Source organism: Bos mutus, chromosome 10 (genome assembly GCF_027580195.1).
Source record: "Bos mutus isolate GX-2022 chromosome 10, NWIPB_WYAK_1.1, whole genome shotgun sequence".
Lineage (NCBI taxonomy): Eukaryota > Metazoa > Chordata > Mammalia > Artiodactyla > Bovidae > Bos > Bos mutus.
This window is the reverse complement of record NC_091626.1, coordinates 88,527,870-88,816,227: the sequence shown is the minus strand read 5'-3', so window position 1 is coordinate 88,816,227 and position 288,358 is coordinate 88,527,870. Positions and strand designations below refer to the sequence as shown.

Sequence of the window (288,358 nt, the reverse complement as noted above, 5' to 3'; positions counted from 1 at the left end):
TCTCCCTTAGCATTGACTGGTTTGATGTCTTTGCTATCCAGGGCACTTTCAGGAGTCTTCTCCAGCACCACAGTTCAAAGGTATGAATTCTTTGGTGTTCTGCCTTCTTTATGGTCCAGCTCTCACAGTTGTACATGACCACTGAGAAGACAATAGCCTTGCCTATACGGGCCTTTGTTGGCAGAGTAATGTCTTTGCTTTCAACACACTGTCTAGGTTTGTCATCGCTTTCCTGCCAAGAAACAATCATTATCTGATTTCATGGCTGCAGTCACTGTTCACAGTGATTTTGGAACCCAATAAGAGGAAATCTGTCACTACTTCTACCTTTTCCCCTTGTATTTGCCATGCAGTAATGAGGCCAGATGCCATAATCTTATTTTTTTTTTTAATATTTAACCCCTACCACCAATGACGAAGAAACTGAAGTTGATCAGTTCTATGAAGACCTAGAAGACCACCTAGAACTAACACCTAAAAATGATGTTCTATTCATCATCAGAGGTTGGAATGTTAAAGTAGGAAGTCAAGATACACCTGGAGTAACAGGCAAGTTTGGCCTTGGAGAAGAAAATGAATCAGAGGGAATGTTAACTGAATTCTGCCAAGAGAATGCACTAGTCATAGCAAATACATTTTCAACAACACAAGAGATGACTTTACACATGGACATCAGCAAATGGTCAATACTGAAATCAAATTGATTACATTCTTTGTAGCCAAAGATAGAGAAGCTGTATACAGTCAGCAAAAACAAGACCTGGAGATAACTGTGGCTCAAATTATCAGCTTCTCATAGCAAAATTCAGGCTTAAACTAAGGAAAACTGGGAAAAACAATAGGTCAGCCAGGTATGACTTAAATCAAATCCCATATGAATTCACAGTAGAGGTAACAAATAGATTCAAGGGACTAGATATAGTGAATAGTGTGCCTGAAGAACTATGGACAGAGGTCCGTCATATTGTACAGGAGGAGGAAAATAAAACCATCCCCAAATCACCTGTACCAAGAAGGAAAACCAGAAGAGTTTAAAGAATTTCATTATTGGAACTATAAGCTGCAGCTTTCTATAAACCTTATAATCTTTTCTATTAGCTACAGTTTGAGAAAGGATGATAATTTAAGGGAAAGAGTAGCAGGCTAGAGATATGAACTGGTTGACCTCAGAAGCACTTTGATAAAAGTGTATTTATTTTTCTATTAAAACAATAAGGACACAGTTAATGAATCTTCTTAGCTGAAAATGAAGGAAGAAAAATCATTGAACTTCTAAAGGATTCATTAAAAGCCAGAGCAAACATGTGAGATTGGAAATTCAGAGTGATACAATGAACTATCATTAGAAAGCTAATAATAACTACTAATAATGAATAGAAGTCTATTGGATTATTATAACATTTATATGTTATATACACAAAAAGTTACATGTATTTATATATGTAAATACATATAATTTTATTAAATATATACAACTTATAAAGTATTATAAAAATAAGTTATAAATATTATAAATTAATATTAACTACATATTTAATATTACTATTAAATACATGTAAATATTATGTTAACTATATTTCACAAATATATTAAACATTATAAATAAATAAAATTTAATAAATAAAATATATATATATAATAGCTATAGCTATTTTTTATTATTTCATCTCTGTCTCAAGTATTTTGCTTGATCAATAAATACACAAACACAAACATACATAACTTCCCTCAATGACACTGTGAAGCAGGCATCATTATCTTGGCTTTGTAAACAAAGAAACCAAGACTTAGCTAGAAAATGACAGAATGAAATTTAAACTCAGCTTTATCCAATTCTAAGTATTTCTTTTGTTCTACTTCCCACATGACCATGAACGACATGGCAGATCCAAGAAGGACCAACTTGGTTGTCCTTCTTAATCATTTTCCCCTTTAGCCCAAGCGTGACCATGAGAACATATGAGGAAGAGACCATAGCAGAAACTCATCTGTTCCATGCAATGGCCATGATTCTAATTTCACTCAGTCTCCCATCTCAATCATGACCAAGGTGTTCTTTGTCTTCTTTCAGTGATAGGATACCCCAGGTCTTCAAGTTCAAGCAATGCTAAACAAAAATATACCAAAAATTTTTCCATCTGGAGAAACTACCTATTTGGTCTACAAGTTACATAAAAATGCTTGTAAGTGGCACAGTAGTTATAATTGACAGTAGAACATAGAGGTCGTCACCCTGTCCATGCTCAAAACTTGGCTTCATCCTACTCACTAGTTCAAGGGTGTTAGGGGAATTGGTTTTCTTCTACAAGCCACATGTTCTCCATACATAAAAGGGCAAAACAAGTCCTCTTTCACAAGAGTGTGAGGTTCTACTAGAGTAATACATGAAAAGCGTTTAGCACAGTGCTTGGAAAATAGTAAGTGCTTAACAAAGCTTAGCTCTCATTAGTGGCAATAAATGAGTCCACACAGAGCATCACATCTTATTTTGCATTCCATTGCAAGCTCTTTACGAAGCAGACCTAATATTTATGTTCCTGCTGGTGTCCTTGGAAACAAATGTCTACAAACTGTTCCTGATAGGGAAAATGCAATGGAATTTGCTCTTGCACCACTGCTTTCTTCTTGGGAAACTTGAGATGCAAGTCAGCCACATCATGTGATGCCCTCTGAGCACAGCCCGAGTTATTTATCCTCATAGACAGAATCTGCGATCTGTACGACCTCTACTGTGGACGCCCTACAATACTGTTTTAAGTGCCTATCCTTGACATCGTGTTACTAACTGAGCAATCCTCTAATGAGTTTCTGGGTGTTTTTGGTAGTAAACCACACTGCTGCTGCTGCTGCTGCTAAGTCACTTCAGTCATGTCCCACTCTGTGCGACCCCATAGATGGCAGCCCACCAGGCTCCCCCGTCCCTGGGATTCTCTAGGCAAGAACACTGGAGTGAGTTGCCATTTCCTTCTCCATCAATCCAAATCAGAACTCCCTCACACCTGGGTCTTAGCTGACTGGAATATGTGCCGCTTGGGTTTATTTTTGGAGGTCTTCTTTAAAACTTCCATTTCACTTTCAGTTGTCATCGTGCCATCTTTATTAGTTTAATCTAGAAGGTAGGAACTTTGGGTTACAAATAAGGGAATGCCAAGCTATTGAGTTAAATAAACAATAAAGACATGTAACTGTCTTGCAGGGCATGAAGCTAGAGGTCAGTGTCCCCAGGATTGGCTCAAAGCACAGTACTGTCATAATAACCGAGTCAGCTTCCATTATTATTAGCAGCTTGTGTTGTTCTCAATTTCAGACACTGGAGCTATATCAAAGGTACCTAAAATACATTAATACAAGTTAACCAATGCTCTTCATTATAACTGAATAATACATTGTCAAAATGAAAAGAAAAGGCTAAGTAAGATTAGTATATTTTCTAGCATAAAAAAGCAAGTGGGTCTTTGAGAAAGCAATGTAGCCTTTTGAAACCTCTACTTGCTCTTCTGAAAAGTGAGTATGAGTGTTCCCAAGTCATCATTAAGAGTGTCACCTGGCACCTGTAACATCCAGGCATTTAATAAAAGAATAAAATAAAAACACACTGAATGTGTAAAGAATTCATAGTTAGAAGTACATTTTTAATTATTTAGTCTTATATGATAGAATAAAACTAGACAGTCTTAGCTTTCCATAGGAAGTTTAAAGGCATTTCAAACAGGAAAGAAGTAGGACTTGCCTGAAGCAGTCAAAGAAAGACACCTGTGCACCCATGGGACTCGGCTAATCCAGGCATGCCTATGTGTGAATAAGCCTTACTGCCGTTGATGAGTCTCCGGGTCACCTAAATCTGTCTGAAAGGTAGAGCCAGACAGCTGAGTCATTCTCTAACTATTGCCAACTGGTGAGAGCCTCCAAAAGCCAGACAATCCCCCTGCATGGTCACCTCTTGATTTTTTTTTTTTAATTCCAAGGGCATCCTAAAGCCTCTCCACTATTGTCCATCTAAGGTGTCACAGAACATGATTCCAAACACAGGGAAGGTGAGTGATTTCTTGGGAAAGGAGATTTTAAAGTAGAGGCTGGAACAAAGACCGATTATGAATAAAGCTGGTGAAAGGAGGAGGAGAGCAGAAATTGCACCAACAGTAACCAAAGAAGGTTAGGGCTCCTCCGGGGTGTTTCTCCAGGCATGTGAGGGTGAAAGAGCGGCTCGCTACACAGTGAGACGCTAAAGCAGGCGTGGGCAGAATCAAGCCCGCGTTTGGTCAAATTTTCTCATATTTGATTCCTTACCCTGTGGCCCTACTCATCTACTCATCTTTTCTTGGAGATGAATATAAGTTCGGTTTTCCCAGGGCTCAGTCAGAAAACCCAGCTGCCAGCAATGTACTGGCCGATGGTCTTTCTGGCACACTTCCACTACTTCCTTGGGCCCATCAGATCCGGAAAAACAAGGAAGAACACAGGACTCATATCGTGAAAAGCCAGGCTACAAGCACTGTTCAAAACCAACCACCATCACAGTGTCCCAGCACTGTACTAGCATTTGTTAGATTTGGATGCAGTTAGATTTGTCTGTTATTAAAGGAAGCTTCATCTTGGATATCTTTATTTTGCTTTTATAACATTGACCAAGTAGTAATATCATTAATAGAGCTCTTTTTCAGTATTTATGAAAATGTGGCCAGCCAGGGACTTCCAACAGAAAACAATGTTTTGTCTAATTTACCTGCAGAACTAGAGGCTGCAAGATGCCATTAAGACCAATGATACCTCACTTTATCTCAACCATAACAGTACTTAAAATAAAAAACAAAATTTCTAGGTATATTAAAGAAAATGAAATTGCTTCATTTGAGGTTTACACATGGAGATGATGGAAATGATTTTGAATATTGGCAGACTTGAGAAGGGAAATGGAAGTTTTCTAAACTGAGTTACTATAAAGCATTAACCATAATTCAGTATTTACTTGCAGACTTTCAGAAAATTAGCTCGCTCTTCATTTTATGTGATGACTGGTTAATATTACATGAAACAACAAATTGGCATCATAACTAAACAGAGACTCTGGGCAGTTATCATAAAAAGAATGATGAGAATCTAAGCATGGGAGTTAGGTTTTCACTGACAAATGGATTATTCTGCATAATGTGAAATTAGCCATTACAACTTTCTGGTTGGAGACACTTCAGTCTTGATTTTACATGTCACCATTACACAAATCTTATTTATTATCATAGTGGGTGAGATTTAATTTGTTAGGAGGAGAGCCTATTATGCTATTCTGTTATTTTTAAAACCTTAGGAATTTTGCACTTACCCAAATGAAGGAGTGATGTGTGGCCCTACAACCATTCCAGCCTTGGCAAAGCCAATCCAACAACATTCTTCGCGTGCTTGGAGCTGACGGCATGCCCAGACAAATGTTCCCCTGTTCCCTACTTCCTCTGGCTTCTGAATCCCTTACATCCTGGTGTCAAGTAGCAATCAAGCTCCCTACCACCCCACAAGAAATAAAACAAAAATCCATAGAAAACACCATGGAAGTTTCTGTTGATACAATACTGGAGGCAGGGGGATGTGTTAATGAGTGGAACTCTAAGCAGGAACTGAAGTCATGAACTTAAAATGGCAATCAGAGGAGCTCTAAAAACCCTCCAGTGGAGAGTGGGGGATAATTTGACCCAGGACAGATTTAAGGGGCTTCCATTTTAGATTTTTATTATTATCCCCAAATGATGTTCTTTCTTGTTATGGATTGAATTGTGTCCCACCCCCCAAAAAATGTGTTGTTATTATTTTTTAATTTTCTTGTCCATATCGTGTGGCGTGTGAGATCTTAGTTTCATGACTAGGGACTGAACGTGCAACCCTTGCATTGGAAGCACAGGGCCTTCACCACTGCACTGCCAGGGAAATCCACCCTCTCCACAGTTACACGTCAAAGTCCCAACCCACAGCGTGACTCATCTGGAGACAGGGCCCTTACATGTGTGTTGTGACAGTTATTCAGTCACCAAGCCAGGTCCGACTCTTCATGACCCCATGGACTGCAGCACGCCTGGCTTCCCTGTCCCTCACCAACTCCCGGAGTTTGCCCAAGTTCATGTTCATTGAATCAGTGATACTATCCAACCATCTCATTCTCTGTCTCCCTCTTCTCTTTCTGCTTCAATCTTTCCCAGCATCAGGGTCTCTTCCAATGAGTCAGCTATTCTCAGCAGGTGGCCAAAGCACTGAAGCTTCAGCTTCGGCATCGGTCCTTCCAAAGTGTATTCAGGATTGATTTCCTTTAAGATTGATTGGTTTGATCTCTTTTCTTTCCAAGGGACTCTCAAGAGTCTTCTCCAGCACCACAGTTCGAAAGAAAGCATCAGTTCTTTGGTGCTCAGCCTTCTTTATTGTCCAGCTCTCATTATCCATACATGAGTACAAGAAAGACCAAAGCCTTGACTATATGGACCTTTGTTGGCAAGGTGATGTCTTTGCTTTTTAACACACTGTCTGGGTTTGACATAGCTTTCCTGCCGAGAATCAATCGTCTTCTGATTTCATGGCCGCAGCCACCAACCGCACTGATTTTAGAGCCAAGGAGAGGAAACCTGTCACTGCTTCCCCTTTCCCCCTTCTATTTTCCATGAAGTGATGGGGCTGGATGCCGTGATCTTAGTTTTTTTTTTTCTTTTTTTAATATTGAGTTAAATAAGTTAAAGTTAAATGTGATCATAAAGCTGGAGCCTTGATCTCAAGGGAGTGATGTCTATAAGTAAAGCAAGGCACACCAGGACTGAGACTGCAGAGAGGAAAAGGCTTGTGAGGACGTAGCAAGGAGGCACTGTGTGTGCTAAGTTACGCTTACTCTTTGTGACCCCATAGACCGCAGCCCATCCAGGTCCTCTGTCTATGGAATTTTCCAGGCAAGAATACTGGAGTGGGTTGCCATTTCCTTCTCCAGAGAATCTTCCTGACCCAGGGATCAAACCTGCACACCTCTCCTCTGTCTCCTGCCTTGGCAGGTGGATTCTTAACTTGCTGAGCCATTCTGGGAAACCCAGCAGGAAGACAACCATCTGTAACCAGGGAGAGAAGTCTCAACTACAAACCAGACATGTTGGCACCTTGACCTTGGACTTTTAGCCTCAGGAACTGTGAGAAAATAAATTGGTGTTGCTAAGTCACCCTGTGGTAATCCGTTACAGCATTCTAGGCAGACTAATACATACCTGCAGTTGCAGAGGACAATGAGACATGTTAAAAGATGTCTCTTATTCTCCAAATCCTTGTCCATTTATGACAACACCTTGTCTGAAGCCATAGCAGTAACTTGTGAGCCCTTTGTCTTGATGGATGCTGTTTTTAAATATTTTAATTTCATAAAGTAAGTCACATTATTACCTCTGTCTTACAGAGAAGAAGAGTGGTCAAAGACAGTATATGTAACCAATCTGAAGTCAAATAACATACTCTGACTGCTGTAACTAGTAAAGTGAGCTACAGAGTAATGTGTTTATAAGTCCAGTTGTTATCTGGGGAAAAGCACAACTCTATCATGGTGCCGTGTATTTAATAAATGTGAAAGCTTTAAAGTTTTCACAATTTAGAAAAGCTTTTTGGTCATAAATTTTACAATGTATTATAAGTCTCAAAAAAGGATATAAAAGGATATTCCTAGAAAAGTCACCACAGAGACGTACTGAGTTGTATTCATCAAGTGCATTTGAAAACAACTATGATTACATAGTTAAAGGATTATGTCTTGTTCATCTTTAATAAAGAAGATAATGACTTTTTGGTTTGTTTGCTGGTATACACACACACACAGACACACAGACACACACAGACACACACACACACACACACACACACATATCTCCCTGCCTTAAAATTTAGTGCCAAAATTTTCTTTTGAATCCCACAATGGGCTTAGTGGCCAGCATATTTCCAGGAGGTAGAAACACTACTATAAACTTATTTTTAACGTGTCAGCAAGTAAAAATCTAACTAATGTTGATCTTTCTCTGACAGCACTCCCTTGAAAGGTTCCATAGCTTTGATTAATATTTAAACACTAGGGCTTTCAAAGCAAATTTACAATCTGAAATTACTAAAGCTACAATAAATACAGAAACATGTTACTGCTTTATTTTCTATGTGAGTTAAAAAAAAGAACAACCGTTAGGAATAAGCAAGTACAGGAAGGAGGACTTTTGTTTTCAGTTTGTGTATTTCATTGACCATTAAAAATTTGCACTATGAGAAATAGCAGTATAGTGGTTTGCTAGTGGTAAAGAATCTGCCTCCAGTGCAAGAGATATGAAAGACATGGGTTTAATCCCTGGGTCAGGAAGATCCCCAAGAGAAGGGCACAGCAACTCACTCCAGTATTCCTGCCTGGAGAATCCCTTGGACAGAGGAGCCTAGTGGGCTATAGTCCATAGGACTGCAAAGAGTCAGACAAGACTAAAGCGAGCATGTAGTACCTAAAGGTAGAATGCTGGGTTTGAACGCTGGCTGTGTCACATTGGGCAAGTTACTTCTTCTAGCCCCTCAGTTTCCTCATCTGTAAAATGGAAATTGTGTGCATCTTAAATGAGTCACAACAGATATAGTGCAAAGAACAGTGCCTAGCACATCACAAGGGTTCCACATATGCTAGGGGTTAGTATTTCCCATACATATACTATTTAAATAAAGTCAGGTTTCTATGATATTCACTCATTCATTCAACAGATATCTATTAAGTCCATGCCATGTCCAGGACCTGATTAAATAATTCAAAGTACTTATTTTCTAGGATCTAGCATTATAATGGAGCAATCAGACATATGAGTTGCTGATAGGTGCTGTTTGCTGAGCTATTTATTACAACATGGAACCGGGAAATTGAAACAAGCTCTGGAGAGCACTTTCTGGAAGGGGTATTGCTGGAATTGAATTGAGCAACTTTGGTGACTCAGAATTAGTTAGCAGAGGATATGGAGACAGCCATTTCTAGTAGATGAAACAGCGTGGCAAAGACTTAATAGCCCGAGGAATTTGGGAAATGAAACATAGTTGTACCTAGCTTATGAAAAGTACATCAAGGGCCTATGAGGAAACCAAGCTGTGAATTCTACAGGTGGTCCCTTTCCTCTGGGGCCAACAATTCAATGCTTACTATGAGGGGCAAAAGAAAAAACATGATAACCCCTTCCCTAGTTGTCCAAGTGGGGTCAACACGCCCATAAAGATTCAGGTCAAAACCACCTCCGTCTAAGGGATACAGTTAACTGGACATGATCCAAAATATACTAGTGTTGGAGTAGATTAATCTCGCCTGCAGTTGAGTATATTTTAATATACAGCTAAAGATGGCTAGACAAGTGTTAGTCCAGAGAGCACTATTATACATTTAAAATTAAAGCTCAATATTAAAGAGCCCCATGAAGTGCAATAAAATTTCACATCTGGTTAAAGAATACACATCATCTGAATTATGGAGATGAGAAATTGCCAGCTGAGTGTGAAAGCAGCTTCAATTAATGATGGCTATTTATGACCCAGCCTGTTCTTTTGATGCATACAAGATTATGAGCTTGTGGCACACAAAAGCCTGAGTCGCGACAGTAAGATTCGAGATGGGAGAAATATTTAATCATGCCAGTTTTATTGAAGGTCAGCAAGGCCATCTCCTCAGGTGGGCCTAAATCAACAATATCAAAATGAATAATTTACCCCACTCTGACTTAAAGCTGCCTGTTTTATCCCTAAGGAAGAATAACATGCGTCTTTGTAACTCTTTACCCTGATTGCTTGTAATGCTCATTGATCTGACAACAAACAGTGCATAAATCTGTTCTTTAGCAACAGGTGTGATCAAGGTGTCAATTAAAAATGACTGAGCAGAAAGTGGAACATGATTACCAAATCCATAGTGCCTGATGCCCTTCATTGACTTATGCACAGCTACTTCACTGAGAAGGATGAACTAAATGAAATCCTCTTCCAAAAAACTGAATTGTCAGAAACATTTCATGAGCTCTCTGAGAGGCAATTTTTTCTGAGGCCAAGAGATAAGTTTCTGACAATCTTGAGAACTCAACCCCTGCCCCTTCTAAATCTTCTTTCCTTAATAAACAAAGAACATGGAGTCAAATTGCATTTGCCACTTCTGTAGACAACTTAGACAATAAACTAGACCCCACCTCATGCTTCCCTAATATTGTTGTGGTTTAGCCGCTCAGTTGTGTCCAGCTCTTTGTGACCTCATGGACTGTAGCCTGCCAGGCTTCTCTGCCCGTACTTGCTTGGGATTCTCCAAGCTAGAATACTGGAGAGGGTTGCCATTTCCTTCTCCAGGGAATCTTCTGGACCCAGGGATTGAATTTGCATCCCCTGCATTGGCAGGCAGGTTCTTTACCACTGACCTACCAGGGAAGCCCTCCTTAATATTGAGTTCAGTTGGCCTCCCTGTCCATCACCATCTCCTGGAAGTCACTCAAGCTCATGTCCATTGAGTCGGTGATGCCACCCAACCATCTCATTCTCTGTCATCCCCTTTTCCTCCTGTCCCCAATCCCTCCCAGTATCAGAGTCTTTTCCAATGAGTCAACTCTTTGCATGAGGTGGCCAAAGTACTGGAGTTTCAGCTTTAGCATCATTCCTTCCAAAGAAGACCCAGAGCTGGTCTCCTTTAGGATGGACTGGTTAGATCTTCTTGCAGTTCAAGGGACTCTCAAGAGTCTTCTCCAACACCACAGTTCAAAAGCATCAATTCTTCGGCGCTCAGCCTTCTTCACAGTCCAACTCTCACATCCATACATGACTACTGGAAAAACCATAGCCTTGACTAGATGGACCTTTGTTGGCAAAGTAATGTCTCTGCTTTTCAATAACCTATCTAGGTTGGTCATAACTTTTCTTCCAAGGAGTAAGCGTCTTTTAATTTCATGGCTGCAGTCACCATCTGCAGTGATTTTGGAGCCCCAAAAAATAAAGTCTGCCACTGTTTCCACTGTTTCCCCATCTATTTCCCATGAAGTGATGGGACTGGATGCCATGATCTTCGTTTTCTGAATGTTGAGCTTTAAGCCAACTTTTTCACTCTCCTCTTTCACTTTCATCAAGAGGCTTTTTAGTTCCTCTTCACTTTCTGCCATAAGGGTGGTGTCATCTGCATATCTGAGGTTATTGATATTTCTCCCGGCAATCTTGATTCCAGCTTGTGCTTCTTCCAGCCCAGCGTTTCTCATGATGTACTCTGCATAGAAGTTAAATAAGCAGGGTGACAATATACAGCCTTGATGTACTCCTTTTCCTATTTGGAACCAGTCTGTTGTTCCATGTCCAGTTCTAACTGTTGCTTCCTGACCTGCATAGAGGTTTCTCAAGAGGCAGATCAGGTGGTCTGGTATTCCCATCTCTTTGAGAATTTTCCACAGTTTATTGTGATCCACACAGTCAAAGGCTTTGGCATAATCAATAAAGCAGAAATAGATGTTTTTCTGGAACTCTCTTGCTTTTTTGATGATCCAGTGGATGTTGGCAATTTGATCTCTGGTTCCTCTGCCTTTTTTAAAACCAACTTGAACATCTGGAAGTTCACGGTTCACATACTGCTGAAGCCTGGCTTGGAGAATTTTAAGCATTACTTTACTAGCATGTGAGATGAATGCAATTGTGCGGTAGTTTGAGCAATCTTTGGCATTGCCTTTCTTTGGGATTGGAATGAAAACTGACCTTTTCCAGTCCTGTGGCCACTGCTGAGTTTTCCAAATTTGCTGGCATATTGAGTGCAGCACTTTCACAGCATCATCTTTCAGGATTTGAATTAGCTGAACTAGAATTCCATCACCTCCACTAGCTTTGTTTGTAGTGATGCTTAATATTACAGGAGCTCAAATCAAGAGCACGAGCTGTGTTCTTAAGGAGGAAATGAAAGGTACTCATGTTACTACTTGGGACCAAAGTGAAATGGCAATGAGATCTGTGAGGTGAGTTCTATAGTCAACGACCGTGTACTCAAAGCCCCTGGAGAATGAAGGATTCTCCACTTCTAAAGAAGGAAACTGAGAAATGGAGCAGCTTAGCAGCTAAGTCACTTACCTAGAGTAAGGCATGCCATTAATAACTGTCAAAGCCTCCAACTGAACCCCTCTTTGAAGGGCCCTGTGATACAGTTCACCAAATATTTATCCACCTTCTGGATATGTGGTGGAGCTGCACATCCTTGCTCCCTTGTGGATGGGAGGGGTCATGGATCTAGTACCAGCCAATCAGTTGCAAGCAAAACGGCATGTCTCTTTCACAATAAAGCACATAAGTACCAGTACAAGACTCTGCAGATCTCTCCCTGTGCTAGGACAACGGGCAAGTTAGCAGATACTGGTTTTGCTGCCAACCAGAGTCCCAGAGTGAGTTAAAGTGGATTAGAGGCCCCAGCCAACCTGCAATATAGCACTGCAACAAAGCAGACAGGTCTTGCTCAGAGCCGCTGAGATTTGAGGTTTGTTGATTTACCCAGTCCAACTTTACAAAGACCATGAAGCTATTCTACCCACAACAGAGCCCACAACCCAGGGATCTCATCTTAAAACCAAGTTGGGAGGGACACAGATAAAGCCTTGTGGTGGAGCCAGTATGAGATTCAGGCCTTAAAGAATAAGAACGGGGGCTAGAGAAGAGCGATTGGGAGTTACAGGCATAAACCAAGGGTAGAGACCCAATACACTTAGCATTTCCCTGGAGGATCAGAAAGAACCTGCCCCAAAAAATCCAAGGGAAGTGTCAGGAAGCAATTGGAACTTAAGAAATAGCAAGCTAGAGCGTGGAAATAGTGAAATTGGAACCTACTCAAAATATCTGTTCACAATATAACAAGGCCCACTTTTAGATACCTGTACTTTTACTACCATACACCTTTGTTGGAAATACTCTACAAGGCCAGTACCTCCAGAACCCTCAAGTTGAGAAGCTATTATTGCAATCTCTTTTCTAATTCTTTGCACGTGTTTCTAAAATAGCTTTTTTTGATAATAAGCTAAACACATGTGCTGTCTTAGGAGCCCTCACTGGGCTATAAACCCTCAGAAGGAACATTTGGATGAGAAAACACTAGCTTAAAAAAAGAAAGCATCTCATTCCAACATGTGTCAAGGAGTGCTTTTCAAAGGATGATTTTGGTAAACTCTGACAGCGTTTGTGTTAGATTTTGCACACCCATTCAGGAGCCTGAATGTCCTCACGCTGGTCCTGGAAATGAATGAAGATCCATATTCCCAGGATGATGGTCAATGGAAAGGCAACTTTGTGGAAGGTACATAGGGCCTTCTGAATGTAAGCAATTTTTTAGATGCTTTGGAAATGGATCTAGAGAAAGTGGCCAGGGCTGGTGGGGGTGGTAGGTCAGGGAGGGGGGCAGTGAGGAGGAGAAAAAGAGATGGCTCCATCAACTTGCCTGGTGCATAGAATGTATTAGCAGAGGAGAAAGATTAGAAGCTTGGCTCTTCTAGTAATCAATTCTATCTTGCTTTAACTGAAGTTTTGTTGATACTTATCACTGGAGAAGTAAATGGCAACCTCCTCCAGTATGTTCTTGCCTGGAAAATTCCATGAACAGAGGAACCTAGTGGGCTATAGTCCATGGAATCACAAAGAGTCAGATATGACTGAGGATACACATTGCATTGCAGTCTGGCAAAATCTTCCCTGGTGGCTCAAATGGTAAGGCGTCTGCCTACAATGCAGGAGACCCGGGTTCAATCCCTGGGTCAGGAAGATCTCCTGGAGAAGGCAATGGCAACCCACTCCAGTACTTGTCTGGAAACAGAGGAGCCTGGTAAGCTACAGTCCATGGGGTCACAAAGAGTCGAACACAACTAAGCAACTTCACTCACTGGCAAAATCTAGGGGCAACTCCTTTATTCTGAATTGTTCCCTTGAAGCTCTAGGTTGGGTTCAGTTCAGTTCAGTTGCTCAGTCCTGTCCAACTCTTTGCAACCCCATGAACTGCAGCACTCCAGGCCTCCCTGTCCATCACAAACTCCCAGAGTTTACCCAAACTCATGTCCATTGAGTTGGTGATGCCACCCAACCATCTCATCCTCTGTCATCCCCTTCTCCTCCTGCCTTCAATCTTTCCCAGCATCAGGGTCTTTTCAAATGAGTCAGCTTTTCACATCAGGTGGTCAAAATATTGGAGTTTCAGCTTCAACATCAGGCCTTCCAGTGAACACTCAGGACTGATATGCTTTAGGATGGACTGGTTGGATCTCCTTTCAGTCCAAGGGACTCTCAAGAGTCTTCTCCAACACCACAGTTCAAAAGCATCAATTCTTCGGCGCTCAGCTTTCTTCATAGTCCAACTTTCACATCCATACATGACCACTGGAAAAACCATAGCCTTGACTAGATGGACCTTTGTTGGCAAAGTAATATCTCTGCTTTTGAATATGCTGTCTGGGTTGGTCATAACTTGTTAGCTCTTCTTAACTAGGGTTTCCATTAAGTGCAATACATTGCGCTATCATTTTGTTTGGCATATTGCATTGTAATTTCTCTCTACGTCTGTATCTGACTCTTCCACAAGAACAAAGATCTGAGAAGAAAGGCCTTTTAGTGTTTACATGTCCACAGTACCCAGGACAGAGACAGAAATAAAGTAAATCAAAGCAAGTTTATTAAATAAAAAGGATCAATGAGGTAATGAGCAAATCAACTTGAGGCTAAATGATGCATATGCTGAGAAGGTAACATTCTCCTTTGTTACAAATAAACCTCGATAGAAGTCACATTATTTTATATTGTGAAGTAATTGCCGACGCCTCACTCTGCAGTGTCTGGTTCAGTTTCATGCATTACATTCTACACTATGTATATATCAACGGCCCCCATGCCATCTAGCAACAGCACATGTCCATCTTTGGTTTTTAGATGAAAAGCTAAAACTCAGAGTGTTTAGGTGCCGTAAGAGAAACAATCTTTTCAAGCGACAAGGATATGTACTTTCTAATGGATGACTTTATTTTAATAATAGTAAGTGGGATGACTCTAAACCATGACTAACATTTCTCTACCTGCTTGTAATTCCAAAAAACTCAAAATAGCATTGTTCACATGAACTCATAGAGCAAACACAGTCTTATAACAAGATAACTTAAATAGAATTTTGTGATTAGGGTGTAGTATTGCCTCTAATGAGATGGATGGATGGCATCACCGACTCGATGAACATGAATTTGAGCAAGCTCCGGGAGTTGGTGATGGACAGGGAGGCCTGGTGTGCTGCAGTCCATGGGGTCTCAAGGAGTCGGACATGACTGAGTGACTGAACTGAACTGATTGCTTCAAGGGACTAGAGCAAAGACTCAGGAAATAGACAACATGGGTTCAAATTCTGGCTCTGCATAACACATGGAAAGATTTCTATGCCTCAGTTTCCTCACTTGCAATATGAGAATGATAATACACACCTCATACGACTGTCAGAAGGGTTAATTTGTTGAATGTGTCATGTTAAGTCACTTCAGTCGTGTCCAACTCTATGCAACACTATAGACTGTAGCCCAAAATTGTTGAGTAGTTATCAAGAATTTAGGACAGTTGTTACCAAGTGGTCAATGCTTAATAGATATTAGCTACTGTTTGTATATTCATTGGAACTATTTGAGTCAAATCTGAGGCCGTAATCACCAATGATGCTGAAAACAGAATTGACAGATTTTAAATATATTGTTACAGAACTAGAGATTGTGGCTCTAGCATTGAACATCCTTCATGATCTAGAAAGCTTTGCAGGACCTGGAATTTTCTTGTCTGGTCTCTGAGCTGTACACACCTTGGAACTCCATTTTGTTAAAGTATTTTTGCGCCTGAAAAGAAAAAGAGGCCTCTAGTGTCTTCAGGCCTTTATACAGCTACTTATTCAGAGAAGGTAATGGCACCCCACTCCAGTGCCCTTGCCTGGAAAATCCCATGGATGGAGGAGCCTGGTAGGCTGCGGTCCATGGGGTCACTAAGAGTCGGACACGACTGAGCGACTTCACTTTCACTTTTCACTTTCATGCTTTGGAGAAGGAAATGGCAACCCACTCCAGTGTTCTTTCCTGGAGAATCCCAGGGACGGGGGAGCCTGGTGGGCTGCCGTCTATGGGGTAGCACAGAGTCGGACACGACTGAAGTGACTTGGCAGCAGCATTCTGCATAAAATAGAGTCTCCTTTGTATTTGTTGCCCCTTTCCCTAGAAAAGTCTTTGCAGTCTGTTAGGATTCAAAGAAAAAAATCATCTATCAGTCTAAAAACCAACTGCTCTGAGAAGACTCCCCATGCACCCCCTTGCAAGAAATCCTGGCTGAGAGCCACATCTAAGTACTCCTGCAGCCCCTGTTCCTCCTGCTGTGATTACCCTTCTCTGATCTGTGTTTGTCCCTGGGCCTGGCTGCCTCTCCCAGCAAACAACACACACACCAGGGCCAGGAGCTCAATGTTTTCGCTTTTATGTTTATCACAGCTGGCACTACATCTGGAACATCTGAACCCTTAATAAATAGAGGTTAAATGAATAAATGGGTGAGAAATAGCTTTCAAGTGGATTAAAGTATCTACTTGATGGCTTAGAACAGTACTTCCCAAGTATTTTGAAATCAGGACCCACAACACCACAGAAAAGAGAATGGGCAGTTTGTTTTTAACTGAGATGAGTGTCCCAGCCAGGGTGGCGGGGAGGAGGTAGGGTGGGGAGGACAGAAGGAGCACCCCCACACCGAAGCCTGGAGAATCAACCTGCAAGCTCTGGGGTAGAGCACAGAATATGACAGTTGAAATCTCAGACTGATTCTTTTCCAGCCATCTTCACTCTGTCTTCCTCAGGCAACTCTCATGAATTAAAGGTGAGATTTCACTTTAAAAACTGTGAAGGTAGCATGTTTGATCCATTGGTTGGATCAATCGGAAGGTGCAGGGTCTATCCCTCCCTACCATGCAGAGACTACCATCTGATGCCTTTCTCAAGTAACAGTTTCCTTCCTTAGTATAAAAAGGAGCTGATAATACCTGCCTGGCTACACCATGGGACTACTGTTAAGATAATATGATATGCTACAGACAAACTCAATCTGAGATAAACAAAATTCTATATAAATAATGAATTGCAAATATATACTCCTAGTATGTGAAATACTGTTATCTAGTCAAAATAGGTTGACTTTGTAATTTATCTTATAAGCCAAGATAAATGAGAATGAAATGAGGTGCTGCTTAGAAATATAACAGAACAACATGCAATCAACAGGACTTTTTCAAGAATACCATCCCCCAAATTATTATGCATACTTTAGAAGATTCTAGAATTTGAAATGTTTCTTTTGGTGGCATATTTTTGGCTGTGCAGTGCTGGAATTCTCGTTTTGTATTTGGGGCATTTGTTATCTTTTAAAGGGAAAAAACAAGATTTTTGCCTTGCACCCCCAACCTTTCCCTCTCCATGTCCACAGCTGAGGCATCGGCCTGGCACCTTGGAGCTGTCAGTCGCTAGCCCTGGGCCAGACCAGGGGTACAGGGAAGCAGGGATTGCTCAGTATCTCTATAGACAAGCATGGTGGCAGCTGTTTACCATTAACATTAGCTAACATTAGCTTAACTTACTATTTCATGCATTCTTCTTATATATGTGTATATATATATATATATATTTTTTTTTTTTTTTACTTTAAACTCTTTATTTTGTATTGGATATAGCCAATTAACAGTGTTGTGACAGTTCCAGATGAGAAGCGAAGGGACTCAGCCAGACATGTACATGTATCCACTCTCCCCCAAGTTTTAAGCATGCTATCTACAGGACCACAATTTTAAATTGCTGACCGATGAAATTGTTTTTACAAAATAGATACAATTATTCAACCTACAGTTGGGAAAACTTTGTGCTGAAAAAGCCAAGAAAAAACAAAAACCTGGGACATTCCTTCTCTAAGTATTTCTCAGAAAATACGTATTCTATCTTAGAAAATAAGAGCTAAAATTAAGCCATGTGCTGAAAAGTGAATTTATGCCTATTAAATGAGTTAAGAGTCAGTTGCCATGCCCTCCTCCAGGGGATCTTCCCCACCCAGGGATCGAACTTGCATCTCTTATGTCTCCTGCATTGGCAGGCAATTTCCTTACCACTAGCGCCCCCTGGGAAGCCCTTAACTAGGTACTTTACCTCATTGGAAAGAAACATTACTGGAATGGCTATGCTTTTCCATCTGTTCCTGAAAAGCACACCTTTGTCGTGATGTTTTAAGATAATTTATTATGGGTGAGTCCATTTCCTTGAACAAAATCCTTCAAGCCCACACATGATTCCAGCAGGAGAGTTTCGCGTACATTTGCTATTGTCTATAGTAATACATCTACCTTCCTTTTCCCTCTTTTACTTATTAGGTATCAAATAAGCTGCCACTTCTCAAACTGTTGCCAAGATAACCCTAAGGGCCTGGGCAGTGAGTACTTGGAAATGCATGTGTGAGGGCAGCTCCCATCACTGCCCCTGGCTTAGCTTGGAAAGACCTTCCACTGCTCTGGCTCTCTCGGCTTTTATACCCAAGAAGGCAACCCGAAGTCCAGAACATCTGCCTCAGCTGCATTTCCCATTTTGGCCCTGGACTCCAGGAAGTACTTGAGTTCGCAAAGCTGCCAGGACATATATTCTCCAACTTGGAACTCAAGTTACCACAGAGCAGCTTCCATGGAAGTCTCCTTAGACTTCTAAAATCCTCCAGTATCAGCAAAAAAAGAGAACACAGAGCCATGAAACAAATTAGTCTGAAATCTGTTTAGAGGCCAAGACGTGGTTGTCACACATCTGGAAAAAGAATATCGAATGGGCTGAGTAGGGAGGGAGAGCCTAGGAAAAGGAAAATATTAATTGAGCAGATCAAGGGGAAAGGGGAGAGTAGAAACGTACCTCGTGACCGTGGATGCAAAGTCATTAGCAGATATTGGTTTGTTTACAGAAGTGGAGAGCGCGGGTCTCTGCCAGAGGCTAGTCCCAGGATGCAAATTTATTGCTCTTGTGTTTCTCTCATTGCGCCTCATTCAGTGCTTCCTTCTCACTCCACCAACAACTTTGAACTTTCCACGGACACCTCTGCCTGTGTTACCCGGACATAGTGCAGCCAGGTTGAAACAGCCCTAACACTGCACAAGGCTGTGTCTTTCCCATTCTGCTTATTCTGGTTCCCAGAACCTTAACTACTGCTAATTATTTGGCTCCAACTTATACAACGTCTACCTCTTATTTTGTCTAGTTCTATAACCCAGGTGGCACATAAGTGCAGGACAGTGGATGACCGGGTGAATTTTAGAGTGAGACTTCCTGAGTTTGAACCCAAATTCCATCCCTTATTTGTTTGTTTACTTTATCTGTCTGGACTTCAGGTTTTTCATCTGTGAAACGGGAATAGTTATGGTACCAGTTCTTAGGGTTATTGTGTGTATTACACAAGTAAGCCTACGTAAAAGGGCTTAGAATAGTACCTGGCACAGCATACGCACTGTGTAAATACCCGCTCTCAATTACCCTCATCTGTGTGTCCCACAAAGCTCCAGCTCCTCCCATCTTCTCCTCAATAGTTACTTACAATGAATTAGAAATAATTTTCCATCACAATACCTTCAATTCCTCCTAGTTTTTTTTGTTGTAAGATTTTATTTATTTTTGACTGTGCGGGGTCCTTGTTGCTGCGAGGGCTTTTCTCCAGTCGTGTACAGGCTTCTGATTACAGTGGCTCCTCTTGTTGCAGAGCGGGGGCCCCAGGGGGAGCAGGCTGCAGTGGGTCATGGCACACGGGCTCGGTCACTGTGGCCCCGGGGCTCCAGAGCACGTGTTCAATAGCTGTGGTGTCTGACCTTAGTTGCTCCATAGCACATGGGATCTTCCCAGATCAGGGATCGAACCTATGAACCTACGTCTTCCAACATCTGCAGGCGGATTCTTTACCACTGAGCCACCAGGGAAGACTGCACTGACTTTAGAAAAAATTAAATAAATGCTTTTTATTTTATATTGGAGTATAGTCAGTTTAACAATGTTGTGATATTTCAGGTGGACAGCAAAGGGACTCAGACACACATATACATGTATCCATTCTCCCCCAAATTTGCCTCCCATCCAGGCTGTCAAATGACATTGAGCAGAGTTCTCTGTGCATATAGTAGGACCTTGTTGGTTTCCATTTTAAATGTAGCAGAGGGTACATTTCGATCCCAAACTCCCAATCTTTACCCCTCAATTTTCCTGCTGGCATCCACAAGTTCCTTCTCTAAGTCTGTGAGTCGAACTTTTGAGGAAAACTTTGTTGTCCCTCTTAGCTTCAAGCTCTATGGGCAAGTTGACTACAAATGGGCCCTGGGGAATTTCAGAAGATGGTGGAAATGTTCCGAGCATGGGTTAGTTGTGATAGTGTGATAGTTGCACACCCTCTGGATTTATTAAAAATTATTGAATTGTATTTTATAATATATGAATTATTATAATATATGAATTTGTAGTATGCAAATTCTCCTCTAGTAAAGATCAACTCTGGGAGTTGGTGGTGAACAGGGAAGCCTGGTGTGCTGCACTCCATGGGGTCACAAAGAGTTGGACATGATTGAATGACTGAACTGAACTGAAAGATGAAAAAAAAAAAGCAAAGATAATGAATATTTAAAAAATTCTTTTGCTGTCTCACATACAGGGTTGTCGTTACCATCTTTCTAAATTCCATATATATGCGTTGCTGCTGCTGCTGCTAAGTCACTTCAGTAGTGTCTGACTCTGTGAGACCCCATAGACAGCAGCCCACCAGGCTCCCCGGTCCCTGGGATTCTCCAGGCAAGAACACTGGAGGGGTTGCCAGTTCCTTCTCCAATGCACGAAAGTGAAAAGTGAAAGTGAAGTCGCTCAGTCGTGTCCAACTCTTAGCGACCTCATGGACTGCAGCCTTTCAGGCTCCTCCGTCCATGGGATTTTCCAGGCAAGAGTACTGGAGTGGGGTGCCATTGCCTTCTCCGATATATGCGTTAGTATACTGTATTGGTGTTTAGTATACTGTATTGGTGTTTTTCTTTCTGGCTTACTTCACTCTGTATAATAGGCTCCAATTTAATCCACCTCATTAGAACTGGTTCAAATGTATTCTTTTTAATGGCTGAGTAATACTCCATTGTGTATATGTACCACAGCTTTCTTATCCACTCATCTGCTGATGGACATCTAGGTTGCTTCCATGTCCTGGCTATTATAAACAATGCTGCGATGAACATTGGGGTACACGTGTCTCTTTCAATTCTGGTTTCCTCGGTGTGTATGCCCAGCAGTGGGATTGCTGGGTCATATGGCAGTTTATTTCCAGTTTTTTAAGGAATCTCCACACTCTTCTCCATAGTGGCTGTACTAGTTTGCGTTCCCACCAACAGTGTAAGAGGGTTCCCTTTTCTCCACATCCTCTCCAGCATTTATTCCTTGTAGACTTTTATGTATAGAACAGTCTTTTCAACTCTGTGGTAGAGGGAGGAGGGGATAGTTTGGGAGAATGGCATTAAAATATGTATAATATCATATAAAAAATGAATCGCCAGTCCAGGTTCGATGCAGGATACAGGAAGCTTGGGGCTGGTGCACTGGGATGACCCAGAGGGTTGGTATGGGGAGGGAGGTGGGAGGGGGGTTCAGGATGGGGAACATGTGTACACCTGTGGCAGATGCATGTTGATGTATGGCAAAACCGATACAATATTGTAAAGTAAAAAAAATAAAAGAAAAAGAAAAAACTCAACATTCATAAAACTAGAAAAAAAATTTTTATACTATCTTTTATGGAAAAAGGGACATAGGACAATTAAGAACCATTATGGAAATGAAATAGAAGCAAATACTACGTGGTTCCACTCATTGTATTTTTTTTTTTGATGGTTCAATTATTTATTTAAGTAATAGTAAGACCCTTCTCAGAGAAGGCAATGGCACCCCACTCCAGTACTAAGAGCAGGGTAATCAGGGATGTACATGGGAGCAGATTTGAGGAACCTAGAACTTGCCACCATTTAGCTGAACAGAAGTGCCAAGAAAAAAACTATATGTATCTCAAAACAAGTAAAAAGTTTTTTGATTTTTAATGACAAGATAGAATTCAGTTCAGTTCAGTTCAGTTGCTCAGTCACGTCCGACTCTTTGCAACCCCATGAATTGCAGCACACCAGGCCTCCCTGTCCATCACCAACTCCCAGAGTTCACCCAAACTCATATCCATCGAGTCAGTGATGCCATCCAGCCATCTCATCCTCCGTCGTCCCCTTCTCCTCCTGCCCCCAATCCCTCCCAGCATCATGGTCTTTTCCAATGAGACAACTCTTTGCATGGGGTGGCCAAAGTATTGGAGTTTCAGCTTTAGCATCATTCCTTCCAAAGAACACTCAGGACTAATCTCCATTAGAATGGACTGGTTGGATCTCCTTGCAGTCCAAGGGACTCTCAAGAGTCTTCTCCAACACCACAGTTCAAAAGCATCAATTCTTTGGTGCTCAGCCTTCTTCACAGTCCAACTCTCACATCCATACATGACCACTGGAAAAACCATAGCCTTGTCTCGATGGATGTTTGTTGGCAAAGTAATGTCTGTGCTTTTCAATATGCTATCTAGGTCGGTCATAACTTTCCTTCCAAGGAATAAGTGTCTTTTAATTTCATGGCTGCAGTCACCATCTGCAGTGATTTTGGAGCCCAGAAAAATAAAGTCTGCCACTGTTTCCACTGTTTCCCCATCTATTTGCCATGAAGTGATGGGACCAGATGCCATGATCTTCGTTTTCTGAATGTTGAGCTTTAAGCCAACTTTTTCACTCTCCACTTTCACTTTCTTCAAGAGGCTTTTTAGTTCCTCTTCACTTTCTGCCATAAAGGTTGTGTCATTTGCATATCTGAGGTTATTGATATTTCTCCTGGCAATCTTGATGCCAGCTTGTGATTCTTCCAGCCCAGCGTTTCTCATAATATACTCTGCATAGAAGTTAAATAAGTAGGGTGACAATATACAGCCTTGATATACCCCTTTTCCTATTTGGAACCAGTCTGTTGTTCCATGGCCAGTTCTAACTGTTGCTTCCTGACCTGCATACAGGTTTCTCAAGGGGCAGGTCAGGTGGTCTGGTATTCCCATCTCTTTGAGAATTTTCCACAGTTTATTGTGATCCACACAGTCAAAGGCTTTGGCATAGTCAGTAAAGCAGAAATAGATGTTTTTCTGGAACTCTCTTGCTTTTTCCATGGTCCAGCAGATGTTGGCAATTTGATCTCTGGTTCATCTGCCTTTTCTAAAACCAGCTTGAACATCTGGAAGTTCATGGTTCAAGTATTGGTGAAGCCTGGCTTGGAGAACTTTGAGCATGCTATTTCTGCCCTTTATCATGCCCATCTTTGCATGAAATGTTCCCTTGGTATCTCTAATTTTCTTGAAGAGATCTCTAGTCTTTCCCATTCTGTTGTTTTCCTCTATTTCTTTGCATTGATCGCTGAGAAAGGCTTTCTTATCTCTCCTTGCTATTCTTTGGAACTCTGCATTCAGATGTTTATATCTTTCCTTTTCTCCTTTGCTTTCCACTTCTCTTCTTTTCACAGCTATTTTTAAGGCCTCCCCAGACAGCCATTTTGCTTTTTTGCATTTCTTCTCCATGGGGATAGTCTTGATCCCTGTCTCCTATACAATGTCACGAACCTCCATCCATAGTTCATCAGGCACTCTGTCTATCAGATCTAGTCCCTTAAATCTACTTCTCACTTCCATTGTATAATCATTAGGGATATTATTTAGGTCATACCTGAAAGGTCTAGTGGTTTTCCCTACTTTCTTCAATTTGAGTCTGAATTTGGCAATAAGGAGTTCATTATCTGAGCCACAGTCAGCTCCCAGTCTTGTTTTTGCTGACTGTATAGAGCTTCTCCATCTTTGGCTGCAAAGAATATAATCAGTCTGATTTCTGTGTTGACCATCTGGTGATGTCCATGTGTAGAGTCTTCTTTTGTGTTGTTGGAAAAGAGTGTTTGCTATGACCAGTGCATTCTCTTGGCAAAACTATTAGCCTTTGCCCTGCTTCATTCCATATTCCAAGGCCAAATTTGCCTGTTACTCCAGGTGTTTCTTGATTTTCTACTATAGGGGCATTCCAGTCCCCTATAGTGAAAAGGACATCTTTTTTGGGTGTTAGTTCTAAAAGGTCTTGTAGGTCTTCATAGAACCATTCAACTTCAGCTTTTTCAGCATTACTGGTTGAGGCATAGGCTTGGATTATTGTGATCTTGAGTGGTTTGCCTTGGAAACGAACAGAGATCATTCTGTCGTTTTTGAGATTGCATTCAAGTACTGCATTTTGGACTCTTTTGTTGACCATGATGGCTACTCCATTTCTTCTAAGGGATTCCTGCCCACAGTAGTAGATATAATGTTCATCTGAGTTAAATTCACCCGTTCCAGTTCATTTTAGTTCGCTGATTCGTTGCCACTCTTGCCACCTCCTATTTGAACACTTCCAACTTGCCTTGATTCATGGGCCTGACATTCCAGGTTCCTATGAAATATTGCTCTTTACAGCATGGGTCCTTGCTTCTATCACCAGTCACATCCACAGCTGGGTATTGTTTTTGCTTTGGCTCCATCCCTTCTTTCTTTCTGGAGTTATTTCTCCACTGATCTCCAGTAGCATATTGGGCACCTACTGACCTGGGGAGTTCCTCTTTCAGTGTCCTATCATTTTGCCTTTTCATACTGTTCATGGGGTTCTCAAGGCAAGAATACTGAAGTGGTTTGCCATTCCCTTCTCCAGTGGACCACATTCTGTCAGACCTCTCCACCATGACCCACCCGTCTTGGGTGGCCCCACACAACATGGCTTAGTTTCACTGAGTTAGACAAGGCTGTGGTCCCTGTGATTAGATTGGCTAGTTTTCTGTGATTATGGTTGCAGTGTGTCTGCCCTCTGATGCCCTCTCGCAACACCTACTGTCTTACTTGGGTTTCTCTTACCTTGGACATGGGGTATCTCTTCACGTCTGCTCCAGCAAAGTGCAGCCACTGCTCCTTACCTTGGACAAGGGATATCTACAGCAGAAGCACACTGGCTATGATGGATCGCATAGAAGCGTGGCTGAGAGGAGCTACCCCTTGCCCAAGGTCAGGGGTGGCGACCGAGAGTGCCAGGCTGCGTCAGCACAGGAGTGGCTGAAAGGAGCTACCCCATGTCCGAGGTCAGGGGTGGCGGCCGAGATGAGCTACCCTGCCCCCAAGGTCAGGGGAGGCGGCCTAGAGGAGCAACCCCACATCTAAGGAGTGAAGGCTGCGCCGGTGCGCGAGGATGGAGAGGAGCTACTCCACATCCAAGGTCAGGAGGGGCAGCCGTGAGGAGATACTCCTCGTCCAAGATAGAATTAGGTCATATGTAATCCTTTAACTGCATTGAGTTTGATTCAATAAAAAGAGCTTTCATGAAGGAAACTGTTATTACTGGAAGCAAAGTTGATGGAAGCAAAACCTTTATTTCTTTGAATAACAGAATTTACCTTAAGCCAAATGGAGGTGATCCATACACTATGAAAAGAAGAAAAAAAGAAGAAAAAAAAAGACGAGGAGGAAATATGAATTGCATCACCTAACAAATGACTAATCAGACCAATAATAAGCTCCCAGTTTAGAGTGTGCCAAGAGTTTTACTTCAAACACCAATCTCAAGGAAATATTTCAGCAAATCCTTTTTGTGTTTGGTATTTCTATTTGCACTTTGGCAAATTCTTGATAAGTTCAAAAGACAGCTAATTCTCTCTCCTGAAACTTGCACTAGCTGGATAGGTAGCTAGCTGCCTGTTGACGTGAACAGTAGATGCTGGCAGAAACTATGAGATTTGAAATAAGACAATAGCAGCAGTGTATCCATTCTGTTTATGTGAAAACTACCGAAAAACCTTACGGATGTCATTTGCCTCTCAGAAATATCAAAAGACAGAGACTTAGAGTGTGTTTTAAAGAGGCAGTGAACTCATTTTTTTTTTTTTTTTGGCTCTCATCTTTGAGACCTTATTTCATTGAAAAATAAAATTCCAGTCCCTTTACCTGTATATTGTCTTACTGGTGATGTCTAATCAAGAGAGAATGCCACATACTTGTGGCATATTGAAGTTTGTGTTTCAGAAGACCCGAAAGTGGATCTTCAGTAGCTGTGGGTCTCAGAGGAGTCAAGGAGAGAAGAGAGTCAACCCCATGGACTGGTTAAGACAGGAGGGGACACGGATGACCTTCACCGGGAGTGTGCCAGGCTGTTCAGGCAGCTGTTTTACTTTATTAAGAGCACTGATAAAAACAAGTCTCATCTCCCCAACAAAAAGATTGGCCTCTTTAGACCTGTAGAAATGGAGGCACCAAGATCCTGGATTTACTGAGTTCATGTTTACCTAGGTTATCGATTGCCACGTGAGATACAAAACAGCTGGCAACTCAGTTTGTGATGCTTTTTCTTTGAGTCACAAAAGCTGAGCTCTAAAGCCAAAGCTAAGAGGATTCCTTTCATCTTTTCTATTTGTGAAATGTACCTCTTCAATGGACCGGACCCTGGGTCATTTTGAATCAATTACTAAAATATCTGGGTACTTTTTCTTTCTCTCATTGAAAGAGAAAATACCATTTTAGTAATTAATTTTGTGTCTGGCTTACCTTTGTCTAAAGCTTCTCAGTTGCTGTTTTTCTTATTTCACAAAATGGTTCGGTAAAAAAAGTTTACAGGAGGTCAAGATGCCTTGAGGTTAACAGAATGTTAAACCACAGAGTGGGTTAAAATATCTCAAAAGCTTATGCAGATGTTAACACCTAACATGGTGGTGGTGGTTTAGTCACTAAGTCGTGCCCGAGTCTTGTAACCCCATGGACTGTAGGCTGCCAGGCTCCTCTGTCCATGGAATTCTCCAGGCAAGAATACTGGAGTGTGTTGCCAGTTCCTTCTCCAAACACCTAACATAAAAATGGCTTAATGGCAAAATAAAGTGTTTGGGACATTGTGACTTTATTTCACTTATTTCCTTATAACTGTCTTCACTACAAAACAGTTTAGATATAACATGAGATAAAAGGTATAGTCAATAAGAATTCTCATTAGAATATGGCAGGAAATTAAAACCACAAATTAAAGAGCACTGCAAAAATTCCAGCCACTGTGAATGGTGAAAGTTACATTATCATCCACTTGATTTTTGAATTGGCACTTCCTGGAAGATGGAAAAAAAATATATAATGAATTATGCAAATTTTTGTCTGAGAGAAATTAATATAGCATTTATTTAAAAGAAATGTTTTCTACTATCATATTCTAAAACAGAAGCACAACCTGAGGTGTGAGTCTCAATTGCAATGTATAAACAAATTAATGTATATACACTTAAAAACTCACCAACTATTCATTACAGATTTCCAGCATCACACACTCCTTGTTTAAAAAGCATTGTTGGGAAGGATTTTATCACATGGGATCATTCACAGGAGGAATCATGGGCAAATCTTACGTATTATGAAAGTGAAACTCATTTGACTATTTCTGGGATCAATTGTTGATAATGACTGATGCCATTACAGCTAAGCACAAATAAATGGATTAAGGCTTAAACTGCCAAAGTCCATGTGTATAATTTTCTATTTAATTTCATGCAAGGATAAAATTATACTTATAAGGAAATTATATGCATACTTACAAGGCTAAGTACGTAGAATAATCTCAATATTACAATAATTTCTAACGTTGGAGTGTTTTGAAATATAGAATTCAAGAATATATATATTTTTTGAATTCGTACTTAAAGAAATAGCTATAAACTTCAGGTATCAGTTGGACAGGGACTGTTGACTGTTAATCTGAAATCTGAGAATCAAAATCAATATTCTCTGTAAATTAGTACAGCCACTATTGAAAACAGTGTGGCGTTTTCTCAAAAAATTAAAAATAGAACCAGTGTATGATACAGCAATTCCACTTCTGGGTATATACCCAAAGGAAATGGAATCACTCTCCTAAAGAGATATCTGCTCCCCTATCTTCATTGTCACATTATTCACAATATCCAAGATATGGAAATAGGGTCTTATTTCCCCTGCTGCTGCTGCTGCTGCTAAGTCACTTCAGTTGTGTCCGACTTTGTGTGACCCCATAGACGGCATCCCACCAGGCTCCCCTGTCCCTGGGATTCTCAAGGCAAGAACACTGGAGTGGGTTGCCCTACCAGGGCTCAAACCTGTGTCCCCTGCAGTGGAAGTGTAAAGGCTTAACCACTGGACCCTAGGGAAGTTCTAAAAGTGCCAGGTCATGATGCTCGATGTTAGAAAACATAAAAAACATTCAAAGGCCTTAAATACATCAATATTCTTTCAATAACCACAAACTACCCTGAATTTTCACTAACTTTGATTAATTCTTGTCTGATGCAATTCTAGAAAGTACAAAAGAACAGGATTGGGGAGATTCCCCAGAGAAGGAAATGGCAACCCACTCCAGTATTCTTGTCTGGAGGATCCCATGGACAAGACAGGACTGGCGGGCTACAGTTCATGGAGTCACAAGAGTTAGACATGACTTAGCAACTAAGTCTGATCTGCCTCTTGAGAAATTTGTATGCAGGTCAGGAAGCAACAGTTAGAACTAGACATGGAAAAATAGACTGGTTCCAAATAGGAAAAGGAGTACATCAAGGCTGTATATTGTCACCCTGCTTATTTAACTTCTATGCAGAGTACATCATGAGAAACGCTGGGCTGGATGAAGCACAGGCTGGAATCAAGATTGCTGGGAGAAATATCAATAACCTCAGATATGCAGATGACACCACCCTTATGGCAGAAAGTGAAGAGGAACTAAAAAGCCTCTTGATGAAAATGAAAGAGGAGAGTGAAAAAGTTGACTTAAAGCTCAACATTCAGAAAACAAAGATCATGGCATCTGGTCCCATCACTTCATGGGAAATAGATGGGACAGTGGAAACAGTGGCAGACTTTATTTTTCTGGGCTCCAAAATCACTGCAGATGGTGACTGCAGCCATGAAATTAAAAGACAATTACTCCTTGGAAGGAAAGTTATGACCAACCTAGATAGCATATTCAAAAGCAGAGACGTTACTTTGCCAACAAAGGTTCATCTAGTCAAGGCTGTTTTTCCTGTGGTCATGTATGGATGTGAGAGTTGGACTGTGAAGAAAGCTGAGCACCAAAGAATTGATGCTTTTGAACTGTGGTGTTGGAGAAGACTCTTGAGAGTCCCTTGGACTGCAAGGAGATCCAACCAGTCCATTCTGAAGGAGATCAGCCCTGGGATTTCTTTGGAAGGAATGATGCTAAAGCTGAAACTCCAGTACTTTGGCTACCTCATGCGAAGAGTTGACTCATTGGAAAAGACTCTGATGCTGGGAGGGATTGGAGGCAGGAGGAGAAGGGGACGACAGAGGATGAGATGGCTGGATGGCATCACTGACTCGATGGACGTGAGTCTCAGTGAACTCTGGGAGTTGGTGATGGACAGGGAGGCCTGACGTGCTGCAATTCATGGGGTCCCAAAGAGTCGGACATGACTGAGTGACTGATCTGATCTGATCTAGCAACTAAACCCCCACCACTGCAAAGGAACAAAGCCTCTCGTATAGTAATATTTTCTGTGTAGTACTTCATCTCATTTCATCTTAGCAACAAACCTATGAAAAGGTCTTAGTAGCCTCATTTTAGACAAGAAATCAGAGGCTCAAATGTTTGGTCAGAATGTTAGTTGTTGACTGCGGGAGAGAATGTTTGCTTCATCCGTTTGGATCAGCAATCTCATGCTCTGGTATGAAACAATTTCAAGTCCCAGTGGCTTGGCTGAACAAGGGTTATTTCTCCCACGTGCATGTTGACGAGAACTCTGTCCAACATCATTGTCATCTTCATGCTGAGACCGAGACAGACAGAGCAGCCGCAATCTGGAAAATTGCAATTTGCTGTCGCAGGACAGAGCATTCCAAAGGATTTCACATAATTAAATGCTTCTAGCCCAGAGGAGAAATACGTCATTTCCACTCCCAATTCATGGCACAGAATTAAACTCAGAGCTCTACCAACCACTGGGGGACCAGAAAATCTCTTCCTACCATGTGTCTGAAAGATAATATTTCCTAGTCCCCTGCTCTTCCTAGTACCTCCAGTTATACAGCCCTCAGTTCATTTTAAGGAACTTAAAAAGTAGCATCTCATCAGGACAACGCAGAGGAGGTCTTGGATAAACGTGACTGTGAGCACTCTTGCAGAAGCAATTTGATTGTAGAGGTGAAGGATGTGACCACTGGAGTCAGACCACGGCTTCCATGTACACAGGTGTAAGGCATCATATACTGCTCAAGTGCTCCCAATCTAGGTCAGACAGCCTACCTCCTCAGCTCCTAACCTGTGTTAAGTTAGAATCAATATGTCAAACTTTCTAAGTCTCTTTTTCCCCTACTGTTAAAGTGAGTATAGAAATAACAGTTCAGAGTCTTGTTAAGAAGATTAAGTGAGATATGTCAGGTGCTTTTCACAAAGTAGCACATAGCAAGCACTTAAATTAGTCCTTAGTAATATTGAGAGTGTTATTATATTATTCTTTTCTTCATAAGTGCCAAATACATAATTATGTGAATGTTTGATTATTCCCTGAGGATAGTGAAAAGTGAAAGTGTTAGTCACTCAGTCGTGTCTGATTCTTCGCTACCCCATGGACTGTAGCCTGCCAGGTGCCTCTGTCCATGGAATTCTGCAGGCAAGAATACTGAAGTGGGTTGCATTCCCTTCTCCAGGGCATCTTCCTGACCCAGAGCTTCAACCTGGGTCTCCTGCATTGCAGACAGATTCTTTACCATCTAAGCCAGCAGGGAAGCCCCTTCCTGGGAATAGGCTGCTAACAAAAATGCAAAACTGGAAGCCTTGGCACAGAGCTGTTTCCTTCTGTTTCATTTGTTATATTTGTTGGGATATCTTCTTATAATTTTTGGGATATCTACACTATAGCTTTTGACACAACTCTGTTGTTAAAGCAAATTTTCTGTAGAAAGGCACAGATGGAAACTAACTCCAGGGGCTTAGATTAAGGCATCGATGGTGGTTTGTTTGTTTTTTTTTTTTTCCCCTTGAGGTAAAAATCTAAGGGAGTCAGTGGTAGCATGAGAGAGGCTATATTTTCACAGAAATCTGATGAAATATTCTCCACCTTTGCAAGCTGAGCCCCTGCATATTAGAGGATGGCTACAGAGAAGAAATGCAGGAATTTTTTTTTTTTTTTTTTTTTTGCAAGCCTGGGCTCAAACCTGTTCAACATTATTATCTTTTTCTCCTCAATTCTCTCTGTCAAGGAAATATTCCCAGTGCCCTTTTCCTCTATTTAAAAGTAAAACTTATATTCTAATCTTAAAGGCAGCAAACTCAAGTGTAAAAGTTCCTTCAGGTCACCGGTCTAAGCCTACTCTATTTAAACAGCTGTATAGCACATGAAAGGAACACTACAACTCTTGCCTTTTTATCAAGGAGACTTCTGGAGAACAAGTCCCCAAATGTCACAACATTTCGTACTTTATCTACACATCAGCCAAGGGGAAAAAAAAATGTGTTGGGAAGTTATCTGTCTTCTAAAGTTTTTAAAATGTTTCCCTCTCGTGTTAAATAATCACATCACTCAGATAAGTACCTGAGCCCCCCAAACTTTTTCCACTATGAATGTTTTATTCTAGAATATTCTGTTACTGGGATTGCCCCCTCATCAGCACACATCCACTGAAATATTTCAAGGTTTAAAGCTCTAAAGAGCCTTTCACTGAGTCAGGCTTTAAAAGTCTGTATTTTCATGGGGAAATGGGCTCCAAAATTAAACCTGCTGCTCTGTTTTGATTCTGAGACATTGTGTACGTTTATTGGCCCATCTGCTTCTGAGGATGCCATCCCAGGCGCCCCGAAGCATTAAGCCTGTGCCTTGAGTCATGCACAGAAGGGGAGTGGAGATGTCAGAGAGACTGTAGATCATGGCAACTGTGTTGATATTCCATGAAAATTAGTTTGTGTTGGCTAAGCACTGTTGGGTTTTTAAAATGTGCTCCGGCTGTTCGCAAATCTGGAAAGGCCAGAGATGAAGAGCTAGAACTCTGAAGGCAAACAAGTCAAAGAAAAAAGCCTTCCCAAGACTTCACAGAGTCTGTAGCAGTAGAGGAAAGACTGCAAGAGTCTGTGGTGGTAGAGGAAAGAAAGTCCAGAAGAGAGGAGACGGTGAACTGCTCAATAAGCTTTTAACACTTTCCTGCATCAAAGAGTTGATTAAATATGAAATCATTCTGGCCAGAATCTGCCTCGGATGGCATAATTGCAAGCTCCTGACAGAGAAACGGAGATCAATAGTTAGAAGTTTTACACTGAAGATCAATATTTAGAGTTTTGATTTCTCCTTGTGGAACTGTCTACGAGGCCCAAGGACCCAAACCTTGGACGTCTTTTCTACTTTATCTTTTTCTTCTTCTTCTACTGAGAAATGGAATATGCTGTTGAAAACAAAGCTCACTGCTTGGAAACCACCATTTTGGCTTCCAGTAAAGTCAGCAACAGGAGGCAAATAATGGGGAATTTGTTTATGAACCTTCTCCTCACTTACGTCACCTATGGGAATTTGCCAAATGCTGAACATGTGGCTTCTGATTAGAGATACTAAAAAATGTATCCATAAGAGTCTAAGTCCACTGGAAAGTAAACCTTCCCTTCCAAAAAGACATCCAGGCTTTGCATGAAATATGCACACATACAGACACATTTGCACCCACACAATTCCTGATTGTCATATGGAACACAATTTTTCTTTTCTTCTAAGTAGATTTTGCTACTTTGTTGAGATGAGCAGAGCTTTATATATATCTCTTGTTCTCTTGTTTGCTGGTCACAATGACTGTGAGGCTGTCTGAAAGGAAGTATATAGAAGATTGTCTTTTTTTTTTGCTTGTTTGTTTTCCTATCTTTCAGCAATAAGGAATGGGATGTGGTGATTTTTTTTAAGTTGAAGGTTTTTTAAGGTTGGCTGTGTGCTGTGCTAAATTGCCTTATGTCTGACTCTTTGTGACCCTATGGACTGTAGCCCGCCAGGTTCCTCTGTCCATGAGATTCTCTAGGCAAGAGTGCTGGAGTGGGTTGCCATGTCCCCCTCCAGGGGATCTTCCTGACCCAGGGATCAAACCCATGTATCTTTCGTCTCCTTCATGGGCAGGCAGGTTCCTTACTACTAGCACCACCTGCTGTGCAGAAATGACTGGGCTCACGTGTTTTACACAGTAACTTTTCCAGTGTGAAAAGGCCACAGCAAGTCCGTCATCTTTTTTCCAGACATTTGCCCTAAAGTTCTTTGGGCTCCAGTCTCCTCCCTACATGAATCCTTTATCCATCAACCCAGTTGCCAGTGGTCCTTTATTTCTGGTGACTAAGAACATCTCTTGACACTTATGTTCTACTTGTTCAACTTGTGTTCATGTTTTATTTTCTTAAATACATTGCTATTTTCCCAAAGGCAATACATATTTATATATTTTTTTATCTAGCACCCAGTAGACTCTCATATTTAAAATTTGTGACTTTAAGTCACAAATGAATAGGCCAAGGCATTAAATTCTCAAGAAGCATTTCCATTAACATCAATTTTAACATTGGTGTAGTTTTGACTAGTTGGCTCCGTTAAAGTTTTAAAACTGGGCCAAAATATAGTATTAAAAGTCATCTAAAAGACACTAGTGTAATAACAACATACTCTAATGTAATTATAAGAGGTTGCATAGTCCCCCCGACCCCAAAAAACAAATGTGTTAGACAAGATTTTTAAAAAAGATCTGACTTGCCTATAGGAACAAAGCCAGGGTTTATAGAAATCTGGTGTGTTTCCCTTGTATAAAAGCCATGGGTATGAGGAAATCGGATTTTCCTATATAAGGCAGCAAAGAGTACTTTCCTTTTTACTAAAGTAGAGTGTTTCTGCTGTCAGAGCCTTCTCAAGACATGTTACTCAAACTAGGAGGAAAACGAAACAAAAGCAAAACCCAATGAGAAATGAAAGTATCTAAGCAGGCTTGGTTAAGTGACTTGCCCTTGCTCCCTGGTATATCAAAGAATACACATGATAACTGTGACCTCGCTTTTGTTATGTCTTCTAAAGGCAGAATCCCATGTTACTGTAATGCAGATAACGGAGGTAAGAAGAGAGAACTTTGAAACCAGTTGTGTTCGGATAATACCTGAAGGCTCCATCTATTTTGAAGAACCTGCCCGATGACAACTAGGTACACAGCCTACCCGCGTTCTTCCTTTCTTATTTCCTTCTTATCCTCTTTTCATCCTGACAGTCACGCATCCTCCCACCACCGGGACTATGAAGACACGCAATCCACAGGCTCTCTCCTGAAGGAATGAACTCCGTGAACTTGTGGTTGGTGCTGTCTGAAAATTCCAAACTATGAGTTGCATAGTTTCAAACCAGTTCTGAATTTGATTCCCAAATAATCCAAAGGAAAAAAAAAATTGTTAGCAGATTATTCCCATAACCAAGAACATAACACAGACCCAAGAACATACCACAGATCATTGGCTACCAGAGAAAGTGAATGGGTATTATCATCCTGATAAGGAATGAATAAGTCATTAGAAAAAGTAGCACATGGACTATGAAATTACAGCAAAAGTTTACAAATTTTTAAATACATAGGAATATCTTGAACTGGATTCAGACCTTAGCAAAATTTTAATAATGAACAACATTTTCCCAGATGTCTTGACCATTCTCTCTTTGCATAACATAAAGTGCAAAGGATCATAAGACAATAATTTCTGCTGATAAACTTCTTTGATTACACTTCCCAGGTGCTGCTGGGTCCAATTATCTTGGTGCTAAAATACCCTCTAATTGGGTGTGAAACACACATCAGAGTTAATTACATTGTACACCACTATATGGGCTTAAAATAATTAAGAATGTTTTCATTTCTCAACTGGCCTAGAAAAAAAGTAATGCATTTCAAGTTTCAATCCTTAGAGATTTCTTTGAAACTCCTGAGATCAGCTAGATATGAATATATATAAATTTCTAACCATAGAATCTTATTGAGACCACAAGCCTCTTATCATAACCTAGATGCTTTGATCTACCAGAGTATAGCTATCTGTGTCTTATGAGGAGCATATGCCCTTTGATATTTGAGAAATCAAAATATTATGGGAAGGTGTGTTATAGTAAAAATTATATTATACTATCAATATACTATCGTTTGTTTTTGTTTAGTCTCAAAGTCATGTCTGACTCTTCGCGACCCCAGGGACTGTAGCTTGCCAAGCTCCTTTGTCCATGGGATTTACCAGGCAAGAATACTGGAGTGGGTTGCCATTTCCTTCTCCAGGGGATCTTCTTGACTCAGTATCAAACTCACATCTCCTGCATAGGCAGGGGGATTCTTTACTGCTGAGCCACCAGGGAAGTCCATATATCAATCTCTTAAAAGTACTACTCCCTTAAAAGTATTGTTTCTGGAAGCTCATCGTCATAGTAAATTTTGGATTGTAAAAGCCAACTGTATTGCAGAATATTGGCCATATAATATACAAAGAGTATTGAGAGAGTTGAAGTATTAAAACTAAAATGATACACAAATCCAAAAATAAAATCGTGAAAATAGCATCGGAGTTGGAATTGTCTATTACAAAGAGATCTAGTAACCCATCCTTGGAGCAAAAAATGAAAGACATACTCTTGACTAATGTCCTCTGTATTATTTAACCTAAAATACAAATATAAATATATGTGTGTGTGTGTGCATTAGATAATGCCCTACTCTTTGGAACCCTATGACCCTATGGACTATAGCCTGCCAAGCTCTCTCTCTATATATATGTGTGTGTATTCAGCAACTAGTAAATTTGAAATTAACATAGATAGTTAATCCTCTGAAAAGGCAAATAGATGGCACAAGGTAATAATGGGTTAAAATGTCAGCAGCTTGTTTTCCAAATCCTCCTGATCTACTGTCCTAGAGATTTATGGCCATGTTGACTCTTCCCTGTTGGGTTATCTCCTGGCCTTGGCGGACTCACTCCTGAGATCTACAAGGTTTTTCCTGATGTGATTTTTCTCTCTGCTCACTAGTTGACTCAGTCCTGCCAATATTGGTTTCTTCCATTACATTTTACCTCTTCAGGCTTCTTTCATCACTTCTATATGATGGCACTGATAGCTTCTTTGAGCCAATGCTTTCTGTTATTACTCATCCTATATGCGGCACGGAATTGCTTAGCAATTCAATGTTAAATCACGATAATTCACCTCAAAATATGGTACGTTCTTCGGTTGCTATGGGCCTCCCTGGTGGCTCAAATGGTAAAGAATCTGCCTGCAATGTAGAAGGCATGGGCTTGACCCCTGGTCAGGAAGATGCCCTGAAGAAGGAAATGGCACCTCACTCCAGCAATTCTTGCCTGGGAGATCCCATGGACAGAGGAACTGGTAGGCTACTGTTCATGCGGTCGCAAAAGCAACTAAACCATCACCACCACCACCACCACCACAGTTGCTATAAAATAAAGATCATTATTCCACCTGTTAAATATTTTAGAAGTAAATGTTTGTGATAAGGATTTTTTTTACATTATTTTCTCTCCCTAGGATAATTTGATTAACCCTATATATTTGAGTCACACATTATTTTTTTAACCTACCAGCACTGGAATCTGATTTTCATTGGTTTTTCCATATTATTTCAATAAATCAGTTCACTAACTTGAGTCCAAAAATCTGAAAGCGACTAGTGGTTATGATTTTCCAAGCTTTTGTCTTTCATACCACTGTCACTTCAGGAACAGAAAGTATTTACAGAAGCCATGTCACTTTGACAAATAGAGTCTTGACTCAACAGTTTTACAACATATCATTAGCAAGAATTAATGTACCTGTACTTTGTCCAGTTTGTAAGTAAATATTAAAGTATTTAGAATATCTACTAAATTTTACTTGTTATTTCTGAAAATTTAGTCTAAGTCTGAAGGAAATTGGGATTCCTTCAGATCTTTTATGAACATAAGTAGACGATAAAAGATAAATCTGCACTGATGCCCTCATTCATCTTAAAAGCCAGAAAATTAAACTTCTATGATGAAAACAGTAACTATCATTGCTTATATTGATTTTAACCTTATTAATTAGTTTAAATATTAACTAGATTTGTTTGTAATCATAAGGAAAGTCACCTTTTCATTTCTTTATACCATATCCAAAACTCTTGAAATTTCTTAGACCTAGTATCACATATCATTTTACATACTAAGAAAAGTCAATATAAGTATTTAATGACTTATAATTATTTTTTTCTGTTAATGCTACTAGTGTTTTAGTGGCTCAGTTGTGTCCAACTCTTTGTGACCTCATGGACTGTAGCCCACCAGGTTCCTCTGCCATGGGATTCTCTAGCCAAGAATACAGTGGAGTGGTAGCCATTCCCATTTCCAGGGGATCTTCTGGACCCAGCGATGGAACCTAGGTCTCCTGCACTGCAGGTGGGTTCTTTACTGCCTGAGCCACCATGCTACTAGATCTATCTTGTTTAATTCATTCCATAAACATTTATTAAGCATCTTCAACATGCCAAATATTCATAATATAAAGACAAGGAGACCTAATACTTGACCCTGAGAACTTCTACTCTAGTGGATGAAATAAGAATTCATTAAATAATCACACTGATATACCATGGCAACCTATGAAACAACCAAAGAGTATCAGATTTAGTGTAAAGATCAGAAGGGTCCTCTTTAACTGCTGAGGATTGAAAAGAACTATTTAGCCCTGTGAAGGGGAAGGCTTGCTTTGCAGACTCAGAGGAACATGTAGAAGACCTCATGGTAGAAAGAAATGTGTCACACTGGAGACCACTGAAAAAGAAGGCAAGGGGGGCTGTGTTGATCTTGTGCTCTCCGGCTCTTTATTCTATCTGCCCCACTCCTACCCTACCCCTAAAAGACAGCAGGCCCTGAAAAGACAGGTGCCACACCTCCTGTGAATGGAGGACTTGCCCAGTGGACGGTCTCCCTCCAGCCTCCTCTGTCCATGAAATTCTCCAGGCAAGAATGGGTTGCCATTCTCTTCTCTGGGGGATCTTACAGATACATGGATTGAACCCACGTCTCCTGTGTCTCCTCCATCACAGGCAGATTCTTCGCCTGCTGATCTATCCGGGAAGTCCTGGAGGCCTTGCCCAGTTTGACCAATTCAGGTTCAAACCCAAAAACTACTGTCTGTCCATAAAGGTGCCTTGTCCTCACCCAGATTCACTTCCGCAGGGTCTGCAGGGTCCTGATTACACCCAAAATGAAGCTGACAGCACCCATTCTTATAATGGGGCTGGATCCAGAAAAAATAACTCAGTAAAAATCTGAGGGCCACAACAGATCTGATTATTCCAAATTCTGTGTTGAAGCAGATTGCATTATAGCTGGCCTTTGATGTAGTTTCAGAATCTAATAATAACTTACAAATGAAGACAAGCTTCTGTCTAGAAGAACTTTTGAAGGGTCTTGTTTAAAGTGCTTTGCAATGACAAATTATCAGAGTTGTGATTCAAATTGCCTTCTTCCATTTTTACTGTGGGGATAAATAGGAAGGTTCAGAAAACGCATTCGTTTATATTTTGGCAGAAGCCTCTGTGTTATAATCCTTGTAAGTGCAGTTATAGGGTGTGGCTCTGGCGGAAATGTGCTCCACGTGGGTGGTAGAATAATATGCCCTTACACAAATAAATTAAACATAACAGATTTTAGAAAAAAAATGATAAAGACTACATGATAAGCCCCTTACAGACCTCGACTGTATCTTATTAGTGCAATAAATGTCACAGTTTAGGGGAAAGTAAATTTGCTAAATAGAAACAATAATGAATAATTGAATGAATGGCTAGATACCACTGAGGTTGTACTCAACAACCTAAAAATTTAATCGGAAGTGAACTTTAATGTAAACTATGGACTTCAGGTGAGAATGATGTGTCAGTGTAGGTTCATTGATTGTAACAAATATGCTGCCTTGGTGAGAGATGTTGACAATGGAGAAGGCTGGGCATGTATGGGGCAGGAGGTTTATGCTTCTGCTCAGTTTTTCTATAAACCTGAACACTGTCTAAAAACAATGCCCTTTTTAAAAAAGTTTTTAAAATTTAATCTGGTAAAACAATCTTAATTGTACAGAAGTCATGTTATTTTTGCCATAGTGTAAATCTGGGTTTGGAATATCCACAGCATAAGGCAGTTCATCTACCTCTAGGTCAATGGATCTGCTAAATATACTATGTAGTGGGTATTTATACAGTGCTGGTCTCTTTATATGATGCTTCCTGTATTCTAAGAACCATGCATGGCATCTCTGCATGCGTCTTTCATTGACTCCACACAAGAACCCCGTGAAGGTCCTTACCATTATTCCCAGTTCATACATGGAGAAAAAATGTGGTTCAGAGAGATTAAATAAATTCTTCAAAATCATACAGATAGCTTCTGTCAAAAATAAAGATGGTTCTTGCATACATCTGGGTAGCTAACTCTTAGGCTTGGATTTTTCTAGTGGAGGATAATGAAAATTTGGAAGAAAGAATCTCCTCTTATTCAGATATACTTTGCTATCCTGGAAAAATGGAATGTGGGTTCAGCTTAGGAAACTGGATTTGAAGATAACTAGAAATTTTAATGCCAAATGGGACCATGAGATCATGAAGTAAGCCCAAATTGGGTTAGGAAAGATTCGCAAAAATGCCCCCAGTAATTGTCTCACCAACGCTGAAGACTGAGGCACACTCCTCTTCTGATGTGCATTGGGGCAAATCCAGCTTCATGCCAATGTGTGCAGAAGTAGCAAAATAGGGCTTCCCTGGTGGTCCAGAGGCTGAGTGTCTGCCTGCCAATGCAGCAGACACAGGTTCAGTACCTGGTCTGGGAAGATGTCACAGGCCAGCAGGCAGCAGAGCCTTACAACTCTACTTTTACTACTACAATTACAATTACAAATCACAGAGAGCTTTTGTGAAATCCCCTTTGAAAATGTCTGACTCTCGTGTGCCCCTTGGTACGATCACATCAGGACAAAAGAAATGCTTGCCAGTGTCCTCTAGGAGTTTGAAATCAGAAGAGAAAAAAGAGGTATTAAGTCAGCCCACTCTTGTGAACCTAGAGTGACAGATGTTTTGAATGTCTAGGGCAGTTTATGGAAAGTGTGGCATTTACAGGAAAATCTTGGGGCAAAAAGCAAAACCACAATAATCTAAATTATCTTCCCCACTTCCTAGGGCATCTGGGTCAAGTTCCACATTTGATCAAAAGAGGTCCAATTCTATAATTTGTACTCTTGAAAGAAGAGACTAAGAAATGGATGGGGGAAAAAAATAAGCAAAGAAATTCTTCTCTTTAAAAAAAGATGATTTAATCCTTGTGGGAGCTGTAGTCATTTTTCAAAATCAATTTTTAAAGACACTGCTGTCTTATGCTTACCTTCCAGGTGTCTACTTTCTCAAGGTAACAAAAAGGTTCACAAGAACTCTTATCTCGGACTGATAAACAGAGGCAAACAGAGCCAGACCTATCTGGGCTACCACAAGGCCGGCTTGACTAATTGCCTTGAGAGATCGTTCTCCTGATGCCTGACGCTCTTATTGCACCCAGCATAGCTGAGATAGCACACGTTTAACCCCTGACCTCCCAGCTGCCTCCACCACATCTCTCTGGGACTGACCGTTCTCCATCATCACTTCCTCCCCATAGCAGCCAGGGAGAGAGGTCTGTTCCTAAGCAAACAGCAAAGGCTCTGACCCCGTCATGAGTCACCAGTCTGTCTGCCTACTTCCAAGATTCCCCCTTTATATATTTATTCAGCTTGTCAGAGTTCCTGGCAAAGAGAATAATGATATTTGAGGTAAATAGGATTCACGTTAACTCCAGGGACAATAATTTCATAAATCCGAAAGGTCTTAAATTGCTTCTAAAAGCTTCATATGAACCAATCCATTTCATTCTACCTGCCCCCACTTTTAAGGCAACTTAAAAAAAATGAGAAAATATCAAAAGCCATAGAATGAACAGGAAGAGAAATATGCCAGGGCCATTTGTTACATTGTAGGGAAATACCTAATTATTCTGTGCCTTGAAAAATAAAAGTGAAGTCGCTCAGTCGTGTCCTACTCTTTGCGACCCCATGGACTGTAGCTTACCAGGCTCCTCTGTCCATGGGATTTCCCAGGCAAGAGTACTGGGGTGGGGTGCCAGTGCCTTAGGACACTGATTTAAATTACTATAAGACAGGCTAAATACTATTACTAACAGCAGAAGGGAGAAGGAAATGTATTTTATCTAAGAGAGGTCATCTTTCTTTTATTACATGCTTCACGCGTCTTATTCACAGGATGTATACTGATCAGGTTCTAACAGATACTGCCAACACATGGTAATTCAGCTGCTGACAGTCCTGGCTGAGTATTCTGTGCAAAAATTTCACATTACACAACATTGTGGAAACAGTAAATGGAAATAACACCCTGGCAAGTGGTGGTTTTTATAACCATTTGTGCTAATTAATAAAATTATGTTGTCTTTATGGAGAGGCAGAAAATATATGGAAAAAAAGAAAAACATAATCATTATGGAGTATATTTGCATTTTTGTTCATTTTCTTTCAATATTTCAAACTTAAATAGACATGAAATATGAGAGGCTAGAGCAGTAGGGAGAAAAGATTCATTTTGGTACATATTGCATTTCAGTTTTCACTAAACCATTTAACATAAAATCAAAGCACTATGGCTTAATTAGGAACACTTGTATCTTTTGTTCAGCCAGGTCTTTAGATTTCTAATAACTTTTCTACCAAAAGGAAAAGCTTTATTTGATTTGTGAAATCAATTCCTGAATACTAATATTATCAATCATTATTACCCTGCCCATGGAATAAATTCCTGGTATTTTCCTCTTAAGAAAGCAAGATTGCAATGCTTTAAGTATTGAGTGGCAAGACGTTGAAAATGTGCAAGGGACAAAAACGATAATCAAAGATATATGTGTCTTTGGGTTTGCTTTGAAGGAGAATATAAGACAGAAAGGATCCCACTGTCAGCTCATCTTGATTTAGCTTCATGTAGGCAGCTTCACGGAGAAGGCGATGGCACCCCACTCCAGTACTCTTGCCTGGAAAATCCCATGGATGGAGAAGCCTGGTAGGCTGCAGTCCATGGGGTCGCAAAGAGTCGGACACGACTGAACGACTTCACTTTCACTTTCCACTTTCATGCCTTGGAGAAGGAAATGGCAACCCACTCCAGTGTTCTTGCCTGGAGAATCCCGGGAACGGGGGAGCCTGGTGGGCTGCTGTCTATGGGGTCGCACAGAGTCAGACACGACTGAAGCAACTTAGCAGCAGCAGGCAGCTTCAAGCCTATTTTTCTGAATCTAAGTTTTCCATTCTATGAGCCTAATGTAGCCACTGTAACCAGCTTTCTCTGAAGTTTAAATAAAGTGTCCAGCACAGTGACTGAAACTGAAGAAGGGCAGATACTAGATTGATGCAAAGCCCCTTCCTGCCCTCTCTTTTAAAACTGTCCAGAGACTCCACTTTACTTCAATTTACCTTCAAGCTACTTTGAGAATAATTTAACTGAACTCACATAAACTTTGGAAAGCTTGATCCCAATCAGACAGCTTACCTTCTGAAAAGAAAGGACACTACGGTTAAGCATCAACAAGTATTGTTCCATTGAAAAAAATGTAAAGATGTTAGCTGACTTTCTGGAAGCAACAAAAAAAGCTAAACCCCTTTTGCTTATTGAAAAAAACTGATGGAAAAAAAGTCAAATAACAGGATCCTGTGGGGATGAAGTTCAGAGGCCAAAGATGTGACAGGACAAAAATTATTAACTCAGGTTCTGATGAGGAGCAGTTCTGGGCTTCTCCATTCAGAAGCAAATGTACAGCTGAAACTAACACAAATCATAAATGAGCTATACTCCAATACAATTATTTTTAAGTTCAACTTATCAATTATTTCTTTCATAAATCATGCTTTTAATGTTGTATCTAAAAAGTCATCACCGAATCCAAGATCACCTAGATTTTCTCCAATGTTATCTCTTAGGAATTTTACAGTTTGACATTTATATCTATGATCTATTTTGAACTGATTTTTGTGAGTGGTATAAAGTCTATGAGTCGATTCACTTTTTTTTTTTTTTTTTGCATGTGGATATTCAGCATCATTTATTGAAAAAAAATTATGCTTTTAGACGGACTCAGAGATATAGAAAACAAACTACTGGATACCATGGGGAAAGGGAGAGGGGAAGGACAAGACCAGGGGATGGGATGAAGACATACAATCTATTATAAAGCAAATAGATAAGCAACAGGGACATATTGCACAGCAAAAGGAATGATAGCCATTGTTTTTTAATGACTTTCAATGGAATATAATCTGTAAAATAGTGACTTACTATGCTGTACATTAGAAACTAGTATACTAATGTACATCAACTGTGCTTCAATTTTAAAGTTAAAAATAAATTAAAAAATTTAAAAAGAAAGAAAACAAAGCAAGCATATGGGAAACAATTCATAGAAATGTAAGACTTCATTCCCTCTCTGTAAAATGGGAGAATAATGTTTGTTTGATGGAATTCTTTCCTGGGATCGAACAAGATAAGGCGAGTAAAATACTTAGCCTAGTAGAGAAGACAGACTTAAAAAGGAAATTTTAATGTATGTGATGTTAATATTAATAATGTGAAATGATTCTGAAGTCACTGAGACTACTTTCTTTTTAGAGTCTTAGAACTCTCACACTCTCCCAGATTTAAATATCTTTATAATCATCTCTTACATATTAATTCATAACAATGGAGATGTCTTGGCCAATTTCCCCTTTCCAGTTTCTTATCTGACTCCTGGCCAGTGGTGCCATTTAAGTTAGTGTCAATACAGCAGCCCATGCTAGGATGAGATCTAGAACACTGGATCAACAAAAAAACCACTCCTTTCATGTATTTTATGATTTATATACAGAAAGTCTAAAACTAATCACATCTCCAAACATTTGGACCCAATAATACAGACCATTGGGCAAATATACCAGATTTTCGGTGAATCCAAATAAGGTTTGACAAACATGGATAAAAAGTTGAGCAAAAATCTTTCTGCACTCGGGGTCTGTCTGTTTCTCTATCTACCTATATAGTCATCTATCTATCTATCTAATTGGGTGTAGTGTTTTAAAATAATGGGTTTCAAGGGAAAAGTTTGTTGTTTGTATTATCCAGTTTTCTTTGCAATAAAAGGAAGTTAACTACTAAGATCTGTGATTCATTTAACTAAATGTACCCATCATGTTGCCAATTCTTATACAAATAATTATGGAGAAACTACTTCTTAAAATACTAACAACCAACAGATGCCAGATCACTCAGAGACAAGTACTCTTGGGTTGAAGGACTTAACATCCCAATGATGATATTTTAAACCAGTAGATCTCTTTTACATATATGTAAATAGTCAGATTTTCTTCTATATAAAAAAACAGTGTCAACGTCAGATAAATGCTATAAATCTGAAAGCAGAAAAGTAGAGAAGAAATCGTAATTTATATGGCACAATGGAGTGTTTCATAATTTTTGTTTAACAAAACATACTTTACCCTCCTTCCGCCTTGATCTATAGGTCCCTGCTGATTACAAGGCGCTAAATTGTGTGAAGAGCTTTGCAGAAAATCATAAAAGGGCAGCAAGGGGGCCTTATATCATGGAGTCACTGGGTCCCTAAGACTCAACCAGGACTTTGATATTTAGTTTAAGCAGAACCATATATTTTTATTAATAATGAATAGAGTCACTTGTTTCAATTTCACAAGCCCAGTGCACCAAAGCTGGTGAGATTTCTATTACCCATGACCTGGGTATTAATTCTTTGAATAAAAAAAAAGGGGGGTCTCCATTTTTCAAATGTTGATTTAATGCTGAGACAATGAGGAAAAAACTTTCCCAGCAATTTTGGCACATTGGACTGGGAAATAAAAGTGACCATTCTGCTTTCACTAGAAGAGCTATTAAGAATGCTTTTGATACAGGATATACTTTTTTCCCCCAGATATTAGAGGATATCTTCAGGAAACTCAGCAGATTAATTACAGGAGCCCAGGCTCAACTTTATTTAGAAGTAAAGCAGAAGCTTTAATTCTTATCCCAGAATGTAAAATCCCATTTTTAGTATTTCATAATGCCGATATTCCTCATTTGAGTCACTTTCTGTTGGCTCTGAAGCTGGTGGCACAAAGCTTTTTTTTTATTTTAAATTTTTCTCTTTTTATCAGTAGGCCAAAAACATAAGAGAACAATGTTGATTAAATTTGTCTGGATTTTTAACATAAAAGAAGATTAAAAATGGGAATGTATTTTCTAAATTCAAAATGATAGATGGGCCAGAAGTTCTAAAAAACTTTCAATTTGTGTTGACTTCATGACTTTGTACAGTTGTTGCTTTTTTTTTTTCCTACAGTTGTTTTTTTCAAAAAGTTTCTGAGTAAGAAAATTCTGTTCCAAAAAAAACAGGTGCCTCTTCATTCTTTGTTGGGTGGAGCGTATTCTGCCTTTTCCACAAAAGCCGGAACAGTGCCTGCCTTTTCTAAAAGATCGTCTAAGATGTGTTATTTCCCTACACTTCTAACAGAAAAAGTTAAATTGTAGTTTATGTCCATTTGGCAAAACTCAAGCCCATTCTTTTTGGCCAAGACTTAGAATAACCACACAGAAGAAAGTATACATTTCACAATGACTGTTGTAGGCCCAGGGCTAAGCATTGGGAAGAGTGATCAGGAGGCAGGGGAAGGCGAGGGAAATAGAAGGTCTGGCCTCTACTTTTAAGGAGCATATTTTCCGACTGGGAAATTAGAAGCCTTGTAAACTAAACAAGATTCCCTTTCTAAAGCTGTACTCCAGGTACAGTTCGAGGTTATGGCGCAAACAAGGCAGGTGCAGAGTAGAAAAGAGAGTTGAGTTGATGAGACAGGAAATTCTGGAAGATGCCAGGCTGAGACTAGTCTAAAACGTGGTGTGGAGGATGAACGGGCTGGCTGGGACTGGCTGGAGGCCAGCAGGGCTGACAATGCCCTGAGGCCACAACTCCCTGCCTCCCCTTGCCCTCTGCGCTTGCACACTCGTTTCCTGCACTCTAGAAACCTTCAGAAAAATCAATGGAAAAAAAAAATGATGTCGGTATTGGGGATGTCCCTGGTGATCCTGTGGCTAAGACTTCGCCTTCCAATGTAGAGAGTGAGTGTTCAATCCCTGGTCAGGCAGTTAAGATCCCACATACCTCATGGCCCAAAATACCAAAACACAAAAGAGAAGCAATATTATGACAAATTCAATAGAGACTTAAAAATGGCCTACATCAAAACATTTATTATAATTAAAAAATGATATCAGTGTAGATTTACACTGAGACACGCAACTTCTTCTGACCCTCACCTTGAGCACAAAAGTCAACAGTGTGTGTTTCAAAGTATTAATAGTTTGCAGGTGGAGACTACCCACATGATATTCACTTCTCTGAACTTCAGTTTCCTCATCTGTGAAATGGAGATATTGATAATAGAACTGTGTGTGTGTGTGTGTGTGTGTGCTCAGTCATTGAGTCTTGTCTGACTCTTTGTGACCCCATAGACTACAGCCCGCCAGTCTCCTCTCCCCGTGGGATTTCCCAGGCAGGAATACTGGAGTGGGTTGCCATTTCCTCCTCTAGGGGATCCTCTGGAACCAGGGATAAACCTGCATCTCCAGTGTCTCCTGCATTGGCAGACTGGTTCTTTCCTGCTGAGCAACCTAGAAAGCCCAATAGAATTGTCGGGATTCATTTATTTATTGTATACAAAGAACTAAGTACCTAGTACCAAAAGAAAGCACTCGACATGTGCCCACTGTCAGTATTATAATTGCAAAGTTAGTCCCAAGAATAGAGATGCCTTGGGCAGCCTTAGAGATGATTTGCACAATATTTTACCTTCAACTATCTACATCATGAAAGGAGTAAATATACAGAAAGGATGAAGTCTTTACTAATAAAAAGAGGGGGTGTTGACTTAAAGATGTTTGTGTAATTTGGAGTGTGATGTCTGGATCCTGAATTTCCATATTTTACCCCATTCTGCCTTCTCCCTGAGTTATAATTACAATGCCAAGTTATAACAGGAGTACCAGGTTTTACTTGGGTCCTTGATGGGTCCTCCATCCCTTGATAATTTGGGAGACTGTAAGAGTTTGGCTCAGATGTTAAAGAACCCACCTGCAATGCAGGAGACCTGGGTTACATCCCTGGGTCAGGAAAATCCTCTGGAGGAGGAAATGGCTACCCACTCCAGTATTCTCACCTGGAGAATTCCTTGGACAGAAGAGCCTGGTGAGATACAGTCCGTGGGGTCGCATAGAGTCAGACACGACAGAGCAACTAACACACTTAAAGAGGCTGAAATCACTCAAGATCCTCAGAGTTCACACAACAAAATCAAAGGACAGACAGATGGAATGGATAACCATGAAATATCTTGCCAGCTGAGACAGCTTGTTTCCTAACAAAGAGCAAATATGACATTAAAGATGATAATCCTGGTGCAAGAGAATGTACTTTACCATGCCTGATTTTAGCCTTTGTTTGATTTCAAATGAAAAGCTTGAGATTTTGCATTGTCTGATGCATATTTTAAAGAGAATTCACCACAAATGTTTAGATCCAGTGGCAGTGTTTTAAATGAATGGGATGCAGAAATACTAAAAATGTATTTTGAAATGTTTAGACTTCTTAGAGTCTTGGCTTGTATACCCATCTCCTAAACCTTTACTTAGCTACCTTGTCTCTACAAGCACCAGCCCGAGCTGAAAAACTTGAAAGGCGGCATTTCAAATAAAATGCACTGAATCTGTTTATCTCCATGGGTAATTTGTAGCAAATCTGGAAGAACTATTTTCTGCCAAACGAAACCACTGCAAAAGTACAAAAGATGATTTCTTTAAAAGAACAGAAGAGCAAGTCCTAGTCATGAAACTATAAAGAGGTTCTATTTGTCAAAAGGAATTACCTGCAGCCCTTGGGTCCCATAATCCCTGGAAGGTCAGGTGCTCAGTCCCTAAAAATGTTGGCTGAGGCAGGGGAAGTGGCAACCTGCTGTGAAAACCAAGGAGGAGGACATTTTCAAAGCACTCAGCTCAGTTCTAGCTGCAAGATTTCCCATTGGCCTGGCCAGGTTGTTTAGACACCAGATTTACATTCCCTTGGAGGAAAGAAAGACAAATTGGGAACACGAGGGCCCCTGCTCCCCAGAAGATAAACCTGCTTTTAAGCAGGAAGAGTAAGAACTGATCAGGTGTTCTCTTATTTTTCTAAGCCAAACAAGTTCATTTTTCAAAAAGCCATATATAGGAGAGGAAAAGAAAACTCAGAAAAGCAAGAGTAGGCTCTAAAACTAGATTAGACTACAAAGGGGAATTTTTAATAATGCCTTTAGAGTCAAATCTGTTTTCTACTAGCAAATTAATCACAAATGTCATTGTATAATGTCCCTTGAATCAGCAGAGGTGAAAATGGCCATTCTCTAAATGCTATTTTGGTTTCAATTTTGAGGGTGGGAATTTAGTTACATTGCCAATGGAAAGAATATATAGTGTTTCCTAGGTATAAATCAACAGTCTGCTTGTGGCCCATGTCTAAATTTTAAGCCATGCCTGGAAAAATAAAAAAATAAAATAAAAAACAGTGTTCAGAAAGACAAATGAAATTAATTTAAAAAATTATCATTGCATATTTCCTATTCTTATATAAAAATATCCCATCTTTTTTTTTAGATTCTGCATATAAGTGATACCATATATTAGTCTTTCTGTGTCTGACTTACTTCACTTAGTATGACAACCTGCAGGTACATCCATGTTGCTGCAAATATTAGTTTTTCATTCATTTTAGCAGTTGAGTAACATTCCTCTGTATATATGTATCAGATATATGCATATATATGTGTAACTGAATTACTTTGCTGTATATCCGAAACTAGCATAACATTGCTAATCATCAATGTTCCAATAGAAAATAAAAATTAAATTAATTTTTTAAAAAATCCCAACTTTAGGAAGTGTTGGTGATTGCAAATGTCAGTTGTTTTCTCTCTTAATGTCTTTAATGCATACAATTTGAAGTTGGCCACTTTATGTTAATCTCTAAATCTATTATTTCTCTTAATTACAAAATTCAAAGGTCAAGAACTCTTCATTGTATACTAGAGGAGTTGGGTCTTACCAGCATTCAGAATGGTTTAATTCACACACACACACACACACACACACGTGTTTTTAAAATCTGCATTTGGGATGAAACTGTAGCAAGTACATTCAGATGATATTGTTCATCATGTGTCTCGGGGCGTGGACTTCATCTGTGTTTGTACAAGCATAGAATCATGCTGGGACATTTTGATCTGGTGAAGCTTTAAAAACTGGAGATGTTCCCGATGACCCCTGAATCCCAGGACAATTTCCCCTTGAGATCTGTTTTTCTGAGGATGGTTTGGCAGATGCTCTTTCCTGAAGAGGGCGTATTAGAAGTGTTATTTTCCCACTACACACACACACACACACACACACACACACACACACACACACAAAACACAAACAAACAAAACAGCACAGACAGTTGTCCAGGAGCCCATAAGAGAGGCAAGTCATACTTGAACAAAGAACTAAAGCGTGCCTCCTGGGAACTCATGCTCAGTTAATAGATGCATCATCAACCTGACACCCAGAAGTGTGAGAGGAACTGGTAAAAGAATTGTAGATTTTTGAAATAAAATATTGCGGGCTGACAGGTTGAAAATCTGATCATCTGGCCTTCCTGTCACAGTTCATAATTATGTGAAAATGACCAAAGCCTGGGGAAAAAGAAAATGGTAGTCTACTGATGGTGAGCATAAGCAAATGCAGGAGACTGAATGACAGAGCTGACAATATTCCACTGCAGTTGGCCGGAGAGTATAGTGAGAAAACGTTTATAGCACTTAGCCTGGGTGTCTGGCTTCTTGCCCCTTTCTGCCAGCTCATGGACTTTGCTATCAGGATTATGGATAAGACATAACAAACAGGATGGTTGAAATTTAGAACCTGATGGTTTCAAGTCCCAGGAGGTATGGAGAAGAGTCTGACAGTTGAGTTAGCACCATGTAGCATCTGGTAGAAGTTAGGGTGATGTCACCCATTTATCACTATTTCCATCTCCAGTGATGGAGAACACTCTGAATTCTGTGTCTCAGGGTCCTTGGAAGTGCATAAATCTTTTGGCACCCACAGATAAGTGAGGGTGTCTCCCCTAACTGTCTTTCAACTATGGACAGTTCGCAGAGACATAAAGGTAATATAAATAATGTGCGTTATGCCCAGCATGGTAGGAATTTTGAATCAAAGGTCATCTACAAGTCTCTCTGCCACTCATCTAAAACTCTGTATTGGAAATATATCAGGTCTTACCATCTGAGAAACAGCAAGACTCTGTTAACATATATCCCATGCATTGTTTGATTTTCCTAATGATAAAACGGAGGCTAATGACTGAATTACTGTATCATTAACCCTAGGATGATCTTATAAAAGAAAGCAATCCACATTCTAGGGACAAATCTGTTTTTGAATTCAATAGTCAGGCTGGCTTCCAATGATGTTCATCACAAGTGCTCACTCAAGTGTCTTGGGTAGGAGGGCAGGGGACATTTTTCATCTGACCGACAGAAGGAATTTCTACACTGTTGACTTTGGCTATGGTGATGGTAAAATGTGGGGAGAGCACTCTGGGATAGTCTTCCTCATTCATCAGGGATGCTATGTTTCTCTGCCTCCGTTGCTGTTTTAATCACAAAATTATGGGAAAGCATTCAACTAGAATAGAATATTCTGGCCTCTCAGCCCAGTTCCAAGCTTTCTGGTTTGTGTGACTATCAGAATTTGCTTAAGATCTGTGGACCTAAGATTTTTTTTTTTATTGCTTTGCAAAATTTTGTTAATTTCTGCTTCACAACAAAGTGAATCAGCTAGATGTGTGTATATATACCCCTTCCCTCATGGATCTGCCTCCCACCCATCTAGGTCACCACAGAGCGCCGGGCTGAGCTCTCTGTGCTACACTGCAGCTCTCCACTCGCTATTTATTTTATACGTGGTGGTGTATATATATAAATCCCAATCTCCCAATTCATCCCACCTGTCCCTTCCCAACACCATATCACATTTCCGTTCTCTAGGTTTATATCTCTATTTCTGGTCTGCAAATAGGTTCATCAGCACCATTTTTCTAGATTTCACACAAATGCATTAATACATGATATTTGTTTTTCTCTTTCTGACTTAATTCACTCTGTATGACAGGCTCTAGGTCCATCCACCTAGAGGGCATTGTAGTAAAAATTGTCAAGAACCTTCTAGCACTGAATCTCTATAATTCTAGAAACCTCAGTTCAGTACAGTTCAGTAGCTCAGTTGTGTCCAACTCTTTGAGACCCCATGGACTGCAGCATTCCAGGCTTCCCTGTCCATCACCAACTCCCTGAGTTTACTCAAACTCATGTCCAATGTGTCCGTGATGCCATCCATCCATCTAATTCTCTGTTGTCCCCTTCCTCTCCTGCCTTCAATCTTGCCAAGCATCAGGGTCTTTGCCAATGAGTCAGTTCTTCGTATCAGGTGGCCAAACTACTGGCATTTCAGCTTCAGCATCAGTCATTCCAATAAACATTCATGACACATTTCCTTTAGGATTGAATGGTTTGATCTCCTTGCAGTCCTGGGGACTCTCAAGAGTCTTCTCCAACACTACAGTTCAAAAGCATCAATTCTTTGGTGCTCAGCTTTCTTTATAGTCCAACTCTCACATCCATACATGGCTCCTGGAAAAACATAGCTTTGACTAGATTGACCGTTGTAGGCAAAGTAATGTCTCTGTTTTTTAATGTGCTGTCTAGGTTGGTCATAGCTTTTCTTCCAAGGAGTAAGTGTCTTTTAATTTCATGGCTGCAGTCACCATCTGCAATGATTTTGGAGCCAAAAAATAAAATAAAATAAAATAAAGTCTCTCACCGTTTCCCTTGTTTCCTCATCTATTTGCCGTGAAGTGATGGGACCGGATGCCATATTCTTTTTTTGAATGCTGAGGTTTAAGCCAGCTTTTTCACTCTCCTCTTTCACTTTCATTGAGGGGCTCTTTTGTTCTTAGCTTTCTGCCATAAGGGTTGTACCATCTGTGTATCTGAGGTTATTGATATTTCTCCTGGCAATCTTGATTCCAGCTTGTGCTTCATCCAGCCCAGAACTTCATATGATATACTCTGCATATAAGTTAAATTAGCAGGTTGACAATATACGGCCTTGATGTACTCCATTCCCAATTTTCAGTGTGTTTGTTGTTCCATGTCTGGCTCTAACTGTTGCTTCTTGACCCGCATACAGATTTCTCAGGAAGCAGGTAAGGTGGTCTGGTATTCCCATCTCTAAGAATTTTCCACAGTTTGTTGTGATCCACACAGTCAATGGCTTTGGTGTAGTGAATAAAGCAGAAGTAGATGTTCTTCTGGAATTCTCTTGCTTTTTCTAGGATCCAAAGGATGTTGGCAATTTGATCTCTGGTTCCTCTGCCATTTCTAAATCCAGCTTGAACATCTGAAAGTTCATGGTTCACATAGTGTTGAACCCTGGCTTGGAGAATTTTCAGCATTACTTTGCTAGCATGTGAGATAAGTGCAACTGTGTGATCATTTGAACATTATTTGGCATTGCCTTTCTTTGGGATTGGAATGGAAACTGACCATTTCCAGTCCTGTGGCCACACCACTGTTAAGTTTTCCAAATTTGCTGGCATATTGAGTGCAACACTTTCACAGCATCATCTTTTAGGATTTGAAATAGCTCAACTGGAATGCCATTACCTCCACTAGCTTTGTCCATAGTGATGCTTCCTAAGGCCCACTTGATTTCACATTCCAGGATGTCTGGATCACACCATCGTGGTTATCTGGGTCATGAAGATCTTTTTGTATAGTTCTGTGTATTTCTTGCCACCTCTTCTTAATATCTCTGCTTCTGTTAGGCCCATGTCATTTCTGTCCTTTATCGAGCCCATCTTTGCATGAAATGTTCCCTTGGTATCTCTAGTTTTCTTGAAGAGATCTCTAGTCTTTCCCATTCTATTGTTTTCCTTTATTTCTTTGCATCAGTTGCTGAGGGAGGCTTTATTATCTCTCCTTGCTATTCTTTGGAACTCTGCATTCAAATCGGTATATGTTTCTTTTTCTCCTTTGCCTTTCGCTACTCTTCTTTTCTCAGCTACTTGTATAACCTCAGCCCCCTTCATTATCATCTATCCTTTGTCCCTTGAGATGCAGGACAGGATGCCCACTAATGCCTCTTCAAGGTCTGAGAGTCCATCCTTTCTGATATCTTATTCAACTAACATATATTGAGGATTTATACCTGAAATTCACTTTCATGTGGATTATTTTACTATGAGATATTTTAGTCCAGCTTGACAGATTAAAAAATGTAGTTAAATCTAAGGTTAGTTAAGGAAGCTGCTCAGAGTTATATACTTGCCTATTAACTGAGTGTGGATTTCAACTCATTAGAGAATTCCAAACCCACAGCTAAGTCTTCTATAATGAAATGACTCTAATTTTCTGGGGAGTTGTCAGGATTCGACCTTTCGGCCTCTTTTGGCTTAAAAACTTTTAGAGGTGCCTGTGGCCTGCATCACTCAGAAGATTAGTAGACCAGACCTCCAATCCTTAGAAATTCAATGCTCAAACCAGAACTTTATTAGAATTCCTTTAGATGGTAGCAATGCGGTTACAAATTGCCTTGGAATTTTGGAAACTAGGCAAGTGAAGATGGCAATGACCTACAATGGTTCCTATGCCTGAAAACCCAAAACTAAGTTTATTTTTTAATTTCTGGAGATGTTGGTATAAACCTACACAGTGTAGACTTTTTTGCCTCAAAATTCTTTAAAACGTTCTAAGGTGCAGACACTACAGAAACTCCAGCACCTTCCTTTTCCCTCTCTCAAGCTTATCTTCTCCTGGTTTACATGGGAAAGGAGAAGTTTGATCTTACAAAATTCGTGAGCTTTTGACCTTGAGTTATTGCTTCCTTACCTGCCTCTCTCAGCTTGGCTGAGGCCACCACTGAGTCCTAGGAGGAAGCTGCTCTCTGCACAGGCATTTGTGGACAGAGAAATGTGATGCTGCGAACGCGACAGCTCGCCATGGTACATCCAACCTTGGTGAGATACAATGAAAATGAGTAATATAAAATAAAACTAGAGGTGAAACGTAACTTTTCCTATTAGTCCAGGTTAGCTATGGCCCATTAAACAATATTTTTTCCTGCCCAACTTCAAAACAATTGAGAAATAAACAATGAATCCAGGCACGTGGAGATCAAAATAGCTGCTTTTCTCAATAAAAATTAACCTGGAGGATGTGGCTTAGAGATGTGATCACAATGGGTTTCTTACCAGAAACCCCAGAATGAGCAGTACACCCCCAAAACCTTGACAGCACTGACCAACCCCAGGCTTCTTGACATTGGGGCTTGGGGGGTGGGTCTGTCCCTGTCAAATGTGGAGAGTGAAGATCAGGCCAGGAAGCACGCAGAGACCTCTGGAAGGAGGCTAACCCGGAAGAGGAAGAGATTCCAACCCGGCATCCTGACAATGCTGTCCCTCCTCTGGAGGATGAATAAGTGAAGGAGTGGAGAGTACAAGAAAGTTCAGGGAAACGCTCTCCTCATCAGAAAGCAGAGAAGGGAGGAAGAAGTGAGCATCCCAAAGCAGATGCTGGGTGTGCTGGGTGTTACACACTTTACATGAGGAGTTTTCCTCATGCAAATGTCCCCAGTTTCCAATTTTCTTTGGGTACTCATCACTTTCATATCAGTCTCTGAAAATGCTACCTTCTACAAGCCTACTTTCTCAGTGGTAAAGCATCTGCCTGCCAGTGCAGTAGATACACGAAATGTGGGTTCGATTTCTGGGTCAGGAAAATCCCCTGGAGGAGGGAATGGAAACCCACCACAGTATTCTTGCCTGGGAAACCCCACGGGCAGAGGAGCCTGGTGGGCTACAGTCCATGGGATCGCAAAGAAGCTGCAAAGAGTTCCCTAAACTTTATTGCAAAGAGCAACTGAGCACACACCACATACACTAGCCTTCTTTTAGTCTCTGTTGCAAAGTCAGTTGCCCATTATTTGAAAAAGAAAAAACCCTAGAGCTATGGACAATAGAAGGTTTATAGCATGCTCTATCCTCTTCTCTGAGTATTCTCTCCCATGTGAGTTTCTCAGACTATCATATCTTCGAATGCACTCATTCAAGGTAGTCAGCGGTGACATTTGGCAATTCAGGTCCCACAGCATAATCCAAAGCATGGGGTGGTGATGTGGGGTGAAATCTTGATACTGCTAGGCCTTCCCAGGGAGACAAGAATGGATCCTCTCCCTGACTTCCCCCTCCATCTGTTCCCTGAGTGGTCTGAGATGTGCTTTCCTAGTCCCTTCTGCTACTATTTGCCTAGCAGTAAATATTGACTTTCTCACAGTCAGAACCCAGGGACAGATTCTTCCAGGTAAAATGTCATAGGTTTAGTTTACCATTAACAGACATAATGTTCAGGCAAGTTAGAGTAATAATCTTTCAAAATTTCTATAGCTAATAGACTGTGGTCTACTGATTTAAGACTGTTCCTTCAGCACTACATTTTTTTCCCGCCTCTTTTGAGAGCCAGATCACAGTTTTCTGGACTTTTGTATAGAATATCCAATTAGTGACTTTCCAACAGTTTAATCCAGTTGCCTTAAAGGGTCATTTGAAGCCTGCTTTGATGACGTTGTATCTGACAACCCTTGCTAAGGACTGTCTCTGATCTCATACAGTGTTTGTGTGTATTAACCATTTCAGTATTCTATTCTTTGTCTCGGCTTCAGTGAAATTTATTTTCAAAAGGCAGATGGCAAGCTTTTGAAAACACTGACCTTGTCTTATCCATTTCTCAAATCTCCCACATGATGTGTTCACTGAATGCTAATTGATCGGCTGAAGAATCTGTCCTCAGCTGACATGGTGTTTGTGAATAAGGCTGCCTAATTACTCATTCTTCTTTATCAGAGTGTCATGTTTTGATACAACTTAATGGGACTAGTTGGAGGAGGAGGAAGAGGAGGAGGACTAAGGAATGGAAGACACATAATTAAAATGGTTCAGCCCAAGGCATCCTGCTAGTCAGCTGCCTACATTCTCCCAAAACTTTATAAGCTGAGGCTTCCATGTCACTGCACTGACTCTTGCAGGGACGCTTCCAAATTTTCCCTAATCTTGGAAGTCACTCCTATAATTAAAATGTATATTTTGGGTCATGAATCTCTGTGATTGGGATTGAGATTCAGATTTTAGGTGGGACTTAGAAATCTACATTTTTAGCAGGGACCCAAGGTAATTTTAAGCCAGCAGCCTCAATCTAAGAAATAAATCTCTAGGTTTACCACCAATCTCTTTTGCTATCACCTACTTAAGTATTCCCACCCCTCCAGGCCTAACTCCAACATATATGTTGTTTTGAGTAAGAATGTTTAGAAATGGCTAAAGAACAGTCATGTTTTCAGAAAAAAACAAAACAGTGTTTTGTTGTAGCAAAAGGGACTATGGTCACCATGACCGCAGCTATCACCATGCCTGCATAAGTAACTCAGAATAACAGGTCCTTTTTCTGGTTCTCATTCACAGTGAACCCGGGATCTACTGTGTGACAATACTCCCGACAAACTTTACAGGTATTTACTCAGCAGGGGGAATCAATTAAGATGCACTAATTTGAATACATATCTTACATACTTAATAAAAAAGGCAACAACATATTCTCCAAAAGTGGTAGAGTTCACAGAAAATGACTCCATTTGTTCATGTCCACTGAAGAACAGGATACAATTACTTTGACCCAGCCTCACGGCTTAAAATGTCCAATTTGACCACCAGTTCACACTCACATCACATGATGTGTTCTACCCCGGTTAGACTGTAAGCGATTTCTGGGCAGGAACAATGTCTATCTTGCCTGCTTTCATCATCTAGAACCCAGCACCATGTCGAAGAGACAGTAGATGCTCAATAAATGTTAAGAAAATACGAGTACTGGAGAAAACTGTCATACCGCCTGGAGGTTCCAGTATGGTTCCAGTATCTCTCCCTTGGAGATACTACCATAAATGCTTGCATGTTTTATTATACCAGCAATCAACTTCTGTTAAAAAGAAGGAAATTTCATGCTATTCTTGCCTCAGTCTGAGAAAGCAATTCCTGAATGACATTATGGTGTACATAAAGGACCACACATTATACTGAGACACTTGGCATTGAACCCGGCACTTAATGGGTGCTCAATAACAAGTTACTATTGTAAACATCACTGTCGTTAATATAGAATGGGTCTTAGTTACAAGGAAACACTTGGAAATGGACTTGCAATTATTTGCAGTTCCTGAACAGAGAAGCTGGCTAAGGATTAAAATCCACAGGAATTCTGCCTCTGGAGATAATACAGATGGGCTTCTCTGGTATGTAATTACAAGGGTTTCTCAAAGTTAACAGAACTTTTGAGCCTCTGATCATTTTTAAATAAATTTGTCTTCCTATAAATCACACATACTGAGAACACTTTAAAAATGCAGTGAATAATTCTGTGGCATTTTATGAGAGAATATATATATTTTAGGGAAAAAGCTGTGTGTGTATGTGTGTGCATGCACGTGTGCATGTACACATATGTCTCGAAAAAAATTTCTTTTTAATTGATATGATCTAGAGTTGTCTCTCTTAATTTTTTATGTCCGCACATTCTTTTAAAGAAAAGTATAGAGTCAGAGACATATGCACTTCACCCATAAATTCCCAAGGCTTTAATTTTAGACCAGTAGTAAGGCTGCCATGAATTCTTGTTTACCACAGTCCAGACCACTAGGATAAGGAAATACCACTAACGGATTTGATGGGATTTTTGTAAATGCTGACCTCCAGTTTTATGCTAAAGGAAAGGGAAGTAATAAGTAAATGCACCATTACAGTTTTGATCAGATGAAAACGTCTTCCAGGAAGTGTCAAGGGTCAGCACGTTCTGCCTGTGTTTTTATAACCAGTGGTTTTTAACTTTTTCGTTCTGAGGAATCCCTAGGAGAACATCATGAAAGCCAGGGGTTTTCTCTGAAGAAATATGATTTTACACGTGCATATAAGATCTTGCATATGATTTCCGGAAGCTCACAACTCCTGGAGAAACTAAAAAAAAAATGGCTCACAACCAAATTATTGAAAAGATATCCAGCTGAGGTTGAGTGCCCTTCCAGGGGGCAACCTTTTCTTGCCAAACCTTACACATTTTCACTCAGGGACTCGCTTGGTAAAGAGCCAGTTTGGGAGCTCAGGAGTAAGCAGGGTTGCCAGCAAGGATACACTCCTGTCTTGGAAACCATGGAAACAGAGCTGTGTGCACGCCTCTGCCTTTTCTTAGGTGTAATGTCCCATGACCTTTTTATTCTCTTTGAAAATCCCCAAAACTAGTTTTTTACTGAATCGGGATAAGTGGGATTTTCTTCATAAATACTCTTTAATTAGTAGCATGTCAAGAAAATGAGATGTTAATGACAAGTCTCTATTCCACGCCTGACATCTCTCTGGTGGTGTAGATTCTAAGGCAGTCGTGCGCAGACAGCATAAGATAGGATCTCAGTCCCTGAGAAAGTTCAAAGTTGTCTGAGTACTTTGAAACAAGGACGTAGCTAATAAATATATAGCACACACTGAACAAATCTCAAGGCATTTGGCAGTAGTATGTATGTCACTAGAGGAATATTCTAGGTTGCCAAAATAGGATGTCATATGTAGGGATTTAATTACCATGGCAACTTGGGGCTTAGCCAGGTATTGCCCATTGGTTTATAACAGAAGAAACAGATTTGGAAGGTCTGAACAAGACCCGGAGGAGGGGGAACACTGCAACAGTGAGCCCTTCTCCTCTCCCTCCTGTTTGTGATAGCGGCTAATTTGGTGGATATTTGAGCCAGGTGTGTGGCCCTAAAGCCTTTACATATATTAACCTGGTTATTCCTCATGAGCCCACTGTGAGTTGGAGTCTATCTGTGTTTCACCACTATGACCATTGAGGCATACCTCATCAAAGACCCCAGGGCTAGGAAAATAGAACAGCTAGGAATAGCAACCCAGGGAGGTCTGGATTCAGAGGCCATGCTTTTAATCAGCTTATTATTCTGCTTAGGGGACAATTAACACTTCCTGTGTGCCAGGCACAGTGCTTGTTGCTGGGAAGACAGAGTTCAGAGAGACTATGCCATTGTGACAGATGGCGCTTCCAAAGACGGTCATGGCCACATCCCTCATCCTCCATGATCCGTGGCAGTGTGCTCTGTGACATCCCATCGGTGGATTTCCTCCTGTGCTCTGCTCTGTGACCACTTTGATCACTAGAATGCATCAGAAGTTCTGGAATTTCTGAGTCCAGACCATCAGAGGACCAGAAGCACCTCCTCGGGCCTCTTGGAAAGCTCACTTTTGGGGGACTCTTTCTAAGAACCCAGCTGCCATGCTGAGAGAAACTCAAGCCACCCAGATAGGACGCCTGGAGATACTCCTAGATGGACCCAGGTGAGCTCACAGCCAGCCGCCAGCATTACCGCCACATCTGGGGAGGAGCATCTTTCCATCTGGTCCAGGCCAGGTTTCACAGGACTCCAACTGTCATCTGACTACATCCAGGCAAGACCTCAAGTGAGAATGTTCCAGCTGAGCCCAGTCAACCCACAGAACCATGAGAGAGAAGAAAAGACGCTTGGTTGTTCTGAGCGACTGAGTTTGGAGGGATTTTGTTAGACAGCCATGTAAAACTAAAAACATCCACCTGCGAGAAACTGCCTTGGGAGCCAGTCGAGTGGTAACAAAATACAACCCAGAACTCCAGGGCCACTTGCAGAGTCTGGAAACGGAGCAGCAGCATCCACCTCAGACCTGAGGATGGGAAAGGCTTCTTAGAAGTAGCAGCAGCTGAGAAAGATAAAGGGGAAGAAGAGAGAAGGGGGAGGGGAAATAGGGGGAGGGGAGAGGGTGGCAGGGAGAGCGCAGGGAGAGAAAGGGCAGGAAGGAAAGAGAGAGAAGAAACCTTTGCAAAGGAGCGCCCAGGGAGGAAATGTCTCATTCTAGGACAGGTCAGGGGTTGGCACAGCCAAGGAAAAGAGTGTGGTGGGAGGAGGCTGATGTGTGAGGAGGGGTTAGAGCAGGGCTAGGGGAGACCGATCACGCAAGGGCTTGGCCTGGGCATGCTAAGGGTTTGGGGCTTGATGGTCAAGGGAATATGGAGCCCCTGAATCTCTATGCAAAAAGAACACTGAATGTATCTGGGACCTGGGAAGGCAAGTCTGCTCTGTGGAATGGGTGATGGGAGGAGGTGGCTGCAGACAGGACAGTGCATTCTGGAAGCAGGTAGACCAGGAAATGCCCAGGAAGAACAGGAGCGAAAGCAGAGTTACGGGGTGACTTAGAAGCAAGACGAGAAGTGGAATCCTCAGAAGCTGCAGGCTGAGGGGCGGGATGGATCAGAGATGAGCCCTAGTCTGGGGGTTTGAGCTATTGCGTGGGATCACTATTCATCAGGATAAGCAATAGAGACTACAGACCAGAAATGAGGGGAAATAGAAGGAGCTAATTTTGAACACATTAGTGTTCTAGTGTGTTCTAGTATCTAGTGTCTTTGTGGTACCTATGCAGAAATACCAAGCAAGCTGATGAGCAGAACAATACCGAAGTTCAAGACAGAGCTTGTCCAGACAGAGAGGACTGGAAGTCACAAGAACGCAAGGCGTTGTGAAATTGCAGGAGGGATTAAGAACTCCTAAAGATAGTAGGTACGTGCTAAACAATAAGTAGTTTAGGAAGTGATTTTAAGAAACATATGATAATCCAAAGATTCCAAAGTTCTGTGTTGATATTTTAACACCTCTGACATCAGAAAATTAAATTGCTTCTTGAAATTAATGGAAGATCATAGTTCAGTGGACAGTGCTTTTTCTTAGTGTTTCTGAAAATAATGGTGTCATGTAATCCATGTCATCTTAGATTAAGTGAAATCAGGTGGCTTATCAAATCAACCTGGCTCTAATAACTGCTCAAAATTTTTATTTACTTTTTTTTAACTCTATGAAAAATATGCATTTAAAAATTATAGAGCAGAGAGTATGCCCATGGGGCATAATAATGTCACGACTCAAGTGAGAAGTTTGGAAAACCTGCTACAAGAACTTTAACAGCAATGAGAAGAAGAATATCTGCTATCTATTGAGCACCTGTGAGCATTAAGTGTGCAGGTGTTCCATTAGGTATTTATGCATGTTAATTCATTTCCATCTCACTTTGATCCCATGAGATAAATACTATTACTGGCTTCATTTCACAGATGAGATCATGTAAGCAGTGTTATATAACATCAAGTCTCAGTCCTGAGAAGGCCACAGCAGAAATCCAGAACAAGTGATACAGCCCAGGACTAAAGCACACCCCAGTATCCAGGAACGTCAGTACAGGAAAGTGGAGACACTATCCTGTCAAAGGAGACAGGAATCTTCTTCCCAGATGTCAGGATTCTAGCCATGTGGTGAGAATTCATGAGCAAGACGCAAATACTCTGGAAAAGATCCTGGTTCCAGGAGGGAAATGGGGTGTCCAGGAAAGTCATTCAGATGAGAATAGGAAGAAGACCAAAGTGGACACCCAAATGCAAATCTGATGGGCCTGAATGTGTCTTCTGGGAAAAGGAGGGAGTGAAAGAGTGATTGTTTGGGAGACTGCAGGCCAAGAACCAGGAAGTGACTTGAAAGTGCTTCACATTTAGTCAACGTCAGCTTCAAGCTGATCCTGGAACTGGCAAAAGGACTAACTTACAAGATTGGAAGAAGGACGCTATCGTTGTGAAGAATGACAGGCAACAGAGACCAAGGAATTGATTAGGCAAGACTTGAGATCAGCCAGAAATATGTTCAGGAATCCCTTGGCTATTTAATTCGATCAGGAATGGGGAGAGGGACTCAGTACCTAGGAAAATTCTCTTCTTCCAAGACAATCACTAGGAAGTTGAAATAGATTACTTGGCCTTCCAGGTTAAGGATCAAAAATAATAAAATATGGAGAATTCGTTAAAAAACCTTTTGTTATTTAGCCAAATCTTTCAGTTGATTAAAATCAAAAATTAAAAGTGTTCATACAAATCTGTTAATGTTAATAATTGAAATATAAAGCATTTTTATTACATGGCACCTGCTATACGCTTTGCATCCATTGTCTCGACTCACAACAACCCAACCAAGGAAGCCTACTATTATAACATCTATCATTACACACAAGGGAACTGAGGCCCAGTGAAAGGATATAATTTGCCAAACAGCTAGGTAGTAGAGACAAGAAACAAACTCAAGTCAGAGATTCCGAAGTCCATGATCACTGCGTTGGGAGTGAATGATAGTCGCTCACTCATATCCGACTCTTTGTGACCCCGTGGACTGCAGCCTGCCAGGGTCCTTTGTTCATTGACTTCTCCAGGCAGTGGATTACCATTTCCTTCTCCATCACGCATTGTATTATGTTGGTAAAATGCATTTTTAAATGCTCAGATAAAATTTTAGATGCTGACCACATAGGATAAAAAGCTGTTAAGCTCAAAATGCTAGTGGTTGAGAATAAACTCTTTCAGTAGATCTTTGCTAAAATGAAGGACGTCAGCACTGCTAAGACTTTCCTATATAGAAGCACCAATAAATGAATGATTCAAGTCTTTTAAAATGAAAAACAAACCTATATGCCACAGAGTCCTCATTTTGATGCAATTCTTGGTGTTAAGAGGGATGAAAAAGAGCTGGATTCATGGGGCTCCATGTAGTCTGAGCTCAGGCTTTAAATCCAGGGTTAGCAAACTTAAGTGTAATGGGTGTGTTCAGCCATTAAATCATGTCCAGCTTTTTGTGATCCCATGGACTGTAGCCCATCAGACTCCTCTGTCCATGGGATTTCGCCAAGGATACTGGAGTGGGTTGTCATTTCCTTCTCGAGGGGATAGTCTGACCTAGGGATTGAACCTATGTCTCCTATAGATATATATGCCCTGCACTGCAGGTGAATTCTTTACTGCTGAGGCCCAGGGAAGCCCTACATGGACCAAAGCCAACCCACTGACAGTTTTGCACAATCTGTGAGCTAAGAATGATTCATACATTTCAAAAACGTTGGACTAGAAACAAGCACACACACAAAAATAATACTTTGTGACTTGAGAATATTATATGAAATTTAGACTTTTATATTTGTAAATAAATTTTTATTGAAGCAGTACTTTGTTCATTCATTTACATATTGCCTAAGGCTGCTTTCGGGCTGCACAAAGAATCTGTCTGCAATGCAGGAGACCCCGGTGTGATTTCTTGGTCAGGAAGATCCCCTGGAGAAGGGATAGGCTACCCACCCCAGTATTCTTGGGCTTCCCTCCTGGCTCAGATGGTAAAGAATCACCTCCAATGCAAGAGACATGAGAGACATGGGTTCGATCTTTGTGTTGGGAAGGTCCCCTGGAAAAGGGAATGGCTACCCACACCAGTATTCTGGCCTGGAGAATTCCATGGACAGAGGAGCCTGGCAGGCTACAGTCCATGGGGTCACAGAAAGTCGGACACAAGTGAACGACTTTAGTACACACATGAGGTTGCTTTCAGGCTACAGCAGCAGCATTGGGTGGTTGCAACAGATTTTGATGTCTAAAATATTTATTATCCTGCCATTTACAGAAAATGTTTGCAACCCTGGCTCTAAATGAAAAATGGAAAATTACAATTCAAGCCAATTACTCATAACTCCTTTAGAAAGATAGACCTAATGATAAATGCATAAACCTCAGCTTTCAAACAGATGGGGAAAAGCCCTCCCATTTCCCTTTCTACACTCCTCTTTCCTTTTTAACAACTCACATTCTCAATCCTGGTTACACTAAGTTTTTTTCTAGAACCTAGAACAAGATGTCTTCTTTGTCTCTACTTTGAGTTTCTGGTCATGATGTCTCCTGCCTGGAATACTTTTCTCCTTCCCCCAATTGCTCACCCATTTATTAGCAAAATTCCACTTACCACCTCTGTTAAGAGATTGTCCCTTACCCTGTAAATGGGGCTTCATGCCATGCCAGTGTACTCTTACACCCACTGTGCCTAACTCCTTACCCTAAACCCTGTTGCATGTGTGGAATTGATAACTCATCAATTTGTGTTTTCTTTCTGGTGGTGGTCTTCTGATATTTTGCTCTTGAACTCCCTTAAATAATTTGTAAAGCCATACAAATTTCACACAGTTTTAAGGTGGCATCTAAAATTTTTCATCATGAATTTATATAGTTGCAAAGCATGTAGCTTCTGTGTATTATAAAGTGTCTTTTAAATGGTATATAGTGGAACCCAAATAACAGCAATTTGACAACCCCCATCATTCATTATAAATCATTCCATCATCTATCCTTAAGCTTACAATTCCATTTTCTTCCCTTGCAGAATTGGATCCTAATGTAATACATTTTATGAATGTAAGTCTTTTATTAATTGCCTAATAATGCTGCTGCTGCTGCTGCTAAGTCGCTTCAGTCGTGTCCGACTCTGTGTGACCCCATAGACGGCAGCCCACCAGGCTTCCCTGTCCCTGAGATTCTCCAGGCAAGAATACTGGAGTGGGTTGCCATTTCCTTCTCCAATGCATGAAAGTGAAAAGTCAAAGTGAAGTTGATCAGTCGTGTCCGACTCTTAGCGACCCCATGGACTGTAGCCCACCAGGCTCCTCCATCCATGGGATTTTCCAGGCAAGAGTACTGGAGTGGGGTGCCATTGCCTTCTCTGCTAATAATGCTAGCCTACAACAAAAATATGTAGACAAACTGAGATTCATTTTTAAATTGCCACTAACTATAAATATAAAAATGTTACATTTGTTTTTTCTTTTGGATTGAGGTATTATTAAAATTATTAATGTTCAATTGACCAAATAATGTGACTCATTTATAAATTTTGATTTAAAAAATGAGAAAAGTTATTGCAAAAAGATCCATAATGAGATGGATTGAGATGTTTTAATCTATGATTTCCCTAGAGTTGTATGTCCTGAATGAATGCTAATTATTGATAGAGTGACAGGGTTCACCCTCAAGTGTTTCCCCATTGGTTTTCATTATTGCCTTTGGTTTAGATCTAGAACTGAGCACACTTGCTACTGTAAATAAGTAGTGGGAATGAAAGAGGTCTGGGAGATTCAATTCATAGACCCATCTTGAGTTTCACAACAAAAATTACATGGTGATTTACCATATGAAAATATTTCTTATGACCCATCAGTCTTCAACTCAATCAGATTTTATTCATTTTTTTTATTAAACAAATAATTGAAAACCAGCAGACTTGCAAAGGAATTTGTTACATAGTTCTTAGTTATTCATTTTCCTGTTATCATTGCTTGGTATCTGGCGTATCTCACACAAAACCAGGCAAAACCCTTGAGACTCTTTTATAACATGGAAGAGTGGCTACTGTGAATGGAGAGGTTGGAAAATTCCATCTCGTGCTGGTTAATCTCAGGGAAATATGCAGATGAAGTAGACTGTCTAGACACTGCTATCTGTAGAACTCTCCAGTCCCTCTTATCTGCTGTGGAAGTCTGCAAGTCCCCAAGGGGCACAGCCTGGTTCAAGACCACTGCTCTAATAGACACCACTAAAGTCGTTACATCCATGGTTTTCACCACTGGCATGAAGTGGTGAAAAGGCGGGCATGAAATGTGTGCAATTGTGTCCCATAAATAGAACTTGGAGCAGTCACTTACCTAGTTGTATCTTAAAATTCTAGCACTCATCAATATATACTATCTTCTCTCCTTGTTATTCACAGACAAGCCAGAAACCTCTAAATTTCTCTGCTTTTTAAAACATTCCCAATTTCTCAGCTTTCAAAGACATAGTTGTTCTTTGAGAATACCCTCTGAAGAAATGCAGTGCCATGCTTCCAGTCCTTTTGAAAAAGAAGAACAAGAAGCCTTGGGTTCCATGACAATACACTAACCTAGCCTTTTAAAAATGCACGGCTATTGAAAGAACGGATTAATTAACACTTCTAGAGGAGGTTATATTCACAAGGTAGAGCCCTCAACAGAGGTGGCTTCCGGCCTAAATAGGAGCGATAAGTTGCTAATTAGCTTTGCCTATTATTTGTAGGAAGAAGTTTATTCTGTATATGAGAATAAAGCATATATTTGAGCTACCTAAATAATTAAGAAACTTGATACATTGCAACTTGCTAAAAATAAGGATGGAATAATAGAAACACCTGAATAATTTCATTCTCTAAAAGAACTTTGTGTTCCTCCTTTTTTTTTCCTCTGTAGCTACCTTTTTCTATGTCCAAAAATTGAAGGAGGGGTAAACCACAATACAGGATTTCTCTTTGTTATATAGCATTTTCCCAGGGACTTCTTTCTTCCTGCCGAGCACCCCTTCACCTATAAAAGCAAGAATAAAATTGATTTCATTCAATTTCTTCTAAATCCAGTAATGTAGTTCCAGAAGATGGGAAAACCAAGGTCAAAGCAGTCTGGGTTTGCAGCCCTACAATGGTAGAGTTAGCTCTGGCTGACTTTGTTTTTATAGGTCTACCATAAATTTCCAGACTGGCCTTTCTATGTCTATATTTCTGTATTGGCACTTCAAGGCTAAAATCTCTGATCCCCATTAGATCTCTTGTTCCTAAAGAAAGCATTGAGCTGGTTGCTTTTCCTTTTTATTTTCAATGGCAACTTCTGCTTTTGAGAATCTTGGTTTACATTCCTGAAATGTAATTCATAGGAAACCCTAGACCATACTGTTGACAAATGGGTCTAGAATCCTGAGACCCATGTATTCTGAGGTTGGCTTCATTTCAGGGGAAAGTTGACCTAAGTGTGGGCCAGACAAGCACAGTTTCAGATAATATTTATAATGGCACATGATATTATCTCTATTGTACACATGTGAAACCTGAAGGCGAGAGATATAGCAGATAATGAGGGTTATAAGGCTGGTAAAATGCAGAGCTGGGCTTGCTGAATCCAAATTCAACGGTCTTCCTCATATTGTTGCCATCGTTGTTTAGTTTCTAAGTCATGTCCAACTCTTTGGGAACCCCACAGACTATAGCCTGCTAGGCTCCTCTGTCCCTGGGGCTTCCCAGGAAAGAATACTGGAGTAGGTTCCCATTTCCTTCTCCAGGGGATCTTCCCGACCCAGGGATCGAGCCCACGTCTTCTGCATTGGCAGGCAGGTTCTCTACCACTGAGCCACCAGGGAAGCCCACTGTGTTACAACAGCCCTTTACCTCCTGAGAGGAGAACTCCGGGAGAACAGCATGTACCTAGCTCCAGGTAAGCAGATACTTTCTTAGTATTAAAAAGTAGCACGTGACAATAATAGTTTGAAATTCTCCAAAGGCATATAATCAATCAAGTAAGTTAACTATTGACATATTCATTCAGTTCAGTTCAGTCGCTCAGTTCATGTCTGACTCTTTGCGACCCCATGAATCGCAGCACGCCAGGCCTCCCTGTTCATCACCAACTCCCGGAGTTCACTCAAACTCACATCCATCAAGTCAGTGATGCCATCCAGCCATCTCATCCTCTGCCATCCCCCTCTCCTCCTGCCCCCAATCCCTCCCAGCATCAGAGTCTTTTCCAATGAGTCAACTCTTCACATGGGGTGGAAAAAGTACTGGAGTTTCAGCTTTAGCATCATTCCTTCCAAAGAACACCCAGGACTGATCTCCTTTATAATGGACTGGCTGGATCTCCTTGCAGTCCATGGGACTCTCAAGAGTCTTCTCCAACACCACACTTCAAAAGCATCAATTCTTTGGTGCTCAGCTTTCTTCACAGTCCAACTCTCACATCCATACATGACCACAGGAAAAACCATAGCCTTGACTAGACGAACCTCTGTTGGCAAAGTAACGTCTCTGCTTTTGAATATGCTATCTAGGTTGGTCATAACTTTCCTTCCAAGGAGTAAGCATCTTTTAATTTCATGGCTACAATCACCATCTACAGTGATTTTGGAGCCCAGAAAAATAAAGTCTGACACTGTTTCCAGTTTCCCCATCTATTTCCCATGAAGTGATGGGACCAGATGCCATCATCTTTGTCTTCTGAATGTTGAGCTTTAAGCCAACTTTGTCACTCTCCTCTTTCACTTTCATCAAGAGGCTTTTTAGTTCCTCTTCACTTTATGCCATAAGGGTGGTGTCATCTGCATATCTGAGGTTATTGATATTTCTCCAGGCAATCTTGATTCCAGCTTATGCTTCTTTCAGCCCAGTGTTTCTCATGATGTACTCTGCATATAAGTTAAATGAGCAGGGTGACAGAATACAGCCTTGACATACTCCTTTTCCTGTTTGGAAACAGTCTGTTGTTCCATGCCCAGTTCTAACTGTTGCCTCCTGACCTGCATACAGGTTTCTCAAGAGGCAGGTCAGGTGGTCTGGTATTCCCCTCTCTTGACATATTCATTACCCATCCTCAATGAATACAGTTTAAGCACCTACACATATGGCAATTACATACATTTGAATTGGAGTGACTGTAGGTAACAACCCATGCAAACATTTCATAAATATTCATTTTTTTAGGATCCACAATAATAAAAAAGCAGAAGTGCCATGCTTATATCAGTGAATGCTACATTATTGTTATATAGCAGAAGTGTATATTATAATATCTAAAAGTGTCCCATAAATAACACACATTTGAAATGCTCCAAAGAATTATACAAACCATCACTTATTCTTCACCCACCTCCCCACCCTCATCTCGGTTTCTCTGTAGCATCCAGCAGTTCTGTTGTCTCCTCCAACCTCATGAGCATGTGCTCAGTCACCCAGTCATGTTCAACTCTTTGTGACCCCAAGGACTGGAGTCCACCAGTTTCCTCTGTCCCAAAGTCCAGACAGAATAAAAGCAGAAAATTCTCCAACACAGGAGGTGGTTCATTCTTAAAATAAACATCTAGCTGTACTTTTTTTCTTCCTAATTATATATATAATATATAATAAATGCATACAAAAGATATATATATATATACAAAATTAAAATCTCTCCCTTCCCTCTACTTCTCTCTCCACGTCCACCCTCATTTCTAGATTTCCCTTAATGGCACCAGCCTGGAATTTTTCCCTAACCTCCAGACCTAAATATCCAACTTAGCCTGTGTGTGTGCTAAGTATGTCCAAATTCAGTGTGTCGTTTCAGTGTGCCCAACTTTTCGTAATACCATGGTCTGTAGCCTGCCAGGCTTTCTGTCCATGGGATCCTCCAAGCAAGAATACTGGAGTACGTTGCCAACCCTCCCCCAGGGATCTTCCTGACCCAGGGATCAAACCTGTGCCTCATGCACCTCCTGCATCGGCAGGCAGGTTGTTTACCACTAGTGCCACCTGGGAAGCCCCGGCTGTAAAACATCTGCACCTAAATGTTTAACAGGCAACTCGGATTTAACATATCCCAAACTGAGCTTCTAATAAACCACCACCCCTCAACTACTGTATGCCTCCTACAGTTTTTCTGTCTCAATTAATAAAAACTCATTTCTGCTGAAGCCAATTATATTTTATCCACAGCCCAAATCCTGTCCATTAGCAAATCTCTTGATTTTCCAGTGTCTGAGGAGGCCCACTTTCCAGCCTACAGACGGCCATTTTATCATCACATACAGAAAAGGAAATAATCCAAGTTCTCTTGCATGTCTTCTCAGAAGATCACTAATCCCATTCATGAAGGCTCTACCTTTAGTATCTCCCAAAGGCCCCATCTCCAAAGTCCCTTACATTGGGAATCAGCCTTCAACATATGAATCTGCAGGAGGACACAAATATTTAGTTGGCAGCACATCCATATATGACCATTCTTCTAAGGGGACATGGGCTTCCCAGGTGGCGCTAGTGGTAAAGAACCCACCCGCCAATGCAGGAGATGTGAGAACCGTGGGTTTGATCCCTAGATTGGGAAGATCCCCTGGAGCAGGGCATAGCAACCCACTCCAGCATTCTTGCCTGGAGAATCCCATGGACAGAGGAGCCTGGCGGGGTATACAGTTCATAGAGTCACAAAGAGTCGAACACGACTGAAGTGACTTAGGACCTCTCTTATCCACACAGCTCTAAAGAACTGGCGAAGGAAGCCATATTTTATTCTGCATAAGCAGGATGTGCTTCTTGGACCTAAATGTAATTTAGACCAAGAATGAGCACAACTCAAGGGCAGTTATATCCACCATCTTATTAACTAATATCTCATCATGGCAACTTTGTTCTACAAAGTGAGGTGAATCAGTAAGAATCTTCTCCCTCAGCAACTGGTTTTAAGAAGCTTAGAGACAGCAGCCAGATAGAAGTAAGGCAGAGAATGACCCAGAGATGGCAGTGGGCACCACGGAGGGCCACAAGGGCAGCAAAGATGGGAGGGAACAGACAGCAACATGCAAATGCAGAGGAAGTTAGTTTCCAGGGAAATGAAACTAGGGCCAAAGAGAGCAGAAGCTGTGATGGTGAAACAAGGGGCTTCCTAAACATACCTGTCTGTCAGTTATTGTTTTTAAGGTGACTTGAACAGATCTTTTTGTTGTTGTTCAGTCACTAAGTTATGTCCGACTCTGCGACTCTGTAGACTGCAGCATGCCAGGCTTCGCTATCCTTTACCATTTCCCAGAGTTTGCCCAACTCATGTCCACTGAGTCAGTGATGTCATCTTAACAATGCAAATAAACTAACAAATTTATCAGCTAAGTGCACAATGAGGTTATATTTATCTTAACTACGAAAAAACTGTATCTTACTCATGCATTTGAGCAAATGTTTCGGGTTTTTGATTTCTTGTGTTTTGAGCAAATGTTTGTTAATCAGGTGGATTTGCTTGAGGCCGTTGACAAACAACGATGCACAGAACCACAGTTAAACGCCTGCACGTTTCAGTCAGAGACAACAGTGTTCTGTTGAGTGACATTTTTTTAAAACAAGTACATTTAATGAAACTATGCTCTGCAGATGATCTCATCTGTTTAAAATCTAGTGGAGCTCAGAATTACGCAGCCATAACTTAAGTTGAAGTGGAAGTAATAAGTATAGCACCTTTTGGTCTTTCCTTTTGTTCTTAATTTTCAAATGCACCAAGCTGAAGATCAACCATAACAAGGAAAGATGGAAGGTGATTTGGGGAGAGTGACTGAAAGCTCCGTTTTGATTGGTGACGCTGATTTTGTGGCATCTTTTGTGTGAAGGGGACAAAGGAAAAATGATACTAGAGACATTAATCACACAAAAGCTGTCACTAGAGAGGGACACAACCCACAATTTTACCATCAAAATGCAATCCATAATCAGGAGAAAAGGGAATTGCTTCTCTGTGGGACTCCGCCCCTGATAACTAATTAATTAGATGCCAAGTGCTAAATACTAGAGCCAAGGCAAACTAAGAGTCTATTTTCTCTGTTTCTAACAAAGGCATTTATCAATGATATATCTTCAATTCTTCAATTTTTCTTTCTTTTTTTTTTTTTTTTTTGGTTGGTTTGAGTTTTGAAATAAATCATTTTTAACTCTAGAAATTAAAATGCCCAAGTCTTGGGTATAAATGTGCTAGTTGAAATTGTTAAAATAGTATTTGTTCTATACATCTTTGAAACAGCATGGTGTGCTGCTTAGAAAATTCTAAACATTTGTTGTTACCTTGAATCGAAATTCAAAGAAGTTTCAGGCCAAGAGAAACAAGTTTAATCTACAGGCCAAATTGACATGAATTTCTGTATACACATGGTTTACATTTCCTGCTGAGAGTGACAAAGGAAGTAGAATATGAAAAAGAATGGAATAAAAAAGTAATGCTTGGACTTCAGACTTCAAATCCATTAAAAGATAGGTTTTAGGGAGGTGGTTGGTTTATCTGAATTTTTTTCTTCTTTCTATTTCTATCCTGGTTATTAACTAAATTAGAGTTATTACCCAAAGAATAGAGGTCCTAGAATTAGGCCCAGAGGGAATGTAGGGGGAGCAGCTTTTGTGTATGAATTTCTGCTGTTCTGTTCAAAGCAAGCCATTCAGGCTTTCAACACTTTATTTTATCAATGTTTCAGGAGAAACAACCAAAAAAGAAAATAGGATTAATAGTGTGTGTGCCTAAGGAAGGGTGTGGGTAGGGTAGTTGGAATGTGAGTGGTCTGAAAGCAAAGACAGAGGCACTGGTAGAATTTATACTTGGTGGTTTCTAGGGAAGTAAATGTTAGACCTAGTGAGATGATGCCACATCTAGTGCATACAACTCAGAACCTAATTTCATAAATCTGCAAATCAATTGCCATAACTACTCTGTACAGGGACTCACACTTTCTTTGATTCCTGTGCTCTCTAGATCTTGAGCTAAATTAAAGCCTTTCAATCAAAAACATTAGTCGTTTCTCACTGAATACAAATCATTTCAACCCTCTTAGGCACAAGCCACTAATTTTTTAAATATTTATTTATTTATTTGGCTGCATTGGATTTTAGGGCAGCATGCAAACTCTGGTTACAGCATGTGGGTTCTATAGTTCCCTGACCAGGGATCGAACCTGGGCCCCTCACATTGGGACTGCAGAGTCTTAGCCACTAGACCACCAAAAAAGTACTGCTCTTTTATTGAGGATCTGCCATGTAACAGCTATCCTGTGCAAGGCTTTCTGGAAGATGCAGTGTTTGCAAGGCCTATGTTCTGATCTGAAATAGGTTTGTAATCTACAAGCCAATTTGTAATCTACAAGCCAACTTGAAGACAGATCTAACAGCAAGAAGTGAAGAGGGGAACAGGGGTTGGCATGGGATACATTGTGATGTTGACTTAAAAAAAAAAAAGAAATTCCCTCATTATTGACACCTTGGTGAATTATGTAAGGTAGTTCATATGTAAGTGCATATGTGATATTATGATGATAAAATATAAGTTAATCCTATCCATGTTTACAGTACTTACTAGAAAAGCTAAAAATAGCATTTTTTAAATTATAAAAAGAAGCAAAAAACTGTTCCATATTAGTTGATGCTAGCCAATTTTCCTTGATATGCCACCTTCTGTAAAGGTCTCCAATATTGTTTAGTGTTAATGATATGGCCATGGATTAAGAGTGAATTAGCATCACTTAGAAAAAAAATATTTTTTAAATTATGAAAGTACAACACATTTATAGGAGAATTGGAAAATACAGAACAAAGTTACATATAATTCTACTATATAGTGCAATTAAATTTTTAAGTAGATAAATTAAGATTTTTGGTTGGAATTTCAATATCAAACTCTCAAAAATTAATAGAATGAATAGACAGAAAAGTAGAAAGATACGGTAGATCTGAAAAACACTATGAACCAATTCAGCATAATTCAGATTTATACAATTGTCACACAACATCTGGGTACAAATTTATTCAAGTTCCCGTAGACTATAAACCAGGAGACACTGGCACATATTCAGGGACTTAAAACCAGGTGCAAAAATGTCATGGTCCAAAGGTATTGAAATCATACAGAGTCTATTCTCTTATCACTGCGGAATTACGTTAGAGATCAGTAACTCTGAATCTTTTTTTATTGCTCCCTTCTCAGCTTCCAAGAGACCATCAACTGCTTGACTTGCCATTGAAATATTCCCAAGGTTTAAGGTGAATATCTTATTAAAATTTATTTTTCTTTATAACATACTACATAGTGGCATATTCAAATAGACTAAAAATACACCTGCAACATTACTTGGCAGAACGTGGAAGTTTTACATTGTTTTTATGGCATTTAATGAATACTTTCTGTTTGGGTACAAAAATAGCATTTGTGTTTTAAAATGTATGAAGACAGCATTTGAGCTTACGATGCCAGTTCATTCATTAAGGGCACTGTAGCATCGTAATAAATGGCCATTTTTTCAAAGATGTTTTTAATACATTTATTTGTTTCCACAACAAGATTAAAAGCCTAATCTTACACTTAGAATCAGGAAACCTAAATGTGCTGTTCACTATGCTGCTGACCTGCTTTCTGACATTGGGCAAATCACATCAAACTCTTTAATGATCTCATATTTCTTCATAAAAACAGCAACAACAACCATAAAAGTTAAACATTTATTGAATGCTTACTCCACACCAGATGCTCCATATCTTAACTGATTTAATCTTCACTAAACTCTAATGAGGTCAGCACTGTCATAATCCTCATTTACCAATGAAGAGACTAAAGCACAGAGAGGCCAAGTGTCCCCCAGTTAATAAGTGATGGAGTCAGGATGTGAGCAGTTTGGCTTGAGAGCTCTTGCTTTCAACCAGACCCCTGAAAACAAAAGTCGTGAATAAGCCACTGATGTACTTCCACCTCTTGCTTTAATCTTACTCTCCTCTTTCTTTCATCTTATTCTCTTCTCCTTCTGGTTCTCTCCTGTAACCTTTGGCTCTAGACAGATGAAATTCGTTCTGTTCCCCATATATCTTCTCATGTTTGCAGGCTGTGGATTTTCACTAAGATTTGTCTCCCTGACTCGAAAGGACACTGCTAACTGTTCTAAATGCCCTGCTAACCCGTCAAGAACAAGACATTCCTAGCAATAATCAACTAGAAGATAAATGCTCTTTATAACAACACCATAACTTTTAGCTACCAACTAACCAAAATCAGAATCATAGGAGGAATTCCAGAATCACAGGAGAAATCATAGGAGAAATATACAGAATCACAGGGAAAAATTTGGAATAAAAAATGATAAACTGTTTATACAGAGGAGGCAATATATCAAGATGATGATGTCAATTCTTCCCAAATTTTTCTACAAATTCAAAGGAAACAGTAAAAGCCTTTGGTCAATGTTTTCAGAAAATTGATAAAATGCCTTCTAATGTTAACACATAATAATAATGGTCTCTGTGTAAGTATGTCAGTTTTGAAAAAACAGAACCAAGGCTGAGTTAGGTTGAATTACTTCACCAAGTATTAAGATATATTATATTGTTATAATAAGACAAACATTACAGTGCAGGAACAAAAATGTCAATGAAACAGAAAGTATAGCTTATAAATAGTCCTATTTATACAAAAAACCTGTGTCGTGCAATGAAATGTGTGATAAGGATGGTATTTCAAAGCAAAGAGGACAGAATAGGCTGTTTACTACATGGGGTTTAGAAGATAGTCTCCCTCTATGGAGAAAAACTTGATACAGTTTTTTACCTTACACAAAATGCAAAACCACACTCCATAAAGATAAAAAACAAGGCAATGTGATTGTTACCAGAAGAAAATGTTCATGAATATCTTTGTATTTCTCAATTTAGCAAAGATGAGAAAAACATCTTAAGAATTTGTATCTAGTAAAAGACAAGGTAAACATTTAAGTTAACAGACAGATAAGAGACTGGAGAAAGGTATGTTAAATATCTAAAATAAACACACTATTGCTATCTTTAAGATATAAAGAAATCCACACTTTAATGAAAGACAGAAATCTAAATGTTTGAAAATTTCCAAAATAGGAAATTCTTTAAAAAGCAAGTTCAAATACTAACTCTAAACAGAGAGATCAAAACTCATTAGGAAGTCATCAGATAAATTAATATTATAATAAATAATGATGTTACTTTATATTCATTCAAACTGCAAAATTTAGTAAGTATTGATAATATGTGTAGTGATGCACGGGTAGGTGCAGAAACCACAACAGCCAATCTGGAAAGCAGCCTATTAACACGCGACTAAATAAACTGAGTCTAGGACACAACTGAAGTGACTTAGCAGCAGCATACCCTATGAAATGTAGCCTCCCTGGTCCTTCCCAGAGTTCTTTTTATGACATCATTTGAGGTCATGATTTGGGAGACTTAACTAGGAAAATGCACATCAAAATGTCAAGGAAGCATGCTGTGGGTTACTATATATTGGAAATAATAAACAGACATCTATACCAATCTTTTTGCCATTAACTTGTGTTTAAATTAAAATTACATCTGTACATCTGCTGTGTGTGTGTGTGTGTATGTGTGTGCGTGCGCTCAGTCACTGAGGCGTGTCCGACTCTTTGCAACCCCGTGGACTGGTTGTAACCTACTAGGCTTCTCTGTCCATGAACTGTTCCAGGCAAGAATACTGGAGCAGGTTGTCATTTCGTATTCCACGGGATCTTCCTGAGCCAGGGATTGAACCTGCGTCTCTTGCATCTCCTGCATTGGCAGGCAGTTTCTTTCTTCTTTTTTTTTTTAATCTTATTTTATTTTTAAAACTTTACAATATTGTATTGGTTTTGCCAAATATTGAAATGAATCCGCCACGGGTATACATTACCACTGACCCTCCTGGAAGTCTGTGTTTCTGCTGGTGCAAAATCAAATGAAAAGTGCCTTATTGTCAAATCTCACTGATTTGACAGTGAGAAATGTGAAATGTCGGCCTGAATTTGGAGAGTCAAGTTAGAGGAGTAAAAAGCATTTTTAAGCTTTATTATTTTATACTTGATTTTAATCTTTCTTTTAAAATTACAAACTGCTTAATGCCTCTTGACCAATGTTTCCTTATTCGTGGATTGTAGACTTTCTAATGGATCTTAACTTTAGATTCTTTCTGGGTCCAAAATATATAATGTTAAACAAAGCCAAGTGACATGGTGTCTATTGTCATTTTAATTAAATACCAGAAGCCCATGTACAGAAGTGTACAGAAGTTCCCATGTATGAATGCTCAGTCACTAAGTCCTGTCCAAATCTTTGCAGCTCCATAGATTGTAGCCCACCAGGTTCCTCTGTCTATGGGATTTTCCAGACAAGAATACTGCAGTGGTCGTCCTTTCCTCCTCCAGGTGATCTTCCCCACCCAGGGATCGAATCCTTGTCTCCTGTATCTTCTGCAATGGCAAGCAGATCCTTTACCACTGAGCCACCTGGGAAGGCACAGAAGTCCTTTGCATGTACCAGTTTCCCCTGAATTAGCCAACTTTTTTTAAAAGCAGGAAGTCAAGTGAGAAAGGTTGCTCTCTAATTTTCAGCTCAATATTTGAGATTCATGATTCAGGAAAGAATCTGATTATTCAGATAAGTTTCAGATAAAGAACCAAACATTTGAATGCATTTGAACATCTTAAATTCATCCCCCGCCTCTAAAGTGGGAGTTGGGTATTTGTGAATAAAGCATAGAAATTGCCAATGCAGATGAAGAAAGTAGACACACATCAAGGTTAATGATAAGTAATGTCATTTAGCAATTTTTATAAATAAAATTACAAATAGCATCATCATTATTTTGCTCGGGGACAGTTAGAAAATTATAAACAATCATCTTGTTATGGAGCCAGGAAAATTAAAGACAGAGAGTGCCAAAAATAGTTCATACTCATTTACAAATCATCTCAGATTCGTAAGTGACTCAAAACAAAAAAAAAGACTGTGGTGCAAATGCAGAAAGACGCCTGCACGCCAGGCTCAGATGCTTATACAGATGACAGTTCAATGCAGACCAACAAAATGTAATTATGACGGTGATGAGTCTTCATGCCACAAGACAACTCTTTGTAAGAAATGAAAGATGAGGTTTTTTTTTTCCTTAAAGGATAAAAAAAAAAAATTAAAAAAAATCTCTGGAGACAAATCACTCTGTACCATTAATGAAAGAGAAACAGAAAGAAGACAAATCAGTGTAGTTAACGAGTCTTAATGGCTCAATTGTGTATTCACGTCACCAAACCTGCAGACTTGTGAGAACAGAAGACAAAAGACAACTTCTGCACAACAAAATTCTACATGTGAGAAATACACTTCTAAGGTCTGGGTAACCTTTGAATGGGAGAATCCATTCTGCCAGCTCTCAGATTTGACTGATAAATCTAAAATTAGAAAAGAATAATGCTCATAAGATTTCCCAAATAACAGTATGCCTTGAATGTGTTATTTACTTTTTTTAAAATGTTTTTTTCTTTTTTTTTTTCCCTGTCAACTACAATCAAACCCTCACAGGACAAGTAAGAGCAATTGAATTAGGTTGAATTCAGAGGCTACTTGGTGGCCATGGGACAGAGAACAGGGTAAGGCAAACATGTGATCTAGAACAGTGGTTCCGACTTCAGGTAATTTTCCCTCCAGGAGGTGTTTTTGATGCCACGACTGGGAGGAAGGTAAGGGTCCTGCTGGTATCTAGTAGGTAAGAGGCCGGGATGGGGATAAACATTGTCCAATGCACAGAACAAACAGCCATCCAGTCCAAAATGTCAGTAGCACAATAGTGATCTCTGAGCTATATTTTAAATAAGAATTTGAGGGACTTCTCTGGTTGTCCAGTGGTTAAGACTCCCTGCTCTCTATCCAGGGAGCACAGGCTCAATCCCTGGTCAGAGAACTAAGAACCCGCATTCCACATGACTGGCTTAAAAATAAATAAATATGTATTTTTGATGACAGAGATAAAGAAAAAGACTACCCTTGCCTGAGGGAATGAATTAATCCAAAGCAGAAATATGCAAACATGAATGAGAATGTTGGGGATTGCTGAATGACAACCAGGAAGACTGGGGATGAGGAAAGGCAGATTCATTCTGCAGATGCCCAATGTTTGCAAAATAATACTCTCTACCTTGCCACTACAACTGACAAAAATAAATTTCAGAGGAAACCTCAGGCTTTGAACTCAATAGTCAAGGGTCTGAATTTATTTTATAGCTAAAGTAAAACCACTTAGGGTTTTTGAACTCAGGGATGACATGATCAAACGTGTAATTTTAGAAAGATAGTTTTGGTGGCAGAAAATCAGGTGTCTTGAAGGTAGAAGTTTGAGTGAGGAAACTGACCAAGTAATTGGAGAATTTCCCAAAATGTGTTCTCAGTGTTTGTTAAAAAGTGTCATTGGTTTAAAGTTTTCCATGGTTAGATAATTTTGGGAAATGCTTGGTTAAAATACATCAGACAGGATTCTCTACTATAGCACTTAGAATCTTTTCTTAGCTATTACACATCTTTGCTCTTCACAATGAGCTATAGTATGTAGAAATGTCCAAGTATATTCGCCTAAGGAATATTGTTCATGGCATACACAACAGAAATCATATTCCAAAGATCACTTCATAGAAATGTAAGGTACTAAGGGCTTCCCTGGTGTCTCAGTTGGTAAAGAATCGCCTGAAATGTAGGAAACCTGAGTTCAATCCCTAGGTCGGGAAGATCCCCTGGAGAAGGAAATGGCAATCCACTCCAGTGTTTTTGCCTGAAAAATCCCATGGACAGAGGAAACTAGCAAGCTATATTGTCAATGTGGTTGCAAGAAATGGACATGAGTTATCATCAGCTAAACCACCACCACCAAAATCAGCAAAAAAAAAAAATTAAAGTCAACAGATTCATCTAATTATCTATATTTTGATAATACAATTAAATGTTTAGACTTTCAGCTTAAGACATTGAGCACAGAATAAACATATTTTTGCACATCAAGATAGGCCTGGAGCTAGGAAGTCAGGAACTCTAAGAGAAGGCTAGATTAGGGATGACAGTGCTTTGAATTAAACTGATGTGCTGAGATATCACTTTACCTACAAAGGTCCATACATTTAAAGCTATGGTTTTTCCTGTGGTCATGTATGGATGTGAGACTTGGACTATAAACAAAGCTGAGTGCCGAAGACTTTATGCTTTTGAATTGGTGTTGGAGAAGACTCTTGAGAGTCCCTAGGACTGCAAGGAGATGCCACCAGTCAATTCTAAAGAAGATCAGTCCTGAGTGTTCTTTGGAAGGACTGATGCTAAAGCTGAAACTCCAATACTTTGGCCACCTCATGCAAATAATTGACTCATTGGAAAAGACCCTGATGCTGGGAGGGACTGGGGGCAGGAGGAGAAGGGGACGACAGAGGATGAGATGGCTGGATGGCATCACCGACTCAATGGACATGAGTTTGAGCAAGCTCCAGGAGATAATGAAGGACAGGAAAGCCTGGCGTGCGGAAATCCATGGGGTTGAGAGTTGGACATCACTGAATGACTGAACAACAAGAGGTGTGGAAACTGACCAATGACTGTAGCCGTCTCAAACGTGGGCTTATGAAGGATTCTGAGACTCATTGGGAATCAGTGAGGATAGAATGAATGTAGTGAAAACTTCTGGAAGGAAGGACGTAATCAGCAGTCCTCGTGTCGTGTTTGTTACATGTGAATCAGAAAGTAGTTAACTCAACATGATTCGTGTCATGGTTTAAAAAAATTTTAGCTTGTGAAAATCTTCTTCAAAGGAAACCTCACCTAGAAATGTAAATAAACAGAATACATAAAAGCAAAACTGTCTAAGGGATGTCTAGAAACTCCACCCACTCTCTTCTCCGTCCCGACCTTCCTCCCCGTTGAGATCACTACCCACAAGAGTTTCTAGAGCTAATTAACTAGTTGAGTAAGATAAGGCTGAAAGTGAAGTGAAAGTGAAGTCACTCAGTTGTGTCCAACTCTTTGTGACCCCATGGACAGTAGCCCACCAGGCTCCACCGTCCATGGGATTTTCCAGGCAAGAATACTGGAGTGGGTTGCCATTTCCTTCTCCAAAGATAAGGTTAGCAGATGCTAAAGGAAGCTACCTGCTATAGACACAAATACTTCTGCCTTATCAAGGGAAATATTAATATTTCTGTCATTTAATATTTCAAAGGAAATATTAAAATTTTCCTTTATATTATACATTTAGTTCCTATTTGTTCTCTATTATGGAGAAGGAAATGGCAACCCACTCCAGTTCTCTATTAATACTCAGTGAAGATTTGAGAATTTCCAGACTAATTCAGTTTTACCAGTAGACAATCAAAAGGAGGGACTTTGGTTTACATGGAGACATTAAGGTAAAAGGTCAGAGTTTACAGCTGAGGGACTCAGTGGGTTTTAGGAAGTAAATTGGCAGCAATAGTTGAAAGTGGGAAAACCCAAGAGAAAGATTTATCCGTGTCAGGCACAGTCAGCCATCTCTCTCCTTAACTATTACCCTTGCTGAACCCTAAAGGTTTTGAGATTTATTAAATTACTGGGAAATGAGTTCTTTGCAGCTTCTGTTGGTAACTTAAAGGTTTGTCATGTAAACTCACAGTGAAGTGCAAAGCACAAGGACAATATATTTTAAAACCATATTTTGTTCTGGAATCAACAGAAAAGTTCTACAAGAATAATGTGTAATTTTCACAAGCATTAGATGGCTAATGAATTTAGGAGATATCTGTTTTTAAGAAGATTAGATGTGGAACAGAAGCAAACTGATACTTTGAAGTTGGACGTCCATTGATGGGCTTTATTTGATCCTTGCATAAGATTCTTGTCAACTAAAGCATCTTAACGTTGTCTTTTCCAGTTTCAAACTCTGAAGGGTCACAGCTAGGAGAGCCTCCTATTCAGCTTTGCATCCCCAATGTCAATCACAGATGTCTGGTTCCTGTGGAGTAGTTACTATTTGCTGAGGTTAAGTAATTGCTTTTGTAAGTATCTCAATCATGTTCAATAGTAATCGGGGTGCCACATCTGAGAGACTCAAAAAGGAAGAAGACTGAAAAACTCCACTCTTGTTTTTGGAGACCTAGTAGATATCTCTGAGGGCATAAGCTCTATGTTTAAGAAGGTGCAAGGTCTGGGGCAAACCTGCAGACTATGCTTTCTGATAGCTTCTGAGCAATGGGTCTAGCGATAGCTATGCATTTTCATTTATAGATTGGTATAATTAGCAAAGCTGACATGAATGAGGTGATTTTTGCTGCATTAAAAATTCCAACCTATTGTAATATCAATTAATAAGCATATTTTAAGTAGTGAATCTCTGAACATTATCCAATGCCTTTGGTCATAATTTCCTGAGATAGGACTTAAAAAGAAATTAAGCATTGATTTTTGCATTTTGAATTCTCTAAAATGTATTCCATGTACTGTGGCTATGAACTTTTGAAGAGTTACAGTCTTGGTCACCTACTGTGGATTTGTTTCAGCCAAAGGTAATAAGTTTTTACAACTAATTGTAAATATCGCCTTTCAGTGGTTTTAATGAACCTAATAAAGAAATATGGTAATTTGCCTGCTCTCTGCAGACACTTAGCTGTGAGAAAATTAAATTAGGATTAAGCCATATTAACCTTCATTACTTAGTCAGAGTAATGGATATTTCAGTGTAACTTAAGACAATAAAACAATGCTATAGATGAATCTTTAGAAATTTTAAATTCAGGGTATGTGATAGTCTTTATAGCTATATTTTAGATGTGATAGAACTGAAATATTCTTTACACTTTGAATACAATGAAGCACCATCAAGGAAAGATCCACCCTCTGTCTAACAATGTACTTGGTAGAAAGCTAGCACTTTTTCTTCCTTTAATAAACAAAACAGCAACAAAACAAAAAATCTATTCCTTGTTTTATTAAAATGAACCACATATTTAAAGAGAAAAGCTCCAGAATGAATTATGAGACTGATGTACTTATTTCCACATGATGGACAATATAACTAGGAGGATCTTTCAGTTCAGTTCAATTCAGTCACCCAGTCGTGTTCAACTCTTTGTGACCCCATGAACCACAGCACGCCAGGACTCCCTGTCCATCATCAACTCCAGGAGTTTACCCAAACTCATGTCCATTGAGTCGGTGATGCCATCCAACCGTCTCATCCTCTGTTGTCCCCTTCTTCTCCTGCCTTCAATCTTTCCCAGCATCAGGGTCTCTTCAAATGAGTCAGTTCTTTGCATCAAGTGGCCAAAGTATCTTTAGAAGTTGATAAAAGTTTTTGAAAATGTAGGTCTTAGGATCTGCTTTTTGGAACATATATATATATGTGTGTGTGTGTGTGTGTGCATACACACACATATATACCTATATACATGTATACACTGAAAGTTTTTAAATGTCATGAGATCCAATTTGTGCCTTTGCTACTCAACTGAGCCATAGAAAATGTGTAAACAAATGAACATGTGTGTTTCAATAAAGCTTTATTTACAAAACAAGGCAGCTGGCAGAAGTTGACCCACAGGCCACAGTTTGCATAACTGCTGAAGTAAAATTGCAAAAGTTGCTCACTGGCTGGAAATAAGGGAAAGGAGGATGCCAATGAAACATTTCCTTTTCATGTACATTGAGCCACATCAATGTGCTTCTTAGATCTTGTACACAGGCTCTGAATAAACAACTTTCAATTGTAATCCTCCAGGTTCTTTTTCTGGACAAGTTAAATGAAACCTTATCTGCAGACATCTGGATATAGTCAGGGCTTGTCATGCTGGAATTAAGAACTTGGGATGGCATCAACCCTGCTGTCACTGGCTTTTGACATTTGTATCAATGCTTTCCTTTAAAATGGTGGCATTTAGACAGTTCTGGGAGGGGTTCTCAAGATCTAAAGCACACTGACATGACTCAACATACATGTAAAGGAAATGTTTCATTGCTTGGTGGTGGTTTCCATGCCAGAAGTCTCTAGACATTGAAGACACTGACACCCAGTTTCCAAAGAATGGGGATTGGGGAGGTGGCAAGGAGGAGGAGTCCAGGCTGGATATCTGGATCTTGGATGCTAAAACCAATGAAATGTTGATGTTCCCAGTTATATTTGCCAAGAGTTTAAAAGCTACATCTTCTTGCATTGATGGTCTAACTGTGATTGCCCAAGAGGAGCATGCCAAAAAGGAGGGGTGAGGGGATTTCCTTTACTCATGATATATAATATCTCCCAAATGTCTTGCAGAACCAGCAATTAGGAGTTGCCAAAATATCTTAACTTCACATTATAGTGCAGCCTCACTGACTTCATGCTCATCTGCAGAACATATAGGATGGAAGCAAAAATGGTGATGGAGAGGGTAAGAAAAATAAAATGGCATGAAAATCTTAAGTCTTTAAGGTAACAACGGTGACATTAGATGGGATACTGATAACATTCCAATCTTGAAGAAAGATGAATTACAGAGGAAATCACTCCCAAAAGGAAAGAAGTGGAATACAAAATATAAGTAATGTAACTTTTTAAGGAGAAAAGGCAGACTCTTCACTGGTCTTATCTCTTAAGAATGAGATATTGCACCATCTGCTCCCCAAACAGTTATTTCATCTCACTCTGGATTTCTCCTTGGTCTCCTCCCTACGTTTCTCTGAATTTTCAGATTGGCTCTCTTCCTATGAGTCACATCCTTTCTTTAACTGTTTCCATATTTATTCCCCTCTCGGCAGCTTATGTATGACTCTTTGTTAAGCTTTTCAAAATATTGCATGTTCCTGCGTCATAATACTTTGCCAGTATCTAGCACCTATTATTCTTAGAACTCATTGGTGTTCAAATGCTGTCTTCCTAACTCCTATGTTTAAAAATGATTATTCATTTTACAGGTATAAACTTGCATCACAGTTTTTTACAAATATAGTTACTAGCTTACACTCTGATTTTACAGTGCTTAATTTAACTCATGTTTGTATGGCCATTGAATGATATCTTCCAAATTGTAATCACTTCTACTGCGTCATTGCCTTCTTCTACAATATCCTACATGATATGTAATTTCATATGCCTCTAACCAATTTTTTGTCATCCACTGGTAGTTCTCTCTGATACATTGACTGAGCCAATATCTTGTTGTCCCCCATCCCTTATTTCTAGCCAGTGACCAAACTCTTGTAATTTTGCCTCAGCAGGGGCACTCTAGTTCTGCAAACTGTGGCCGTGGGTCAGTTCCTGCCAGCTTCCTTGTTTTGCAAATAAAGCTTTATTGAAGCACACATGTTCATTTGTTGGCATGCTGTCTATGGCACGGTCGAACAGCAAAGGCACAAACTGGATCTTATGATTTATTTAAAAACCTTCAATGACTCCCTATTCCCTTCAGTATAAAACTCAACTTTTTAAACACAAGTTGCAAGCCCTGTTATTAAATTCTTTCTCTTCTGTTTTTCCTCTCCTTGACAATAGATATCCCAAGCAAAGTAAGCAGCTTCATATTTCTGCCACATTTCATACCCTATCAGAAAGCATGCTTGACTCCAAAAGACTGAGTTAGGTGCTTACTTATTCTATGCTCTTACACAGAACATCACGTTTCCCCTGGCTAGCACTGAACACAATTGCACTGTAATTCCACTGACTTGTCTGAATCCTCTGCAATAATCTACTTCTTGCCACTGTTGCCAGGATCAAATGAAGTGCCTGGCACACAGTAGGGCTTCAGAAGTATTTAATAACCTAAGCAATAAAACAAGGACGCCATGCAGATACTTACCAAAAAAAAAAAAAAAATCTATGACAGGAAGCTTGTAAAAGTCAAAGAGAACAACCAAATTTAGAGCAATGCAGAAAATATCCAAGAGTAATAGAAAGAATATAGACTCTTTTTTTGTTGAGAAATTAGCTACATTTGTACAGGTAATATTCTATGAGAAAGTATGATGGAATAACTCAACATATTTACTGGGTTATAATATACAAGGACCAGCAGAAAATTCCATAGTTGTAATTCACAATGCTCAGCCATTATTCTAAGCATGTTGACATTATTACATCCATTTATCTTGTTATTAATGATTCTAACTTACCCTCTGCAAATTATTATTACTCTTAATAATTGTTTAGTTTGAATCTCACTATTTTGAAATAATGCAAAGTGTTAATATGAAAGGGAAAAAACATTTAGAAGTCAGAGAAGGAGAAATATTAGGAGCACTGATGACGACGAAAATCGCTGTTATAGGGAAAGTAAATACATGCTTCATTTTTCATAAACATTTTATTAATTATGGGAATATCTTCTATCTTGAGCTGTGCTTATAGACGATCTTAGATCCAGCCAAATGCTCTTTCCTTATGCAAAATGTCACCCTAATGTAAGGCTCATAAAGTTTTCCATGTTACCTATAATGAGGGATAATGTCTTGCTTACTATGTAGACTCCAGCATTTGCCTCATTAAACCAGTGTCTAACCACCATAGTCATGGCTTTTCCTGGGATATGAATGAATAGTGGGCATCAAAGGCAAGAAAATGAGCCAGAACTAAGTGTTTTTACTCAACTTACTGTATTTGGATCTCCAAAACAAGTTGGAAACTGGGACTTCAATGAATTCTTCCTCGACTAAATTGTAAAGCTAATAGTATTAAAATATACATTTCTATGTATTTCTTTGGGTTTCCCTGATGAATCAGTGGTAAAGAATGCACCTGCCAATCCAGGAGATGTATGTTCTCAGTCTCTGGATACAGAAGATCCCCTGGAGAAGGACCTGTCCACCCACTCTAGTATTCTTGCCTGGGCAATCCCATGGACAGAGGAGCCTGGTGGGATGCAGTCTATGGGGTTGCAAATGAGTCAGAGACAACTTAGCATCTAAACAACAGCGTTTCTGTACCAGTTTCACACAAAGAACTATTTAGATGATCTTGTTTGCATTAATTCTGTTGGGTTTTTGCTTTCACAGCTAAAAAGAACTACATTCCAATGGATAGATATGCTTTAAAACATTTCTGTGAAGGAAATTATTAATAAAATATTAATTAATAAAGAAACCATAAAATCTTTAGAAACAAGAGGATTTTACAGACTTTGGAAGCTAAGTGTAACCAAAAGATAATAAGGAACTTTGAGTGGATGAGTCCTGGAACATACCTCAGTGTTCTCTGATTCATAGTCCCAAAGGTGATCTGAGTTTCTATATTGTTCATAGTCACTCATTTATTTGAAGAAAAGACTTTCCCAATAGACTATATAAATCTGTAAGAAATGGCACTTGCCTTTTAATCTTACCCAAAGTATCTGTAAGAAGGATGGTCAGCATTCTTTTTCTAACTGTAACTTTGTGACATGAGTTTTCAAAGGCAATAATAATGTGGAATATTATGGGATCCGCATAAATGATTTGACTTATCCCGAGGAAGGAAAGCCCCCTACTGTTCCCAATGGTGATGTGACGAGCACAAGCCATGCTTGTACTGTTTGAATACATATCCCCTTACTCCTGCCTGGTGGGGTTCAGAGTCACCCACCAGGCAGGGTTAACTAATGACTGAAACGAAACCCAGCTATTTGAGGAAATCTCAAAGGCTTCCTGGAGCTAGGTTGGAAAGATGTCCCTTGCAAAGGGCTGTGCTTTATGCTTTTGCACTGTTTACAGAACTTACAGCACAATGGAGCATGATTAATGAGGCTCTCCAAGCACCAGGCCAAGCATAGGACTTTGTACTTGTCACAGCTGAGGATCAGCCCTTTATTCCCCTTATAACCTAAGAAGTGCAAACCAGAAACTGATCATTTCCTAGAGGAGTGACCCTGGGTTTCATCTCCAAGCAAACCAAGGGGTTAAAGAGAAGACATTCTCATTTTCTCTTAAGAATGATGCCTTAACTTAAGGAAATGCTTTTTCTCTGAGATACTCTTACATTTATCATTTTATTCTATGCTTACAAAATGATGTAAAGCAAGTTTGCCAGAAATTATTATCACCTATGAGATGAGACATCTGGGCCTTATGAAAATTGAGTGGTTTTCCTAAATACTCAGCTAGTTGGAAACATATTTGATACCAGAACTCAGCCTGGTTCTAATCCAAATATGCTGCAACCCGCTCTTAGACTTAAACACCTCCTATGAGGCATTGGCAAAGAATCTGGCCCATTAAGAAACATTCTTAATACCTTCAAAACCTAGGCTTTTCCTAGAGCCTGAGAGTGCAAAATGTAAAATAAATAAATAAATAAATGTGATTCAGAGCCATGATAAAATATTTTAAATATTTCTCATTGCATCCATTCAAGAAGTCGATCTCAAAACCCTCAGACTTGTGTTTCTCTCCCTTCAAAGCTCAGACCTCATTACATGTGCTCATCCTCACCTCCCTTCCAGCTGGGACGCTGTTGTGAACGGGTGATGGATGGCCCACAGGTCTGGGGATCTAGTCACAGTTCTAACCTCCTTCACTTTATCAACAGCTTCCTGAGGCCTGAAAAACAAGGTCTTCCTGGCTGTAAAAAAAGGCCATTAGAGAGAGTACACAGACTCAACTTCACCACATCTGGTGGGCAAACTCCTGTTTGAGCAAAATGAAGGCAGAATACCCGTCAGGGCCCGTTTTCAAGTGAGAGCAACTACGTCAGCTGTCCTGAAGCTCCCCACGTGAAGATTATCTGTCCTTTGGATCCTTTTGTATTATTCGGGGTAGATTATTTTTTCTGAGCATGTTCATCAGCAGTACCTGGAAAAGCATGATGACAATTTATCCCAGTGTAATGCACGTGGCGTGCTCTTGTCCAATTTTCTTCTTTTTTCTTTGTGTTTCCTTTCTTTCCCTTCCTATATCTATATATATATCCACCCCCACCCGCCCCCCAGTAATCCTCCTAGTAAAATGACAGGTGTATCTATTCCAGACATTACAGTGGAACCCATGGAGAAACACTTTCAGCGGTTTTGCTTATTTATTTTCTGGTTGAGCACAGGTCTGGAGCTGTCACCATTTGAGAAAAGAGAGACTCTTGATCTGAGCTACTTGATGGACAAGATGTTGTCTTTATTTTCTTTTATTTTTTTCTTCCCTTTGGCAGCTGATACTGTGTCTGACTTTCTTCTTAACCCATCTGTCTTATGCTTTCTTGTTTTGCCAGAAAAAAAGAAAAATTTGACATCTCCACAAAATGATATTTATGTTGCTGCAACTGGACAGAGAGAAACAAGATTCTTGATTGACGAATATCTGAAGGAATTTAGCTGTTAAAGAGATATGTTAAACTAATTGGTAATTCTATTGTGGAAGATAGGTTTTTATTAATAGAAAATCATGTTTCCTTAAACCATAGTAAACAAATGTATTATGGGTTGTGAAAATAGAATCTTTTGGCAGAGGAGTCTGTAAGCAGAGAACTTAATACAAAGAAGAAAATTTGTTTTTCCACAGTGATTCATAGACATTTTTCAAATGTTAGTTGTTGTTTTGTTTTTTTTTTCCCAGAGAAGGGAGTGGAGAGGATATATCACTCAGCATTTTGTTTTTTCTACTTCTGAATTTTATGGACCACATGCATAGATTTACTCAGATTGCAAATGACTTGCTGTTTTAAAGAAGGAAGGAGAATGAATTATTGAAGCTTGACTATTAGTTCGCTATTTCTAATACCATCATGTTCTTTATTTATCACTCGAGATAATTCAAGTCCTATTTATTGGTGATGTTTGAGGATCTAACAAGAATATTTATAAGATTAAATATTCATGGATGTTGACATCAACCCTCTTAGCTTTTAAAAAATAATTTTATTGAGACATTTTGCATACCACATAATTCACTCTTTTCAAGTGTACGATTCATTGATTATTTTCAGTAAATTTACCAAGTTATGCATCTCTTAACAATGAATCAGTTGTGCATTTACTGCCAATCTCCATTTCTTCTTCTTTTTTTAAATCTTAATTTAATCTAATTTACTTGGCCGCACTGCACAGCAAGTGGGATCTTAGTTCCCTGACCAGGGGTTGAACCCACGCCCCCTGCAGTGGAAGGGCAGAATCTTAAGCACTGGACCACCCGTGAAGTCCCCAATTTCTTCCTCCTTCCTCCAGTTCCTCTTCATTCTGGAAACTACTAATCTGCTCTCTGCATTCATCAAATTTGCCTCTTCTCTATTCATTATAAATTAAAACATGGAATAGGAGATCTCTTGAGTATGGCTTATTTTACTGAGCAAGATATTTTTGAGGTTCACTCATTCATTAGTATGTATCCCCACTTGGTTCTTTTTATTGCCAAACTGTGTTCTATGGCTTGGACGTGCCACAGTCGGGCTATCCATTCACCAGCTGATGGACATGCTAGTTGCTTCCAGTTTGGGGTTATTGCAAGTCATGCTGCTAAGGACAGTCATGTGAAAGTGTTTGTGTGAACCTATGTTTTCATTTCTCTTGGGTGGATATAACTCAGAGTGGAACTTCTGGATCACATGGTACATTTATGTTTAACTTTTTAAGAAACCGTCACACGAAACTGTTCTCTAAAATGGCTGTCCTATTTTACATTCCCATCAGCAATGTATGAGACTTCCAAATTATCTGCTTGTTCACCAACTGCTTATTGTGGGGTTTGGGGCTTGTTTTTTAGGTCACACCTTGAGGAGCGTGGCATTTTAGTTCCCCAAACAAGGATGAAATCCACACTCTCTGCATTGGAAGAATGGAGTTTTAACTACTGGACTGACAGTGAAGAATTGGAATGGGGGTAGGTTGCTTTTTTTTTTTTTTTTGCTGTTATAGTGGGAGTGAAACGGTATCTCACTGTGGTTATGATTTGAAATTCCTTAATGATTTGAGGATTCTTTAGCTTTTATAAGTTTACTCCTGCAATTTTAAGTCTGTCTGCTTAGGACAGATATGTGAGGAATACACTGTGTCTTTAAAGGAATCTGGCTTTTAAATCATAGGGAAATTTTTTAATAATCTTTGATTTTATCCAAAGTGACAAGAAAAAAAGTTTCCTGCTTATGAGAGAATATAGCATACAGTTGGGCTGGACTAGGGGCTAAACTCTGAACAGGCTTCTCGAGACCTGAAATGTATCAATAGGTGCTTCTCTGGTTCTGTGACCTGGGACATGGGTGGGAGGTGGGGAATTCTCTTATGCAAATAGTTAATTTAGAAATGCTGTGAGGGATAAAGGGTTAAGCAATGAAGGTATTCTTTATGCTGACTGCTTGACTTTCCACCAAGTTGATAATAATCTTTATTCTTGTATCTGTTGCACTTAATAATCTAATGCTGTAACAGTTATAAAGCACTAAAGTGAAAGGGAAAAGAAATCCCACTATATAAATGTGAAAATACATCAGAATCCCTAAAAATAAAAATTAATACATTATCCAAGAACAGAAGAATTTAGGTCTTTCTGTGGTTTGACATCATGTCTGGGGTTTACTAAACATCTCATCAAAATGCCAAGGAATGGGAAGACCTTTCAAACTCAAGCTCTTAATGACTTCTTTGGAGAAACTAACCTCATGGCCTTTGAAGGCAGGAGGAGAAGGGGACGACAGAGGATGAGATGGTTGGATGGCATCACTGACTTGATGGACATGCGTGTGAGCAAGCTTCGGGAGTTGATGATGGATAGGGAAGCCTGGCGTGCTGCAGTCCATGGGGTCGCAAAGAGTCGGACACGGCTGAGCGTCTGAACTGAACTGAACTGAACTGAACCTCATGGCCTCTGTGCTGTTGTTGAGTTGCCAAGTCCTGCCCATCTCTCTGCAACGCCATGGACTGCAGCAGGCCAGGCTTCCCACTCCTTCACGATCTCCTGCAGTTTCCTTATTGAGTCGGGAATGCCATCCAACCACCTCATCTTCTGTCACCCTCTTCTTTCACCTTCAATCTCTCCCGGCATCAGGATCTTTTTATGACCTTTGTCTACCTACAAAACGGACTGGTGAACCACGATGGCTCTTCAGTTTTTAGGAAGTAGAATTTATCTTCTGTCCCTGTACTATTGATAAATAGTAAAAACCAAATTCTGATAAATTTACTTACATTCATGATACATGATTTTTTAGTTTTATCTGTGACAAAGTATTTCTTTAAATTTGTTTATGATCAAGTTTTATTGTTAATTTTATATTTCAAGAATGTTTTAAGTGGAAAAGTGGAAACATGAAATCCAAGTTGTTCCAACTGAATAAGCAGATGAGATGACTAAACCCAGAAAGTCAAGAACTGAAATAATCCAGCCATAAAATGTGTGTGGTGGGGGGAATGACTAAACAAAAGAATCATTTGAAAAACTTTAGTTTACCTCTATTAGTTAAGTGGGGAAACTAACAACTCTGAAAGAAAATTGGCCAACAGAATTTTATGGAAACATTTTAATGATACAGTGCAAAGATAAGCTAAGAATTTCCTAGGCTGAGAAAGTTTATTTTCTGAGTAGTTCAACTCAGTAGCAAACAGTCGTACCAGAAAGTATTGTTTAGAACAACTTTACGAAAACTTAGCAGTTCTCTATGTTGAAGCTCGGAGACAAGGCTACCAGAAAAGCAAAAATTACAACACAAGTAAAACTCATGGTTTAAGGCTATACAGAGTAAAATATGAAGTGTAAAATGAAGCGTTAATTTTGTCAGACTCTTTACTACCCCATGGATTGTAGCCACCAGGCTCTTCTCTCCATGCGATTCTCCAGGCAAGAATACTGGAGTGGGTTGCCATTTCCTCCTCCAGGGGATCTTCCCGACCCAGGGATCAAACTCCTGTCTCCTGCATCTCCTGCATTGGCAGGTGGCTTCTTTACTACTGAGTCACCTGGGAAATCTGGAGGCTTAGAGTATCATCTTACAAATCCAAGTTCAGGGCTGTTGCAACTATACAGAAAACTTAAGCAATAAGATATTTGTTCTCATAAAGACCCTCAGTCTTAAAAACTGTCTCTGACCTTCTAAAGAATGCAATTTTATTTTTCTAATATGTTACCAGACTGTAGGAAGTACACATATACGTGCATGCATGTATATGTACAGTGTACCGGGAAATTATATGTAAGAAAATACAAATGTATGCAAATATATATTCCAATCAGAATCCTATATACTCATTCAGTTAAGTTTGTTTTCTCAGATTAAACTAGCACCTCTGCCTTCATCAAGACTACTGTCAGATATGGAAGGCTGGGGAACATTTTCCACAATGGTTGTGACCAGGTTTGAATAAATCCCTGAGTAGATCTTTCATCTCTTCTTAAAATGGCTTATATCTTTACATCACTCCTGTAGCATTGCTAAAAGGGCGTCTCCCTCACTCTATCCCAGCGTTGTTGGAGAGTGTTTGCTTCAGGGTGTTTGCCAGCTTCCCTTTGGAACTGAGAGCAACTGCTTAACAAATGGCAGGTCTTTGTAAGAGGAAATCTCTGTGGTTTAATGTACTTTTGTTTCCAGTCAGTATGCACCTTCTGTTTTTGTTCACTTATAATCATCTTGTAACCCACATGGAAAGTCAAAGAAACCAAGGCTTGGAGAAATGGATAGTCAATCAATTACTTCCACACTGCTTTTTCAATTCTTGGCCCAAAGAGTTTTCCATGAGACACGAGAGTCGAGTTGGTGCCTGGGACTGCTGTATGCAGACAGATGGATATAAAAGAAAGACAGAGAATCCCCTCTAAAATCAAGACCTTGTCAAAAGATCTTCCTCATCACTTGCATGAGGTCTTCCCTCGAGAGAGAATCTCTTTCAGGACACTGAAGTACTTTGCATATACCTCAATTGTTATATTTACCTCATGAGTGTATAATTATTTGGCAATGTGTCTCTACCAGACTGAAAGTTTTGACAAGTTTGGAACTGAGTCTACTCAGCATATACCTGCTATCTGTTTTGTTTTCTACAGACGTCTGTAGGATGAATAGACGAACTATATACTGTAGTGTGGTGTTCCAAAGTCAGAAAGATGTTCGTTTTATTAATGTCACTGAATCACAAAAACTAAGCCACACTCATAAAATATGTGTCACACACTGCTGTGCTGTTCTGTGCTTAGCTGCTTAGTCATGTCCAACTCTTTGCAACCCCATGGACTATAGCCCACCAGTCTCTTCTGTCCACGGGATTCTACAGGCCAGAATACTGGAGTGGGTAGCCGTTCTCTTCTCCAGGGGATCTTTCCAACCTAGGGATCAAACCCAGTTCTCCCACATTGCAGGCAGATTTCTTACCATCTGAGTCACCAGGGAAGCCCAAGAACACTGGAGTGGGTAGTCTATCCCTTCTCCAGCGGAAATTCCTGACCCAGGAATGGAACCAGGGTCTCCTGCATTGCAGGTAGATTCTTTACCAGCTGAGCTACCAGGGAAGCTGCCACAAGTTAGGAGTATTTTATATTCATGAAAAAAACGGAAAGTCACTTTTTTTGCAGTATGCGAATCATGGATTTCCTTATGTTGGTTCTCAACATAGGAGAAAGAATGCATTTCTGTCTACCTGCTGGAAGAACTAACTCATAAAGTCAACACAGGTATTCTGAGTATTTACCGGGAAAATAGAAACCTAATACCAACTCAATTTTTGAGACAACTAGATCTAATCCAGAGACCAATATGAAGATAGCTACTGTCACTCTGAGGGAGAATGAAATGAACACCATACTATCAGAAAACCATGAAAGAAAGATAAAAGTAAGAAGTCTTGAGTGTCATCTTTCCATAGGGAAGTTGGCATTCTTAACCAACCACACGTGGCAGCGAGGATTGAAAAGGAAAGGGACGTTAGAAAAGAATAGGATTTGGAGAATGACTAAATTTGGAAAGATGGGTTAAAAATACGTTCCCAAGAGGAGATGGTTGAACACTTTTCTAAGGACATAGACACAGGAAGAATTTTTCCTGGGAGATAATTCCTGGGTGAATTTGATATTTGGGGTGTTGATGAGCCCCCTGCATACTTTTTTTGCCCTTTCAAAAATTCTAAATTCATGAGAGTGGGCAGGAACTAGTAATTTATTTCCAAACAACAGAGCATGGAAATGAACAAATAATCCTATCGTGGGGAAATCTTGCACACAATCTCTTAAGGAGTAGTGACTTTTTCATCAGTGATGTCATGATGATATCTTCTCCCCCCTGATGTGATGAGAATGACATTCCACCTCCATGGTATTCATTCCCCAAAGCCATAGAGTCTAGTCTGGGGTCTGGTCATGAGAAAACATCAAACAAACCCAAACTGAGAGATGAAATACCTGACTTACTCATTCAACACTCTCAGGGGCATGAAAAACAATGAAAGACTGAGCAACTGGCACAGACCACAGGAGATGGGATTGCTGAGGGCAGCTTGGTACCCTAGCTGAGATTCTGAAACAAAGGACATTAGTGGAAAGACTGACGGAATAGGAATGAAGTCTTGAGTTTAGTTAGTAGCAATGCAGCAGTGTTGGTTCTTCCTTTTGATAAATGGGCCAAGGTGATCTAAGACGATAACATCAGAGGAAACTACCTTTAGCTTGATGTAACTTTCCTATGTTCTGAAGGCTGACACTGTGTGATGTAATGATAGTACTGTTACCAACAACAGCAACTGAAATTTCTGAAGCACTTTCACAAACACTGACTCATGATTTGACAGTATTATAAGGCTGGTAGAACAGGTGTTGTGATGTCCATTTCATAAGACAGTGGCTTGAAGCTGAATTTACCCAGGATCAAAATTTTTAGTGCCTTTGGGCTTAAACCATGATCTTATGAATCCAAATTCTATGTTATCTTTACTTTAACAGAGTATCAGAAAGAAAAGTCAATGCACAGGTGCAGGGGGGAGGGGAATAAGAAACATGGAGAGGAGGCACTAACGGATTTGAAACCATTAAGTTTCAACTGAAAACTCTCCTGGAGATTGAAGTCCTAAGCACAATTAACAGCCATTCTGGTTTTTGAAGCTCACAAATTTGCTTTTTGCTTCTCTCCATCTCAATACTCATGTATTAGTGATAGTTTCTCTATAAAATATAAATATAAAATATAAAAATAACCTAATTATCACAGTTTTGTTAGTCTGCAAAACTACTATACTCTGGAGCCCCTGAACCACATTAACTTTTTTTTTTTTTTGCTTCCTCTGGCCTCACCATCATACTTTTCTAGAGCTGACTCATGGGTCATGTGCCTAAGAAATTTCATATATTTGGTGTGGTATTTTCCATACTTCATTTTCCTTGTCTGGATTAAACAGCACCAGCAGTCTTTAATGGGAGTATGTTCACAGGACAGTCTCTTATACTTTAGAAACAGCAGTCATCTATATGCAAATTCTGGACATCTGCAAGCATCCCCTCTCCCTTTCTCAGTCACATTCATTTTCCAGTAGCATACATCAGAAAGTAAAACCTGAACAGGGTTCTGTTTTGCCTTGAAACAAAAATGCATCCTTAAAGATGAAATAATTATACTGTCATATCACACTGAGGTTTCCAAAGAACCTCAAGCGGATACTTATGTACACTCTCACACACGAAGATGGCTGTTTAAAAGCAGGTAGATGAATATTCTTCCTAAACTGTGGTCTCCCTAGTTGCTGCTGCAGCCTGAGGAGTTATTCCTATGCTTTGCTGCCACCTTGGCAAACTAGAAGGATTTACAACGGAATTCTGTACCCAGCGGGCTGGAAACAGGGTTCCCATTGACGAGGCGGGGTGGCCTGGCTCAGAGAGGCGGTTGAAACGGCCTTTATGCAGCAGAGAGAATCTGGGAACATCTATCCTCCGGTGGATTTCCTCTATTTATAATAACTCGGGTTCGGCAAGATTCAAGTGTTCTTCTCTGAATGGCTTTTAAAGGCTCGGTCTCTCTTAGTTCGAAATGGAGATGGGGAAGGAAGGAGTCGGTTGGGGACGTCTGAGTGTGCGCTCTGAGTGGCCCTTTGGGGGCCGACGCTGACAGCGAGGCGCTCTGTTCTCCGTTTTCTCTCGTCTAACCTTCCATTCCGCCTCCATGGGATGACTCGCCTCCAACTTCAGTTAACTTCTTGGGAGTCCGGAGCACTTACTGGAAGATGTTTACAAAATGCGAAGCATCTGGGTGGCCAAGGCGGAGGCTCATATTCCCTTTTTATCGCTTCCAAAGAAACTGGGGAAATAAGCATTAAAATCCAGGTTCTCAAATTTGACTGCTTTCCACGTCGGGACTCATATATTTTTTGCTTCGTCATTCTCTTCCGTGTTTGCCTTGTTGATTCCATTTTAAGGCGCGGGCTCTCTTGTGTCTCCCCGCCACCCCCACCCCCCACCTCTTTCCCCATTCAGGTCTCAAAAATCCCTCACCACCCCCTCGCCCCCACCTTCCAATCTCTTAATCTTATTTGAATATGTTGTGGTCTCTGGGCTGCTGCAGACACTGGGTGACTGGGAGACCCTTGCGGCTTCGTTTCAATTTGGCGTGAGTGGGTACAAGCCTTCTACAATTCGTCTCGCACACGCCAGTTAAAAAGCCAGAGTCAGAAGGAGCAGAGAGTTCCACAACTTCAAAGCACGGTCTAGGAAAGGAAATAATCCGGGGGTCCCGAGTAGGAGAGGGGAGGGGGCAGGAAAAAAAAGGGGGGGGAATAAAACCCAACTTCGCTGGCAACTCCAATAAATCTAGTAACTGTTGGCAAAAAAAAAAAAAAAAAAATTAGATTCCGAGGGAGGGCTGGGTCTGGTCCGGATGAAACGCTAGGGCTCCTTCCCATGCCGGAGACGGGCGCTGGAAGCCTGCCACTGGCGTTCTGCCACGCGAGTGCCCCCAGACAGGAACACACCCACTGGAAACGCACGTGAACAAAGCTCGCTGCCCGGGAGCCGCCGCCTGCGGTTTGCTCGTGGATCACAGCTTCTCCAGGGAGGAGAGCAGGGCGTGCACAGGGTTAAGTTAGCTCCCTCCCCGGGAGGAGGGACAGGCGGCGGAGGGGGAAGGCAGCTCTCAGTCTCAGGCTGGGTACCTACGAGTTAGTTGTACGTTCGAAACCCTTCGCCGTCGCTTGCGAGGGTGGCATCTTCCAGTCCTACCGCGGAGGAACCGGGGAGCCGGGAGAGCATTCCAGCGGCCGCGCGGTCCCTGCCCCGGGGGGATGGTCTTTGGCCTGCGGTCCCGCGCGTCCAGAAGCCGAGACGCGTCAGCTCCGCGCCCGCCGCCGCGTCCACCCAGCCCGGGGATCGGGTTGGCAGTTCTCAACGATGGGCAGGAGGGACCTTGGCGGCGACCCCTAAAATAATACCATGCCCCGGGAGCCCCGCTGCTGTGGAGCCAGCTCCTTCCCTTCCCACCTCCCCGACCCTGTCGGATTCGGATGAGCGCAGTGCGAGGAGCTGCGGCCGCCAGGTAAAGGGGCTGAGGTGCCAGGTGGACTTTGCCAGAACCGACCTGGCTGCCGCTCTGCCAACACCACGCGGTCTCTTAAGGGGGATTGTTATTATTATTATTTAATCCGCTGGGGGTGATCTTTGGGATAGGATGCTTTAAGCTTTATCTTTCATCCGCCGAAAGAACAGACTGCTTAACTATCCCCCGATTTCAGAGAAGAGAAATCTAGCTGCAGGTCGAACCTCCCTCCTCTAAGGAGTTTTATAACTGAGCTCTGGGTCAAGACGCAAGTGAGCTAGTCCCCCCGGAGCATCGATCCTAAATTGGGGTTTCTAGATCCACTAACCTTGCCTGAATACAACCTCTCATTTCGCCAGGATGAACGTTAACTTCTGAGAGAGCAACGCTCCCTTAGGCCCCCACCCCTGCGCACGCTCCGTCTGCTGGTACTGTCACCAGCGTTACCATCAAGCCGTTGCATCTAAAACCACCAGCTTGCCCCCTGCCCGCAACCGGGGATCCTTGAGTGGCTAACAAGATGCGGAGGGCGCTGGTTCCTTTTCCTTCGAGTTGGGCCATAAGTTACTCCCCCACGCCACCCCCACACACACCTAAGCAAGTCTTTTCTCCAGCCGTGCTGGACTTCAGCGGTCTGGCACTGAGTTCCCTCCAGCGCGTCTTCTAGGCGCGCCAGTGGGGACGGCGAAGGCGGGAGCAGCCCACCGGGCTGAACTGGGATTGTGTTCCCGACTCCGGCTGCGCGGGGCGCGGGGAGGGGAGCGGTTAACGCCTCCCAGCACTGGGTTGAGAGGCGAATCGGACAGCGAGGAGCTCGCGAGTGGAGCCTTGCCAGCCGCCACCGCGCCCCAGGCTGGAAAGATGCCTCCTCCGCCACGCCGACCGGTCTCGGGCTTGTCCCCGCGCTTTCAGCGCCGGCGCGGTCACTTCTCATTTGTAATCAGGCCCAAGATCAAGGTTGTGGGTTGAGGTCGGGACAATAACCAAGGAAAGGAAGTATCCGGAGAGGGTGCCTGGGACGGGCTGAACCCACACTTGATGTCCGGTAAACTCCTGGAGCGCCTGAGGCTCCGGCCGGCGGCGGCGGCGGGTGGAGGAGGAGGCCACCGCTGCTGTGGTCCCTGGGGCTTTGATGCTGGCACCTCCCAGCAAGATGGCACTCACTGTCAGCCTTGGTTCACTTAACTCCCCCAGCCAACCCCCAACCCAGGCTGTGTATGAATCACACACTGAGTTTGGGGGAGGAAAGCGGCTTTGTCATCTGTAAGGCAAACGCATTTTACGGGGCCACCTTCTCAGAAGGCAACGCGGGAGCAGCGGCCCACGGGCACGACCTGGGGTCGTGTGTGCGTGTGTGTGTGTGTGTGTAAGCGCGAGTGCCAGCGTGCGTCTCGAGCATGCGTCTGGGTGGATCTCGGCGCGGCTTGTGCTTGCGAGGCACATTGGGCCTTCCTCCAAGTCTGCTTAACTCGATGGAGGCGCTCACCAAACGTGAAGGCGGTAGACACAACAGGGATGCGAAGGAAATAAAAACAATTAGGAAAGTGGTGCCAAGTGACTCAGACTCCGAACTGAGGACGGGGAAATCAAACCCGGGTTGGCGGTGGTCACCGCCCCTGCCTAACTCTTCTGCCGCGATAGCCGAGCGGGTCCCTCGGGAGCTGTTCCTGGGCCGCCTTCTAGCTCGCGGGCTGCTTCCCGCCCGGCCCCACCGACGGCGCGTCTCGGCGCAGCCCGGCGCTTGGCGCGAACTCGTTCTCCCTCTTCTGTTCAGCTTGAGCCTCTCTCCAGACTTGTTAAAACATGACAGCAACTTACTGGAGGCAGGAGGAACCTTAATGAAGTGAGAGGAGAGAAGCAAAAGCTTCCCTTCCCCCTTTTTCCAAGAGAGACGTGGACCTGGTTTTCTTACATTCCTCTTTAACCTTTGCAAAGAGATCGCCGAGTGGAAACTGAGCCTGTGTGCAAATCAAGCTCCCCCCGCCCCCCGCCCCGTTGTCAAACCTGTTCCCTAAACCATGTGTCTGAAAGTGGTTGTTTCTTGTCATCTGTGGGGGCAAATGAACGAGCTCTTTCCAGCGGCCAGGGTGTAACGAGAAAATGGGGGTGTTTGAATTAATTATATTAAACTTTGGATTATTTTCCGGTTAAATTATTTAAGAAGATCCGGGATCAGGGAACTAGGGGTGGGGTAGGGGGCAACTCACCAAGGTTGCCTGCATTTGAAATTACGCCATCTTGGTTGAAAGATGTATTTTTTTACCCTCTAATCTCCCGTTTCGATCATTCCTCAGCGTCTAAATCCTAGATCAGCTGGTTTTAGAAGGACCACGCCGGGCGGGCAAGGCGGGGAGTGGGGGGGAATCAACTTTCGGCCGTTCCGACGGTGGCCACATCCTTCAGAGCTGGGGTAGGAGGGTGCAGGGAAGAAAGTGAGTCGGGAGGGAGGGCGCCGTCCGGGCGGCACCCGCGGGGTTGGCCCCGGCGCTCGCCGTGCCACGCGCTCCAGGGAGGACAGGGTTAACGGCCGCGGCTGACTTTGCCTCTTGGAAAGCTTGGGGTTGCAGCCGCGCCTCCCGAGCATTCTTTAAACCAGAAATGTGGGAGGGACTCCGAGAGGGAGGGCGGAGGGGAGGGAGGGAGGGAGAGAAAGAGGACTCGAGGAGGGGAGCGCGCCAGAGCGCCGGGGACCGAGGCAGAGGAGGAGCGCGGCAGCGGCGGAGGCGATCCCGCGAATTCCTTCCAGTAAACACCTCCTGGGGGTGTCCGGAGGGCTGGGGGTGGGCGCCGCGGCGCCTACATTAGCCCGGCCGGGCTGCGCCCAGGCGGCAGTCGGGTCGGAGCCGCCGCCGGACTCAGCGCCCCGCGCGCCCCGCGCTGCGCCCCGCGCCCGGCTCTGCGCGATCGGCTCCCCGGCGTCGGAGGCGCGCCCGCCCGCCCGCTCGGCTCTCCGGCCACCCTCCCCCGGGCTCCTCCGTCTCCGAGGAGCCCCGGGCGCTGCGGGGCCGCTCTCCGCCGCGGTGCCCCGCTCCCCCGCCTGCTTGCGGGGCGCGTGGGCTCGGCGGAGGTGGAGAGGGGGAGGCAGGCGGGGAGAAGAGGCGGGGGCCGCGGCGGCCGGAGCCCAGAGGAAAGTGGCATGCCCGAGCCCTGGAGGCGGAGGTGGCGGAGGCGGCCGCGGGGAGACGATGCCGCGGCTCCGTAGGGGAGGAAGGCGAGAGCGAGCCAGGCGAGCCGGGCGCCCGGGCGCCCGCCGGCTGCGGGGAGACGCGTGTCGCTCCGAGGGTCCGGCCTCCGCACCCCCGCGCCCCGACGCTGCGGGCGACAGGGCCGGGCTCCGGCAGCCGCCGCCGTCGCCGCCGCCGCCGCCGCCACCTGGAGGACGGAGCAAAAGTTTGGATTTGGGGAAGGACGCGGCGCCGAGCGGAATTCCTACCGGGGCCGCCAGGAGACCTCCAAAACCTTCGCAGGTAACGCTTACCCCCCGACCCTCTCCTTCCCGGCAGGTCCGCGGGGCTCCCGCTCCCTCCCTCAGCGCTTTTTCAGACGCTCGCCCGATCCGCGGAAAGTCAGATCCAGGCGAAGTTCTAGATCCCCGAGAGTGGGCACCCAGCGCGGGGAGGTCTCCTGGAACGTGGGCGAGATCTCTGGCGCTTCTTCGCGCCGGGTGGGCAGCTGGGCTGGGAGGCCAGCCTCCCCTGAGGACGGGTGGGAGCCCTTGGCCCCAGATGGTGCCTCATTTTGGAGCCCGGAGGACATTTACAATCTTTCTTCAATGGCTTTTAGTATTCTCCAGTCCAGGGAAATGCTGCGTAGATTTCACTCAGTCCCATCTTCACCCTCCTACTCTCTCACCCCAATTTAGTATCTTTTAAAAACGGTACGAGCCCATCCTCATTCGCTTGCCCGGTTGAGCTGATGCCAGAAAGCTACTTGGCAGGGAGGGGGCGAGGTGCGACAATACGAAGCAAAGGGAACATGTATTTTTCACCCTTTCGCATACCCGGAGCCCTGCCTCCCTCCTTCCATTCACCTTCTGGCGTCATAAAATAGGAACTTTGGAAGGCTCATTTTGATTGCAGAAAGGTGAGAGGAACCATGTTAGCCGTTGTTGGTGTGGATATGCAGTGATCGTCCGCCCGGGTGTGTGAGTGTGTGTGGAGGGTGAGTGGCGTTGCAGAGAGGCCGATTTTCCTCGGTGGCCTGATGCACAGTGGCGTGGAGGGTAGTGAGTGGTCGCGTGTGTGCTCCGAGCCGCGGGAAGCGGACTCACGTTTCCTGAGCTGCAACCTCTCTTATGCCGGTCAAACAGCTCCTGCGTCTCACCCTGAGAGCAAAAAGGGTCCAGACCCAACTCCCCGACGTCCCTTTTCCCCTAGTCGAGTTTCCAGTTTCCAAGCATCTCGGCGTTTGTTGTTCCATCATCTTTATTATGATCCTTATTTATTCACCTGGAAAACTCCTCCTGCCTTCTCTTGTAAATGGAAAACAGTCTCCGAGAGCTCTTGATTAATTTTAGTGGAGGGAATCTCTTGTAAAGCTTCCAGTAAGCTAATCAAGTACAAGGCACAAATCCGTGTAAATGCTCTCGCAGAAGTGCAAGGTGCTGATTAGATTTCTTTACATGCTGCATTTGGTATGCAAAGCCTTTTCTAAATGGGAGCTCTTGCTCCCCCCTCAGCTGGGAGACTCTTTAAACACCCAGGGTCAGGGAGCTTTGGGGCTAGTCCACTGGCTCACAGGATTCTTGATAAATTTATTATGCCTAACTTCTCCCAGCCAAAAGCTAATATGATGGCGACCTTCTTTCTCCCGCCGATATTGTCTATGGACTTCAGCTGTATGACCTTATTACATCTCCAGCTAAAAGATGACCCCCCCCCCAAACATTTTGAGATAGATAGAATGCAGGTTGGCATGTGTCTGAGGATGTATTTGGTCCTTGCAGTATGAATCAGTATGAAATGTACAATTTTAGGTTAGTATCTGAAGTGTTAGCCCTGGGCTATTTTTTTTTTTTTTTTAATCACTGAGCAACATGCCAGATGCGTAAGATTGACAGGCCACCATATTAGATGAGAATCAGTCTTTGACTGAAGAGTCTTTCAGGCATGCCATGAAAAGTTGCTTATTCGCCTATAATGTCACTAGTCCCCCAGTACAAGTTTTCTGCCTCCCCTCATCAGAAGCCCCACATCAGAAGTGCAGGAGAGGGTTAAACCATTTATGGATTATTAATAATCACATGAGTGACCATGCAACACGATATTGTCATGTTGAATTGCAAGTGTCTGTGACTGGAGGAGGTTGGAAAATGCATTTTCAAGCATCACTCCATGTCTTATGGCAGTAGGCACAAGAAATTGGAAAAAGAATTGAGCTATCTGCACTGTAGCAGACCTATTAACAAACCTAGCATGGAAGAAATGCTGGTTTTTGTTTGTTGGTTGGTTGGTTTAAGATGCCTGTGTCTTAATACTTCAGTAGCTTCATTGCAGTTTTAGAAATTCCTGGGGACGCTTTTAACACCAGAAAGTAGATTTCCAAATGATACCCTGCTGGGCTGCCTCAGGTTCCCCCAAACAGGCATCGCTGTTCCTGTATGCCGGGTTTCAGATACTATGATCTTATCCGGGTTTGCCTTTGACCGCCTGGATCTAATTTGAACCTCCTTTGATACCATTACATTTATATTCTGGCCTGCTGGAGAGTTTGATTTGGGATTTAGACACATCTCCCGAAAGCAACTTTATATCTTCCAAGTCTGAAGCTTGGTTTCAAGAAAGGCTTAAGCATGTAGAAGTGCAGAAGCCTTATTCTGTAGAGACCCCGTGTGAACATCTCCTCTTCCTGACTCTTCAGCTTTATGCTCTGCAAGGAAGAATTGCCACTTCCACGGTCCCCAGTGTCTGAAGTTAAAAAACAGCAAGGGTGCCTGGCGGCTCTCTTTTGGTTTTGCTCTGCTTAGAGGATGCAACAAAGGTCAAGGTGATGTGATTTCATGTCCATTCAGGTCAGACCTTTCTGGATAACTGTCTTTCAGTATCTTTAATTTCTATTCAAGTTCATTTTTCACTAGATTACTTTAATAACTTTGTGGTTTCTGCCACAGCGATTCAAATCCAGGCCATTAGTGACCTCTATCTGTGAAAAGTGAAAACTCATTGTTTTCCTTTCTTCTCATCGGAATCTACAGATTACATGGGTGTGTTGGGGCAGGGGTGGGGGGTGGTGAGTAACAGCTCTGTAGTTCTCAGTTTTTAGATTTTCCGACTTGATTTTTCTGTTGCACAGTTCAGTATGGGTAATGATATTTAACAACAGTAATAAAAATGTTACAGGCTAATAGGCTACTAAATGGTTATTCCATATAGCATCGACAATGTGATCAATGTAAATAAAACACCAGTGCTGTCCATTGCCAATAAAAGAATTGTACAGTTAGGTAGACTAATGTTTAGAGACTCACAAACTGCTGGATGTAAGTGAAGTTTTATTGCCCCGGAGTGCTTACATAACAAGGGAAACTTGAGACAAGCTCAGAACATATATGTGGGAACTAGGCTTCATAGTAGCAGTGCGTGTATGTCTTTAAATTCAGCGGTGCTTCTGCTGTGAACTTATGGTCCAAATCAAGGGCGAGGTGTGGGGTGTGAGAAGGGTGTCTGTAAACAGATGGTCTTTCAAGGAGACTTTTAAAATCTGGTTCCTAATCCAGCTTTGTCTTCTGAGCATTTTCAAATCAAAATTTCCATTTGAGCTGATTATCCTCAACAGTAATTGAAGACAAAGTTTACTGACTTTCTTAGGTGGGTGGATACCATTATCCGACATTTTCCAGATGGTTTTTGATCTTTTGGTATTTGGGAATATAGAATTTTTAGGAGGCTTTCTTTCTTTTCCCCTGGGCAGGTTTTATACCAAAGACATTTTTAAAGACCAATTATTATTATCATTATTATTTTTAAAGTTAAACAACTATTATAATATCCCAACTTTATTACTTTTCCCCACCCTCCAAATTGCTTTGCTTTTTTAAAAATTATTCTTTTTTTTTTTTCAAAACTGTATGTTGGGGATCAGAGTAAGGTTATCAGTATCTTTTTACTCCTTTCATCAACATGACTTCCATTTAAATATCTGTTTTAGTGAAACATACACAGGTACACGTCAAGGGCCGTTTTAAGACAGAGATTCTTTTCAAGGTTTGAAATATGTTTCTTTTTAAAAGACTCTGACACAAATATTGTAATAAAAATATCCTGTGTTCTGATGAATACAGAAACTTACTTCAGTCGCACGGAACAGTAAAACACTGTATTAGTAAAATAATCAGTGGTATTTTCAGTACATGGTCAAATCTGTTAGAACCTTCTTGGTTTTTTTTTTTTTTTTTTTTCCTTTCCCCTTGGCGAATTTCGCATCTCCTGGTCTTTTTGGTTTACTTTGATTCTTTCTACTGTGGCTCTTTGAAGTGATTCAAAATTAAACAGTAGCTACTTTTTTGGGAAATTCATCATGTTATATTCAGGATTCCAGAGGAGTTAATGATGCAGAAAAAGTCCTGTAAAACATCTTTCTAAAAGAAGTCCTTCTCTTGCAGGCTCCCCACTTACTGGCCTCCTGTACCATTTGCAGTGAGTTGTAACTCCGATATTTATTTATTTTTCAAATACCACCTCTAACTTAATTTAATGGGGGTGGGGGGTTGTTTCTGCAGAAGAGTGCAGCGCCATGTGTCGTCTGAACAAAGCTGTGTCATTTTCATGGACCTGTCATAAGGGAAGGTCACCAAAAATATTCCTGTATAATTTGGGAGGTCAAATGGACACAGCCGTGTTTCTCAAATACCTGTCAATTATTCTGCAGATACTTAATAAGGGCACACGTTGTTTTTCCAACAGTTTAGTGGCTGAAAACCTCAGCCATTTTTTTTTTTTTTTTTTTTTTAAGGCATTTACAAAATCAGTCTGGGATGCTCTTATCCGTTCAGCGCTCATTAGAACTGGGCAGTTTTTCTCACTTTCTTCCCAGGTTGCTTTTAAGGGAATGAGTGAGAACCTTGGCAAAAGTTCCTCTGTTTCTGCTCAATTCACAGGTCACGTGCTGTATTTCAGTTCTCTTTATTAGAGCTTTCAAGACACAGATAAAAGGATCTTCCAACTGAACCTTTTAAGGACCCGAGGGCTTTCCGATTTAAACCCACCGAAAAATATCAGGTCTCCAGGTTCATCAGGGCTATTAGATCTCAGAACACCTACCCCTCCTTCCACGGGGAGCGACAGAACAGCGGCTCCTAAAATTGGTTCACAAATACACGGCCCATTGGAGTCAACAGAGGTCATAGGGCTGAATGGAAAACTTCAGACTCACATCGGTCCCAAAATAGGCCCACGTGCTGGTGTCACTCTCAAGCTTCAGCTGCCCGAGCGCGTCACTTTCATGAAAGTCCAGTGTCAGGATAACCTGTGTGAGTCCTCCCTTCCACTTGGCTCCAGAGCTTGGACTCGCGTGGTTTGAAGACGGAGATGATGCACGGGCTTTTAATATTCCTCACGGGCATTAGGTTAAGAGATGGTGAAGGTCAGGGGGTAGATGGACAAGCATTTGCTATGGAAGTTCCAGAAAACTCTGTTTAGACCCTGAAGCATGATATTGATTTCTTTCTTTTTTTAAGGGTTTTGTATGGTGGTGAACGTCACGTAATACAAAGCGTGCTACTTTAACCATCCTTCACTCTACAGTTGAGTGGCACTAGCCGCAGTCTCTCTGTTGTGCAGCCCTCACCATCATCCATCTCCGTGATTTTTCACTTTCCTAACCTGAATCTCTGTGGCCATTCAACACTAACTCCACCCCCCCACCCAGGCCCGTGTCATTTACTAATGTACTTTCTGACACTATGAATTTGAATATTCTAAGGTACCTCTTCTAAGTGGAGTCAAAGCAGTGTTTATGGCACTGATTTTAAAACACATTCTTCCCAATCATTTCTCCCCCTCCTCTGTTATGTTTTCCAGTGCTCATATAGAGGATTTCATTTCTTCTCCACAACTTCCTCTTCTGTGAGTTGGTCCCAGAAAGCCTCACCCACCTGGCTTCTCATTGGGTAACAGGAGCCAGAAGGAAGTTGAAGGCTACCTCAGGTTGCACAGACTCCTCCCTTAAACCATTTGACTTTGTACAGAATCATGAAGATTACGTTTAATTACCTAGATGTTGAACTCTCTGATACAGTTCAGAAACTTCCTTCTCTACAAACTCAACCAAAATGATCAGAGGTGGATTAAAAAAAAAAAAAATTAAAACTCTTAAAAAAAATCTTGCAATCGTGTAAATATTTAGATTTAAAAAGAGCCTTTCACTGCCTCTCCCCCATCATGCTAGATATATGTTTGCCTATTAGCCCAGGGGTAATTTTATGATGTCCGCTTTGTGTTTTGGGACTTGTACTGTGATGGGGAATGAGAAATAGGGAGGTTGTTTTGGAAGAAAGAAGAGATGTATTAATAGAAAGAAAATCTGTGTTCTCATGTCAGCACACTCCTTTCTACAGTGATGACCTTGGACAAATTACTTCATCTTCTGGAGACTTAATTTCCTCTCTGCAGAGTTCAACAGGGTTGTTGTGGGGTCAAATAAGATTAATGGGTGTGAAAATACCTTACTAATAATTCAGTGTTATATTCCCATGAAGAGGCATTAGTCAAATTGATAACATTTATCACTGCAGGACTGTCAGGTGCTAGGATAGTTCTAAGTTTTATGCAAATAGGAAGATAACCAAGACAGAGGGCTTCCTAGGTGGCATGGTGGTAAAGGATCTGCCTGCCGATGCCAGAGATGCAGGAGACACCGGTTCTATTCCTGAGTCAGGAAGATCCCCTGGAGTAGGAAATGGTAACCCACTCTGGAATTCTGGCCTGGAGAATCCCAAGTACACAGGAGCTTCATGGGCTACAGTCCAAGGGATGACAAGGAGTTGGACACGACTTAGTGACTGAGTGTGCATGCACACAGCCAGGTCAGAGTGCCCTGCCCTCCCGGAGCTTTTGCTTTTTGAGAGTTCTCTGAGATATCACTCACCAATAAAGTGCCTGGTGTTCCTCTCCATTACTCCATCCCTTCGTTTAATGGTGCATCATTTCCATGGGTGAGTTTGCTCTATTTTAATGTAAGTATTCTGATCAGGGTGAGTTGGGCGCAAAGGCCAAACTTTCCTTCCCTGACAGCTTGGCTTGTTGTTGGAAACTGAATTTATCACAAATGGATTCCACTGGGGATCTTTTGGGGGTGGGGAACAGAATTCCCTGAAGTAAGGTTGTTTCTTTTTGTCTGGCTTTATACATTAGCCATCCAAGTTAACCTTTTGCAAAAACACAGTCATTACTGGAATAGATGATGCCTTTTTCAGACTTTGGTTTTGCACAATAAGGCTTGTGCAGAGCATTTTCAGTCAATAAGTTGTGACTGACTCTTTGCTTCCCCGTGGACTGCACCCCACCAGGCTCCTCTGTCCATGGGATTCTCCAGGCGAGAATACTAGAGAGGGTTGCCATTTCCTCCTCCAGGGGATCTTCCCGACCCAGGATTGAACACATGTCTCCTGAATTTGTAGGCAGGTTGCTTACCACTGAGCCCCCAGGGGAGCCCAGGGAAGCTCTACATAGATAAACACACACTGTAATGAGGGGCTATTCCTTTGTGTGCATGGGATGGTACTCATGGAGGAGGTATTGTTTTTGTAGAGGCAGAAGGTTTATATCCAATGATGAAGAAAGCTTTTCCATACATTCAGGAGATGGTTTTTACCACTTACCATGGGCCAGGCATGGAGTAAGACCGGAGTGGTCAATGTAGATAACGCACAATCCCTCCTGAGGCTACCCAGGCCAGCCAGGACAGAAGAAGACATAAGACCGAACGGCAAAGCAATTTTATACATGATTGAAAACAGTGCCAGGAACCCAGAATATTAATGAAAAAAGTTTTACATTTGAAGAGAGTCTCAGGTTCTAATGCTGGCTCTGTCCCTTGTGAATTTTGCAAACCATATTTTGGGGCTTCCCTGGTGGCACAGATGGTAAAGAGTCTGCCTGCAATGGGGGAGACTGGGTTTTGATCCCTGGGTCGGGAAGATCCCCTGGAGAAGGGAATGGCAATCCACTCCAGTATTCTTGCCTGGAGAATCCCATGGACAGAGGAGTCTGGTGGGCTATAATCTATGGAGTCACAAAGATTCAGACACGACTGAGTGACTTAGCACATTCACTTTGGGGGCACATTTTAAACATGCTTTTTAGTCTTCACCTTTTCAAGTCGAAAAATAGAAGGGAATTCTTTCTATTCCCAGAGCCGTTCTTCTGAGGATTGAGATAATTATGTAAAACGTCTACCTGTCTGGCACACAGTAGAGGCTTAATAAATGCTGACTGCAGATCTTTCTCCCTGAAATGATAATGATTCCATTATGTTATTCTCCCCCTCTACAAATACCTTTGCATTTCCCTGGAATCCCAAAGAAGCCTTGTGACCTCTTGAACCTGTTCACTAACAGGTTACAGCTTCTTCTACAAAAGAAAATTTTGTGATCTATGCAGGTAACAGCGCATGAAAGGGACGGCAGAGGAAAGGGCCCGCCACTCAATGGCAGAGTGAGCTCATAGCTAGCGGGGTACAGTGTGGACTGATGGTGTGAGAAGGACCAGAGAGAAGGAACAGAGACAAAAAAAAAAAAAGCCTGTCCCAGGTTGGGGAACCGGAAGGTGACATCAGTGGGTCCTGCCTAACTGGTAGTTTTTTTGGTTATTGAAAGCATCGCCTTTGGCACGCCAACCCTGACTCACCTCCATGTCCCTTTCCATGGAGACGGTACCTGCAGCTTGCAACAAGTCCTACGTCTAGACTGTGACCCTGGATGCGGTGAACCATGGCTATGATATCTCTGCCGGTCTACAAAGATTTTTATCAGAAAGCATTTTAAGCACTGGCTTCCCACAACTCATCTCACACATGACTCTTAGCAGAGTCAAGAAAATATTTTATTGCAGAATATTAACACGTCAATCATTGCTCTGTTTATATCATGCTTATTCTGTGCTTATAGAATGATTATGCCTTGCTTGTATAATGATGGATGTTCAAATCGGAATGATGCCTCTGGGTAAGCACTTCTGGTTGGAAATATTTCTTTCAGAAAAGCCATTTTCAGTTAATTTAAGTAAAGGAGCTTCTGTGCCTGTGTTGGAGCCTCCTAAGAGCGCTCAGAAAGACTGGTCAAAGTACACACTGCTGGGTTATTTTGCACTTATCATTATGATTGCATGTATGTATAGTATAATTTCTGCATTCTACTGAACAATGGAGACTTAGTTCTTTTTTTTTTTTTTTTTGACACTCTGAATCTGTAAATTAATGTAGGAAGGTTAAGATGTTAGGAACCCCTAACTTCCAAGTTTGGAAATGCAGAAGCTTTTCCTATTAAAATCACATCCTATATATGTAATATGTATACATATAATCAATCATATTGGAGCAGAGAGAACCAGGCACTCGACTGTACTTGGCAAGCTCTTCATGTCTTAGTAAGTAGCTTCTGAACCAACATTCCACCCAACATAAAACAATAAGACCCTGTTTTGCTACTTTAGAACGTATTAGAGAGATTAAAATTCTTTGGGAAATGGTTTAAAATATTTTTTCTTACCCAAGTCCAATAGTGCTGAGAGCAATGGAATTCAAAGCTCAGTTCTCATAATCTCTGAGTCCTGAAGGAATGCAAAGCAGACATCCATTCAAGTCACAAGCCTGTATCTGGGGATTTGACACAGGTTAATTTTTTTTTTTACCACATGCCAGGCACCATGCTAAGTTTTGTACCCAGCTTTGGGATACTCTTGCAGAGAAGACCTTGTCCTTCCTCACCAGGAAATCTGATGGACCTGACCTAGAGTTCTCCCTTCCCAAACTTGACTCAGCCATGAGTGAACTGAAGGGGATGGTTAAAAATGCAGGTCCTCAACCTGAGACCTGGAGATGCCGATATCCTCTGTCTGTGGTGAAGCCTGGGAATGTGGATGCTCCCGGTACTGGAGATCACTAACTGATCATCTTTAGAACTTTTCCTAAGCCAGAGGCTCAGTGGTTTTATAGTTGTCTGGCTAAAGTCACTTGTGAATTTCTGAAAGTATTTTTTTCTATATATTCTGCCACCTAGGAAATGTCACTCCATTTAACCCAGCTCTGCCAGGAGAACCTTTGAAGTGACCAAACATCAGGGCAGTCTCCTGTGTGGTGTCTCCACCATCTATCTACCACTCTTGCTGTCCTCAGAATTAGTGCCCTAAAAAAGCAAATCACATCATATTGCTGTGGTTGATGTTCATCAGGTGCTCAGCCATGTCTGACTCTTTGTGACCCCGTGGACTGCAGCACGCCAGGCTTCTCTGTCCTTCACTAGCTCCTGGAGCTTGCTCAGACTTACTAGTCACCTGTGGCCTGGATTTCCTGTGCCTCTGGATAAGGCTTATCCAAGCTTGTTATCATGACATGAGGTCCATGACAGTCTGGGTCTCCGACGATCTCTCAGGCCTCATCCTCAGCACCCATCCTCAGCACCAATGCTCCAAAGGTGGTGAGGCCAGGCCTCTTGATACACAGCCTCGCTCGTGCTGTTTATCTCGTACATAGCATATTACCTGCTCATTCTCCACCTGGAAAACTCTTTTCCCTTAAGACCCACAAGAACGACACATTCCCTCCCTGTCAAAATTCGTCATTGCTTTCTCTGTGCTTCTAGAGTATTTTGTTTGTCCCACTGTGAGTTCCCCACTGAGGTTGTATTGTAATGCATTTGTTCCCATATCTGTCCTCCCTTCTGGACTCCAAAACCTTGGCTCATTTGTTCCTTTGTCTCGCCGGTATTAAAATGAACAATGGTGCTCAGTGCCCCAGGTTCTGCATAAATGTAACTGAATGAATACATATGTAATGATGCTGTACCCTCCTGGAAAACAAGAAGATTCCTCATCTAGTAATAGGGCCCTCTTCCTCAGAAGTGCTTTTCCATTCCTGTAGATGTGGTTGCTCAATGGGGGAAAAAAACGCAACCACCACCGTTCTGCTTTACTCTAAACAGGTTTGTCAGGCAAAAGCTTTCTGGTTAACCCAACCTTGATCTGCATCAAGTTTTCCAAACCTCACACGAGGCGATTTCCGATGTCACACTGGAAGATCTGTTTAAAGAAGGAATGCTTTTGCCTGATGAAACATCTTTCTTGGCACCGAGTTAAACCATCAGTTAAGTCGATATCCACGCAGATGTGGTTTCCATAAAATCAGAAATTTAACTCACAGTGCTAACTTTGTGTCTCTTTCCTGGCAGAATTAAAAAGAGCAAAGAACTTGTGATGATGTTTTGCATTTGTTCTTTTTCAGGTTCTTGCTCCTTGTTTATTTTGTCTTGGGCACTTTATTTCCTGATGGTGATATCTGAGGAGCAAGGGCCCTCCAGAGAGGAGAAAAGAAGACTAGAAATCACAGAACCTTAGTCGCTCTACCTTCACAAAGTAGGACCCACCCTTGTCCTCACGATTTGCACACTGAATGGAGCAAAGCACGTGCAAAGGGTACAACACATTCTAAATGTGCGTGATTTAACGTGGTCGTGGCAGGGACAGAAAAGTCGGACTTCAGGGACTTCAGGTCCTTCTTGTTGGCCAAGAGACAGCTCTAACACCTTGCCGCTTTTATGGTGGATAATCAATTGATGGACAGAGAGGACTTGCTTTCCGGTGAGGCAGGTATATGCACATAGAAACATATCTGGTCCCTCTTCCCCCTTTTTAAGCAAAATTTTCAGTGGCCGACAAGATTAGAAGATTGTGGAGCACATTTTCATATGGCCCCACTTTAGCCTTTGGTTCCCCCTGGGCCATTTCTAGACTGGCAACACTTTGAATGCTGCCTTTGCCCAGGGATTTTGCAGAGTTAATTTATCGGGCTGTTTAGAAAAAAAATACCCTTTCCTGATTCTTAAATCATGCTGGGTGTCAGTAAGGCCACGTTCTCATCTAGGGGGATTAGTAATAATAGTAATAGTAGTGATAGTTAACAGTGGTAATGGTAATGGAATTTGTTTAGGGTGCTGCTTATGCAGTTCATGTATATTATCATGTTTAAATATTCACAAAAATCCTGGATAAGTAGTTCTGTTTTAGAAATTCCACTAGTAACTCCATTTTATGAAGCTCTAATACTTTGGGTACAATGAGCTGACTCATTGGAAAAGACCCTGATGCTGGGAAAGATTGAGGGCAGTAGGGGAAGGGGATGACAGAGGATGAGAGGGTTGCATGCCGTCACTGACTCAATGGATGTGAATTTGAGCAAACTCTGGGAAAGAGTGAAGGATAGGGAGGCCTGGTGTGTGGCAGTCCATGGGGTTGCAAAGAGTTAGACAGGGCTTAGAGTCTAAACAACAACAATATATGGGGAAACTGAAGAAGAGAGAATTGCATCAGATCGCTTATCTGTGTGTGTGTGTGTGTGAGAGAGTTGCTCAGTCATGTCCAACTTTGCAGACCCATGGACTGTAGCCCTCCAGGGTCCTCAGTGAATGGAGTTCTCCAGGCTAGAATTCTAGAATGGGTAGACATTCCCTTCTCCAGGGGATCTTCCTGACCCAGGGGTCGAAGCTGGGTCTCCTGCATTGCAGGCAGATTCTGTAGCATCTGAGCCGCCAGGGAAACCCATCTTATTTTGTAGTTGCTGTTAGTTAGTTTTATAAAATAAGTAAGCACTAGGTAATTTCCAAAATGCACTCCAAATTTATTTTCCTGTGTCTTAAAATCAAATTCTTGGCTGATTGCTCATTGTCCCCTGGGTAGCGTGTGGGCCATCTTTCCACAGTTAACTTTGTTACAGGTAATTACCTAAGAAGTCACTGTTTGTTCTTTGCCACTTTTGAATGAAAACTGTTCTAGTGCCAGGTAGTATATTTTTATAAAATGAGAAAAGAGTCATTAAAAAAAATAGTGTGACAACTTCTAGCATGCTTTCAGTAGTAACCAGTGTCTGTGTTAAGTATCTAGGGATGAAGGAGTCAGTTATTAGAGAGCACAGTCTCCATTTCTTGTCTTTACCCTGTTCCCAACACTGCTAAAACATAGTTAAATGGATTGATGTGAGACGCACCTCTTTTTTTCCCTGTGGAAGGTGATAATGGGCCATAGAGTGACCAGAGGGCAGGTAATAGCATAGAGTCAGAGGCTTCTGAGAGAGCCTGGAAATGATGAGCAATTGACTGTATTATAAATAGGTCAGATTCCCTCCTTTTCTAAATCTATGTAATTGCTCAGGTGGTCAACCCTGTTGGGTAAAAAAAGGACCCAGAGATGGGCTGGAAAAGGCTGTCCTGCATTGATAATTTGAAATAAGCCCAGCGCTTACAGTCTTCAACCAGCTGAATTTGATTTTTGACCATCCGTCCCTTTTCACCCTTTTTGCTGAGTCCTCATCTCTGCGTGCATGCGCATCGTGTTTTATGAATTTGGGAACTATAATTAAGACTCTCCAATTATGTGTCCTTCCTAGTTCTGTATATTGCTGTTTAGTTGCTAAGTCATGTCCTACTCTTTTGTGACCCCATGGACTGTATCTGCCAGGCTCCTCTGTCCATGGGATTCTCCAGGCAAGAATACTGGAGTGGGTTTCCATTTCCTTCTCCAGGGGATCTTCCCATCCAGGAATCAAACCTGAGTCTCCTGCATTGCAGGCAGTTTCCTTACGGCTGGGCCACCAGGAAAGCCCCTGTATATTCTTAGCTGTCTAAATTAAGAGCTCCCGAGCTTAATCTAGACCGTGGCTGTCGCTGTTTGGATGTTCTTTTGCCACCCCATGCCCATCATCTGTCATGAGACCACTGTGGATGGGGCAGCATAAAATGATTTCTGAGTTGGGTCAATCTGGATGGACTTGTCGATGGGGTTGTTTATGCAGGCAGGCTCTGTCCACTTTGGTGAGTGGCCCTCAGTTCCAGGACTGCATGAGAACACCAGCTCTGTTTGGCTCTCTGGTGGATTCTGTATTATTTCTGTCTATGACAGTGGGAGGTCTAGCTGGATCCAGTGGAAGCAAAACATTTGCTCTCTGCAGTTGGCGACTGAGAAGAGATCAGGCCGCATGAAAGACGCTGAAACATACCTGTGTCAGTCCTGCTGAAAATGGCTGCCTGGTCCCTCTGGACCGCCTGCATCTCTAAAGCATCCACCTGCAACCCTGGGTCCCTTATTCCCTCTCCACTCCAAGTGCTGCATTCACTTGGATTTTCTGTTAGACTTCAATGTCGATATGTTTTAAGGGGAGCTGCTCATTTTCAACACAATTTCATTCTGTGTAATTCCTATTTCTTTATTAAACAAAATGTACTGTCTAGAACCAGGAGTTTGACTCATCTTTGATTACTTCCTTTCTCTCATTTTCAGCTGTTCCATCACCAGTTTTATGCATCTTTTAAAAATGCTGTCCGTCTTGGCCTGACTTTGGCTCCATTGCAGTTGAACCCAGGTGTGTCTTTCCTCCCCTGACCTGCACACCATAGCTACTCTTGATCATTCTCCTGCAGATGATACTACTTTTCATTACTCACGAGGTCAAGGCTAAACTTTTAAGCTTGACACTCAAGGTCTTTCTTTCTGTGGCTTTCCTTTATTTTCCCAAAGAAAAGTTCATCTTCTCTTCTGAACTAAATTTAGGATGAGCTCTCACTTTTATCTTTATAATAGTCTCATTGCGCTGTGAAATCCTACCTAATGCTTTGTGTCCATTGTCTATGAACTCATTTAGGGGAAGGCTGTCCCCAATAAATGTTTGAGGAACTCAGTTGAACTCAGGTATCCAACTCCAACTTACCTCCAAAACTCACAGGACAAATCTCCTGTCTCCCTCTACATATACTGCTCTCCATCATTTTCAGTATTAAGCAGATTAATATTAGCAAAGTTTGCAGAAGTAACTCTTGCTTATTAGAATTGTAAAATTGTCGAATAGAAGCTTCCTTTGTTCCCTCTCTGGAACACTCTGTCAAAGCAGTGCTCTCTTGCTTTGAAAACAGGAAGGTAGAACATTCCACCAGCATCACAAACGCTCTGTTGATATTTGCAAAATCTGTAGTCTTTCCAAGCCTCTAGGCAAGAGCAAATAGAAATAGTCGGAGGCATCAGACTTGATGATGTTGAATTGGATTCTTATAACTGAGGCTTGATAGCCAAAATGAGTGGTGTGCTGGTTTATACTGAAAGAGATGCTTGCAGCATTGTGAACCCCATAGACTCCAGCTTGCTGGAATCTTTGAAGACATCTGGATGTTTTGAAAAAAGACAACAATCACATGCATTTTATTATCTTCATAATTGTATTCTCTTAGAAAGGGAGCCGTGTAATGACAGAGGGTGAGGGTAGTATAAAGGCCATGGGGTTGGATTCAGATGGATGGATTTTTTGTTTGTTTTTTCTAATTTTTTAGTATTTAAATTAATATTTATTGGAGTATGGTTTCTTCACAGTGTTGTGCTAGTGTCTACCATACAGCAAAATGGATCAGCCATTCATATACCTATACCCCCTGCCTTTGGGATTTCTTTTCCTTTCGGGTTACCGCAGTGCGTTAAGTAGAGTTCCCTGTGCCATATGACCTAGCAATTCCACTCCTGGGCATATACACAGAGAAAACATAAGTCAAAAAGGCACAGGCACCCCAGCATGCATGGCAGCACTGTCTCCAATAGCTAGGACATGGAAGCAGCCTAAAGTCCATCAGCAGAGGAATGGACAGAAGACGTGGTACATACATGCAGCGGAATATTATGCAGATGGATTTGAATCTGGTTCTGCTAGAGTAGCTTGAGTGTGTTTCTTCCTCTTTGTTTCTATTTCCTCAGTTTTTAAATAGAGGACAAATAATACACATCTTATAGGATCACTGTCATGAATAGATTAAGTGAGGCTTGCCACACATCAAGTGGGGCTTCCCTGGTGGTTCACATGGTAAAGAATCCCCTGCAATACAGGAGACCTGGGTTTAATCCTTGGGTCAGGAAGATTCCCTGGAGAAAGGGATGGCTACTTGCTCCAGTATTCTTGGCTGGAGAATCCCATGGACAGAGGAGCCAGGTGGGCATGGGGTCACAAAGAATCGAACCCGACTGAGTGATGGAGCGCGACACACGTCAAGTACTAGTAAGCATTAGCTCTTTCCTTTTTGCACTCCAACCTGCAACAACATGAATGCTGTGGTTTATACATGGCTATTTTTGTCCTGCATAGACAAGTCAGTTCTATAATATTGTGTCATTGTTTCCCTAAAGGATCTCTCTGTGCAGTCATAGGACTTCTTGCCCAATTTCTCCTTAGCAGTATTTATTTCTGGGGTCCAGAAGAGGAAACGAGATTTTAGAAATAGTTATCACTCTGTCTCAATTAGGACACTCACTGTCGAAGAACTCTTAAAATCATTTTGCTTTCTGGGAAAGAAAGAAATCTTTCCAGCAGTCTTATCGCCTGAAAAACAGTGGGGATCATGAATTATTAGAAAAGAATTACCCAAAGAGAGTGCTCTTAAAAACAACTGCCCGCAGAGGACTCTGGCTTATCAACAGGCAAAAAGAAGAGAATCTTTGTACTAAATTTGATCTTGTCACTATAAGCACGAAAATAGCAATGCTCATAATATATTCTGTGGGGATGATGCTGTGAGTGTTGCCGCCATGTAAAAATCTCAGCTAAAAGCTTCTAAGAATGAACGTTATGAACTCTTCAAGAACTCCAGGGACCGTCTGTTAGGAAGCAGGTAAACAGTGAAATGAAAGCTATTACAAAGAGGGACGCAACGAAGGCAAACCAAGTAAATAATTCTGTTGTGGCCAGTCTACCTTGTGGAAAATATGATGGATGCGAGGCATTTCATTTAGCACGAATGACCAGTGTAATTATAATTGGCTAATGAATATGTTTTCTTTTGCTGCATAATGCTGTTTAGTTCCAGAGTTACGAAGGTGCTTTTCATATCAAAACCCTGTAGCCATGTGAAATTATATGAGTAGACTTCTTATCTGGTAAAAAGTCAGCGTTGTTTCAGCTTTACTTAGATTTCACTTTAAAGCCTTGTCCATAGTCTGGAAACACATGTTAGCAGATAAAGAAGGATCTATACAACATTTTTTACACTTAATAAACCAATATCTGAGCTTGCCCTTGATTATGTTTTTCTTTGTGTGGAAATCTTGATCTTCTTATATAAAATACTTTGGACATTTGGAAGGGTTTTATGGGAAAATTGTAGTGTTTCCTTCATTAGCAATTTTTCAGATAGCACAAATAATTATCTTGATATCTGAGCTTAAATTTGATATTCTTTGACAGGCATGCACACAAGCTGGCTTGTCACTGCCCCCTCTCTTTTTCATAATTCTTTATTTCTAGATCATTAATGGCATTTCTGTGAAGACACAAGGCAAATGAATTCCAGAAGAAATGAGTATTCAGATGATTATTCATCCTTAAGTGACAGACAGACCTGTAAATAATGAAATGAAGAGGGAAATCTCTAATTTCATTTAATGGTAGCTTGGGTGTGATTGAGGTTCCACCTTTTTATCAGAACTCCTAATAAGAAGATGAAAGGATTGAAGCTTCAAGTCCCATATCTCTCTTCAAAATTTAGAGCATGTTGCTGATGGTAGAGAGCTAGTTGGCATCTGTGAAGTGTGGTGAACAGAACCATGATGCCACAGTGGAAGTGATACAAGGAATGGGGTTGTTTGGGAACAGTAGGACGTGGAGGTGGGCTGGAAGCTTTAGAAGAACATGGGCATGCCCCTGGTAGAGATAATCGTCTAGAATCTCCTTTTCTGCCTGCAGTAGCTCTTAGCCTTCTCCAATGGAGAGTTATTGAGAATTGGTTTTCAAAAATGCAGTGCTTGCTTTTCTCATGTCACTTTGTGATTTAACTCTCTGGAGCCCCAGTGATAGCAATAAACCGCCTGTGTCACCTCCACTCGTTTAATTAGAAGGAAGGGGGAGGAGCTAGTTCTTTGTGGTCATAGGCATGACTCAAGATAGAGGGAATGTCAAGGATGACACAATTGTTCAGTGTTGGAATTAGGTGACCCTGAGTTTGAATCCCAGCTCTGCTACTACCTCACTGTGACACTTTGGGCAAATGACAAATTTTATCTCAACCTTTTGTATAAAATGGAGACGTTAAAATTTTATAGAGTTTTTATAAAGATTAAATAAGTTATGCAAAATGTTATGCATAGTAGGATCTTACTGTTAGTTTTGTGTGTGTTTGGTTAATCACCACTGTATCTTAAGTTCTTTAATGAATGGATGCTTGAGTGCATACATGGATGGATGCATTTGTATACTCTGCCTTGAAATCTCTAAAGATTCATTTTATTTAGAATTGCAGTGGACCCTAATGGAATAACTAAAGATTTAATTTAATTATTGCCAGAAAGAAAGCATGGTGTGAAATGTAAAGTTGAAGATGGGAATTGTTTTTCTTAATACTTTCCATTTTTGTAATTCTGATTTCTTTAATTTCTTAAAGCCTTCAGTTTGTTTTATCATTTTACTTTCTGATGTCTGTAGTTGGTGTGTGCAGTTACTGCTGTATTATAGATTCCTAGAGAGGAAGATGACTTGGGAAACTCATGTCCATTTCTGTTTTGTGTAGCTGGGTACCAAATAGTCGTCAACAATCGGTGCCATGAATTGGACTAGACAAGCAGTATGAGATCATCAAAAGATCAGTAGGTTCATCTGGACCACTTTTCTAGATTCCATATGCATGTGTTAATATATGATACTTGGTTTTCTCTTTCTAACTTACCTCACTCTGTATGACAGACTCTATGAATTGGGAGGTTGGGATTGACATTTGTCACTGCCATGTGTGAAAAAGATGGCCAGTGGGAACTTGCTATGAATCCCAGGGAGCTCAGCTTGGTGCTCTGTGATGACCTGGAGGGATGGCAGGGAGGTCCAAGAGAAAGGGGCTGGATGCATGCATATAGCTGATTCACTTCGTGAAAAACTGACAGCAAAAACGAACACAACAGTGTAAGCAACTATACCCCAGTTTAAGAAAATAAGATCAATAGGCTGGTGGGCAGAAGGTCTGAATTCTAATTTTTGTTGTCTTAAAAAAAAAAAAATCTTTGATCTCTGTCAAATTACTCAGCCCTCTTGAGCCTCAGTTTCTTCATTTGATTAAGACTAGGTAGTTACATAAATCTCTAACTCTCAGATCTGGGAGCCAGCATTAGAGGTTAGGATAGGCTTTGCATCTTGTCTGCTTGGGCTTTTAGCTGGCTTCACAGCTCTGGCACCTTGGCATAGTACTTCCTCTCTATAAGCTGCACCTTTCTCATCTCTGCAGTAGGGAAACTAAATCCCCCTTTAAAAAATTGCCGTGAGGAGAAACAAGGCCCTACCGTATAGGACAGAGAACTGTATTCACTATCCTGTGATACACCCTCATGGAAAAGCCTATGAAAAGAATGCATGTGTAACTAAATTGCTTAGTTGCACAACAGAAATGAACACCTTATAAATCAACTGTATTCAATAAAATAAACTGTCAAAAAAAGGCCAAGTAAAAAACAAACCAAAGAAAAAGCATGTTAATAAAATGCAAAATAAATATATAATTAATCGAAATAAATGTGAGTAGATTTAATTTACACATTAGAGATTCCATGTTTGGTAAAGGAGAAAAGCAAGTATTATGCTATTTACAAGAGACATCTCAATCCTATTAAAAAACTATACCTGAAGTTCTAAAATAAAAGAACAGGAGATTATGCTACACAAAGAGAAAGGAAAGAAAGCAAACGAACAACAGTAACCCCACCATTGACAGCAACAGTAAAACAGAAGGATAGCAAAGAAAAATAATTAATAGAGCAGTTGCAACTTCTGATAATCCAGAAAACAAACTAAACACTTGGAATTATAGAAAGGAAAATATGTCATGTATAATCCCAAATACTGGTAACAATCACTAATATTTGCACGTGTTTTTTCAAATTTGCAATTCTATTAAATATGTCTATTAAAAAATCGAGTTTTCATGAGGATTAAATGAGGTAATGCACATGGAACATAGTGTTGGCTAGAGTTAAGTGCTCAGTAAATATTGGCGAGTCTTCCAACATGGCTTTTTAAAAGAAAAAGCCAAGTATCACTTTGGAAGTGATAGTTTGGAGGTTTGGGGAAAGCAGTAGACCTTAACGTGTCTCTGTGTTACTCACCCAGCAGACCAAGTCATCCTCTTCAAAGCTACCAAGTAATCAGAGGGTAATCAGAGAGGAACTTCTCATCGCCTCTTCAGGAAGAGGTGTGGTCCCTCTCGCTCCCTCTAGGAGCTCAGCCGATGTTTCACAAAGATAACAGTTGATGATTCTGCCGTAGCATGGAATTTCCTGGTGCACACAGGTAAGACACAGAAACATTTTGGTTTATGAAGCAATTTGGAAAAGGAAATGGCAACCCACTCCAGGATTCTTGCCTGGAGAATTCCATGGACAGAGGAGCCTGGTGGGCTACAGTCCATGGAATTGCAAAGAGTTGGACACAACTGAGAAACTAATACTTGGAGGGCTGATCATGAAACCTTTGATGTGAGGGAGCTATTCCAGAAATCCTTCCAAGAGGCCTGTACTGCTGTAAGTAATGAGTCTTGCTACTCGTATATCTGATGCTTCTGCCACTACATTATGTCTGACAATTTTACCAGCCTAACCTGTAGGATCTCAGTTTAGAAGACCACAAGGGAAATAGCATTTCAGGGTGCAGTGCTCAGGCTAGGACTCTCACATTAAATTTTCAGTATGGAATTTTTTGTGAATTACTTTCAGGCACCACAGATGGTAAAGAAGGCAGGGGATACTGGGAGGGCAGCCACCCCCCACCTGTTAGCTCATTCCTTTGATTTGGGTAAGAGTGGACAGGTACCTGCGCCGGTCATTGCTGTGAAATGCACATCCGCTCTGCTTTGCAGCATTCAGACAGAGCCAAAGCATGCAGTAGGCACTGCAGTGATAAAGTCTCTCAGTCGTGTCCTACTCTTTGTGACCTCATGGACCACAGCACGCCAGGCCTCCCTGTCCATCACCAACTCCCAGAGTTTACCCAAACTCATGTCTATTGAGTAAGTGATGCCATCCAACCATCTCATCCTTTGTCGTCCCCTTCTCCTCCTGCCTTCAATCTTTCCCAGCACTAGGGTCTTTTCAAATGAGTCAGCTCTTCACATCAGGTGTCCAAAGTATTGGAGTTTCAGCTTCAACATCAGTCCTTCCAATGAACACCCAGGACTGATCTCCTTTAGGATGGACTGGTTGGATCTTCTTGCAGTCCCAGGGACTCTCAAGAGTCTTCTCCAACACCACAGTTCAAAAGCATCAATTCTTCAGCGCTCAGCTTTCTTCACAGTCCAACTCTCACATCCATACATGACCACTGGGAAAACCATAGCCTTGAGTAGATGGACCTTTGTTGGCAAAGTAATGTTTCTGCTTTTTAATATTCTGTCTAGGTTGGTCATAACTTTTCTTCCAAGGAGTAAGCATCTTTTAATTTCATGGCTGCAATCACCATCTGCAGTGATGGCCACAAAATGTGAAATCAGGATGAGATGTGATGACACGATGTTAAGGATGCAGACATGATATTTGGCAGAGTGGCTTGCCTCCAGGGATCCTCATTCTGTCTCTTCCTCTCCCTCAGTAGGTTCTGCCAGCAGGAGCATCTCAGAGTCCTCTCCCTTACTGAATCCTTTGAGATGAAGGCTGTCTGAATCTCCCGTTTATCCTCAAGTTGGAGCACAGATCAGGGATATAGTAGGGATTCAACAAATATTTGTGGCAGAAAGGAGTGAGAAGGTGGAGGAAGGAAGGAGGGACATGGTAAAAATCAAGATGGTTTGAGCTTTCCTTCAATAAGTGATGATAAGAAGTTTCGTTGGCCATGGTGGTGGTTTGGCATTGTAGTTTTGGAAAGTGGATTGAGTCCCTTTATCCTATTAAAGGCACAGCATAATAGAGGACCTTTGGAGTGAATTAAAGTACAGCTCTGCCTATGCACTTGACACAGTTATCCAAAAACCAGCATCGACTCAATTTTCCATTCATCAGCTTGTAAAGTAGGGCAGATAGTTTCAAATGTGATTGTGAGGGTTTCCATTGAAAGGAAAATCTCATCAAGAACAGAAACTCTAGCCTCCCTTCCTGTTTTCACTTTCTTCTGTAGAAGAAAGGGGAAAACATTTTATTATTTTTTTCTTTTTCAAAGGGGTGAACTTATTAGGGGGCTTCATCATGCTCTGCATGGCACCACATATGTTTAAGTTAAAAAAAGAAAATTCGTGATGGAGACAGTGATCAACTATTATTAATTAAAGTCCCAAATACTAGAACATTCTAAGTACTAGTTTTTAGTGTTCTCTCTGGGGTGATTTAATAAATTGTCATCTAGCAAAAAATACGTTGTAGAAGATGAAACAGTCGTCAGTGAGCCATCACAGGGTGAAGACGCCCTGGCTGCAGAGTAGAAGTATTACGTGCTTTATTTCCTGATACATTAATGCGCCTAAGAAACACAGTCCAGGATGTACTACATTTTCATTTCTTTTTTCAAAGCTTGCCAGTGGCATACAGATAACTCAGGTTTTATCAGACCCCTTCTATGTGGTTTGAATACCTATGTTGAATCCTCCACCTCTTTTCTTAAACTGAATCCTGACTTCCAGTTAGAGCTGACAATGAATTCCACTCACCTAATCGGGCTGAGACTCTCTCCCTCTCAAGATTGTGATATTTCTACTTGATCTATTATTTGTAAAATTTAATTCATTGGCTTTGACCAAACAATTAGCATGGTGAATATGAGTGTGGTGTTTAACTAATCCGAGGCATGGTTACGTTTCTTTAGCCATTCCTTTCTGAATTCAAAAATGGAGAACTGCTGCTGTGAATTTCAATCAGCTCAGCCCAGTTAAGAGAACGGTTCTTCATCACTCCTGGTGCCTGCTGAGGTCTGATTCTGAGGTGCTTTTTCCCTGAAGGTGGTTTGCTGTCCTGCAGTCAGAGGTATTCCTTGGTACCACACCAGATTCACATGCCCTCACCCATCGGGTATACATCACCACCACGGAATGCACTGATGTGGATTAAAGACCTATAACATCATCTAATAATGCCTTTCTAATGGAGATAGGCATCATCCTGGTAATGCAATTTTGGTCCTTAGAGACGTGGTATGCTAGTTCAAAATTTGATTTTACTCTTTGTGTAAAAGCTGTCTTTATTGAAAGAGAGGGAGGAAAAGTCTAAGAGTGGCAAGGTATTGAAGTCTTTTCACGTCAGATTTCACAGTAGATTCAGATCTTGAGCTAAGGCCAAAGGAGGTTAGCAGTCCTAATAATCTTGCTGCACCTTCAGAAATGAACTAATCAGTATGTCAGAATCTGCCTACACTCCTATGAGATGCTACAGTCAGCAACATAAGTATTTCTTCCCTGTCTAAAATCTTAAAATGTATCTGGTGAGGAGAGAAGCACAGGAAGAAACCCAGCTATTAAAAATTAGAAAGCTGATAACTATTAACACTTTTAATAATTAGCAGAAGAAATAGGAATAAAGATATAAGCATGGTTTTTGTTTTCTAGTAGTGAGATGTTACTATAGTATAGATAGAAAGCATGTAATTAAAGAAATGAAGTTGCTAAATATAGTCTTGTGAATGTAGAGGACTTGTACTTCCATAAAACTCTCTAGAATATACAGGTGATTTCCTTAAAGTTAAAGCAATCATAAGCAGCGCTCTCTGGATGTTTATAATTTTTTTAAAAGTTTAGAATCCTAACAGACTTCCCTGGTATCTCAGAAGTAAAGAATCTACCTTTAATGCAGGAGATGCAGGTTCAATCTCTGGGTTGGGAAAATCTCCTGGAGAAAGGAAGTGGCAACCCTCTCCAGTATTCTTGTCTGGGAAATCCTATGGACAGAGGAGCCTGGTGGGCTAAAGTTCGTGGCCTCGAAAGAGTCAGACACAACTTAGCAACTAAACCACCACATCCTAGAGATAGCTGTATGGATTTCGTCTGCAGTATTCAACATTCAAAGAGGATGCCTGCTGGCTGGTTGAAAATTACGTGTACATGGGTGTGTGCGTGGCATAGTGTTATTGGTAAAGCTTAATTTTAGACATTTAATTTACTATTTGATAAATTCTAGTCTAATATCCCTTATGGCAGAAAGTGAAGAAGAACTAAAGAGCCTCTTGATGAAAGTGAAAGAAGAGAGTGAAAAAGTTGGCTTAAAGCTCAACATTCAGAAAACAAAGATCATGGCATCCGGTCGTATCACTTCATGGCAAATAGATGGCGAAACAGTGGAAACGGTTTCAGACTTTATTTTTTGGGTTCTAAAATCACTGCAGATGGTGATTGCAGCCATGAAATTAAAAGACGCTTACTCCTTGGAAGGAAAGCTATGACCAACCTAGATAGCATATTGAAAAGCAGAGACATTACTTTGCCAACAAATGTCCATCTAGTCAAGGCTATGGTTTTCCCAGTGGTCATGTATGGATGTGAGAGTTGGACTGTGAAGAAAGCTGAGCACTGAAGAATTGATGCTTTTGATCTGTGATGTTGGAGAAGACTCTTGAAAGTCCCTGGGACTGCAAGGAGATCCAACCAGTCCATCCTAAAGGAGATCAGTCCTGGGTGTTCATTGGAAGGACTGATGTTGTAGCTGAAACTCCAATATTTTGGCCACTTGATGTGAAGAGCTGACTCATTTGAAAAGACCCTGATGTTGGGAAAGATTGAGGGCAGGAAGAGAAGGGGACAACAGAGGATGAGATGCTTGGATGGAATCACTTACTCAATAGACATGGGTTTAGGTGAACTCTGGGAGTTGGTGCTGGACAGGGAGGCCTGGCATGCTGCAGTTCATGGGGTCGCAAAGAGTCAGACACGACTGAGTGACTGAACTCAGACTGAGATTTAGATATCTGACTTAGACCCAGATATCCTGCTAATTTTTCCCTTAATTCACCTGCAAGTAGTGCTCTATTAATTTTAAAAGCAGGTGATAAAATTCTATTGCTAAAAGTAGTGTAGCTTTAAAAATGGAATCAGAGCTTGAGCTTGGTCTGGGGACCACACATGTTTCTTGGAGAAAATCCATTTTCAACCCAATATGTTGTGTGTGCTCTTCACTGCAGGGGTGTGCGGAGGCTTAGAGGCAGTTCTAGGAAATGATTAAGCTAGTCCTGGAAGCAAACTCCCTAGGATTCACATCCCCTCTCCTCCTTGTACTTGGTTGCCTTAAATAAGTTGCTTCTCTCTCTCTTGGCCTTAGTTTTCTCAACTTGGGCATGGAAATAAGGGTTTACTGCATAAGTTGTTGGGAGGATTAAATGAATTGGTACAGTATGCTCGTAACAGTACCGGGCACGTAGTTTATACCCATTAAAGTAAGAGCTATGATGATTGCTTACGAATAATGCTTTACTAGCTCAATTCCTCTACCTTTTATAATTTACCTAGTAAATGACGTGAACTCTGTCTTCTAAGTGATAAAACTCGTCAAAATACACAGACCCTCTTACTCAATGGGAAGCCTAAAGCCGTAACTATTTTAGAGTGCTCTTTTTAGAGCATTTTTACGAGGAAATTCTGTTACTAGTTTTCGGATTCTCTGAGAGCAAGTTCATATCATATGCATCTTGAAATGTCTCCACATCTCCTGACGGAGTATTGAAGTGAGGAATAAATTTGCTTAAATGATTTCCTCTTCAAGTGTATAGCCTTATGGATAGGAGGTATTATTAGAAGGGTACCTCAATTTTGAAAAAAGAGATAGGCGAATTAATGTCCCTACACAGACCCAGAAAGTATAAAATAAAAGCAAAGTATGAAAGATGCTTCTCAGAACTCATGTATAACATGAGCTCATATTAGAAGGAAAGTGGTGATTACAGAAATAGTAAACTTGGAATCCTTTTTAGGAAATAAAGCACATAATGGAATTTTGTGGGGGGAAAAAAAAATCTCTTACTATGTTATAAGCACAGATCAGAAGAATAAGGAAGCCTCTGTGTAGTCTCTTTGGTCCTCTTTCTTGGAATGTGTGTATCCTCTGTGTGTGTGTGTGTGTGTGTGTGTTCAACTGTGTGTTATGACTTTGTCATTTTGTAAGCAGAACAGGAGGCAAAAGACTCTCCTTTGCCTTGAGAGTTATACTCAGATCTTTCAGGGAATTACTGTTTTCAGCATGAAACATACATCCTTGCTTCAAAAATTAATTTAAAAAGTAAGTAAATGAGAACAATCAGAGAAAAGCAAACTGGATGGGTGGAGGTGGTGGGGGGGTGGGGGGGGAGATGGGAATGGACAGGTGCTTAGCTGATTAAAATGAAAAGTAAAGCCACGGCCGATGCTCCTGGATAAACGTCAATCTGCATTATTAAATGAAATAGGGGTAAAATATAGACTGTCAGAAGCGTTTGTCTTCCAGAGACACGGGGAGAATTGAAATGCACTTTCAAAAGAGAAGTCTCTCTCAGTGTTTCCTCAATCTTTTTCTGTTTGAAGCTTTAATTACAGGGCTGCTTGCTACCTAATGCTTTCAGTTTAGAATCACATCACAAAGGACAGGGGGAGAGGCAGCTGCTCAGAACAGCGGCCGGAGCATTGGTGTCGAGGTGTTTAGCGGGGAGTTCCCGCTGCAAGATTCCCTTCTAGATCAACGTTTTGATTTTTGAGTGCTTTTGGCTCCTGATTTTGAACACCGTCTTCTTATAGAGTGATGGCTATGATGCTGCAATTGCCAGAGCAGTCTAAGACCTTTAGGAAATAAGGTGATCTGAAATAAAGGAGCTGGTTATTCCCACCGCTTTCTCTGGATCTGGCAATATGGGTGGCTAGCAGCTTCCTAAGCGGTTCTTGTCCTCATCAAAGAAACCTGTATTTAAGATATAGTCATGTGGCCAGATGAACACACATCTAAACACGTAGATGTGTACACGTGCCTATGCATACACATACACACACATGTATATATGTATATGTATATGTACACATGTGCACACACACAACTGTCGTAGTTACTCTTGCCGAAGAACTTGTTATTCAGCCCAGCCACCACATGCTTTCTGAACACGTGCTCAGCCTAATGGTACAGACGTGCTGGGGACTCAACCCCCGTCTCAAGCTGTTCGCAGTCTGGTGGTGGTGGATGGTCAGGGGGGCAGGCTGTGATGGCTGGGGAGGTACACAGAGGCCTGGGGGCAGAGGAGAAGTGGGGTTCACCTCCCCTCTGGGAAGGCTCCACAAGGAATAACCTTTGAGCTGATCTTTGATGAACAAACAGGAATTTAGTTAAGCAGATAAGCACTTTGAGGTCTACCAGGCAAAGTAAGTGAGCACTCTGGGGCTAAATTTATACCAAAATGAGTATGAGTTCTTTTGTTTCTAAAATGTTCAGCTGTCCTTTGAATGCACTGCCCCAAGGAAAGGGAGTCAGGGAGCTAAGCCATAGTTGCACACAGTAAATTATATGTGCTATGTCATATATGTATATGCACATATATGTGTAATGTAGATACATTTGAGTACATGTAATACAGATGTCTTTTTACACTTCCCCCCAACCCCTTTTACCTCCTAGCAGCTCAACAAGTTAGAGGGATAGGGTCATTATTTTCCAGATGAGGGAAGGCAGGCTCATAGAAGTTCTGTGTCTTGCACGGGATCTCGTGGCCCAGTTTCCCTCCCAGAACATTCTTGGGACCAGCCACCTTTCCCCAGGTGTGTACTGCCCGCTGCCACCCAGAGGTGGGATGGCAGGTTCCAGGTTCCCTCTCGGATCCCAGGCTTCCCCTGACATCAGCACCATTCAGTGGTTTTCCTGGCTCCATCGCTATCGCTTCATGCTGAATGGACAGGACTGTTGACCTGTCTCAAGAAGCCCATAAGATTTGAGCAGAAATGTTGACTTCCTTGTACCTCTGCCAGAGCAGCTCCCTTCTCCCCCCCAGGAATTTCACCAGATCTCTTCATGCTGCTCCTTCATTTCCGTACTTGAAAGTGTTTCTGCCAGACAAACAGCAGACTTTGTGTGTCCCAGCTCTGACTCTGCAGGGACGGGTAGGTTTCTTTCTTTCTAAAGTTTGACTCGTGTCTCTTTGGATGTGGACCTGTACCCGCCTGGGTGAAACAATGGTATTTCTCCTCGTTTTTATAGGTGATACAGGGTGAACATACGATTGCTTGAAACTAAGTCCAGAATTGGGAAGCACGAAGGAGAGAGACATCCTAACCCATCAGGTTTAGAAATGATCTCACACAGCCCAAAACCCGACTCCCAGTAAAGACAGTCTTCACACATAGAATCCATGCTATGTGACAAGTAATTTGTAAAGGCTAGGAAAAAAAAAAAAGTGGTTCAAGAGAAGAAAACTGAAAGGTGCTAGGTACAGTGTTTCTAGACTACCTGCTCTTGGGTTCTGAGATGCTCGTGAGAAATTTTAAAAAATGAGTGAAGAATGGTCTTTTCTCTTCTTTATATTTCTGCAGTGTGATGTTTCTGACTGTGAAAAAATGCAGAAGAGCAATTACTCCTGTGCTTTAATTACTCAGCTAATTATCACAATAACCTTGTCACATTATCACAATTCCCCAAACAGAAAATGCCAGCTCCAAATTGCGCCAATATTTGGTAATTTTACCTTGTTAACGGCTCGGTGTCAGTGAGCTGAGCACTAAATTTTTTTTCCCCGTTACCTTGCGGTTGCAGAGTGGCTATGTCTTTGCCTCCAAAGCTGCTATTACATTCTGCCTAGCATCCTTCTGCTCCACCACTCTGTGATTTCAGTGTGGCTTTTTAACATCTCCTCATCGTTTCAGAAGCCATCTCCTGAGAAGTATGTAATTCTCCCCTGGCTGTTGGATGGTAATAGGAGCTGCATGTGTCTGGAGAGGGGAGTGCACAGCCCGGGGTGAGAAAGTAGCTATTTATCAAGGTATCTTACAATCTCAGTTTATGTTGTTGTAAAACGTTACCATGCATGTTCTGCAAGATTATATCCGCTAGGAATTTGTCAGCCATTGTCAACATACCGTAAGGAATAAGGATGCGGTTTCTTCAAGTCAACGGAATTTTTATTCTGCATTTCTTTGCCCTCATTTTTGAAGAGACTGACTGCAAGGGATGCTTGCTTAATGGTGCCATCTGTTAGATTATGTATTGTGCAGAATGGGTGCTGGAAATATACTAGAATGCTCCCAGAGCCCCGGCAGGTGGAAGTCAGGGCATCCTGATATACGGTCCTTGCCTTCGTGGAAATTCTCCTTCCGTTATTACAGTGGATGACATTGTTGACAATGAGTAAAGTTTCAGAAGGCTGCCTAGTGTTCAATGATAAAGTAGGAATGAGATCACGTAGGATCACACCAGAACCTTTCCAAACAGAATAGTAAATGTCCGCTGTTGTACAATGAATAGTAATGTAGCCCCAAGAATCACTAGTTCTTTATGACAGCCCCAGACTTGAGTAAAAGTACCGTTGTTTCCATCGTGATTCTTGTTTTCTCTGTATTAGCAGTTGCTTGTTTGGCTTTAGTGCCCCTGTGATTCCAGAGCTGAGCCTCACCTCCGTGGAACACTTCCATCACCATATTTCTTTTCTGTCTTCAAGCTATCTTACCAATACAACCTGTCTCAAGAAAAGCTGGAACTCACTCCCACTACAGTAAACATGACAGACACTGATGTTCAACATTCATTTCCTGAAAGGATTTGCATTTTCAGACTATAAGTAAAGCCTTGGACTAAATGCAGGTCATTGGAGCAGCTACTGAACGACTGGGGAAGAGTGTTCATGGGAAGAAAGGTACCGTCTCCTTCTGAAAGTTCTGCACAGCTGGCCAGCTTGTTGAGTCCCACTGACTCAGGTCTCCAAAGGGATATTTCTGAAATGCAAGCCAAAAGAAATTGGAATGTAACGTAAATAAGGTAAATATTTAATGTGATTCCTGGACTTGCCACGGAGGATGTGTGGCAGTTGGCATCAAGAGGACCGAGTTTGAGTGCAATCTCGACCATCTTTTGGCTGGGAGGCAGATTATTGGCTTTCTGGAAATCCAGTCTCCTCCTCTGTAAACTGACATTAATAATACCAAGTCATGCCTTGTTCTGAGAGTCAGATGAGGTGATACAAGGATCTGAGAGAGAGAGTAAATGGGTATATAATGTCAGCTACTTGAGGCTAGTTCCCAACTCCCGTCCTTACTCCACCTTTTTTCTAAATCAAGATGCAGGCTCTCTAATTTATTTCACAATTATCATAATGATTGTGATACTTATAGGCATCAATTATTTTCCTGTTCTTTAGGACATTCTTTGGGCAACAACAGGTCAATAACAGGAAAGAACGCCATCACATGATTGCGTCATGTTCTTCAAAATGAAATCTATTGAAGGTTGAACAGTATAAACAACAAGGAACATAAGCGGTCAGAGTGACCCAGGGGAAATGGCCCAATGAAATTAAACAAAGGAAATGTTATACTGTGAGGAAAAATCAATGGATTGTAATAGAACCCGGCAAGAAGAGACAAAGCTCTTGAGTCCCAGAGACCCAGAGGTGATTGAGAAGATGTGTGTGGACTAGAACTCCGGCTTCTTGTTTTGCTTTTTGAAGGCTGTTTCCACTGTGTTAAGTATAAAGATAAATAATACAGACATGTTAATTTGTTTTCTTTTTCTTAAGTGAGTTTCGATAGCTTGATGCATCTATAGGACATCAGGTCCTTAAGAGAAACACCTGCCATTGTTTTTGAGAATTATGGTTTTCTGGACACTGTTGCCTTACTTAATGTATCTACCACAGAAGCTTCATGAAATATGAATTATCACAGTTACACCCCAGTAATATCACAACCGTTACCTCTGTCACCAGGGCTACACAATCAGGAAGTCATGAAGTTGGAATGGGACCAGCTCTATGTGACTGCAGGCTATGCTGTTTAACAAATGCCAGATGAATTAAATGTCACTGCCCTCCCTGCCAGGGGCAATTCTTTTGTGACTGACATGGTTCAAATTTTCTGTTACCTCCAAACCCCAGTACTCTATATGACCTTGAGAAAGAAAAACAACAGAGCAATTTGGACTTCTCTCTCAAAAATACGAACTATTATATACATTTATTCCTAGGTGGAGGATGTGTCTGATATTTGTGTATAACTTCATAGATGATAGTTGACTCCAGATCTCAGTGAAGATACTAGAGTTAAAAGGAAGACAGTGTTGATGCAAGTAAAAGTCTGAGCGTGATAAGGTCCTTAAAAAAGGTATTTCTACGTTTGACACTAGAATACACAGCTGCAAGTCTGGCCATTGATTTCTTTCCTCGAACTGCTCCGTAAGATGATGTTATCAAGGGCAGTATCAGGTAGGCAGGGGTTCAGTCTTCAGTGCATTTTCAATACATACATGGTTGAAAACCAAAGTGGTGCTTGGCAATCTGCGCTTTTCTGCCTTTTTATGGAGAATATTACAACCAAATGACTTTCTTTTCATGTCTCATGAATTGATGTGACTGATGACTATGCATTGCTTGAGTTGGATGGATAGGTTTAGAAGCTTTACTGATTTTTTTTTTTAAACCTTTGGTGAGTACCGATTTGGGAGTATTAAAAAAACACTGGTTTCCCTTGTTTTCATACAAAATGATTATCTTAGAGAGATGTAGGATAATCAGAAATTCAACAACAAAAACCATCACTAATGACCTGGTTTAGAAACATGCTTAGGTAATTAAGAGCCTGAATCATTACATGTCCATTGGGCCGAACATGACCGTTTGAAATGCACTTATGGAAGACCTATGTGAAGACATTTTGACTTTGGAAAAAAGGGCTAGTTTTCTGAATGTCCTTTTAGACTCACAGATAATACAGAAAGTAAGCATTTGTGAGTTAAGATTCTGCAATATGAACCATTTTTCTGAGTCTTTTGTAGGCATGGTTAACACTATCACAGGAAAATATCACTGAACCTATTGTGATTGAAACAAATGATATGTAATTTACTGTAACAGTTCTAAACTGTGTAGATCTGCAAATCAACTTCATCTATATGATGGGCATTATAATAGTGTTGATCTCAAAGGTTTTTGTAGTGATCAGGTGTGAGATTCTATCAAAAAAATGACTTGCAAGTTGATGAGCATTATTCATGTAAGTCCCAGTGGTGTCTGTTATTCTGATTCTATGGGATAGTTTGTACATTAAGACATATTTCATGTGGCTTATCTTGTCCCGTCTTATGATTGCATAATAATACCCATTTACATTTATTTCCTTTTGTTTCATGAAATTGTTCTCCTCATATTTCCTGTAGAGTCATGAATTAGTTCTCGATTGCATTCCTGGTCTTACCAGAAAGCAAACAATTTAATTTTATGATTCAATCAAGTCTTTGGGAATTTAAAATATTACTTCCTCTATGTGAAAGAGAATATAAACTCCTGAATCATTGGGTTCCAACCAATTTATATGATATTGAAAGGGAAATTGTTGAAGTTTCTCTGATTGTTTCATAGTATAAAGGAGATAAGATATTTATCATATGAACACTGGTTTTATCTTGTTTCTGTCTCACCATTTCTATGACAGCAGGAAAAGAGTCGTGGAGTTATGGACTATACCAGTCTCAGAAACAGAATTTATAAGATATTATATAGACCATGCAAGGTACAATGCCACAGAAATCCTGAAGGCTTATTTTATACTAGATTTCCATTTCTGTCATTTCTATTTCTTTCAGGAATCTTAGGAAAAATGAAATGAAATGAAATGCCCTACTTTAAACACTGTTTTGTTTTTATTTTTATTGAGATGAAGAAAACAAAATTCTTCCAGACCCAAAAGACGTGCAGTCCACAGTGTCAGACAGTTGTTTTTGCAAACGAGAAGTGATATTAATATTCCCAGGTTGTATGGAGTCATAAAAATAGCTTTTGTCATAATGTCACTTGTGTGCTATTACTTTTCTCATAAGAAATCTGTCATATCCATTTTCAGTTAAAATGTGGATATGAGACAAAGGGAATCTGCAATTGTTTTAATGGGCTGGGTGTAAAAATAATGACCTTGATGGAGCTATTTGCAGTGTTATGTAACATCTGGAACCCTGATAGTTTCCTAATCTGATAAATAGGAATGTCAGCATTTCTCCCGTACATGTGCAGTTAGTGACCAAATTTATTTTTTTAATTTTCAAATGATTTCAGGAGCCAAACTCACAAGAGTTATATTAAGGTGTATATGCTTGAGGGTCTTTGTGCTCAGATTCTTAGTTTTAAAATACATGTTGTTAGCTTAAAAAAAAAAATTACTATTTTGGGTTGTCATGCTTAAAAGACACTGGGAAATAGCATAAAAAGATCCTAGATTGAAAGAGCCGTTGCAAATCATGAGGGAAAGTGTACTTGACGTGTGACACTGATGTATTCCTACTTATTGAATCCATGGGGCCTTGGGAAGGTTTAGAACCTGTAATGAAATTTATTATAATATGCCTAGCGACAGGCCATATCTTAAGGGAGAAAAGCCACTGCTTTGTTAGTCCTCCAGACAGAAACTTCAATGCTTTCAGTAGAGAATGAGTAAGCAAAATGCTTCAGTTCTTGTAAGATTCTCCCATACCTCCAATCATTAGCAGAAGAAAGATGGGTCTCTGCTTTCTGCCGGACTAGGCCATGCTGACAGATAAACCAGTAGAGGAAAACAACCAGTTTAGGGAAATTTGCTGCTGCGCCAGCAGCAGTCTTCTCATGAATTATCCTGATGATTCTTACAATGGAGATTAGAAGGCAAAGTTGAATGTACCTGGACAGAGATCCACTTTCCTATTGGCAGTTGCCCAGGTAACTCTGGTTGAGGGCCCTAGCGAGAGCACATGAGTCAGCAAACAGTAGTCTCTAGACAGATTAGAGGAGAAAAAAAAAATCAAAGGATTGTGGCCTTAAGTACCCTGATGAGCCACTCACTCTTGGGTCAGGGAAGATGATATTCAAAGAATGAATACCGCACATTGTTACTACATTCAAGACTGAAGTTGGGGCAATTTTCCAAGAATGAAATTGCTTTGTAGAGGTATCTAGAGGATCATTTTGATTTTTAAACCCATAAGATAGCACCTGGCAGTTTCTCAAGTCTAATTCTAAAGAAACCATCCTTACTACTACCATGAGTGTGTGTGTGTGTATGTGTGTGTGTGTGTGTGTGTAAGATGGAGATTTCTGCTGCTATTTTGGTGAAAGCATTTGGGAAAATGCAACATTTAGAATTGTTCCATAGCTGATTCAGATATGTATGGTAGACTCTTCAGGGTTTATATTCCTGGCTTCATTGCAGGGAGAAAAAATGTCATCCGGTGGCTGAAAAAATAGTTTCAGCGTTGCATCCTATCAAATCTTTGGCATGACTAAAAAGGAACAGACCCCTTCAGTATATCAACTTCCCAGGAATGAAGCAAGCGTAAATATGTTTCAGTTTGGTCGTTTGTGAATTAGTCAGGATGAAAAAAACAGTCTGTTTCTGCCAGATGAAGGGTAATACAGTACAGAACTTTCAGCAGTATTAATATTTGTGTTGGTCTAAAAAGTAATGAAAATAGTTTCCACAGGTCACCAAAATTCCTCATGATTCAACCAGTGTCAATGAAAGTTGGAAGAAGGACACATCTCTTGGAATCTATTTAAATGAAAACTGTGTTGACGCCCTGCTCAGGGGTAATCTTTTTCAGAGGAACTGGGGAAGGTGTGTGCTCACACATACATTATTGGGAGCAGGATAGTAGATTTGAGCTTTGCAGAAGTGGCTGCAACCAGCCCGGGTTAGCTGCCATGTTTGATAATGTCCCCTCAGAACCACTTGGGCATCTGGGGAATGTCTTGAACGTTATGGTATTCCCGTCACTGGCATGGTGCCTGCACATAATAGAAACGCCAAAGGTATTTGGTGCTTCTTTCCATACACTTCGTCTTAGACCGAAATGGAGCTTTCTAGGAAGCGATACACTGTGTCTATGTCATATGTATGCTGCCTTGCTGCCATATTATATGGATTGAGAGTATGGATTCCAGAACCAGTCTCAGCTCACCATCCTGGCTTATACCTTTGCTCTGTCACTACTTAACCTAGGAGCTGGGCACAGCCCCTTCTCTCTCTGCCTCAGTACCTGTCTCTGCATCATGCTCACATGGTTGTTGGGAGAATTGAAGGACATCCTATCTGTAAAGTGCTTAGGATGGACTCTACACCTGGCAGAGGACTTTTCAGTAGATTCTGTTTTCCTAAAGCAATCAAGAGAACGTGATCAAGGGGACGGATCAAGCAGCCAGTCAAATTCTATGAACAGCATGACCTGCCCTTCTTTAGCGGGTGGGCTGCAGAAGGCTTGCACAGCTCCTCTGTAGAGCAAGGGGCCTTCCTACTTATTTGGAGAGTCATCAGCTCTGTTCTCACGGCGGGTCCTTTGAAACTTTGCCCCTTTTCCTGTTTCATCAGGGGACAAATAAAGACAAAGACGTGAGAGGGCAGCAGACACTGTCTCTATTCACAGAACCTTGCTGACTTGGGGAAGGGGCTACTGGGGGAGGAAAGTGGGTCTGTGAGGCAGAGCACTCGGTTTTTGTTCCAGGTCATCCCTAGGCTGATCACTTGGCTTCCTGTTGAAGGGAATGAATTGCATGGGCAATGGAAAGGGTTATCGTAAGGAGGATGAGCGCTGAGATCCAGATGTCTGCAGCTCGGCACTGACATACACTACTGTCTACTGCACGGGTAACTAACCGGGACCCACTGTCTCACACAGGAAGTGCTACTCAGTACTCTGTGGCACCCTATTGAGAAGAGACTCTGAAAAAGAATGAATCTGTATATACGTATAACGGAGTCGCCTTCCTGTACACCCCAAACTAACACAGTGTTGGAAATCTGTGTGAAAGGGAACGTGTGAGTCGCTCACTCACGTCTGACTCATGGTCTGTAGCCCGCCAGGACCCTGTGTCCATGGGATTCTCCAGGAAAGAGTACTGGAGTGGGTTGCCATTCCCTTCTCCAGGAGATCTTCCCGACCCAGAGATCGAACCCAGGTCTCCTGCATTGCAGGCAGATTCTTTACCATCTGAGCCACACTGGCTCTAAAAAATCAACTATATTCTAATAGAATTAAAAAAAAAATGATTGAAAAACTTTAACAACTACGTGTGAAGGAGACCTTAGTACTGAGTAGTGGTCAGTGCTAAGTATTATTTCCAACTGAATTTAATTTTCCTTCTTCTTATGATATAGATGGGGACTTTTTCTTAAAAATGTTCTCAAGTATCAATTTACATTTCCCACCGCAGAAGGGTTTCCTTTTCTCCACATCTTCTCCAGCATTTTCTGCTTGTAGATTTTTTGATGACGACCATTCTGACTGGTGTGAGGTCATACCTCCTTGCAGTTTTGATTTGCCTTTTTCTAATAATGAGTGATGTTGAGCATCTTTTCATGTGTTAATTGGCCATCTGTAAAATAGGTAGCTAGTGGTAAGTGGCTGTGTAACACTGGGAGCTCAACTTGGTACTCTGGTGAGGATCAAGAGAGAAGGAGAGGCAGGGAAGTACACATAAATGTATACTTATAGCTGATTTCCATTGTTGTACAGCAGAAACCAGCCAAACACTGTACAGCAACTATCCCCCAATTAAAAATAAAAAAAGAACAAGAAAAAAAAAGTATCCTCATGTTCAGGAAGCTTGGAGCGACTCTGGAGCAAATGGCACACAAGATGATAATTGAGCTTCACACTTGGTTTACCTGTCATTTCTTTTGTCTTTGTTTCCATGAACTTCCTCAGGGATCCAGTGTCCTGATCCTGCCATCCAACACCCACTCCCCACCAATTAATGAAGATATCCCATCGCAGGCTCCACCTTGGCTACTTCCTCCTCTTCTCTTTACCTCTCACCTCTTAGTTACTTGACTTTTGAAACCCATTTTCTTTGTCTGTAACATGGAGAAGCCTCGAATCATTTCTGAGGTTAATGGACATGGTCCGTGTGTCTAGCACCGTGCCTGCTGTGCTAGACACTTCTCTCTGCTTCTCCTTCTTTCCATCCCTTCCCGCCTCCTCTTATCCTACTGTCTTACGGATTTGCAGTTCAATTTTGATCTTAGAAATTCCAGCCATGACACCAGTTGATGAGCAAACCCCATCATGAAAAGTCCTAACATTGTGACGTGAATTTCCTAGCAACCACGACGCTTCACTGAGAAGAAGGGCTGTATTCATGAGGCACCTTTGGGACATGGTGACAAACCACTGAGGGCTCTGCAAGGGGAGAAAGAAGGCACTTCAGCCACTGGAAGAGGTTATCGTTTTGCCTCTGGGCAATGTTCTTGAATTCCCTCTAGAAAGAAAAGAGGAGCTGTGTCTACCCAAGCAGCTCCGCCATTATCCCACTTCCTTTCCAGCTGAGCATCTATTGTTAAGGAGACCCTTGTTAGCACAGGTTTCCTTTTATGAGCCTGGGGAGGTGAGAAGGGCACAACTGGGCTCGTCTGTTTCTTGAACTGACCAAGAAATGGCACCAGGGGCAACAGGGAGCGTGGAACCCAGACCTCTGTGCCAGGACTGTGGGCTGGAGCAGGTAAGGTTAGCAGGAAGAAGGAATCATTTCCTGCAGCAAGCACCACCCTGGATGCCCTGAGCTCAGCCCTTAGAGCTGAATGCTGGAGACAAGGAACCAGGAGGAGCCAGGACAACAGTGAGTGCACTTTAGAGTTCTCATAAAATTCTGCAGAAAGTCACAACCAGGAGTGTGTTTTGAGAATTTCCGATGAAGTTTGTTTAGTCTCTGAGCCCTTTGGCTGTAGCAGTTTATTTTGGTCTTATCAGAGCTACTAAAAGATACATTTATCTTGCTGAACACCAGTGAGACAATGGCAGGATACCAATCCTAAAATAAGGTTTTTTAAAGCATCTTTTTTTTTTTTTCCTGTCTCTTTGGAAGGATTTTGCATTAGCGATAAAAATCCTCACAAGTGCTGCCATTACCAAGATGTTTTCTTTGAAAAGTTTTGGCCAATTCAGTTTGGGGATCATGCTAATGAAATGTGACAGAGAGTCTTAGTGGCATTGATGGGATGTTGGTATGTCCATTTAATCTATACTTTTTAAACAGGCTTTCTCCAAACGGACATATCATCTTTCAACCTTAGGAAAAAATCAAGAAGAGAAAGTGACAAACTTTCACACTATTTAAGACTGTGTATCACCTCCTTCCTCATTCTCTAGTTTCTGGTATTACCAGTCATCACCCACGAGAGTCAAGTTACCCTCTTTGTTCCAGATTATACCTTGGCTTCTTCGAAGATTTTCTCTCATTCCAAAGCCAAGTTTGTGTTGAATATTGAAAGTGAAAGCCCTTGGTTTTGTAGGTTTCAAATTCCAACTCCAGGTTGTAATCTATGTGAGGATATTCTGAATAGCTAAGTGGATACCTACAAAAATCGAACGTGCAATAACTGAACTCTTTCCATTTTAGGCATTAGAATTCATAGCTGGACTTTCTTACCTCAGCCTGACCACAGTATTGGAAGCAGCTAAATGAATTTGCATTTAGAGGTTTTGTGTGTGTGTGTGTGTATTTAGCATTGCATAAATGTGCTTTAATTTACCCTCTTAATGAAAGAGCTTAAGAGTGAAGCGCATGGTTTAAAGGCATTCTTTCTGCTTGTGTTTTCCTTTAATTTATCATTTCCTTGAAAACTGTCCCAATGTCTTAATATATACCATTGCACTTATTGCAGTCTGCAATGAATCAAGAGTTTAGATTTTAAAGTGTTTGTGGCTTCACGTGTTTGTAAGAACTATCTCCTAAGAAAATACCTGCTTACGGCTCTCAGTGGTCCTGGGTTTGGGTGGTGTAAGGTGATTACAGTGTGTCTTTGGCCCTGCTGACATCCTAAGGATTTGGATCTCAGGGCTTTTCTTCATCTGATTTCAAGGCTGAAATTTAAAATGGATATACTTTTATTTTATCACAGAACGCTTTCTGCTAAGGTTTTTTTTTTTTTTTTTTCTAGAAGAGTGCATGATTTTAAGAGCCAATGATGTTAGCTTTAGGGTTGGCTATAATGCGTGTGGGCTCCCCAGGTGGTGCTATGGTAAAGAACTCGCCTGCCAATGTAGGAGACATGGGTTTGACCCCTGGGTCTGGAAGACCCCCTGGAGGAGGGCATGACAGACCACTCCAGTAGTCTTGCCTGGAGAATCCCATGGACAGAGGAGCTGGTGGGCTACAGTCCATAGGGTTGCAAAGAGTTGACACAACTGAAGCGACTTAGCATGCACAAACACATAATGTGTTTATATTTGGACCTGCTGTAACAGTTTTATATTCTAGAATTTCTTTTTAAAATGGAAATTATCACCCTCCTAAATATTAGTTTCAGAAACTTTAACAAACTATAAAGAACCCTATGGGGCCTAAAGGATATTGAAAGATGATGGCCAAATAGTGCCTATTATGACATTTTAACTCAAGGATTCACAGTTTGCAGTTTAAAAAGTATAACCCAATGGCTGGAGTGATTGATCTGGGCCTAAGAAAGAAGAAATGTCTTATCTAATCTCTGGGCTCTTCTCTTTCACTGAAATTTGTAGAATTTCCATCAAAGTGTAATTCCAAAAAAGAGAATCAAGTGTTCTCAGTTGTGTCTGACTCTTTGTGACCCCATGGGCCGTAGCCCGTCAGGCTCCTCTGTCCATGGGATTTCCCAGGCAAGAATACTGGAGGGTGTTGCCATTTCCTATTCCAGGGGATCTTCCTGACCCCGAATAGATGGACCCTGACTCCTCCTATGTCTCCTGCATTGGCAGGCAGATTCTTTATGACTAGCGCCACCTGGGAAGCCCACTCTTTATTCATCTGGTATTGAGTATTTCTGGAACTGTCTTACCACTGCAGAGTGAAAGAAATTGTAACAAGGTACTGGGGTGTAGCCACGGGGGCAGAGCCGTAGAAGGACCCTCTTCTGACTCAGAGTGCTTGATGTTTGAAGAACACAGCATCTCTATTTTTTTTTTTCACCTTCATTAGACATTTTTGTTAGTAACTTTAAAACAAAAATTTCCATTACTCTGTTCAGGCTTCTGGGTCATTCTTTTATTATTAAGATGTGATATGGACATTGTGACGTCCATTATTAAGATGTGATATGGACATAAGTATACAGATCTTCCCTCTTTTAATTTAAAAAGAAAAACTTTTTAATACTGGAGTAAAGTTGCTTAATAATATTGTGAGAGTTGGTAGCTCAGGTGCTCAGCAGAGTAAGTCAACCGTACATACACATTTCTCTATTCTTTTGGATTCTTTTCCAGTGTAGGTTGTTACAGAATATTGAGCAGAGTTCCCTGTGCTACGTGGTACATCCTTGTTGGTTAACCATTTTCAACACAGTATTGTGTACATAGCAGTCCTGAGCACCTTCTTGCCATATCAAGTGTCTCTTGACCTGGCTGAGCAAAGCTCTTAGAGGCTCCTGTCCTAAGACAGCCAGTAAACTATGTGTTGAGAGGCTGTCGTTTTGCTTTCAGTGAAATGGAATTTGTGTGTGTCTGTGTGTGTTTGGAGTGGGGAGGATACTAGCGTCAGTTTGCTAAGATTTTATTTAATTTGTAATCAGTCTTATCTATGCCACCAAAATATTTTTGGATGGAGCCCCAAGAATGTAGAGTGGTAAGACAAATAATAAAATGTTGAAACCCACAGGCCTGCACAGCAGCGGTCCAACTTTCGTGTCCTGAACTCAGTGCTGCAAACAGCATGGATAATGGACTGCATATCGGTAAGGCATCGCTTTCAGGTCAGTTCAGTCGCTCAGTCGTGTCCGACTCTTTGAGACCCCATGAACTGCAGCACACAAGGCCTCCCTGTCCATCACCAACTCCTGGAGTTTGCGCAAACTCACATCCATTGAGTTGGTGATGCCATTCAACCATCTCATCGTCTGTTATCCCCTTCTCCTCCTGCTTTCAATCTTTCCCAGCATCAGAGTCTTTTCCAATGAGTCAGTTCTTCGAATCAGGTGGCCAAAGTATTGGAGCTTCAGCTTCAGCATCAGTCCTTCCAATGACTATTCAGGACTGATTTCCTTTAGGACGGACTGGTTGGATGGCTTATCGCTTAGCCCTGTGTTTTCTCATTTCTGTGGCTTTTCCTGTGTCATGCATGTGTGTGTGCTCAGTCACTTCAGTCGTACCTGACTCTGTGCGACCCTATGGATGGTAGCCCTCCAGGCTCTTCTGTTCACGGGCTTCTCAAGGCAAGCCTGCTGGAGTGGGTTGCCATGCCCTCTTCCTTGTGTCATAACCCTAGGATTTCCTCTTCTCTGCTTATCTAAATCCTACTCTTCTCTCAAGGCCAGTCTCAAGTGACTTATCTTCCATGAAGAATTCCCAGACTGTTGTGACTCACAGCAGCTTTCTTTTCCTCTGAGGTCATCAGGGGCGTTATCAGTTACACCACTTGTCTGAAGGCTCATCAGAGATTCAGCTACTGCCTTCTGCACTTTTATGTTGTCCTTTTGTTGTTATTATCCAACCATCATTTTTATTAACTTCTTCAGGAGATGTATGTTATCTCCTCAACCAAGACAGGGGCACAGGGCAGCGTGTTTTAGGATGTGTTGTATTGGTTACACCAGTTAATCAGATCCCAAGTTCATGGCCGGTGTTGTTATTGAGCAAATACTGGTTCAGTGATTATAAGACAATGCAGACATGTAAGTAGGTTGAATGTAAGTATGTGTAGACAGTAAATAGGTTTTGATGTTCTTGTGTTTCTCATTTGTCCTGTATGTAGCTAGATTGAGTCTGTGCCTAAATGCTGGCGAATACATGATTATGGGCCGACCCATTTGGCCCACAGAGACTCACACCCTTGCTTCTCATTCTTCCCATTTAATGAGAACATGCCCTGCCCTGCGGTAGGTGCTTCACAAATTCTCGTGTATTTAATCCTTATAGGAGCTCATTGAATTATCTGCTGCCTTACATTTTCCAGATGCCTAGAAGGCAATGGCACCCCACTCCAGTACTCTTGCCTGGAAAATCCCATGGACAGAGGAGCCTGGTAGGCTGCGGTCCCTGGGGTCGCTAGGAGTAGGGCATGACTGAGTGACTTCACTTTCACTTTTCACTTTCGTGCATTGGAGAAGGAAATGGGAACCCACTCCAGTGTTCTTGCTTGGAGAATCCCAGCGACGGGGGAGCCTGATGGGCTGCTGTCTGTGGGGTAGCACAGAGTCAGACACGACTGAAGTGACAGCAGCAGCAAGGGGCACAGAGAATTTGAGTGACCTGCCCAAGGTCTCAGGGCCAGTCAGGACAGAACTCGGACTTAAATGCAAATCTGAAAAGCTCTAAAGACAGAGCTTTAACCCCTAAATTTCAGTCCATTGAATTTCTCCTGCACCCAGACCCATGCTTCAGTTCTAGCTTTCCAGCTCTTGACCATCCTAATCACTGATGCACCAGAGTTTCTGTGTTAACATCTTTCTTTAGCTGAGTCATCCTTTTGGTCATTTGGACCTCACAGTTAGCAACCCAGGATTGTCAAACATAGCTTCGCTGGAAGGAAAGTTTCTATGTATTGTAAATAGAAGGATGGGAAGGGAGCTAGTGTAAATGACCAGTATATCCCCAGAGAAGGTTTCCCTGCTGTCTCAGATGGTAAAGGATCTGCCTGCAATGCAGGAGACCCAAGTTCAATCCCAGGGTTAGGAAGATCCCTTGGAGAAGGGAGTGGTTATCCACTCTAATATACTTGCCTGGAGGATTCCACGGACAGAGAAGCCTGGTGGGCTACACTGCATGGGATCACAAAGAGTCAGACACAACTGAGAGACTAACACACACATACACACGTATCTCAGAGGGAAAAATTCTGATGGTAAGAGAAGGGAACACTCCCTCCTCCATCATTTCTGTCCCTTCATAGGCAACACACACACATACACACAAACGGCATATCCTTGGAAACAAAAAGTAAGTAATGAAACTTTATTTTCAGCAAAGAACAATTTGATTTTTCTTTACTTGCTGTTAACGTTGTGTTAGCATTTACTGATACAATGAAGACACGTCTATTGAACTAGCTCCTGATTCGTGTGTGGATATTATTCTGTTATACAGCGATTGGACATATTATACGGGGGCGAAGGAGTTCACACATTAGCTCAGGGGAGAAGAATGTCTCAGCTCCTTCTGTTGGGTGTGCCAGCTCTTTCAGCTGTCTGAGAAAGACGATGCAAGGAGGAACTGTTTAGAAATGACAGCATGGGGTGGATTCTGGCATCAGGTGTCAAAGATGCTATTTTAGGTTGTGCTTCTGGGTTGCTAATTTAGTGAGTGATTTTCCCTCGGTGTCCTCATGTGGCTAAGGAAGAAGTGGTTTGTGACAGTATTTTCTTAACCAGTATTTGTTTTACATTGTAACCTTGGCTATTCTCAAGTTCATACCATCTTAAGATTTAGGACGTCTGAGCCACCTCTAAAGCCATAGTGGAGTGATGTGAGCCATCAGAGAAATCTGGCTTATTGTGTCTTCCTCATTTATTTTTATTAGTCTGGGTTAAAACAGTCATTCTCAACCCATAGGAGAATGCACCTCTAGGGCAAGGTCCCAGGAGTCTGCATTTCCAAAGAGCTTCCCAGGAAAGCATGAAAAATGCCACTGATTAAGGACTTCTGGTTGTGCCATTACCCAGCTTGAAAATAGTTCATTCACAATTTGCTCATGACTTCTTGATTGTTCTATTATAGGGTTGTGTGCTCAGTTGCTCATCCCTGTCTGACTCTTTGCAACCCCATGGACTGTAGCCTGCCAGGCTCCTCTGTCCAAAGGATTCTCCAGGCCAGAGTACCAGAGAAGGTTGACATTTCCTCCCCCAGGGGATCTTCCTGACCCAGCGATCGAACCTGCATCTGTTCCATGGAAGGTGGATTCTTTAGCACTGAGCCATCTGGGAAGCCTTGTATGTGTCAGTGGCTCAGTTGTGTCCGACTCTTTGTGACTCCATGGACTGTAGCCTTCCAGGCTCCTCTGTCCCTGGAATTCTCCAGGAAAGAATACTGGAGTGTGTTGCCATTTCTTTATTACAGGGTTAATAGATATAATAAACAAAAATACAGGATGCCCAATTAAATTTGAATTTCTGATAAGCAGTGAATATTTGTTCGCATGTCTAAGTCCCATGCTCTATTCAAAGTATCTTATTTTACCTGGCAACTTTTCATGCCATAGAAAGCCAGGAGAGTCTTGACTCTTTCACAGGTGTTAATACCAGGGGGTCAAAAAGGATCCCTGTACAAAAATAGATTTGTGGAGGCTTTGGTATAGCCTGCAAACTTGTATCTTAAACCTTTGGAGGATCATTGTATTAGAAAGAAATTTGAAGGTGACTTTTTAAAATCTTGTATTTGTTTCCTTCCCTTAATGCTGCATTTTGCCAGTGCTGCATTCACTTTTACTCCTGAAATACATTGAAGAGTTTCTTTTCTAGTGCAAAGGAATGTAGCCACACAGCTCCTATTAAGCCATCTCTTCATGTGGAAATCTGTTTCAACGTTTCACATATGGATACAGCTACAGTCTCCTAAATTTCAGAACTTTATTTTGATGAGACATGTGAGGAATCTGAGACCTCTCCATTGACCAATTTGTTGTCTATCCAAATAGTTATTCTTCCAAGTGGAATATTTTTCCAGTGTTTGTAAATTGCATCTCTTTAGTCTCCTTTGGAAAAAAAAAAAAAAATTACCCAAGACATACTGGGTAAGGTAGGAAAAAAAGGCCTTGGTCATTGTTAAGAGCAGATCAGGTCATGGTCAACACCACCACCACCGGGATTCATTTCCACTGAAATTGATCTCTGGGTACCGTCCATGCTTCGTATAGACTGACTCAGCAAAAAAAAAAAAAAAAAAGGAAGAAAACCCTGCCGTCACTAGGTGAGCAGATGTTTTCACTTTGGCTTTTATTTAATAAGTTTTCAGGTACAGTTACCGGGCATACCTGTCTTATGAGTATGGCAGTACTAGCGTGGTGCCTTTAGCTGCTGTGATTGCCGAGGCGGTGGTCCAGCTGTGTGGACGCAGCCTTCACCATCTGAAGGTTGTTTATCCCCAGCCTTTGCTCCTGGACTTCTATCATCTCTCTCAGATTTTGAAACCTGGACCCAGATCATCCTACACATTCCTTAGTCTAAAAGAGGCTCAAGGTAAATATTGAATGTGTATATCTGATACTCCTGGGTAACTCTGAGTGGAGTGAATGTGGGTAAAACAAGGGACTCTGTGACTTAGAACTCCGTTTCCCACTTTCTGGAGCTGAGGACAATTTGTTCTTAATGAAATATTTCTTGATACTCAAAAAATATCCACCAATACCTCTATTGGTGGATATAAAAAAAAAAACAAATTTTAGAATTGATTCACTGGATCTGTGGGCTTTCTCAGTGGCTCAGCAGTAAAGAATCTGCCTGCAATGCAGGAGACACAAGAGATGTAGGCTCACTCCCTGGGCTGGAGAAGGTAATGGCAGCCCACTCCAGTACTCTTGCCTGGGAAATCCCATGGACAGAGGCTACAGTCCATGGGGTTGTAAAGGAGTCAGACACGACTGAGCAAGTAAACAGTGCCACAACAAGGCGCTCTGCAGCTCAAGAAAGAGAGATGTCCTCACACCGACTCTCCTTGTTTGTAAGTATATAGAAGTTAGGTTGGAAGTGGGGAAACAAAAGTTCTCTCTCTTGAATGGGCTTATCGGGCCCCACAAGGGTAATCTCCTGCTGCCGTGCTGTGCTCAGCGGTGTCTTGACTCTTTTGCGACCCCATGGACTGTAGCCCACCAGGCTCCTCTGTCCATGGGTTTCTCCAGGCAAGCATACTGGAGTGGGTTGCCGTTTCCTCCTTGAGGGGATCTTCCCGACTCAGGGATCGAACCCATATCTCTTGTGTATCCTGCACTGACAGATGGATTCTTTACCACTGAGACACCTGGGTAGCTAAATGGAATAAGGAGAGATGAACAGGATGAATGCCTGAGGCTCCGAATCAAAGCTGTTTAGAGCTCGTATTGGAAACCCTGCCCTAGACTGTGCTTCTTCCCACGGGGCGGAAGAGCTAATGAACAACCTGCAGCAGCAATTTGCAGCCTCTCTAAAGGCTGTGGAGAGCAAGAGGGTGCAGGAGGGAAGACAGAGGTGGCCCCTTTGTTCCAGAGAACCGTTTTCCAGCCATGGTTCTGCTGCTAAGCGCCTTCACTTTTGAGTGTCAAATTGTTCATCTGTAAAGAAGGGACGATACCGCCTCCTTGGCTGTACTATCCAGAAGATTAAAGCGAGGAATATATGTTAAGTGCTTAGCACAGTGTCTGGGAGGGACGTGGCTTTTAAGGTGTTCAGTAAACCTTCATTCTCTATTGCCTGTAAAACTGTTTGGGAAGGCATTTTCTAGAATTGGGAAGGAGGCTTATTGCACTAAGTCTTTAAGAGATTATTCACAGCCTTGTATGTTCATACTCTGTACTTCCTCTGATTAATAATCTGCCATTGAGTTCAACAGTGACCAGACTAGAGGTAAAACAGTCTTTCTTTTCTTGCAGTCTATGCTGTAATTGAAACTCTGGCTGTCAGAGACAGTCTCAGAAACTTAAGAGCAAACCCTCAGTTATTCGGATTGCTTTCAGGTTTGCTACTATCTTAAATATGCCAACAGCTATGTATTTTCATCCCCATAGTTATCTTCTGGTGCCTCGTATTTGGTTGTTTTCCTCTATCTGGGCATAGAAGCGGGGATGTTATAATTTGTCTACAAGTATCTGCTGTCTCCAAACAGTAGAGAGAGCCCCTTACACTTATAAAGTGATAAAACATTATCATTGTTTTGTGTTCGGTGCTTACAAATTCAGAATTGTACATGTTATTAAAAGCTTTCAACACTTCCTTTTCCTTCTTTGAAAAATAATCAGCATGTTGCCTCTAGCATTCTTTCAAGGAAAGTCAAAGACTATGCTTTCCAACTTCTGAAAATCTAATTCCTAAAGCAACAGCAGTGCAAACGGCTTGTACCTTTTGTGAGTAGCCTAACAACTCATTTGTTGATTTTGTTTTCAAACATGTTTCAGACGCAGTTTGCCATATTAAAACGATTGCTTGCTTGGTGGTGGAAATATTCTATTGCATCAGAGAAAAGACATTACAGACACCCCTCGAAAGCCCTTCACATGTACCCCCAAGAGCAATGACACACTACGCTTAGAGGAGAGCAAAAATGCTGATAACTAATCCAAATCCTTGACGTGAAATTCACACAATGCCCACATGTTGTGTATTTCTGTTTAGAAAAGTGAAAAGCTAAATCTGTCCATGTGAGCTCCTGATCTTAAATACTGTTATTCCTCTAAATATAGCTCAGGACATTTGTCAGCGAACTGTGAAGCTCTTGTTAAAAATAAATGGAAATTCAAATCTCGAAATAAATAAGATGCGATTTGTAATGCATTGCCTGTTTTTCGTTTGGGGTTGGCCCATCTGAGGCCCTCGGAATGTCCGTTGTGGGTGACCCCATTTAAATAATTATTCAGAGACTATCAAGTGTTATAATTCTGATGTCTCTTTTTGCTGTTGGTGTAGAAAACGACAAAGGCGAATCGATTTTTTAAAATGTATTTTTATATTTTGTCAATATGTATAAAAATGGAGGAGAGGAAGTGAAATGATTCATTTTAAATGACGTATGAATCCATTTTCTCCTGCAGTGCTCTTATAGAACTCCTGTCCATATCGAGGGGAGGCGAGTGCATGACTGAAGAGGTGAATTCCAGTCACAGCCCACTGCTGCTGACTTTAAAAAGATATGCATGGAGTTTTATTAATTTCCTGCAGCCACACTCCCTTTTGAGACTCTGCTTTCTGGCCAGTATACCATTTTTCAGTTTATTAGCCTCTGAGGACCATGCTCTGTCTTTAACATGCCTGTTCTACATCCCCAACTGTCAGTAGGACTTGGGCCTTGATTCAGCAAGTGGCCGTCACTACCGTCAGAGTCTGTCGCACTAAGTTGACGAGGAAAGGGCCAATATTTTTAATGTTGCATGCAGTGCTGACTTTCTCACTGTTACACAATTCATTGTTTAAAATATGTGTGTGTGTATGTATATACATATCTATCTATCTACAGATATACAGATATCGATAGATGGATAGATAGGTACATAGGCACCTGGTTTTTTTTTCCCCACCAGTTTTACAGGTAACCATTTTGAAAGCTACGAAACATTCCACTGCAGCAGCTTTTGTAACTTGTGCCAGAACAAAAAAATCACAGGCACACCGTGTTAACTAGGCAGTGTGAAAGCATATTGCAAACATTATTATCAGAGAAGAACATCTTTATAAGTCCATAATCATTTTGAATAAATGGCAGCAGTAACAATGATAACCGATGGATGATAAACCAAGAATAGATGGCTACGCGGCTGTCTCTGAAAAGTCACCTTGTAAATCAGAGGCCCGAGCAAAGGGAAGGATGCGCTGGCTTGACTTGCAGGCAGGGGCTCCAACTCCGATCACGGGACAAAGACAGGGACACTGCAGCAAAGTGAGGGGAGGTGGGGGTCGAGCGTGCTACAGATTATCCTAGGGAACTTTCATTTCACGTGTGTGGCTTATCTAGCTCAGTTCAGGAGCATTCTTGTAAAAAGCAGATTGCTTTAACTCACAGGAATGCTCAGCCACAGACAGCTTTATTGGTGGGTGAAATTCCGCTGCCTTGTGGTGGGGATGAAATGAGTCTGATGGACACCTTGATGGCCGCCCCTGCTTCTGAAATCCAGCCTGGCGCTCAGAATCCCGGGATCTCCTTGCAAACCTGGCATCTGAGCAGCAGAAACACATCCCTCTCAGTTGGAACCTCATACCTTCTGATCTGCCCTGGCAGTCCTGATAGAAATCAGCTTTTGGAAACCCTTTGAATTCTTGGCTTTGAGCTGACCGACCTCTGCGGTGAATCTCCGCTCCTCTTCCACCCTTTCCGAGGGGTGCGGTCCCCCTGCCAGCTGGGCCTCTGAACCTCGGGCTTCTGTTCCCCCGGAGCTGTCTTTGAAGGCAGAGGGCGCCCTGCAGCGGCTGATGGCAGCCGGGAGGTGTGTGGAGGGGAGGACAGGGGGCCAGCTGAGAGCCGTGTTGCTCTGTGGGACTGCAAGTTTCTCCTTTGCCTCTTTATCCAGATAGATCCTCACTTTTATTTTGAAATGCATGTCTTCCCTTGGCTAAAATAAAGAGAATTTTTCTGGTTTTAAAGAACACCACCAGAGCCAGCCTGTTCATGCAAAGTTGACTGTGACAAGCAGCTGCCACCGAAGCCGCGAGTGCCAGGACTTGGAAATTGGACATACACCCATTCCATTTAGGCTGAGGTTATTTCAGGAGTGGAGGGAGGCTGGGGAGGTGCCAGAAACTTTCGAAATGAATCCTGATGCCCTCTCTTCTTTAGTCTCTCATTTTTTCAGTCACTTGGAGAAAATTACCTCTCAGAACCTCAGCTTTCCTTATCTGTAAAATGGCAATAAAACTCTTAGCTCATGGGGCTGTTCTGAAGATTAACGTATGCAGTATTCTTAAGCACTGTGAGTGGTTTCTGGTTCTTCGGAACAGCTTCAGAACCTTTGTCGTGATCAGGAGCCTATGGACGGTACAGCAAGTTTCTAGTGAAGACTCACAGGGCTCCGGGGGCAGAAATGGCAATCCTCTTTGAAAGCAGCACCTGTGGAGCAGGAATGAAATGCACTGTGGGTAGTGATAGTGCAGATTCGTCCAGGGTGGGTGTTCGGTTGCTCAGTCATGTCTGACTGTCTGCAAGCCTATGGACTGTAAGCCCACCAGGCTCCTCTGTCCGTGAAACTCTCCAGGCAAGAATACTGAAGCGGGCTGCCATTTCTTACTCCAGGGGATCTTCCCAACCCAGGGATCGAACCCAAGTCTCTTGCATCTCCTGCATTCTCGGTTGAATTCTTTACCAGAGCCACCTGGGAAGTCCCATTCAATGCGGTGGCTGTTGGAATGTCCTAAAATCGGTAGTTGTCAAAAGGGGAAGCTGGGTCCTTTGTTGATTTGTCCTTGAGCTTCTACCGGGCTGGTTTGGGTTGTCTCAATTTTGTCACTCAGATTTGCATCTTGTCTTCCTTTCTGTTTTTAGTTGTTTGGATTTGTCCCAAAGTATTTGCGGCTAAAATTCCTTTTGGACTCTGAGCTGACTTTTTTACATAAGCTTTGGATTGGAATCAATAGAATGTCAAGACGCCAGGCACATTCAGCCTAATAGCAGGTGGGTGTCTGCCGGACAGTGTGCCTGATTTGCCTGACAGTAGCAAATTTAGGCCAGAATTAATGAGCCAGTGAAGATGCTGTTTGTGTTGCAGGATTTTTGCAGAGTTTTCACAAGTAGTTGTGTTTTCTCCTTCTAATGCGGCTGTGTTTGCTCAAGAAATTATGTGTTCATATATGTGTGTGTGTATGTGTTTATTATAACATTAAGCAGATTTATTCTTGGAAACCAGTAATCATACACACTCTCAAAATCTGACTCATAAACCTAGAGTTTAGTTTAACAGTTTGTCCTTTTAATGTTCAAGGAGAAGAAAACACTCAAATACTGAATGAATCACCAGTTTTTGTTTACCCTTATTAGGACACTTTTCTGTTGTATTTTGGGCTAATGTCAGAAAACCAAGGGTCAGTGGAAGAGAGGGGAGCTGCGGTGATGTGTGAAGGAATGAGGTCACAGCCAGACACTAGTCTGAATGTTGCTTCTTCTGTTTAGAGGGTGTTTAACATTGAGAAAACCTCCTTGCTTTTGGTTGTCATTTTCCTCTGGATCTTTCCTTGTATATTTGAGAGTTAAAAAATGGTTAAATGTGGAAATGCAAGTAAAGAGCCGGGTGTCATCTTAGGCATCCCTAAATGGTGGCTTGCTAGCTCATCAGTAGAAACGGGTGACCTTAGCAGCGGTTTCTGGTTTCTGCCACGTTTATCCTTTAGCTGGTCCTTTTGTTTTCCATGCTCTGTATCTGGCAACACACTTTCTCTTGTTTCTGCTTTTAATTTCAAATATAAACCCACATCTGGGAATCCAGGCCTTCTCATCGTTGACCACGAATGGCCTTTGAATTCACGAGACCTCCCACAGTGGGGATGATATTAAACATTCTGATCTAGATTTGGGCAGGGGATGAATAAAATGGAAATGAGGTTTATGCAAATCAGCTTCCCATTTGTTTGGAGATGGTCAGGAGGCAGCGGCAGGCGGGGGTGTTCCAGGATTCTAGAACAGAGCCAGCAGTGCCCTGAATGGCAAGCCGGTGGGTTCGCTTGGCTCCTTACAGGATGCCACTTACCCCCAGAGAGGACCAGCCTCTATGCTTGGCGGTCAAAGAAAGGAAAACAATAGTTCCACAGGACCATTCAGTCCTAGTTCAAACGGTTTAGGAAATTCTACCACTTTTCCTCTTCCTGGGACAAAATGGTGGCTGTTCCCTTCCTTTGTTTCAAAGATCCAGTCAGTCCTCGTGGGTGACAACTGAAGTCACAAATCCAGCCATGGTTGGTGCTGAAGCCTGACCCGAGGGTGAAGACCTCCATTGTCTACTGGGGCGAAAGGCTGACCATTTTCCCTCTGCAACAGTGACATTACGTGTATTTTATAACGTTTGTTTTACAGTATCCATTGTTTTTAATGTGCAAAAATAGATTTTAAATAATAAAATTCTTTATTTTTATTCAGAAAAAATGAGGGTTTTTTGTTGGGAGAGTGGGCTCAAGGTTAGAGGATAGGGTCCAAAGATCCCTTGCCACATTTCATTTGAGTGAAAAAAGGCCTGATATTTGCGATCTTTCTGCAGTTCTGTTTTTCCATATCATCTTGTCCACAATTAGGATGTGTGATAAATATGATTCTGTTACTTTGTTTCAACCCGGGCCATAGTCTTTGAAGGGATGAAGACTTGGTTACAGATGACAGCTGTACCTGTGAACACAGAGGCAGTTGGTGTCAACTTAGGTACTTACTATAGTGGACTTCTCTGCTCACAGAGTTTATCGTTTACACTGGCTGCTTTTTCTTGGAGGGGGTGACAAGTGGGGAGCTTACCCTGTCTGTTCGTGGAAAGAGTACCAGCTTTGGAGGAAGAACTCATCTTAAGTATTTGTGTGATTCATTATTTTTCTGTGTCTAAGTTTTCATGTCTCTAAATTGTACAAAAGAAATCTTTCTGCCATGTTCTGATGAAGCTTAAAGAAGCTACTTAGAGGAGCCAGTAACTAACAGTGGAAGATATTTACTTAATCACCTACCATCCCATTTTGTGAGGCATCTGCCTGTTTAAGGTGACTTAGGTCCTACTCTTAGATCCACAGGCTGGTAGTAAAGCAAAATAAAATAAAGTTTTTGTATTCTTATCAACAGCAAGATGAGCATTATTTTGATACATATGCCTTATGACTGTGTGATGTGTGCGTGTGTGTGTAATGGGTAATCATAGTTTCTTTTGATTTAGGAACCTCTGTGAAAGTGACAAAGAGCCTGAAACTGAAATCACTCTAGACTTCTTAACCACTTTGACCTACTGCCTCAAACAAAAACTCGTAGAGATGTTCCTCAATCCCACTTATTGATTTTCATTGTACTTTGTGTTTGTTTGAGACAATAGATCAAAGTGATTAAGAAGTCTAGAGTGATTTCAATCTAGGTTGAAATGCTGGCATTCATTGGTAATGATCTTGGTTAGTTCCTTAACCTCTGTGGGTTCAATTTCTTCATTTGTACAATGGAAACAACCAGAGAATTAGGTTCATAACACTACTATATGGATTAAATAAAGATGATTAAGTAAGGGGTCAACCAGTCGTGTCCAACTCTTTGTGACCCTGTGGACTATAGCCTGCCATAGTTTTTGGGGATTCTCCAGGACATGGAGTGGGTTGACATGCCCTCCTTCAGGAGATCTTCCCAACCCAGGGATCGAACCTGGATCTCCTGCATTGCAGGTGGATTTCTTTACCATCTGAGCCACCAGGGAAGCCCCAAAATACTGGAGTGGGTAGCCTATCCCTTCCCCAGGGGAACTTCCCAAGCCAGGAATTGAATCAGGGTCTCCTGCATTGCAGGTGGATTCCTTACCAGCTGAGCTACCCGGAAGGGGTCTAGCATGTAGTTAAGCACTAAGTAGATAAATCCTAGCTGTTGTTGCTGTTACAATCATTATTATGATATATGTAATGGGGATAAGAGTTACTTATCTTATGTACTCATTGTAGGGATTACATACAATTGTTATGCATTAATTTGTCTTGCAAAGAAAGTGCTCAGTAAGGTCTAGCTGCTTTTTATTATTAACTTAGAATGAAAACACCTAATTTTGAGAGATGTTAAGTGGTAACTATGAAAAAAGGGCACCCTTCCACAGGATTCTGTCTCTTAGATCAATCTTATTGTTTGTTCTATACTCCATTATATTCTGCACAAGTTTTCAGAGTAAGAGTTACACATTGTCTCACTGCACGTCTTTGGAGGTTAAGCTAAGCTTCCTCCATATTCCTCTCCTAGCCCTTTTCTAAAATAGAAAATCAGCCGATCCAAAAAAAAAAAAAAAAAAATAGACCTAGAGAAAGCTCCCATGTGAGGAATGAAATTGTCCTTGTGAAGGTAAGTTAGGGCTCTAGAAACTGTGTGCAGAAAATCATTGAAAGATACTCTCTATAAGACTCTGAAAGTTATTGAGAGGGATCAACTCTGAACATTAGAATGTCCCAGTCCTTCTGGTAGTAAATACTTTGAGAGCATTTATTTGTTTTTAATTTTGATTCATTTAATTTTTTATGCTAAGTCATACTACTGAAAGAAGTAGAAAGATGAAAATGTTCATTGCTCAGAAGTGTCTGAGTCTTTGTGACCCATGGCCTGTAGCCCGCCAGGCTTCTCTGTCCATGGGATTCTCCAGGCAAGAATATAGGAGTGGGTTGCCATTCCTTTCTCCAGGAGATCTTCCCAACCCAGGGATCAAATCTGAGTCTCCTGTGTCTCCTGCTTTGGCAGGTGGATTCTTTACCACTGAGCCACCAGGGAAGTCCTCAAAACCAAGGACCATTTTTGGTTAGCACCAAAGTAATGCCACACAAGAAGTCCAGTTTCAGTTGGAGGTACCGAGGATTGAATCCGGGGCCTCGTGCTTGTGAAGCCTGAAATCTATGCTGCTGGTAAACTGGAGTGGGCAGAGTTCCCCAGTGGTAACAGTCAAGGAGCTAATCCCTGGAGTAACTGAAGGCACTGTGTCCGATGAACAGGATTCAGATATGGGATAAAGCAATGAATTCTGGGAGCAGAACACTCCTATTTTGGCAACAGTGGCTCAAAGCCCTGGGTACCCCCAGAATCAGGCAGTATATGCCATGAGGAGAACCTCCCAGCACATCCCAGGGCTCCTAAGGATACAGTCTAGATCAGCGCTCCTGGCTTACTTAAAGAATATTTCCTCAAGGCATTGTACAAGGGACAAAATACAACTTACTTTATATAACACAGGCGCTGCCTGTTGATCGTACTGTGCTGTGAGGCCTGGAAATCGGTGAAAAGGAGGAGAGAAAGGCGCCTTTCTTAAGCTAATCAGAATCTGACCATGGGTATATGGAGGTTTTAAGAATGGGAAGAGATTAGCTCTAGGTTGTTGCTATTGATGGGCTCCTGTGGTTCCCAGGACTGTCTTTTCCCCTGTAATAGGATTTATTTATTTATCCCTCAGGGTATATGGACTTCCCTGTCTGTTACCTGTGAGTTTTCAGTCCGAGGAAGCCTCCACAATTACATTACTCTCTTGTCCTAACCCCTGTTTAAACATTGATGAACTGGGGCTTCTTCACTACTTGCCTCACAAAATGCAGGAGTTGATTAGTATTTGTACAGGACTGGGAAATGCCTTTTAGGAATGGCGTGAGCACGTACCAGGCCTTACGGTATTGACTTGGGCATTGCACTCCTTTCTTCTTTAAATAATTAGCAGGAGAAATTACACGAGGGGAAAAAAAAAGCTGAAAGGCATACATGAAAAAAAAAAAATGTGACGGTCAATTAGAATCATAAAAGGTATTTTTTGTGAGGTCTTGATTCTGCATTTCTGTCAAGCAATAGACTTTCCGTGCCGAAATCGGTGGCCGGGTGCAGGAGGGCTTGGAGTTTCGTCCTAAGCCATCTCTGCAGCTCTCTCTCCCCTTCGGGTCTTTCAGGTCAGGACGGTGTGCCCCCCAGAGCCATAGAAGACAGACACCCTTCTCTGGGGTCTGTGCAGGCCTGCCCAACTTCAGCAGAGACCCACTTGCTGTGCAGGACCTAGCCTCCTCCTCAGATGCTGGTTGACAGGGGGTTCTAGATGGTGCTGAAACATGCTTTCCGAAGCTTCACGGAGTCAGTGTCCATGCCTGCAGCCGCTCATCTGCGAGGATGCTGGTGTGTGCAGACACCTCTGGCCCTACCTTAGGCCTTCTGCATGGGAGCAATATGAGGCTTTTTACTCCTATGGACTCTTCACTGCAAATGAGGCCACATCCCAAAAGCCAGGAACAGGGTGGGCATGAAGGGGCTGTGTGGTAGGGGCAATGACAAAAGGTATCAGGGCTGAGGAGAGGCGCAATGCAGACGAGGGCCTCCGTGGTATCCTGAAAGGGTAAGTAACAGAGCTGGGGAATGTGACTGGCCTTTTGTCATGGCCACTGACAGTCGATGTGACCTTGACTTCTGGTTTCCATATTTGTAAAATGGTCTAAATAGCGACCTACCAGGTGGAGGTGAGATTGAGGGAGATAATGCTTGTCAAGTTATCCGTCATCAATATTCAATAAGGTCTCCAGCGCCCAAGCGTTTCCAAGCCACCCCTCCTCAGGTTTGACTCGAGATCTGTCCTCTGCATTCAAAGAGCAAGACATCACTCAAATGTGTTATTTCTTTTACTGTTCTTTTTCCCACCTGCTTCATGCCAGATGATTATGTTTTCAGGGCAGTCTCTGTATTATCAGTTTGCTAACCTTGCCTCCCTTACTCAAACAGGGTTCGGTCTTGTTCAGTTGTAATGAGAATTCCACAACTATCCTCCTTTGAAAAATGTGAACCTCTCTACTTCCAATTAAAGAGGTGAGGTGAGCTTATTTGTAGATAGTTTGGAAAATTCAAAGTTAAAAGAGTGAAATCATCAGCAATTATAATCTCAGTACACAGAATCATTGCACATGTGTGTGTGTGTGTGTGTGTGTGTGTGTGTTATAGGTATGAGACTATGTATGTGGTGGGTATTTTATTCAGTGTTCTGGATTCTGCAATGTAAAGTTTGTTGAGATCGAGGATGTGTGGATTTTGTTCATTTTAGAATGAGAACACAAAGGCATATACATTTTCCTTTCTTGATGTTCTTTAGGTGTACCAGTGCTTCAACTTGCTGATAGTGATAATGATTGCAAATATCTTTATGTTATCTATCTTCTTGGCATTAGTTCTACATGCCACACACACATACCAATATATTCCCACACATATATGTTATGTGTGTTATATACATATATATATGTGTGTGTGTATATATATATAGCATATACACAATATGATTTATTTAATTCTTTTTACAGAGGAGGAAAATGAGGCACAGAGAGGTTAGTAACTTGCCCACATACCACACAGCTTCCAACAGCAGAGCCCAGCTTCAGCCCCAGGTGCTGTGGAGCGTGAGCTTTTCATCTGTTCTGCTCATTGCACTGATAATACTGGTGTAAGAAATAGTGATCAAGGAGCATGAAGTTTCATTTATGCAAGATGAGTAGGTGTTAGTGATCTGTTTACAGCACTGTGTCTATATTAACAATTGCTGCATTTTGCACTTTGTTTGCTGAGGGTCATCTTGCTAAGTGCTCTTACCACAATAAAATAAAATAAATGAAATGAAATAATGCCCCAAAGCAGCATTTTACAGTCTTGGTAAAACTCATCTTTATGTGTCAATCTTTCCACAGTTTAGAAATTGGAAATATGATGTTCATTATATATACCTATATATTTATATCTATCTATATGTGTGGGTATCAAAGTAAAAGGAGGTCTTCGTTTAATTAAAAAAATAAAAGCATTTGAAGCTAGAACACCGGTAGGCAAATTCTCATGGGCATGGTAGACATGGCATCAGTTTAGTAATGATCCCAACATTTATATAATGGGGACGTGATATTTCTCAAAATCAGAAAAAATGTTCAAATCCAAGAGATCAACACAGAAAGGTATGCCGGTTCTTATGGAGTTTAGATGAGTCAAAGACTTTCCCAGGTAGCATATGAACGTTAAAGACAGTACAGGTTTTCTGAGTTGACTTTCCTTTACCGACTAGTATTCTCCAGTTTGGCTATAGGCAAATCTACACTGTGTTATATAAGCAATAGCTTGTTTGATATTTGACCCTTGGTTATGTGCGAAAAGGTGATGCAGTTCCCAACTGGAGGTTTTTTTGTTTTCTTTTTTTTTTTTTTTTTTTTTGAGAAGGCTCTTTTTTTTTTTTTAATTTTTTTTTTCACTTTACAATATTGTATTGGTTTTGCCATACATCAACATGAGACACCAACTGGAGGTTTTAAGAGATAATTCAAGTGAAGTCCTTCAATTCTGTTATTGGAATGTTTAGAGAACTGGAAGTATTTGTAACCATCAAAGGAGGAAGCTCACTTTTACTTTGTTTTCAAAATGATATTAAGAAAGAAGCATGTTTGCATTTGTTCAGCATTTCAGGACATGGGCACAAGTAACCCAGCCTTGAAGCTGCTTCGTCATCTAGTTTGTATCTGGCTAAGGAATGAAAAGTAGCAGACCTTCTCTTGGTCTCTAACTGTCACTCACAGCAGACGCCAGTGTGCCAACAGCACCAAAGGATTCCCAAGGAAGAGCTTCTTCTGCCATCCGAGATTTTCCAGACTTGTTTTGTTTGCTCATTTGACATATAATCTTGTGGTTTCTGGCCCCTTTCACCACCTAAAGCAGAAAAACATATTCGATTCTTAGGTCTCGCTCAGCTTCTAACTGTTTCAACAAATTAAAGGACTTGACTGTGGAATTTTTTTTTTTTTAAGTGAACACTTTGTGTTACTCAAACCCTACGATGAGTTCAGCAGACAAACGCAAACTCTCTCTTTAGATGTGCTCACAGTTGACAGTTCAAAAGAATGAAATCAAAACCCTGAAGACTTGAAATAAAAAACCATTCTTGGAATAAAAGTTCGGATTTCAAAGATGATATTAAAATGATAATAATTTTAAACATCCCCTTTTAGCATAAATTTCTCTCGATGAAATACTCCCCACAAAACTGTAAGGCTGGGTTGTCTGAATCATCCTTTTAGGGAAATCTCTAGAACTCTCACAGGGTAAATGATGAGGAATGTTCTGGGGGATTGATTCCATTATAGTTTTTCTTATTGGTGGAGATGGGATTAAATTAAAATAGTCTGCTGCTGCTGCTGCTGCTGCTAAGTCACTTCAGTCGTGTCCGACTCTATGCGACCCCATAGGCGGCAGCCCACCAGGCTTCCCCGTCCCTGGGAATCTCCAGGCAAGAACACTGGAGTGGGTTGCCATTTCCTTTTCCAATGCATGAAAGTGAAAAGTGAAAGTGAAGTCGCTCAGTCCTGTCCGACTCTAGCGACCCCATGGACTGCAGCTCCTCCGTCCGTGGGATTCTCCAGGCAAAAGCACTGGAGTGGGGTGCCATTGCCTTCTCCATTAAAATAGTCTAGACTGAACCAAATGAGACTGTTTGATTCTGAATTTTATTTTTTAATACTATCTTTAAGCTTAAACTGTTGCATTATTCTAGTGCCCACATATTTTCCTTTCTTCATGTGCTGTTACATGAAGTGACATGGGCTTATTATTAACAAAAAATAATTAAAAAATACTTCCAGTTCTCTAAACATTCCAATAACAGAATGAAGGACTTCACTTGAATTATCTCTTGCAGTAGCTCACCCATCCATCAAGGTAGGGGCTGCTGTATTATTAATAGTATTTATTATACAGATAAAGAGACTTGCATTTCCCGAAGTTCAATAACTTGTTCAATGTCGTGTCACTGGTTCAGGGTTTCTCCACTGCAGCACTATCCACAGTTTGAACTGAAATTAGCTCTTTGTTGTGGGAAGCTGCACTCTGCCTTCTTGGAGACTGAGCAACATCCATGGTCTCATCCACCGTCTCCTCCCACTAAATGCCAGTTGCAGCCCTAACCATGACTAGTAAAAAGTCTCCAGTATTGCCAAACGTCCCCTGGGGAGGGGGGCAGAATTGCCATACCGAGAATCACTGTACTAGTTACGTGGCAGAGCTTGGGGATGTTTTAGATGGATTCCCTTCCTCTTAACTCTTCGGGGGCCTCCCTGATAGCTCAGTTGGTCAAGAATCCGCCTGCAATGCAGGAGACCCTGGTTCAATCCCTGGGTTAGGAAGATCCCCTGGAGAAGGGAAAGGCTACCCACTCCAGTATTCTGGCCTGGAGAATTCCATTGACTGTACCGTCCATAGGGTTGCAAAGAGTTGGACACGCTGAGCAACTTTCAGTTTCACTCTCATTCTTCTTCCTGTGTTGCCACTCCCTGTTCATATAGGACATAGCAACAGTGATCAGCTTCTCTTCTCTCTTCTCTCTCCTGTCTTTCTTCTGAACATAGAGATTTAGCCCTTGGCAAGTGAAGGTTAGCGTCTGCTCGTTCATCCTGAGGATGGACTGAGTGCATTGACAGACGCCTTCCTGTTCTCGCCGTGGGTGTGGTCAGTGTGAAATGGTGGCGGGTCTGTGCCTCGTGCGGGCAATATCATGGGCGTAGCAGCACGCATGAAGAGCCACACACTAAATGTTTAAGTGTTCATCTCTCTTGCTTGCTGAGTGTGTGTCTGCTGAGTCAGACTTCTATCACTGTTTCTCTGAATCACTAAGTGGCCTTCAGCAAGTCACTGAATCATTTGTGCTTCCTCTTTGTTTTTTTTTTTTCTTTTTAAGAAAATGAGAACCATCCTTCCATCACAATGCCTTTTACCTTTCACTTGGGAGAGTGGTGTGTTCACTCCTAAACCTTTTGGAAGGAATTCTAAGACTTCTGGTTCATTGAAAAGTAAATAAAGTTTTTGAAAAAGAAAAGTATATTCATTCACTGAGATAACTGACTTTCAAGATGAAATAGTCCACTGGTCAGCCATTAGAATAAAATACTTTAAGAAGAAAGCCAAGAAGTAGCCACGCACACCTTTCCCGAGTCATCGCTGGTTTCAGTTTCCTCAGGAGTAGACACTTCCTCAGGCTTTCTTGTAGCTGAGGATTTGGGTATAAATACAAAACCATTTTGGAAAAAGGTAGTAAAAGCACACATTGGTGGTGTCCTGATATCCCTGTCTGTGTTCATTTCACAGGAGCGGAGGGTGTGTCTTGCCCTCTTTCATTGTCGGTGCATTTGAAGTGCATATAGTCCTGTGTAAATTTATTCTCCAGGTTAGAAAGTCTGCAGTGAGAAAGTGCTTGGGGGCATCCCTGGTGGCTCAGTGGTAAAGAATCCACCTGCCAATGCAGGAGACAAGGGTTTGATCCCTGATCCAGGAAGATCCTATGTCCTGCAGAGCGGCTAAGCCCAGGCACCGCAACCACTGAAGCCTGAGCGTCCTAAAGCCCCAGCTCTGCAACAACAGAGGCTTCCGCAAGGAGAAGCCCACACCCCACAGCTAGAGAGTGGCCCCTGCTCTCCACAACTGGAGAAAAACACGAGCAGCAAGGAAGACCCAGCGTGGAGGAAAATAAATAAATCAATAAAATTATAAAATGCTTGCACCCTGAGGGTCTGAAGATACGCTGGCAGAGGACAGACCAGACCCCCGCCTCTGGCTTGAGGAATGTATGGGGCGGGTTCCAATAGCTCCTAAAAGGTAACTCAGGTGAAGGCTTTACTAAGTCGTTGCTAAGTCACTTCAGTCGTGTCTGACTCTGTGCGACCCCATAGAGGGCAGCCCACCAGGCTCCCCCATCCCTGGAATTCTCCAAGCAAGAACACTGGAGTGGGTTGCCATTTCCTTCTCCAATGCATGAAAGTGAAAAGTGAAAGTGAAGTTGCTCAGTCGTGTCCGACCCTTAGTGACCCCATGGACTGCAGCCTACCAGGCTCCTCCGTCTGTGGGATTTTCCAGGCATGAGTACTGGAGTGGAAGGTAAACGCTTAGGTGATGAGAAATCCTATCATCCCAGGCTTCCAAGATAGCCATCAAATTGTTTTTGCCAGTGAGCACATAAAATAGTTAGGTGAGAGTAAAGTAAATCTTTATAGATTAGCAGGCAACTCAATGTAATTCTTTTTAATTGATTTTGATTTATTGTGTGACAAGTATACATGGGTATCTAATTTATAAATGAGGTGGAGTTTTGTTTGCTGAATATATAGCATTTTTATTGCTAATAAATATTTCATGAGCTAAATCCTGACTCTTATGGATGTGGAAAGTAAAAGGGTGTTATACGTACATAGAATGCTATATAAACTTAATATGCATTTATCTTAGCTTTTCAAACACAGGAACAGTCAAGAAATGAATGAGTCACTCCAGTAAACTGAAACAGCAAAGTAAATTGCAAATCGACTTTTAAGTGTCAACTTAAATATTTCTCTACCCCTGCCTGGTAGTTGATTTCACCTTGTCTGAGATATTTAGTTGCTAAGTTGTGTCCCAGTCTTTTGCAACCCCATAGATTGCAGCCTGCCAGGCTCCTCTATCCATGGGATTTCCCAGGCAAGAATACTGGAGTGGGTTGCCATTCCCTTCTCCAGGGCACCTTCCCGACCCAGGGATCATGGCTGGGTCTCCTGCTTGGCAGGTAGATTCTTTACCACTGAACTCTGTCTGAGATGGGTCATTAAAAACAGATGTGATGCAAAGAAAGCAAAAATATTTTGTAAGACTCTTTTTAACAGCAACAGCAAAGTGGTAGGATGAAGATGACTTTCTGGTTTCTTAGAGTTTATCGATATTTTCTGTCCTCTGATGGAGGACACAATAGAAAAGGAAGGAGAGAGCCCTAGAGAAAGACAGAGGTGGCTCCGTTCTTCTGCGCTGCTCACCCTAGTAGCTGCGTGCATGGTTTCCTGCCCAACTGTATAGGACATTGGGCTGAAGGACACATGGTGGATGGAGACCTCCTCCTTCCCTTGCTTCTTCATCAGATAAGAACGGGTACATCCTTTAACCTTTCAGGATAAAAGTGCATCAGCTCTGAAAGTAAGTGGAATCTGGTGTGTACAGTGAAGGACTGGTATCACTTGCTCAGTCAGAAACTGTAACCACATTAATTCTGCGCCTGTTCTGCAGGTTGCCCTTGCTGAGTGCTGTGGGGGCTCCAGACGCACAGAACATGCTCCATTGGCTGTCTACAAAGCACAGGGTTCTCTTTGTAGTCATTCCATACTGTTTACAAATTACATAAATATTTTGCATAACATTTTCAAATCAGTGGGTGGAAAATACACAAAATACATCTCCATCTACCCTACACTAAATCTCAGTACATATCTGGATAAGGGTAACTTTTTCTTTCCCTCTTATATTTAAGAACTTTAGAAGTGATGCCTCTTCAGAAGAAAGCAGAAAAGGGGTACTTGACTTGATGTATGTATACTAACTCTAGATTAATGCTTAATTAATGAGTTATTAGACTTTTCCTTTTTTTATTGGTGTATAATTGCTTTCCTATGTTCTGCTGTACCACGAAGTGAATTAGCTGTATGTGTATATATATATCCCCTCCCTCTTAAGTCTCCTTCCCACCCCCACCTGCTTCCTACCCATCTAGGTCATCACAGAGCATGAAGCTGGGCTCCTTCTGCTATACGACAGGCTCCCAGTACCTAATTATTTTAAACATTTCTAAATTTTTCTGTGATGTCTGTGTGGCCCCATTCTGTGCTACACATTCCATGAAACTCAAAGCTGATTCTTCCTATGATGTTCAAGCTCTATTTTTCTGCGGCTCATCTTTGGACTTCATGGCCAGTAGGTTAATTTAAGGCTTGTCGTGCCTTTCATATAATGTCTTTTTAAGTACAGTTGAAACCCTGTTGATTTGATAAGGTTAAACGTGTTCAGTCAAAATCAGTAGGTGCCAGTAGGATTTTAAATATGTCGTGTATTTTCTGGGGATTGGAACTGAGGGATATTGTTGAATCTTTTATAGTCTATCTGAAAACCAATTAATAAAGTTTTATAGATTGTGAACTCTTTACAGCACTGCCAACCCTTAACTGTGTCTTTTGGTTGTTTAGCAGTTGTTTAGCATTGTTTACAGGGCTCTTAGTTACCTGTGTTTTTTTGTTTGTTTTTTCTTGATTTGAAATTATTTTATGCCTGGTTCTAAACATTAAAACATCTCAATATCCGATTTCTAGAAATAGTATTTTAAAAGTTTCTATCCATCTTATATACTATAGACCCTAACATCCATCTGCTTGTTAAGAACATGCCAGTCACAAGTATCTGCTATTAATTTGTTTTCGAGTTCATCTAAAAACAGTATTTAATATTAAGTATATACTACTTATCCTGATGCTGGGAAAGATTGAAGGCAGGAGGAGAAGGGGACAACAGAGGATGAGATGGTTGGATGGTATTACTGACTCAATGGACATGAGTTTGAGCAAATTCTGGGAGACTGTGAAAGACAGGGAAACCCAGCGTGTTACAGTCCATGGGGTCACAAAGAGTCGGACATGACTAAGCGACTGAACAACAACAATATACTACTTAGATATGACTATTTAAATAATATTAAACAAACTAATAATGAAACTTTATCAGTAGATGAATGGCCATAATGTTCTTTAACCCAAAATAATTTACCTAAGCTAAAATTCAGATTTTCAACAGAAATGAGATTTTTAGTCTGTGCAGTTGTGGCCTTCTGAATATTTTAATGAACCAATATTAGGTTTAAGCTCCTCAGGACAGTTTCTCTAGAAAATTCAAATTACACTTGGTAGGCCTAGGTAATTCCACAGCCACATGAAAAATGAACTAGGTTCTGCCTAGATGTGACTGAGATGAGCCTCTTTCTATGGCTGAGAACATGAAATGTGGGCTGGAGGCAGGGGACACAGCGGGCTGGATGCCCCGTGTCACCCATCAGCGTGACTTCCCTCCTGTGAACCCTTCCAGGGTTTTTCTTCAGATAAGAATGCATTTTGCAATAAAAGTTTATCTTTGTTGGAGGGGGTTCTCCTACTACAAATAAACCCTTAAAATGGGACGAGGTTGATTTCTAAGAATAAGCCCACAGACGTGATTTTAGAAAGGAAAAGACAGAGGGAACAAACCATCGGACTGAAGGAAACAGAAAAGAAATGAAAGGAGACAAAATTCCACAAACATTCCCCACGTATGTTAAGAAGCAGGGGCTTAACCCTAAGGCTAGTTGCAAGTCTATATGAGGAAGTTGCACATCTGTCTGGGGATTGGAGATGTGGTTTGTGTGGTGGAGTGACTTTTTAAATGGGTGCAAGAGTTTTGCTCAAGTTCTATCTGTTTCTAGCTTGTCCTCAGTAGAGGGAGAGACGGAGAAATGCAGATGCAATCGCTACTCCGGAGAAGTAGAATTTGTTGCCTCTGGAATGGAGTGTGTGTGAATGTGTGACTTCAGAGTGTGGCTTTGAGTGTGTATGTGCGTGTGAGAGAGACAGCAGAGCGTCCTTGAATCGCTTTCCCCAGGTGGCTGTGTGTCCAGCTCCTTCCCTCCTGCAAGCCTCAGCTCAAATGCCTTATTTAAAATTGTACCCACTCAGCCCTTCACCACAAACTTAAGTCCCTCTCACCTTAGCAGGTGCTTGATAAGCAGTGAGACATGTTCTTCCTGAGCTCTGAAAGAACTTGAACCCTAGAAGTTGTCCCTGAGAGTTCCCTGGCTATCCAGTGGTTCAGACTCTGTTCCGCTGCAGGGGATCATGGCTTTGACCCCTGGTCAGGGAACTAAGATCCAACATGCTGTGAGGCGTGGCCAAAAAAGTTAATTAATTAAAACTTATTTGCTTCTGGTGGAGATATTACACTGAATTTGTACCAAAAAAAATGTTGTCCTCATCTCGGTGATTTTCAGTCTGTAAACATACAAAGGTTTTTAATCTTCTGGCACATTGGATTCAAAGCCCTCCCATTCCATTTTCATATAATCTTGCTAAGAACTCAACCGTTTTCTCCACAGCTTCATACACAGCCCTGGTCATTACCTAACGGAAAGCCTGTGATATGTCTGAATGACCCTGGGATTTGGTATTCACATCATCCTAGGTTCAAAACTGATGTGTGTAATCTGCATGAATTTGATCAAATTATTTCACTTTAATTAAGTTTAGATTTAAAAAAAAATCCCAGTAATGAGGTACCTGTACGGGTTTTCTGAGGATTAGCGATAAGATGTGAAGAAATGCCCGACAAGGTGCTTGGCCTGGAGACAGTGTCTGTAGTTCCTAGACACATTTTGAATGTATATTCATGCTTATTTATTTCTGTATGTGGATATGCACAGAGCTAGGAGAACTCATGGATTCCTTTCAAAGATAGGGAAGAAAGAACCTTTTGAAGTCTGTATGAAAAGAGCTTAGGAATTAATGTCCTGCTGCTATCCAAGGTATAAGTGCCTACCATGTTCAAATAGCGTCAATAGGATTAATATTCCGAATTTTCTTTGAAGTCTTAATGCAGAAAGGCCTGGAAGTGAAACCCGTAGCTATTTCTAAGGGAGATAAGTTCTCAATATCAAGTAACAGGCCCTGTGGGACAACTCGTCCATATCTGTCTTGCTGTATTTTTCTGTCTTCACGTATATATTCTCCTGGTGCCTTAGAACGGTTCAGTTGACTGGCAAGAGGCAAGCATGTTCCTTGCTTGGTCTGTCGCTTGGAGTCAACTTCTGTGAGTCTCCTGGGAAGGATGTGGAGGGTTTTGAGAGTTCTGCTGTCGGAACTGGCATTTTTTTTTTCATTCATCTTCGGACAGGCTTGTGGCTGCCTCTCTCAGGAAATTACAGTTCGTTTTTGACTGTTCAGGAAGGGCCTTTGAAAATACTGACTTCCAACAAACAAACAGCCTCTCCCTGCACGGGGCAGGGAGGCCACATCTCACCCGGGGCCAGGAAACACACTCCTCTGAACTTTCACCACGGTTTGTTTTCACAGGTTATCTTCTCTTCCAGATCTGGAGACTGACACAGAATCTATCCTCTCAGATTTGGGTGGGGTCAGTTCAATAACCACCAGCCCTCATCGTCACAAGAATCCTCACAGGAGTCAGATGTTCCTGCAAATATTAAAGACGTCCGACGCGCGCTTTTCATGTGGTTTTTTGTTTTTGTTTTCTCTCTATGGAGAAGCTCCCTCACATTTATTTGCTCTTTGTCATGTTTATGCCTTGTTGAGCCATGGACCAAACTAGAGATTAGATAGGAACACAAGGCAGGCTTTTTTTGAAGTAACTTTTTTCTTTTCTTAAGGGGAAAAGGACTTTCATGTGAGAATTTATTTTCTGGATTTGTCCAAGGTGCAAGAAGATAAAAGAACTTCAGATTTAGAATTTCTAAAGTAACTGAGCCCGTCATCTTTCGGGAGATTTTCTTTCTTTCTTTCTTTTTTTTTTTTTTTTTTTGCTTCTCTTTTAAACATTTTCACTGTTTAAGCTCTTTCTGTCTCTCACCATGATACCTGGGAGAATTCAGATGTTTCATAGGCAAGCAGTTATCCTGCAGCTGCACAGATCAGAACATGTTAGCTGGGCCTTGTTATGTGATGTGTTGACTTTCAATTGATTTTAAGCACACTTTAAATGGTAATGAGGATGCCAGGCTGGGAGATAGCATATGGTTTTAACGATTTGATTCTCAGAAAGCAGGCAAACATTTTAAAATGATAGAGTTCCACTAGTGTGAAACTCAAGGTGAAATCGGAGGGTTTGAATGACAGAAACTACTTCCTCCATCTTTATGATTATTAGCTCTGCCTTCATCATATTGTATTGTGCGGGGAAGAAAAACAGGAAGAGGAAAACCAGAATTTACTATCAAAGTTTGGATCAAATTAAATATGACATAAGGCTCTGCTCCAAAGATACAGCACTTGGTGCTTTTGAACTCAGATCAGCCTTTCCAGCAAAGTAGAAAATGAAAAGTCAATTAAAATATAATAAAAAAAAAATGTAATTTAAGGAGTTGGAAAATGAGAGAAAATGTGGCAGGGTGTGAAAGCAAAATGAAGAGAAATATTAGGCATTTAGGCATGAACAACAGGTGTGTATATGACCCACTACACCGTCTCCTATTAAGTGAGAGAGAGAGATGTGGGTCAATGAAATGAGTCATTTGGAGACATTTGATCTCTTTATGGGAAAAGACTTGGAGGTACCATTGGAAGTTGTTTTCTTAATCTCTTCTGTTAGATTTTGCCGACTGTCTTTCCCAGCTGGATGGCAAAAGCCTATTGGACAGCATTCTGTTGTGCTCATATGTGCCCCAACTTCTATCCATCCCTTGGTCAGTGGCCGTCTTGGTTGCTCCTATGTCCTGATTATTGTAAACAGTGCTTCAATGTGGGTATCTTTTTGAATTACTCTTTCTCAAGGTGCTCTGTGATGACCTTGGGTGGGGGGGGATGAGGGGGTGGGAGGGAGGCTCACGAGGGAGGGGATGTGCGTGCACTTCCGGCCGAATCACAGTGTTGTTCTATAGCAGAAATGAATACAGCACAATATAGCAGTTATTCCCCAATTTATTTTTTAAAAGCCTACGGGGTGATATTTTTCTTAAATCACACTGTTTTCATTGTTAAAACAGAATGCTGGAGATGCTAAAATGCAGTCAACTTAAAGATATTTAGGGAGTTAAACAACCTGTGAGAAGTCTGGTCTGTTCACAGAGATGCTGTGTCTCTATGCTTCAGTCACTGGTGAATTACACGGTAAAGTGTGTGACTTAAAATTACTTACTGATAGAATGTGACCGCTGAGTGGGACTCCAGAGATAATATGCTCTGGTGGCATATTTTGTTTTTACACCAGCAAAACAGACTTATTTACAGTCATAAACACAATTGTCTATGGTTAGAAAATAAACCTTTGATCTCCTGAGTTTTAGACTCTCTTTAATGGCTTCTCGACACTTGTCACTATTTCAGTGTAATTGTTTCATTCAAAACTGTTAATTTGGTTCCTTCATATAGACACAGTCTAAGTCAAATGATGAAAATCATGAATGCCATTTATTGAGCAGTTATTCCATTCAGGCCATTTACTAAGTAAAAGCTTTGCATAAATGCCCTCATTTAATCTTTACAACCGTGTTGTAAGGAAGTTTTGGATTAGAGAAGCTAAATGATTTGCTGAATATTTGCCTACAGTTCATTAATGACAGGGAAAGTGTTCGGACACACAAGTCTCTCTGACTATGTGTATTCCTCTTGGAGCTGAGCAGGTTTCTCAACTGAGTAAAGATATTTTACTGGAATTCTAAACCTCCTTAGATTTTTCACGTGATTTTTGGTTGTAGTACACAGATGACGCTTACCAGAAACAGAATTCAGAAATCAAGTCTTCTTTGTCATCCTCCTCGATGCTTTATGTCCACTCTATTCATTCTCAGCCCTGATTTCTTCTGGGGATATTCAGGTGCTCAGAGATGTCCTTCAAATCTTGAAACCACATCCCAGTTGCCAATGGGTGGCACTCTATCCAAGAGACGTATGTGGTTTTCAGCCGGAAAGAGACCTTAGGCAATATAAAAACCCCCTTCCCATTACGGTTTTAATACTCAAGCCTAGAGAATGAAATGACTTTCCCCAAGGCCACACAGCTAGTTAGTGACAAAACAGTGACAAAGAGCCAGGTTTCTGGAATCCATGACTTTACCTCTTTTGACTGTTTAGACAGCCTCTTGTTAAAAAGTAGTGTTGAGTAATAGATTTAGTCATATACATCAAGTTTTATGCAGCTATGCATTAGGATAAAATGCAGACATGGGTTTGTTTGTTTGCTTTAAATTCAAATGACAAATGCAAGTAGCTTTTGACTTCATGAAAGATTCTTGAATCTATGGATGAAAAATACTTCCTAGCATTATAGATGGCCACGTTCTAAATATCCCTCCTTAAACCATTCTTGAACTAGCCTTAGTAGCTACCACCGAATTGGTAGTTACCATAGATATAATGTGATGCTATTCCTAATTCTGGAAATAATTCTGTAGGGTTAGTATTGTTATTCCCAATTACTAGGAAAAAACTATGACTCATGACTTTCGCAATGTCATACAAATACTCAATAGAATATTTAGTAATTGAACACTGGTTTCTCTAACTATAAAGTTTATATGTTTCCCTATGTACCACAATGGACCAACAAAATTAAAAATAAAAAATTAATTTTATTTTATTAATTAAAAATAAAAAAATATTAAGTAGTCTAATGATGCCATGCACAACAACATGAATTTCTCCTTCTTAATTTGCACCTTAGACATTCAGTTTGATCATTCATCCTTGCTTTCTTTTATCAGAAACAAACGCATGAGCAGTTTACAGATGAGGCAACCATAGGAAGTTTAAATTAAACTTCCCCAAGGCCACACAGCCAGGAATGGCACATCTGGGACTTAAAGCCAAGACCCAAATATAAAGACTGCATCCAGCTGCAGAAAAGTTTAAATTGTAGTATCTGCACAGGCAGTAGAAATAAAGTTTTGAGTAGAACAATACAATGATACTTTCAGGATATTCACCTGTAACTAGTTGAGGGTGAATAGAAAAGAGAAGGAAATGGCAACCCACTCCAGTGTTCTTGCCTGGAGAATCCCAGGGACGGGGGAGCCTGATGGGCTGCCGTCTATGGGGTCACACAGAGTCAAACACGACTGAAGTGACTTAGCAGAAAAGAGAAAGTGGTGACAAGAAGATATGAGGCAAGTGCAGTTTGGCTTATTTATGGAGTTAGCAGTAAGTATCGGGAGAGGGAGATGTAAAGCTAGACCTGACCTCACCAGTGACTCATTTGCCTGGTAAGTTAGGAGGAAGCAGGAGGCAGTGGTGACCTCTTCACTGTGTGTAGCTAAGAGGATGCTGATGCCACTGGTCAAAATGAAGAAGTCAGAGGAAGGTCCTGATTTGATGTGTGGCTGTTGATGTCTGTGGGCATGGAAATGTAGGACTGGATTTCTGATGGGGTGTTGGAACTGTTTTGGAGACTGGGGATCCAGACTCATACGATTAAAGCAGTAACATTTTATTTATTTTTTAATCATGCACCAAATACAAGGTGAATGAGGACAGAACTGTAAGGACTGTCCACATTTAGAGACTGGGACAAAAACAAATGGGTTCAGAAAAGTAAGAGGAAAACTGATGGGATATCAGAGAAACTGAAGAAGGGGGGAGTTTAGGGAAAGGAAAGGTGGTCAGGAGTATTGCTCCTTGCAGAAAAGTCAGGGTGAAGGAAGACTTTTGGGTTCTATATTATGAAATCATAATGTGGACTTCTGAGAAAGAAGTTTCAAAACTATTCAAGGATAGTGTGAACTGAATTATAAAGACCCAGATGGTAAGAAACAGACGCAAGATAACGTACAAGAAGGCAAGGAGAAAGATGGACTAGAAGTTTGACGGACTCCCAGTGCTGGGAACGAGTTTTTGGAATCATGGAGACCTGATCATCTTTGTCATCACCGAAGACCTAGTTCAAGATGCTATTCATGGTCGCATCCACCCCAGTTTGTTGAATGACTAATTCGACTTTTTATCCAACCAGAAAGACAGATATTGCCCTCATTTTATACATTTGAAAAATCATGGTCTCAAAGAAGCAAATGGAAACCATGTCCTGTGGTAGGCAGGATGATGGGGAGGATGTGGGATAAAGGACACAGGTTAACATCAGAAAGGAGCAGGTTCAGCTGATGGCCAGGTGCGGATGAGGCTCAGAAAGGCAGTGAGGCTGCAGGGACAGAACAGAAGGACTGGAAAGAGGATACGATGAGCCTGGAGGGAAGAAAAATGTGGAAGAGAATCACCGACAGAATGTGGCCCAAGGTGGGCAGGGTACCGGCAGCCCAGATCCATCAGGACTGGGTCGAACTTGCGTGGACTCAGAGACCATCAGTAAGCCATTTTGTCAGCATTGCTCACAAGCCCTACTGAACTTTGAAGGACACAGTGTGAGCCTAATAAAGAGGTCCTGGAGCACAGCCAGACATCCAGGACTAAATTGGTGATGCCCCACATCACCCATGCCCCAGGGAGACTGCAGGTCTCCGGGTAATGGAAGGCAGCAGGCTGCTCTAGCAGCTGCGGAATGACAGGCTGCAGTAGATTAATGGCCTGGGGAGAAAAGCTCTAAAGCTCTTCCCACCCCAAAGCAAAGAGCACAGCTCTGGAAGCAGAACACTTGGGACTTAAACCCCAGCCTTGCTACCCACTACCTAGATGTGCTTAGTCACTCAGTCGTGTCCAACTCTTTGCGACCCCCTGGACTGTAGCCCACCAGGCTCCTCTGTCCATGGGGATTCTCCAGGCAAGAATACTGGAGTGAGTTGCCATGTTCTTCTTCAGGGGATCTTCCCAACCCAGGGACTGAACCCAGGTCTCCTGCATTGCAAGTGGATTCTTTACCATCTGAGCCCACCAGGGAGGCCCCCGCTACCTAGATAAGTTTGAGCAAATCTCTGAAACTGCCTGAGCCTCACTTCTGCATTTACAAAATGGGACTAATGATAGACTTGCCTTATAGAGATGTTGTGAAGATCTAATGAGATGTATGGGAGGGTCTCTTATAAATTTTAAATTGTATCCAAATGTTAATTTTTTTAAACAACCGTCATTATTGTTGGAAAAGCCACAGAGATGTGAATGGCTAAGAAATATTGCTAGCAAAAGGCTTGCCCCATATCCGACATACAGTACTCACATTTGGGAGTGGTATCCTTGAGTCTACTGTGGAGTGTTCTGAATACCAGGCTATACACGTGGTTGCTCTGGGAGTTCAGGTGGAGGATCTCTTTGTCCATGAAAAAGAGGATCTCTTTGTCTGTATAGAGGAAGGCCCTTTCTGCAGTACACACTTTTTTAAAAGCCACATCTGAAATTTGTCATGAAATATTTATAGGAAAGGATAGGGAAGTAGATTTTGAGGGTATAAATGTATTTTGTGTATAAATACATATACACACTCATCTTGATTTTGTTCAGTCACTAAATTGTGTACAATTCTTCTGACCCCATGGACTGCAGTGTGCCAGGCTTCCATGTCCTTCACTATCTCCAAGAATATGCTCAAATTGATGTCCACTGAGTTGGTGATGCTATCTAACCATCTCTTCCTCCACCACCCCCTTCTCCTTTTACCTACAGTATTTCCCAGCATCAAGTTCCGCCCCCCCTACCCCCCATGAGTTGGCTCTTCCCATCATGTGGCCAAAGTATTGGAGCTTCAGCTTCAGCATCAGTCCTTCCAATGAATATTCAGGATTCATTTCCTTTAGGATTCACTGGTTTGATCTCCTTACTGGCCAAGGGACTCTCAAGAGCCTTCTCTAATGCCACAATTCGAAAGCATCAATTCTTCAGTGCTCCACCTTCTTTATGGTCCAACTCACATCCATACATGACTACTGGAAAAACCAAAGCTTTGACTATATGGACCTTTGTTGGCAAAGTGATGTCTCTGCTTTTTAATATGCTGTCTAGGTTTGTCATAGCTTTCCTTCCAAGGAGCAAGAGTCTTTTAATTTCATGGCTGCAGTCACCATCCACCGCCCAAAAACATAAAATGTCTCACTGCTTTTACTTTTTCTTTCATCTATTAGCCATGAAGTGATGGGACCTGATGCCATGACTTCTTTTTTTGAATGTTAAATTGTAAGACAGCTTTTACATGCTCCTGTTTCACCCTCATGAAGAGGCTCCTTAATTCCTCTGCACTTTCTGCCTTTAGAGTGGTGTCATCTGCATATCTGAGGTTATTGATATTTCTCCCAGCAATCTTGGTTCCAGCCCGGCATTTCATATTATACTATGCATATAAGTTAAAAAAGCACTGTGACAATGAACTGTCTTGATGTACTCCTTTCCCAGTTTTGAACCTGTCCATTGTTCCATGTCCAGTTGTAGCTGTTGCTTCTTGACCTGCATGCAGGTTTCTCAGGAGGCAGGTCAGGTGGTTTGGGACTCCCATTTCTGTAAGAATTCTCCACAGTGTGTTGTGATCACACACTCAAAAGCTTTAATGTAGTCCAGAAAGCAGAAGCAGATTTTTTTTCTGGAATTCCCTTGCTTTCTCTATGAGCCAACAAATATTGACAGTTTGATCTCATCTTGCAAAATGCATATAAAAATTTATATGTCTGTTGCATGAACATACATACATAACTACCTTATTTTCTTTGTTCTCTCCTACAAAGTTGTCTTTTCAAATAATGATACATTTATTCCAGTTTCTCGAAGTTAACCATCTTGCTAAAACAACCTTGAAGTAGTCTCTGGGCGCAGATTTGTTGTTATCATTCAAGAGTCATCCCTGGTCCACTCTTGGCTCTTCTTTCTGTCTACCTTCCTCACTGCAGGGAGTTGGCATTTCCGCTTTCATTACAGCACCCTGTAGCTCAGGGAACAAACGGGAGAAATCAGGATTGATTATTTTCTGTGCTCTCTTTGTCTTTGTCAGTATTTGTTCAAAGCCACGTTAGAGTTCTCAAAGCCAGAGTAGCTTAATGGATGGAGTTCTACATTCAGTACAGAAAACTGTGATTTCACAAAACCTCTGATTATTATGGAGAGTCAAATAGAAAGAGTGGGCATAATTTTGCTTTAGGAACTTTACCTTCACATCACATTATTTGCCCTTTAGCTGAATATATCTGGCAAATTATTTATTAGGTAACAAGTTGCTTGAATATTCTAAGTTTATAGCATATCCTTTGATGCATGTGAATTCTATGTGGGGATTCTTCATTCCTGTTTAAAACAAATTAATAACTGTTTTTAAGATACACTGCAGAGAAAAATCTGTTTAATCCCATATTAATTATTATCACTGTGCTCAGGTTTATTTAGGGAGTTTTCTTCTTTACAACTCAGTAAGGAGTTAGAGCTAGAGCTAATCTCAAATGCCACTTACTTCCCAAGTCTTTCAGATACTCCCAATCAAATATTCCCTTTCTTTTCTGCCTGTATATAATTGTGTTGATACCTCCAGTTATGGCATTTATGACCTTCTGCCTTCAATTATTCATTTATCCATCTTCCTTGTCTTCCGGTCTCCTAAGTAACAGGCAGGCAAGGACTTGGACTCATTCGTTTCTGAATTCCCTGAAGGCTGTTAGTCTCGAGCCCTGTGCTTCATACAAGCTCACTTGGTAACTGCTGCTGCTCCAGTGAGGTGAGCTCCAGGCAGGGGTGATGGAGACCCCTCTACTTGTACCCATAGAGGAGAGGAAAGCTGAGGATCTGGGCCTTGATTATTAAGGAAGGAAGGAAAGAAAAAAAAAAACGACGTGTCATAATTCTTTCTAGAAAAAACAGGGTTGACCGAATAACTGATAAGCTTAAAACTGGCAAATTAAAAAACGCCCCTGTCTTTCTTATTGTTCCTTGATGAGTGATACTTTCTGCTGAGGACAAGATAAGGACAGATAATTTCTGATAGAAGATGAAAGGGTTCCCTCTCTATTTTTCCTTCTTTTTCTTTCTTGTCAAATCTTGGCAGGTATTTGAGTCCTGAATGAAGAAGGGAGAAGGGATCGGAGATTAAAACTGTACAGGTTTCTGGGTAGCAAACAGTAACTTTTCATTGTGTCTTAATGGGACCATTTTAACAATGTTAAAATGTGCTGCTTTGGTTAAAACCCCCATCTGTTGCTTTCAATAGTGTATTTCTCTGAACTCAAGAATGTCAAAGCTGGTCCCACCTAAATTAACCCTGCCTCAGTTTATGAGTTTTTGAAAACATTTTTGTGAAGTTTTTTGTTGATTTTTTTTGGGGGTGGGATGGACAGAAAAAAAGGAGCTTAGATATAATGGGGAGTCCATCCTTTTCCATAAAGATGCCTGGTAGGATGCCCAGGGAAACTAAGTGACTTGCCTGTATCAGTGGAATGTTTAGGAGTAAAGTCATGATTTATCTCCTAACACTTATCCGGATCCTCCTTCACTTATACCTTATTTCGTTTATATTTCACGTGTTTATCTGCTGCTTGGTAATCTCCTTTAATGTGTATATTTTGTTTATGGAACTATAATGTACATGGTTCAGGGACTCAGATCATTTCTTTGACTTCTTTTGACCTCTTACCACCAAGCCCAAGTCTTTGAACATTATTATTCACAGTAGGTCCTCCTTTCAGGATTAATGATTGCTATGGGCAGCATTTGTTTGCACAAATTACTGTGGATGAAGAAATTGAGTGAGAGGTGGAAAGCTCCACCAAAATGAAAAAGAAAAATCAGAAGCACGACAAATAAGCCTAAAGATTGTTTTTAAAACTGAGAAGATTTTTGTTGTTGTTGTTCTTACTGTTTTTGAAATTGGACTAATGGTAGCAGGAATCAAGGGATGCAGATAAACTAAATTGCTCCAAATAGCTGCGGTTCAGAGCAGTCCTAGGGAAATGCCTTCAAAGAGTGCTTAGAAAATGGGAAGAAATTAGTCTTTCCTGCTGCTTCTGCCCAGAGGGGGGGGATGCGGGGATTAGGAAAGAAAATGGGAAGACCACAGTGGCCCTCTCAGCCTCTTCTGCCGTGACTGCTGTTCAGCGAAGGTGTGACTCTTAGCAAAATTTCTGAATCATCACAGGTTACAAAGAAGACACCACTAAGAATTCACAGCCCTTTGGGGGCCTAATTGCAGTGAACCTGATAAATAATTCAGGTAGTCGGAGTGCCTGGGTATTGAGGACTTGGTGCGTTTTCATCCTTTCCTTTCGTGTTATCCCTGGCCTCCTTTCCATCTGATTAGCGTCTTCCCCCCTCACCTGCTTCCCTGTTTCTCTCTGTCACTCCTCTGTCTCTGTCTCTATTTCACTGCCTCTGTCTCCAGCTGTCTTTTGTCAAGAAAGTCCCTTGTTTTATCTCTCTTGGCCACATTACTCTTTCAATAACTTACAAATATAACTGGAAGTAGGGAGCATCATTTATTTCGGTAATGGTAACTCTCTCCATTGGATGGTGCTCAGCTCCTCTGCTTAAGCTTTTGCCTCAATAAGTTGTTACAGGTCTTCCCACCTCCACCCCCCACCCCCAGATTATAGGGCTAATAGAACCATGTTATACATTTGAAAATGTATATACTGTACAAGTAATCTAATATTAGACATAATTTTGATAGTAATTGCAGTTAAAGAAGTCATAAAAATATTTGATCAGTGAAACACTAAACTATCTGAATGGACACTACCTTGCCAATCTTTTAATGTAGGGTCCAAGTTATTGCTTGCCTGTGGACCCACTGATTGAATTAATCTTATTTTCCTTCCCCTAATGCATCAACTCTGATTTCCAGTTTCTTATATTAAAATATAAGCAAGTAGGCATGTGGAGAGTAATCTGAGTGTAGAATTATTCCAGATTTTTAAGATTCTGCCCTCTCCTTACTTCTATGTCCCCTAATTTTCTAGAAACTTTGACTAACTTGTCTTTCATGAATGTTTCTAAGCCATTCAAGTAGTTTTTCATACACTAAATAGCTCCTTTTTGTTTCCCTATTTTATTGCATTATATTTTTTTCTTATTAATTATAATACAGAGTTTGAATAATCCCTAATTATTAGAGAAATGCAAATTAAAACTCATTCCAGTCAGAATGGTCATCATCAAAAAGCCTATATAAAGTGCTGGAGAGGGTACAGAGAGAAGTGAGCCCTCCTGCACCGTAGGTGGGAATGGCATTTTGTGCAGCCACTGTGGAGAACGCTATGGCAATTCCTTAACAATCTGAACACACACCTCCTGTATGACCCAGCAATCCCATTCCTCCACATATGTCCAGAAAAGATGAAAATGGTGATTCAGAAAGATACGCACCTCAGTGTTCATAGCAACACTCTTTATAATGGAAGCAACTTAAATATTAATCAACAGATGAATGGATAAAGAAGTTGTGCTATAAACATACAGTAGAATATTACTCAGCCATATAAAAGAATGAAATAATGGCATTTGTATCAACATGGATGGACCTAGAGATTATCATACGAAAGTATGATAAGTAAAGTAAGTCAAATAGAGAAGGACAGATATCATATATATTGCTTATATGTGGAATCTGAAAACAGATACAAATGAGCTTATGTACAAAACAGAAATAGACTCACAGACTTAGAAAACAAATTTATCGTTGCCAAAGGGGAAGTGGGAGTATAAATTAGGAGGGTGGGATTTACATATGCACACTACTATATTTAAACTAGATAACTAACAAGGACCTTCCGCATAGCACAGGGAACTATATGCATCGTGTTTTAATACCCTTAAGGGAAAATAATCTGATGGGTGGATTCTTGGATCTGCTGGGGACATGACCATGGCACCTGGGAAAAGAACGTTTTCAGCTCCAAGAATCAGAAATCCTTCTGGGGAGTTCTAGAAGCTGAAATTAGGTTTAAAGCGGATGTCTAGAAGAAAAACCTTCCTTCGGCTTACAAACAAGTCTGGTTTGCAGTCTTGCTCTGAGAGTTGGATGTAAGTGAGCTGTTTTTAATCACCTTGTCTTACGATTAGTTTTGGCATATCTTTCTTTTCCACTGTATTATGAATCATCAAACTGAGCATATCTCTGTATTAGTTTGCTTGGACTGATGTTACAAAGTACCACATACTGGGTGACTTAAACAACAGAAATTTATTTTTTCATAATTCTGGAGGTTAGAAATCCAAAATCAAGGCAGGGTTCTGAGGCTTCCTTATATCATGGCCTTCCTTCTGGGTGTGTCCATGTCCTATAATCTCTTGTTATAAGGAGACCAGTTGTATTGGATTAGGGCCCACTGTAATGACCTCATTTTAACTCAATGCCTCTTTAAAGACCTTATGTCCCATTCTGAGGTCCTAGGAATTAGAACTTTGACATTTGAGTTTTAAAGGACACAGTTCAGTTCATAACAATCCATTACCAGTTGGGTAGTAGGCATTTGATGATGAATGAATGAGTGGATTTTGTTTTGTTTGGTTGGTTTTGGCTGTTCCATGCAGCATAGGGATCTTAGTTCCCTGGCCAGGGATAGAAACCATGCCCTCTGGAATGGAAGCACAGAGTCTTAAACACTGGACCACCAGGGAGGTCCTACAAATGAATTATTTATTCATATTTCTGCTACTTGAAGAATTAGCAATTCTAGCAATATGTGTGAGTTATTGATAAGTTTCTTAAATTTGTTATATTTCTATTAACCTGAAGATATGCTTAGGAAGTAAAATCCCAAGGTGACATTCATATTTATTCAGTAACTCTTCACCACTCTTCATACAGGAAGCTTGTCTCATCATGTGAAGAGCCCCTGCGATCAGCAGGCTTGCCCCAAACATTCGCAGGCCCCTGAGCAAGGGTTAGAGAGAAGCTGGCCACAGATCTAATCTTTGAAGTTATCTCTTATTAACACACTGTTCATAAAGTGTGCACAGTCCTCCTACCTCAGACCTGTGATTGATCTGTCTTTCAGAATGTCCTGGAAGCCCAGGCAGGTTTGACTTTAGAAGTCTGTCTCCACCAGTGCTGCGTGGAAAGTAGCAAAAGAGAGAGTTGGTCCGAAGCCTCTTCTGTTTCCACTGGGGTTCCACCCTGAACCACGAGGGGCTTGGCCCATGCATACCAGCTCTGCACTCTCCTCCCCGAGGGAAGCAAGCGACACCTAGAGGTGTCAGAACCTCGAGAGGACAGACCCATGAGAGAATCATCCAGCCCTGGGAGAAGGTTTGGGGCAGGGAATTCTGGACCTTGGCTACAAACAGCGCAGCTTGGAAGATGCTGCCCAGCCTTCAGGCGGGCATGGTGTTTGGCCCTGTGCACTCCTTGCCCTGATGGGAGGGTGCGGGTCGTAGTCTGAAGGTGGTTCTCTGATCAGTTTCAGCTCCTTCAGGACCTCACACGAGCTTTGAGATTATCCTCATACTCTGGCTTCCTTGAAGCATGAGCAGGAGAGTCAGGCAATCAAAATTATCTGAGAAAACACCAGGGTCAGGGCTTGTGTGTTAGTCACTCAGCTGTGTCCGACTCTTTGTATCTCCATGGGCTGTAGCCTGCCCGCCAGGCTCCTCTGTCCATGAAATTCCCCAGGCAAAAATACTGGAATGAGTAGCCTTTCCGTTCTCCAGGGGATCTTCCCAAGCCAGGGATCAAACCTGGGTCTCCCGCATTGCAGGTGGATTCTTTACCAGCTGAGCCACAAGGGAAGCCCAAGAATACAGGAGTGAGTAGCCGTTTTCTTCTCCAGTGGATCTTCTCGACCCAGGGATTGAACCCAGGTTTCCTGCATGGCAGGTGGATTCTTTACCCCCTGAGTCACCAGGGAAGCCCAAGGTCAGGGCTTAGCTACATTCAAATGAAGCAGACAGAAGTGGTTGTTTCATGTGGGGATTTGCTTCATTACGTCCTGACGCCAAACACCCACAGTTTCTGCACCTGTGAAGTCTCTCCAAAGACTGGCTCGCTCCTTGTGAGGAGATTCAGGTCTGGAAACGTGTGAACAGATTTCGGGTAAAGGCAGGAAGCGGGGTGCCCACGTCGCCTGCAGGGAGCCGGGGCAGTGGTGCACATCTGCACTCCCTTGAGATGGCCTGACCACTCGTGGATGCCAGGCCTGACCACAGGAGCCACTCGTGTGTCCCTGGGGCTGTGAAAGGCCACGTTTTCAGAATTACCTATGGTGACTTGCCGGGCTATGTTCATAGCTTCAGGAAAACATTTTAAAAAGCCAATGCGTTTCTTCAACACATAGGATAATTTATAGTGAGGGACCCATTGGCTTGCTCAGGAACAGTGGGTGGTCTGCATCTTTCCCGGTGGAAGGGATAGTCTGCCAAGCAGGGTGAAAGGCTTCAGGGATCACGATGAAAGCTGGGGGGGGCTTTCTAATTAATGACTGGGGAGAGCTCTCTAATGAATGGCGTGGTATCTTTACGCCACATGGGTACCTCGCTTGGTCTTCCAGATTCTTCAGGCTAAGCCGTGTTTCTTTTATTTATTCATTATGTAGGCAGCGTCTATTTCCAAAGAGAATTGGAGATATGAAAAAATGGGAGCGGGGCAGCCTTGGGGGGTTCTCTGAAAAAGGACGTTTGCGGCAACAATTCAGACGTTAGCAGGTTGGAGGTGCTTTTCTCCCCACCCCTCCCCCGCCCCTGGCTCCTCCTGTTGATAAAACTGCCTCTTTTGCTTCATCCTTACTTCCCCTCCCCCCAGACTTCTTTCCACTCCAGGCTGTACAGCGTCAGACCGTCGGTTTTCATCTTTACCTTCAATCTCCCTGGCTGCTCTAGTCCATTTAATTTCAGTCTTTCCATTGCCCTTAAAATAAAAATCCAAGTAGTTTACCAAAGCCCCAAGGCCTTGTGTGTCCAGGCCTGTCAGAACCCTTGGCCCCCCCTACACACCCCATTCTTTCCAAAAACATCCGCAGCCACACTGGTCTTTGACTTCCCGGGAAAGAGCAGACTTCTTCCCTTCTGACTTTGCCCCTGCTCACACTAAGACCTGGCCTGCTGGGTTAACCTCTGCTCTCCCTGGTCCCAGTTCCCCCGTGGGTATCAACTGCTCATTTTTGGAAATCCCATTCTCCAAGCTGCCATCCACGTGTACCATATTTAAGTCCACACTCACAGCCCCCAAGTGTTCTTTATCATACTTCCTTATGTCCTTCATGACATCGCTCGTGATTTTATCATTTCCAGTCTCAGGTTTGTAGTTGTTATTTGATATTTCTTTTCTGTCTTGCCTTTGAAATGTATCACCTTTCTGACTGTAGGGACTTTATCTGTCTTGTTCATCTTTGTATCCCAAGGGCCTTGAGCTGTGTCTGGCACAGAATAGCCACTCAACACTTGTTTGATGAATGAATGAATGAGAAATACTAGCTTTACGAGGAAGTCTGTACACTTCACTTGATTTAGAATGTCTACCAAGGATATTTGGATTTCTAGAGAGGATAACATTCTAGTACAAAGAAATTAGTTTGTAATTGTGAAATTGTGTCAGAGAGCTGGTGTAAAAAGGTTTTTGAGGAAACAGAGGTCCCTTGGGAAACCATGTCGCATTAAGTGGCTGCCCACCCACGAGTATTTTTCCTTGATCTGTTTCTTGAATGTTTTGTCTAAGAGACAGACCTGCCATTTAGATGTAATACTTTAGAAGTTAAAAGTTGTTAGACCCACCACAGTACTCCCAAGGACCAGGGGCCCCTGCATTTCAGTCAAGTGTGAAAGTGTAGCTAAGGGAGGAATGAGTAATACGATCTGATTTCAAACACATGATGCCCTGCTTCCCATTCATGATCTTTAAAATCTGCTTTATCATCCCAAACTTCACATTACTCTCTAGTATATGGGATTTTAGTTTTATTTACAAGGGAAGATAGGAACTCTTTTCTGAACAAATATAAAGTATCTGAGACAAAGATGAAAAGCCAGTCAAAACTTTCTTTTCCTGTGGCTCGTGTGTGTGTGTGTGTGTGTGTGTGTGTGTGTGTTTCACTGGGGTCATCTTGCAGCTCCGTTGCCTCCCTCTGGTGCCAGCTCTGTTCACATGGGCTGGGTGGCATGGACCAAGTCAGGCTGTGGCTTGCTTTTCTTAAAAAAGAAAAGAAATGTTACCAGGTTTTCCTAATTTTTTTTTTCTTTTTCTTTTGGTGGAAGCTCTTTTATTTATTTATTTATTTAAACAAAGACTAAAGTGTTTGAAATTGTTTGGCAGCATATACTTTGGAGAATACAAGCTTTTTGCATGTGGGGTAAAGTTGGAAACCTGCAGAGTTTATAAATGAAAGCAGGACTCTGACTGTGTATAAACCTATAAAAGGATCTGCTTGTATGTTTCAATTGCTAAGAATTGGGGGTGGGGTGTGGAGAAGGCAATGGCACCCCACACCAGTACTCTTCCCTGGAAAATCCATGGATGGAGGAGCCTGGTGGGCTGCAGTCCATGGGGTTGCTAAGAGTCAGACACGACTGAGCAACTTGACTTTCACTTTTCACTTTCATGCATTGGAGAAGGAAATGGCAACCCACTCCAGTGTTCTTGCCTGGAGAATCCCAGGAACAGGGGAGCCTGGTGAGCTGCCATCTATGGGGTCGCACAGAATCGGACACGACTGAAGCAACTTAGCAGCAGCAGCAGCGGGGAGGCGGGGGTGGGGTGCATATTTCAAAATTCATTCAGATGAGAAAGGCCACCAGTATAGATTTTTTTAAAGGTAGCTTTCAAAATCTGTTGTGTAGGTTTTTTATGATTGTTGCTTTCCTATGAACTGTTTCTTATCTGAATTCTGTAGCCGTAATGAACATGGTATTGATGCCTTTCATTTGAGGTTTTATTTTATGTCTCAGAAATCCCTTGATTTAATCTTAGCCCCTATCTGAATGTGATCCAGGGTCAGGGGCAAGGGAGAATGTCCTTGAGAGAAGGAGAGGGTCAAGGATAAGAAATAATCGTCTTTCTGCTGTTTCTTGTCCCTTCTCATCTCCCAAATCCAGAAATAGTCCCCTGAACATAGCCTGACACATCTGCATGACAGGTATTCTGAAGATGAGAAAGTGCATTGTAAAGCCTATTTATTCAGTGAGGAAATTTTACACCATTTACATTCAGAGCCATTCCTATCATACTGAAATAGGCTTAAGCAATGAGTGTTTCATTTTTTTAGACTCAGAACCAGATAACTTACCTGGAAATACACACTTTATAATTTCATTTCACATGCCTAATCAATATCATGCCTGACATCTGCATTCTCCTTGTGAAGGAGTCACGAGATTTTGTCTCATTATATCTGTCACATATGGGGTGCAGTATTTTGGTGGGAAAAGAGGCCATGTTTATACTTTTGGATTCAGTTTATTTTTTTCATAAGTGTTTTTATAGCTCTCAAACTGGCCTATTTCGTGACGATGCTAACTATGTGAAGTGGTAAAGTGATGCACAATTAAAACACAGTTGAACTGTCACACCGAATGTATGTAAATATTTATAAGCTGTTGGTATATATGAGCACAAACACATATTTGCTTAGACTGTAAAGACTTACCTGCGTTCAGATCATCACCATTTTAGAACTGAGGTGTTAAGTAGCTAGCATGATCAAACATGCCTTTCATCAGAGTTTGTAGTTATATAGATCACACTGATCTTATGTGAGTGGTACTCTTGCTGAAGAAGAGCAGAGAATTTGATGTCATTTTGTAAAACAAGCACAGTGCTGTAGTAATTACAATTATTTTCCACTTGCGTGGTCTGTGTCTTTTCCTAAGGTCATTTAGTTCCTTTGTGTTTGGGGACTATTTATCCATCAATCTCTCTAGCTAGGTTAGTGTAGCATAAAACTCTTGAAGCCAGTTCTGAAATATTATCTCCACGATTCCTTATGGGACCTCAGATTGAAGATGTGGAAGAGATTTTACAGACTGCCTCTTCAAACAAAGTAATCATCTGAAGGTCGCCCTTTGATATGTCCATTTATTCTGCAGACACTTCTTGAATGCCTGCCACGTGCTGCTCTAGACTCTGGGGAGGCAATAGTGAGCACAAGCAGACCATTCTGTGACTGTGTGGAGTTTACAGGGAGACAGAACACAAGTTAGGAGCAAGGCCCAGCAGACCATGCCTGAGTTCAAGTCCGTCTGTGTCTCTTCTCTGCCGATCTGCTTTGGAGAAGTTACTTAATAACTTGGAGCCATTCCCTCTATGGGGATCATAGCAGTAGAAAATGCATTGTTTTATTGTGAGTGGAGGTGTAAAGATACTGAAGGTTAATGCCATCTTTGAGGAGAATGGGAGAGGGTGCCTTCCAGAGAAGTATGAATACAGTAAAATTGCTAGGTGGGGCATGGGCTTCTCTCGAGTTGCAGCACATGGGCTTTTTTAGCTGTGGCATGTGGGCTTTGTTGCTCCATGGCGTATGAGATCTTAGTTCTCCTATCAGGAATCAAACCTGACTCTCCCGCATTGGAAGGCAGATTATTAACCACTGGACGACCAGGGAAGTCCCCGGGATTTCTTCTTGAAGACAGACCTAGCCTGTGGTGTTAAGTAACTTTCTCTGGTGGGACTCTGAAACTCAGGAGGACATGGGAGTCAAGTGCTTGCTTGATTAGTGTCATGAAAGAATTGAGGATAAGAGAACCTGGGGTGTTGGCAGAGGAATTTTTAAATGAGAGATCATATATCCTAAACTGGTAAGGAAAAACGTGGTGTCGTGGGTGGAGCACTGATGTTTTTTAGCCAGGAAAAGTGAGTTGCATATCCCAGTCCTATTTCTGAGATATGCTATTATTTGAACGAGTAGAAGACACCGATTTCTCCAAGCTTGTTTCCTTACTTGTAAATTTGTGATGACTTATTTCTCAGGCCTCTGTAAGGTATTTCACGAGGCTAGTAGTGGCTAGCCGTCAGTAGGTATTAGGATATTTAGCTGAATCTGAACTCAAGTTGGCTATATACAGGAGACTAGTGAATAATGCAGGTAGAGTTATTTGCTTATTCCTTCTTTTGAACTATCAGGAACTGTTTTAAAATTTAAGCTTGAATCTTTTGTTCTAGCACTGCACAGCTTGCCTTCGGAAAAAGAGAGAGGCAGGAATCAGGATAAGAGGATGAATTCTCATTCTCATCCGCTCCTCCAGGTCAACGCTGGCAGATTGCACCTGGGTGACGCCATGGGAAGGGGCACACGTATTCAGAATGAGCGCTGCATGCTGAGTTCTCCGGTGGAAGGAGGGGGAGGAAACCTTTTAGACTCCCTGGTGTCAGGTGCTTTTATGGGATTGTCTGAACACAGCCTCTTGTAGAGTAAAAGAAGACGGAGCAAGATTTTCCCTAAAAGTACTGTTTGGTAGCTTACATTTCCCACTTTCTACAGATGTTTTCACTTGGAATTCAAGGAACTCAAGGCACCTACAACATCTCATTTAAAGAGTGTACATAAGGTGGCTGTATGACAGACAGTTGTCTGTTGTCAATTACAGACAGTTGTCAATTACTTTATCATTTCAGTGGCTTTTCCTGCTTGAATGTCCACTAAATCACTTCAGTCCTGTTCGACTCTTTGCGACCCCGTGGGCTATAGCCCACCAGGCTCCTCTGTCCATGGGATTCTCCAGGCAAGGATACTGGGGTCAGTTGTCATGCCCTCCTCCAGGGGATCTTCCTGACCCAGGGATCAAACCCACATCTCTTACGTTTCCTATAGTGACCCCACATAAAGATTTTCCCAAACTGTAGAATGTAGTGGTGACAGATTTGGGACTCTTGGCTAGGAAGGGGGCAAGGAGCTTCCCTGGTGGCTCAAACAGTAAAGAATCTGCAATGCAGGAGACCCAGGTTTGATCCCAGGGTGGGGAAGGTCCCCTGGAGGAGGAAATAGAAAGCCACTCCAGTATTCATGCCTGGAGAATTCCATGGACAGAGGAGCCTCGTGGGCTACAGTCCATGGGGTCGCAAAGAGTTGGACACGACTGAGCAACTAACACACAAGGAGATTTTGCTGTCTGTCTTGCTACCAGCTTATCAGTAGCCACTTGACCTTCAGTGCCTCCAATCCTTGGCACCTTGCTGCTGCTCGTCAGCTGGGCAGCCCTTGATTTCCGTTCCCACTGAGCACTGAAGCCACTTAGGGAGAGCAGTAAAGGGCCCCCTGGTGTAATTATCCTTTACTTATGTCCCAGTGCTGCTTGCCAGTGGTACCTACTTAAATGCCAGGCTGCTGCTAGCTTTGTAAATTTCAGCACTGAGGAGGGGCTTTAGATTTGCAGGAAGGTGGGTACTGGTTTCAATACCATTGTAACACCATTCATAAAATTATACCTGAAGCTTGCATTTTCACATAGAAAATTGATCATACTGATTTTCTGTCCTGTCTGTGTGGCTTCAGGCAAATTATGTCATCTCCGTGGATTTCATTTGAGGTTGATAAAAATATCTCCGACGGGTTGTTGTGGGATTAGATAAAACAAAACATATTAAAATGCATTGCATATTAAAGAGTCTATGTTTTGTTTTTAGTCGCTAAGTAGTATCTGAGTCCTCTGCAACCCCATGGACTGTATGTAGCCTGCCAGGCTCCTCTGTCCATGGGATTCTCCAGACAAGAACACTGAAGTGGAGTGCCATGCCCCACTCTAGGGGATCTTCCTGACCCAGAGATGGAACCTGTGTCTCCTGAATTGGTAGGCGGATTTCTTACCACTGAGCCACATGGGAAGCCCCATAAAGAGCCTATACAAAGAGTTACTTGATCTGACATGAACTTTTACTCACTCAATAGTAAGGTCTGTGTCAGAGTTGTCTTTCTGGTAACCAGCTCTGTGCCTGGCAGGGAATGGTTGTTTCCTGAGTATTTGCTAAGCTGTGCTTGCTGCTTGTCAGACCATTATGAGTCTTGTCTTCCATTCTGAGCAATGCATATCAAGAAAGGCATTACCAATGAAGGCATCAGCATTGCTGAGATCCTGGAACACTTGAAATAGAAGGGACATTTACACAGGAAAGGAGAAGAGCTCAGAGACCCAATAAATATCTTCACATATTTGTAAGGTTAATGTATGGAAAGGTGTATGTATCTAGATAGGAAAGAACTATGGTAAAAATAGGGAATGAAAATCAGAGGAAAATAAAACTTGAAGAATTCAAAAGAACCTCCTCTCTACTAAATTAGGGACAAAAGCTCCCTGAAACAAGGGCTTTTTGCTAGTTTTCAAAATGCTTATAATAGGAATGGCACACTGAATGCATGTTTTCCATATGTTAGATAAAATTCTAAGTGGTTTATAGTCCTACAGCAACCATGAGATTAGTATCATCGTTTTCCCCATCTTGCATATGGGTGAACTAGGGCATAGGGAGATGAAGTAATGTGCCCAAGTTAGCACAGCTAGTCTGTGGAAAAGCTGTCCAAGTCAGCTGCCCCCAGAGACAGGCTCTCTCTCTCTTATATTGGGTTGCCCAAAAAGTTCATTCAAGTTCTTCCATAAGATGTAACAGACTTTTTGGTCAACCCAAAGCAATCTCTACCTTTTTAAATCAGTGTATTGAATACCTACTTAGTGGTTTTGGTTTACTTCCTATGAATTATATTTCGTGTTCTCAGCGATTCCCATGGCTTATTGTCTCCTAATGACATAGAAACAGCCATGTTGAAAGAGGTTTAGTGTCCGCTGTCCTTCCGTTAATGGAAGTGGCTGAGCTGTTGTTTCTTGTTGTCCAGTCACCAACTTCTGTCTGACTTTCCTTGACCTGATGGAATGAACCTCACCAGGCTCCTCTGTCCTCCACTGTCCCTGGGAATCTGCTCCAATTTGTGTCCATTGCGTTCGTGATGTCATCCAACCATCTCATCCTCTGCTGCTTCCTTCTCCCCCTACCCTCCATCTTTCCCAGCATCAGGGTCTTTTCCAACGGGTCTGCTCTTTCCATCAGGTGGCCAAAATATTGGAGCTTCAGCTTCAGCATCAGTCCTTCCAATGAAGATTCAGGGTTGATTTCCTTTAGGATGGACTGATTTGATCTCCTTGCAGTCCAAAGGATTCTCAAGAGCCTTCTCCAACACCACAGTTCAAAAGCATCAATTCTTCAGCACTTCAGCTTTCTTTATAGTCCAAGTCTCACATCCATACATGACTACTGGAAAAACCATAGCTTTGACTATATGGACCATCATCAGCAAAGTGATGTCTCTGCTTTTTAATATGCCATCTAGGTTTGTCTTAGCTTTCCTTTCATGGAGCAAACATCTTTTAATTTCATGGCTGTAGTCACCATCCACAGTGATCTTGGACCCCAAGAAAATAAAATTTGTCACTGCTTCCACTTTTCCCCCCTCTGTTTGCCATGAAGTGATGGAACTGGATGTCGTGATCTTCATTTTTTGAATGCTGAGTTTCAAGCCAGCTTTTTCACTCTCCTCTTTCACCCTCAACTAGAGGATCTTTAATTCCTCTTCACTTTCTGCCATTAGAGTGGTATCATCTGCATATCTGAGGTTATTGATATTTCTCCTGGCTATTTTGATTCCAGCTTGTGATTCATCCAGCCTGGCATTTTGCATAATGTACTTTGCATAGAAGATAAGTAAGCAGGGTGACCATAACAGCCTTGTCAGACTCCTTTCCCAATTTGGAACCAGACAGTTGTTCCATGTCTGGTTCTAACTTGCTTCTTAGTTGCTTCTTGACATGCATACAGGTTTCACAGGAGGCAGGTAAGGTGGTCTGGTATTCCCATCTCTTTAAGAATTTTCCACAATTTGTTGTGATCCACACAGAGGCTTTAGTGTAGTCAATGAAGCAGAAGTAGATTTATTTTCTGGAATTCTGTTGCTTTTTCTATGATCCAACAGATGTTAGCAATATGATCTCCGGTTTCTCTACCTTTTCTAAATCCAGCTTGTACACCTGGAAGGTCTCAATTCATGTACTGTTGAAGCCTGACTTGAAGGATTTTGAGCATGAATTTACCAGCATGTGGAATAAGCATAATTGTACAGTAGTCTGAACATTCTTTGGCATTGCCCTTCTTTGGGATTAGAATGGAAAACTGATCTTTTCCAGTCCTGTGGCCACTGCTGTTTTCCACATTTCCTGATATATTGAGGGCATCACTTTCACAGCATCATCTTTCAGGATTATAACTAGCTCTGCTGGAATTCTGTCTTCTTAAATTCGTTCACAGAAATGCTAGTCTGAAGGCCCACTTGACTTCACACTCCAGGTTGTCTGGCTCTAGGTGAGTGACCACACCATCGTGGTTATCCGGGTCATGAAGACTTTTTTTCTGTGTATTCTTTCCACCTCTTCTTGATCTCTTCTGCTTCTGTTAGGTCCTTATCTTTTCTTTATCGTACCCATCCTTCCACAGAACGTTCCCTTGATATCTCCAACTTTCTGGAAATTTCTAGCCTTTCCCATTCCAGAATGGGAATTTTCCTCTGTTTCTTTGCATTGTTCATTTAAGAAGGCCTTCTTATCTCTGCTTGCTATTCTCTGGAACTCTGAGCTGAGGTCAGATTGAATTTTGGCTCCACTAAGTCCTGACATCCTTTGGTGTTTCCACGCCTCCACCTCACTTCTACCTCTCACTTGTTGGTTTGGTCTGGACACAAGAAAGACCAGCTGTCTCAATTTCCTGAAAGCAGTTTCTGATCAGCGCGTGTCTGGGTGGTCGGACACTGAAGTGATTGATCATCGGACCCATTTGGGGAAAGTTGGCAAAATGTCTCTGCCCAGACTTCGTTGAAGACCAGGCAAACCAGAAACTACAGGGATAGGACCCAGAAACCTAATGGTTCATCACCTTCCCCAAGTGTTTTTGATGACTCCTGGCGGTGGGAAATCACTGGATCAGATGATGGAAAAATCTCTCCAAAAGATGAGTCTAAAAAATACCAGAGTGTTTGTTTTTTTTTTTTTTTCCCTGCCTGAACCATGAGATCCTTAGTATCTGAGCAAACGAATGAACGACTGAAATACCTCCCTTTAAAATAGGTTGAAAAGTGTATAGACATGAGCTATGGCAAGATCCATCCTTTATGGACCATATGCTTTTATTTTTTACCCCCCATTGGTGATGCCTCAATGAAATTCTTCTCTATCAGTGTCTGTTCACCATTGCGCTTATTAAATATCCTAAAGACTTAGTCTTGCAGCCCTCGATTATGTAGATTTATATGAACCCCAGGGATGGTCAGTGGGAGCTCCCCAGTGGATTGAGAGCAGCCGTATGGCAGTAATAAATGTGTCCTCAAAGTTTATGCATCTGAGTTTGTAATGTTGTAACTAGTACTAAACTTACCCCTATTATTTAAACCAACTGCATTGAAATCCGTGTGAGAACAACTCTTCAAATGTGTTAGAGAATTTTATGCTTGTCAGGAGAATAGTTTTTCTTCTTCTTCTTCTTTTTTTTTTTGGTCCAATTTTAATGTTTTCAATTCTAGACTGACTGGAGCCAGAAAATTGTCAACTGTTTAAATAAAGTGTTTCCTTGCTTTCCTTGCCTCCTTTCCCCCATTTTCCCTTCTTTCTCTCTCTTTGTTTTAGCAAAGAAAAATATTTGTCTAATGAGAAAAACTTCAAGGGGCTTGATTAAGCTTCAGTGAATGAGATGGAAAAATGGTTTCAAGTTAGAGGGTAGCTATTGTTATATTTTTCTCCAAATTCCTCTGCTAATCCCTACATCTTGGCCAGCTAACTATAGAACTCTCCTGATTGTTGCAGGGACAGTATTTATAACCTATCTGGAGGAATGTGGAAATGTGCACAAGATCTATAAATTGCTTTAGTGTTTCCAGATTGTAACAAAGACATTTGCAGTGTAGTTGGGCCTATGGATTCTGCACCTGTGTGTGTCTGATTTTTAAGCACAAACTTAACTCCAGAAGCTCTAAATCTGATGTACCCAGGGACACTTTTCCAGGAGAATTCCTTGTCAAGTTAGCTTTTTCACTTGTAGCATCACTTCAGGCACTGTGTTGTCTCTTGGCATGATCCATTCAGTGCCAAACCATTTAAGATTTTATTAGGTTTGGCCTGATGTCATTATACTACACAATCCGCGGTACTTATTGACAATCCCTATTTTCTGTACTATGATTTTTATAGTCTGAGTTTATTAAGGGCTCCTGGAATACAAGCTCCTGGAATTAATTAAAAAAGGAAAAAAAAAAAAAAAAAGACACTTTGTAGGTAGGACTAGGAGTGAAACACTTTACAGAAAGCTTTTACCTGATTTATATCTTTTAAGTCTCAGTTTCTATGGAAAGAGTTAAATTACAGGAGCCTGGGATAACTGCTGCTGTTATTGTCATCTTTAACAGACAGGCAGGACCAGGTTCTTGCTATCTCCAAAGAGAACTGGTTGCATGTTGATTTATACTTAGGCTTTTGAAACTGTGTTTTCTGATATAAATGAAAATGTCTGTTTTTACCTAGAATCTTCCATTAAGTCTTTCTTCATAATCTCTCCTTTCCTGGAGAGGAGACACAGTCAGAGCAATGTTCAAACAAACAGCAAAGATGAAAGAAGAAAAAGAAAAGAAGCACAACTTTTGCTCTCAGTATTTTAAATTCATCTTGTGAAGTAGAATCTTTTCATATCCAACCATTATGAAGTGGCTAATGATTTTGAAACATAGGTTTGTTTCTTAGCTTCTAGAAATAGCATGGTGTCAGCGGGAAGCAGATAGAGTTGGAAGAAAGAGCTGTGTGGTTAAAGTTCCATTCCGTCTCTGAGCGGGCCTGGGTTTCACCTCTGGATCCACGTTACGGCCATCCCTGGACAGAACTTCTGAAATCTCTTCCCTGGCTTGCACCTTCCTATCCTGCTGCTGCTGCTGCTGCTGCTAAGTCGTCTCAGTCATGTCTGACTCTGTGCGACCCCAGAGACGGCAGCCTGCCAGGCTCCCCCGTCCCTGGGATTCTCCAGGCAAGAACACTGGAGTGTGTTGCCATTTCCTTCTCCAATGCAGGAAAGTGAAAAGTGAAAGTGAAGTCGCTCAGTCGTGTCCAACTCTTAACGACCCCATGGACTGCAGCCTACCAGGCTCCTCCGTCCATGGGATTTTCCAGGCAGGAGTACTGGAGTGGGGTGCCATTGCCTTCTTCAATCCTTCAGATCCTCACAAAGGCAATCCTCCTGCCACTGCCTTTTTCCTGTCACCCCATGGACTAGACCAGAGCTTTTTACAAGGCACCGCAGTTCCCTGATGCCCTGAGGCTGGAAACCTTTACACAGCACCATAATTCCCTGCTTATTCACTGCTCTCCCCTCATTACATTTTTAAGACTCACAAAGTCAAAAACTGTATCAGTTCTGCATGAAGGTACCCTCATTCCAGTGCCCCCCACCAAATATATTGGCTAAATAAATAGATGAAAAACATGCTGAGTTTCCATGCTTTTTTGGTATCCATGGCATGAAGCACGTTTAGCCTCAGTTTATTAGAAATGCATCTTTAATTTCCTCTATAACATCAGAATAAAAATACTAAGCTTTTAAGGTACTTGTAAGATGGGGTAGGTCACTGGTTCTTAACTGGAGGCATTTTGCCTCCCCAGGGAACATACCTATATCTGGAGACACCTCTGTACATTCAGAGCAGCTCCACAGCAGAATTATCTGGCTCAAAATTTGAATAGTGCTGATGTTGAGAAATCATGGAGTAGGTGTCAGTAAGGAGAACCTGGGTGGTCAAAGGTGATTTTTATTTTACTCTACATTTTGGAGTCCACCTCTTTGGATATCATGAATCATAACAAGTACACCAAGAATAACAGTTTTATATGTTATGTCTTTGTCACGTGTCAGGCCTCACACAGCTTTTCACAAATATTATCCTATTTAATCCTCTCAACAGTGCTGTTGAGTTAGGAACTATTTTATCCTCATTTTTCAGGTAAGGGACCAGAGGTGGAGTGAGGACTCAGAGACTATGCTTTTGACCACTATACTGTGCTACTTGCTCTATAAATTGAGTCTCTATCTTAGGATTTCTCTTAAAAAATTTCCAAGACAGACTTCTCCAAAGAAGGATTTCGCCCCTTAGTATTTAATAGGAGTTACAGCTAAAAATATGGAGATTTCAGCCTGCCTGACTTAAAAATCATTATTGCCTAGGTGGCTGCGATTTAACACTTGCACTGATTTGAACAAAGATACAGTCTACTGGCTGACATAATATATAGACTGTTGTCGATCCAAGAATTAGAACAAGTCTCCCATGCACAGTTATTTTGTGGGAGCCCCAAGAAGCACAAAGGACATCCTCAGAGTTTGTTTTCATTCAACATTGAACTTGTCACAGCTGATCAACACAGTGTGATCCAGACGAGATTTTTCTCCTGTTGAGGGGGATAAACTGTGACAGTTTGCCCCATGTAATCCCGTTAGGAGCTTTCTTCGGGACCACATCCTCTTCTTATGTAATTATACAGGAACCACTTATAAGTAAAGCACACCTGCCAGAGAGCAAGACCTGGGGCAAAGGGTTGGCCTTCAGGGTGTTTTTTCCCCCTTTCAGAGAACACGATTGAAGCAAGTGGAATACTTGCCATTTGGATGCACAGTGATGGCCTCCAGCCCCATTTCTGAATACTTTGTTGGCACCCAATCATTATCACGGTTTTTTTTTCAGTCGCTAAGTCATGTCCCACTCTTTGCGACCCCACGGACTGCAGCACGCCAGGCTCCTCTGTCCTGCAGTGTCTCCCAGAGTTTGCTCAAATTCACGTCCATGGAGTCAGTGATGCTGTCTAACCATCTCATCTTCTGTGGTCCCCTTCTCCTTTTGCCTTCAATCTTTCCCAGTATCAGGGTCTTTTCCAGTGAGTTGATGCTTCAATCATTAGTGCCTTGAGGCTATTCACGGATAAAGTTTCTAAACAAATCCTACTATCTGGAAACATTGGTTTGTTGTTTCTAGGACCTTAAAACTGAGCTTGTAAATGCAGTTAAGAAGCATCTATTATTTTTACATAAGAATTTAAAGGCCCTGGGGAAGTTATTTTTTTCTCCCTTTGAAAATTCTGTTCCTTGTGCACCACTTTCACACTTGGAAGATTCCTGTGGAATCCTCAAAAATGTGTTAGATTCTATTCTTTTAGTCTCACTTTCCCACCTTTTTTGAAGAGGAAATGCTAATAGCACCAAACAGATTTTTGTTCTTAAATAAATCACGCTTTATGAGAGTCTGTTCCTCTGATTACAAATAACTCTTTCAGCTCCTACTGGATATTAGCGTCCGTGATGCAAACATACATTTCCAAGGATCTGTCGAAGCCAAGTGATATATTTGGTCATTGGGGTACTCTACTTATAAGATGTCATTTACATATAAGATGTAATTTGAGACCGTCTCCCCGGGACCAAAGTGATTAGTATGCCTCAGGCTTTTACTCTTCTCCAATCAGTCACTTGATATACTCTTGCATTTGTTTTACATTTAATAAATTAAAGCATTTGGATGATTAAGTAAGACGGCGTTGTGTTTAGGACAGTGTTCCTCAAATTGTATTGTGCAAGCCCTAGGCTCTTGCTAAAGCACACACTCTGTGTTTCCAGCAACTTCCCAGGTCAGGTTCATGTTGTTGGATCAAAGACCACACTCAGTAGCAGCCTGAGGGAATGTTGGGATGATTTGATAATTTGAAACCTAAGCTAGGGATGGCATCAAGCTGATGGCATTGAATTCACTTTTCCCTCACTAACCTTAGGTTTTTTTTTTTTTTTTCCTAAATTATTCGGTAAGCTTATAGGGAGATTTTTGCTAGAGGGGATTGCTCCTGTTTCCTGTGACAAAACATACATTTGTAATTTTTAACAAATTAAATAATTCCTGATTTTTAATAAAGTATCACACCCATCCTTTTTGCCTGGAAAGAGACTCTCTCGACCAACCTCTTTTTTTTCTTTAACGTTTTCTGAACAACTGAAAATGTATATTACCATTTCTGGTCAGCAAAGGCATTTTTTAGATGGTTCACAGTCTTTTTAATGGTAGAATAAATTTAACATTCTGGACACTTGAGTAGAGGTTACTTTTTTTTTTTTTTTTTTTTTAACTATGTTTAAAAACATAAACAGCAGACTTCCCCAGTGGTGCTAGTAGTAAAGAACCTACCTACAATGCAGAAGACGTTAGACACGAGAGTTCGATCCCTGAATCAGGATGATTCCCCAGGAGGAGGGCATGGCAACCCACTCTGGTATTCTTGCCTGGAGAATCCCATGGACAGAGTTGAACACAACTGAAGTGACTTAGTTCTCATGCGTGTAAAGACAGCCAAGGAAACAATTTCAAACAGTTCCTCTGTGCATTAGATGCAAGTTGTTTCAATTACTGTGTATTGGTGAGAATTAAGTGACTTCTAGCTTGCCGTGTCCTGTCATGTTAGCTTATTTTATAGGGAAATCAAACCTGACACCTTTCAGTTAATGTCTTTACCTCTCTAGTATACAAATAGATGGAAGAGTTCTGGAGTAAGAAGCTTTAATCAGTATCTTCAGATTGCCTTTACTTCCCCAAATGTGTCTCCTGTCATTTCAAAGTTTGCTGAAAGTCCTTTTCTAGAAGCAGGAAAACACTCACAGGTGGGAGGAAGGTTGCGTTGTTGAAAAATAATGTATTCCTGGTCATGAGCTTGTCAGCTCTCAAAGGAATCACAGTGGTGTGTCTCATCTGTACCTAGAGGTCTCAAAAGAGGGGAAAAGTGGAAATGTGCCATGGACTGGAGTTTGGTCTTTCTGGGTGGTAACCCAAGTGTGAGCTATGTGGGAGGCAGACAGAGATGAGAGGAGGCAGGGAGGGGAGGGAAAAAGAAGTCTTCTCTCTGCCTTCACACATGCATCTGTACGTCTTAAATTGCCTCATCACAGTGTCAGATCAAAAGGATGCATATTTCTGTTTTATATATAGTTGATATGTATTCATGTGCTTAGTCGCTCAGTGGTGTCCAACTCTTTGCGTCCCCGTGGACTGTAGCCCACCACGCTGCTCTGTCCATTGTATTGTGCAAGCAAGAATACTGGAGTGGGTAGCCATTCCCTTCTTCAGGAGATCTTCCCCGACCCAGGGATAGAACTCGGGTCTCCTGAATTGCGAATGGACCCTTTACTGTAAGAGCCAGCAGGGAAGCCAAATGCAAAATGGGGACAGATAAAATTATCTACAAAGATGCATCTTTTTCGTTTGTCACTTTTTTACTTGATAATTTTTCATTGAAACACAAGTGATTTACAGTGTTGTTTTAGTTTCAGGTGTACTGATTCCGTTTTTTATATTAAAAAATGGCAAATGAAAAAAGGCATCTTTCCAAAGAACTTTATCAGTCTCCATTTTGCATTTGTTTGTAACTGAAAAGGGTTTCACATTTTTCCCCTTAAGTTGTATTTTTTGCTCTGTCAGTCGTTTCATGGTGAAATATGACTGTAACCAGTTGCATTTATAATAGTCATCCTTGATTCAGCAGACTCAGCCCCAGGCCTCTTATGCCTCTGTTTGGATATGCAAATAGATCTCTGAGAGAAGATGTGGACTGTGATGTAAAATTCACTGCATGATCATTGATAATGAGAGGCAACAATAAGATTTTCTTTTGACGATGAAGACAAATCATTTTCATTTCTTGAATACCTTTTCAAGTGAATTATTATTACTTAACACATTACTTAATGCCAACTCCTAGCCTCTGGGTGTTTAGTCCCAATCACAGCATTTTTGAAAAGCCTACAGTCAGATCAGCACTTATTCCATTGCATACCCTTCACTGACTCTTTTCTCTCTTCTTTCCTACAACAGATTGCAGATTGAGCTTAACCAAGAAGCTCGTGGGCTGATCCACGCTGACCTGCCTGACCACGGAAGAGGTTCTGTCGGCCTGGCTGGGCCCCTCTTGGCTTCACTTGTTGCCTGGGTGGAAAATTCTTCCTATTGAAATATTTTTGCACATGGAGGACAACAGCAAAGAGGCCAACACAGGCTGAGAAGACCAGAGACCTCAAGAATATTCTTTGACCTTGGCCTTCAGGACATTTCCTCTAGTTGGAGTTCTGGACTTGAGAACCCTGTTCAATTATTTTGGTTTAGCTATCTGTTTCTATTTTTTATTTTTTTACTTTTCTTTTCCCTACAGTATTGTGTTTGATTTCTGTACTTCAGAAATGGGCCTACAGACCACACAGGGGCCCGGCCAGCGGGCTTTTTTCCTGAAATCTTGGCTTCTCATTTCCCTGGGGCTCTCCTCACAAGTGTCAAAATTCCTGGCGTGCCCTAGTGTGTGTCGCTGTGACAGGAACTTTGTCTACTGTAACGAGCGAAGCTTGACCTCAGTGCCTCTTGGGATCCCGGAGGGCGTCACTGTACTCTACCTCCATAACAACCAAATTAATAATGCTGGGTTTCCTGCAGAACTGCACAACGTCCAGTCTGTGCACACTGTCTACCTTTACGGCAACCAACTGGACGAATTCCCCATGAACCTCCCCAAGAACGTCCGCGTCCTCCACCTGCAGGAAAACAACATTCAGACCATTTCACGGGCAGCCCTGGCCCAGCTCCTGAAGCTGGAGGAGCTGCACCTGGATGATAACTCCATCTCCACCGTGGGCGTGGAAGACGGGGCCTTCCGTGAGGCCCTGAGCCTCAAGTTGCTGTTCCTGTCCAAGAACCACCTCAGCAGTGTGCCAGTGGGCCTCCCCGTGGACCTGCAGGAGCTGCGTGTGGATGAGAACCGCATCGCTGTCATCTCAGACATGGCCTTCCAGAACCTCACGAGCTTGGAGCGTCTGATCGTGGATGGGAACCTCCTGACCAACAAGGGCATCGCCGAGGGCACCTTCGGCCACCTCACCAAGCTCAAGGAATTCTCCATCGTCCGGAACTCGCTCTCCCGCCCGCCTCCTGACCTCCCGGGTACACACCTGGTCAGGCTCTACCTGCAGGACAACCAGATCAACCACATCCCTTTGACAGCCTTCTCCAACCTCCGGAAGCTGGAACGGCTGGACATCTCCAACAACCAGCTGCGCATGTTGACTCAAGGGGTCTTCGACAACCTCTCCAACCTGAAGCAGCTCACCGCTCGGAACAACCCTTGGTTTTGTGACTGCAGCATTAAATGGGTCACGGAGTGGCTCAGACATATCCCTGCCTCGCTCAACGTACGAGGTTTCATGTGCCAAGGTCCTGAGCAAGTCAGGGGCATGGCCGTGCGGGAGCTGAATATGAATCTGTTGTCTTGCCCCACCACGACCCCTGGCCTGCCTCCCCTCACCCCAGCCCCGAGTTCAGCTTCTCCTGTAACTCAGCCCACCACATTCTCCGCCCCGATCCCCAGCAGAAGCTACACACCCCTGAGTCCCACAGCATCCAAGCCCCCCACGATTCCCGAATGGGACGGCAGAGAAAGGGTGACCCCACCGCTTTCTGAACGGATCCAACTCTCCATCCGTTTCGTGAATGACACCTCCATCCAAGTCGGCTGGCTCTCTCTCTTCACTGTGATGGCTTACAAGCTCACATGGGTGAAAATGGGCCACAGTTTGGTGGGGGGCATCGTTCAGGAACGCATCGTCAGCGGCGAGAAGCAGCATCTGAGCCTGGTAAATCTGGAGCCCAGATCCACCTATCGGATTTGTTTAGTGCCCCTGGATGCGTTTAACTACCGAGCTGTAGAAGACACCATTTGTTCGGAGGCCACCACCCATGACTCCTATGTGAACAATGGCAGCAACACGGCTTCCAGCCACGAACAGACGACTTCCCACAGCTTGGGCTCCCCTTTTCTGCTGGCGGGCCTGATCGGGGGCGCCGTGATATTCGTGCTTGTGGTCCTGCTCAGTGTCTTTTGCTGGCACATGCACAGAAAGGGGCGCTACACCTCCCAGAAGTGGAAATACAACCGAGGCAGGCGGAAAGATGACTACTGCGAGGCAGGCACGAAGAAGGACAATTCCATCCTGGAGATGACAGAGACCAGTTTCCAGATCGTCTCCTTAAATAACGATCAGCTCCTTAAAGGAGATTTCAGACTGCAGCCCATTTACACCCCAAATGGGGGCATTAATTACACAGACTGCCATATCCCCAACAACATGCGATACTGCAACAGCAGCGTGCCAGACTTGGAGCACTGCCATACGTGACAGACAGAGGCCCAGCGCTACCGAGTGGACAGACATGGAGACTTTTGAGAACATGCACGTGTGTGCACGTAAAGACACGCGAGTTACATTTGATAAATGTTACACAAATGCGTTTGTGCATTTGAATACTCTGTAATTTATACGGTGTACTATATAATGGGATTTAAAAAAAAAAGTGCTATCTTTTCTATTCCAAGTTAATTACAAACAGTTTTGTAACTCTTTGCTTTTTAAATCTTAAAAAAAAAAAAATAGTTGCTGAAGTACTGTACAGGGTTGTACAATGAGAACCCAATGCCAGGGCGAAAGAATGAGTGATTCTTCCTCCTGATGCAATTTACCACTTTACTGTTGATGCTTCAGAACAAATTCGTTTCCTAGAGTTGGTGGTCAGATAAAAGGGCAGGTTAAAGTGGGGTCATCAGAGTAGGGCAGATAGTAGTCATAAAACAAGAAATGCACCCCAGATATCTTCATACTATTTATATACTTCCAGTTCTGGAAGAAAAGTGAAGTTTTGTAGAATCTAAGAAAGGAGGTAGTCACCGTGTTTTGTCCCAAAGGAGGAAATGCAGAAGGCATCTCTGGAGGAAATCAGTTCCTATGAAAGAAGTTAACCCATCCTGGCAGAATCAAGAAAATGAGACAAGAGTTGAAAAAACCTTTGAATCCAGGGGTTGGCTTTCTGACTGGGAACTTGAAAAATCACCCTTCAGGCTCCCCTGGCCCTATGTGAAACAGAAGCCTGAGTCTGGTTTCAGTCATCTTCGGGGCAGGTAGGATACCCCAGCAAGAAAAGTCCCTTTAAAAGTGTTACTGTTCAAATTATACATCAGGTTGAATCACATTCAACAGAGATATATTCTAGAATACTTTTTTAGAAGAGGCTAACAAAATAATGGGAAGAATTATATTGAATGGAATTATTTTTGATAATGAGAATTATTTGGGTAGATTCACTGCAGCTATGTCAACATGATATTTAGACCAACAGGGATCAGTGTTTGGAACATACTAAACTGGATGTTTAAAAACTATTGATACCCTTTAGACAAAAGCATGTAATCAGTGGTCCCATTATTCTATATCAACTAACTTTGTTAGTATCATGTTGAAATAGCTTGAATTAATACCTTTATCCCCTCGGAAATTCTTGTCTTCCAATCACCTCACGTATATTTTCATAATTAGCTGTTGATGATACATTTGTTGGTCACCCCTCTGCTAAAAATTTGAAAGAAAATTATGGATGCCAGTCTTGGTTGCACAAAATATCCATACTCACTTTAAAATGTATACTAATTTTCCCTGCTAATAATCCTGTAAGGACACATCAAAGCTGGCAAAATATCATATTTTTTTTAAAAAAAGCAATACTGTGTTTTCACCTTGAACTGACTTTGATCTGCTTCCATTTTTTAAAATTTCATTTATTCCTTTTAAATTGTGGATGTTCCTCTTCTTTGGGAATTGTGAGGAATAATCAATCTTATATTAACAGGATAACAGATGAAAAATGAACAAGTCTGGGAGGGAAGGCTTGTTCCCCTAATCTTGGCAGCACAGGGCACTGAGCAGAGGGCATGGAGAAGAGAAGGATGTCCAGGCTTAATTCTAGATATTTTCTGAAGCAATGTCTGTCTTCAGAAAGCATGTATAATGTCCTCCTTTCCATCCCTTAGAAGTAGAAGGGCTATCGATCACACACACCTTATCTAAAAAGTACACCCTTGGGAAATTCTTTAGAAAATCAGATTTAGGCATTTCAGTCTGTGTTGCATATTTCCTTGATCACTGGTCATTATTTTAGGAACCTATGACGTTAACGTCACAGTCATGTTTCTTTGGCTTTCTCTGTCCCTCTTACTTTTAACAAAATAGAACTGTGATGTGTCTTCTTTGTAAAAGTTTAGGTATAAAATGCTATGCAAGTTTTTCTTTATAGTAAGAGCTTTATTTTCTTTAATAATATATCCCCAAGTAGTATGTTTTAATCTCCCTTGTCCCTCAGAATAAGCTGAAAATATAACTGAAGTTATAATGTTGCAGGCACAAGAATCGAAACTGTGCAGTCAAGCTGAAATTAACTATGAATTAATTTGAATTAATTCTAAAGTGACTTTGGCTTTCATTTTAGTCTATTAGCTAGCTCATTTTGACTGTTGCCTTTTTAAAGCTAGGTCCACACAGTGAAGGGGAAAGACAGTCTGTGAAAACGATTAGTGTAGCAGTAAGCCATCTGCAATGCAGGACCATGACACGGGGCTTTGTGTATTTAACTGGATAATTCCCTTCCACTGTCCTTTTCTCCTTGGCTGTGTAGATAAAACTATGTGTTCAAATGATGGTACTTTGATTTTTGAAGTTTTTTTTTTCCCTTTTATCTACAAAACAATCATTCTCATTTATTTGTATTGTGTGTATAACCTCCAGTGGGATATGTGGCGGCTGAAACAAATGTCTTTGCTTTGAGCCAAGAAGACCAAGCTTAGAGAGGTTTCTATAATGTCTTATGAGATTCGCAGAATTCTCTGGAGCTTAAGTCCTATGATGGAGACCTGATCATGTGGAAAGATTAGGATGATCTGAAATGGTTCCTTTGCTCGAAGGCATTCCTGAAGAGATAGAATCTAGTTAGAGGCTTAATTCTAAGCTTGGGTACAACATGACAGAGACTGCTCAAATCAAGACTGGTCTCCCGTTTGTAGTAGCATACCTGGGACTCTCACCCACACCAGAATAGAAAGCACATCATGGAATCTGCACTGCCTTACCTGTCTCAGGAAAACCGCTGAAGGACCGTCAGTGACAGATTCTGCTTTGATTGGTGCTTTTGTCATGGGAATGTTTTGCTGATACATCATCTCTATGTTGGACCTCTCTCGCGCTCATCAGTATTATGCATTTTGAGGTTACCAAGAGTCAAAACTGAAGGTGCAGGACAAGACCATGAACAAAGCCATGCTTTCCAGTTGATAAAGAGCTTGATGCTTGTGTGACCCAATGGGGGTGATGTCAGATACCATGTGTCTACTTTTAGAGATAGTAACTGTTACTGTGCAGAAAAAATTCCAAAAGGAAAAGGCATAACTGGGAGCATACAGATATTGCCAACCATTATTCATACCCAGGGTTGTCATGGATACCTACTTATTTAGGGAGATGTGTTTGAACGTGGAGAGGCCCCTAGCTTCCTTCAAACTGTCAAATGCATTAGCAGCTCATCACAAGGGACAAGCAGAAGCAGAGAGAAAAGGGTGTTCCCCTATTTTTCTTGTGTGAAAAGTGGAAAAAAGTCTATCGTGAGAAATCATGCAGTTTCTAGTTATCTGGATGTTTGCTGAATATTTATTGGATGTTTTCCCTGAGATTTAAAAGAAGAAGAAAAAAAAAGGTATAATGTGACCAGTCTGGTAAAAAGGATGAATAAAATAGCTAATATTATGGCTCCATTTCCTACTGGATCATAAAGGTCCTAGTCATTCCACAGGAATCGGAACTTCTTCCCCACTGAGGAGGACAAATTCCGAATGTTGTGAGCAAAGTATCCATTCCAGACACAAGATGATATGCTTGCTGTCCACGGGAAGCAGATGGCTTGGTCAGCTAATCTCACTTGCAGCATCCATTGCAACCTTAGACCTAGAAGTCATCAATTTCCATTACTTCTTTGCTTGTAACATTTTTCTCACTACCCTAGGAAAAGGAGACAGTGTTTCACTTTAGAATATGAGCATAATGATTTTGTTCCTGATTTACCTGTCCAACTTCATGGGAAAGCAGAACAGAAAAGAGCTTCCCAAAGAGGAAGAAATACACAAAGAAACCCCAAAACTCCTTCTTTATCAGTCTTGTCCAGCCTTGCTTGATGCACTTTCTTTAAGTCATGTAGGGAGCAGTAGTTTACCCCCCTTCTCTAATTTCTTCCAGGGGTGGGGGGGAGAAAAGCGAGCCGACAAAGGGGGTGCTTGTCCCTGATTATGGGAGAAAGCTTTGTACACATGGGATCCTGTTATAACAAAATATCACCTTCTCTTGCTATAGTTTTAGTTTTTCTAGCAGCACACTCACCAGAAGAGCACAAAGCAAGGCATTTTTAAGCTAGTGTAACACACACTTGCATACACACACACGCACACACTGGGGTGTTTATAGTTACATCCATGGGATGGAAGATGTATAACCTTTCTGAGGCAAGGTGAAGACACCGCCACTGTGTGCCCCTTCTAGGACCAGTATATAGCCACCGACGTTAGTGCTGATGATTTGTTTCGTCTGAGCCACGTGCCGATTTGCTCCTGGTTTCCGTGTAGTGTGTCCTCGCTGACAAGGGGCTGCAAGGCGGGTGGGAGCGTGCATCACACATCCTCTGAGACCCACCGCGTCGCACACTTTGTTAACTAGATGCTTCACTCTACACTATACAGTACCTTGTTGATATATTCAGTAAAGGCTTATTTTAAAAAGAAACCTCATTGTGTTTATCTGAGTAAATTCATTGGGTTACTGCCCATCATTTCTGGGTTCAAGTCAAAGAGAAATGAGAGACGCTTCCAGATGCTGGAGGTTGAGAAGGGTGGAGGAGATAATAAGGTTTTTCACTTTCTCTTTCCTTGAACACAGCTTCTGTGTTTTTAAGGCCATTTGACTCCTGTTTTGCGTGAGGGGTTTATATGAAATCTTCATGTTCTTTTCTACTTCCTGGCTAAATTGTTATGTTCCTATGAATATCTTTTGAATATACACACGTACCTGAGCATATTATTTTATGTTTGTGAAATCTGTGTTTAGAATATAGATAAATACCAATGTAGTCACCTCATCAGAATAGTCATTTTCCCTATTTCATAATATATCAATCTAAAATGTCATTTCCCTTAAGAATCCTCATGGTACTTTCTACGTCAGAATTGTTTATGGCTCATCCACCCATACATTCACTGAGCACTCATGAAAACGTGTTTATTCCTATGCTCAAGTTCAACTCGGGATTAATCTCCTGATTTTTCCTGGACCCCCTTTCTCTGACCCCTCTTGGCCATTTTACTAATAATGTACTTGACAGAGATGAAACCAGGAAATAAAATAATGACAGTTATAAGTATTAATTATTTGCAGAATCTCTGTTGGGGAATTAACTATGAACGTGCAAGAGGGTGATCCATATTAAATTTGGGAGATTTTACATACAACATCTACATATTCTTGGTTACTTTTTCCAAGAGGTACAGACTTTACTCTATGGAGACTAGATCCTTAGTCAAGGAATACCTTTAATTCAAAAAGGTTTAGGAGACATCGGCCTTGCCCTAGGCACTGGTCTGAGTTCAGAGGTTTGATAGAAGAATAAATACGGGTGTGGCCAAGTCAAGACTGTCTTCCCCTCTGCCATGTTTCTAAAGAACTTCATTTGTTCATCCCATGCATTTACTTCTCATCTACTTTTTACAGAGCACTTTGTTAGGTTCTACTGGGGATTCAGAGAAAAACATGACTCCGCTGCTAGGAAGCCCACAGACTGTGTAATAAACTTGTTTTTTTTTTAACACATCCCAGTGTCTCAGAGCTCATGTAATAACTTGACATTCTCTCATTAAAAACTCAATGGAATATCTAAGATACGAGAGGTGTACATACCTGTTGATAAATGTGATAACACATCAAAGTTATATGTTAGATAGAAAAATGATAGATGACCTTGGTGTTTAGTAGATGAAGCAAAGTGACAGGGCCTTAATAAAATCAGACTTCGAGTTAACTTTTCAAATTTACACCAAGTCATTGAAAATTTCAGAATTGGTGATTACAGACAACAACCTCTTACAGTCCCATTGAGCACCAGAATGGAAATCAGTCCAAAATAATAATAATGACAGCTCCTGACTCCATGGATCCTTCTTAACTGTTTTCTTGCCTCTAAATTGTTCAACTAGCCTTAAGACTGGCTAGTCCTCAGGACAAATTCTTAGTGTTTAAAATTTTTAATGATGGAGGTATCACAACTTCACCCAGTGGGCACATTCACTATTTTTTGACAAATCAAAGGAATATTTTTACAAACCTCCAAATATCTGAATTTCCTTGGTCTTCCACTCCTAGATTTTAACAGTAGTTCTGTTTTTGTGATTATTTGATGTCTGCACACTGATGTGACTTGAAAGCTTCAGATGGAATCAAGCTCTGTGTATATCCACAGGGTGAGCTGAGAGAAGTATTAAAAGGACTTGAGTCAGGTTATTTTGGGTAATGAATTTGTTTCATACTTGAGAGGTTGCTTTAAATATTTTGTAAATCCTGCTGAAGATGCTCATATGTCAGAGTCTATTAGGGTGTTAGCAAACTGGCTTCTGGAGTTAGACCTGTTTTTCATAGCACAAATATAGAATGTTTGCTTTAGAGGCTATTATACAAGCTTTATTTCATTAGTTTTACAGAAAGTCAAGGGTAAAGAATTTTTAATGTTTAACTCCAAACCGAGTGTCACTGGAACATACACACCAACTGATGATCTCATTTGTCCATGTTCTTGGTATGAGGTCTAAACTAGGTGAACGTTTCAATGTACCTTTAGGGGAATTCTTATCCTTTGCCATAATAAGCTTCCATCATGAGTCCATCTTTCCCCGATCAAATATAAAACTGTGCTGATCAGAGAGTCTATTAAACTCCCTGTTTTGGCTTAGTATGGGTCTTTGTTAGTTTTGTTTTCGTTCAGCAAATATTCGCTGAGACCAGGTAAGTTTTGGTGCTGAGTAAGACAGTTTTCCAGAAGACTTAACTTTGCATCATCAAAAATCTTTCCTGGAAGCTGCTAGTGCTCAACTCACAGCCTAGGCTATTTCCCTCTCTTTGCCTTCCTGGAGAGCTCCCCTCCTTCTGTGAATGGAATTCTCCAGGCAAGAATACTGGAGTGGGTAGACCTTCCCTTCTCCAGGGGATCTTCTCTCAACCCAGGGATCAGACCTGAATCTCCTGCATTGCAGGCAGATTCTTTATCATCTGAGCTACCAGAGAAGCCCTTGGAGAGTTCAGGCATCTATAAAACAATCAGCTAACAATCCTAGTTCCAGTACTTAATCTCTCAAATGTGTGACACGGTCAAGACCCTTCCTCTCCTCTCTTTCCACTTCAGCCTTGCCAGAGGGATAAAGGGTAATCTATAAAGAATACCCGGTGTGACACTGTCTGAATTTCAAAATGTGTCATTAATGTGACCTTAAGAGAGGAATCAAACTCTTTACGTAACATATGTGTCCTGCCGCACATTGCTGCCTGATACTCCTTACCAGTATTTCCTCCTCATGCGTTATGGACTCTGGATCAGATATATATATATATTTTAAAGGACCAAATGAATTAAAATCTTTAAGTCTATCTCCAAAGATCTCAAACACCTTGTCTGGTGACATTTTGCTCCCTTAAGATACAATTTGAATGCACCACCACCCCCACCAAGCATTGACTTGGAAAGCTTGGGTCACACCTACCCAAGATGTGACTTCTCTATGCAGTTTCTCTAGCAGTTACTCTTTTGTTTGTGCCACTGATATTTTTGAACTTTGCATGGGTCTGTTTCATGCCTGTGCTCTGGGTTCTGGGAGACGGAGCACGTATTCTATTGACAGCTGCGTCCCGTCCAGTGCTGAGTACGCTGTCCAGCCAATGGCACATACCCCACACGTGCTTCTGGAGAAAATGTGATTGGAGGACAGGGGGCCCAGCGGTGACGTCAGGCTCTCTGTGGAATCAGCTCTTCACACACAGCAGCATCTCAGAAAATAGATATCCAGTCAATCTACTGTGGCCAAAAAAATTTTTTTAAGCCTCAGAAAGAGCTGTAGAATTGTGAATTATGTAGAATAAGTTTTGCTCAAAAGCAAAACATATTTTCTTTAATATTTTTTGGTAACCCATTGCTATTTTTTGCAGAATTTTGTTTTTGTCATACATTAACTGAAAGCTTGAAATGGACTCAGGATATGTTTAAGAGAACTATTAAAATGATTCGAAGAATATTTTACACACAGCCTCAAAACTGAGCCAGCTTGCAAAAGGGATATAAAGAGCTATCTTAAAGAATCTTCTTACAACAAAATGTCACCACCACGAAAAATATGCAAAGTATTGGGCAACACAGAGTCAAAGAAAAAAACATTTTGACAGTGTGCTAGTCAGAATGAATTCTTCACATATAAAAAACAGAGTTAGATTTTTTTTGTTTGTTTCCATCAGCAATATCAAAAGGGACAGTCATTATTCACTGTGTCACATCCTGTACCAAAAATACAACATATATCATTTAAAGGTTCACATTGTATTATCTTGGTTATTACCATGATAGTAAATAGTCTCTCCTAGAAATTATATTCCCATAAAGAAGGAAGCAGTGGAGAGTGATAGTTATTCAAATTTGTATCAGGCTGATTTTTTTTTTTTTTTTGAAACCTGCCTCTGTCACTGACCTGCCAGTTGGCCTTGCTAATAACTTACACTTTGAAGGGTTATCAGTTTCTTTTACCTTAGATGAACACATGTGGTGGCTGACAGAATTGGAGGCATGTAGAGCAGTCAGTCATCTTCCCTAGTGGCTCAGCTGATAAAGAATCCACCTGCAATGCAGGAGACCTGGGTTCGATCCCTGGGTCAGAAAGATCCCCTGGAGAAGGGAATGGCAATCCACTCCAGTATTTTTGGCTGGAGAATCCCATGGACAGAGGAGCCCAGCAAGCCACAGTCCATGGGGTTGCAAAGAGCTGGACACGACTGAGTGACTGGCACACAAAGCAGTTAATGGGCCTCTCAGGTGGCGCTAGTGGTAAAGAACCCGCCTGCCAATGCAGGAGACATAAGAGCCTCAGGTTCAGTCCCTGGATTGGGAAGATCCCCTGGAGGAGGGCGTAGCAACCCACTCCAGTATTCTTGCCTGGAGAATCCCATGGATGGAGGAGCCTGGTGGGCTACAGTCCATGGGATCCCAGAGTCAGACATGACTGAAGCAACCCAGCACACAAGCATAGTAGTTAATGCATCATCTGGGATTGAAATAAATGACATTCAGCCTCTGTATTTTCCAGACACCCAATTCACAAGCACAGGGAGACATGTTGCCAACTTTACGTGGTGAAATGAAGCTTCTTGAGGATTAAGATCAGAATAATTATTAGAATTATTAAAATCAGATTGTAAGGAGTCATCTATTTAGAGGTAGTTAGCATTCAAAATCCCACATCACTGTGTATAACCATTCTCAATACAAGTTTGACAGGCAGTTTGTTTATTTCCTCTGTTCTTTCTTCTTGTACCGGGCTTCCCAGGTGGCTCAGTGGTAAAGAATCTACCTGCCAGTGCAGGAGACACAAGAGACTTGGCTTCAATCCCTGGGTCAAGAAGATGCCGTTGGTAGGAACAGGCAACCCACCCCAATATTCTTGTCTGGGAAATTCCATGGACAGAGGAGCCTGGTGGGCTACAGTCCATGTGGTCTCAAAGAGTCAGATGGGACTGAGCACACACGCACACACGTTCTTCTTTCCTGAACAGTTGGGGAAAAGGAGATTCCCTAGTGTAACACAAAGCAATACCAGGTCTTCTGTTTCATTGGTGAGTGGGATCCACTGAACAGGATAGAACACTGTCCTACAAAGAGGACTGACTTCTTTGTAGAGTAGCTATCCTCTTTTCCCCTTTCTGATCTGCAGAGGACATGTAGGCATGGTTATCCTGAAATTAATTCAGGAACTGTTTCACGTGGGTGAGTATCAAAACGAGTGTTCCAAAGACATCAAGAAATTGAAACGCTTAACAAAAAATCAAGGTGATAACTTTCTGTTTCAGAAATCTATAATGGTAAATGGCATAGGTGTATTTCATTCTGCTACACCACAGACTACGGCAGTGTGCATCCACGCTTGATTGAGAGTGGGCCGGTGACAGCCGAACGGAAGAGGGTTGTAATGGCTCTGCAGTGCAGATGCGATAGTCTACCAGCTGTCACACAGTTCCTTTCTGCAATCAATACCATTCTTGGTTTCGTAATCTAGTTGTAATTAAGAAACATGCATCCTCCTCAGCTGGGTTGTTTTTGTTTTTTTCCTTCTGTATACTTTCTGCTCATGGTTGTGAAAATAGTCTCAAAGCAGCTCCCTCACCGGGGTTTATATCAGCCTTATTTTCTTTTTAATCCCATCTTTCCTTGATCAATAAATACAGAAGGTCAAATATTCTGATGCTAAGGGAAGAAAAAATAAATACTTTCTATTCTAGTCCTAGACTGCAGAGTGTAATTGTTTTCAGGCCAATTCTTTGGTAGTTGTAAGACGATGCCACCAATCCCATGGTCTGGAGCCAATTTCTCTTCTGTTTGGGCCAGTGTCTGTTTTGATAGATCGGCCCACAGCTCTTTCTATTGTTAAATAGTTCACATAGTGGTGGCCCTGGTTAATTGGGATATAGGATGCTCCTGAAGTGTGTCTGAAGTAAGGGAAAAACCACTGCTTTGTAATAGAGAACAGTTACACCTGATAGAGACCAGCAGCTTCTATACAGCCTGCTGGGTGGGAAGCTAAATTACTGAAAGATGGTGAATTGCTTTCATTCTGAGTTCAAAGCTGTCGAGAGCCCGATTCATCCTTGCTGCAGCCCATACTAATGCTTGGGTCTTGGACACATCTGTGCTTCCATTCTCTTATATGTACAAAGGGTAATTGCAAAATTTACCTCAGCAACAACTCAGCGCCATGCTTGACACATACCAAGTGCTCAGTAATTGTCACTTACTTTCTGGAAATATATGGAATTAATGTCCAGACTCTGGGCTACATAGCTCAAGTCTCTCTTGCATTTTGAGTGAGAGCATTCACTTCTCAGGCTTCTCTTTTACATTTGAATGCATCAGAATTTGGTTGACTTTTTAAGTTCTTTAAATTCTGTTTCATCCTTGTTAATTTTTCTTTCAAGTTTAGCTTTGTTTAATTGGACTGCTTTATGTCCTAGGTTCTTATCAATTTTACAAAAAATGTGGATGGAGTGGAAATCAGGGAGCATTCCCTCAGTTTCCTTAATTTTATCATAAGGACAGGCATGTCTCCCATTAGCTGTAACAAGAGTAAACTCAGTATGTCTGGGAAGCAACAAGCACAGTCACTTAAAGAATAAGCTGTGGGATCACAACTCTCACTTTGTACCTGTGTAACATTATTTAAAGTCCCTGAGCCTCAGTTTCCTTCTATGTGAAATGGGGTACTAAAACATATGAGGACTCAGTGAGATAATTTATTTCAAGAGCTCAGTGCAGTGACAGGGATTCATTCGTAACCACTACTGCTGAAAAATTACAAATGAATAAAAAGAGAAGAAAGTGGAACAAAGCTCTTTCTGATTAATGCAATTACCTTCCCTTTAAAACAGGAAAATTCAAGCAATATTACTAAGTAGACACATTTATAAAATACTTTATCTCAATGAAAAATATCAAAGGTAGATTTCCCTACAATTGTATAAAGCAAAATTGTTTCTTAAAACATTAAATTCATCTGTATCTTTGCCGGCCTTTTATACAATAGCTGTTAAACTTTAAATATCCAACAGAAAATTATGAGAAGAATATCCAGGAAAATTATGATTGATAAATGTTTATTTTAGATGAAATGAAACAGATTCTATCCCTGACTCTGCCATTTCTTATCTTTAAACCTTCAAAAAGTATGCAGTTGTAGTCTAAAAAAAATAAAGGACAAGAATGTCAAATATTAGAAAATGCTTCTTTTCAGGATCTTCAATATATTTATAAAACCACTGCTTAGATAACAGGGGGATATTAATTTCAAAATGTTTAGCCTCAATGTCATTACCTAAGAATCCCTGCAGTAAACAGTAAACAGTACCTTTATTTGATTACATCATACATCTGAATTTAATAATGATATACTGTTTTATTAAAGATGTTCCCTAATGCAGACTTTCTCATAGCTTATAACAGACTGATTGATACTTTAAATAAATGACTTTATAATTTTTATTGGAGCACTTAGGTGATTTCTCCTGGGGTAGGAAATAGCAACCCACTCCAGTATTCTTGCCTGCAAAATTCCATGAACAGAGGAGCTTGGCAAATACAGTCCGTGGGGTTGCAAAGAGCCGAGTGTGGCAGCACAGACACACGCGCCCGTGCATAGCTCATTCTCAGCGTTGTGTCACAATAGTCTAAGCTGCACAGCAAAGTGAATCGGCGACACAGATACAGATGTCCACTCTTTCTTTAGATTGTTTTCCCATAAAGACGGGCACCACGTGTTATCAGCTGTATGTGGGATTTAAATGAATGAATTTTAATTGTATGTTTGGAAAGTCATCCTTGGAGCTCAGGTTGAGGCATCTCTATCTGTTTACCTTTTTACAACCTGTTATTTATGATTTTTATTCATTAGCTCTTTGTTATCAAATTTTTAAAGTCCATTAATTCTAGAATTTAATCAAATGAAACCAAATTAGTAAAATAATTATTTTTAAATGTTAGTTAAGTAAATATTGTTCTGCTTTTATAAAAGACCAAAATAGCATTTTAAAAATGATTTATCAAAGTAAACATTATGCAAGTATTTAATAGTATTTTTTCAAACATTAAAATTCTATCTAGCAGTTTAGAAACATCTCTAATACTACTTAAATATAAATAAATCATAGATGGAGTCACCTCAAGGAAAAACACATTCTTATTAATCTTAACTATTTTTCCATAGTGAGGGAAATTCAAAACTTCAGAGACATGTTTTGGAAATCATTTATTTTAATAAAGATAGAATTTATTAATGAAAGAATTACTATAGTGAGTCTATTTTAAAAAGCTAAGGTGATCTGAAAAGTAAACCAAAGCAAACCAACAAAAACAGCATAAGGAAGAAAGAAAGGAAAACAAAAATGATTATACTACATTACTACTATTTTAACAGGCAAACACACACACACACACAAATAAAAAACATAAACATATGTATTTTACAGCAGAGTGATCAAAGTACAGACCAGGAAATAATGGTGTTAAGCACTTTTTTTTTTTTTTTACAGAAAAAGAGGCAATGTGTATTAGGGACATAAGAGTAAACATATTTAAATATATAAATCATTTATGGCATGGGTATAAGTTAAAATAATCAGGGTTCATTTAGAAAATATGATAATATTTACATCTCAGCCAGGAAGTTATTAAAAATATTAACAAGTCATTTAAAATATGAATCCTCTAAGTACTAGAAAGTTGAACTGCTGTTATTGAAATTTATTTAAGAGCCTTCCCTGGGGGTCTGCTGGTTAAGAGTCCTGCTTCCAGTGAAGGGAACAGGAGTTCCATCTCTGCTCTGGGAATAAGATCCCACGGGCCACTGGGCAGCTAAGTCCACAGGACACAATGCCACAACTAGAGAAAGCATGCAGCACAGTGAAGACCCAGTGCTGCCAAAATTAAAAAAAAAAAAAAAAAAGGTTGGTTAAGAATCCCCAAGGCATAAGATATATGAGAGTGTTAGATGATGGGAAAAGCCTTGGTTTTGGAGTTCAAATGCTTTGAACTTATCTTTGTTCATTCACTTACCAGCTGTTTTCCCTAGCCAATAACTAACTTCTTTAATACTTGTTTGTTTCATATATATATATATATATTATATATATATATTTAAAGATATAATAAAAACATCTACCATAGTGTTGCTGTGAGAATTCTTTGAAAGTTACAAGAAGAGCGCCCAGTTCGTAGCAGTCATTTAGTTATACTAACCGCATCCAACCTCTTCCTGTAATTTCTAGTCTCTTTCCTTTCCCTTGCTATCCCTTCTGGTAGAACTAAGTGCCTTCCTGTACTCCTGTTGTGTGTGCTCACAGTATGCCCTTCCATGAAATCCTCAGCTAGAGAGAGATGCTGTCTCATGAATCCAGGAGTGATGAAACTTTGAGCAGGGACCCATCAATGCTGCCATAGTTTGGGTATGCTCATCTATTGCTTGAATTATTACTTTAAGGTTTAAAACATAGTCATTTCCTTTGGCATTTCTGTAGATGTCTCTGGGAGAGCTGGTGAGGCACGTTTGCAAATTTCACATGATGTAATCTCTCAATGGTATATCAGTAAGTTTAACTCTAGGCAGCCCATAAAAGAAAGAAAGTGAAGCCACTCAAGTCATGTCCAACTCTTTGCAATTCCATGGACTGTAGCCTGCCAGGCTTCTCCATCCATGGGATTTTCCAGGCAAGAATACTGGAGTGGGTTGCCATTTCCTTCTCGGGGGGATCTTCCCAACCCAGGGATCGAACCCAGGTTTCCTGCATTGCAGGCAGATGCTTTAGCTTCTGAGTCACCAGGGAAGCCATATGCAGCCCACAGTTATGTCATTTAAAAGATGTTTAAATTCCCTGTTTTTCCTCTTTGTTCCATCATCCTCCACTCTGCTTGGAGTTGCCACCAGTGTCTTCATTCCCTTGATACCAGGCATCATTACTAAAAGGATTTCATGCTGCCAAAATTTTCAAGAAGTGGAGCATTTACTAGCTATTATGATGGAAGTTGGGGATATGTGTCTTATCCCAACATAACAATTAGCAGTAGAGGATGGAACAAGACAACTGAGTATAGATGGAGAGAGGAAAGATGGAGAAGTTTGGAGCAGAGGCCACTAAGATGAATAGCCACCAGAAGGGATGCCAACTTAGAGAGCAACATTAAGGAGAGGAAGATATGCCTGTGTGGCCAGCTGTCCAGAAAGATCTCCAGTGCTGTTGGTGGAAAGCTTGAGTCTAAAGAGAGAGGGGGCCTTCCTTGGTGGCTCAGTGGGAAAGAATTTGCCTGCCAGTGCAGGAGATGTGGGTTTGATCCCTGAGTTGGAAAGATCCCTGGAGAAGGAAATGGCAACCCACTCAAGTATTCTTGCCCAGGAAACCCCATGGACAGAGGAGCTTGGTGGGCTATAGTCCAGATGGTGGCAAACAGAGCTGGACATGACTTAGTGACTAAACAACAGCCAAGAAAGAATATTCACCTCTATCCTCTTCTCCAGGTCAACAGCACCATTGCCTGGTGACTGTTGTCTTGGTCTGGGTATTTTACTGCAACTTGGATCAGCTCAGAGTGGTCAAGTCTTCTTACAAATGGACTGCAGGTTCAGTTTAGGCTTCATTTAAGATTTCATAGCAGCTTCACTTCTCCCCCTACCCTGACCTTCCTTCTTATTCATCCCTTTCACAGCTGCGGATTGCAAGAGTCCTTGCAAATAAGTCTTTTGCATGCTAATCTGGCAGCCTTCCCTGGAAGCCTCCTTCTTGAGCCTCCTGCTCAAGGTTTAAATTTCACTGCAGGTCCGACTATCATTTTATGAAAGGGTGAGGCTGAACTTAAAGGTGTCTCTTACTTGTTGAAAAACGTAAAGTATAACTAACTTCATGTTATAACTTGACTGCTTAATTCTGTATATTTAAATGATGTCCATGAACCTATGCATGGCCCAAGTTTTGCTTTTTTTTACAGCAACTTTATTTTGATTAATCAGTATTTGGTGTTTTCCCTTCTCTGATGACTGCCAAATTTCTAAGAAACTCACCCTAATGTACCCTGAGTGAAAATTTAAAAACACAAAGTATAAGAAACAAAAATAGTCAGCATTCAATTATTTGAAGCCATGTGAAACCAAGTTTATCAATTCTATAAGAAAATAAAAATATCTATGAAAAAGATAATAAAAATGATTGTTGTGTTAAGAGAAGTGTCTCCTGTGAATAGATGAAAACTCAAATGAAATCAAAAGAATTCCCAAAGTAGGCAGCTGCTACTCTGTAACAATTTTCTCTACATTTCTCTTATATTATGTAGAACAACAATGTTCTCTTAACTATCCCTGCAGGATTCCCTGATTTTCTCAATTAACCTCTGGAAACTGGGAAAATGGCCCTTTTCATTCACCATTGTCCTATTTGCTTCTTCCAGCCTCAATACTCCTTGACAAATTCAGTTCAGCAGATGGCAAGTTGTTTACGAACATAGCTTCTCATTAGGTCGACAAAATCTTGACAGGAGTGAAAGCAAATTGAATTTCCTATCTAAAGTGGTTTACACTTTTACTCCTCTTGATAGCAGTTTACGCTTATGGATGGAAAGATGAATATTAAAGGCCATCAGGTATTCAAGGTACTACATTTGCTTTCTATAACACGAACAGAAGATGGGGCCCCACCAATAATTCTGAAACTTATGATTTACTTCCAGCTACTTACTTTTTAAGGCGCCCAAAGAATGGTAGCAGTGAATGGGTTGCCTCCACCCCTGTTGGAGAGCTTTTGAGTTTTCTCGTGATTATTGCTAGAATTAGAGTGAATACTGAGAATCCATATTTACAGACTGTTGCTATCATCAAGGGCATCACCCATTTTAAAGATGAGATAACTGAAGCCCACTGTAAGGTGGTGGACTGTTCTGCAGATAAAACCAAGGAAATCTAAAAATGACCAACCTGATCTCTTTATTTCCAAAATTATATATTTTATCAGTATAGCAAGGCACGCCAAGGATTAATGACCCAACCATCCTTCTGGGTACATGCAGTCATGGAATTACCAGCTTTTAATGAAGATCATGACCCAGATTCCCCTGGGAAGTAAAATTTAGTCACAAAAGTGTATGCGTAGCAAGTGTTAGATACCTTGAGATTTTGCTTTATTTAATCCTTGGGAAAGCCACCGACAGGTTTCTCTCCAGTAGCAAATTAGAAGAGGCTGAATTCACTAATAATGATAATGAAGACTAAGTTGTCTCATTAAGGTCTTTGCCATCACAGAACCATTGTGCTGTGCTGTGCTAAGTCGCTTCAGTCATGTCTGACTCTTTGCAACCCTATAGACCCTAGGCCACCAGGGTCCTCTGTCCATGGGATTTCTCCAGGCAAGGATACCGGAGTGGGTTTTCATGCCCTCCTCCAGGAGATCTTCCCAGCTCAGGGACTGATCCTGCCACCTTAGGACGCCTGCATTGGCAGGCGAGCTCTTTATCACTAGTGCCACCTGGGAAGCCCAGAACCACTGGCTGCCATAAATCTCCTACTTTTAAATAATGTGTCTTGTGAATATTACTACATCTTTAAACATGTTCTGGATTCTCAGTGATCAGGCTCAGTCTTTTCTATTAGAGTCTAGCTTCTTCGCAAAGACATTGAAGCCCCTTGATTAGAACACAGCAAACAACCAAAATGACCTGGCAAATACTTCATGACAAGCTGCCTCCTCGTCTTTCTCACAAAGAGCATGAGATAATTAGTGTGAATATTTCTAAAGTGTAGAGATCACCTTAGGCTTTTCTATAGCACAGATGAGGTGTGGAAATCCTGACCTGGCTTCTTACTAATCATGTGACTTTGGGCAAGTTGTTTAAACTGTAGCCAGCATTCCTAGTAGATTTGGTGCAAGGGCTAAATGAGTTTAAATACACATAAAGCTCGTTCGATATCTAGTGCAATTCTCTATCACGTGGGTGGCAATACTCTAATTCCCTCCTACAATGTATTTAGTCTATAATTTGTTTCTGCTAAAACCCACTAAAGTAAAAACTAAAAGTAGAGAAGACTTTTAAAATACATAAGAGCCTTGAAGGATAAAAGAAGGAATACAGTGATTATTGTTGGCGTGGCAAGTTCTGAGAGTCAACTCTTTTAGACAAGTCCTAAATACGGTCAGTTGGTGTGGTATTCATCATTCTCAGTTGACCATACACCTTCCAAGGCTGAAGTGAAGTCGAAGTGAAGTCCGCCTTTGGATGTCTGGGCTTAGGTAGAGATCAGGCATGATTGCCATACTCAGTGTTCCAGCGTCTGGTCATGAACTTCACTGAGGTTGAAAAGCAGTAACAGGAGGGTCTGCTCTCAGGATAAAGGCTACAGCAGAGTGTTCTTGGCTATATTAGATTGGTGCAAAAGTAATTGCGGTTTTGCATTATTGAATTTGCCATTTGATTTTGGAATACGTTCTTAAATAAATGTGGCTGTGTTATACACCATTTTAATGTGAATTTTTTGCTTTATGCTTTTTGCTAATGACTTACTGTGTGTGTGTGTGTGTGTGTCTGTGTGTGTCTGTGTGTGTGTGCTTAGTCACTAGGTCATGTCTGACTCTTTGTGACCTGTGGACTGTAGCCCACCAGGCCTCTCTGTCCATAAGGATTCTCCAGGCAATAATACTGGAGTGGGTTGTATGCCCTCCTCCAGAGGAACTTCCCAACCCAGGGATCAAACCCGGGTCTCCTGCATTGCAGGCAGAATTTTTACTATCTGAGACACCAGGGAAGCCCCTGGAGTGGGTACCTTATCCCTTCTCCAGGGGATCTTCCCAACCCAGGAATCAAACTAGGGCCTCCTGCATTGCTGAGCTACCAGGGAGACCCAATGACTTACTACATGCTGTTTAGTTTATATATGTATTTTAGACTATGGTAATGTTACACAAAAAACAAATTCAAGCAAAATTTTCTTATTTGAGTTCAAAATGGGTAGTAAAGCAGTGGAGAAAACTCACAACATCAACAATGCATTTGGCCCAGGGACTGATAACAAATGTACAGTGCATTGGTGGCTCAAGAGGTTCTGCAAAGGAGACAAGAGCCTTGAAGTTGAGAAGCGTAGCAGCCCCCCATCAGTAGCTGATGTTTTCTGCCCCATGGAATGCAGCCAGTCAGGCTCCTCTGGCCGTGGGATTCTTCAAGCAAGAATACTGGAGTGGGGTGCCATTTCCTTCTCCAGGGGATCTTTCTGACCCAGGAATCAAACCCACATCTCCTGCATTGCAGGCAGACTATTTAGTATCTGAACCATCAGAGAAGCCAAGTGAGAGCAGTGATTGAAGCTGATCCTCTTACACCTACATGAGAAGCCCCCTGAGAACTCAACGTTAGACATTTGAAGCACCTAGAACGATGGAAAAGCTTGGTACGTTTCTCATGGGGTGAAGTGAAGTAAAAATTGCTGTCATGTTAGACTCTTTGTGACCCCATGGACTATATGGTCCATGGAATTCTCCAGCCCAGAATGCTGGAGTGGGCAGCCATTCCCTTCTCCAGGGGATCTTCCCAACCCAGGCATCAAACCCATGTCTCCCACACTACAGGCAGATTCTTTACCAGCTGAGCCACAAGGGAAGCCAAGGAATACTGGAGTGGGTAGCCTATCCCTTCTCCAGCAGATCTGCCTAACCCAGGAATCGAACTGGGGTCTCCTGCATTGCAGGTGGCTTCTTTACCAACTGAGTTAGCTATCAAGGATTCCCAGCTCATGACAGTGTCTCATGAGCTGAGTGCAAATCAAAAAAAAATGATCATTTTGAAGTGTTGTCTTCCTCTTATTGTATGCAACAACAACAAACTATTTCTTGATCAGATTGTGACTTGTGATGAAAAGTGACAACAGTCATCACTACATGAAAACTAGTGATGACTGATTCAGTGGTTGGGCCAAGGAGAAGCTCCAAAGCACTTCCCAAATTCAAACTTGCACCAAAAGAAGGTCATGGTCGCTGTTTGGTGGTCTGCTGCCCATCTGATCCACTACAGCTTTCTCAATCCTGATGAAACCATTACATCTGAGAAGTGTGCTCAACAAATTGATGAGCTCCAGTAAAAACTGCAATTCCTGCAGCCGACATGAGTCAACAGAAAGAGCCCAGTTCTTCTCTGAGACAATGCCCAATCTTAAGTTACACAACCATTACTTCAAAAGTTGAACAAATTGTGCTACAAAGTTTTGCCTCATCTGCCATGTTCACCAGACCTCTTTCCAACCAATTACCAGTTCTTCAAGTATCTTGACAACTTTTTGCAGGGAAAACGTTTTCATAACCAGCCTGATGCATAAAATGCTTTCCGAGAGTCCATCAAATCCTGAGGCGTGGATTTTTATGCTGTAGGAATAAACAAACTTATTTCTCATTGTCAAAAATGTGTTGATTGCAATGGTTCCTATTTTATTAATAAAGATATATTTGAATCTAGTTATAATGATTTGAAATTCAGGGTCCAAAACCGCAATTACTTTTGCACCAAATGTAAATAATAGTGTAAGAAATGGCTGTGGATTTCTTTCCTCACCCCCACCAGGCTCTTTAACTGATTTTATATACACTTCATATTTGTATTAGCTCCTCTCTTGCTTAAAATACCTGGAATCCTTTTCATTTTGAGAGTGTCAATTCCTAGGCAGGTTGATAAGAAGTCCAGGGTGCCCAAGGAGGAGAAAAGGGTCTGAGGCTCTCAAAGAGGAGATAGGGGTCTGGAATTCTCATGGAGAAGGAAAGGACAAACTTTTTTCCCCTTTAAGCCCAGAGCTAATGATTGCACAACAAAACAACTAACCTTGCTCAAGGATTTGTTTTCCCTTAAACTCGGTACCAATGACAACAAAGTATCCTACTGGAAGACATGTTTTTCCTTCTTGAGAACATTCTGACTAATCCTGTCATCTTAAAATACATATTATGGGAGTGTGTCTGGTAAGATCTTTCTCTTATTAGTTCTAATCCTGTCATTTTAAAATGTAAATTGTGGGAATGGGTCTAGTAAGATCTTTACAACCTTGAGACATTCTTTTGATTTATTGTAATAGCCAATTGAAAAAGTATATAGTTCCCTTTTCTAAGACTAGCGAGGGGGGCACTCTTTGTCCCCCTTCTGATGTCTATGTCAGAAGCTTTCTCTGTCCCTTTACATACTTTAATAAAACTCTGTTACACAAAAGCTCTTGAGTGATCAAGCCTGGTCCCTGGTCCCAAAGCCAAATGTCAGAGAGCAAGAATCCAACAACCTGAAGCTCTCATTTTCTTGCATTTTATCTCATCAGATGAAGTACTTAATTCCAAAACTGGTTGCAGATCTACTTTATATGAGGATGTAAATTTGGAATTGTCTAATCTTGTTGAGTGATGCTTTCTAAGGCCCATTTGACTTCACATTCCAGGACGTCTGGCTTTAGGTCAGTGATCACACCATCGTGATTATCTGGGTCGTGAAGATCTTTTTTGTACAGTTCTTCTGTGTATTCTTGCCACCTCTTCTTAATATCTTCTGCTTCTGTTAGGTCCATACCATTGTAAGGAAAAGGAGTACTTCAAGGCTGTATATTGTCACCCTGTTTATTTAACTTACGTGCAGAGTACATCATGAGAAATGCTGGACTGGAAGAAGCACAGGCTGGAATCAAGATTGCCGGGACAAGTATCAATAACCTCAGATATGCAGATGACATCACCCTTATGGCAGAAAGTGAAGAGGAACTAAAAAGCCGCTTGATGAAAGTGAAAGTGGAGAGTGAAAAGGTTGGCCTAAAGCTCAACATTCAGAAAATGAAGATCATGGCATCCGGTCCCATCACTTCATGGGAAATAGATGGGGAAACAGTGGAAACAGTGTCAGACTTTATTTTTCTGGGCTCCAAAATCACTGTAGATGGTGATTGCAGCCATGAAATTAAAAGACGCTTACTCCTTGGAAGGAAAGTTATGACCAACCTAGATAGCATATTCAAAAGCAGAGATATTACTTTGCCAACAAAGGTCCGTCTAGTCAAGGCTATGGTTTTTCCTGTGGTCATGTATGGATGTGAGAGTCGGACTGTGAAGAAGGCTGAGCGCCAAAGAATTGATGCTTTTGAACTGTGGTGTTGGAGAAGACTCTTGAGAGTCCCTTGGACTGCAAGGAGATCCAACCAGTCCATTCTGAAGGAGATCAGCCCTGGGATTTCTTTGGAAGGAATGATGCTAAAGCGAAACTTCAGTACTTTGGCCACCTCATGCGAAGAGTTGACTCATTGGAAAAGACTCTGATGCTGGGAGATTGGGGGCAGGAGGAGAAGGGGACGGCAGAGGATGAGATGGCTGGATGGCATTGCTGACTCGATGAACGCGAATGTGATTGAACTCCGGGAGTTGGTGATGGACAGGGAGGCCTGGCGTGCTGCGATTCATGGGGTCACAAAGAGTCGGACACGACTGAGTGACTGATCTGATCTGATCTGAATCTTGCTGAGTAGGACTTCCTTGGTGGTGCAGGGGTAAAGAACTTGCTTGCCAATGCAGGAGGTGCAAGAGATGTGGGTTCGATTCCTGGATCAAGAAGATGCCCTGGAGGAGGAAATGGCAACCCACTTTGGTATTCTTGCCTGGAGAATCTCATGGACAGAGAAGCCTGATGAGCTACAGTCCATAGGGTCACAAAGAGTAGGACACTGCTGAACACATGTGCATGCAAAAAACAAAAAGCAAACAAGCAAAAAATGGTTCAATATAAAAGAGACAATCTTGTCCGTGCACAATAAAACACTGCTGATTCTTGGCTTGTAATTATTACCTGAGGTCATCTGGAATGAAGTACTTATGAAAGTCTAGGTTTTGTGATTTCTTCAATAGAATTTTATGATGGAAATATAAATATAATAATTGTAAGGTAGGCTGGCTCTCTCTGACTTGCCTGAAGATTGTAAAGAAGGAAAACAACAAATTCAGAGTTTTAAATACTTTGCTCAAGGTAAGTCAGGAGCCCAAGAAGTGTCCATGACTACTTACTATAATTTTTATATCTCGTAGCTGAAGTTGGCAAAAACACGCATGCAATGTCTGACCTTGTTTATTGCTAAATTGTAATGAATGCTGAATCACAGCCTTACCAGGCTGTCTCTGAAATTGACAGCATTGGATGAGAAAGGTTGAGAACCCAGAGAAATTTGAATGGGAATATTAGACGGATTTAGATTCTCATAACCACACTGCATGTCTAAATCTGCTGAAACCTCTTTGCCAGTAGATGCCTCCTCATCTCTATTCTATTAGACTGATTTTTCCTTTATTGGAGAGCTAACTCACCTGAAGTACCTAATGTGTAAGGAACGTCATTTCTCCTCATAGCTTGTCATTACCACCTCACTGCCTCCAGACTTAAGGTTTGAATTGGTTCCCAGTGTGTGAGTAGAGGTCAAATACAAAGTGTGAGCCAGGAGGAAAATCTGAAAACATTAAAAAAATGGCAATAGTTGGTTATTTTTCATTATCAGCAGAGACCTGAGGAATGTGTGTGGCAAATAGATTTGAAAGGAGGTGTACCAGACGGGAAAAAGGATAAACATATTGAGCCAAATTAACCAGTATGACTGCACATACCAGAATCTGCATCCAATATGCTGGCCTAAGAAGTCAAGAGGGCTTATATAAGTGATGGGTTGGTTGACACAAAATGAAGTCAAGATGCAAGAAATTCCTCAGCCTATCTATAGAATCAGGGACTTGGGGGATAAAACCTTAGAAGTGGTTTATCATCTGACTCATTTTAGCTTCTTCTTTTCTCTCTCTCTTAATTGTATGTATTTATTTTGGCTGTGCTGCGTCTATTTCGCTGCGTGGACTTTTCTCTGCTTGTGAGGAGCAGGGAGTAACCTCCAGTTACGCGCGGGCTTCTCATCGACATGATCCCTCTTCTTGTGGAGACAGGCTCTACAGTGCAGGATCTTCAGTACTTGTGGTGCCCACCCCCGCCCTCCCTCCGGCTCCACAGCACAAGCTGAATAGTTGTGGTGCAAGGGCTTTGCTGCTCCACAGCATGTGACATCTTGTAAAATGAAATATTAACCCATGCCAGTATTCTTGCCTGGAAAATCCCATGGACAGAGGAGCCTGGTAGGCTACAGTGCATGGGGTCACACTGCATGGGAAATAACTGAGCAATTAAACAACAACAATGACAGAAAGTAGGATAAATCCCCCCTCCCCATGAAAATTCAGGACCTGCCATCTTTTTAAAAATCCTGAGAGTTCAGTGGGGGACGTCTTGAAGTCCCTTCGAAAGAAACAGTCCCCGTTTGGGTGGCCGCCATCTTGGATTCCGCCATCTTGGATGTCTAAAAGCAACAGGCGCCATTTTTGAAGGCGCTTCCTCAAAACGTTTACAGAGTAATCACTATGGCTGTGGGTCTTCGGGTTGCTGCAGAACAAGAGGAGATTCTACACCTTATCCAGGCTGTGGTGCCAGCTGTTCTCTCTGCCACTCGACAGAAGGATTCAGCAAACTCAGTAGTGCCTAAAGTGTGTGTGCAGATGGTCATGGGTTTTGGAAAATCTTGCATATCTGAGAGGAGAATAATGTAGATCTTTGGGGTTTTAAAACAAAATCGTGTCTTCTTCCTGAAATTATTAATCTTCTTTTGAAGAAAAGATCCTTCCTTGCTGAAAGATGCTGAAAAAGCTCAAACACTTGACCATTGGACTCCCACGTGGTCATGAAACCGTGAAGATCATGTTTTTTCTATCAACTCAATAAATTTGAGCTCGGGCTACAAACCACCTACAGCAATTGGAAATGGAATATATAAGATTGGCTGAATGCTCAAATTTGTCACTCGAGCAATTTTTTACCTGCTCGATGGATTTTATTTTGCTGCATTGCCACTTTAGTCATATCCGTTTCCCAGAATAGCTAAAGCAGAGAGAAGTCTTTCAAGTGCACAGAAATTTGAGTGGTGCATCTGTTTGCTTACTCTGCTTGGAAACAAAGGTTGCCAAAGTATGGGTGCAATTTGGAGAAATGATAATAAGGAGGTAGAGGGACAAGAAGTATAGAGCTTCCCGGGTGGCACTAGTGGTAAAGAACCCACCTGCCAATGTAGGAGACATAAGAGATATGGGTTCAATCCCTGGGTGGGAAGATCCCCGTGAGGGGGGCATAAAACCCACTCCAGTATTCTTGCCTGGAGAATCCCATGGACAGAGGAGCCCGGTGGGCTACATTCCCTGGGTTTATAGAGAGTTGGAAATGACTGAAGTGACTTAGTGTGCATAGGGAAGAGATATGTGAAAGGAGCTTTCAGAACTGGCAGAGCCTACATGGGATATTCCTGTCCCAAAGTGATTTCTCCTTAGAAGACATTCCTAGATGAGGAACTGCTCAATAATTCATGAATACAATTACCGATTGTATGACTGTTAAGTAATTTTTTTTTTTTTTTTTTAAATCAGGTACCATCTCTTGCTTGCTCAATGGTGTCATGAAAAAGATTTCACAACAGGAATGATGTAACTTAAGCACAGGTTAAACAACAGGGCAAATTTGATATGGCCAGTGCTGAGTACAGACACGAAGAGTCAGATAAGACTGAGCGACTGAACTGATACTGAGTACCCAAGCTGCCAACCCCAGGTATAAATGCTAATACATTGAACCATGCCCAGGGGAACAATAATTTATCTGATGACAGATAAAGACATAGTATTCTTTCCCTTATGGGAGCTGCAACTATTCATTGTGGGATAGACAATTATTCTGCCTATGGATTTGTCTTCCTTGTTACCATGCCTCTGATTTACTTTACGGTACACCATCATGGTGATTCATGCGACAAGGTGTCTGAAGAGTAGATTCAGTTATAAGACACGAAGACATTTTTTAAATGGACTCAGGTCAATAGGATTCACTTGTGTATCATGGGAAACTAGCTGCCTGAAGCAACCCACCTTTGAAGACAGTATAATAAACCAATGAACTGGAGAAGACTCTTGAGGGTCCTTGGACAGCAGGGAGATCCAACCAGTCCATCATAAAGGAAATCAATCCTAAATATTCATTGGAATGACTAATGCTGAAGTTGAAACTCCAGTAATTTAGCCACCTGATACAAAGAACTGACTCATTTGAAAAGACCCTGATGCTGGGAAGGATTGAAGGTGGGTGGAGAAGGGGATGACTGAGGACGAGATGGTTGGATGGTATCACTGACTCCATGGACATGAGTTTGAGTAAACTCCTGGAGTTGATGATAGACAGGGATGCCTGGCATGCTGCAGTCCGTAGGGTCTCAAAGAGTTGGACACGACTGAGCGACTGAACTGAACTGAACTGAATGAACCAATGAAGACTCAGTTGCAGCACCACTTGGGAGAAGATTCACTTAGAGGTAAGGCTCTGTCCTTCATAATAAGATATATGATCTAAATTAGTGACCAATAGATGGTACTTTTTCTCTGCAGTTGAATGTCACATGGGGAGTTGTCTTAACCTTCCCAGAGGTCGTTAAACAAAGAGACATACAGACAAAATTCAGATGCTCAAATCTGCTGGCATATTCAATTGGAAACAAAAGAAAGGAGTGAGTTCAGTTAACGTTCTTCTTAGAATACAGGGCAAGCAGGCTAGATGGACTTTAGTACTTAATCTTCAGTTGAACATATCTGTAGTTTCTCCCTCTTGAGTAGATTAGCCTTCCCCACCAATGGCTTGGTTAAGAGCATCAGAACTGAGGTTTAAGGAAGGGTCCCTAAGATACCAAAGTTGTCCAAGGCAATATACTCTATCTAGGATGCTAAGGGGCATGTGCACACTGCTGTAGATGCCAGTTTCTGGATGAACAGCTATGGATGTTATTTGCATGTATATGAATTTGGGATGAGTGTCACTAACATTTGATCTGTTGTTTGTTCTTGTTCAGTCACTAAGTTGTGTCTGACTCTTTGCGACCCCATGGACTATAGCCCACTCAGCTCCTCTGTCCGTGAGCTTTCCTAGGCAAAATGCTAGTGTGGGTTGCCATTTCCTTTTCCAGAGGATCTTCCTGATCCAGGGACCAGACCCACATTTTCTACATTGACAGGCAGACTCTTTAACACTGAGCCACCAGGGAAGCCCTTGATTAATCACAACCTCTTACATTTTGAATACCTCATATGCCTTATGTACATTTACTGTGTCAAGAATATGTGGCACTTCAGGAGACTGCTGTATATTTATATATTATGGGTGTTAAATGACCCTTGGTCTTCCCATCCCTCCATGTCTGTGCTCAGTGCACGGATGGTGTACTTGCTTTACCAATGTTTAATATACAAATAAGATCTATATTTTTTAAAAATGATTACAATTTTTTGAATCAATAGATTTTAAGCCATGTGTAAGCAGGCACAGTGGAGAAGACAATGGCAACCCACTCCAGTGTTCTTGCCTGGAGAATCCCAGGGACAGAGGAGCCTGGTGGGCTGCCATCTATGGGGTCACACAGAGTCGGACATGACTGCAGTGACTAAGCAGCAACAGCAGCAAGCAGGCTCAGAGTTTGTATTTCTGTTTATAGCTTACTAGTTCCTTTGAACTCATAGCATCTGTGTAGTGTATGTTGCCCAGAGACATTGCTCCATCACTGAGGTGGACAGAAACCCTGTATCTCTGGGGAAGAGTTGTTACTGTCCCTGTCAACATATCCATTACCTCACTGTGACTTAAGATAGCCCTGAAGTCCATAAATGCAAAAGTACGTTTTAGACAGGATGCAAAAATCTAGAAGTGCTCTAATAATTAATCTTCTGCAGTTCCTCCAGAAAGCACCAATGTACTTATTTGGGCTAACAATTTACTTGAACAGAAATCACTTGACCCAAATTTCAATGATTTAATAGCTCATCTGAAGAACTAGCCTGAAGCAGATGACGAAAATCTGTCACAGATGCTGTAACTCCTATTTGCAACCATTGGTCTTTTGGTTTATGTGCTTTAATAATTTGAAAAACAAGAGGATAATCAGGAAGCAAGACAGATATGTGTGTCTTGAGGCAGAGCTTAATTCAAACTTGTACAAAATGTTTTGTCAGATGGACTCCTTAACCACATTTGTTATCAGTGGCATAGAATATATTGGATTAAGTGTTTGAATAATGTGCAAGAAGGGTGTCAGATTGATCTTCACAAGCGAAAAGCTCAGTCTCAAGAACAGAACATTGTTTTTATCAGACTAGTTTTAGACAAAAGATTTGAAGACGAATTACCTCACAGTGAAATTTCTCACATTGTCTACAGTTTACCTCATTATAAAATTTAATAAAAGATATCATTATTTTTGTGTGTCAAATTTGAATTCTTCACTTATCTTTAAACTGTGTCAATAATTTCAATTATATTTTGGGCAGAGGCAATACACATATCTTTAATTTAAAATACATACCTTATGACACATAGAATATTTTCTCAGAGTCTGAGAAGAATATAATAGTTCTGTACTAGCTGATCATAAAATTTGTTGCTTTATTTTATTATTTTTTTATTTTATTTTTTATTAGGAAATTATTGTTATTTCACCACACAGGGAAGTAAAGGGAGTGCTTACAAAAACACTCATGTACTCATCAACAAATTTTGATCTAAATAGTATTTTAAACTTACTTCAGATCTTTTATTAGTTAAAAAATTACAAATATAATCAAAGCCCTTGTGCCAACTTAACACTCAAGCCTCTTTCCTTTTTCAAATATTTACTATGTCCCTGTGTATAAACAGTATATAGTGCTGTTTTGTGTTTTAAATTTATCCATAAATGATTTTATAATTTGTGAATCATTTTAGTATTGCTTTTTTGTGCCCAGTATCATATTTGTGCAATGTAACCATGTTGTTTTAATTCATTCATTTTCAGTATAGAATAGTATTTTGCTATATAAAGCATTTAACAAGTATGTAAGAATTTAAATTTTACTTTAGCATATTGATGAGCATTTTAGTTATTTTACATTTTTCAGTATCATAAAACCTCTTTCAGTGAACATTTCTTTAAATATCTTTTATCGTGTATGAGAATTCCTTAGGCATATATATCTAGGATTTGAATTGCTAGATTGAACATTCAATTTTCATTTTTAGCTTTAGTAGATACTACCAAATTGCTCTCCAAAGTGTTTATACAAATTTTAATTACCACCAGAAATATGTGAGTTCTCATTTCCACATCCTTGATATTCCTACTTTAAAACATTTAAATGTTTGTCTATCTTAGGAATGGAAATGGTGTCTCCTTTTGGTTTTAATTTGCATTTCCCTGATTTCTGTTGAGTTTGAGCTTCTTTTATTTTATTCATTATCTGTTCATGATTTTTTTTTTCTTATTGGCCCCTCTATTGCTGAATAGTAAACATTAACTTTCTATATTATATGCAGTAATTTCTAAAGGTTTTTCTTAATATAAGGCTATATATTTCCTTCTAAGTACTAATCTAGCTGTCTGTCTCAACATTTAGTATGTAGTTTTTAATTAATATTCAGATCTTAAATTTTTCTAATTTGATTGCTATTTCTTCTTTGACCCATAAATTGTTTGGAAAGTCTCAATTGTTTTTGTTTGAGAGATACATCTTTAATTACTTATTCCTAATTTATTTTCATTTAAGTTGGAGGATGTGACCTGAATATATAAAATATCAGTTCTTTGGTATTTGTTGTGTTTTATGACTTAGTAATTTGGTCAATTGCTTGCAATAAGTGTTCTTTTCTTAATGTTGTCTACAGGATTCATTATATTGAGTAAATATTACTTCATTTTATTTCTTACACTTTGGTTATGCATGCCTGGTTAATCAATTATTTGGATGTTTTAAAAGATTGTTCACTGTGCTCTAATCTTGACCATGTTATTCAGTGAGTAGATTTTAGAATAGTTGTATGTTTGTTGATGAGATACTGCTTTCATGATTAGGTATGACCCATTTAATTTCTCACAAGGACATTTTGTTTTATTTTCTTAAATTCTATTTTGATTATTACTAGCACAATTTTACCAGGTTTCTATTGACTAATGTTTTCATGTCATTTTCTTCCTCTCATTTTATTCTTTCCTGGTCCTTATTCTTAAACTGTCTCTCTTAAGAGGAAGTGTTTTTTTTTTTTTTTCTGAACTGATTTTGAAGATATTTGTTCTGTTTCTATTCCTTTTAATGGTTTTCTGAAAATCTCAGGATGCATATTTGACTTAAAGTCTAAAATTAATCAATGCTTTCTTGTTTCTCCTAAATAATATTAACAAAAGAAATTTCAAATTATATGATTGTCCTCCATCACTTATCAACTTATATATACTTTCTCACTAGGGCTGGGACCATACATATACGACACCTGAAAAATAGATTTCTGTGTTAAATATGGGATTTAAAGCAACACCAAAAACACAATCTAGACTAGCAAGCTCTCATTAAAGCAGCTTTTTATAAGGAAAGCAATGAACAAAGAATGTATAAAATTCTTTAGACGTGAGGACAAAAATCATATTTTGTTTCAAATGTTTTCCATATTTGATGTTGCTGAAGTTTCCTTCATAAATGTATCATCTGAAGTCAATTAGAATTCTGTTTTAATAGCCTTATTAGCTGAGAAGATGTTTCAATGATTTGTAATAATGTGTTATTTGGAGAATCGTTATGTAGAACTATTAGATGCTCTCAAATGCAGTAATATTTGTATTAGGGAGAAGCTTTTTTCTGATTGTTTCGGAAAGGGTTCTGGCCTGCTTCGTTTCTATTGCACATTTTCTTTTAGAAGCAAAGTTCATTTTCTACCCTAAAGCAGGTTTTAGATTTTGTTTGTTACTACAAAAAGTATTTCCCGAGAATTTTCTTCTTGTGATGCTCTTCATCTGATTACAGTCATTTTTATTTTTAGATTAGAAATCTAATAAAATATTATAAAACATAAAATTGAAGAAGAGATCACTGTTTTTATTCTACAACTTAAATATAATCTTCATCTTTTACTGAGCCAATGATAAGATTTGAACATTTGGCTTTTTTGTTGATGTTATGTCAAATTGCACTATATTGTACACATGAAACTAATTTAATAATGTATGTCAACTACACTTCAATAAAAAATGAGGCAAAAAGCAATATCAAGTTATGTGCCCAATGCAACTAATAAATATAAAAGTGCATTTAGTGTTTTACAAAAAAATAGAAATTACCAATGAATTTGATGTTTTTATTATTTTGAATATTTCTTTGCAAATCTCCCCAAATCTTTTTAACAAAGGAAAGAGATTAAGAATATTATTCACTCTAAAGTTACTTACCTCTGAAGTTGTGGAACTTATAGCCTTTAGATTTGGTCCATGTGAAGGCATATCATGGGGCTTCTCTAGTGGCTCAGATGGTAAAGAATCTGCCTGCAATGCAGGAGACCTGGGTTCAATCCCTGGGTCCGGGAGATCCCCTGGAGAAGGGAATGGCTCCCCACTCCAGTATTCTTGCCTGGAGAATTCCATGGACAGAGGAGCCTGGTGGACTACAGTCCATGAGGTCACAAAGAGTCAGACACGACTGAGCAACTAACACTTTCACTTTTTCAAGGTGTATCATATTCCATGCTGTGAATGGACATTGCTTTTAACAACATGACAGCAATTAAGAGAGAGTGAAGATTTTAATCTAAGTCAACTGATACGCAACGGCTGCAGTAACTGTCATTACCTACAAGAGACAAAACAGACTTTGAGTTCCAGACATTTACAGTGATGCATCCGAACTCAAAATACAGTTTTAAAAATAAACACTTTCAATTAGTGACCCACTTGAGTCCTTGCATAGATAGGCTGGAGGTATTTTCTGAGTCACATATACAAGTGGAAGGTTTTAAATAAAGTTTAAAAAAAAAAATCACAACGCTACCCATAGAGTAGTTTTGCTAGGGAACAGATGGAACTTGGAACACTACCAACTTGGTCATACTAGTTGACAAATCTCTGGTGGCATCAGTGGAGTGCCATTTGGCTAGTCATGCCTGGGTGAAGAAGATCCAGAGATTCTATGTCCTGTCACTGAGGATGTTCCATTAAGTAATTTGAACCAAACTTCCTCACCAGTGATCTCTAGAATCTCAATTTAACTGTATCCTTTGGCGATTTCAGGAAAACCTCTAGCAAAGCTAAAAATGTTTCTGCTGGCGTCATATTAGTATTCCCCACAGTGTTACCCAAACTTGTTGCCTTTTCCTAGAAACCCATGAAAGAAACCCCGATTCCAGTATGCTGTGTTCCCCCTTTTCAAAGTCACCTCGAAGAGAGCCTGCCCTGCAATATGGACACCCAGGCTTTATGAAGAGTTCAGCCACACAGTAATCTTAGTTGAGTCACTTAACCTCTGTGATCTCCCAAGATCCATCCCTGGCCTGTGTTGCAGGGATGTTTTGAGAATAAATCCACGTGCTTGAATCCTCTGTGTGCTGCCTTTAGAAAGACATGGAGACTAATTTGAGTAGCAGGCTTTCTAAAAAAAAAAAAGAAGAAGAAAAAAATGAATGAGGAAAACAGAAATTAATGCCTATCTTTCTTCTAAATTAAAGAACAAAGAAACTGTGCCTTTAATTGGCTTTTGTGATACTGAGAGTAAGATTCAAAATTGTATCTGTCCTCTCACATTAATGTTAATTTGGTATTAATTGATTGTCATTTATTGATTTATTTCATCAAAGCCATTTGATGAAAATCAGAATGATTTCACTTAATGCAAAGGACATTAAAATTGTATGTGTGTGTGTTAGTCGCTCAGTCATGTCCAACTCTTTGCGACCCCATTGTAACCCACCAGGTTCCTTTGTCCATGGAATTCTCCAGGCAAGAATAGTGGAGTGGATTGCCATTTCCTTCTCCAAAAAGGCTAATGAAATTAAAACCAGCAAAACAAAACAAAACAAAAATGCCCCTTGACATTTATGTTTGTGCCAGATATTATCCTGAGCAGTTTCTGATGGAATGGCTGCCATGAAGAGGGCAGCTTTTTGCTTTGTGATCTTTCTATGAATAATAGCATAGATTTGAGGCAGCTATGAAAATTTCATGGGAGTCATTTGTAAATCACTTTCTCTCTGTGTATAATTGCAATATATATTTGTTGCTGAAAATCTAAAGAGTACATAAAGTACAAAATAAAAATTACCCATGTCTCATCAGCCAAAGCCAACTAATCAACTCATGTCATAATTTTCATATCTGTGTATATGTTCTTTAAAGAAATTAAGTTGGGATAATCCATTTAAACTGATTTGACTCCTACTCGAAAATCTATATTCATAAAATTTGTTTTGTGAACATAATATTCCATCTTACTGATATACCAACATTTATTTAATCAGTGGTTCAATGAAGGATATTCAGATTAATTTTTTTAATATAAAAGCAGTACCTTTTTGCTTGTACACTTGAATCATTGAGAAAGTTGGGCAAAGGTATGAATAGTTTTAGAATTGTATTTCATATTATCACACTCTTTCAATAGTTTGTACTAAGATCCAGATGTACCTGCAGTGTTTGGAAACCCAGGTTTACTATGGCCTCATCAGCACATTATCATTGTAACAGGGTCGGAGATGTTGCTGATGTCCTGTTGGTAAAATCATAAAACAGACTTCAACCAGATGTTGAAATAACACCTGGCTATTAATAGGAGATATACAAATTGAAGAAACATCTTTAAACTCAATCCTGAAAGCTCTTCCTCAACATTTGAAAAGCCTCAGCCAACAGAAGAAGAATGAATACATTAATTTGAACCCAGGGGTCCATATGTTGTCTACAGATCAGACCCATTAGCTTTGCTCACCTTATGGTTTGACTATCATGGGGAAACCATCTTGACTGCCAAGGAGAGATAAAAGTGTACATTAAAAATGCATTGCCCCTTATCTCAGGGAAGCAGGTGAAGAGGCTTTCATTCTTTAAGCAGGTGGACTCGGATTTTTTGTTGCATGTGTTTAATAGGGACTCAACACAAATGCTGGCAACATGCAATCTGAGCCCGCTGTCCCAGGAGCAGTGCCTGCCATCTGCTTTGGCTAAGTGGGCCTGCCCAGTCCTTGCCTCCCTGCCCTTGAAACTTGACTATTGGAATTTAATTACATGGTTATATGATTAAATCAATGAGATTGAAAGGTTACAGCTAATGTTCCTAGAGGTGAGGCAGGCCCCAGGCTTTGGAAACAGCTGGCATTGGGGAAGTAAGCATCCTCCTATCATATCGGGAGGAGGAGCGGCAACGAGCTCTTCTGGCAGGGTGACACTAATTTGGTTTTATTAAATGTGGTGCTGATGGGATGATGGGGAAAGAATTTCAAGGTCTCGGGTCCAGAAAATGAATTTGAAAGATTTCTACTTTTTTTCTTAAGTCTACATGCTCAAACAATATCATTTCCCTTGATTTAGTTCTTTTATTCCTTTTGCTCTTTGGGGATAACTTTGGGAATCTGGAACACACTGTCTGGAAGTCAAGGAATTAAGGAGGCAAAAGGGAATCTGGACTCATTTTTAATAGATGTGTTGTCTTTATCTGATCGCTAATCATTCAGTACAGTGCTGGTCTTTGCATCAAAATAGATATTTTCTGATGGAGTATGATCTTGATAGTGATATTTTTTTCAGAGGACAATGATGAAAGTTATCAGTTGCGAGAGGATCTCCTGGAAATTACAATTTACTGTAGCACAGAGCGTGCCAATAGGTGACAGAACCCAGATGCAGGAGACTAGGCTTTAGACCCAGGAGACTAAAATTCATACTCGGGAACCAAACCTGCCTCTACCATTCACGGAAGCTGGCAAATTGCTTAACCTCTCCTTGACTCAATTTTCTAATCTAAAAAAATGGACTAATAATAACACCCAGGTTATGGAATTGTTGATCAGGATTAAAATGTCTAGTTTAACTGCCGGGTGTTAGAATGAGGTCGTAGTAAAGATGAGTTCTTGTTTCTATAAGATCGAATGAGGGAAACTTCTGATTTTTCATTTGATTCTTCACATACTTCAAAAATACTCTTTTCTGAGAGGTCTATGTGGTACTACTGTGATCCTTGGAAAAGTTATTTTATCCATACAGGGTATGCTATGCAGATGTGAATTATCACATGAGTTTGTGCCAGTACCGCATGACCTTCTAGCCACAACTGTGACATTTTCAGCATTGTATTGTGATGAAAACTATTTTGGCCAGGAGAAGTGTGATAGAGAAGGAGGCTATAGCGAAACTCACCCCTCAGCCCTTTTTTTACCTTCCCCAGTTTAGTTTCCGTGGGTCCTGTCACCTCACTGCATTTGGTATTTGTTACTTTTGTGTACAAAATGCTTATTCATAAAAGGGCAACATGCTCCTTGTACCTAGGAAGGTTTGTTTTTACCAAGTAAACAGTTATTTGCAGAGATTAGGAGGGGAGTGGTGACCAGTCAGCTCTAACTCCTGACTACTGAGACCGGAGGGAAAAAACAGACTTTGCATGAAGAATGACACAGTCCTTGTAGGCATGGGTAAGAACTTCCCAATTGTGAGCATGGTGACTCTTGAAAACCTTAATATACTCATTTACCCCATGTGTTAATAAGGCTGACATGTTAATAAGTCTGTGATGATAAGGCTTGCCTGCATTTCCACATCGAGAAAGGGAAGACGCTTGAGTTGACTGTCCAAGCCCTCACTCTCGGCGATGCCGCGTTGCACTGTGCAGAACGATGCAGGCACCCAAATAACAATTGTACCAGCATCTGTGGAATTCTCCTAAAACACTGTAACATGCTTTGTGTGCATGCTCACATTAAAAAAAAAGACAGAAACAAAACAAAACGCCCCCAAAGTTAGTGAGGTGAATGTGAAACTAGCTCTATGTTACAGATGGAGAAATAGAGTTGGTAGCGCATGAGGCCAGGCTCAGACTCAGGCCCTGTGAGTCAAAGCCCATTTCTTCTTAATTACATCATCCGATGAAATATAAGTTTAGCCAAGAGTCTGAGAAAAAAACAAATAAGTACATACATAAGACATTAAGAAGCAATAGAAAATGATATAGGTAGTTTGGGTATAGAATAGGATCTGGACACCCAAATCCTGATCTGCCACAAATCTCTGTCTCAACTTGGATAAACCCATTAAACATTCTATCAAGTGAGAGAATTTGGTGGCTATTACACATTCTGCCAATGACCATTCTGAATGTAAGAATTAAATTGCTATTGATGCTGAAACTGGGCCTCTGGACATTGGTGCTGAATTGAATCTCGGAGACAGACTTTTGGGTGAAATGGAAACGAATCACTTTAATGCTTTGCCAGTCAGTGGGGGATGCAGTGGGCTCATACCCCTCAAAAACTGTGTGTCTCAGTCTGCAGGGATTTGGTGAGGAGTTTTATAGCCAAGGTTCAAGGGTGGGATTGATGATAAGGATCAGGGTGTGTTTCAGGGTCCATACCCCTTTAATCTGGCCTCAGGTGGCCTCTTGATCTCTAAAGGATGCTTCATCAAGTAGTTAACATCTTCCATTTGTTGGGGTTTTTAGTTTTGCAGAAGAGCTCAAAGATAGTGTTACGTGTATCCCTTGAGGTGGAACCCAGCTGCCTTCCCAAGGCTGTAATATTGCTTCTTGTCTGCTCCTCCCTTGTTTCTGCATCCTCTCCCTTATCTGATTTACACCTGCTTAAACCTGCCTTTTGGAACTCAAGAAAGGTCCTGGAGACTGAAATCTATTCCCTACAAATAAGAAATGGGGGACACGGGAGGGTTTCACGCCCAGGAACCCCCAGGGTCCAGTCAGTTTCATTATGGTGATAGTGATAAAGAACCTGCCTGTCAAGGCAAGGAATAGAAGGGACGCGGGTGCGATCCTTGGGTGGGAAGATCCCCTGGAGAAGGGCGTGACAAACCACTCCAATATCCTTGCCTGGAGAATCCCTTGGACAGAGGAGCCTTTCAGGCAACAGTCCTTGGGGTCACAAAGAGTCGGACACGACTGAAGTGACTTAGCATGCATGCATGCACAACATTTAAGATGACAAGGAAAGAGATTTACTTCTGAAAAGTATGAACTATACCTGATGTCCTTGCTTCTTCAGTTTTCTCTCATTTTTCAGTTCATTTTTGCAGTAGGTTTCCTTTATTCTAAATACTTCATAGAACTACTTTGACAATGGTCTCCAATGATTTCCTATATTTTATTTTTATTTTTTCTATTATTATACAACTCAAAGGATCTTTTTCTATGCCTTGAAATTCAATTATTTGAAATTCTGATAAAATACTGTGATTTTTCACTGCAAGATTATACTATTGCATAAAAACATATCTCTACATAAATTCTCAGGTGACCTACAGTGCCAAATACTATACAGTGCTTAGGAAGAGTGGTACTATGTAAAGTCCTTTGAATTTGCCAAGAAGAATTTTGTAAATCTCAACTGTTAAAGGGATAAAAGTCAGATTACAAATGAAGGAATAGAGGAAGGAATTTTAGACAAAGGATGTATTGGATGTTTGTGGAATTTCTCTTTTAGAAAGAGAACTATACAAACGATGTTAATCCTGGACAAAATTAGGAACATCATGTCCCAAGTCCTCATTTTATAAATTCAACAAATCACCTATTTCATACAATAGAGAAAGAACTTTCATGTAAAATTGCTTGACTAATTTCGCTCCAACTTTTCCCTGTTCCTTTGTCATCCAACACCCAGAATAAAGCTATAGGTATAGGTAATTATATATCTGAGTCTAAAATATGTTACAAATTACTTTAAAAAGTATATATGTAGGATTTCCATTTCTTTCAAATTTTGGTTGAGGTATTGCCCCAACATGAGCCAAAAATCTCTCTTGGCTTGAAATCTCTCTTGGCTTGAATTTCATGCTCTGTCCATGAGTTTAAAGCGAAAATGGAGCGCAGAGGGCTAAGTGCCATCCTGGTATCTGCAAAGAAGAAAGAAAAGGTGAGGTGATGGGCAGAGCGATCAATAGTTTGGGCGACCAGCGGGTGCCGACTGTTGCTCGTCTCCTCACCCTGATTAGAGGTGACATTCTTGCCACTTTCTCACCCGTTTTCTCCTAGTGTCAGGGCAGCATGAAGTGGACCTGATATGGATGCTGTTTTAGCCATTGAATGAATGACTATGGGCAAACCAGTTGCTCAGTGACTTAGTACTTGCAAGTCTGTTGGTAAGTTTGTCAAGGTCTTGGCATAATTCCTAACACATAGAATATAAAAATTTTCTAGGTATTTTCCACCTTGCTGTGAGAAACTCAAGTCAGGCAGTTGGCCCATCAGAGCCAAAATGTACATATCTCAATATTTAAATTCCACTTTTTTTTTTTTTTTTACCTGCTAAGTCACTTCAGTCGTGTCTCACTCTTTGCAACCCCAAGGACTGTAGCCCACAAGTCTCCTCTGTCCATGGGATTCTCCAGGCAAGAATAGTGGAATGGTCTGCCACGCATCCTTCTCCAGGGGATCTTTCACCCAGAGATCACACCCACGTCCCTTATATTCCTTGCAATGGTAGGTGGGTTCTTTACCGCTATCGTCATAATGAAACTGAATAGGACCCTGGGGGTTCCTGGGCGTGAAACCCTGTGTTATAATGAACTATATGCATTATAGAAAGAGAATTGACTTAAACAGGTGAGAAGTCCCAAGATCTACAGTCAAACAGCTAGAGACCCCGGAGAGGTGATAGTGCAGATCCAGTCCAAATGTAGGCAAACTCAAGACCCAAGAAGCACTGATGCTTCAATTCAGGTCTGAAGGTAACAAAGGGCCAATGTCCCAGCCCAATTAGGCTGGCGGAAGGCGTTCCCTGTAATTCAGCCTTTTTGTTCTATTCAGATGAATTCAACTGATTGAATAAAGTCCACTCACATTAAGGGAGGGCAATTTACTTCACTTGAACATCTTACTGGAGACAGAATGGCAACCCACTCCAGTATTCTTGCCTGGAGAATACCGTGGATGGAGGAGCCTGGCAGGCTGCAGTCCATGGGGTCACAAAGAGTCGGACACAACTGAGCGACTAAACAGCAAAACATCCTACAGAGATACTCAGAACAATGTTTGGCCAAATATCTGGGCACCTGTGACTCATTCAAGCTGACAACACAGAACTGTCACAGTATAGAATTTTATCTTCTTGGCATTTGAGAAAAATAGAGTTTTCCTGATTCCGTATGAGTTAGGTGTTCCTTGTGACTTATTTTTTATAATCTTCAGCCTACTACACAGAGAAACAAAGTGACCGAAACTACAGTCATGCAATTCAGGGCAAACAAATATAGGCAAGACTCACTGCCTACACGGAGAAGGCAATGGCACCCCACGCCAGTACTTTTGCCTGGAAAATCCCATGGATGGAGGAGCCTGAAAGACTGCAGTCCATGGGGTCACTGAGGGTCGGACTCGACTGAGCGACTTCACTTTCACTTTTCACTTTCCACTTTCATGCATTGGAGAAGGAAATGGCAACCCACTGCAGTGTTCTTGCCTGGAGAATTCCAGGGACCGGGGAGCCTGGTGGGCTGCCGTCTATGGGGCCACACAGAGTCAGACACGACTGAAGCGACTTAGCAGCAGCAGCAGCAGCAGCAGCAGCACTCCCTACTGAGCTGTGCTGTTGCTAAACCTGATATCACAGCAATCAGCAAGGGCCATATTCCCTTGCGCAACTCCCTGCAGCCATGACAGTTAACATGCCCTTATCCTGAACTTTTGCTTTACCTTTCTTGGAAAGGAATTAAATCCCATGCATCAAGTGGAATCTGATCACGAGGAATGTGATGCCCTGGGCAGGAGGTCTATCAGCTCTATTAGGCTTCCCTACATTAATTTGGAAATCTACTAATATCATCCCTAGACACAATCTAGGCACTTCATCTTCACCTTGCTCATCTTCCAGCTTTGCCTCCAACAGACCTTAACAGGACTGTGCTAGCCATGCTGAAATCTGGCCATTCTCATGACAGAAGTGGTTTCTATGAACTAGAAACCAGAACTAGTGGTTTCTATGAACTATGAAACAGTTCTCAACATGTTTTCTGAGCATGACAAGAAACAGGTGGCTTTCTTTGAAAAGATGACTACTGGACAAGTCCCACAAAATCTACTTAGAGTGGTCATAAAGTTATAGTAAATCTAACTTGCAAAGAGCTTTGAGTGAAGTTAAATGGTCACTTTTGATGTGAAAGATTTCAGCCTACTTCCTGTCACTAGCCAGATCCAATAAACTCTGCATCTCCCTCTTGTCCTTAAACAGCCTTTACTTAGACAAGTTGAGACTTTCTTGGTTTTCTTTTCTTGGTGTAGGAAGAGTTGTGATATCCAGGGTACCAAGTCTTCAGCTCTGATTTGTCATTTGGTGATGCTATCATGCCTCATTTTGAAAAGAGAAAATTGCACTGCTGCCCACAGGCCATAGAAATGTCAAAGCTACTAAAGAGTTTGATCCTCCTGATTGGCAAAGCTGTCTAAAAATCCCATGGATGTAGCAAAAGAGCGGGAGAGGAAGCAGAGAGGGAGAAAGGGGAAAAAAAGAAATAACTTTATTCATTTTCCCTAAACCGACGTGGCAATCGACAGTGCAATTACCAAGATCCATTTCACTGGACTTTATAACTGGTGATGAAATGAGTGGGAAATGAGAATCTCTAATGAAGGCGCAGGTCCACACCCACTGTGTTATCATCACATTCCACCAATTTCAGCATTCACTCGCCAGCTTCATAATTTGCAGCTTATTTTCTCACACTTCGCCAAGCGATTCACATTCATTTACATTATTGCCGTTTAACATGCAGACAAGGAGAAATATGGTTTCAGATCTGATGGGCTCGGCATTTTTTTTGTCTAGTTGAGTTTGTTTTGCTGCCTAAAACAAATGTCTCTGGAGCTCCGTTTAATTTAGCATGTCAAACTGCTTCCTTCAAAGGCGATTTGGAAAAGCTTTATATACATGATAGATGCAGAAAGCCAGAAAAAACAGAGTGGGGAGTGATGCTTAGCTGAGAACACTGCAAACATAAGCAGGGCTGCCTATCAACTCCACTGATGTTCCCATCGTTGTCAGAAAAACCGCTTTGTTCTGGGACCTAAATAACGGAGGAAAGGGGCATGAGGCATTCCAAAACCACAGATTATGAACAATGTTTCTAGTTAGCATTTCTCTTTTCCTTCTAATTTTTATTGTTTTTAACTGTAATCGACTTGTGGTAACTCAGTATTTGTTTATTGCCCCAACCATACAGATTTTCCAGAGGTCCCTAACTCTTGGAAGTCTCATTGTTTATTTATGAGGACACTGATGCTAGGTCCTTATCAGATACATGATTTGCAATTATTTCCTCCCATGCTGTGGTTCGTCTTCTCATTCTCGATGATGTCCTTTGATGCACAGAAGTTTTTAATTTTGATGAAGCCCGGTTTATCCGTTTTGCTCATTACTTATACAACTCAACAGGCAGGTCTTACCCAGTGCCTCATACATTCAGGTATTTAATAAATATTCTTTAAAAATAGAAATCTGCATGGACTTTCCAAGAAGGAAAGGCTTATAGTATTGAAGTTATGGGAACATAGGTTGACAATTTCTCATCACAGATTCCAAAACTGAAAAGCTATTGAAATGGAAAGTTTTCCTAATTTGTTTCTGAGTAAAACCTCTCCTAAACCATCATGCAACTGGAGATAGTTTTTATTCATCCCACTAAATGGGAATATTTGTTCATTTTTCTTCGGAAATATTAATGTGTTTAATTATAGAATGCTATCTCAGGCTCCACTGAATCTAATAATTGGCATATATACTGAGTTACTTTTTCCCCCAGGATGCTAATAAGATTTATTCTTTTAAGGTGTACAAAGTCATGATTTAATACACATATACACTGTGAAATGACTACCACAATCAACCTAATGAACACATCTATCACCCCACATAGTTACAGTATGTGTGTGTGTTAAGAATACTTAAGATGGATTTTCTTAGCAAATTTCAAACTGAATTCATTTTTTAAAATCCAAAATATTCTGAATTTTGAAGAGATTTCAAAGGAGCTTAAAAGCAAAAGTACTAGTGGCTAACAATGGTGTTAGCCTTTAGTTTCTAAAATTATATACTATATTATCTCACTTGAGCGTCACCTAAGATTTTTAAAGAAGGTGTTATATTTTACAAGTAAAGGCAAGGACGCTCAAAGAGATTAAGTGTGTTAAGGAAAACCAGAGCGAAACATAAGTTAAGGCAATGAAGTTACATTTTATTTAAAACAAAATAGAACTATTGTGATAGCAAAAGAGACCTCTATAAAACCGGGTTCAATTCCTAATACAGCATGGACAAGTTGGAATTATAGCCAAGGAGCAGGATTGCAGGGGACAGTGGATAGAGTATCAGTAAGAGGAAGTCTCGGGAGGAAGAAGAGATTCTGGTTAACTGACTTGACAGGAGTCTTGATGAAGGCAGGCCAGGATGATCTGATATTGATACCAGATATCAACTGATGGTAATATTGATGATGATCAGGTGTCAGGGAAGGTGGTTCCTTTTGTTTGCACTTTAAAACATCTTATTTTTATTTTATTTCACATTGGAGTATTATTGATTACAATGTTGTGTTAGTTTCAGGTGTAGGCAAAGTGATTTTAGTTACACAGAAAGCATCACTATGAACAAAGCTAGTGGAGGTGATGGAATTCCAGGTGAGCTATTTCAAATCCTGAAAGATGATGCTGTGAAAGTGCTGCACTCAATATGCCAAGCAAATTTGGAAAACTCAGCAGTGGCCACAGGACTGGAAAAGGTCAGTTTTCATTCCAATCACAAAGAAAGGCAATGCAAAAGAATGCTCAAACTACCACACAATTGCACTCATCTCACACACTAGTAAAGTAACGCTCAAAATTCTCCAAGCCAGGCTTCAGCAATACATGAATCACGAACTTCCAGATGTTCAAGCTGGTTTTAGAAAAGGCAGAGGAACCAGAGATCAAATTGCCAACATCTGCTGGATCATCGTAAAAGCAAGAGAGTTCCAGAAAAAACATCTATTTCTGCTTTATTGACTATGCCAAAGCCTTTGACTGTGTGGATCACAATAAACTAGAAAATTCTGAAAGAGATGGGAATACCAGACCACCTGACCTGCCTCTTGAGAAATTTGTATGCAGGTCAGGAAGCAACAGTTAGAACTGGACATGGAACAACAGACTGGTTCCAAATATGAAAAGGAGTATGTCAAGGCTGTATATTGTCACCCTGCTTATTTAACTTCTATGCAGAGTACACCATGAGAAACACTGGGCTGGAAGAAGCACAGGCTGGAATCAAGATTGCCGGGACAAGTATCAATAACCTCAGATATGCAGATGACACCACCCTTATGGCAGAAAGTGAAGAGGAACTAAGAAGCCTCTTGAAAGTGAAAGAGGAGAGTGACAAAGTTGGCTTAAAGCTCAACATTCGGAAAACTAAGATCATGGCATCTAGTCCCACCACTTCATGGGAAATAGATGGGGAAACAGTGGAAACAGCGTCAGACTTTATTTTTTGGAGCTCCAAAATCACTGCAGGTGGTGACTGCAGCCATGAAATTAAAAGATGCTTACTCCTTGGAAGGAAAGTTATGACCAACCTAGATAGCATATTGAAAAGCAGAGATATTACTTTGCCAACAAAGGTCCATCTAGTCAAGGCTATGGTTTTTCATGTGGTCATGTATGGATGTGAGAGTTGGACTGTGAAGAAAGCTGAGCACTGAAGAATTAATGCTTTTGAATTGTGGTGTTGGAGAAGACTCTTGAGAGTCCCTTGGACTGCAAGGAGATCCAACCAGTCAATTCTGAAGGAGATCAACCCTGGGATTTCTTTGGAAGGAATGATGCTAAAGCTGAAACTCCAATACTTTGGCCACCTCATGCGAAGAGTTGACTCATTGGAAAAGAGTCTGATGCTGGAAGGGATTGGGGCAGGAGGAAAAGGGGATGACAGAGGATGAGATGGCTGGATGGCATCACGGACTCGATGGACATGAGTTTGGGTGAAATTCGGGAGTTGGTGACAGACAGGGAGGCCTGGCGTGCTGCGATTCATGGGATTGCATAGAGTCGGACACATTTGAGTGACTGAACTGAACTGATACATATATCTGTTCATTTTAAGATTCTTTTCCCCTATAGATTATTATAGAATACTAAGTAGAGTTCCCTGTGCTAAACAGCAGGTATTTCTTGATTATCAATTTTATATATAGATGAAGGGTATTCTTGCTAAACTGTCCCATCCATATTCTTGCTAAAATTGGATTCTATAAGGAAGAACATGAAAGCCCAAAGTTGAGGTCTAGTCAGAAAAGCCTGACCCACATGTGGTCCAGGCAACAGTGTTTGTCCAACAACTTTCTCAATAGTCACGACGTGTCAGAAGAGAGAGCTTAACTTCCCTGTCTTCCAATTCCAGGTCCCAGTGGATGGCACCACTTCTATTTGTGAAGCACATAGAAGATTTACTAAACAAGGTGACGCCTATGCACAATTCAGCCTGTCACACTATTCAGACGCCTATCGCACTATTCCTGCGATAGTAGAAAAACTAAGCAACGCATAGAAAGAGAGAAAGAGAGAGGTGAGGGAGATAGAGAATCTATACCAGCCGCCTGGTGGTCATGACTGACGATTGTAATTTTGTTACTGAAGACCAGGACATGGGGTTGATGGATCAAAGATAAACGGGCCTTGCCTGGCTAGCCTGCTTGGAATTCTCTTCCATGAGAGGCTTCCTAACAAATACATAGAAGAGGCATCTGAGTGTAGTGAGATTTCAAGTGAGAAATTTTAGGGAATTTGGTGACTCTTTTCCCTGACCCTCCTTCACCCACAGCTCAGTGAGCATTCTTTCAGATTTAACTGGCTGTATTCCTGATCTATCAAGGAGATGATAACCCACACAAGACAAACCTGTTAAGCCATTTCTGCCTCAGTGAGAATATTTTTAAACCCTTGTCTGAAAACATCAGTTCAGTTCAGTTCAGTCGCTCAGACGTGTCCGACTCTTTGCGACCCCATGAATCACAGCACGCCAGGCCTCCCTGTCCATCACCAACTCCCGTAGTTCACCCAAACTCATGTGCATCGAGTCAGTGATGCCATCCAGCCATCTCATCCTCTGTCGTCCCCTTCTCCTGCCCCCAATCCCTCCCAGCATCAGGGTCTTTTCCAATGAGTCAACTCTTCACATGAGGTGGCCAAAGTATTGGAGTTTCAGCTTCAGCATCAGTCCTTCCAGTGCACACCCAGGGCTTCTAGCATAAGGGCTCCAAATATGAGGAGAAGAAAAAGGCATCAAATAACCCTGAATTTGGCCAACTTCCCAACTTTTGCAAGGCTCAGGCCTGAAGACAAACGTTTTGGAGACTAAGAACTCAACCTGTACGTCTCTCACTTAGGGTTGCTGCCACGAGAGGGCAGCTCTGGTGAGTGGTTGGTTGTGTAAGCAGTTCTGAGCTTGTTTCTAATGGACATTCCATTTGGAGGTTCTGGAGAGATTCCATACGTCAAGATACCCATGCTTGTGCTTGACTTCAATCAGACTAGAGTGGGGGTTGGTGGTGGGCATGACTCAACCATCTCCTACCCCCTCTTCCCAATTCTTCTGCATTTGCTTAAGGGAAGGAGTGGGACAAGTTCACTGAAAACCAGAATTTACAATAACATTTTCTGTTAAAAGAAAACTTTTATGATTCTTCTAAGCCATTCCCTACTTTAGATCTCAAATATACAGGTAGGAGTAGGAGAATAAAATAGGCTTTCCATATTGGCACAGTGGTAAAGAATCCATGTGCCAATGCAGGAGGCACAGGAGAGGTGGGTTATATCTCTGTGTCAAGAAGATCCCCTGGAGAAGGGCATGACAACCCACTCCAGTATTCTTGCCTGGAGAATCCCATGGACAGAGGAGCCTGGTGGGCTACAGTCCGTGAGGTCGCAGAGTCAGACATGACTGAACACACACGCGCCAGGGGGATTAAATTTGAGTGGAGCCTTCCTGATCATAGGCAGCTTCCATAGGTGCACAACCAATCTTTTATCCACAGCCAAGTCCTCCAGCATTTGGTGAGGACACAGGAGCCTGAAGGTTCCCACACATAAAGAATGTACTGTGCTGGTGGAAGGCAGTTCACTCCCACAGACATCCTAGACTTTTTGTCTTTAAACAAAAACTTCTTTACCACCAAGGTTAAGGGTATCATTTACTAGTTAAAGTCATTTTTTTTCCTAGGAAGTAATCCTGCTGAAACGAATCATGTCATATTAAGGTAGGTAGATTAAGTAATGTTTAAGAAATTTCCCAACTTCGATTAGCCATAGGGTGTCAACAGGAATTTTTACAAAGAAAACCAAAAAATTTTTTTTTCCTCCTGCGGCTCTTATGATTCTGTTATTTTTAGTAGCCCCACCACCCTGATGTAGACTCATTTCTTCTCCCCCTTGGGCTGTTAAGCCAGAACAGGAAGCATTTCATGACGGGCAGGATGGATTTCCAGAACTCCCCGGTGCTTCTAAATCTCCTGCTTTGGCTGGGGGAAATTGCCCAGCACAATTTGTAATATCAGACAGCAGTGTAAGGAGAGGCTAAATGTCAGGGCTGAGGAAAGAGAATGATGAGGGATAAATGTGATCGCCTAAAGCAGGGCTGAAGACGCTCTCATTAATCTTCCATTTTATGGGCACTGGTCTCCAAGACAGACAACAGGAGCACGCATGGGAGAGGCATGCTCTGGGCAGCTTAGAGGACAAAGCCTTCCCACACTGACCTAGTGGGAATGTCCAGTGACTCTGCTGATGCCCGTATTCTGATGTTCTTGGTGTTGCCCCTAAGACTGTTGGAAGAATAAGGACAGTTCAGTTCAGTTCAGTCGCTCAGTCGTGTCCGACTCTTTGCGACCCCATGAATCGCAGCACGCTAGGCCTCCCTGTCCATCACCAACTCCTGGAGTTCACTCAGACTCACATCCATCGTGAACTTTAAACCTCTGTGGGGAAAACACTCATTGTTTGTGGATCAGAGTTGGGGTTTTATGTTTTACACAAATCAGCCTTCTTTTAGATGATGACAAGAATAATTTTTCTGTGGTATTCAGGACCCCAAAGCTTCAATGTCATAATTGCTATATTAAAGCCCATCTGTATCTGAATAAGTAAGGGCTTCCCTGGTAGCTCAGATGGTAATGAATCTTCATGCAATGCAGGAGATGCAGGTTTGACCCCTGGGTTGAGAAGATCCACTGGAGAAGGGAATGGCAACCCACTCCAGTACTCTTGCCTGGAAAACCCCATGGATGGAGAAGCCTGGTTGCCTACAGTCCATGGAATCGCAAAGAGTTGGACAGGGCTGAGCAACTTCACTTTTCCTTTATAGTGGCTCAGACAGTAAAGAGTCTGCCTGCAGCACAGGAGATGCAGGTTTGATCCCTGGGTTGAGAAAATCCCCTGGAGAAGGGAATGGCTACCCACTCCAGTATTCTTGCCTGGAGGATTTCATGGGCCTAGGAGTCTGGTGGGCTACAGTCCATGGGGTTCCAGTCTGAATAAACAATTTCCCATTAAGTCAGTTTAAGTGACAGTCAACTTTTTATCATTTCATATGTCTCATTCAGTGATTCTGAACTGTCAGCCTTAATCATGGATTTACAAGTGAAATTATTTTATTTACATGTTTATTGAGATCGTGCAGTGGACGAGGTATTGTAGTAGAGTCAGTGCCTAGCCCAGAAGTACCCTGAGTAGAAAACTACAGTAAAACATAACAATCCCTATGGTCTACAAATGAATACAGAAGCAACAATGTAGCCAAGGGAGAATGTACACTCATTTTGGCCAGGGGGATGAGGAAAAGCTTGAAGATGTGGTACTGAGGTTGATTCTTGAAAAAATAGGAGTTTGCTGTAAGCACAATCTTGGTGAAGGTTTTCCCAGTGTAACAAATATTACTCAAATGGTACATACAAAAAGAGTGCTCTGATGGATTGAATGTTTCATCTTGAAATGTACTAATCTCAGTTACATAAAAAACAATGGAAAAAGTTTCAGGTCTGTCATAGTTGAAAATACATAAATTCTTTCACACATTACACCTCTTCAAGTGCATAAGTTAGCTAATGATCAGATTCTGTGCTGTGAGAATTGCATGATTAGTCATTTAGAATGTTATATGAGAATATCTCCTATCCCACATTCTAATAAGTGTATTTTTATTTTAGTTTGTCCGTTTCCATGCGTACAATACACTGAAAACTTCTATTCATAACAATTGTAGAACTCTGAAGTGATTTCTGACATTATGGAAAAAAGAACTATGGAACACAGTTTTAATGTTGTGGATTTTCAAATTTATTTTCCATCCTTTCCTTTTAAAAAACTTTTTAAGTTTTGATATAATTTATTCATTTCTAAAAGACAGAGACTGTATCTCCCCAAACCTGACTGTCTTCTTGGGCATTGTGTAGAAAAAGTGTTCCAAGTACGCTTGTCAAATTGTATTTAATGCATTGAGTTTGTTTACTAGGAGAACTGATTAAACTGCACAAATCATTTTCTTATTTTGCTGGGGAACCGGATTCCATGGGGTCATTTGTGACTATTATTATTATTATTTTTAATAAACTTAAAAAAAAATAATGATCCAAAAGTCTACAAGTAATAAATGCTGGAGAGGATGTGGAGAAAAGGAAACCCTCTTACACTGTTGGTGGGAATGCAAACTAGTACAGCCACTATGGAGAACAGTGTGGAGATTCCTTAAAAAACTGGAAATAGAACTGCCTTATGATCCAGCAATCCCACTGCTGGGCATACACACTGAGGAAACCAGAAGGGAAAGAGACACGTGTACCCCAATGTTCATCGCAGCACTGTTTATAATAGCCAGGACATGGAAGCAACCTAGATGCCCATCAGCAGATGAATGGATAAGAAAGCTGTGGTACATATACACAATGGAGTATTACCCAGCCATTAAAAAGAATACATTTGAACCAGTTCTAATAAGGTGGATGAAACTGGAGCCTATTATACAGAGTGAAGTAAGCCAGAAAGAAAAACATAAATACAGTATACTAACGCATATATATGGAATTTAGAAAGATGGTAACAATAACCCTGTATACGAGACAGCAAAAGAGACACTGATGTATAGAACAGTCTTTTGGACTCTGTGGGAGAGGGAAACGGTGAGATGATTTGGAAGAATGGCATTGAAACATGTATATCATGTATGAAACGAGTTGCCAGTCCAGGTTCAATGCACGATACTGGATGCTTGGGGCTGGTGCACTGGGACGACCCAGAGGGATTGTATGGGGAGGGAGGAGGGAGGAGGGTTCAGGATGGGGAACACATGTATGCCTGTGGCGGATTCATTTCGATATATGGCAGAACCAATACAATATTGTAAAGTTTAAAAATAAAAAAAAATTAAGTAAAAAAAAAAAAAAAGAGTGGCAAAAGCAGTATGGAGGTTCCCAATCACCCCCCAGCTTTCCAAAATGATGGCATCTTTGCATAACTACAAGCATAATAATCACTTTAATTTCTTAGTTTAATGTAAATAATTAATTAATTAGTGAAGTAATCACAAATTTCACCAATTGTGTACTTAATGTGATTTTTCAGGTCCAGGATTCAATTCATAATCCCACATTGTAATTCAAGATTATGTTTCTGTAGTCTCTTGCAAGTTGAAATTGCTCTTTATTTTTTGTGACTTTATGTATTTGAAGAAGGCTGGACAGTTGCTTTGTAGGCTGTCCCTCCTTTGAGGTTTGTCTGATATTTCCTTACAATCAAATCTGGGTTTGCATTTTTGGCAAGAGGGGCACAGAGGCATTATTCCCGTCACAGAGGATCATATCAGGAAAGGTGTGTTGTTGCTATGTCTCCTTACTGGTCACAGTAGCTTTGGTCACCATCGAGTGTGACGAGCTTGCAATCGATCACTCTGCAATATTGCAGCTAGACCAACTTCGATTCCCAATTTCACCTTCAGACATTTATTTTGGGAACAGTTGTTGAGATAACAGTGTGTAAGTTCTGGTTGAAAGAGACGAGATTGTGATAATCTTTCGAATTCCATAATTGAAACTCTGGAAACCAACACCCGGGTCTAAAGGTTCTGCTTTAGAAATCAACAGATGCTTCCTCTTATTGCTTTCCTTCCTTCTCTGTCCACAGTTGGACAAAATCCACCAGGATAACCAGACTCCGCTGTACTATCCACTGTCTTTTCTTTCTAGGAATTGAGCAGCATGGATCACATTTTTCCCAAGAAAACTGTAACACAGACTTGCCGTTCTTCAATTTTTCAGCCTCATGGTATAATAGTCAACTAAATATCCTTCTTTTTAATTTTTATAAAGGAAATCACCTCTTTCTGATCCCCAGTTTCCTTTTAATGTTATCGGATATTATAAGATTGGTATATGTAAAGACAAAAGAAGACCAATGACCCAGTTGAAAATGACAGGAAACGGGAGAGATAAAGAAAGTACAAGAGCTACAAAAAAAATTAACAAGAAAGTTTAACTACATATGCGTCATTGTGGGAAACAGCAGTGGAACAAAATTCACCCCTCTCCAAATCAGGAATTCAACGGGAAATAGGAAGAAAGAGCAAGGTCACGCAACTGACAAGGCACCTAATATGGACATGCATGTGAAATTAACCTGCCAGGGCCCATCATTACATAATTACTGTGCTAGCAGCCAGCGGCTGGCAAGTTAACATTCTGTTCATGTGATCCTAAGTAGAGCTGATGAGATCATTTTAGCAAGATCATATAACACTCTGGCCACTGTGTTATTAAAAGAAAAGAAGGCTGTTGCTACGTCACAGTCTTAGTACTGTACATTATCAAATGAGTATAAAAAAACAACTGTGGTCTTCATTTGAGGTTCCGTATATTCATAGAGTCAATCAGGATTTATCCCTCTAGAAACATAGTAAATATGTGACTTGGAGCATTAAACCATGGCTGTTTATAGTTTCTCCATCTTGGAAGAACCTGCTGAGTTCTTCCAAGGAAGAAATCGCTATTTTAGTGACTCTAGGATTCAGATGACTTAGTTGGAAACCTTGACCTCACTACCACCACATTAAGAATGATCTGGTCCCTTATTGCCAAGGTCCAGTCCAGGATGGAGAAGCAACTGATATCCCCTCATCCCCTCCAACGTCCGAAGAAGGAGATGAGAGGAGTTGAGTCCAAAATTCACTCCATGGATCTGAACTGTTCACAGTGTCCACTTTTAAGCACATCCAGTCTCAGCATTTTACACCAGTATCAACTGTAAATGTTCATTTCCCAAAACACCTCCATGACTGTTCTCTATTCTGTCTTTCTTGACAGCACCATTTAATTATTAACTTGTCCTTTTGAAAATGATGCCATAGAGTTAAATTCATGAGCTGCTTTCCCTGCTGTGTTAGCGAAGAAGTTTTTAAATAACAAAGCATCCTCTGTAGTTATTTAATACTTTCTAAAGGAATATATATACATGTATTTAGCTACTTCATGGTTAACTCTTGAAATGTGTAAGCCTAGGAATTTAGCAGGTTTGCAAAACTCCAACACCTTCTAAATCTGACTTCCATTTGAAAAACTAGAGGACCATTTAACTGTGATAACAAGGGCCTTAAAAGATCACATTGACTGCCAAAGAGAAGTAAATAGATCTGATGAAAGAAATTTCTGTGGCTGACTGCTTGGGTTTGCTCTTGTAAAAGGCACCTTTTTATTTAAATTAGGCAAATGGTATGGTTTCCTGCCTAATGAGACCGCTTGGGCTAGTGGTTTGGAAGTGTCACCTCCACTTTCATCAGATAGTCATAATTAGGGTGAATAGACCAACCAGGGCAGTGGAGAGCAAGTCAAAGGTGTTCTGAATGGAAATAAAAAGGACCTCCAACCAGCAGACCACCAGGGCACAATCAGAAGGAAACATCTATGGTGAGAACATACAGCTGGGGAAAAGCAACAGGGATGTGACTGCTGAATTACAGTCCATCATAAGTTTGAATCCTGACTATCCAGGTTGCCTAACCATTTCTGTTTTCATTACATCCATTTCCCCAGAACAGCTCCCCAGACTCACTTTTCTCCGGCTTTCATTGCCGATCAAAACAGCCCATGATGGATTTAAATCATATTTGTTCTTTTATTTGCCTGTTGCATCTTTCTGTTTCAACGAGGTGTCTTTCAACAATGTTAGAATTTCTCTGCCTTTGTTCACAAGAAGTCCTCTGAATTCTTAAATGTACATCTTTGGATGCATTGTAGAATCTGTATCAGATAGAAATAACTGCTCTAAATCCCCTTTAAACTTCAGTTTTTACAAAGTTTCAAAACATAAATGTCTTTTACTTAAGGAAGATTTCTGAGGGGAATTTCTAGGCCAATCCAGACCCCGACCTGAACTCTGATTCGATAAAAGGGTATGATAGTGCAGGGGTAGGCATGCTCAAGGTCAAGTTACTTTTCAAAATACTAGAAAGATGGAGTTACGATAACTGTGTTATTAATTTGAAGGAGGCATGGAAGTAGCTCCAGAGGGCTTAGTGGGTCAAGAAAATGGAAAGGAGCAAACAGGTTCCAGATCAGTGAGTAACAGACATCAGAATGATAAATCATGTCTATTCCTGAGCTCATTTTCCAGAAATTCTGATTTCTGGGGGCACACAAAGATCCACGTGTTTTAAAGAACCCAGACTGATCTGATTCAGACTGTCATCACAGAGAATGCCTCTGGGGAACACAGTGCTGATATATGATTGACCTCTTTTTGTGGCAAGGGACAAACTCATTTCAACTTTATTTAAGCCAGAGAAGCAAGAATGCATTGATTGAAGTGGTAGAAATGTTCAAGAGCAGATCTTTGAGGTTAAGGTGAAACTGGACCCAGGTGCTGAGAGGAAGTCATCGGGAAACATTTTCTGACTTGTGGTTGTCTTTGTATACTTCTGGATTTCCTTCTTATAAAGGCTTCGACTGGGAATGATATTGACATGGTACTAACAAAGCTGGCTTAAAGATAACTAGTTTAGCAACCCAATTCAAAAAGATAGCTTCTACAATCAGTTCAACAAATTTCCCTTGATTTAATCATATTGGATTAACTTGTGGAATTAATCAAATTAATTTGTGGAAGTAATTAAATTAATTTATGGAATTGCTGGAGCCCATGGAGTCACAAAGAGTTGGACACGACTTAGCAACTGAACAGCAACAACAATGGAATTAACTTGGCCCACGAAAACAAGGGTGCAGTGAACAGGAAGAAGGAACATACTAATTAACAACTCCCTGGATCACAGGTTAGGGTCTGCACATACAAACTAGTATGTGGAATATGAAGCTTGGAAAAATACTTCGTTTAAACACAAAACAGTGAGTTTAAAATGTAAAGTAAAAAAAAAAAGTGATAGGTGGATATGGCAAAATTTTGAAAGCAACTCATGAATGACTGAAATTTTGATAATGTATCATGTATTCAGGGAGAACCGAGTGGGAAATAAACCCATAGTCAGGGAAAAAGGTACATGTTAGTCAGTTAATGTCACAGTTAGATACAGAAATGACAGAATAACAGGTTATAACATGGTGGAAGGAGAGAACTAATTAATCTTTATTAAATACACATGTATAAAAGAGACATAGGAAAAAAGATGAATTTGCCCAGAGTTTCAGCCAAGATTTAAAAGAGGTGACAGAAAGAAATTTTTGCCTCTTTGTTCCCACTGCTGATGCCAGATTCCTTTTCTGCCAGAATTAGCTTAAAGGGGGTGTTAAAAAAATGGGGGGGGGGGTTTCTGAATAAAGTTTCATTCGGGGCAAAATGAGGACTGCAACTCAGGATAGCATCTCAGATAGCCTTGAGGCACTGGCTCCAAAGAGAAGGTCATGGGGAAAGTTAGTATTATATGTGATTTTATTGAAGGGGGTACATGCAGACAAGCAGATATCTTGGTCAAGGCTTACAGCTAGTTGTGAGGAGCAGATGTCACTGTTAATGACTTTGGTGATTTTTAAAGTATCTGAAGATGCAAGAATTTGGGCTCATAAAGTCTCCTGAAAATAACAGTCTAACAGCCTATTCTGCCACTAGCTCTGATTTCCATCCTGAGCTCCTTTCAGAGTGTGTTGAAGGTCAGTGGTCACACTGGTGAATGACTTATCTTTGCAGAGGCAGGTAGTGAGTGCCAATTTTCAGTTGGCAAGGGTGAAGTGGTTTTTACACCGAGTCCTTTCAGCAGCAGCCTGATTTTCTTGCTCTTTGTCATCCTCAAACCCTACATGTTACATTCTACATATTAACACACAGCATTGATCTAGGGAAAAGGTAAGTTAGCTCCTAGCAGTGTATTATTGCTTTCTACTTCAAATCTTTTTACATCACATCCAAACTCTAGGTGTTATTTGTAAAACTCAGCTCAAAATACTTGATTTCTTTTTCACTACAGAAGGCAAAATCAATGTGTAAAAAAAAACCAAAAAGGCATTTATAGATATCCCCGAAGAAATTAATGAATAGCATATTCAAAAGCAGAGACATTACTTTGCCAACAAAGGTTTGTCTAGTCAAGGCTATGGTTTTTCCTGTGGTCATGTATGGATGTGAGAGTTGGACTATGAAGAAGGCTGAGCACCGAAGAATTGATGCTTTTGAACTGTGGTGTTGGAGAAGACTTTTGAGAGTTCCTTGGACTGCAAGGAGACCCAACCAGTCCATTCTGAAGGAGATCAGCCCTGGGATTTCTTTAGAAGGAATGATGCTAAAGCTGAAACTCCAATACTTTGGCCACCTCATGCGAAGAGTTGACTCACTGGAAAAGACTCTGATGCTGGGAGGGATTGGGGGCAAGAGGAGAAGGGGACGACAGAGGATGAGATGGCTGGATGGCATCACTGACTTGATGGACGTGAGTCTGAGTGAACTCCGGGAGTTGGTGATGGACAGGGAACCCTGGCGTGCTGCGATTCATGGGGTCGCAAAGAGTCAGATACGACTGAGTGACTGATCTGATCTGATCTGATCTGAATAGTTTATTTTTGCATGTGTGATATTTGGTCATTTCCTGTGGTTTATCCTTAATGAAACTTTTATTTTGCATCATTTTCTGTTACAGAGATGGAAATCGATGTGGTAAGGAATGAGAAATAAGATATTTTAGTAGGAAATTGAAAAGCATCACTTCTTAATAGCAGTAAACCATCTGCTCACCATGTATACTTGTGAGGATTTGAGTCAAGAGTATCACATAGGCATATCTGAATGTAGTTCAAATCAGCATTTCTTAATTATTTGCCCCTGACATAATCAGCAAAATGGAAAACTCCATGGATTAGGACTTTGCCTAAAAACTCTGTACCTTTACATTTCCATCCCAGTTTAGAGCCATCAAAATGGTTTAGTAAATTTTTGTGGAAGAGATAACGTATGCTCCTTTCAATGAAAGTTATTTGAAATTTCCAACTGAGCTTAAAAATAAGTAATTCAAAATTTCTTATGAAGAAAAGCTAGCTATCTTTTGAAAGTTAAGGCTTAAGGTTTGTAAAGAGAATTAAAGTTGAGAAATTTTAAATATTTTTAGAGTTTATATGAAAGACATACAAATATTTGGAGTTTACATGAGAAATGTATTATAATGGAGAATACAGCACCCTTTTTCTGTACTGATGGGTCTTTTTCTTTTCCACAACTAAATCCATAAAAATATATTCTAGATCATTAAGTTTTATGATTTTCCTAGATTTCAGGGTACTTCTGATTTTTGGACGTATTAACTTTATATGAGTGTATTATAAGGTCAAAGCTGATACTTCTTAAAGAAAAACAGGCAAAATTTATCCATTAATTTATTCCCCATTAAAGTTATCCTAAATGACTTATCAAATACTTTAAAAAGACAAATGCCACTTTTCACATGGGTCATTAAGAAGATGCTGGAATCATGGGGTATGCCTTTGATTATTTTTATATTCAAAAATATTTAGTAAATCTGCTTAAAATTTCATACTTAGAAGACCTGTTTAATTAAAAATATATATTAGCAACATTCTGAGGTTCTAAATTCAATAAATTAATATTTTTCAAAAATTGGTATAAAACATTAGAAAATACAACTTAAAACATTGATGATGTAAAACACAGCAGGATCCTCTATGACCCACCTCACAGAATATTGGAAATAAAAGCAAAAATTAAAAAAAATAAAAGCAAAAATAAACAAATGGGATCTAATTAAAATTAAAAGCTTCTGTACAACAAAAAAAAACTATAAGCAAGGTGAAAAGACAGCCTTCAGAATGGGAGAAAATAATAGCTAATGAAGCAACTGACAAACAACTAATCTCAAAAATATACAAGCAACTCCTACAGCTCAATTCCAGAAAAATAAATGACCCAATCAAAAAATGGGCCAAAGAACTAAATAGACATTTCTCCAAAGAAGGCATACAGATGGCTAACAAACGCATGAAAAGATGCTCAGCATCACTCATTATCAGAGAAATGCAAATCAAAACCACTATGAGGTACCATTTCATGCCAGTCAGAATGGCTGCAATCCAAAAGCCTGCAAGCAACAAATGCTGGAGAGGATTTGGAGAAAAGGGAACCCTCTTACACTGTTGGTGGGAATGCAAAGTAGTACAGCCACTATGCAGAACAGTGTGGAAATTCCTTAAAAAACTGGAAATAGAACTGCCATACGACTCAGCAATCCCACTGCTGGGCATACACACTGAGGAAACCAGAATTGAAAGAGACATGGGTACCCCAATGTTCATCACAGCACTGTTTATAATAGCTAGGACATGGAAGCAACCTAGATGTCCATCGGCAGATGAATGGATAAGCAAGCTGTGGTACATATACACAATGGAGTATTACTCAGCCATTAAAAAGAATACATTTGAACCAGTTCTAATGAGGTGGATTAAACTGGAGCCTATTATGCAGAGTGAAGTAAGCCAGAAAGAAAAACACCAATACAGTATACTAATGCATATATATGGAATTTATAATGATGGTAATGATAACCCTGTATGCAAGACAGCAAAAGAGACACAGATGTATAGAACAGCCTTTTGGACTCTGTGGGAGAGGGATGGGGGGATGATTTGGGAGAATGGCGTTGAAACATGTATAATATCATATAAGAAACGAATCGCCAGTCCAGGTTTGATGAAGGATACAGGATGCTTGGGGCTGGTGCATTGGGATGACCCAGAGGGATGGCATGGGAAGGGAGGTGGGAGGGGGGTTCAGGATTGGGAACACATGTACACCCATGGCAGATTCATGTTGATATATGGCAAAACCAATACAATATTGTAAAGTAATTAGCCTCTAATTAAAAAAATTGATGATGAAATTTTGAGTGAAATATGGAATCATTAGTTCTTGAATATTATATATTATTTAAAAGCAGTATCATGCAGCATTTTAAAAACATGTTTCGTGCAACACTATTTTTTACAAAATGGTTTACGATAAAATGATTTAGTGATTGGTGTAGCCTCTACTGAGAACAATATGGTGTTTCCTTAAAAACTAAAAATAGAGTTACCTTTTGATCCAGCAATCCCACTCTTGGACATATATCTGGAAAAGACAAAAACTCTAATTACAAAAGATATATGCACCCCAGTATTCATAGCAACACTATTTACAATAGCCAATACATGGAAGTAACCTAAATGTCCATCAACAGATGAATGGATAAAGAAGATGTAGTATATATATATACAATGGAATATTGCTCAGTCATAAAAAAGACTGAAATAATGTCATTTGTAGCAAATGGATGGACCTAGATATTATCATACTACATGAAGTAAGGCAGAGAATATTGCTTAAATGTAGAATTAAAAAAAAATGCAAGTAAACATATATACAGAACAGAAATAGACTCACAGACACAGAAAACAAGCATATGGTTTCTGAAGAATAGAGGTGAAGGCATAAATTAGGAATTTAGGATTAATACATACACACTACTAATATACAAAGTAGATAACCAACAAGGACTTACTGTAAAGTACAAGGAAATATATTTGATATCTTGTAGTAACCTATAACAGAAAAGAATCTGAAAAAGAGTATATGTGTGTGTGTGTGTGTGTGTGTGTGTTTGAGAATCACCTTGCTGTATACCTGAAACTAATTAAAAATTGTAAATCAACAATGCTTCAATTAAATAATGGGAAGAAAAAGGGATTTAGTAATCCAAGACATTTGGGATTTGTGTTCTAGAAAACCAAAATGCACATTAGTATATTAAGGTCTATAAGGCAATGCATGCTAAGTGGCTTCAGTAGTGTCTGACTCTTTGTGACCCTAGGAGTCTCTGCCAGGATCCTCTGTCCATGGGATTGTCCAGGCAAGAAGATTGTAGTGGGTTACCATTCTCACTCCAGGAGATCTTCCCAACCCAGGTATCAAACCTATTTCTCTTGTGTGTCCTGCATTGGCAGGTAGATTCTTTATCACTAGCACCATTTGGGAAGTAACTTATCTTCAAATTGAACATATATTACATACTTTATGAATTATTTTGTCACATGTGTACAACTTCCATATATTGATGTTTTGTTGAATAGTAGAAAGAAGCCATAGGATATCATGTTTAAGAAACACTCTGGGACCAAAATGATTGGATTGAAACCTTGCCTCTTAATTCATCTGAAACTTAATTAAAATTTCTCTAGCTATGGGCTTCTAAAATGGGCTTCCCTGATAGTTCAGTTGGTAAAGAATCCACCTGCAGTGCAGGAAACCCTGTTTTGATTCCTGCGTTGGGAAGATTCCCTGGAGAAGGGAAAGGCTACCCACTCCAGTATTCTGGCCTGGAGAATTCCATGGGTTGTATAATCCATGGGTTGCAAAGAGTTGGACTGGACTGAGCGACTTTCACTCCACTTTCAGCTATAAAATGATGATGTTGGTATAATAATGTCTGTCTGATAAAGTTATGATTAGTACCATATTAATTAATATATGTGGAGAAGGCACTGGCAAGCCACTCCAGTACTCTTGCCTGGAAAATCCCATGGATGGAGGAGTCTAGTAGGCTGCAGTCCATGGGGTCACTAAGAGTCATGTCACTTTCTCTTTTCCCTTTTCCCTTTCATGCATTGGAGAAGGAAATGGCAACCCACTCCAGTGTTCTTGCCTGGAGAATCCCAGGGACGGGGGAGCCTGGTGGGCTGTAGTCTCTGGGGTTGCAGAGTCAGACATGACTGAAGAGACTTAGCAGCAGCAGCAGCAGCAATTAATATATGTAAGTTCTCAGAATAGTTCACAGCACAAAGAATAGTTATAAAATGCTAACTATTAACATTGTTTGGTAAGCTGTTTTGGGACATTGAAGTAATTGATTTATGTGTTCTTATTCTTTCTCTTTTTAATATGTATTTACATGTACATAAAAATACAAAAGTTTGTGTACATGATGAATATGCATACATGTACACTTATCTATTATCTGTTAATAATAAGTCCTACTTTTCAAATTATTGCAAAATACTTCTAATGAAAAATCATAACTCAAAATCAGTTTTATCCCTGGGGTTAAAATATTCAGTTTACTAGAGAGTTGTTTATGACGTTTTCTTAAAATATGAATTAAATCATGCCCTTCTGTCCAGGAACACTGTGCCTATATAGCCAGTATGAATTAGAGATAGTGCTTCCCAAGGACTGACCCACCTTTGACTTAGCATGCTCATTTCCAAGTCTACTAACAGAGTTTCTTAGATCTTTTGACTTTAATAATTTCTTATCAGACACTTGTATTGGTTGCATACCAGAGCATAAGTTTCCTGAGAGTATTTTATTAATATAGTATCTGGTTGCTTGATACATATGGCCTCTTCAACTATTACTCCTGGGTTAGATACTATATAACATATTCATTGAAATCTATACATTTGTAGTAAGATTGAAAGAAAAAAAACTACATTGCCCATATATAGCTCGTACTGTCCTCACACTCATAGAATGATGATTGTGGAAAAGAACTCAGAAGAAAAATGCAAAATCATTTATGCTTTATTTTTTTAAATGAGTTTTGTTTTTTGAAATAGTGCATCATCAGTCTAACGGATATTGCCAAAAAGAGGAATTTATTGGCTTACATAATTGTACTATTCAAGCTGTGAAATTGCTTTAGCTACCTCTGCATGCAAAACCTTAAATCAATGGATCTCAGTGGGGGAGTTACCACCCTCCAGGGTGCATTTTGTAAATTTATGGGGGTTATTTTTAGTTATCACAACACTTGGGGGAAGTGGCTAAACTAGAGTTGGTGAGTCGGGCCAGGAAGGTTAGATATCCTGCAATGATCACGAATGTGCTGCAAATATATATAGTTTGTATTCAGCAGAGATGTTAAATAGCCTTCATGTAGCCAAAAACCTGTTTATACCTAAACTGTAGCTTAAAACCCCAATTTATATATAAATTCAGTTTTTTTGATAAACCAAATAACCAAGAAATAAAAATGTTATATAAATTAAAGGAAGATTGTTCTGTTTTAAACATTACCAAGAATTGTACATCATTTTGAATATGTATGTGGCCACACTTCTCATGGAATTTAAATCTGGATTTCAATTTGCAGATTTTGCATGCAAATTTTTTAACAGGGGATATGGAAGACTCTTTTTCACAGCCAGCTGAAAATATTAAAAGTAGTGGAGACATGAGATAAAAGTAGTGGAGACATTACATTTGATTAATAAAGTTTGTCTAAAGTTAATCAAGATTGCCGGGAGAAATATCAATAACCTCAGATATGCAGATGACACCAACTTTATGGCAGAAAGTGAAGAGGAACTAAAAAGCCTCTTGATGAAAGCGAAAGTGGAGAGTGAAAAAGTTGGCTTAAAGCTCGACATTCAGAAAATGAAGATCATGGCATCTGGTCCCATCACTTCATGGGAAATAGATGGGAAACAGTGGAAAACAGTGTCAGATTTTATTTTTGGGGGGGCTCCAAAATCACTGCAGATGGTGACTGCAGCCATGAAATTAAAAGACGCTTACTCCTTGGAAGAAAAGGTATGACCAACCTAGATAACATATTGAAAAGCAGAGATATTACTTTGCCAACAAAGGTCCTTCTAGTCAAGGCTATGGTTTTCCCTGTGGTCATGTATGGATGTGAGAGTTGGACTGTGAAAAAAGCTGGGCGCTGAAGAATTGATGCTTTTGAAGTGTGGTGTTGGAGAAGACTCTTGAGAGTCCCTTGGACTGCAAGGAGACCCAACCAGTCCATTCTGAAAGAGATCAGCCCTGGGATTTCTTTGGAAGGACTGATGCTGAAGCTGAAACTCCAATACTTTGGCCACCTCATGCGAAGAGTTGACTCATTGGAAAAGAGTCTGATGCTGGGAGGGATTGGGGGCAGGAGGAGAAGGGGACGACAGAAGATGAGGTGGCTGGATGGCATCACTGACTCGATGGACGTGAGTCTGAGTGAACTCCGGGAGTTGGTGATGGACAGGGAACCCTGGTGTGCTGCGATTCATGGGGTCGCAAAGAGTTGGACATGACTGAGCAACTGAACTGAACTGAACTGAAAGTTAATTCATATTCTTGACTTTTTAGTTTTGAGTATTTCTATAGTACAATGCTCAAGGTGAAGCTCCAATACTTTGACCACCTGATGAGAAGAGCTGACATTGTAAAAAACCCTGATGCTGGGAAAGATTGAAGGCAGGAGGAGAAGGGGACAACAGAGGATGAGATGGTTGGATAGCATCTCCGACTCAATGGACATGAGTTTGAGCAAGCTCTGGGAGATGGTGAAGGACAAGGAAGCCTGGTGTGCTGCAGTCCATGGGGTCACAAAGAGTCAGACACAACTGAGCAATTGAACAACATAGCAAAATGAAAAATCACGTTTTGATCAACCATATTGAATCAATTTTTATTTTTGTGTTTTCTATACTGAAAACTTGTATTCATGATGTTCCTAGAGGTTTGAATCACTATGCCTCTATAGATTTTTTATTGCTATTCTTTGTCCCAATGTCTTCTGTCTTACATTAATCAATATGGCCTCCAAGGCCTTTTTTACATAATAGAAAAAATTATATGCTTCAACATATGGTAGAATCTTAAAACAGGAGATACATTTTGTGATTCTCTGATTCTGTCCTACCCCAAATTATATTCACATGGCAATCAAGTGTGTAGACACTGGCATGTATATATGTGTATATACATATATATATATATACTGAGCCAGTGTGCAGTACACCTGAAGTGTTAGTCACCCAGTCATGTCTGACTCTTTGTGACTTCAGGGACTGTAGCCCACCAGGTTCCTCTGTCCATGGAATTCTCCAGGCAAGAATATTGGAGTGGGTTGCCATTTCCTTCTCCAGGGTATACACCTGAAACTAACACAAAATTATAAATCGACTATACATCAATGAAATTTTTTAGAAATTAAAAATATATACCGAGTTGCATGTCTTGGCTCTGTTGCTTACTAGCTATGGAATCCTGGGTAAGTTACTTAACCCCTCTGTGTCTTAGTTTCCTGCAAAATAATGATTCCCATCTTTTAAGGAAATTCACATGATGATTAAATGAGTTAATACATTTAAAAAGCATAGAACTAAGCCAGACACACAGAAAACATTATTAAAATATTTTGATAAAGGAAATATTAAGAATTATTTTCAAACTACTCCTATAAATGAGGTCTAAACTGTCTCCAAATATTTTGACTTCTCATTTTATCCATTTCAACAGTCTGTGATAATTGTTGGTGCTGTATACCTGTGTTGATTAAAGTCATTTACCTCTATATCAGTCAAAGGTAACCTACTCTATTATTTACTTCTCCTCATGCTGAGTTTTGTTCTAATGTCCAACTATATCTCTGCTTTAATTTTATGTAAAAATTATACAAAGTTGCTGCTGCTGATCTTCCCCCTTTTTACTCTAAAGGGAAAAGTGAAAGTGTTAGTCGCTCAGTTGTGTCCGACTTTGTGACCCCATGGACTGTAGCCCCCCAGGCTCCTGAGTCCATGGGATTCTCCAGGCAAGAATACTGGAGTGGGGAGCCATTTCCTTTCTCCAGGGGATCTTCCTGGCCCAGGGATCGAACCCAGGTTTCCTGCATTACAGGCAGACTCTTTACCTTCTGAGCTACCAGGGAAGTCCCATGTTTACTATAATTAGTAAAATAATTGATGACTTTATGTCTCTTAGTATAGTCAGTCTGAGCATTTACAAACTGAAAAGAAATATTTCAGTATAAATTATTTTATTTTTATTCTTCTATGTAACAGGACTTTAGACTGACTTTTAAGGGGGAAAAAAAAGTGTTATATGTGAATTTTATTCCAAGATAGGAAACAAAACATTAAAAAATATCGTTTTAATCTTGATTGAGGATTATTGTGGGAGAATATGAAGAAACATTAAAACATCTCTTCCCTGAGCCCCTGAACTATTTTTTTTTTAATTGGAGCATAATTGCTTTCGATAAGTTGTGTTAATTTCCATTGTATAATTGTGTAAATCAGCTATATATATATATATACACATATATTCTCTCCCTCCTGGACCTCCCTCCCAAACCCACCCCACACCACCCCTTTATGTCATCAGGTCATCACGGAGCAGCTTCCCACTGGCTGTCTATTTCCACATGGGAGTGTATGCATGCCAATACTACTCGAATCACGGTTGCGGGTAGTCTTGAGAGGTAATAAGGCTCTTCTCAGAGTCAAGGAACTGCCCTATGACCTTGTATCTAATACTACTACAGGAAGAAACAGGAAATCAGGTTTCTTTACTCCTCATAAACTCCAAAAATTAATAATTATAGTTGACCGTAATTATCAAACAAGTTTCAATGAGCTATACATACTGAATGAAAATACAGAATTAAGGAAAGAAATCAATAAATCTTTGTCTTAAATTAATTCTTACCCTCTTATGTTTTAAAGTAAACCATATGGCTTTTTCAACTTTTCCAGATTCCCTTTGACTCTGCGAAAAATATCAGAATACTTTATCTTAGTTAATTATACTGTCTACTCTGAGTCCTCACCTTAGGGACCTTAAGACTTTACACACCTTTAATAATAATCTGAATCATGAATTATTTTTATCTTCAGGTCAGTAAAGACTCATTTAGGTAATGTGTTGAGGGAAAAACAAAATCCCAAACCAAAACTCCACATCACTCTCTCTTCAGAATTAAACGGTCTTGAGTATTACTTCCTTTGCTACTTCAGCTGAAAGAATGTGAGTCCAAAAGCAGTTTTACAAGACTTGAATGGAATTATAAAGTATTCTTAAAGCCAATTTTATCCTCCTGAATTTTAATAATAAAATGAGCCTTGTTCCTAAAAAATAGGATCAGAATTGTGGTCTAGAAATGATGTGCAATTACTAGCCTAGGTAATATTTGAGTCAGTGGAATATTACCTTACTGAACGATTGCTTGCTTATTACAAATTTGGGTGGACATTTGGCAGTGCTGACTGTGGCACAGTCATTCTCTCTGTTCATTATCTTTTAGGTGTGTTGCCTTCTAAAGGGTCATGAGAGCAATGTGCTATAACTTGGGTTTGCCTGCAGCTGCAGGTCTACCTAATTTGTACTTTGGCACTCAAAAGATTATAATAAATGAAGTGCTGCTTTCAAAGTTTCAGACACACCAATTTTTCCCCCTGTTTGGCAAAGGTGGATTTAATTTGACTTTCACGAGTGCAAAATCCGTCTTCTTAGAAGTTGGTCAAACTATTAATTTTATAGCTGGGACAACTGAGTACAGTAAACCTTTTCACAAAGCCAGACAGCTTAACCTAATTACAGGGTTGTTTGGACAGGTGGTTTAAAGTAGAATGAATACTATCAAGAACATTTCAAGAAATGAGGCTGATGAATACCTAGTGTGTGCACGTAGGTGAAAATGTGTTTTGGAAGGGTGTGACGACAGGTCTGTGTCCAAAACGAATGCCTCAGGATTCATCTGTGTGCTCGTTTGACAATTTATTGTTTTTATATAGATATTTTAAGGAGATGGATAACATAAAATCCGCATGAATATCAAAAAATATCAAGAACCGACACTGTTCAAATAACATGCAATGTAACTGGCTTGTCTTTGAATTATTGTGGTCCTTTAAGAGATCTTCCAAGGCGGCTCAGTGGTAAAGGATCCACTTGCCAATGCAGGAGACCCAGGTTCGATCCCTGGTTTGGGAAGATCTCCTAGAGTAGGAAATGACAACCCACTCCAGTATTCTTGCTTGAAGAATTCCATGGACAGAGAGGCCTGGTAGGCTGCAGCCTATAGCTCTGCAAAGAGTTCATACGACTGAGCATGATCTTGCATGCACTCCTTTAAGAAACTGGAGATGAGTTAAGACAGAAGTTTAAACTTTGAATTGAGATTTTACTGAATATTAGTAAAATTTCTATGCTTAGGAGTTTTTGAATCCTAGGACTTGAGACACTCTGGGGATACTACTATTAACTTGTTCTCTGATGGCTTGACCAGTTAAGCACACAACTTTTCCACAGCTTTTTATGTTCTTTCATGCAGGTTTCAGTAATGAAACATAAACTGATGAATCTTCAAGAATGCGCTCTCAAGAGAAGATTCCTTAAGATTTTTTCTAACATGGTATTATGTGGTCTTCTACTCCATGCGTAGTAAGGAGTGCTGCTCAGAATGTGGAATCTTGACACATTTCCATTTCTCACCCTCTGTTTCTTCTCCTCATCTCTCCAGTAGAAAGTAGGTTGGCCAAAAAATTCTTCTGGGTATTTTTTGTAACACCTTTCAGAAAAGCCCAAATGAACTTTTAGGCCAACCCAAAAGTTAAGGTGATATAAGATTCTGGGTCCTAGAAAGTCAAATGATACCCAATCAATACGGGTGCTCAATAGTCATTTAATAATCTTGCAATAGTATTATCTAAAAGTGATGATTTCTTGAGTAAACTTGCAACATTGATGACATCAAGAGTTTCAGAAGGATCTGCCTTAGCAGCATATCTCATCAAACTGCTTCTTGATTTCTCTGATACTGGAATAATAACCTCTTAAAAATAATTTATGAAAATTTCTATTTTCATTTTTTCTGTATTTATAAAATTTTAAAAACTCTGTCAATAGCTGAAGTGGCATTATTACTGATGACAAGAAGAGTAATAAAAATGAAGATAAAAAACTTGTTCAAAGTCACATACCATAAATTAATTTGAAAATTAATCCATAAAGCTAAAACTCACTCCCTGCCCTTAAAATCTGAAGCATATTCTCTTAACCATTTAATTTTCCAAATATGTACTCTGAAATTTTGCATTGTTCAAATTTAATTTAAAATTTTAAAATAACATCAAAAAGTAAGATTTTTCCCCTTCAATTTTAGGATAATATAGAGCTAGCCTAAATCCTAAAACATAGTTTCCATGTAGTTTATCACTATGAGGATGGTGAAATTACATTAATGTGAAAACTCTAACTATGTTGAAAGTTGAACTAATACATAGAAACACTGCTGCTAGAATCATTAAGACTTTTACTGATTCCACAGTAACTAGAACTGGGGCGGGTGGGGAGGGGCAGGGAACTGATTAGACTTTGATCAGGTTTTGACCTGGCTTTTTTTGAAGAAGGTATCATCTGAGAAAAGGTAGAAAGTTCACACTTCTGTCATCGTATCAGCCTGAGCACTGACTCGTGATCTGAGCTCCAAACACAAGACTCTTGAGCCCTTACGTGTTTGGATACTTGTTTGTACTGCTTGAATGTGAAGGTGAGAGGTGCTCAGTCCCATTCCACTCCTTATGACCCCATGGACTGTAGCTCACCAGGCTCCACTGAACGTGGGATTTCCCAAGCAAGAATTCTGGAGCGGGTTGCCATTTCCTTCTCCAGGGGATCTTCCTGACCCAGGGATTTAACCCATGTCTCCTGCATTGCAGGCAGATTCTTTACTGTCTGAGTTTGTCCTGCTTACCTACACCAAATCTACCCTGGACACTAAGCAAGGTGAAGGGAGTTTTAACATGAAGGGAGTCTTATAAACCACCTAAAATAATGGACAAGCAGAGTAATCTTGGGAGTCTTGCATGCTTTCTAAAAGTTATAGATCCAGTGAAGAAAGAGAAATTGTTGAGAGCTGAGCCAATCAAAAGAAAGAATTCTTAATAGCAGGTATCTTAGAAATTATATTTTAAAGTTAAGTTTAACAGCTAGAAATGTCTGAAAGCCAGAAACCAAGTATTAGAATTAGGAGATAATACACAACTCAGGAGACTCGAACTTGCCAAGATTCAAAATTTAGAAGAGTATTAGGCCCAAAATCTTCTTTCTAAACATGTGCTTAATGAGTACACACCATACTGGGCAGAGAACAGTAACAAAGTCAGTATCTTTATTAGTCCATGGACACTGTGTGGAAATTGCCCTTTATTAAAATAAACTGTGTGGTCAAGAGAAGTGAAGGCATGCACACACACACACACATTTCTTTCTTTTATTTTTTTTAATTTGATTTTATTTTTAACCTTTACAATATTGTATTAGTTTTGCCAAATATCGAAATGAATCCGCCACAGGTATACCCGTGTTCCCCATCCTGAACCCTCCTCCCTCCTCCCTCCCCTCCCCTCCCTCTGGGTCGTCCCAGTGCACCAGCCCCAAGCATCCAGTACCGTGCATGGAACCTGGACTGGCAACTCGTTTCATACATGATATTATACATATTTCAATGCCATTCTCCCAAATCTTCCCACCCTTTCCTCTCCTATAGAGTCCATAAGACTTTTCTATACATCGGTGTCTCTTTTGCTGTCTCGTACACAGGGTTATTGTTAGCATCTTTCTAAATTCCATATATATGCGTTAGTATACTGTATTGGTGTTTTTCTTTCTGGCTTACTTCACTCTGTATAATAGGTTCCAGTTTCATCCACCTCATTAGAACTGATTCAAATGTATTCTTTTTAATGGCTGAGTAATACTCCATTGTGTATATGTACCACAGCTTTCTTATCCATTCATCTGCTGATGGGCATCTAGGTTGCTTCCATGTCCTGGCTATTATAAACAGTGCTGCGATGAACATTGGGGTACACGTGTCTCTTTCCCTTCTGGTTTCCTCAGTGTGTATGCCCAGCAGTGGAATTGCTGGATCATAAGGCAGTTCTATTTCCAGTTTTTTAAGGAATCTCCACACTGTTCTCCATAGTGGCTGTACTAGTTTGCATTCTCACCAACAGTGTAAGAGAGTTCCCTTTTCTCCACACCCTCTCCAGCATTTATTGCTTGTAGACTTATGGATTGCAGCCATTCTGACTGGCGTGAAATGGTACCTCATAGTGGTTTTGATTTGCATTTCTCTGATAATGAGTGATGTTGAGCATCTTTTCATGTGTTTGTTAGCCATCTGTATGTCTTCTTTGGAGAAATGTCTATTTAGTTCTTTGGCCCATTTTTTGATTGGGTCATTTATTTTTCTGGAGTTGAGCTGTAGGAGTTGCTTGTATATTTTTGAGATTAGTTGTTTGTCCGTTGCTTCATTTGCTATTATTTTCTCCCATTCTGAAGGCTTCCTTTTCACCTTGCTAATAGTTTCTTTTGTTGTGCAGAAGCTTTTAAGTTTAATTAGGTCCCATTTGTTTATTTTTGCTTTTATTTCCAATATTCTGGGAGGTGGGTCATAGAGGATCCTGCTGTGATGTATGTCGGAGAGTGTTTTGCCTATGTTCTCCTCTAGGAGTTTTATAGTTTCTGGTCTTACATTGAGATCATTAATCCATTTTGAGTTTATTTTTGTGTATGGTGTTAGAAAGTGTTCTAGTTTCATTCTTTTACAAGTGGTTGACCAGCTTTCCCAGCACCACTTGTTAAAGAGATTGTCTTTAATCCATTGTATATTCTTGCCTCCTTTGTCAAAGATAAGGTGTCCATGTGTGCGTGGATTTATCTCTGGGCTTTCTATTTTGTTCCATTGATCTGTATTTCTGTCTTTGTGCCAGTACCATACTGTCTTGATGACTGTGGCTTTGTAATAGAGCCTGAAGTCAGGTAGATTGATTCCTCCCGTTCCATTCTTCTTTCTCAAGATCGCTTTGGCTATTCGAGGTTTTTTGTATTTCCATACAAATTGTGAAATTATTTGTTCTAGCTCTGTGAAGAATACTGTTGGTAGCTTGATAGGGATTGCATTTGTTGTTTTTCCCTTGCTGCTTTTAATATTTGTTCTTTGTGTTTGGTCTTTGTTAATTTGATTAATATGTGTCTTGGGGTGTTTCGCCTTGGGTTTATCCTGTTTGGGACTCTCTGGGTTTCTTGGACTTGGGTGATTATTCCCTTCCCCATTTTAGGGAATTTTTCAACTATTATCTCCTCAAGTATTTTCTCACGGTCTTTCTTTCTGTCTTCTGTTTCTGGGACCCCTATGATTCGAATTCCAAACTCTACTCTAGATTTTTAATTTTAGCTTTTTAGTATTTGTTATCAATTTTGTACCTATAGTTTTTTTGTTTGTTTTTGTTTTATATAATTTCTGTGACCTGTTTTTTTTTTTTTTTTTTTTGTTTCTTTCTCTTCTTCTTTTAAATAACATTGTATATCTGAAATTCCAAACTCTATTCTAGATTTTTAATTTATGCTCTTTGGTATTTGTTATCAATTTTGTACCTGTATTTTTTTTTTAAATAATTTATGTGACCTTGTTTGTTCTTGTTTGTTTTTTTTCTCTCTTTTTTTTTTCTTCTTTTTTTTAACATTGTATTTTTGAAACTCCAAACTCTACTCTAGATTTTTATCTTTTGCTTTTTGGTATTAGTTATCAATTTTGTACCTATATTTTCTTTATAATTTTTGTGACCTTGTTTGTTTTTGTTGTTCATTTTTTCTCTCTTTCTTTTCCTTCTTCTTTTCTTTAACATCTTATTTTTGAAATTCCAAACTCTACTCTAGATTTTAAATTTTTGCTTTTATGTATTTGTTACCAATTTTGTACCTTTAAGAACCCAATCTTCAGTACCCATTTTTCACTAGGGAGCGAGATTACTGGCTTAACTGCTCTCTCTCCCTTTGGATTCTCCTTTTTCTCCACTAGGTCGCCTGTGTCTCCTTCCTAACCCCTCTCCACTCTACCCAACTCTGTGAATTTCTGTGTGTTCCAGACGGTGGAGAACACTTAGGGAACTGATTACTGGCTGGATCTGTCTCCCTCCTTTTCATTTCCCCCATTTATCCTCCTGGCCACCTCTGCCACCTTCTTCCTTCTTCTCTTCTCTGTATAACTCTGTGAACAACTCTGAGCAGTCCAGTTGCGGAGTGCACATAAGGAAGAGATTACTGAATAGCCCACTCTCTTCTCTATTGATTCCACCTCATCTCATTCGGGTCACCTGTAACTCCCTCCTCACTCTTCTCTTCTCCATATAATGCTGTAAACCACTCTGGGCGAAACAAGTTTCAGGGCAAGACATACCAAGCAAATTCTCCAGCAGCAAGGAACACAGCCCTGAGCTCCAAGATACAGGCAGCCCAAGTCACCCCAAAACCATAGACATCCATAACTCATTACTAGACATTTCATTGCACTCCAGAGAGAAGAAATACAGCTCCACCCACCAGAACACCGACACAAGCTTCCTTAACCAAGAAACCTTGACAAGCCACCTGTACAAACCCACACAGAGTGAGGAAATGCCACAATAAAGAGAACTCCACAAACTGCCAGAATACAGAAAGGACACCCCAAACTCAGCAATTTAAACAAGATGAAGAGACAGAGGAATACCCAGCAGATAAAGGAACAGGATAAATGCCCACCAAACCAAACAAAAGAGGAAGACATAGGGAATCTACCTGATAAAGAATTCCGAATAATGATAGTGAAATTGATCCAAAGTCTTGAAATCAAAATGGAATCACAGATAAATATCTTGGAGACAAAGATTGAGAAGATGCAAGAAAGGTTTAACAAGGACCTAGAAGAAATAAAAGAGAGTCAATATAAAATGAATAATGCAATAAATGAAATTAAAAACACTCTGGAGGCAACAAATAGTAGAATAACAGAGGCAGAAGATAGGATTAGTGAATTAGAAGATAGAATGGTAGAAATAAATGAATCAGAGAGGATAAAAGAAAAACGAATTAAAAGAAATGAGGACAATCTCAGAGACCTCCAGGACAATATTAAACACACACACATTTCTTAGAGCCTTAACAGGTAAATGATTTGCCAATGTTTCTCCATTCTATTTTTTCATTCTTTTAATAGTGTCCTTTGATATACAAAAGTTTTAAATTTGGTAAAGTCCAATCATCTTTTTTTTTTTTTTTTCTGTTTCAGTTCCCTTCCATTGCTTTACACAACACACACAAGTCACTTAATACATGTTTTTAAAAAGTGGAATCTGTGTTAAGTGAAAGTGTTAGTCACTCAGTCGTGTCCAGCTCTTTATGACCCCACACACTATACAGTCCATGGAATTCTCCAGGCAAGAATACTGGAGTGTGTAGCCATTCCCTTTTCCAGGGGATCTTCCCAAACCAGGGATCGAACCCAGGTCTCCTGAAATGCAGGCAGATTCTTTACAGTCTGAGCCACTAGGGAATCTTCATGAACTTCTCCCCAAAACAAATGGGATTTAATTCTGAAATCATGGAAATACAGGTCAACAATATCTCATTGCTGATGGTAAAATCCAAAAAGCTACTGAAATGAAAAAAATTTGTTTCTCAGTTGAGAGTAAAGTCTGTCTAAATGGTCATTAAGTTATACATGGTTTTTGTTTATCCCTCTGAGTGGGAATATTTGTCTATCTTGCAGTAGAAATATTAATGTGTTGTGTTATGACTTGTTTATTCAGATCTCACTGAATCTAATAATTTGCATATGTACTGAATCGCTTTTCTAAAATCCAAAATATTCTGAATTTTCAAGCTATCTTCAAAAGACTAAGTATCTTGCAAGAGATTCTGAGAGGCTTGTGAATCTGCAGTGACAATAGCAATTTACAGTGGTGTAATACCACTTAGTTTCTAAAGGAATTTCCTGTATATTATCTCACTTGAGCACCACCAAAAATTTTGTAGAGGGCTTTATTCCTATTTTACAGATAAGAATACTGGGATTAAAAGAGGTTAAATGATTTCCCAAAGGTGATAAGGTGTAAGATCTGAACGACTGGATTCCAGGTCTTCCAAATCCCAGTGCATAAAACAGATTCATTCAGCCCAGTGCATAACTCAGAAGGGATCTGCTAATGGAGTTGACCCCTTCATGAAAGCTGATTCTCTTAAAAAAAAAAAAAACAAACCAAAAAACTAGTAGATATTGATTATATGAAATAGACTTAAAGTGAGGTGGGAAAAAATGTAAAAGTAAGAAGACATATTCAGGACAATGGAAATAGACATTTATACTATAGCTCATACTTACAGAGTTCTAAACCCTCAGAGACACATTATGGAGACTGTACTGTTATTATCACCAATTAGAGCTAAAGAAACTGAGGCCCACTTATATATTAACTTGTCCTCGATACCTAGTTTAAGTAAATAGCAGAGTTTGCTTCCAGAGTTAGTGTTAAAGTTACTATTCAGTATAATTTACACTACTGATATCATGAGAGAAGTTTTAAGGCAAAAACATTAACACAAGTAAGCATTTTTTAATTATTCAGGGATGTAATTCATAATGGGCTTCCCTGATATCACAGTTGGTAAAGAATCTGCCTGCAATGCAGGACAACCTGGTTCAATTCCTGGTCAGAAAGATCTGCTGGAGAAGGGAAAGGATACCCACTCCAGTGTTCTGGAGGGCTTCCCTTGTGGCCCTGATGGTAAAGAATCCACCTGCAACACGGGAGACCTGGGTTTGATCCCTGTGTTGGGAGGATCCCCTGGAGACCGGAAAGGCTACCCACTCCAGTATTCTGGTAATTTATAAAGATGAATGTTTTGAATATGATCACAAGGCAAAGTAATTAGAAAAAATAAGATGAACTTCATGATAAAGGCTAAAAGTCAATTATATAAACTGACAGTAATATATTACTTTGTCTTTGACAGATATTATACATTACAATTCATTACATGGATTAAATTCATATATTTGTATATGAAACTCTATTTTATTTATACAAAGTCTATAGTTTGCTTTCACATGCTTATGGAATATTTCAAAATTCGAGCAATGTGACTTAAGGAAAATATCAGAGTCCTTTAAGCAGATGTTTTAGAGAATATACTCTTTAACTACAATAGAAGATAATTTTAAGTTAGTAACATTGACCACATTCCAATTATCCTTATCCAAAGAAATCAACAAAATTTCCCAAATACCTGGAAATTTAAAACAAGCACACCTAAAAGTTTTGCCAAAGAGAGAAGCAAAGCTGTTATAATAATAACAATAATATACCTAAAAGCGTATGGTATTTATTCTAAGATGTATAAGGTAGAATACTGATATGATTGAGTGCTTTTATTATTAATGGGAAGATTAGGATAAATAAACTATGCTTTATTTATCCTCTGTGTGTCTTTGACACACAGAGAGACACCTACACACCCACTCATGCAAATCTAAGGATTAGGTACTGGTAGAAAATGAACAGTTTACAACTTGAGATAAGAGTATATTTTTTTTGAAGATAAATCATTGACAGGTTTATTTATGATAAAAGAAATACAAAAGCTCACTATTATAAAATGGTGGATAAAAATCACACATAAAAAATGGTTTTTAAACTGACTAGGCCAATAACATAAAAGATATTTAAAATGTGACAACAAACAAATACACTCTATCATCAGATAATTTTTCAAAAAGTTCTAGCAAACCAACAAGGATAGATATGTCTACATAATTTAAACAAAAAATATCAAAGTTTAGAAAATAGAAAAATAATAGGAACTGTTCAAACGGTAAAATAATATATTTCACTATAATTTTCCAAGATTTAAAAATAGCTGTGCTACCCACTATCTCTGAGCCTATTAAGGAAAATAATGTATCTGGCTGATGCATGTAAAAATGGATTGCATTTTTATCTGTAGACATTTGCTACAGAAATACTCTAGGACAAGTGAGTCAATAATACATATGTAAGCATTTGATGTAAGAAAGTAGTAAAAATAAAGTGTGTATTCAGACATGTGTATAGGGATTTTTATTACAGCATTGCTTTTTTAGTATCTAATAATACCACTATAGTTAAATCAATTTCGGTGCATTCTTACGTCTATACAGTAGGCTATTATGAAACTCATCAAGAGAGAGGATATAGAGATCTATTTACTGATATGGAAATAGCCTCATCATTTACAGGAAAATACAGGTGATATAAAGTTTTTCCCACACCCTTTTTGCTTATTCAAATAATTTTATGTATACCCACACTATTATTCTTGCCTGGGAAATTCTATGGACAGAGAAACTTGGCAGGACCCTGTGTCCATGGGGTCGCAGAAGATTCATACATGACTTAGTGACTAAACAGCAAATTATTTATTGATTATAATAATAGCCAAAATTAGTGTCCTTCGCATTTGCTAAACCCCCACTAGAAAGGAATGATTGGTAAAGCCTGGTTCATCAAGTAGCTACAAGCATAACGGTATAGAAGGACATTGCTAAAAGTAGGAGTGTATAAGCAGATAAGCATAAACCCTGGAGGTAGAGCAAGGTATGTTTGATGGTTGGTCTGGGTCAAATGAGAAATGAAAGAAATCAGGTTTATGGTCAGTTACACTGGCTTGTTCCTGCATTCATCATGAGCAACCTGTGTTTATCTGGAAATTTGGTCTTCTGGACTGAAAAACCTTTTTATTTTTTTGTTCTTCCCTGGCTTCAGCAATTCTCCCAAGCCAGGCTTCAGCAATACATGAACCACGAACTTCCAGATGTTCAAGCTGGTTTTAGAAAAGGCAGAGGAACCAGAGATCAAATTGCCAACATCCGCTAGATCATCAAAAAAGCAAGAGAGTTCCAGAAAAACATCTATTTCTGCTTTATTGTCTATGCCAAAGCCTTTGACTGTGTGGATCACAATAAACTGTGGAAAATTCTGAAAGAGATGGGAATACCAGACCACCTGACCTGCCTTTTGAGAAACCTATATACAGGTGAGGAAGCAACAGTTAGAACTGGACATGGAACAGACTGGTTCCAAATAGGAAAAGGAGTACATCAAGGCTGTATATTGTCACCCTGCTTATTTAACTTCTATGCAGAATACATCATGAGAAACACTGGGCTGGAAGAAGCACTAGCTGGAATCAAGATTGCCGGGAGAAATATCAATAACCTCAGATATGCAGATGACACCACCCTTATGGCAGAAAGTGAAGAGGAACTAAAAAGCCTCTTGATGAAAGTGAAAGAGGAGAGTGACAAAGTTGGCTTAAAACTCAACATTCAGAAAACTAAGATCATGGCATCTGGTCCCATCACTTCATGGGAAATAGATGGGGAAACAGCAGAAACAGTGTCAGACTTTATTTTTCTGGGCTCCAAAATCATTGCAGATGGTGATTGCAGCCATGAAATTAAAAGCGCTTACTCTTTGGAAGGAAAGTTATGACCAACCTAGATAGCATATTAAAAAACAGAGACACTACTTTGCCAACAAAGATCGTCTAGTCAAGGCTATGGGTTTTCCAGTAGTCATGTATGGGTGTGCGAGTTGGACTGTGAAGAAAGCTGAGTGCTGAAGAATTGATGTTTTTGAACTGTGGTGTTGGAGAAGACTCTTGAGAGTCCCTCGGACTGTAAGGAGATCCAACCATTCCATTCTGAAAGATATCAGTCCTGGGTGTTCATTGGAAGGACTTCAGCCAAAGCTGAAGCTCCAATACTTTGGCCACCTGATTCGAAGAGTTGACTCATTGGAAAAGATCCTGATGCTGGGAGGGATTGGGGGCAGGAGGAGAAGGGGATGACAGAGGATGAGATGGCTGGATGGCATCACCAACTCAATGGACATGAGTTTGGGTAAACTCTGGGAGTTGGTGATGGACAGGAAGGCCTGGCATGCTGCGATTCATGGGGTTGCAAAGAGTCAGACACGACTGAGTGACTGAACTGAACTGAACTGAGACCCACTTGACTCTTTTAGAAACATCTTTTTGCATAATTGACACAGTAAGATTCGGTGATGGTTCCTATAAGAGCCTCTGGCACCCATTTGACATTTGACAAATGCCTCTTAAATTAGCGTAGGACACAGCAGGTGCTTGAGCTAACTCATAGTGTTTTGTCTGCGTCTTTGTAAACAATCTCTTGAGACTGTTTTCAGGCAGGCACACACAAAAACAGTTCCCTGACTCAATATATTATTGAAAGTGTTGATACAAGATTCATCAATCAACAGAATCTGGACCCGTGTCAATATTTTGTATGATCCCAACTTTTGACCATTACAAAGAGTGATTGCTCTGAACATCCAGTATATGCTTTAACTTTCCTGTTTGAATACAGCTGCAAGATAGATTCCAGGAACTGGTCAAATACATGTAGGTGCTGAGCACTGTTTGTTGCTTATCTGTAGTTCTTCTGTTGGCTATTTATACATCTTCTTTTGGGAAATGTCTATTCAGGTCCTTTGCCCATTTTTCCATTAGTTTTTGCTTTTTTCTATTAAATTGCACGATTTCCTCACATATCAATATTTTGGATATTAACCCTTTATCAGATATATGGCTTGCAAATATATTCTCTGATTTTATAAGTTGTTGGCACACTGTCAATTGCTTCTTTTTCTGTGCAGAAGCTATTTGGTTTGATGTAATCCCGTTTGTCTGTTTTTGTTGTTGCTGTCTGTGTTTTTGGTATTATGACCAAAAATCATTGGCAAGACTAACGTCAAGAAGATTTTTACCTATGTTTTACTATAGTAGTTTTACAGTTTCAGGTCTTATATTTAAGTCTGTAGCTCATTCTGTGTTGATTTCTGTATATGGCATGAAATAAGGGTAGGGTACTTTGATTCTTCTGTGTGTGTATATCCAGTTTTGCCAACACTATTGGAGAAGGAAATGGCAACCCACCCCAGTACTCTTGCCTGGAAAATCCCATGGATGGAAGAGCCTGGTAGGCTACAGTCCATGGTGTCGCAAAGAGTCAGACACGACTGAGCGACTTCAGTTCACTTCATTTATTGAAGAGACTATCCTTTCTCCATTGTGTAGTATTGATGCCTTTATCAAACATCTAGTAACTATGAATATGTGAATTTATTTCTGGGCTTTCTATTCTATCTCTTGGGTCCATACGTCTGGTTTTATGTCTGCACCATCCTGTTTTGATTACTGTTGATTTGTAATATGGGTTTCCTTTGTGGCTCAGCTGGTAAAGAATCATTTGCAGCAAGAGACCTGGGTTCAATTCCTGAATTGGGAGGATCCCTTGGTGAAGGGTAAGTCTACCCATTCCAGTATTCTGGCCTGGAAAATTACAGTCCATGGGGTCACAAAGAGTCAGACACAACTGAGAAAATGATTAGAATATTGTTCAACCTTTAAAAAGAAGGAAATCCTGCCATTTGTGACAATATGGAGGAATCTGGAGCAAACTATGCTAAGTAAGTTAGACACAGAAAGACAAATGTTGTTTTGAAATCAAAGATTATCAAAAGCATCCAAATCCAATGAGGTTATCACCTCACACATGTTAAGATAGATATTATAAAAAAGATAAAAGTGTTGGTGAAGATATGGAGATAAGGGAATTCTTGTACACTGTTGATGGGAATGTAAACTGGTATAGCCATTTCAGAAAACAGTATGACAGTCCTGCAAAAAATTAAAAACAGAACTCCCATATGACCCAGCATTTCCACTTCTGGGTACATATCCAAAGGAAATTAAATCTGAATCTTAAAGAGATATCTGTAGCCGCATGTTCGTTGCAGCATTATCCACGATGGCCAAGATACAGAAACAACTTAAATGCCAGTGGATGAGTGAGTGATGAAAACATGGTACATCCATGCAATAGAATATTACTCAGCCTTTAAAAAGAAGGAATCCCTGTCATTTGTAACAATATGGATGAATCTAGAGCACATTATGCTAAGAGAAATAAGCTAGACAGAGAAAGACAAATGCCACGTATCATTCATATGTGGAATCTTGGTCAATCAAACCATAGAAGCAAAGAATAGAATGGTGGTTGCCATGAGTGGAGGGTAGATGAAGGATAAGGAGAAGATAGCAGTCAGAAGCTACAAAGCTTCAGTTCTACAAGACAAATGAGTTTTGGAGATCTAACGTGCAACATGGTGATGATAGTTAATATATGTTGTATACTTGAAATTTGCTAAGAGAATATATCTTAAATCTCCTCAATACACACACACACACCCAATGGTAATTATGTAGAAGTGCATGCTCAGTCACTCAGTTGTGTCCAGCTCTTTGAGACCCATGGATTGCAGCTCACCAGGCTCTTCTATCCATGAGATTTCCCAGGCGAGAATACTGGAGGGGGTTGCCATTTCCTCCTCCAAGGGATCTTCTCGACTCCGGGATCAAACTTGTGTCTCCTGAGTCTCCTAACATTGGCACGCAGATCCTTTACTACTGAGACACCTGGGAATGGGTAAGTTATTTAGCTTGGTTGTGATGCCTTTTTCATAATGTATCCATAAAGCAGAACTTCAAGATATATAGCATGAATATATATCGTTTTTATATATCAAAGATGCCTCAATATATTAAGCTAAAAAAAGAAGGGAAAATATATGCATGCTGTAAATCTCCTTCTCTTTGTCTTAGATTCTCCTCTAGGTCTTTCTACCGTACTTAGTATTTATACCCTTCATTCTGTGATAGTTAGCCTATTGTGCTTCTAGACATTGCAGAACAAAAATTGAGGAAAGTTTATTTGAAACAATATTTCTACATCTTGGCACTATTAACAGTAACTGCAATAAATTGTCATGAAATCTGGTTGAGTCTCCATGGACTTTGTTAACTTTTCAAATTAAACTTTATTATGTTTTATAGCTTCACATTGAGATTTTACAATGCTGTCTTTAGTGAAATTACTTTATAGAACAAACCCTGTGAACTAAATTAATTATTTTAAAACTTAACCCCATGCAGAAAAGTTCCCTGGTTCTTAGATGAAAACATGTGCAATGAAAATTTAAACCACCTAAAGATTGCTGAATAAAATGTATTTAATTTATTTATTAAGAATATTATGATTTTTAATAAAATTGGTATTTAGACAAAAGTTTCAATGATCACAGAATAACCAGATGATTGGAAGTATAACATATTTTCTTAGGTTTTGCCTCTATTACTTAGATCAACACTGAGCTCAAGTAAAGACATTATTTTTTCGCTAGGTAGATTACTTACTACAATAAGTTGTCTTATAATGAGTCAATATAGTTCTTCATAGACATGAAAGAATGGTTGCAATGAGTATTTTCCAGTTGAAGAATAAAAATACTTAGGGAAATAAGAAAAGTTAAGTCAGGAGTTTTATTCGTCTCCTTGACTGAGTTTTATAATAAGCATTAAAAGTAAAGGAATTGGGAGCCAAACTTCATGGATGACTGATAAGAAAATAATCTATGGGATGGATTCATCTCACAACATGGAGATCAACTTCAAGGAGAGGTGTACTGATATGAAGTGAAATCTTACTTACTATTAGATTGGACTTAAGTGAAGCTGATAAACATGCTTTATATATGCATACTATATTAATTTATGTAATTCTCTGTAAAGGGGACATTCCTAGAGTTCTTTAACCGTAGAGTTCTAATCTCGAGGGATTTGTTTTCACAATCCTAGTGACTACATTTTTCCTTAAAGCTTTATGGAGATATAATCCAAATATCAAATAATTCATCAATTTAAAGTATACAATTTGATGGTGCTAGTATATTCATATAGATGTAACCATCACTACAATAAATTATCATTACTTCCTAAAACCATGCTGCCCCTACTAACAGTTACTCTCTCCCCGTTTCTATCCTACTCTACCATTCCCTGACCCCCAGTTCTTGGCAATCACTAGCCTACTTTCTGTCTATATATTTGCCTATTCTAGACATTTCACATAAATGAAATCATAAAAGATGTGATGAGAGTTAGCAGAACATTTTTAAGATTCATTCATGCTTATTTTGTTCCTTTTTTATTTCTAAAAAGTATTCAATTATATTGAAATACCACATTTGTCTCTTTAATAGTTGATGGACATTGAAGTCACTTCCATTTTTTGGCTATTATGGGCAATACTGCTGTGATCATTAATGTACTCTTTTTTTTTTGGCACGGACATGTTTTCATTTTCCTTGTTATAAATGTTTGTCCTTTATTTTGCTTTTAGTCTGTAATTATCTAGTTTGAGTATGATGTAGCTGAAAATAAGAGAAAGAAAAAAAAATCCTCAATACATTGTACAGAGGTACAAAATTTTAAAAGATCAGATTCAGTTCAGTTGCTCAGTCATGTCCGACTCTTTGCGACCCCATGGACTGCATCACACCAGGCCCCCCTGTCCATCACCAACTCCTGGAGTTTACTCAAACTCATGTCTATTGAGTCAGTGATGCCATTCAACCATCTCATCCTCTGTCATGCCTTTCTCCTCCTGCCTTCAATCTTTCCCAGCATTAGGGTCTTTTTAAATGGGTCAGTTCTTCACAACAGGTAGCCAAAGTATTGGAGCTTCAGCTTCAGCTTCAGCATCAGTCCTTCCAGTGAATATTCAGGGTTGAATTCCTTTGGGATGGACTGGTTGGATCTCCTTGCAGTCCAGGGGACTCTCAAGAGTCTTCTCTAACACCACAGTTCAAAAGCATCAATTCTTTGGCGTTCAGTTTTCTTTACAGTCCAACTCTCGCATTCAGACATGATTACTGGAAAAGCCATAGCTTTGACTAGACGGACCTTTTTTGGCAAAGTAATTTAAAAGATGAGAGCTCTTTAAATTATAATTAAAATAGTTTGCATTTCCAACCAAGGAAATTGCAAAATTTGTTCAATATACTCAATTTAAGAACATAAGAAATGGATGTACTCAATGTTTAACATACTTTCACCAAAAAAATGACATAAAATCTCATTCTGCATAGATACCTAGTTGCCAAGTCCTGTTGACTATCTTTACAACATCTCTTAAAGCTATAAATACCTCCTACTCCCCATACTGACAGCAGCTGTGTGTTCTCTCTAGAAAAGCATCATAGTCTTTATGTTCTTTTCTTTTCATGTATATCCCTTCTATAACTTTGCTATTCTGCTAAAATGCAATAAAAAATAAAACCATAGAAAGCTCTCAATGTTTCACTATTGGCCACAGAATAAAGGGAAAAGAGGCAAAATGTAAATTGTGGTAGTCCATTTCTTGGATACCAGCTTCAGACTGAACTGGTTTATTGAATTCATAAATTGAATAATGAATTCTGAAACACATTTAACCAGTGTCCTAGGGCTTATATTCAACACAAAGTATATATGCTTTTAGTCATTGAGTTAGTCCACCTTCTAGGAGAAGCAGATGCCAAATAAGATTAAACATATAAGACATTCATTAAGGGAACAACTTGTGAGCAAAAATTGGGATGAAGCCAGGACAGGAGAGAAGTGCAGTCAGAGCATGATGCAGGTGTGATCTCAAGTGAAGGAAGGTGATGGGAAAGCATCTCATTCTGCAGTGTACTTCTCAAGAAAATTAGACGATTGCGTGTGTGTGTGTGTGCTTTGTCACTCAGTTGTGCCGACTCTGTGACTTCTGCAGCCTGCCAGCTTCCTCTGTCCATGGGATTCTCCAGGCAAGAATATTTGAGTGTGTCTAGACATTCTTTTCTCTTGGAGATCTTCTGGACCCAGGGTTTGAACCCAGGTCTTCTGCATTATAGGTGGATTCTTTGCCTGCTGAATCACCAGCCAAGATTATCAGGGGACTTCTTAAGCCAATGTTGCTTCTGAGAGAAATACGGTGTCTCCAGAAATGGATCTGAGATGGCATCTCTGCTGTGTCCAACACCTAGCTGGGAGTGACTGAAACCATGAACCTGCTGCAAACATGATGTTGAATTTTGGTGTACGAATACCTGGACCCCCATAGCTAGAGATAAAAACTGCATTGTCCTGACTGGCAAAAGTGAACAGTGTACCCTCAAAAAGAATGACAGTCATCTAGATCATGCTCTGGGGATTGTTATAGCCAAGAAACAGCTGGAGGAATCTCCATACAGGCAACTTCTGTTTTGCCTCTAGGAGATAAATTTCTGGTTGAACAAATTAAAAATATATATCTCTCGTGGTACATCACCTCTGGGTAATTCATTCATTATGGTCTACTCAAAATAGAAGAGCAAGTTTAACACAAGTGTGCAAAAGTGATTATCCTGTTTTACATTCCAGTTACCAGTGTACCAAAGCTTCAGCTTTCTACAAATTTTCACCAACACTTGGTAATGTTAATCTTTTAACGTTTGACCGACCAGCCTAGGAAGTGAGACTATTTATTCTGCTCCATTATCTCTTCATCTATATTTATGCTGATACCTCATTGTCTTAATTCCTACGATTTTAGAATAAATCTCAAGGTCAAATAATTTTTGCCTCCAACTTTACTCTTCACATTATTTTTAGCTGTTATAGAGGTTCTTTCTACTTCAATATAGATTTTAAAATTTAGTTTAATTTCTATAAAAAAAATCTGGTGGGATTTCAGTTGGGACTGCGTTGAAACTTTAGATAAATTGTGAGAGAATCAGCATCATATACATTGAATCTTCTGTTCCATGAGTACAGGGTGTCTCATCATTTATTCAGTCTCTTTAATTTGTCTTAACAGTATACTATAAGTTTAATCAGACAGCTCTTATAATTTTTGTCAGGTTTATCTTAAGTATTTTATACTGTTTCATGCTGTTAAAATGATATTTTAAACTTTGATTTCTTTATATTTTTTGATGCTGTCATTGCTTTTTGTATGTTGGTTCTGTGTACTTACTTTAAACCTATCAAATGACCAATTAGTAATAGTAGTTTTTTAGTAGATTCCTACCATTGTATGTTTTCTATGTAAAATGTCAAGTCACATTTAAATCAGTACAGTTTTACTTCATTTGTTGTTGACAGGATGATTTTGTGGAGATATGTTCAGAATGGATGATTTTGCCTTGTTCCTGATCACAGAGAAAAAGTTTCAGGTTTTCACCATTAAGTATATTGTTATCTATAGAGTTTTTGTTTGTTTGTTTTATAGATGCCATTCATGAGACTGAGAAAGTCTTAAACTATTGCTGGAATTTTATCTGGAAGGCTTTGCAATTTGTCAAATGTTTTAGCCACTTTTATTGAGATCGCCTTGTTATTTTCATTTTTAGTTTGTTAATATGATGGCATTCTTGGGATAAAACCTGCTTGGTCATGATGTATGATGTATCTTATATTTGTTGGACTTAATATTAAATAATAAGGTCTATATTACTTAAATTTAAATAATAGTAGAAAATCTCATTTACGTAGCATATTAGGTGGTAAAACCATTTGTCATATGTCAAACCACAGTTTCACTAGCTATTTTCCTTCCATTCTTTGTTCATCATGTCTGGTGGTATAGATCTAGTGGTGATAAATTATTTCTGCTTTTTTATGTCTCAAAAGTCTCTACTTTGATTTTTCTTTTTGAAAATATTTTCACTGGAGATAAAATTCTAGGTGGACAGGATATTCTTTCTGTACTGAAAAGATGTTATCTACTCTTTTTATCACTCACTTTTTAATGACAACAAAACACTGCAGTTTCTTTTTTTTTTTTTTCCTTTGAAAGTAATGTTATTTCCCCTCTTCTGGATGCTTTTAACATTTCCTGTTTATTACTATTGGCTTTGAGCAATTTGATTGTGACGTATTTTGGTATAGATTTCTTTTGGGTTTGGTGAACTTCTTGCTTCTATGGATTTATAGTGTTCATCAATTTGCAAAAACTGACCATTATTTTTTTCATTTTTTTCCTGTTCCCTCCTTCAAGAATTCTAATTCTACATTTATTAGGGTTCTTAAAGTTGTCTTACAAATTCTCTTTAATTTTTTATTTGATTATTTCTCTGTTTTTAATTTTGGATAGTTTCTTTAACTGTCTTGCTTCTGTGCATGTCTGGTGATTTTAGATTGGATGTCTGACATTATGGATTTTACCTTTCTGGTTGTGGATATTTTTGTATTCCTATACATGCAAAAATTCCTATAATTATTTTTTGAGCTTTGATCCTTATAATAAATTTCTTGGCTCTTAGACTAATAGGTGGCTTGTATACATAGACCTGGTAAGAACTAATGGTTGGGAAATGCCAGGGGCTGTTTGATAATATGACTGCCTAGAAAGATTCCAAAGGAATTATGTTTGTGATGTTTATTTGTCTCCTGCCAAAATGTAAATATAATTATTAAGGGGCCATTTAGTACACTGCAAGTTACAAGTGAATATAATGGGAATATTTTCTTTGAATCTTTAAGATCCAGATTCAGTTGTCTGACTCCATCACTGCAATGATAGTTGCTGTTCAGTCACTAAGTTGTGTCCCACTCTTGTGGTCTCATGGACTGTAATGTTCCAGAATTCACTGTCCTTCATTATCTCCTGAGTTTGCTCAGATTCATGTCCATGAAGTCACTGATGCTATCTAACTCTCTCATCCTCTGCTGTCCTCTTCTATATTTGCCTTCACTCTTTCCCAGCATCAGGTCTTTTCCAATGAGTCAGTTCTTCGCATCAGGTGGCCAAATTATTGAGTTTCAGCTTCAGCATCCGTCCTTCCAGTGAATATTCAAGGTTGATTTCTTTAGGGCAGGCTGGTTTGATCACCTTGCAGTCCAAGGGACCCTCAAGAGTCTTCTCCAACACAGCAATTCGAAAGCATCAATTCTTCAGTGCTTAGCCTTCTTTATGGTCCAGCTCTCATATCTGTACATGACTAGTTCACACATTTAATATTTCTCTATAGTGTTATATTATCCCCTAAGCAAAGTGATACAATTGTCTGATTCTTCAGATTATTAAAAAAATGTAAATATAAAAAGAAGACTATCAATTGCTTTGAAACATTAAAGTTAAGTCATAAACCTATATCTTTATTTTCCTATGTGTTTTGCTGTTTTTTCATTTTTTCTTTGTCATTCCCATCATTGACAGAGTCCTGCTTGGACAATCTCTAAGGCATTTTGATATTTTACTGACCTTCTGTAGTTTTTTTAATTATTAGAGATTAAAAGACTACATGGTTAAGCCTCTTTGTGGTATTGCTGCACCTCTTTCTGATGGAAGAGTGGATCTGCTTTTCAGTGGTTACTGAAAGGCATTTAGTTTGCAAATCAGGGTAAAGACCAAGAAAGTTTATGCTCAGCACTGTGATGTTTCAAAGTAGTACCAGAGTTAACCTTCTGTTTTCTTTTCACATTTGCTCATACTCACAGGGGAGTGAATATTTACTATCTTACAATGAAAAGACTAATACCTGTCCAGTTGAGTAATAGTTTATAGTTGTATTTACCTGACTTTAGTCTAGTGAGGTAGACAACTTCGAGCTTCAGGAAAAAAAAAAAAAAACTTCACATAAGCCAATTGGAAACAAGAAAAAAGAAAAAAAGACAAGTGAAAAAAGAACTGTGTGTATATTGTGTGAAGATGAAGTTCAATTTAAGCTGAAAACAATAATAGAAAGGATTCACGATCTGTTTCTATTCTATGAGCATCTAGTATTATTTGCTTATATGGAATGTCTATCTTTGCTGACTTTCTTTGCAAGAGAAAACTATGTTTCTTTAAAATAATCAAATCAAGTTTTGTTTATGAGACTTCAAAAATTATACTTATTGGTCCTTTTAAAATCATTAAATGTTTAAAATGGCTTTACTTATGAAAGATTCTGTTTTTCAGGATTCTCAGTTAATAACTTCAGACTCATTCTTTTGAAGAGATAGATCTGCTAATAACACTTTTTGGTTCCTTCTTATTTGTAGAGACACATGTCCCGAAATGATCTAAGAGATTTTCCATGCTTTTCTAAAAGCAACATCTTCCTCATATATTAGAATATTGAGTAATAACAGTGCTCTGAAGCATTAACTATCATATTATTCCTAGACTCAGTATTACCTATTTTTGTTCTAGTTATGGTAGCTTTTATAATATGTAATTTATTATATGTTATATATTTTTCTTATTAAAGAATGTCTATTTTGATGTAACTCTTAATTCTTTCACTCCCAGATGAATCATATTTAAAGACTCATGTAGCAATGTATTAACTTTCTGTAATGAGCAGTTTATCAAAATTTTTATTGACTCTGATATAATGGATTAATAAAACAACTTTGCACTGCTTCATAAAATAATGCCACAGTAAGTTGTTAATAGTGAAAAGAGAAAGTATGGGCTTTGAGGCAGAAACATTCTTGGTGGAATTATGAACCCGCCACTCTGCATGTCACGTGTTTAAAAACAGCATACTTTGGACAATCAAGTTTTCTGCTTTGTTTTTGGCGAATCTGCCTGCCCTGAAATGGACCTGCTTTCTTTGAGCAGATCATGGGAGCAGATCATCCTGCATAAGACAGAAGGGGGATCACAGCACAAGCTGTATAATTTTCTCAAAGAGATTTTCTCCTGACATATTACTTTTTGTTTTGCACTCTCTTTACATTTGGAAATTTCACATTACAGTAAACATAGGGCAGTATAAAAGTAATTCACCCACCATTGAACATTCTTTCCAAGCTAACACTGTGAGGTATAATAAACATAATATTATTTACCCACCAAAAATAAAATCTAAAGAAGAGTAGAAAATGAATGAAAGCCTGAATGAAAATTCATGGCAAATTCAAGGCAAATGAAAATTCATGATCTTTTGTTCATACAACTTAGGTATCTGTCTACAGAGATTTATGATACAGAAAGAGACAAGAGAAATATGAAGAAATTACTGAGAGGGGAAAATGCAAAAGGAAAACAGCAGAGCACTTTCTCTTTGGGTAACAGGATAGAGGCAAGCAGCTGGAACAGTAACCAAGAGAGCTGAGCACTGGGAGAAGGTGCTGGCCATGAATCTGATATGGTAGCAGGTTTATACAAGACAAACAGAACAGTCTCAGTCAGAGGACGAATCCAAAGTACAGTCAAGAGAAAGACAAAGGTCCATACTAAGAAGAATGGCATTGAAATATGTATAATATCATATATGAAACCAGTCGCCAGTCTAGGTTCGATGCATGATACTGGATGCTTGGGGCTGGTGCACTGGGATGACCCAGAGGGATGGTATGGGGAGGGAGGAGGGTTCAGGGTGGGGAACACATGTATACCTGTGGCGGATTCATTTTGATATATGGCAAAACCAATACAATATTGTAAAGTTAAATAAAATAAAATTTTAAAAAATTAAAAAAAAAAAAAGAAAGAAAATCAAGCATTAGAGCTAAAAAAGGAGACAGGGTAATTACGGGCTCCAAATGTGGGAAATTTCAGATCAAGTCAGGATGCAGGATCCAGAGCAGATTGGAAGAAGGGGTTCAGAATTGGGTGCTGGAAGCCTCCAAGAGAGTGGTGACCGCATCACGTGGCAGCTTCTTAGAACTAGTCACTTGGTATCTCTTGCCAGCTGACCCTCTAGTCCAGCCACCAGCCATACTGAATTTATCTCTACTTTCAAAAGGGCCTCAGCAAGATTGTTGAAGTGAACCTGGGAAGGTGATAAGCAATATGAGAGGCAAATAATACTGGAGGAATTTGTTAGAGCATTACATGGTTCTGCGTCTGTGTTGGTAGAACATGACAAGATTGTTTGGGGAAGCCTGTGTTTACACAGTGCCCTCAATCTGTTCTTGAATATCTCCTAATATGAAAATTCTTCAGCATCCTTCACTATGATATTATGGGAACCTAAAACGTGATGTAAAGGAAAGCTGGAATCTGATTTTTTTTTTTTTTAAAAAGAAAACCAACAAAAGATAATGGATACTATGATACATTGCATGTCAACATCTTTTTGGTAATCTTATTTCATTTCCTGAAGATTTTCATGTGATTGCCCCACAGAGAGGTGAGGGAAAATGGAAAGAAGGCTGACATGGCATGGGGGAATTTAGTAGGAACAAGAGAAGTCTTCTAGCGGTGGACGATAGGGTGAGGAAATTCATGTTCAAAAGAGGACACAGCATGGCAGGAGGTGAGAGGTGAGTTCTCCTAGCCTCCTTTGCGCTGAACACCTTTAGGACAGAAGAGGAGAGGAGCAAGTGGAAGCTCCCAGGTAGGTTTGGGAAGCTGTGCGAAGCTCACGTGCAATGCCCTGCCTCCTCTTTTGTGGCGGCTGGAAGCCTTTAGAGAAGTCTCACGTGTGGCATGGTCCCATTACCACGATGGTGAGAGCCGTCAAAGGAGCAGCATTCTGGAAGGAGGCTCAGGTAGGTGTGCTAAATAGCACTGCAGGTGGCTAGTGCC

At 40.6% G+C, this 288,358-nt stretch overlaps 1 protein-coding gene across 2 annotated transcripts; it reads left to right on the top strand.

Annotated features, from left to right (window-relative positions):
* Nucleotides 1-97,609: 97,609 nt before the first annotated feature.
* On the top strand, nucleotides 97,610-213,284 carry FLRT2 (fibronectin leucine rich transmembrane protein 2). Of its 2 annotated transcripts, none has more exons than XM_070378419.1 (2): nucleotides 97,610-98,086; nucleotides 197,885-213,284. In XM_070378419.1, the coding sequence occupies exon 2, from the start codon at nucleotides 198,247-198,249 to the stop codon at nucleotides 200,227-200,229; it is 1,983 nt and encodes a 660-aa protein (XP_070234520.1). In that variant the 5' UTR covers nucleotides 97,610-98,086; nucleotides 197,885-198,246; the 3' UTR covers nucleotides 200,230-213,284. The 2 variants fall into 2 exon arrangements, with proteins under 2 accessions (XP_070234520.1, XP_070234519.1); XM_070378418.1 differs by lacking the exon at nucleotides 97,610-98,086 and adding an exon at nucleotides 101,413-101,553.
* Nucleotides 213,285-288,358: the final 75,074 nt, after the last annotated feature.

Bases quoted from the DNA above. Each gene is read 5' to 3' on its own strand.
- FLRT2 (XM_070378419.1), top strand. From the start codon at position 198,247: ATGGGCCTACAGACCACACAGGGGCCCGGCCAGCGGGCTTTTTTCCTG.